The sequence below is a fragment of the Netta rufina genome, assembly GCF_964035555.1.
Source record: "Netta rufina genome assembly, chromosome: 3".
In the NCBI taxonomy this organism is placed as follows: Eukaryota; Metazoa; Chordata; class Aves; order Anseriformes; family Anatidae; genus Netta; species Netta rufina.
The window spans coordinates 73,161,358-73,449,715 of record NC_140125.1 but is presented as its reverse complement, the minus strand read 5'-3'; the positions used below and the strand labels follow the sequence as shown (position 1 = coordinate 73,449,715).

General features: G+C 39.3%; 7 protein-coding genes across 11 annotated transcripts; 5 read left to right on the top strand and 2 right to left on the bottom strand.

Moving 5' to 3' along the window:
* Positions 1–915: 915 nt before the first annotated feature.
* WASF1 (WASP family member 1) lies at positions 916–27,768 on the top strand (the record flags this gene model as incomplete). Its single annotated transcript, XM_084284346.1, has 8 exons — positions 916–1,048; positions 12,572–12,706; positions 20,037–20,190; positions 20,743–20,860; positions 21,675–21,847; positions 23,836–24,015; positions 25,330–25,967; positions 27,611–27,768. 8 exons carry the CDS (start codon positions 916–918, stop codon positions 27,766–27,768), a joined length of 1,689 nt encoding a protein of 562 aa, XP_084140472.1.
* A 21,554-nt stretch (positions 27,769–49,322) lies between these two features.
* On the bottom strand, positions 49,323–50,309 carry GPR6 (G protein-coupled receptor 6; the record flags this gene model as incomplete). Its single annotated transcript, XM_084285286.1, has 1 exon — positions 49,323–50,309. The coding sequence occupies one exon, from the start codon at positions 50,307–50,309 to the stop codon at positions 49,323–49,325; it is 987 nt and encodes a 328-aa protein (XP_084141412.1).
* A 25,911-nt stretch (positions 50,310–76,220) lies between these two features.
* FIG4 (FIG4 phosphoinositide 5-phosphatase) lies at positions 76,221–144,114 on the bottom strand. 2 transcript variants are annotated; one of them, XM_084283571.1, is made up of 23 exons: positions 143,977–144,114; positions 137,871–137,969; positions 136,737–136,860; positions 133,847–134,003; positions 132,484–132,534; positions 130,106–130,254; positions 128,569–128,697; positions 127,575–127,675; positions 126,962–127,124; positions 125,665–125,762; positions 122,672–122,805; positions 120,629–120,745; positions 119,165–119,210; positions 117,373–117,521; positions 115,305–115,471; positions 108,104–108,242; positions 105,365–105,423; positions 104,911–105,058; positions 103,990–104,073; positions 101,425–101,620; positions 98,107–98,189; positions 92,926–93,015; positions 76,221–79,275 (listed from the first exon to the last, which is right to left on the bottom strand). In XM_084283571.1, exons 1-23 carry the CDS (start codon positions 144,040–144,042, stop codon positions 79,098–79,100), a joined length of 2,727 nt encoding a protein of 908 aa, XP_084139697.1. In that variant the 5' UTR covers positions 144,043–144,114; the 3' UTR covers positions 76,221–79,097. The 2 variants fall into 2 exon arrangements, with proteins under 2 accessions (XP_084139697.1, XP_084139698.1); XM_084283572.1 differs by having other exon boundaries at positions 130,106–130,248.
* A 1,160-nt stretch (positions 144,115–145,274) lies between these two features.
* AK9 (adenylate kinase 9) lies at positions 145,275–214,248 on the top strand (the record flags this gene model as incomplete). Its single annotated transcript, XM_084284439.1, has 37 exons — positions 145,275–145,391; positions 147,942–148,005; positions 150,708–150,760; positions 150,845–150,941; positions 154,325–154,437; positions 156,427–156,600; positions 157,291–157,416; positions 157,903–157,977; positions 159,472–159,570; positions 161,670–161,809; positions 161,893–162,073; positions 162,541–162,685; positions 163,697–163,819; positions 165,653–165,786; positions 166,403–166,563; positions 170,561–170,671; positions 171,090–171,151; positions 175,692–175,793; positions 184,934–185,140; positions 186,064–186,191; positions 187,062–187,274; positions 187,852–188,118; positions 193,485–193,603; positions 194,056–194,275; positions 196,252–196,314; positions 197,090–197,299; positions 198,577–198,795; positions 201,595–201,808; positions 202,358–202,559; positions 203,775–203,921; positions 207,439–207,659; positions 208,895–209,091; positions 209,614–209,783; positions 211,245–211,343; positions 211,425–211,527; positions 212,086–212,200; positions 214,046–214,248. The coding sequence occupies 37 exons, from the start codon at positions 145,275–145,277 to the stop codon at positions 214,246–214,248; spliced, it is 5,394 nt and encodes a 1,797-aa protein (XP_084140565.1).
* A 45-nt stretch (positions 214,249–214,293) lies between these two features.
* Positions 214,294–223,714, top strand: ZBTB24 (zinc finger and BTB domain containing 24). 2 transcript variants are annotated; one of them, XM_084284764.1, is made up of 7 exons: positions 214,294–214,335; positions 215,938–216,937; positions 217,360–217,527; positions 217,686–217,769; positions 218,429–218,512; positions 220,827–220,908; positions 221,786–223,714. In XM_084284764.1, the coding sequence occupies exons 2-7, from the start codon at positions 215,965–215,967 to the stop codon at positions 222,594–222,596; spliced, it is 2,202 nt and encodes a 733-aa protein (XP_084140890.1). In that variant the 5' UTR covers positions 214,294–214,335; positions 215,938–215,964; the 3' UTR covers positions 222,597–223,714. The 2 variants fall into 2 exon arrangements, with proteins under 2 accessions (XP_084140890.1, XP_084140891.1); XM_084284765.1 differs by lacking the exons at positions 220,827–220,908; positions 221,786–223,714 and having other exon boundaries at positions 218,350–218,498.
* A 6,129-nt stretch (positions 223,715–229,843) lies between these two features.
* On the top strand, positions 229,844–235,949 carry PPIL6 (peptidylprolyl isomerase like 6; the record flags this gene model as incomplete). The annotated part of the gene is made up of 8 exons (XM_084284438.1): positions 229,844–229,927; positions 230,154–230,249; positions 230,654–230,842; positions 231,314–231,376; positions 231,521–231,668; positions 232,611–232,667; positions 234,510–234,645; positions 235,838–235,949. 8 exons carry the CDS (start codon positions 229,844–229,846, stop codon positions 235,947–235,949), a joined length of 885 nt encoding a protein of 294 aa, XP_084140564.1.
* A 4,631-nt stretch (positions 235,950–240,580) lies between these two features.
* CD164 (CD164 molecule) lies at positions 240,581–251,112 on the top strand. 3 transcript variants are annotated; one of them, XM_084284984.1, is made up of 8 exons: positions 240,581–240,782; positions 242,387–242,464; positions 243,861–243,932; positions 245,687–245,812; positions 247,042–247,119; positions 248,038–248,118; positions 249,054–249,096; positions 250,520–251,112. In XM_084284984.1, the coding sequence occupies exons 1-7, from the start codon at positions 240,683–240,685 to the stop codon at positions 249,074–249,076; spliced, it is 558 nt and encodes a 185-aa protein (XP_084141110.1). In that variant the 5' UTR covers positions 240,581–240,682; the 3' UTR covers positions 249,077–249,096; positions 250,520–251,112. The 3 variants fall into 3 exon arrangements, with proteins under 3 accessions (XP_084141110.1, XP_084141109.1, XP_084141108.1); XM_084284983.1 differs by having other exon boundaries at positions 249,054–251,112; XM_084284982.1 differs by having other exon boundaries at positions 248,038–251,112.
* Positions 251,113–288,358: the final 37,246 nt, after the last annotated feature.

Below are 288,358 nucleotides of genomic sequence, written 5' to 3'. Positions count from 1 at the left end.
TTCTAGGAAATCCATTTTTAATGAAGAAAAATTTTTGTAAATGAACTTAAAAAGCAGCATTAATAAGACAAGATGATACTGTAGATACAACTTCCCCACTGGGAAACTCCTTCCAGTCGGTGCCGTGGGTGCAGAAAATCACAAGTCTGAGATGATTCTTACACTGTCTGCAGAGCTGGTGAAGGCTTTTGATTAATGTAACATATGTGGATTTGAAAAGGTGTGGAGGGGTAGGATTTCTGCGTCATGGGGGATTTTGTACTATAAATTTACCAAAAAGACTTTTGTATTTGTATTTTTTTGTATTTGGAAGAGGCATCCCTAGCTTAGCTAAATTTGTTGCCAGTGGCAGTGCAGGTGGAAGGGAAATCTCTCTTTTCTTACCTTGATTAGGTATGATTTGTAAATGATGCTTAGACAAGAGGATGATTCCTGCTAGTAATATAACATTACTTAATGGATGGATCGTATGTGCCTTTCAGGTGGCATAGGAAACTACTTTGACCACATAATAAAAGGAATTTGTTGATGGACTTTGCTTGGCCTGAATAAGGAAGCAATCCATCAAGAAGAAAATTATTTAATGTTTTTATAGTGAGAAGACTTTTCTGTGTGTGTTTTTTTTGTTTTTTTGGGGGGGTTGGGGAAGCATGAATTGTCTTTGTCACATCACTGGCATCTGACTTGGATAAAGGTTTAAAGATAGAGAATGAAATAGTCTTTCATTGGGCAAAGAAGACGAGATTTATGTATTTACTGAGCAATGAATTCCGTCAGTACTGTGGAGGTATTTTTATCTTGTTAGGATTAGTCAATTTAACTTCGACATAATCTGAATTTAAAATACAATTTAACTTATTACAGTATTTTGTGTCCTTTCTTTACAGGTTTCCTGGTCCACTGATACATTTCAAAATGCCGCTGGTAAAAAGAAACATAGACCCCAGGCATCTGTGCCACACAGCTCTGCCCCGAGGTATCAAGAATGAGCTGGAATGTGTCACCAATATCTCCTTGGCAAACATAATCAGACAGCTGAGTAGCCTAAGTAAGTACTTTGTCCTAATAGCTGTATTTAGAACTGATATATTTTACACTCGCTGTTTCTGTGGTTGAAATAGGAACACCTTTTCACATTCTCGGAAAATTGTGGCTGAGCCTTCAATCTGCTCCTTTTCTGACTAGTGATTAGCATCAATTGCTGTGAAAGTACGCTTAGGCTTCAAACTGAATTTCTCCAGTAGCACATCTCAGAACTGTTCAGCTGTATATTTCTGCTACCTGTGGAACATGTCAGAATAGGATATCTGGTAGCTAATAAAACCAGTAATTGCTAACCTTAGAGCAATTTTTGGGTAAGGAATATGACATAATGGGGAATATATATCACTGGATTGTTTTAATTCTCTTAACTTAAACCCTTCATCCTGTGATGGTCATTAAGATTAAAAGTTGTGTGTTTTTTTTAATAATAAATCCAGAAATGTAGTCGTTGCATAGGTTTTCAAACAGTTAAAGATTTTTCTTCCTTCTCCTGTCAACAGTTTTTCCCTTGGTGCATTTTAAAGGAGTAAATTTCACAAGCTCTAGAATTCCAAAGGAGTTTTTCTGCAAAAGCTGGCTTCTGTTGTTGTTTTTTGTTTGTTTGCGTGTTTGTTTCTCTTTAAGTTACAGCAACTTTAAGAAGTTGTCAGATGCACCAGCATCGTAGTATTTTGAATTTCCAATACTGCAGTTGTTTTTTAACCACTAGGATACTAGTATTTTCCAGACTACCAGCACATTAAATATTAAAATGTGCATGCATATAAATCCAGAATGTGAAAAGCCTTTCAGCTCCTCAGTATCTTAGGGCCATAGGTGATGCAGCCTAATTTGTTAATTAGATTGATTTAGTTATTGGTTTGAGGGTATACTGTACGGTGCTGTGCTTTGGCAGCCTTTCAAAGCTGTTAGTCTCTTCAACCTAGTAGCACCCTAATTGAGGACACTGAATTATGCAATTGAGACAGGAATGCTTACAGCACATAAATATGAACATTATTCATATAGATGCTGCAAAAGCAAGGAAAATAATTTAACTGTTAAATTATTTTCTGTGAACCAAGAACATACAGGTTTAGGATGCAGTAGATGATCACCATCCGAGGTCTTAACCAATTTTCAGTTTTAAAGAACACCAACTTCCAACCCAACAGCATGGTGTCAGTGCTTAATTTTTTGAGATTCAGCAGTATTTGCTGTGTTTTCTTAATTATACATACTTCATGTCTGACGTTGTTTCTACAGCTGTTCAGGAAAAGTGCAGGATGAATAGGATAGAATAGTTTCAGGTGGAAGGGACCTTCACAGATCATCAAGTCCAACTGTCAGACTATTTCGGGGTTGACTAGAAGTTAAAACATATCATTAGGAGAATTACCTAAATGCCTCTTAGACACAGGCAGGCGTGGGGCATCAACCACCTCTCTAAGAAGCCTGTTCAGTGTCTAACTACCCCCTTGGTAAAGAAGTTGTTTCTGATGTCTAGTCTGAACCTCCCCTGGCACAGCTTTGAGCCATTCCCACGTGTCTTGTTACTGGATACCAGGGAGAAAAGATGAGCACCTCCCTCTCCATCTCCCCCCCTCAGGAAGATGTGGAGAGCAATGAGGTCATGCCTCAACCTCCTTTTCTCCAAGCTTAACAAATCCATTGTTCTCAGCTGCTCCTCACAGGATGCAATATCAGAACAGGAATAACTCAATTAAGGGATAAAACTAAGGATGAAAGAATACCTGTTGAGTGGTCCTGCATTTTCTGTATGGCTTGCCTAATGTATTGCACTGATAGAGAGACACTTTCCAGGAAATTTAACAGTAATTATGTAAACTCCGCTTCTGTAAGAGGAGTGTGGTGCTACATGAACTGTGCATACACAGTCATGAGCCCTAATGTAGCTGTTTTCACATGGGAGGAGTTTGTCATGAGCTTGTGACTCAGTAGTGGTCAGGAAGGCACAAAATGTTGGAGATAACAAGGAAGGCAAGAAAGGAGAGAAAAGGTACCAGTTTACTCTGCAGTAGCAAGCACAGAATAGGTCACTCAGAGCTGTTTTTTTTTTTTTTTTTTAATAAGTAAAACACTGATGAGCAGGACCTGTTACTTCAGTCTTTTGTTCTTCTTTCCAAACAGCATCATGGTGTTTGCAGTTTTCTATGGACAGTGCTTATACCAACTGAATTACTGAATAACTGATGTTCCTTTTTGGAGTTTAATACAGTCAACTGATTTAGTTTTTCAACCTGTATGTATTTGTTTTATACTGTATATTTTTAACAAAAATATTTTTATCTGTAATTAAATAGAAGGCGTTTTTACAAATTAGTCCTTATTCCTCAGCAATACTGAGGATTTCTCTATTAAAAACAGATGTCTTCTTATAAAGACATGAGTACCTTTTGAAAGTATTCTGATCTAGAATTGTTTTATTTTATTCTTTCTGTTTGGACCTGTAGCAATATGGATTTGAAAAGATTGGGGAGGTCTTCTGGCACAGGAATATTGTCTCCTGTATGCTTGAACCCAAATAACCAGTCTGCACCTTGTGTTTCACTGTTACCAGTATACAGGGAAGCCTGCTGACGTGCAGATAAATTTTAGTAGTCATCTGTGAGTCATAGCCAGCAGGCATAGCTTTGCAGCAGTCCCTTGGCAACCAGCTTCTCTGCAGTCCTTCCCTTCTTGTTTTCCGTGGATAAATGGGTGTGCTTGAGAATCAGCCTTCAAGTTGTAGACAGAGCTAGATTTCTCTCCGAGAGCTGAAACTCGGTGTTCTGATAGGGCTTAATTTCCTTTAAACTAAAGCTGCTTTTGCTTCTGACAGTAAAGTTATGCAAATTGAAATGAATGTTCTTTAACCTGATTAGCACTCTTTCATTTCTGCCTGTAAGATTTTTCTGTTACCAGCCCTCAAATAGAGGATTAATCTCCTGCCATTATGACTCTCGAGACCAAGCATTCTTTTAACCTTTCTTCTGATAATGATATGGACAAATAGTGCTATGATGAAATTAGAGCTTCCAGTACTTCAAATGGTACTGAAAAACATTATTTAGAAAAGCTTAGTGTAGAGTTTTATCATGTACGCAGTTATATCTTTATTCTTGGAGCTCTTCATAATAATTCGATGGGATTAATCTAGCAGCTGAATCTACTTGGACCTGCTTTGAGCCAGGTGTTGGACCGGATGACCTCTAGTGGTCCCTTACCACCTCAACCATTCTGTGGTCTTGGGTGCTATGTGCAAGCAGAGCATGCCTGCAGAAACAATACCTATAAAATGACAGGAATTCTGTGGGTTTTTAATGTTTTAATATAAAATGAAAAGAGCTTTACATCAGTCTGTCAGCAATAGTTGCTATGTGTCTTCATACAAATTCTTAGTCCTTTCCAAGTTTATTAGATGTGTTGCTTTTAATTGTTTAAACTGGAAAAAAAAACACTGACCTTTAAAAGAAATAGAGATGAAAGGACAGAAATACTTATATCTAGTTTGAGTGATAGGCCTTGCCTTTCTCTCTGGAACATGAAAAAATATAGGTCTGTCTTTATGCTACATACAAAATTGCCAGTAAGTAATTTTTTTCCCCGTCTATTCCCACGTTTCCCTAACTCGATAAAAGGACCTGTTTTCTGACAGCCTTTCTTAGCACTGTGGCAACAGAAACTCTCTGGACAGCAGCAGTAACTGCCTATTTCCTAGCCATTTTTCCCTTTTTTTCTTGCTTTCTGATTGTATCTGCTTTACATAAGTGCTTACCTATTTTTTCAGCAATGTCGCGGATGTATTTTTATTCCAGTATAGCCTGTGTTGGTTTATGTTAGTGTATGTTAGTCAGGCTGTAGCGTCTTCCATCATATATGAAACATGACCGATAGCACTGTGCAGCTGTGCCATTGTTAGAAGATGGATAAATAGTTCTTTTGTCTGGGGGCAACCTCCTCTTTTGTTCACAACTATCAACCAATCTTGTTTTTCCTTTTACTCAGCTGTTCCTTGTAGACAAAATCTATCATATAAGAAACCGAACTGATGGTGCTCGTTCTTGTTCCCAGTCTGACACTCCCATATGAGGAGGAGAAAATTTCTCCTTTTGAGTATTTTTTCTGTACGTATGTTCCTTTTATGAATATTGCAAGCATTCAGACCAGAGCTTTCATTGAATTGTAGCAAGATGTCAATTCCCCCTTTTTTTCTTTTACATTTCTACGTTTTCTTCTACATTTTCTATAAAGAAAAAGGATGCTGAATAACACTGTTTTCTAAGCTGGAGTACATTTAATGTTAGTGAAAATAATTTTCAATTAACATTGAACCTCAGTAACCTTTTCTCTCTTCCTTTCTTTTCTTGGTATTATTTCTGAGTTTTATCTCGTTGTCCTAGGTAGTTATTTCTTTTCCTCACACCTTATTTGTAACCAGTAAAATACTTACTTTTGAACGTATTATTTATTCACCCTTTTTTTCTGCTCCAATTCAAGTTTTGTTCCTTATTTTTTGCTTACCATGCCATCCCCTAGAGGGTTTTAAACATTGCTGGTCTTGTGAGAGACATTTTCTCACTTCAGAAAACCTTCATTTTGCCAAAGCTTTATGTTATTCAATAAATGGGAAATGTTTCTCTAGAAATACTCACCATCAAGGTGTCTAGACTGCAATGAATTTTTAGAACCAAGCCTTTTCAAGACCAGCCTCTCTCACCAGGATATCTGGACACCATCTTCACGTGGTGAGGCCCCCACATGTTGCACGATGAGAAGTAGGTCTCTGCAGACCTGCAGCTAGGACTTCAGTCAGTATTTCAGAACCAGCAGAATCCTTATAGCAGGTTCCTGCTGTGGGAATCCTCCTCCTCGCTGTGCTTGCAAGAATATTCAGTGTTTTCTGTGAATTTTCTTCATTAGTCACCCCTCTTTCTTTGTTTTACTATGATTACCAGGGAATACTAGAGAAAATGTTCTAATGCAGATGGTGTAAGGGAACTCATGAGCTCAAAAACTGAAGGCTTACAGTGCTTTTCAGAGATCTCCATCCTCTCAAAGACTTCTGTGTGATTTCTTGATGGTGTCTCTCCAGTAGTAGCCGCGTCAGCAATATGATGCTGATTCATCTCCATTTCAAATGATAATGAGGGAGTGAGCAAATGGTCAATAATTTCTCATTGAAAACATCTGTGTTAGAAATCAGAGTAGTGTGAAGTCCTACAAGTCATTAATTTATTGCCTAGATAAAGCACTGAAGGAAGAGTAAGACTTCCCTGTGAAGGGATTATTAAGAGTGGTGCCTTCAACACCAAGTTCATCTCCCAGCAATCTCTTTCCCAGATTTTCTGAGTACTGCGTGGATAAGCTCAGCCAGTTTACTTGAATGGTACCCTCGGTGGGAGATGAGAAATGTTACCTCAGACCTCTGTGACTGAAGGTTTTTGAAGGATGCCTTTTTCTGCTTGGATGTCAATGAGAAACATAAGACCTGCTCCAGAGTTGGCCTTTACCTGAGTTTTTGATATCCTGGTCAGGTTGTCTGATAAATGCCTGGTTCATCTTTGCCAGCTAAAGGAACCAGGTTGTCTCTTCAAAATTATGACCATAATGTTACAACCCTCACAGCCAGTCCTTATGGATTGCTCTTACACCTTCATAATGATAGGTTCCTAATTAGCATAGATGAACTATATTTAGTTACGTGATTTTCCAGAGCTTGCTCATCTACAGCCACTAATGGTTTCAAGGATCTACCAAGGATCTTATCTCCGAGCCTGGAAGACAGTTCAGTCTCTTAACTTTAGTCCTTCTCCTAGCCACGGAGCAACCTCAATGAATAGTGGGGTTGAAATAATCCAATGAGAATCAAGCCTAGGGTTTTCAGTGAAACTCTGATACAGCTTGCCTTTTTGCTAAAGCATTTAATTAAATGAAATTAGTGTGGTGAAGATGAGAAGCTCAATCAACTGGCATTGGATATATTAAGTTATATGTCAAAATTAACTGAGGATGAAAAAATATATTAATAGAAAGAATAGCTTTCTTGTTTTGCTGCATAAAGGGACCCTGGTTATATATTCATACTGGCTTATATGGTAATTAATTATCCTGAAAGATTATTTGCTAATATATACAATATATGATATAGCAAGAAACTATTTGGTAGCTAGTAGTGTAATTTTGCATAGTGTAGAATACTGGGAAAAGAATGAAGTAGGACTTGGGATGGGTTTTATTGCTGCCTTTGTTCTGTGCTTTTCTTTTTACAAAACGTACTGAACAAAAATATTATTTCGTATGAGACTGGAATTGAAGTAATAGAAATCAAGGAATGATAGCATAAAAGTGGCTAACAGACCCAACATTTAGCTTATTCTTTTATTTTAAACATTTCTACAGCTGTTTCAAAAGTCAGATTACCAAACCTATATTTTTAAACTGTAATGATATTTTGAGGTTTTTATATTTTAATATATTAACATATTTAGCATTTATTATGGTAAATACATTATACATTGTTAAATATGTCAAAAATTATTAAATGCACATTAAATATTTTATACATTATATGTGCATTTTATAAACATATATCAATACCTTTTAATGATAGGTGGATTAGATTTTGCTTGTGTACATGTTAATTTTCTGTCTTTGTGCTAAGCTCCAGAAGTTTGATTGAGAAGTTAAGGCTAAATTAACTAAGAGTAGTATTTTTGGCAACACTTAACAATTGTCTTGGTTTTGTTTGTCCCACTCGATGCATCTCACATTGGCCTGAGATTTACTGGTCATCTTCTTGAATTTTCAAATTGATGGTGCTTTATGGCTTTGAGCACTTCAAGTGATCAGTTTATTTATTCAGATAAATTCTTAAAATTTAGATCATAGTTCCTAGAGGCTGCTGATACCATAACAGGTCTGAGGGATGCTGTTTCAGCCTTAGGTGCAGTCAAAGGGCTTGCAATTCTTTACTGTCCTTTTGCATTTTTAAAGAAAAAAAGCTTCTTCCATCAGGATTCAGGTCCCACTCCTTGTCTGAGAGCCTGTAACTTCATCTGATGGTAACTGATCTGGTGTTGTAAAATGATTTATTTAAACACCCATTCCTTAAGTTTTGCTAATGGATACAGCATAGAGAATGCAGTAATTGGGGTGAATTTAAGGACTGGAGTTTTGAGAGGGACTGATAAAGGGACTCTTCTGCCACACTTCAGTTAGTTTCAAATAGGGTTCAAAACACTGTGTAGGGATTGTAGTTGATTTCAATTCATCTGATATGTCCTGAGAACGAGTCAAAAATGGTGTTTCTTGTATTGCAGTATCCCTGCCTATTACTGCATTGGATAGTTAGAGATCATTAGTTTGTACACAGAAGTCAGTGCTGGACAAATGTTTAATAAATTTTAGGGAAAAACTAGGTGATAAAAAATAAATGAAGAGGGAAAAACGGTGAAAGATTGAAAATTGTAAAACTGATCCATAGCTTTTTCAGATTTTATAAGCCATTGTGTGCTAAATTGCCATGGTGATGAACAGGAATAGATGATACATGTTTTTGTGTGTCTAGTTTAAAAAAAAAAAGAGGAAGAGGAAGGCGGTAAGCAGTATTATTTTTATTCCATTTTCACCTAATAGCTACTGGCATTTTCAGCTTGTAGGTGTTTTAAATGTCAGGAGAAGAATTGTCCAAAAAAGGCATACATGCATACATTCTGTGGGGCAGGACTATTTGTCACTTCCAGGACATTTTATTTGGCTGTCACAGGAAAGGACGTTGACACCAGAGGGAGCTGCATCCTGGTGTCACTTTCTTACTGAAAGTTATCATGAATAGAGACCTTTGAGACAAGAAGCTGCAAAAAGAATGAGCTGATAAATGCATTCCTGAATTTAAATTAAATACTTGTGTATCCTGATCTGCTAATAAAAGACAGAATGATGGACTGAGAAGGACAACTGGTAATATTTGAGGGAATGTGGCTTGCCTTTTAAAAATGGCAAATTTAGGTATATTTCTGGTCAATTAAGCAAGTTTTGCAAACACAATAAGATTTTCACAGATGTTGAAATAAATGCCAATATAGTCTTCTGCAAATAAATTAATAGGTAAACAAATCACTGATCTTTTTAATCTGGTATTATATTTCCAGCTATGACCAAAATCCTAAGGCATTATTATTCTAATTGTTGTAGTCATCTGTCATTCTCTTCATTGTACTGCATGGAACACAAGTAGAGTTTTTGATCAAACAGTCTCATAATGATGTAAGTGATCTGCACTGCTAATAATACTTCAGTAATACTCACTTTACATAATGACATTAATCTTGATTCTTACCATTCTAACCTATTTACTTATACATTAATAGGAATGTGAGCAACTGTGTTTATTAAATACTGAGCATCCTGCCAATAAGTTTGGGATGGTGTGTTTTTGTTTTTTGTTTTTTGTTTTTTTCTTGTAAGTTTTTGTTGTAAGTTATGTGAGTTTTTGTGACATCTTGTGTGGTTCACTGTTATCACCTGTCATATATTTTTGTAAACTATTCAAAATTGAAGATACATTTGTATGGAATACACACAAAGACGTCAAAATAAACAAATAGTGGATTAAAAGTCTCGTATACATACATTCATGCATAGTATTCATTTGAACGGAAGTTATACATTTCACTAAAAGCAAACATTTTGTTTGGCTTGAAAACTCATTTAGTTCAATATGCTTCAAGCAAAAAACAAAGAAGACTGCCAACAGGCATGTAGGTAGAGACAACATTATGGTTGCATACCACTTCAAACACGACAGGTTGCTTTTAATGTATTTCCCATTTGAGGATTAATGTTCATAAGCACAGGCAAATTATTCTGTGCAATGTGTTTGTGGCTGTATGCAAAATAACAAAAAGATCTTGAGACAGATTATTTGCAATTGGAGCTCATTAATGAGGTAGATGAATTGTAAGCCTGATTAAATGATATAGATAAAACAAACTAGCCTTCAAATACATCTATACGTGAAAGTTTATGCTTGATTTTAATTTGTATGTCTCTGAATATTACATGAGTTGTCTAATTAAATTGAATAATTAGAATATATCTGAATATGTTATCAGAACTAGATTAAATCTGTTTATAGTACATGTATATTAAAAATTTAGTAATCTTGCTCTTGGTGGATCTCATTTTTAAGTAATTTCTCTTGCTTCAGATACAGGTTAAAGAACATAAACTTTTCAGAGTTTCAAGACGTATGTTAGAAAGTCTTGTGTTAGGTGAGTTGCCAGCTAAATAGACTTTATTAACTTTCCATCTCTTTTACTGTGGCCTAGTCCTCAGATACACGGTTCTAAGACCAGCTGTACCTTTCATCTGCTTCTCACTGTGGCTAGTAACAGATGCCTCAAGAAGAGTAAGAGCAAGATAAGCATGTATGATGCTTTCCTCCTACTGATCTCTCAGCCTTCAACTGCTTCCAGTTTGGAAGCCTCATCAACCAGCTGGGTTTCTCTGTGCTTGCTAATGCTCTGTTTCTTTTCCATGCCTTAGAATCACTGGCCAACTTTAATCTCTCTTTTTTTTAGGTCACCTACAATTATCTATGATAGCATAGATCCCAGTACAGAAAGTTATGAAGCCTTCCCTTTCTCAACCGTGAAGACCGGTTATTTACTCCAATCCTCTGTTTTATACCTTTTGAGGAATTATTATCTGTGCCATGTCTCTTACTTTCTATGCCCTGGATGTTAAGCTGTCCTAAAAAGCTTTGACTAGGGGCTTTCCAAACTCTTGGAAATCTAACTAGATCATTGCACTCCATCTGTGTGCTTGTAAACCTGCAGAGGTTTACCTTTACAAAAGCTGCACTGACTCCTCGCAGTTCATCCAGGTGGCTGCTAATTCAGTTCTTCATAATGATTTATACTAATTTGTTCATATATCGGGTTTACCGGCTCTCAAGATATTCCATGAAAAAATTGAAACTTGATATTGTGCTTGCCACCTTCCATTGTGTATTAAGGAGATTTACAAATCATTACTGTTCGTTTTGCCAATTTATTTTCTGTACTTTTTATATAGTCACTTCATTTTCTTTGACAAGTCTCCCACAAAGAAGAGTTCTGGCATGAGGATCTCTCCAGTTCCTTTCCACACCAGTGGAAGGTGTGAAGTTAGCTCGTTTCCAGTGATCTTGTCTTCTCTGAGTGCTCCTCTTATACCTTCATTATCAGTTGGCTTTACGGACTCCTTTGCATCCTTTGCAGGCTTTCTTGTTCCTCATGTGTTTGAAGGAATATTTATTAGTAGTTTGTTAGTTGTTCCTCAGGCTATTTTTTTTGTTGTTTCATTTAATATGCCACAATTTGCAATGTTTTCTATTTTCTACATTTGTACATGTCTTCTAATTTCTCCCTTTATATTCTGTTGTGTTTATTTGTGCTGTTTTTTATTGCCATTACCTCAGTCTTAATAAATGGTTGTGCACTGGCCTTGTACCCATCACATGGTATCCTTAAATAGTTTCCACACTACCTGTAAGGATTTAATTTTTGTCCTTTTGATGTCTTTAAGTGTCCTCATTTTTATGTATACTTCCAGAGTTATTGTGCAATGAAGGCAGAGATTTCATAAATAGCTTTTCCTGCTGTACTTGTTGAGAACTTGTGTGCAAACCAGGTAGTTAGAAATTTGGGAGATTTATACTTCAAAAACCAACACAGATGCACTAACAGCAAATGAATTACATATGTACAGCATGATAGAACATTTTAAAAGCTATCACATGTTGTTTCAATGATGTGGATACAGATTTTGATAGATGGCCTGGTGCATTTTTCAGTGGCTTTGTCAGACTACTCAAGCTGAGTTCAGGGTGCAGTAGAAGCACTCTGTAGAGCATTCCATCTGTAGAAGAAAAATCGTTACTGAGCCTTTTCTCATGATACCTGAATCTCCTGGTCTGTTGGGCTAAATTTGTGATGTCTGTCAAAGTGAACAAGGGAGACTATTTTTCTTCAGTATAAATTAGTCAGTTACTAGAATTTTAACCCTTCAAAGTAGAAGTGATTCTTTTAATGTGTATTTTTGAATAGGCTGGCTCTAATTAACCTAGATGTAGACATCTGCTCTTTCATTTTTGAAAGGTGTTTTGAACTGTAGGAGTGAAAGCTGTATGCCATTTTGAGAAATGTTGAGATAAATTTCACTTGGAAAGATCAGTTAATCTTCATACAGATGCTATAGGTTGTCCTTTAATAAATATCCAAGAGATTGATAGTCTAGTTCTTTGGGTATCGGCATAGTTCAGTCAGTTTTGCCCAACTGTCTGTCTGTTCTGTAAAGTATAAAATGTCATATATGATAAATACATTCTAAATTAAATATTTAACTTCTGTTTATTCTTCTGAAGCATTATTAAATACCTTCGTAAGTACGGATTGTTACTACTGATACTCACGCACCTTAGCTTTACTTATTTAAGGAGAATAATTATCAGAAATCTTTCTAAAAGCAAACTCATCCTGTGGTATTTTCCCCCCTATTTTAGGTAAATATGCTGAAGATATATTCGGTGAACTTTTCAATGAAGCACACAGTTTCTCATTTAGAGTCAACTCCCTACAAGAGCGTGTGGATCGCCTATCTGTCAGTGTTACGCAACTTGATCCAAAGGAAGAAGAACGTAAGTTAATGTCTGCATTGAAGAGTTCTTATTTCATCTCCCTAAAATCACTGATACATGAAATAGAAATAAGAATAGCTTAAATTATATTTATGTGAACACAGAGCAGAGCATTATGAAAGTGAGGTTCATTTCTGTTTCTGCTGCTGGCTGTTTTTATAGCCTTGAGCAGCTTTCTGCGCTCAAAATTTTCATGGTTACTGAACACTACGGTTACCCACAACTTTACATAAAAATTGCTATAGGAGCATGTCACTTCAGTAGTGTTATGTATGAGTGTTAGTAATATTAATAATTTGCAATATTATGGGAATTCTTGGGAATACATCTTTATTCTTTTCCTTAGTGACTTTCTTACTCGTTGCCATGAGATGTAACCATTTGTCCAGATAGAGATTTTGCACTTAACTTGATACTGTCTTATATTTTGCATGAACTTTTACTTGTATAGCTCCATTTATGATGCTATATACTCCCTTGGATTCTTCCTAAATAGCTTTCAGTTATATAAAGATTGGTAGCATTGAGATTACAAGTACTTCTAACAGTCAATAGGATATGGCTAGTGCTTATAAAATATAATTTTTATGGGATTGAAATGATGTATGGACTTTGTGATTACTATAAGAACAATGACCAGGTAATGTGCAAATATCAGGACACTTTTTACCTTCCTTGGATATCTGCTGCTTACAGATGGAACTATAAAAGGTCCTGTAACCCCAGTTTTAGGGTGTTCTAGATATATGGCTAAGACCTGGAAAGTTGAACAATATCCTATCATGAAAAACAACTTCAGACTGCTCGTGGGATCCAATTTTAAAATATAGAAAGCTGTTTCAGTTCTAAATGTCTAGGTATGATGGTGGCATGTCATAGAGGAACAACAAAGCATCAAGCCAGGAGCATGTTCTCAGGCTGTTTTGTTACCTATGTTGAAATTTCACTATTAGCAAAATCAAGCTAAGGAAGTTTAGACTCTGTACTTCGTGTGAGATTTATTTCAGAGCAGGTTTTGAAAGACAGCTGTTCACAGCTTGTGGCAGATTTTCCAGAAAACCATGACTTGCCTAGGGGAATTCTTACATTAATGGGATTTTCCAAGTCTCTTGACAACTGAGCATAAATCATATGCATACACCTCTTTTTCCAATGAAATACCATGTTTACTATGATCGGATAATGACACAAATCTGTTAGTGTACAGTAACAAATTGTCAGCAATTCTAATCTTGTAACAGCTGCAATACTCCAGAGTGTTAATGTCATTTCCACATTTACCCTAGAGAACTTAGTTACTCTTTTAGATCAGAGTGGGATTTATGGTGATATATCTGGTGTGGCAACCATTCACATTCCAGGAAAATAGAGAGACCATGATATGGTTAATATATCTTAAGGATGTTACAGGATAGTGAGATGGAAGTTTGTACTTTACAGCATAAAAGGCCTTTGACAAGTGTGGTTGTAGGTTTCAGAACTACATGTTCATACCTATTAGAGAATTGCCAGAAGTATTTGTAAATAGTCTGTAGTACCAAATGCACTAGATCAATAACTTGTCACAGAATTCCATGTCTATTTGCTAAGCTGCATATGTAAGAAAAGAGACTGATGCATTAAAATTAAAGGAAACAAGGCTACAAAGAGGTCTACTTGATCGAGTCCAGAGTGGCTGATCATGACGTGGATCTGATACCCTGGATTTGTCTCTTATTCCATAAAAGAGATAGAATCATAGATTCTATGATTCTGTGAAAAGAGTAATGACTGCTAGTACTTCAGAGGAACACATGCGTCAGGAGCTGTTAAATGGCTGCTTTTATTAACTAAGAATATCCAGTCCTTGAGCCAGTCCTTGAGCCATCCCCAGCGTTCCTTATTCACAAAAGTCTGTCCAGAATGAGTCACCAGATGAGAGCAAAAGAGATGAGAGGAAACCCGACATTCTATTTCTGTAAAAATCAGGGATAAAGAAACCTTTTCACCTTCAGTATCCTCTTTGGGGCTTGAAATTTAGTAGTTTATCACAAACGATCTTGCTTTAGTCTTGGTCAGAGCTAAAATATCTGGAGATTGGTAATGCGTGAAGGTTTGTGGAAGACATTTAGATTTACCTTTCATACCTTTCCTAACCCAATCTGGAAGGATTAAGCAAATTTCAGTACTTCTATTCAGCTAACAGCATGTGTAAAATGGGCTATGCTTGCAAAATGAGTCTCATTTGATAGCTCTTTGCCAGCAGGCAGTAATAGAAGATGTAATGTGTTCCTTTGGGCCCAATGCTATTACACAAGAGGAAAAAAATTAAGATTCATTTAAAGCTAAGCAGCACGAGCAAAACCAGCACAAGTCAGATTCACTGAGCAAGGTACAGATACTTGACAAAGCGTTTCTGGTAAAGTAGAGAAAAGCTCTAGAATTTTTGAATAGTTTGTGTGTGTTGGGGATTATTACAATATCTGAAAGAATATAAAAGCAGATGAAACCAACGTTAAGATTGTGTACTGAAGAACTTGACTCCTGGCATACAATCCTTCTGTCACAACATATAACATATTAACATGGAGAATAACACTGTTGTCAATTAATTCATAATCAAGTTTACCACCAAAGTCAACTAAAGAAAAAGACTGTTCAATTAAGCTGTGTAGTAGGACCCTTTTCTTGACACTTCTCCATGCAACTGAATGTTGGATTTGAGCACGTGTCCCTCCCAAAGATCCCGGCAGATGGCTGGGCTCCAGCTGCTTTCTTTTGCTTCTCTGCTTTTTCTTCCGGTTTTCTTAGCCCTCGATTCAATTTGGGGGTTATTTAGTAAGTAAATCAGTTCTAAATTTGTGTGTCCAAGGCTCAATAGAGCAGTGTCAAAGCCATGATATTGCATAATTTGGTCTTTGTATATAAAGAGGGATGTGGACAAAATGTCATTTGTTGAATAATGTGGCGGCTTTGTTGAGGCCCACCAGCAGATTTGCTGCTTGATGCAGCTGGGTGATTCAGTTCCCTCACGTGCTGCTCTGGGCTTCCTAGTGCCACGTGCTGCATTTAAAGCAACTTCTCAGTCCTCCTAAAACATTTGTGTCTTCTCTTTGTTTACCTGTAGTAGTTAAGCTACATAAATCCCCTATCCAAAAAGTGCTTGAGCTGCTGTTGTTTTTACAAGTATGATAGAACATTTGTATTGCTTGTCTTGGGGACAAGCCCATGGGAAAGTGGTTTCTATCCTGGAGAAGCAATCTCTCAGCTTAGCAAGTATTCGACCTTCAGTGACTAGTCAGAAGTATTCTGATGGGCAAGAAACCTGGTAGGTGTGAGGTTCTAGGCTTTGGTGAAACATATAATCATTAGTTTATATATATATGAAGTGGAAATCAGCCTTCAGGATTGCACTGTCTTCAGGAACTGAACCACACAAACAAACAAGAAAAACACAAAAACACCTACCCCCATTTATTACTTTTAACTGGGTTCTTAAGACCGTGTTGTCCATTAGATGTTTATATTGTCATTCTTTCTTCCATGCACTTTTCAAATTACTTGGTAAAATTTTGAACAGAGGAAGGGAATTGTAGGCAACTGAATCCATTCATTTGTATATAATTTCTCACAGTTGTTCAATTCTGCAAGGAGATATAGCTGTGACATTCAAAAGGTCATGGTCCTAAAGTTTTCAGGATGAAATTCTGCAAAAAGCGTAGAGAGAGCTCTAAAAGGAACATATATTATTTTGTATGTTGAAGTGAGTTTAAATTAATAAAACATCTGGTGTCTTTAACATTTTTTTTCCTTATGGTGAGATAAAATGTAATATTTAATATATTTGAAATGTACAAGTAGCTACTTTCTGTCAGTATGCTGACGTGATCTATACCTAACTTCTACTACAAATTGGGGATTTTAATGATACTAAGAGGAGAGAAATCTAAAGAGAGGCTTAATAGGAGGTAAAACATTATTAAAAGCCACATCAGTAGTACATGTTCGTATTTCATTGCAGTTCAGCCCAGAAGAAAGCTTTTTATTGTATATTATTCAAGTGCAATTTAAATACTTTTTTTTTTTTTTCCATTTTGCGTTTGTTTATGAATAAAAATGGACTTAGATCTTTTTCAAAACCAGGTGTACAAAATCGTGGTGGTTTAGCTTTCTGAGATAAATAATTCTTAATTACATGGAAAATACTGTGGTTATAGACAGTTAGACTGGCTGGTATAATAGGTCTTTTCATACTGTCCCAAGTACAGATAAAGTAAAGATAAACTGGCATTTATTCAAATTCTTGAATGGGCATTTAACTAAATTGTGAGCACCTCAACTTTTAAGGAAATACAGAACCCATTTTTTGTACCTAGCAGTAAACACAAGTGGCGCAACAGGTGGACTTTTGGAGAAATTTAGCCATACAAAATGTAAGATTTTGGGCCATACAGAGACTTTGGTGCTGATTAGGAGTTAGGCAACTGGAGGCTCAAATTTATCAGCATCAAGTTAAATCCCTGAAGCATTTCCAACTCCTCCTTCAGTGTCCCCCATATCCCCACACCTGAATTCATACATACAACTCGTTTGCTCTCTTGCTGTGCTGATTTGTCGCTCAGCCAAAGCTAAGTGGCCAGATGACCAGCGAGGTTCTCACGTTTTTCCCACCCTGGAGGTGGGAAGCCACACACACGGTGCTGCTGTTTCCTAGCCAGCTGGCAAGCTAAACAAGTGGCTTTGTGAGCCAACTGCGGTTATATACGGTGCCCAGGGTTATATCCTGTGTTTGCAACATGCCGTTTACCCAGTCCCTTTCTGTAGGCTAGCTATATCAGTATTTTGTCGTAATTCTCAGCATTTTGTGTTCTATGCCCTTTCATTTCCCTCATAATATCATAATTTAGTCAGTTGTTTTGAATAATGGCATGCTTTTCATTGAACACCTTTCATTGAATATCAATGCAGGAAATGCTTTTGGCTGTTTGGAATTCAGCAGTGTGTGTTTTCTCTGAAGATCTTTGCTCTTTAGCCTAGTAGAGAGGAAGTAATCTACACTTGCTGGCTGTTGATTGATTATCCTCAGGTGTGATGTTCCCTTGTACATGTTTTTAAAAAGTGGAAATTAAAATAAGAAAATGGAGATTATGAGCAAGCCCAGCTGTATTTGTTCACTAGAGATCAAGTACGGAATGCAAATAAAGAGTTTATAGAATAATGTATGTCTCAGTAATATGGTGTCACATACCCTGTGAATATTTTAATATTAAAACAAAGAACTGGCTTCATATTTAGTACAATAAATTTATTTAATTGCTTGCAGAATGTTGACAGGTTCAAAGTGAAGTATGCTAACTTGCTGTTTTTTTACTGGCATAGTCTCCAATAAATAACAGGCAGTTAAAGACTTGCAAGATTGCCAGGCAACTCTGAACAAGTATGTTTGGTGTGATTTGCAAAACTAGCAACCTGAAAAACAGCTAAAACATAAAAGATTCTAAAAAAATAAAAATAAAAAACGTGTTTTTAGATTACGTAAACCCTAGTTCTTTTATTTCAATTGTGAACTTCTGCCAGAAAAAAAAAACATGTACTTCATGACAGGTACAAAATATGTATGGTTATTTATGAGTGCAAAAATACCCGTAGAAACTGAGAGCCCTAGCTGGTATTTGTACATTATAACAATTCTTTCACACACTTAAAAGGGCTTCTGAGCAGCTAATTAATGGTATTAAAAGGATAAAAGATACTGCAATGATATATAATCTAAGGGTAAAGAGGAGCAAACTTCTCCAGCACACACAACCTTGCCAAGTACAATAAACTTCAAAAGCCAAACTGAAAATTGCATAAATCCTATCTTTAGCCTCACAAAGGACGCTGCCAATACATTTAGGTAAGAAGAGAGAACATTCCATGAATTGCAAGCCCTCTGGAAAAAAAAACCTGCCTTCTGCCCCTTTGTGATTATACAAAAGAAATCCAGCTCTGCCTGTGTGTTTATGCACATACACTTGTACGTGTTCTAGGAAGCAGAGTAAACACAGCTTTCAGCTTAAGCCAATGCAGTCTTAAAAAAAATAGTTGCAAAAGACCCTAGTGATTTTTCTCTAAAGAAGTGAAATGGGAGAGGCATCCTCTCATCTTGAGTAAACAGGCACTACAGTCAACAATATAAAAATATGTGTTTATTTTATACACACACACACGTAGATGTATTTCTTAATAAATTAAATGAAATGAATGCAATGAAAATGGTTTCTTTGTATCATGTTATAAAACTGTCTGTTTTCAGTATCAGTGGTTTGTCATTTTATTTTAATTTTTAAAATATCTGAGCCCGTAAAAAAGGCTGCTGATTTATGTAGTTTATTTAACAGAAGCTACAAAGAAAGTCTTGAGACACATCTGGGCTTCACAGAAGTAGTAAATGACCATCAGGGAGAAATAGTAACATGAGACTGAACAGGTACACTGTTCCAGGAATTGAAGGTATAGGTTTTGTCAAGTAGTCACTTTTCCATTGATCTTTTTCTAAATTTCAGTGATTGCAAGATAGAAAAATATAGGCAGGCTTTAGCAACAGAAAGTCAATATGTTTCAAGTCCCTGTTTAATCTATTGAATTCATCTAGTTTTATTTTTCCTTTGAATCTTACATAATGGCCATTGATTATTCCTCATTTAGTGTACTTAAAAACTCAAGGTGTCTCACCTGAATTAAACAGAGTGGTCTCATCTCAATTAAACAGTCTGATTAAAAAAACAGCATTTGACTACTTTCATGTGTTGGAACAAAGTGTCACCTCCCATTAAAACTCACTGATATCAGTAGAAGTTTAAGTGATTTGCTGGTGTGGCATCTTGGTGGGCCTTTGGACGAGCTGCTGCCTACATGCAAGGAACAGAAATGTTAATGACAGACAAGGGTAAAATCACCTCAAAATAGAGAGGGATGTTTTAGTGCTAAAAGGATTATGAAATGGAGTTGGTAGATGCTATCGGGTATTTCTGACCTAGGGAATTGTATTTTATAGCTATGTTAAGCAATTTGTTGAATTACTTTGGAGAGAGAGAGTTCTGATAATCTGTCCAGGTGAGCAAAAGTTTTCTAGGAAGCTAAATAAAGGGTAATGAACTAGAACATTACAAGCATGTTTTTGACATAATCTGACAGTATCTTGCCATGGCAGTAGTGCTAGATGAATTTATATTTGCTGAACGTGCATTTGTGCTGTACATAATAGTTGTAATGCTTAATATTTATATTCTGTCATTAAGCAATTCCAGATTAAACTAAATAAAGTATCTTTGATGGCATTTTTAAAAATGGCAATATCCCCTTCCAGTGTCATTGCAGGACATTACAATGAGGAAAGCTTTCCGCAGTTCCACAATTCAAGATCAGCAGCTGTTTGACCGCAAAACTCTGCCTATTCCTTTACAAGAAACGTATGACATTTGTGAGCAGCCTCCTCCACTTAACATTCTCACCCCTTACAGGTTAGTGTAAAAAAAAAAAAAAAATCAAAACCAATTTCTAGCTGTTTACTCAGATTTTACCCTCATCTAACAATGGTAATAAAAAGCCTTTTTGATTTGTATATATTAAACCGTGTAAATGATGATGGATGAGAAGTGAAGAAAACAAGTGGTTAAATATGTAGAAGGAAAGGTTTTTAATGGAGGTGAATGTTGTCTGCTGATCCAAAGCCAATTTAAATCAGTAGTTACAACACTAGCACTCAAATTCACTTAAAATTTGTAGAGCAAGATTTAAGTCATTGAACTAGGAGTTCACTTACTTAGAATACTCCTTTTAACTAAAATTTGTGTTAGTTACTTGTCTAAAATTGGGACCTTGGACACAAAGAAAGATGGTAAAGACCGATGGCATAGGAGTTCAGTGTTCATCTTTTTTAATGTTCATCATCAGTAAAATATGTCAGGGCCTGAGATACTAGATATTCCATAATATGCCTTTATTTTGCTTTAATGTTTGCATTCATGTGTGTCAAGTAAACAGCATGTCCTGTTCGGGTGACTGTATTACAGGGATGACGGAAAAGAGGGTTTGAAGTTTTATACCAATCCTTCATACTTCTTTGACCTGTGGAAGGAAAAAATGATACAGGACACTGAGGACAAAAGAAAGGAAAAGAGGAAGCAGAAGGTACATACGTTATTTTTGTATAGCTCCTGGTTGTTGTGTTTTTTCCTGTAAAGGGTTTACTTGCACATATGGTACATTTTTGGTTATGCTATGAATAGCAACTCAAACTTTACAGAGACAGTTACGGTTCTCATCATTCAACTAAAATTACTTGTATCCATTCGCTGCCATCAAGTTTAACAAATATTAAATAATAAAAAAATATGGAAGGGCCTAGAGCTTTTATGCTGTCCTAATGTAACTAACAGCATGTTGGTCAGAACATGGAAGTCTTCTAGCAATGACTCAACAAAGAGAAAAAGGAGAACTACAGCAAGAATAAGGGATTCCACTAGACCACTTTTTAATACTACAGACTTCTGACAGCCTCACAGATGGAGGAAGAAATTAAATCCTTATAAATATGTTTACCCTAAACTAGGAATAAATTGGTGGGAATTGAGTAATTGGTGTATATTTTCTTAAAATCAAATAATCTTGAAAAGGCGATGCTACTTCCTTTTTCACCATTATTCTGTATATTTCAACACAGAGGTGACAAATATAACTGATCTGGAATTTCATTTCAGACAGTATAAGAAGCTATTTGTGCAATTATTTTACAGTGTATTATTGAGCAAATTATATACTAGATTGAAGCTTCTGCCTCTTACAAGGCTTTTTGGTTTATATATCATATTTAGACTGAAATTATATTTTTTCTTGCACTCTATTTGGGATTGTTTTTCATTATTTTGTGGCTGATGTTTAAATGCATCTAATTTAAAAACACTGTCTTAGTTGTCATTTTCTTTTTTGCACAACTCTCCTACAGCAGAAAAATCTAGATCGTCCTCATGAACCAGAAAAAGTGCCGAGGGCACCTCATGACAGACGGAGAGAGTGGCAGAAGTTAGCCCAAGGTCCGGAGCTCGCAGAAGATGATGCTAACCTCTTACATAAGCATATTGAAGTTGCTAATGGCCCAGCTTCACATTTTGAATCAAGGTTACTCTTTATTTTTTCTATCCTATATTAAGTATAGATATTTGTACTGTATAGGAAACATTCTTTTGAGGAATGGTAGATGATGAGATGCTACTGCTGTTCTTGAAATGCACTGAAAATCATTGATTTAGTTCTATCAAAAATCAGTTTTAAAATTCTCGGCTGGTGTATCTTTTAAAGAGTTGTTATTATCGTGTTACTGGAGTCATTCGTCTGTGACTTGAAGGAAGTGTAGTCCTTACATTCCAGTCTTGACCTACAAAATCCCTATTATTCCAGTCTCTTGATCTTTCTTATAGCAGACACTGCCAAGACTATATGGTGGGTGTGCTGCGAACAAATGTCCACTTGGAACTTGGATGCAATTGCTGAGCATATCTTTACTCATGAGCAAATCCAAGATTTGATTGATGTTTCTGGTTACAGTCTATTATGAAATCCAACTTGTTGGATTCTCATTTCACAGCACGTATTTGCAGGTGGCTAAAAGCAGCATTTTACATGGTACACCTCCTGTGTTTCCTCTTACGGTGCTTGTCCAAAAGCAAGTCCTTTCTATCATCTGAGAAAAAAAAAGAAGTCTAACAAGTAATATTAGCAATTTTTTTTTAGTTAAAATTGATTTGTTGTTCTCAAAAAAATATATGTATATTTTAAATCCCATTTCCTTCACCGGCCAAGGAAATACTCTGTTCAACTCCATAAGACTTTCAAACAAACTTAAGCGTAGCAGTAGATGATTGTAACAGCTGTAGGTGACAGTGTTTTGTGTCTGAAAAATGGAAAAACCTGCTTGTAGAAAATTTATCTCTTCGAGTTCATAAAGTAAAAATTGTCTCAGTCCAGGCAGTAGGGTACGACTCAAGTAATGGCAATGAGCATTTTTCTGGGAACAGTTTTGTAGTATCTTATTTTTGTAAACTGCAGTGTCAAGTAGTTGACAGAAACGCTTGCCTGCTGTCATTTTTTTGTGTTGTACACCAGATTCTATATTAGACACACTTGTTGCAGGAGTCCTTTGATGCCCAGGACCATTATCTCAGTAACAATAAGGAAACTATGAATAATGCTTGGGAGCAGTACCTGTGCAGAAGATGTTGTTCAGATACAGAACAGCACAGTGCTTTTGAACACTGAGTAAGAGCTTTGCCCCCTGAGGATTTAATAGGCTTAGATACTACAGTGGTCACGGTATGTGGAAACATAGAGTACCACTATAAATGTTGGACAGTGTTCATAAACATGAGATAGAGAATTTGGACAGATACTAATATTTTTAATTGAGTAGTTGATTAAAATTTCCTAACTGATCAGGTCTTTAAGGAGTGTCAAAAGTTGTCATTAACAAGTAAGTTGAATCATTTTAAGCTTTGTATATAGCTGTATTTACTGCTGCTACCCAATAGTAGACCTTTAGATTATCTTCTTTATATCTGTTGTATAGCTACAAAGTGTTAGGTCTGAAGTTGCATGTTCTCCATATTTATTGGAATATAGAACCTCTGACAAGTTCAACTATTCAGTTGTAAATTTTTACCACTTGATGGATGGTTCATGAATGTTATAAAAGAATGTGGTTGTTCATATGTAGGGATTGAGGAGTTGAAACCATTACCAACTGTAATGCCTGTTGCATAGTGCAGTCTGTTATATATATATTTCTGATTGTATTGGTATGTTTACTTAACTCAAAATAATGTGACTCATGAACAGTTAAGATCACACACTTAGTAATTGTCTGATATATCTGTCAAAAGCCAGATTTCAGATATCAGAATTGTCTGATATATCTGTTCTAGACTTAAAGCTGCTAGAAGCAAAGTCATGGAAGGTGGAATGTGCTATAAAAAGCTATAGGGTATAATAGCAACATTGCTGAAGATCTTTGAACTCAGAACCAAAACCGAAGTATAAAATAGTAGCTGAGGGCAATAATATTTAGATTTAATAAAGCTTATGTTGGACCATTTTTTGCTATTTTCCTACAGATCTCAAGCATATGTGGACCACATGGATGGATCGTATTCTCTTTCTGCATTACCCTATAGCCAGATGTCTGAACTTCTGAACAGAGCTGAGGAGCGCGTCTTGGTCCGGCCACATGAACCACCACCGCCGCCTCCCATGCATGGAGCAGGAGATGTGAAACCTGTGCCTCCTTGTGTTAGGTAAGGAGTGATCAAGCCACGTGCAAATTTACTGGGGAGGTTTAGTTTCCCACCACCCCACTAACAGTGGTTTGTGTTACTTCTGTGCAGCGCAGGCAGCACACATATTCTGTGTCAGTCCATAGTCCTTACATTTCCACAGCTGCAGGGCCATGTAGGAGCTGGGAGAGAGGACTTAAAATCTAAATCTCATAGTGTGTGATTTTGGAGACAGGCCCCACCTAACCAACAATGTGTTGACTATGTCACGTTCTGAGGGAAACTTTTTGGAAAATGTTTTTCTGAGTGATGATGGAATCTTAGGATTTAGCACTGGAATTTTGAAAATTTGGAAACCTAACATTTGTACTACTGAGCTGTCTTTCAGCATATATGAAAGGAAAGAAATTTGGTGAGGTCAGCTGATGAAATTATATATTCATTATTACATTCATTACATTTGCTAAATTACAATGACTTTTTTTTCTCAGTTCCTTTAATTTTCTATTTCTCTATGTTTATTTGGAACTGGATACATACTTAGAATATTTCACTCCCCTGTTTTTTATACTCAAATTTTAGTGTAGGGTCAGATACATACAACTTGAAATACAGGATGGTTAAGTTGTTAGATCAGCGAGATGTTAATCTCCTGAAAAGAATGTCTTTTTACTGTTCAGGAGAATATACACAGAAATGCAAAGCTCTTTAGATTAGTTTTACCACAGCAGCTGAAAGAAATACTCTACTAGTCTTTCAGGGAAGCAGTTGTACTGTTTTCTTTGATTAGCCTATTCACTGCACAATAATGAGTATGTGGCATATAAATATACCTCTCTGTAGATACAGTTGATGACCTTTGATATAAGCCTCGCTCTCCCAGTCATCAAATCTTAAATATGTATTTCAATTTCAACTCTTCCTCACTGCTTCTAGTGCTTTGAGGTTTTTGGTTTGTTTTTGGTTGGTTGGTTTGGTTTAAGGTCTGCGGGTTGAAGCAATTAATCAATTGCTGTTTTTCTTACCTCAGGTAAATAACTTGGATTAATTTAGAGATGGAAGGGAAGCGTAATACTTGGCACGGGAAACATGATAAAGATGCAGTTTTGTATAAACTGAGTTAATAGGTGGATGTGAGCAAAGGTCTGTTGGAAGACTGATGCATACTCTGTATTGAGAGTTAGGTTTCTTTGTATGTGAAGTACAAATACCTTGAATTTTTGATAGTACATAACACTTTAATGGGCAGTGTTCAATATTCTTAAGTTGCAGAAATGAATCTCTTACTGTCCTTTCCAGCTCTAATAACTGTTGTTCTGTTATTTGGCATTTCAGTTCCACACCTGGCTTGGTAGAAAACCGTCCTCAATCACCAGCAACAGGCAGAACCCCCGTGTTTGTGAGCCCCACTCCTCCTCCTCCACCACCACCGCCTCTTCCATCTGCTTTGTCCACTTCGTCATTAAGAGCTGCAATGACCTCCACTCCTCCCCCCCCAGTCCCACCTCCTCCACCCCCTCCTGCCGCTGCTCTGCAGGCTCCGGCCGTGCCACCTCCACCAGCTCCTCTCCAGATAGCTCCTGGAGTCCTACACCCCGCTCCACCACCCATTGCTCCTCCCCTAGCACAGCCCTCTCCCCCTGTCACTAGAGCTGCACAAGTGTGTGAAGCTGTACCAGTTCACCCAGTTCCTCCCCAAGGTGAAGTACAAGGACTTCCTCCACCACCACCACCTCCTCCTTTGCCTCCTCCTGGCATTCGGCCCTCCTCTCCTGTCACGGTTGCTGCCCTCTCTCACCCTCCCCCTGTTCTGCACCCTCCTCCCACAACCATTGTCCCTGGCCCTCATGCCCCCCTGATGCCTCCATCTCCACCAGCCCAAGTGATTCCTGCTCCTGAACCCAAACGCCATCCTTCAACTCTTCCTGTAATCAGTGATGCTAGAAGCGTTCTGCTGGAAGCAATACGAAAAGGTAATTTTTTGGCTAATAAGCAACAAGAAGAATGGTCTCAGAAATGTACTAAATATGCATTAGCATTGAAAGATGAAACATTTCACCTGTAGGAAGTTAGTTTAGAGGAGCACATCTTAACTCGTTCTGTTTTCTGTTCTCTGCAGTGTGTACATTGCCAAGCAGACGGATGCTTTTTTCAGCTTGTAATGGCACTTATCAGATCTTTAGTTTGGATGGCAAAACTGGTTTTCTGTTAAAGATTAAAAAGCTGTACATGTGCTAATAGATGATCTATGAAGATTATCTCTTCATTTCTGTTTACCTGGAAATGTACCTATTTCTGATAGCCGACAGATCGTGTAGAAGACAAAAACATTGTTTTTCCCCAGACTGCTAGATAAAAGCAGAACAGATAATGGACGTTTCAATTTTGATATTATCAGCATATTACAGCGACATCTAAATGACAATCAGAAATTGTCGCTGAAGACTTGAGCTGTTAAGAATCTAATTTTAACACGTCTCAGCACAGTAGTGGAACAGTTGCACAGTCCCCTGCTGGCAAAGCACAAGTGAGTGTCAGAGATGCAGGGCAATGTTTTCCTGATCATTTAGGGAAGGAGCTGGTTGTACAAGCTGTGCGTTTCAGCCTACGGCCAGAAAAATCCCTGCTGCACCGTGAGCGCTGTTGTTTGACTGCGTGGTATCTTTGAATGGTAAATCTTTCTCAAACGTCTCTCATACTGCACTGTTCTGTTTTTCCCATGCATCTACACCACAGTACAGAATTGGTATTGTACTGCAGTATCTGTAGGTAGGCTATAACACTAATTCAGAATAATTTTGAAAGCATCTATATGCACGTGAGTTGGTAACATTTGAATAAAGAAGTATCATTTCCAACCAACAATACTTAAATACAACAGTAGTAGAAAACATCACAAAATAATTAAAAATAATAATAATAATAAAAAAGAGGTGCCTTCTGACGCAGTTGATTCCTGAAAAAGCTTCTGACCAAGTCTTGCACAAGAAACAGAGGCTTAAGTTACCATAGCTTCAAGTCCACCAAAGTACATGTACTGTCAATTGACAACACGGAGTATTAAGTACAGGATTTAGGTCACATTTAGATGGTGTCAATCTATAGTGTTGTGAACATAAATCCCAAAACATATAATATCTGTCATGTCTTTAACTGAGTTATTGGCATTTTCACTTTATCAGTATGTTATTTCTGCTTTGTGTTTCACCCTGAAGTAATATTTTATCTCAAAATAGTCCATTACGTGGTCAAAACTGAGTTACAAGAAATCCTATCGTGTTAGGATACTCACATAGCTGTAACTTTTAATTGAAACCATGAAGAGAGAGCATAAAAATGTTTGGAAAAGCAAATAGTAAAACAGCTTAATCACTTGGAATGGTGCTAAAAAGCATGGGTGTATTTTTAATGGGGAATCAGAAGCAGTAGAAAGACTGATGGTCCTGTCTGCTACAGCAACTTCAACACTCCTCTCAAAAAACATGACAGAGAACTTCTACCTGAGGAGGACAGTGTCCTCATCCTTCATTTTTGCTTGCAAAGCATTTTGTGAGTCAGATGCCTTGTTTAATGATAAAGAAGGATGGTAACTCTTCTGTGTTTTGATGTTCTTCAGGTATTCAGCTGCGCAAAGTTGAAGAGCAACGTGAACAAGAAGCTAAACATGAGCGTATTGAGAATGATGTTGCTACTATACTTTCTCGTCGCATTGCTGTGGAATACAGTGATTCAGAGGATGACTCAGAATTTGATGAAGTGGATTGGTTAGAGTAAAACTAATGCATTGCTGTACACTACAAAATCGAATGCTAATGTCCATTGTGGTGCTTGTTCTTTGAAGGTTTGATGGTCATTTCTAGTGTTTTTTGTATTCTTTTCTTTACATAATTAATCCATGTTTTTCTACTTTTCAGTTTACAAAAAACTCCTAGTGCATCTTTGAAACTAAATGTTTTACAGTGGCTTTTATTACAGATCTTTTTTTTTTTTTTTTTTTTTTGAAGGAACGTGCTTCGTTCCAATAGACCACTAAGTATTAAGCATGGGCAGCTGTTGTTAGAGTAGCAGTTTCAATTTTTTGGCATATCTTAACTGTGCACTTTGTGAATTTTAAGTTAATGAAGGCAACTGAGATTGACATTCCGAGGGCAGCTGTATGTACTAATGAGCCTTATTCCACTTCTAGAATGTTTTAAAAACATTAAACCTAGCTATCAAGATATCACTGCCTCAATTACATCTGTACACTAGAAGTACATATAGTTAGCAGCACTGAACACACTGAAAGGAAAATGGATTTGGGGGGTTTTTATTATTGTTTTATTGTTGTTTTTAAATAATTATGGCCTTATTTGAATGTTTAGAGATCCCCGTTCCCTTCTTCCCTCCCAGGTACATATTGTGTGGTACTATTTTTGCCTGCATAATAAAAGTTTAATTTTTTTTTTTCTTTGTGAAATCTTCTGACTTAAACATGCTGTGTAACTTATGTAACTGTTAAAATAACAGTTTGATTTAATAAATGGTTCATTTTAAATGTTCCTGGTTGTTGCTTTTTCAGTGAAACCTGCTTTTCACTGCTATAACTGAGGGATACTTGGATTTCACAGATTTAATCTGTGGTCTGCAAAATTAGAGTAAGTACTGTATACTTTATCAAAGGGCCTGTGTTAAACAAGAAAATGCATCGTCCGATGATAAAAATATATGCATATCTACAAGAAGATGAAATCTTACTGTGATCCATAAGTTTAAAAAGAAAAGAAAAAAGTGGGAACTTGTGAGCTATATTAAGTGTTTTTTTAAAGCTTTACCATCAATGTATCTTGAGAGAAGGGGAGGTGCAGCAGTCAAAATCATGGTCAGTGAAAGACTGCAAAGAACATGGATAACACTGCAAAGTCATTTTTAAGTGCTACCTAGGAGTGTACTGCATGTTGAATAGTTACAAGGCTTTTGTGTTTCTTTCTGTTCTCTGGAATAACTCCTTCAAATCTGAGCAGAGAGTCAAAAACCTTTTGGTAATGGAGGCATGAGGGGCTGCAAGAGCACTCTGCTTTGCTTACTTCTGGAAAATGGAATTACATAACAGAGGGAAAATAGTGTTGAAAGTCGGAACAAGATTTCTGAAGGTGGGACATGAAATGTGTAGGATGTGGAGCCATTTGCAGAGGCATGTGGTTATTAACCTGCTCTTGGGACTGGGCAAACCTCCAGAAGGCCAGACGAGTAGGAATACATTACAGCAGCCCTCCCAACTTTGCTGTCACCATCTCAGGCTCCACTGCAATTTTCTACACAGCCTCCTATATTGAAGACTTTTTCCACTGCAACAGTAATGCCCTCGTTGTGTTTGCAGGAGAAAAAGCATTCTCACAATTTGTGAGTCTGTGTGTTTATTATGATAGATGCAGTTCTTCTCCATACACTGTTTTCCTTGATAGTTGTCTAGGCAATAATGCCATCTGGTTTATTCTGCCATTCTCAATTAACTTGCAACATGCGTGTCCTTAATAGCTCCCCATAATTCTTAAAGAAAAGATGTCTGAAGCACCACTGCATGATTATTAGATAGTGTTGGTTCTCAATCCTAAATTGCCAAATCTGGCCCAATAAATAAATGTGGGATGCCATTTACACAGCTAAAAGTGATTGATATCTTCAAGCAAAAGTGCTATGTACGTGCCTGCAGGGAGCCAGATCTACATTTTAGGGAGCTCGTTGCCTACATCCCATGTTCAGGTAACTTCTGCCAGTCGTGAAAATACTTCTCAGCTGATGTTTATACCTGTTTCTGTCTGAAGTCTCTGAACTCCTGATTTTCCTGGTGGATGTTACAGACAGCAGCCTGCATTGCCTCTTGAATTGGAGCAGCATCTCCTCAGTGCCTTGGCTGTGACTGTTCAAGGCAGATGCTCTCCTTGCACTGTCACACCTGCCCCGTAGGTATGCTCCGAGTGCACCCAAGAAAAGTGGACTGGGTGTATGTGTAGCATAAAGCACAGAGGGATTGCAGGGGGGAGCCTTACATGACGGCAGCTATCATGTAATGGACTTGAAGGTATAAAAAGAAGTCCTTATTGACAAATGGTTATTATTGACCGGCTTTGCTGTCCTGGTGATTAATGGTATCACTTCCAAACTGGTACCCAGGGCAGACAAAGCACTCATTTAATATGACAGAGTCGCACAAAGTAATGAACCTTGTCGGAGAAAAGTCAAGAGTTAAATTCCGTCAAGATTTCAAAGACGGGATTCTTGGCCTTCTGCCATCTCTACAGCTCTCTGCCATAGCAACTAGTCTCCAGATAGCAATAGCGTGATTCACTAGTAGTGCGAGGTGAGGGTTGAATGTGAGTATTTGCATGTATGGACCTACTCAGACCGGTTTCTTTTCGCAGCCCCCGTGATTTGTAGCCCTCTCACTGGGGTTTCTCTCTGCCCTTCTCGTTTGGTGGAACGCTGCTCAGAGGGCCACGAGGCTGCTTATGCCAGTGATTAGCTGCGTAATAGATTATTGACTGCTTTGTCTTGTGAGCTACTAAATCAAGTCTCCTGTATTGAATTGTTTATGGATTCTGCTGTTTACTTCTGTACATTTACAGCAGTTGGTTAAAATCGAAGACTCAAAAGTCTGCCACGGAAATAATGCCTTGGTAATGTTGTTCAATGTAAGTGAAGAGAAACCTTTGTTAAACCTCACACCTTTCTTGAACTGTAGTCTGTGGTTGTCAAAAATGACCTTCCTCTCCTGCAAAATGGGGAAAAAAAGAACAAAATAAAAGCATTGAAAGAAGAAGTGTCAAATAGTGGGGAACAGAACCGGAACGGAAGGCTAAGGAGTTACGAAAGTGGTTATTTAGGGTTTTTATCAAAAGGTAAAGTAGTAACAATGAAGCAGCCATCATTCCCAGACTGAAAATAAATAGATAAATGGGCAGGAACAAGTACTGAAGAAGCCAAAATGACAAAGAGACGTAATTCTGGTTCTTTCCTAGCATTACAGCATGAACTGCTAGCAGCCTTTAAATATGAGGTATCATTAAGGGATTATGTAATCTCCCATGAAATTGGTGCTAAACAAGCAGGAGGCGTTTTTTAAAAGATCTTTAGTCAATAAAACCATCCCTCTGCCTGTGGCAGAGGAGCACTTTGCTCAGCACTCAGGTGGATGCTGACACACACCAGTGCCTGCCTGAGGAGTAATTTAGGCTGGCTTCTGAAGGTGCTGTGGGGCTGGAGCACCCAAACAGGCTCCTGTGGCCCCGGTTTCATTGCGACTGGTGTTCTCTGCCCCACTGGGACCACCTCAGCTTGGAAGCGGCTGCCAGCCCTGAAGCACATCCCTGCTTGTTCTGCCTGGTGGCCGTGAGCCCTCGGGCTGTTGCGAGGATGCAAATGGGAACGTGGGCTCTGCAGCGGGCTCTCACACCTCAGTCCCACCAGTCTATAACAGGCTGTGCTGTGAGCAGGCTTCAAGCATCTCCTGCCAACCAGGGCTGAGTATTCCCCTCTCTCATTTCTATCCTTGATAGCTAAATAGCTTCGCTTTCGGGAGCCGAGGGCCCCCTACAGACATGTTGTTTCCATTTCCCACCCCCTCACTTATTGCCTGCTCTTTCCAGCTGTCTCCCTTGAGTTAAAACTTCAAAATCAGTAAGGAAGCTTGAAATGTCCCCGCAGTTTCGTGCAGCCACCATGCAGCCCTGGCAGGCTCAGCGAGGACGGGACCATCCCAGGGTGCTGCTATGGGGTGGGGGCACACGGAAAGCCCAAGGGCTTCTTCTGCAAGGTGAGATGGAGCCATGGGCGTGTGGCCTGCCTGAACATTCAGCTGTGCCACCTCTTCCAGTCTGTTCCCACGTCTGCCTTACACCGGTGTCCTCATGTGCTATGTTAGAGTGCTATCTTCTGGGCGGCTTTTACTGTGCTGCACACCCTCATCCGTGCGTTGGCAGGTGACAGAGACACACGGTGTTGTCCTTTTAGCATGTCACTTACACAAGCTCAGCAGCCCCAGTGTTCGTTATCACTGGAACCGAGTTACTTTAACACAGCTTCGTAGCAGTATCACTAAAAGAAAAACTTCCCCAAATCTCCCTTCGAGTGATTTTATACTGTATTTCAGCCACTTTCACTCCTTTGTGAGCCATTTTCTCCATCACAATTTTAAAGTACCAGAACAGGGCTCCTCCGGGCTCCCCACATCGCTCCCTTTGAGCTCACAGCCTCCCCTGGTACTGCATTGCTACACCTTGCTTTTGCACTTCCCAACTAGCCAGAAGCAACGCCCCCCAAGATCCCCGACCTAAACAAAAGCAGTTCAAAGGCTGGGCAAATGCAGCAGGGTTACAATCCTAAAGCCTGAGTATTTTCAGGCCAGGCTTGGCTGCCTCTTTGCTTTTTGCAGCCTTTCACTGAGATGCCACAGCTCCACAGCTTGCAAAATCGCAGGATGTGAGGGTCTCTGGAGGACCCTGCCGGCCCCATTTGCATCACCATCATGCTCTCTGCAGCAAGGAGGCATTTTGGGGCATATAGGGCCCACAGCCCTGCCCCATTTGGTAGGGGTTTGTGTGGCTGCAGCCACAGGTGGCCATCACCCCATCTCTGGGCTGTGCACGGAGCCCCAAGCACCCTGTTACACCCACAGGGGAATTGGGGCTCGGTGGGAGCAGGCAGGGAGAGCTTTGTCCCCTCCAGCACCCTGGAGGTGCTTCGCTCCAGCAGTCCTCTCTTTCTACTCCAGCTTCATTAGCTGGATTTATGCAGTCACTAAACTGCTTGGTACAGTGCTGTATTCACAGCAGGAAATTATTTACCGTCCTGGTGAAAGTGAGCACCGCCTGGCATTGTCAGCGCAGAGCAGGGCATTGTCGGGGAAACCATAACCAGCCCAAGTGAAGGAGGTTTTGATTCACGGTAATGACTGCTCATATGCAGATTACTTACGGCTTTAATTCTTCCATCTCCCACTGTTTGCTTGGTAAACCTGTGGAAAATAAAAAATAAAAAATATATCAAATATATTAAAAAAAAAAAAAGCCGAGGCCAGGGGACTGAGCAGGGCCATGGCCCGTGAGGGGGCAGCATCGCCCTGCCGGCGGCTGCCACTGCCTGCTGTCTGGCAGTTTTCTTTTTCTTTTTCTTTTTCTTTTTCTTTTTCTTTTTCTTTTTCTTTTTCTTTTTCTTTTTCTTTTTCTTTTTCTTTTTCTTTTTCTTTTTCTTTTTCTTTTTCTTTTTCTTTTTCTTTTTCTTTTTCTTTTTCTTTTTCTTTTTCTTTTTCTTTTTTCTTTTTTTCCTTTTCCCTTCCCCTTTCCTTCTTTTCCTTCTCACAAACAAGAGGCACAAAACCACCTGCAGCAGCTGGAGCAGCACCCCCGGGGGCTCACCAGGCAGCACCTTTTCCCCCCATGGGGCCTGTGGGGTCCAGGACCACCCCAAGTTCTGTCCCTCTGTCCCCACAGTCTCCAGCGAGGACAGGCAGCCCCACGGAGAGGGCTCCTGTGTTGCTGATATCACTCACGGTGATGCTCAAGGGGACGGGGCTGGCAGCCTCCCCGTGGGGACATGGTGAGGCTCCCTCCCCGGCCCTGTACCTGACACAGCACAGGCTGGGACAGGATGCAGCCCGGGAATATAGGGCTGGGCTGGTTCCTGTAGCAAAACCTCTGCCCTGCTTTTCTTTATAGGAGGCAGCAGAGTGAGTTGGGGAGGCTTCATTCTCTCTGTAGGCTTCAATCCCTCTGTGGGCTTCAGTTGACCAGCCCAGGGCCCTACCTGCAGAAAATGCTCCTAAAAACCAAATCTTCCTTGCCCTCACTGTATCGGGATGCTACAGAAGGTGTAATTCCTAATCGGTTGCTATCATCTTTCATACAGCTTCACTTACACCCAGCAGGTGACATGGTGGCATCTGTGAATGCTGCACAGGTCTGCACCCATTCATCACATCCTCAGGCCAAAGGTGAAGCCTTGGCAGGACTTACTGTTGCAGGGACACATTTTTGGGTTGCTGGGGTGCTTCTCCATGCCCCCCAGACCCGAAGCACCTTCTAAACCTTCTCCTGGGGCAGGTCCTTACTTCTCTGCCACCTCGTGTCCCACAGCAGAGAGCAGCCAGGAGCCTGGCCCACCACCTGAAAGTCCTGTCCTTTCCAGGGGCTCCAGGAACTGGCTTGCCTCAGCAGAGATGCCAAATGTGGGCCTGGACAGGCAAGTGAAAGAAACAAATATTGCTTATTTTCTCTTGAAAAGAGCATTTTAGCTGTGTGGAAGACCTGCTTGGGCTGAAACAACATGCGCCTTCCGGGAAAATATGCACAACAGGAAAGCCTTGGGTCTTTCACATGCATGTGGGGCAGAGGAGGAGCAGAACCTCACTGAGTTTCTTTTCCTGCCCCAGGAAGGAGAGGGCAGATGGCAAGGACAACACAGAAACCTCCCAATGCCTTACACTTGGAGGCTGAGCCCCAACCCTCATCCAGGAGAAGACCCTGATCCGTGGCACGGGCTCACTGAGGCATTTCTCTTCATGGAGGATTGAATGCCAGCAGAGCAGAGAGCTTCACAGGAAGGAAACAGTGACCACATGAACATGAAGACCCTGATGTGCCACAAAACCATTAGCACATCCCAATGGCTTCAGTGAGTCAGACTGATGGGGGTGCATTAGTGGAGAGTTGGGTGTGCCACCTTCTCCCCCAAGGTTATACAAGGAACAAGACCTGATGGAAGCCCACCACCCCAGGGAGGGCAGGACGGGGTCCAAACCTTTCCTCCTCACCACCAGTGGGAACTGGGCCCACACCTCTCCCACCCCAGCTTGTGTGCAGCCCCATGCCAGGGGCTTGGGGATGCCTCTGTGCAAACATGGACAAGGAAACCCTTCAGTGACTGCACAAATGAGGAGACAAAGAGCCTGCTGGTTCCCATTAAATTAAATACCTGGTCCCTCTTCTGTAAACTTTTTCTGGTAAACAGTGGAAGCTGTACCTTCATCAGCAGCCGGATATTGAGATATCAGTGCCTGCGATTTCCTCAGCTTGTTTAAGCACACATGGTCCTTTTACAGGCTGCAATAAATCAGGCTGATGATGTTGATTAAATTGCTAGTTTTCTTTTGACTAGTTGTCTGTGGATTAGATTTTTATTGTTGCTGATAACTGCATGTTACCATGCCGCATACTTTCCTAACAGGAATAATCATAACAGTATGAAAAGAAAATGCTGTAAGAATATCCCTTCCTCTTCTCTTCAAGGAAAAACTATGAAGAGCCAGCCATAAACCAACATGAACTCATTGCCAAGCACATGACTGTGCTAACCATCTTTATTAACCTGATGTTCACAGAGAGACATGAGAAGTAAATATCACTAAAGGCACTGCATTTTATTTGGAAGGTGGTCACGCACCACGTGCGCTTGTGGGCACAGCAGTCAGGTGCATGCACAGCAAAGGTTTGTGAGCAGACATGAACTACCAAAACTGAAGGATCATTGAATCAGGTCCGTAACCCTTATTCCAGCCCTGGCCACGGATCAGGGCCATGTACAACAGACATGAGCAACCACTCTTTGCTGTGGACACTATACTTCGAGTCTTGAAGCAAAATCAGTGCTGTGAACCTTGCATCCAGCCACACCAGGCAGAAATCTCCTTTTTCTGTAGCAACAACCTGTGTGCAGGCACTCCCTGCAGCATCCTGCCCCAGAAACAAGCATCTCCATGAAGTCCCTCACACCATTTCTACCCTCCTGAACAAGCCTTCCCCCTTTATTTCCCTCATTCAGCTCTTGCATTGCTTTGCACATTTTGTCCATGGGATGGAGCTCATGTGTGCTCGGAAAGGCAGACCCAAGTGACACTTGTCTCAGTGGAACTGCTCTGCCACGCAGCTCTAATGCCACACACAGGCTCCCACTCAACGGTGATTTAGGGCAGAGAATGAGTCTGGTTTCTGCGTGGGGTGATCAGCTCCTGCTGTAAGAGCTTGAACATCTCATCCTCAGCACCTAAACATCTATGAACTGCCGTGAACACAAGGTCATTCAAGGCCTTTGTTGATGACAGTGAAAGCCCATAAGGTTAAATAAATTCACAGTAACACAGCGTGTAAGGCAAGGAAGATCTTGCAGTCCCTTGCGTTGCACAGCCCCATAGGTATCAGCCAGTACCTGTCCCACAACATTTACTCAGAACACATCCTGTCAGAGTCCCTCGGGCTCCAGAAAACTGAATACTTGTTTTTTTTTAAACTAACTCAGTTTGACTAATTTGAACTCAGTAGCACGAGCATCTGAACAGATTGCATCCCCACAGATTTTCTGCGAGGCTCCTTGTCAAAAGTTACTATAATTTAGATAAATGCCTACTGCCTTCATCAAGCCGATAGCTTTGACAAAGACAGCTATCGATTTTGTCAGATGTGATCTGTCCCGTATGAACACACGCAGCTTCTCACTCATCAGCTTGTTACCTGCTGCATTATTACATATCGATTCCCTTATTTGCTCTGTATTTTCCAGCTGTGAAAGTTAGCTGAGTTGTTTGCCAGTTTGGGGGATCAACCTTCATGAAGACTCTTTACCCCAGTTTTCTTGCAGCAAAGCATTACCAAAATTTCCCAGAGGGATGACATTATCTTCTGTTAGGTTCCATAGGTTCCCCAAATAACCCGAGCAGAAAGGGACCCAGATGATCTCTTAAAATCCCTCCCACCCTGATCTTTCTCTCAAAACCACAAGCTCTGTCCTCTGAGTTTACAGACTCTGACTTGTGTGCATATGCACGTGCACGCCTACCTTAATTCTGCTGCCAGACACCATTACATTACAATCACCATTAATTAAAATTAATGGGAGTGTCCTAACGACGGGGACTAGAATTTGACCCCATTTGTTTATCCTCAGCATTTATGATTTAATTTGCAGTCTCTATAGTGCTATGCCGGTTGGAACAGAGCACGTACAGATGATCAGACCGGAGCATCTCAAGGAGATTTCCTGCCACATCCCGCTGCTTTTGCCAGCTTCATCCCCTGCTTGCTGGAGGCCTTTTCCCTGTCCCACAAGCAGTCGCTCACACCGTATTGATGGGAAGTGTTCAGACAAGAAGTGTTCAGTGAGCAGTGTCTTGCAGGCTGCTCCACGTTGGTTCAGAATCCCTTCCCTCCCACCTGTAGTAGATAACTTGAAATACAGATCATCTCCACAGAGATCACTTTACTTGTGACATTTTTCCTATCTGTTCATCACCAGCTTCCGAACCCAGCTTTAGCTGAAGAGGAAAGGTGGTTTATTCCCTTGTCTTTTTGCGTGGTGTCTCCAAGAAGATGAGCCCTTCAGCTTGACCAGCAGTGCTGCAGACGCAGCTGTCCTCAGACGACTTTGGTCATTTCTCTACAAGAACCTGGAGTTCGGCTGGGTACAATCGTTAATAGGAAATGTGACAAAGCACCTCCTGGTGTGATAGATGATTGGTAGCACTGTGTCCTAGCAGTGGGCTTGCATGCAAGGCAGTCCAACAAAAGAAAACTTGATTTAAAAAAAGATGTGTATATATACACACACAAACTCAGTGATCAGTACTTGATTAAGAAGATGCTGATACCCTGTAGGAAATGTTTCTGGGGGAAAACAAACAAACAAACAAACAACAACAAAAAAACAACTCACCATACTTATCCATAGGCAATTCTGCTTGTGTAGACTCCATTCTGGTGTGTAGATGCTGTATGAGCTCCACCACCCAAGGCAGTTACAAAGAAGCCAAACCACACCCTGGCCAAGCCCAAGACCCATGAAACATGACCCAGGACATCCCCCCGCCCAGGCAGCGCACCCCAGAGACCACCTGCCTGTAAAACTGTGGATTTTACAGGCAGTTTTGCAAAGAGCTACTGAATCTTTACCCAGACCAAGTTCTCCTCCCTTGCTTGCTTGTGATGCTGGCTCAACACCTCTGAGAGGTAACGTAGAAGAGTTGGGGGGGTGTCACAATTTCTTTCCTTATTGCAGTTACAAAGGATGCTTGCACAAAGCTGTAGTCATATTTATAGCTGTTCCCTTCATTAGTTGTGTCAGTGAGGGGCTGAGGAACCCACACCGTGGCCTGAGCATGCAACTAGTTAACATCCATGCAAAATGGGGAAAAATCCAAACGGAGAGGTATGGATTGTACTTGGCCTCTGATAGTTTACAGCTGAAGCATGTAACTTCATCATAACATGATTTCAAAGGGAAAAGAAAAAATAAAATCAGCTCAGTGATGGCAGAAGAGACAAAAACAAGCCCCCCCCCCCAAAGCTCTCAGGTTCTGCAGATTCAGTGGTCACGATGTCTGCTCCAGCTCCAAGCACTTTATTTGCAAAAGCACTTTAGCAATTAACACCAGAAGAGTAATAGAAAACACATAAAGGTTTCCACCATATCTCTCTACAAATGGACATTTTTTGAAACTTAGACTTGGCTACTACAGGGTCCCAGCACACAGGAGCTTGCAGAAGGAAGGCTGATATTTATGTGATGAATGAAGTGTGTATGTAGCTCTCGAGAAACACAGCTTGACAGCAAACTGTGCTGAGTAACAGCCCTTCTGCCTCCTTCGGCCGGGGTGAAGCGGGGGAATGGAGCAGGTTAACCACAGCACCGAGCACAGCGCAGCCGATCGATACCCCAGAGTGTTGGAACAGCCGAGAAATTGTAGCGATGGCTTTATATAAGGCTATAAATTTTAAAGTGAGGCCCTCTGAGAGTAATCCCGGGAAGCAGGAGCAGCAACTTTTCTTCTGTGTGGAAGCAAAAACAGAGGTGATGCCAGGACAGAAGAAGTCATAAGTGCCATTGTAGGGTATTTGGGAATGGGGCGAAGGCAAGATGATGCAAAAGCTGACTTAGACCACGTAAAAGATATTTCTATTGCCTGGGGGCAAGACATTTAAGGAGATAAATGTGGATATCTCAGCCTCTGTTTCTGATTAAGAAAGTCAGAACAATGCAGACCGTGACTGGAGCCTCTCTGAGGGTGATTCACCTTGGTGTGCCTTGGGCACCTATGTCTCTTTCAGGAGGGCAGCCCCGAGTGACACAACCTGCTCAGATTCGGGGTGTGCATGACCTGAGTGGTCAGGCATGTGTGTCCGCATGAAAAGGGAGCTATCAGCAGGAGTACTGCTGAAGGGGAAGAGTGCTCACCTCTAGCAAAGTCTGGCCGACTTCTTGGATACGTGGGAAAGCAGCTTGTGGTGTGCTTTTAGATGAATGTAGAAAGAAGCGGGGCTTCATCACCACACATGCATCAACCTGTCCTTCCCCTCCCTGGAGAAAATGAATCACAGGGCACTGCACTGCCTATCACACCCCGAAGGCTGGTCTTGACTTTGTCCTTCAGGAGGCCCAGCGGCACAACATGCACTTTAGGGTTATCCTGGTTACAAAACAATGTGTAAGAGTGAGGATGCCCACGGCATCACCCCCATACCCACAGCTGCTGGAGAGCTGCCTATCCATGTGAGAGGCTCACTGGCTGTGATCCCAGAGGTGGGGCAGGCTGGCTTGAGGCTGGGTGACAGCCCCCCTCTTAGGCTGTCCTGTTGGCCAGCCCTGCCTGCACCTCCCCATTCACCAGGTAGGCTCTACGGCCTGGGGCTTCCCTGGAGCTCACACAACCCTGAAACACACAGATCAGGCAGATGATGGGCTCCATAAGTGGTGTAAAGTCCAACACAGAGAAGTGCCTTGTGAGTCAGTCTACAACACTGACAGGGTAGGACTCTCCATCCACCTGAGATATCGTTTTTTATGCCCAAGGTCCCAAGCCCAAGACCTTAGGGACATAACATGCTGGTTTTCCTTAGTACCAGCAGACAAAAAAAGCCCACAGCTATGATAGACCCAGATATGTTTGCTTCTCCCTCTGCAAGATCACCCCATGCATCCCTCTTATTGATGTTTTTTCCAGGTGCAGCAAAGGCAGAAGTGGAACAGAAGAGTTAGGGGGAGCAGTTCCCTCTGAGGTGACATCCACACACCTCCTCACGAGTGAAACCCCTCCGAGAGAAGCAGTAGCACCATCCAAAAAGAGGGAAAGCTGGAGATGTGTTTGAGCAAAGGCAGTTCACACCAAGGGCAGGAAACCCAACATTTTCCCAGTGTTTTCAGGGAAAGAACAGCAGAAGTAAAGACCAAGGGAGGTGTCAAAGGAAGAAGAGAGAGAAAGAGGAACAGACACACATGGATCTTCCCTAAAAGAAGACATGAAGAAATGCATTCTACCTCTGCTTCCTACGCAAATATCTTGCTCCAAGAGCAAAATGACTTTTCTAATTTATTTATTTTTTTGCTAGCTCCCAAGCAAGTTTTGTTGCTACCTCTTCTTCTCACATCATCTCTTCCCCTGAAGAAGAGAAGAATTACAGAGCACAGGCTCTCATGCAGGTGTCCAGCTCTCACCTGTTAGAGATGCTCCACACAGCAGGACAAAGCCCTTTCTGTGTCTTGAAGCATCCAGTGATATTCTGTACTTATGAGATCTGCTGCTCACTGTAGCTTGGTCCCTCAGAGCTGTGCATGTGGTATGGATGTTTCTTAATAAAATAGCACAAACAGAAAAGCAGCAGCTAGAGACAAAACTGTGAGACTTTCTTTAACATGGAAAACAAAGATGTCACTCAGTCACTAGCAGGGATCAAAGCAAGCACTGCCTCACTCCAAAGCCCTGAGCTGCCCACTCATGGCCTGTGATGGGCACAGAGGAATGATCGGTTGGTTGTGAGGCTGCTGGCAACTGAACTCCAGCCTTCTGGTCAAGGGAAGGGCCATCCCTTCCACCTCAGACCTGGCCCAGCACCACCTGAGGCACCAGGGGATGGCAGGAGAGGTGCCAACGCAGCCATGTAGCTTGGTAGGTGACCTGGGTAAGAGACCAGTTTGGTGGAAGGAGACCTCTGCTGCCTGCATGACAGAGAAGCTGCACTGACATCGCCAAGCATCGAGCACACTCAGCGTGCTTCTGACAAAGCAGCCAGTGGTCAGTTTAGGCCAAGCAGGGCAGGATGGAAGTGCATTATTAGGAAGCTTTTACCGATACAACAGACATCCCACGGGTTAGGCAACGGATCCCAGTTTTAATGACTGCAAAGGCAGAGCCAGAACCTTTCCTAAATTCTAAAAATACCTCACAAAAGAAGAAAATTGGAGATGTTTCTGTTGGCACAATAGCTGCCATGTGCTGCTAGTGTAGGGGTGGCTTTCTGCAGAGGTGGGCAGCGGGGGCACTCACCTAAATAAGGTGGGAGGGAGATGATGCTTCACAGAGCTGCTGGGTCTTTATTTCCTACAAACAATTTCCTACAGTATTTTCCTATTGTCTCCTGGCTGAGGGAGCCTGCAGAACTGATGCTGCTTGACAACACAGCAACTGCAGCAAAGTTGGGTAATTTCTCCAGTCCCATTTTGGATGAAAATAATGCAATTAGCTGTTCTAGTTCACAAATAGGCAGCCTCTGATTACCTTACGGCTTGCTATTCAAGCAGCATGAGTGAGACCTCGTGCTCTAGGTTGCTCTGCTCATACCTGTCTCCCACAAGACTGCCTGTGACTGCAAAGAGAAGCTCAGGTTGTGGGGGGGGGGAAGGAGAAAGGAGTCCGTCTTCAGCCACGTCAAGCTGAGGAGCCACTCAAGGTCTTGGGCTTGTGCTCAGCACTGATCACATTTAGTCCCCAAAATCTCTCCCTGCAAAAAGGCTTTCTGAAGTGTCTATTTTGGCAGCATAATTCAATCAATTCTATTATTTTCCACAGGCCATTTATAGAACAGTAAGTGTACAGAAAGGTGAAAACCTTAAGTTATTTGTCTCCCGCTTTCCTTATTTGCCACTGCATGAGTACATCTAACAGAATATTCCACTATTTGGAGAAATCATAAGCATTTAGGAAAACCTAACTTCCTGGTCATTAAGAATAATTAGCATGATGTCAAAAATCAGAGATTGTTTTGGGGAAGCAGCAAGGTCCCCGTATTTACTGATACACTTGTATTCAATTTCCAACAGAAGAAACTTCTTTTGACAACATCCTGATATTACCTAGATGCACTTCTTTCTATAAAAAGCAACACCAACTAGAAGTGACAAATTATATCTGCCTGCAGGTATACAATCACATCTCACTGTGATGCAAAGGATAACGTGTCACTGAAGGTGATGATTAAAAAAAAAAAAAATCTGTCATTCAAAGAGTGTCATAGATCTAATTATATTTTATAGAAGACTCAACCTTTATTCAAACAATCTTCATTTTGGAGAATGCTTCCAGATCCTCTCCTTCTGCCTCAGTTTTAAATGTAATTATTCACCTGCATGCCATCACCCTGTCAGTGAGAAAATGAGAGTTGGTCCATACAGGATGAGCCATTTCTCAAGAAGGACAGAAAGTTCAAGTTAATTTTTAAAAGCTTTTCCCAAACTTGTCCTGACGGACCTCACCCTTCCAATTCAGCATCAAACTGAAGCAACCAAGCAATGAACAGGCCACTTGGAGAAACTCCTTCCCAGGAATAAATGTTGTTTTAAAAGAGCCGAAAGACAGAGAGTGAGCAGTAGGAAGAGAGTGGGGGTACTCCCCTAGCTCAGATTTTCTTTCCTTCCCCTTGAGCTACCCCATCAGGTCCCAGGACCACCTGGGCTGCTGCCAGCATCCCTCAAGCCCACAGAGGGGCAGCCCAGCTCTAAGTGCTCGGAGGATAAAAGTGCAGAGCAAGAAATTGATACTTGGTACTTGCAGCCAGAAAGCAAGATTTCTGAGGAGCCCACCTTTAGGAATGCAAGTGTGTGCTTTCTTCTTCTAATTCTGCTCCTAAGTCTCTTCTTCACACTTTTAAGCACTGATACTTCTCTTTGAAAAACTGCCCCTCGGGGCTGCCGTCCTACAGATTTTACATTAAAAAAACAAGGAAAAAGAATAATCCTCTTTCCCTTCTGAGTGAAGCTAAACACGTGGATACTTTCAGAATCAGGAACTCAATTTACATAGCACTGTTTCTTTTTCTTGATTGCATAACTGTGACTCTTATTTACATATTTATGAAGAAATAGAAGGATACAGCTTAACTATAAAGAGATCTCTCTATAAAGAGAGAAAGCTCAACTCGGAAAAAAGTTCCCCTAGCACTCATTCAAATTTGCTGTTTCCACTCAACAACTCTTCTCATACCTGTGTGCACTAGCAACGGGCAAAAGCTGTGAAGCAAAGTGCACGCAAATATTGGCAGACGTTTTCCCAGATATTTTCCTGCCGTGACCATCAGCCAGATTATGAAGACCTGCACAGCTGTGAGTGAGGTCAAAAGCAAGCTCATGTTGGATCACACTTCTGCAGGAAGCAAACACCTCCAGGAAATGCTCCAATAACAAAAATACCCATTACGACATGCAGCTTTCTGGAGACGTGGAGCCAAGGACCAGAGCTTGGGTCACGTCAAGCAGCACAGCAGCAATCCATCAGTGTGGATGAGATAAAGCACATGGAAAGACATGGAAAAAAACAACAACTATAGATTGAATGTGTCCAAGACACTGAGGACACCTCCTGCTTTGTGTTCCATTGAGACATTTGAAATTTTGTTCCATTTTTTTAAATTGGTTTTGTTTTTTTCATGAGTTAGAGATGCCATGATTGGATACCAAATGTTCCTGCCTGAGACATAAATATCCATCATAAAAACACAGACTCTCTTGCTTGAAAACAAACAAAAATGTCTGTTCCTAAAGGAGAAGTGAAAGGAGCATGGACTAACCCCGATGGGCTATGCTGGGTGGTGGGGGAAATGGCCCTGTTCTGCCCCACACTTTGTGACAGGGGCACAGAGAGGCAGGAGGGGATAGACGAGGCATATTGTGCTGCTGGTAACATTGCCAGGTCTGGGCTTGAAATATTAACTTGATTGCACTCAAAGACAGAGTGAAAGGTGTGTTATTCCTCCTCAAGGCTCTACGGTAAGTTGGGCAGCTCAAGGGATCTGCCTGCACTTGCAGTTGTCCACTCGAGGTGTCTAGCATTAATGATAACGCAAAAGATGCCTCTGTGAAGGACTACTTTTGGTCTTGTTTCTCTTGTGCAGCACCAACACCCTTCTGGAAGGGAGCACACACAGCTCTTCACCAACAGCTTTTGGTGTGCCCCTCACAGAGGCCACACCACGGCTTCGGCTCCCTCCTCTTTTAATGTTTTTGCGGCAGAGCCTTTGACATGAGCAGGCAGACCTGCCTCGGCTGGACGGGCTGCCACATCAAATGTCACTGCTGGCTTAGTGCTTCCAGCTCCCCAGGCGCTGTGGCAGCAGCTTGATTATTTCGATACCGGGTTGCTACCCTCAGTAAGTGAAACTGCCCCTGGGGGGATGTTTCCCCTGGGAGCATTGGGAAAGAGTGTTGTGTGTTCAGAGGAAAGAGTTTGCACACGGAAAGGGCACTGGAATGCAAGCTGGATTTCCACCCAGGGGAGTTTTGCATGGCATTGCCACGCAGCAATCCAGGGGTTGATTCCTGAGCTTCCAGCTCTCCCTGCCGCAGCAGCTCCCAGGGAGGTGTCTACTAGTGTCACCCTGACTAGGAACCAGCAGTGGGCAGACACTCTGCAACTCAGTGTCTGTCCCCCAGAGCATCAGCCCTGCAACCAAGCGATTTTGGGACTGTGGTGTGCTCCTGGTGTGCTTCGCCTCCCTGCAGAGCTGAGGCGCACCCGCTCAGTCACTGATTTCCCTCCGTTGTGCCGTGAAGCAGCTGGAAGGAGACAACATGGTGTTTTTTCTCCTCTTCTCCTCTTTTCAAATGAATATCACAAAAGATGGCTGAAGAGCTTAGGAGCAGCTGCACTATCATGAATTATTTGTACCTCTTGTAAAAAAAAAAAATAAAAAAAAAAATTATCCTTTTAAAATTATAGCAGCAGAATGGAGATGAGAGCTTCTGTTGCCGTGCTGTGTGTTACTTAGTACCTGTGGTTCATTACATTCATAAGAATATGTACATACTCACTTTTCAGGTTTTAAAGTGTTTTGTCCTTTTGTTTGGTTAGCTAAATAAAGGGTTTTTGTTTGACCCGTGATTTTGAATCCAGCTGGCTTTTTAATATACAGTGATTCACACACAGCAGCCTGCGGAGCCATTCTCGTGGTGGTGTCACACCACTGACTGCAGCAGAAACCCTACAGAAAATCAAGCACTGCTTGCTGCTTTCGGACCAGCTCCTGAGCAGTTCCTGCTCATAGGAGCTGTGCTTTTCTCTCTAATGACTCCTACTGCAGTGATGGAGCTGGACACAGGGAGAGGCACTTCACACGAGTAAAGTTTCCAGAATCTGGCCTTTAGAGGCACTGCATGTCTTGTCTGATTTTCAGGGTTAGTAATAAACTATTCGATTACAATGAAAATCAGAGCTGAGACCTTTCTGCCTCAAAATTGAAAGTTTTTAATGAGATACTGTCATCATCTTCGTTCTTGTGTAATAGATTAAAACACTGCTTCTAGTGAGGGCAGAGTAGTAGCTTTTAGATGAAAGTTGATGTTATCTGCTTTTATATATATATATATATATACATATATAATAAACAAACAAAAACCCACAAAGAAACAATTTTAAGTGATTCAACACTGCAAATTTCATTTTCATTTCCAGTTAAGGCTGCATATAATATATCATCATTAAACATTGGCCTGATCCTTGCACCTAACTAGGCATATGTTTTCTCCCCTGAAAGACAGCTCCACTGATGTAAGAACTTGAAAAATAGTGAGCACATGGGCCCACATGTCCAAGGAAAGATTGGCAATTACTGTTGCAATTGTGCAGCCCTTGTGCAGACCAAATTGCCCATTGACTTGTGGAAATACAAGATCAGACACACAGTATGTGATTGTCCTCAGCAGCGTTACAGGCAGTGACAGCAGAAGGGCCGCAGGTTCCTTGTCAGGTCTGTGTGGGGATTAAGAGGACGTGTTTTGCAGTGGACTGGCAATGGGGATTCCAGGAATTCTCTTTTTTTTTTTTCTTCCAAAAATCATTTCATGACCAAGGTAAAAGTGTCATTGGTCTGACAACATGAGATGTTTGGGATCCAGGTACTGCAAATGTAACACCATTTTGTCAAATAAGCATCTGCTGTTTCATGTTTTCCGTTTCAATAAAAAACTCAGCAAGGAAACTATAGGTGCTATGCTATCCAAACTTTCTGAACTTGCTCTATCAGAAATTGTGAATACAACCAGGGGTTGTAGGTCCTTTTTTTTCTAAAGTGAGTTGTAATGTGAGGAGACAGAGATCATGTAGCCTGCTTTCTGTTATTCTGCTCGGGTATCCCTGCAGATCAGGATGCTCTTTGGAAACAAAAGGCCATATTTTACTGCAACTAGGTTGATGTCAGTTTCACTCTGAGGGATGACCCAAAACCACCAAAATACTCTCTGCCTTTTTGTATTAGTCTTTTTCAGAAATTATGAGTCAGCAAAAGCTTTCTGAAGATGAGGTGTAGAAGAACATTTGTATTGTCCCAACAAAATGAATGATTAACCTTGCTGAACACGAAGTCACTTCCTGGTAGAGGGGAAGAATGGCTTGAAAGTGTTGTGCTTCAGCTTTATTTTGTAGACACAGCAAATCATTGGGAGAAATGCTAAAGTAAAAGCATGGTCATACAGTGAAAACAAGCAAAGAAAACAAAACAAAACAGAGAACAAAGCCAATATATGTTGGACAAAAAATGGCAACATACCTCATATAAGGTTTTGAGTCCTTCTCATTCCTCATTAAGTGGTTTATTACTGAAATAGGATTTGATCCATCTAAATTCTCTATAACTAATTTTCACACAAGTTATAGCTACCTAATGAATTTATGGTGAAAATAAGCTCCTGATAAAATTAATAGAGAGAAGTGGGTATTGGTGATGGTGTCTAGCAGATTCTGTCTCCCTAACTTTGGCATCTAAAAGTAGACACAAGAAATCTTCCCCCAGTGGCATTTTCTTTCTTTCCAAAGGTTTAGGAAACTAAAGTCTAGCAGGTGGTACATTTTCCAGTTTTACCAGAAAATTTTACCAGATTTCACCAGTCTAAGGCACTTGCTGGTCTTACCTCTCGGCAGTTAACGTGGATGATGGAGCATCTTTGGCCAAGTCTGTGCCAATTGCTCAAGCAGGACCAGGATGAAGGCTCAAGTGTTTTCTACCATCACCATCACTTGGTCACCAAGTTACCAGTGCAAGTTGCCAGTGCAAATCTTTGGCTGACACCAAGTGGTATTCTCATGGGGCATTGGGGCACTGCTAGAAGCACAGCAAATATCAGTATCTGCTTCCAGCCCAGAGTTTGGTCACTATTTTCCTGATTTTGCAGAGGGAAAGGAGTTTAGGTATGCTCTTTGACACCTCACCACGGAGCTAGTGGTCATTCTTTGCTCTGTTTTATCTAGTGGTTCAGATGTATGAGATGAAAAATTCTGGGGCTGGGTCTTGCCCTTTTGGATGGCCTAAAGAAGGGGAAAAAATTCTCACTAGCAACTTTAGAATTCTTAATCTGATCAGCAGTTTGACCTGTCATAAGATCTGTTTTATATCACATCTGTAACATCACCACAAGGGTGCCCTGATGAATTACTTGCCTGAACGTATTTATCAATTCCAATGTCACATTTGTGATTATTAGAACTGATAAAAATAATGGAGCTACCTGAGTCTGGAACATAGTTTTCCAATCAGATCGCACTTCAAATGAAATGTCTTTCTATTATCAGTGAAATTATACTGTTTTTTCGTAATACCTATTTTCATGTAAGAACAGTATTACTGATTTACAGCTTCTCTGTGGCCCTGGCTGCTTCATCAGGCAAGTACCTGATGTGGTGCCCCCTCATTAGCTGGGAAACACATCAAAACAAACTCTTTATATAGCACTATGCACATAAGATTAATCTGTTTTAGCCCTTGAATACAAATTTGAATGAGTGACAAACTATACTATAACAATAGTAAAAATGGAATATAAATATAAATATATAAACAGCAAAGCAGCGACATCATTTTTGAAATCATATGTGCATGTTATTGCTCTAAACAAATCTGTTGCCTGTGAATTTGAACCTGAGTGAAGAAGTGTTTCCAAAATCTGAACAGCATTGACCTCTGATGGGCTCTTTGAAGCCACTAGCTATGGGATTATCAGAAAACTGCATACTGCTCTGAGACAGGGAGACAGCAAAGATGCACTTAAATGATTTTTCTGCAGCACACAATCAAAAAAAAAAAAAAAAAAAAAAAAGGAGGGGGTGGAACAATTCATGTTATCCACAGAACTGTGGGTGATAAGAAAAGTCAATTTATTATGGCATTGTACAGGCTTTTAGGAAAGGAGACTGTTGCCTTTATTTCTTTTACCCCCTCCCTGTAATGTTAGGTTATAAGAAGAAAAAAAGAGCACAGATTAGAGTTGGATTTTTCCCCACAGTTTAATAACTTTTTAAAATGGCATTACCATAATGCTCTAACTTACAACTTGGAGAAGAAAGATACTGGAAACCTGGAGAATTATTGTAATTAGCAGCCTATTTGCCTGGGCTTTTTGTTTCTTTGTTCGCTGGAGAATAGAAAGGAGTTTGTTCTCTTCTTTGCTCTCTGTTTGCCAGAGAAAAAGAAGAGAATAAACAAACAAGCAAACAGAAAGGTTCCTTTCTTGGTGCAATATTTCATCTCCATAGTAAATGATGATCTCTTTAGGTGGAATTACCTGGTAAACTTTCAAATGTAAACAAAAGGACTTTACTTAAACGGAAAATTTTCAAGCTCTCTCATTTCTAAAATCATATGAACACACAACATTTTTACATCTTAAATGCTTTTATTTGTGTACAAAATGTTATAATTTATCAACATTGTGCAGCAATGTATTGTTACACACATACATACATACACCCCCTCTCCCCCAACACACACACACATACTAATACGACACAAAACCCAACTTTCTTTCTCTCTGCCCTTCAGAAAGGCAACACTGTTTTGGCAGGTCAGCAGCTAGAAATAAGGTGCTATAATTAAGCAGTATCGGAATGTCTTCACCTTACAAATGTGATGTGAAAATTAATATACAACCACATTTTTTCACAGAACTGAAAATTCCATACCCTGAACACTCTCAAAAATACAAACTTGTATAAAGTGCTAATATTTAAGCATGTTTCCAATGACTTCACGACATAGTTTGAAGTTTTAACAGGCACTGTAATAATTCACTAAGTAGATTGTCACCTGGTGCAGTACTACAAAGAGAAAAGTCACTCAGACATCGCTAGGGGACCGGGAACGAAAGGACACTTTAGACTGAAAGCAGCCACAGAAGAGAACCCACATGGACCTCTGGATTTCTTGGTTTCTGTAGGCGTAAATGATAGGATTGATCATGGAGTTGTAGGTAGCAGGTAGAAGTGTGGCATAAGTGTACACAGAAGGGTAATCGGGATCCCCGACCACACAGTATATGGCAAAAGGTAGCCAGCTTGCTCCAAAAGTCCCGAGAATTATAGCAAGAGTAGACACTCCCTTTTTGGTAGCAACATAGTGCGATGCAGTCAGGAAATGTTGCTGAAGAGCTATCTGATGGGCATGTCTGCAAACTATTTTACAGATTTCAATGTAGAGATGGAGCATGATGATAAAAATGAGAAAGAAAGAGGCAGACAGCAGAGTCACATTGCTCTTGGTCAAGGGTCTGACAACGCTGCAGACAGAGCGGTCGTGGAGGCAGTTCCAGCCCAGGACCGGCAGCAGCCCCAGGCAGAGGGACACCCCCCAGGTGCCCACCAGCATGGTGTGGATGCACAGCACTGTCCTCTCTGAGTAGTAGGTAAGGGCGTTGTAGAGGGAGAGGTAGCGATCGACCGTGATGGCCAGCAAGCTACTCACAGAGGCAGCGAAGGAGGCGACGAGGAAGCCCACCGTGAGGAGGCTGACTGTCTCAGAGCGGATCACGTACTGGAAAACAAAGTTGAGGATGAGGCCGAGCCCGGCCAGCAGGTCAGCAGTGGCCAGGCTCCCGACGAGCACGAACATGGGGGTGCGTAGGGTGGGCGAGTAACAGATGATGGCCACCACGATGGCATTCTCGCAGGCGATGGCGGTGCCGGAGACGCACAGCATCACATCCCAGGGGTTGATAGCAGCGGGCGCGGGGGGCCGCGACGCCAGCTCCAGCGAGGCGTTACCTCCGCGGGCGGGCATCCAGGGGACCGCCGCCAGGCTGTCGTTCAGGGCCGGCTCTGGCTCCATCTCCTCGGGGGCCGCCTGTGCGGGGCAGGGGCAGCGAGCGGCGGCACGGCGGGGCGGGGGGCTCGCATGCCGGGCGGGACCCCCCCCTCAGTGCTGTGGTGCCCGCGGGGATGGACGGCGCTGCCCGGGGTGCTGGAACCGAGCGGCCCGTTGGGGTCAATGGGCGCTGTCCATGGTGCTGAAACCGACCGCCCCGTTGGGTTCAATGGGCGCTGTCCATGGTGCCGAACGGGTGCTGTCCGTGGTGCTGAAACCCCTAGCCCCGTTGTGGTCAATGGGCGCTGTCCATGGTGCTGAAACCGCCGGCCCCGTTGAGTTCAATGGGCGCTGCCCGCGGTGCTGCAGGGCGCTGCCCGAACTTTGCCGCTGTCCCGGCCGCCGCCTCCCCCTGCCCTCCCGCTCGCTGCGGCTTCGGCTTTGGCTTTGCCGGGGGCGGGCCGGGCAGCCTTGGGCTGACGTCAATGCCGGCCCGCCGCCGGGGGCAGGGCCCGAGACACCGGGACCGCCGCCGGGCTCCCGAGGGGGCGGGGGAAGCGGCCGCCGGGGGAGGGAGAGGCGGGGTGGGGAGGAGAGAAAGGGGGGAGCGGGAGGGCTCCGGGGGGATGGAGAGAACGGGTCGGGCACGCTCCGGCAGCACCGGGGCTTCGCCGGGCCGGGAGCGGTCCCCTGGTGGCGAGGTGTGCAGAAAAAAGGAGCAGAGAGGGTGTCGGTGGTGCTCTTGCGCAAAAAAAAGCTCGGAAGCTTTTGTTTTCGGAGTGAAAGTGAGCTGAGCTCGGTCACACCTCAGCTCCCGTTCTGTCCTCTCGTGAAGGTGCGGAGCAGGCTGCTGAAAAACCCCCCATGCAGGAGAGAACAACCCCCCAGGCAGAGGAGGGCTCCTCTCAGCATCCCCTCGCGTTTTGCTTGCAGCTCCTTCTTTTTCACTGTCCCGGTGCACGAGTGGCGAGTGCTGCTGCCTGCCCTCAGCCCTGCACTCCGAAAGGTTCTGCACAGAACCGGACTAAGGAGGTTTGTGCAGAAGGCATGAGCTGGAGAAGCACGGGAATGAATGCTTGTTGATACAGCTTGTTTGAGAGAATAAAATTCCTCCCCTTTTCATTCCCCACTACTTCTTTATCAACATGGTTTTGTGCTCTGAATGCTAGCTGCAGTGTGTTTATAGGAAGAATAGGCTAAGTTTTATGTTTGTACAGCACTTACTATAATGGCTCTGAACCTAGCTGTGAGCTTTGTATACCACTGAATGTAAATGTTTAAAAATAGTACTAGAAATTGCCATGAAAAAGCCTGTCTCACATTTATCCTCTCAGAAGAATGCCTACTTTAGAGTAGACAGTCTGTTTACCAGTGCAAGCACCCACACTGCTTTCTGAGATACCTTCTCTAAAGCATATTAATCGATGAAACTGAGTATAACTGTGTCGTGCCAATCACTACCCAAGCCAGTATCAAACACAGGCAGCAGGTAGTTTACATCTGCAGCAGAATGGCTTTTCTAGTTATTAAGGGAACAAGCCAAAAGGTACCCAAGTCTGGAAGAACATGTTTGTTCTATAACTGCTGATCAAAAGAATGTGGAAATAGAATTACATCTCAGTTATGGGAACAGCATGTAAGCCATTTAGACACAATTTCAAAAAATTCATTAAAGAAAATGTGTTTACTGTCTTCAACAGTCCAAATGAGCAAGACACATAGGCCATGCCACATTAAAGGTGGACACATTTAAAGGGAATTAGAATGTCAGTACTCATTACATCCATCCTGATCCACATCCTGAAAGATAAATACTATTATCCAGACAACCTGTGGACACATTGTATCCCTACAAACAAACCAAGACATTGTGTCCAAGGATTTCTGAAACAGTGAATTTCATATAATTTAGTTTAGAAAGGATTTGTGGGGGTCAGTTTTGTGCCATTTCTAATGGTTTAATTCAGTCAAGCCTAAATATCTCTAAGGAAGTTTGCACAGCCTCTCTGGGCAACCTGTGCCAGAACTTCACCCTCACTATAAAGATTTTTTTTTCCTTTTATCTAATTGGAATTTTCTTCACTGCAACTTGCACACACAGCCTCTTGTCTTCCATAGTGCTCCATATATTCTACTGTGCCCACCCAGGCTTTACAACATCATCTACAAATGCAGCAAACCCTGTAAGGGGGTTTAAGAAGAGTCTACACATCCACATGTCTGTTGCCTTGTATTTTGTTCTGTCTTCAGGACAAGCTGGTTGCTATAGCACTAACACAAGCATCTGCCTATTAGTTATTTATTGAGATGTGATTTATAAATTTGAATTACAAGCTAAAATAATTGGTCAAGCATAATAAGGTATCTCCGAAAGGGAGATTCATAGGTCCAGCTTGACTTTGCTCCTTATTGTCAAGTGTATTCTGAGTTCTGGCTCTTTAGTCCTGTGTATTTCTCTAGATTTCAGGAAGAGGATGTTCTTTCAGCCTGTGTCAGGTTCTTAGGCTCTGTGCTTTGCAAACACTGCTCTGAATCTGCCCAGCCCAATAACTCACATTGCCAAGTATCAGTTAGGAGGATTAGTGACCAACTCTTCGTTTATTAAAATGGTTACATTTCTGTGGCAACTGTCTATATATCCAGAATAATTGCTAAAGATCTTTTATCTTTTTAGTGGAGCTTCTCGCATCAGTCATTCCAACAAAAGGTAAGCCATCTGGAGTGTTCTTAATTTTAACTGATTTTGGTGAGAAAAATATTCAAATATTAGATAAACCTGGCATAAAACATCTGGGTTTTGAGCCAGGTGTGCTTCTTTATTTAAAACTTTGTAAAGTTGCAGCACGCAGTCATTCATGCTAACAGCCTACAGAAAAAGTCCAGAGACAAAACATTTCTTTTCTCCTTGGGCTGTCCCATACACACAGGGAAGGTGAGCATGCATTGGGCATAAATGAAGCCAAGTGGGGTTCTCCACCTGTTTGCTCCAGCAGCCATATTCATTTAACACAGCAACACTGGGAGCAGTGGAGAGAGGAGCCTGGCCAGACCTTCCACACTACCATCAAGATGTTTTCATCTTGGCTTCCTATATCTGAGACTGAATCCACAGATGTCATGGAATAATTTAAAAATAAAAAGCTGTGGTGCAACAGTACATGCCTAAGCAGAATGTATAACATAGCTAAGGAATTATCTTAGTGAATTTCTGAAAATTAAACAGCAATAAAATTAAAAAGTTGCTGAAATAAATAACCTATAAATCTTTGCTTGATTTTTTTCCATCTGTTCTGAAAGCTGAGCAATATTGCAGTGTAATTTTAATATGTGATTACTTAATTTCAGTTAACTATGGATTATTTTGATAGCTGGTATTCTTTAATGATTAATAAGTAGGCTGACTAAATGTTAAGTATTATTAAATGTGCTTTACATAGCATGAGTTGGAACAAAAAAAGCACTTCAAAAATTTATCTTTCCAATAACATGCTGAAAATATTTAAGAGTCATTTTTCTTCTGGCAACATAAAGAAACCTTAAAATAAAAGAGGGAGGAGGGGAAGAAAGAGTGGGGATAACACAGATGGTGAGCTAAGCAGTGCTGACATTTCAGAGCTTTCTATGCAGCTGGTGCAAAAAGATGTTTTAAACACTTAGGAATCCATTTAGGCACCTCTTCAAGTTTATCATTTTCCCGACTTGGTGAACTCAGCCACATCACCTAGTGTCACTGATGACCACTTCCTTACTAGCATTACTCCCAGCTGACTGTTTGGATTTAGACAGATGTCCACCTGCAAACACACTGCATTACAAAAGCTACAGATGAAATAAACCTCAGAGGGATTCAGGTGCCATTTAGAGTCTAAATTGTATCCTACGCAGTCCCATTTCTCCACCACACATCATGTTTCCCATACACTTCTTGACCATGCTTCCTGCTGAGCATGCACTGTGCCTTCAGTCCTTTTTGACCAGGTTTCAGCTGCTCATCTGCTCAGGCTCTTACCCAGATAATGTCCAGAAATGTCAGTCTGCTAGCATGTCTTGAAAACTGTTTTTACTTGCACAGTAGTGTTATATATGAGCACAGAAACACAACTGTCACACTTTTTCTAGCACATGCTTGGGATGAAAAAATCCCATCTTACTACGTTACATTTACAAAATTGCATTTCTCAGATGGATTTTATGGGTGCTTTAGCAAGTACTACTACAGCTTGTTCAGTCTCTGAATTGCTAGCAGAAAGTAAAGGGACAAATGTCATGTCTGCGGGTGAAATAGTGTAATAAATGCTTAATGTCAGGAACGGATTCAGACTGAAACTTTGGTTGAAACCCGAAGAATTTTTGAACTATCACACATTTCTTTTTCATTGAGAAGAAAATATAACTGTGGATATGTGCAGAAAAACAGACAGAAGCATAGCTAACACTGTTAGGAGGTTTCATTTATGGCTCTCAAAGGGCTTTACAACAATTTAAAGCTAAATAAAGAGAGAGGTCAACCTGTGACAGCAGTAGTGTCGTGGAAGCATCATAAATCCCCAATGAAATTTCCAGGAAGAAAAAATATTAATCTCTTAAATTTACTCTTCAACAAGTTAGTCTCCAGTTTAAGACACTGTCACAGAGGGTTAGAAATGGTGGTTTTAAGATCTAGGTAGCACTGAAGGAAAAGAGAAAGGTCAGACTTATGAATTCTCATTAATTCTTCCCAATGGACACTTTCTTGAAGCTCTGAAAGTCCTCAAGCAAACATGACTCTGTCAAATATCACTTGACTTTTTCCTTTATTCTATATGAGCTGTGCACACATTGAAAGCTCACAAATTCACTTTCTGTTTTATCTAGGACAGAGGGTAAACACTGAAGTAGAAAAGGTCTCTCTCACTCGTTCCTACTTCTTCTAGCCTGCCAGCTGAGGTTCTGCCTGCAAACCTCCTTGCATCCTGGGGTATGACACCCCGCCAGCCCCCCCTCTCCCTGCCTCACCAGTTTTGGTAGATGCCAGTTCTTCCTGCAGCTGGTGGCGGCATAGTCCTGGGCTGGGTGCCCTTCTCCTTCTGCCCACTGCCTCTTCAGACATGATGAGGCTTTGAGGCAGCTTTGAGCTCTCAAGCGTAGGCAAGTAGGGCCTCTCCTCTCCCCTGGAAGATGCTTTGGAGTGCTCACCACCTGGAGACATCATTGATTTGGGGGATGAGGGAGCTTGGGCAATCGTACAATCTTTTGGGACCCAATAAATATGAAAGCATTCTACACACCTGAATAACAACTGACACATCTGTAAGTCTCCCTTCATTAGCCAGCAAGGCTAATGTTTTCAGAGGAGCTGGCTTAGCTTCCAAAGGAATGACATTTGGAAGGAACACATGGATGCTTAAGGTGCTGCACACAGATTTGTATATAGACCATTAGGAAAGGCATGGTTGTTGCTTACCTTTATTTAAAAAGATAGCCTCTGGTCCACTCTGTTTATTTCTGCGATTAGTGAAGAAAATACTAAAGCCAAATACACATATTTTGCTACATTTCTTCCACTGCACTTGATGAAACATCTAGCATTGAATAACCTTTGCTGCAGATGATTTCTTTGCATCATTGGAAGAAGCAGGATGGGGAAGGAATTTTTTTCATTGTTTTCATTCTTCTAAACTTTTCCAGAAACTTTCTTCCCAAGCTTTTCGATGGCTTCAAACCAGCCTTTAAATTGTTGAGGGGCTTTTCTACACATCTAAACTAGATGAGTTTAACTAAACAATTTCTGTCTGTAGTTTTCTAAAAAGATGCAATTTTATCTCACTTAAAATATATCTTGTTTTGCATGATCCTATAAACTCTTGTTTAGTTACTTCTTGGAAGGGTGTATATATTTTTTCCCTTAAAATTAATAATAACTTTGAGACCAATTTTCTGGATGCTAGAATGAAATCTAAAAATAAATTTCATTGTGGAAAAAGCAATGTGTCCGTCTTCCTTTATATAGATCTTCAGAGAAATTGCTCTTTCAGAAATTGCTAGAAGACAGACCCATTGTCAGCAGCCTGCAATTTACCCACCTGCAGGCCAGAATCAGCTCTCTAGTTTCTATAAAGGCTTTGGGAAACAAAAATGAAGTGCATGACCCCAAAAAAATAGAAAAATACATATTTCTAAGCCAGAAATCCACCTGCTGAGGATCCCTTGCACAGGTAAAGCTCAGAATAGGACCCAAACTGAAAAAGGACCAAGCTCAGCATCGATTTTGACCTCTGTGGAGCTGGTCAGAGGGACACGCTGAGGGAGGTAGTGATGTCTCAATACAGAAGAGACCTCTGACTGAGCAGGAGCTGCATCAGAACTCTCTCCCCAGAACTGGTAGAACTGTCCTTGCTTTTCAATCTCGAACCTTATTCATCCATTTTTATTTTTAAAGCTAGGAGAAAATGTTTGGCCACCTCCGAATGTTTGACTAGCTCTGTATGTTTGAATCCTCTGTGTACTCACCTATTACCTAAACTATTCCCTCTGGAAATGGAGATGGAGGTCCAGCTCCCCTACATTACAACTGCCAGGCAAATAAACTACTACACACCTTACCAAATATTTAGATCAACAACTGTACAACATTAAACAGTTCTTGTATGTAATATAGAAACAACACTTTTGGATGGGACCAAAATCCACACCTTCCCTCAACTTACGAGGCTGCAGGCATGCTCTCTTCCATGTGTTTGCCCTGGCCCATCTCCACACAGCCTCAATACAAAATCAGCCATACCTAAGCTATTCCTGCCAGATGGGTGTCCAATCTGCCCTTAAAAGTGACTCATTTGCCTCACCTCCATAGGCAACTTGTTCTAGGGATCAGCCAAACTCCCAATCTGCAAGGTTATAGCCAAGAAACACTGGATGGGTTTGACTCACTAAACTGTACAAAACCATAGACATTGTAGAAGACTGTGTACTAAAATGACTCCAAAGAAAACATAGGATCTTGGATTTTAGTGACAGGAAAATCAGTGCAGAGCTGCTGAAGATGGGTCATGGTGGTGGGGCAGAGACAAAGCTCCCTGCTGGCCAGTGGGAAATGTTGTGGGTGCTTGGCCTGGGATTTGGACATCACAGGCACAGGTCCGTACATCCCAGTCCAATGTATCATATGTCAAATTAGACATTACTTAGAGATATTAATGACTCATGTTTAAACCAATATTATATATGATTTTATGTTTCATGCTCTACATACTTTATTTGACTTTTCCAAATATGAATATAGTTTTATATTTCTTTGAAGAAATATAGCTTTTTATGTCTTTATATGCCTGCTTGGCAACCCTTAGCAAAGACATTTCTTCTGAGAGAACAAATTAAAGCAACTTCAAAACAAGTCTGTTATTGCTCAGCAGCCTGGGTCCCTGCCAGCAAGAAACAAGTTGATGATTATTTAGCTGAGGCAGTAAAGGAGAATTGCAAATTCTCAGCAAGTGTTGATTTTTTTTGTGTGTGTGTATTTTTTGTTTGTTTGGTTGGTTGTTGGTTGGTTAGTGATGTCAGCTTTAATATAGAAGTAAGTCAAATGTACAGGTGACAAGGTTGAAGTTCCTGACATGGGGTAGAGGCTGGGAGCCTTGATGGCTACATTTCCCAAGGCAGCAGGATCAGCTGGGAAAAATCCATAGTCAGAGCAATGCTCCGGAGTGAGCCCAGAGTGAGCATGCACTCGGTTGGCTCGGCAAACACAGTGACAGAGCCCTACTGTGGCAACATCTATATGCCTTCACTGAAAAAAAAAAAAAAAAAAAAAAAAACAACAAAAAAACACAACAACCTTCTACAGATATAGATCACAAATTTTCCAGGAAGAAGGATGACTGCTTAATCCCTGTATCCCTGCAGAGGGGCCTATTTCCTGAGATGACCACAAGAATGATTTTTTACCATACACTATTAGGGCTCAGTTTTTACTGTTATTTCCAAAAATCTCTATATTATGGCAAAATGAGTTTGAAACACAGTCCTGTAATATAGAGAGCTTTAAAATAAAATTATGGGTTGAGTCACTAGCTAGAAGTTCACCAGAGAGAGAGAGAAAGAAAATGTAGAGAGTTGAATGAAACAACGTGTTCTGGAGAGGCAGGGAAGGGGCAAAATGCAAGGTGAGCATTGATACTTTACTATTCTCTTCATATATGTGCTAATTGGTAGCATCTACTTTTTATCTAAGGAAGTGTGAATATGTGCCATAAAAAGTACAAATCAGTTGCTTCCTGATATTGCCACAAAGCCAGCAGTGTGGTAGGGAGCTGCTCTTCTGGCATCTCTTCTTGGGAACCCCTGAGCATGGGGCAGCCTCCCCAAGAGACTGCTCCCCTCGTGGAGATCACCAGTGCAACCAGGAGAAAATATAGCAAACCTCACCTGCAACCAGTGGTAAAAATGGGCTTTGAGTGTCTAAAAATAACAAGAAGTCCTTTTTATAATCCAGAAATTGCTATATTCAGCAAGAGGTAATTTGATGGTAAATTACATTCTGACAAAGAAGAGTTAATCACTGACCTAAAAATTAGCTGTTGCCTAGGTACCCCTGGTCAGGCTCTGTTGACATTTATGTTGTGCAAACAGAATGCAATACCAACCAGTTGTATGTATATTTAGGGCTTTAAAATGGCCAGTTTTCCAAAAGGTAAAGCAATGACTGGGAACACAAATTTACTGGTGGAGATGTTGACGCCACTTGGATATCATTCAGATGTGTTCTGTGGGTGACCTTGAGGATTCAGCTCTAAAAATATTGTAAAAAGCTCAAAAAAAAAACCCTCCACAATGTATTTCACTGGGGAGAAACCACCCTGGTTAAAGGAAGATGCAAAGGCAGCTCTCTTGGTGAGTGTGACATGCCGAAAACTACCTGATGTGGGTAGCATGGTTTCTCAGAAGATAGATCACATCACAGAAACCTTTTTTTTTTTTCCCCTTTTGGTGAGATTAGATGGATAAACACCCCTATGCAGAAAAACTCGCTTGGATTTCATACACTTGGATTTCTCCGAAGCTTTTGACCTCATACTGCTGATGTTAAATATTTGTGGGATGTGGTGTTAACCGGGCACACAGTGGAGGGGTGAAAATGGGACTCGCTGTCAGATGGCAGCAAGGGGGTGAAGGGAGAGGCACGACTCTTGCTGTCACTAATTTTAACACTGTTATTGTTATTATTTTTCGAATCATCTAATATTAACGAGAAATAAAATTATGAGAAAAAAAAATACAAACACAACTGGTAAAGTTCAGAGGTAGCACAAAGATTAGTGATGTTGTAATGAGCAAGAAGACAAAGTACCACTCTAGGAGGAGAGGGATCATCTGGTTGAAAGGTTGCAAGCTAATAAAATGCACTTCAATTACAATTAAAGACTAAGTGAGCCATTTGGGAGCAACTCACAGAAGCTCAGCCTAGAGGGGGAAGCGTCTATGGAAACTGCAACTCAGAGGAATGGGGAGTCACCACAGATAGCCAAGCTTATGTCTAAGTTACAGAGCACAGATTGTTTTGTTAAAATGGGAATTAGCAGTCATTTTAAAGATGCATGGTAAGCCAGGCTCTGAAGAGCATGGAGGAATGGGTAGGACTAACTTGGACAATTGCATTGGGGTGGAGGGTCTTTCCAGCTCTTGAGTTCCCTGGAGATCCTCAAAAACCACTTGGACATGGTCCCGGGCAAGCAGCCCTGGATGTTCTTGCTGGAGCAGGGGGTTGGGGCAGATGGCCTCCAGAAGTCCCTGCCCACCTCAGCCTTTCTGTGATTCTGAATTACTTCACACCTTTCCCACCAGGCTCTGCGATGCCTTCAGCAATGCCACAGGATGCTCAGACAGCTGCATTCCTGCATGAGGGCAATGGTCTTCAGACCTCATGCTTCAATTACTAAGTTGCTTGCCAGCAAACAGGTGTTTGTTTGTTTTCCTCCAGAATCCTTAAAGAATTGCTTTTTTCCTACTGCACAGCTGGTTTAATTTTCTTTTTGTTTTGTCATTACTATAATTATTATTGAGGAGCCAGCTGTGTCCTCTGAGACGACCCAGTGGTCACCTATGGTCCCCTGTGGTGGACTAGCTGATTGCAAGGGCGATGTGGTTCGTGTGCAGGGATCACCTCCCTACGTCAATCCCCTGCCGTTACCAGGGGGTAGCTGACACCAGGGATTAATTGCATTTTATGGGTCTGTGAACGGATGACTGCTTGCTTGCCAATTGCCTGCAAGTAAAAAAATGCACAAGTTCCTCCAGCTCAGTCCCCTGCATGCCCTCATCATTTTTGAATGCTATGACACATCCCAGCCAGATCACACCCTGCCTGCAGCTCCCCCCAGGCATAAGGCAGACAGAAACATGGCAGAGCTGCTCCTTTGTGCACAGTAGTGCTTCATTTACGTTACTTCTGCATTTACTCATGAAGCATGCTCCCTAGAGGTTTGCAATGCAAGGATCTTGTGAGTGTAAAGAGGTCAGCAAACCCAAAGTGGAGCAAAATGTGACTTTGAAAAGCAAGTGATAAATAATACGTTTTGCAATGGGTTCAATAGGTCAATTACACTTCTCTTTTCTTTTTTTTTAAGCTGTTGACCTGATTTTATTCTATGAATATATGTTTATAAATAGCTAATTGCTTAAACACAGCTCAGGCTTCCAAGGGGACACTCAACAAGTTCATCAGTTTCCACTCGCTTCCCTAAAAACACTTTCCTAAAAACTCATCTGAGCACGGTGACTAGCATCATATCAATGTGCTGGGGCGTGAACAGGTGGAGCAGGGAGAGCACCTCCAACCAAAGCTGTCCCCACAAATACCATGGAGCCAGTGGGTGGTGGTGTCCCAGCTCCACCTGTGGCTGCCTGCCTACCGGTATGGTGGTACAGGGGGCTGCCTCCTTCTCATGGGCTGCACCATGCTCAGATTTGGGCTGGAAATTAAAATAAAGAGGGGAAAAAATGTAAAAAGGTGTCTGTCCTCATGACCATACTTGTTGGACCACATTACCTCCAAAAGGGCTCCCATCAGAGAGGTAGTTGGTTGGATGGCCACCACCCAGCCTGGGGATGCGGATGTGGGAGCAACCAGAGCCCAGAAGAAACCCCATGACAGCTGTCCCCAGGCTGAAGCAACAGCATTTCTTTGGGATCCTTGGCAAGCTTCTGCTCCTCAGAGAGTTTGGGGGGCTTGTTTTTCTCCCCCACCCTGATGAACCCTTGTTACAGAGATGTGTCCAAAGGGCACGGGCTTTGCGTCACGCTCCTGATGCCCTCCTCGCCTGCCCTGGAAACCAGCCTGAGCTGCAAGCTTGCGTGCCAGGCAGGGGCTTCACATCTCAAATGTGAACACTGCTTAGTCTGCAAGCTGCTCCAGGCCAGTTTTTCCACAATCTGTTTTGAAAAAGAAAATGTGTGCATGATAATCTGCTCCTGTGGAAGCGTTACAGTCTACCTCTGTTGCATACACTCGGTGTGGAAATGTGTGTTACCATAACAACAAGAGGAATTAATTTAACCATATTATTAGGCCCTGTTTATATGCACACACAATCATAAAGGAAAAAGAACATGTCCTGCTCTTCAAGAAGACCCCTATGAGGTCTTAATGCATGAGTTTCATCATGATCACCAGACCCTGGTTTTCACCTTAGAGGTGCAAAAGCAAAAGCCAATAAACCAGAACAAATTCAGCACCAGAGCACCAGAGCAGCACATTCCTATGCTTTGGAGGCACTGTGGTGGGAAGCAGGAAGACACCAGTGGGAAGCTGGAGGAGAACCCAACCCATGGTGTGCTGCACACATATGAGGGATTCACAACATGTTCCTCCTGCTGTGTCTTGTTCTTGAAGGATGCTGAGCTCTGGACTCCTTAGTGTTTTGTCTACCTCATTCCACTGCTGGTGTCTTTTGGACTATCTTTGTCTCATCAACAACTCATCAACCGCACGTTGGAGATTTCCATAAGACCTGAACCACTTCTTGTTTATTTCCATTCTGCTATTCCCCATCTGAGCTAGCCAAAAAAGCTTCAAGTAGAGCCCAGCCTCTTTCTGCATGTTAAAACTGATACTATACCTTAAATATCTCATAAGGATCCATTCAGCATCATCAAGGAGAGCACCACTTACTCTCAGGAATCACCCTCTGGTCAAATTGTTTAGTGACTTTGGTATCTAAACTAAATTGTTTGGGAAACCTTGTTGTGAATTCCTAGCAGGAGTCAAAAGACGTGATAAACAGCTCCTTTATCATTGAAGTAGCCATCCAAAAATGGCACTCACCTGCCTTTTGACATTTAAAATGCTAACATGGATTATTATTATTGGTTTATTATCTCAGGGAATGAAAATGTTTATTTTAAAATGTCCAAAAAGTCACAAGAGTTCACCTCTTGTTAAAGAGATTTCGTAGACCATCAAGAGCAGACATCTTTCTAAATTATTTTGCACTCTTGTGGTGAAAAATCATTTTTAGTTTATATGCCTGAAAACACCCAGTGCAGTTCTTAACCATGTGCAGGGGGTGCTTGTTTCATGGGCATGGTCTGCACTCGAGCTTTCAGGCACTGCTGGGCACACACGAGTGACCTCAGGCCTGCACCAAAATCAATCACAAGAATTTTCTTTTGTGTGGCACTGATAGACTCGGTGTTTTCTTCAGTAGCTATCACAGTTACTCTGTGAGCTGATTTGATGTTAATAAGTTTGGGGTTTGATTTTCAGGACACGATCTCACAATCTCACAGGTTTTTCTTGGGTGGGAAAAAGAGAGGACTGATGCTCACCAACCCCAGGGGAAGAGACAGGCTGGGAACAGAGACGTGGGGATGCAGCTGTCCCATGGATACTTCACCAGGCTTTCTGCAAGGCATGGTGCCTGAGCAGGGCAGCAAGGCTGCCCTGGAAAGGGAGCTGCAAATCCTGACTCAGAAGCACATGAGAAAGCCCAGCCTGTCCCAGCCGCTGCTTGTGAGAACCAGGAGACAAGATGCTGAGGCAGAAAAGAAGGGGCCATCTCCACCAAAGCAGCTGATACAAATCTGGCTTTATTTTGGTCACTTCCCCAACATACTGTTATCTCTTTCGTCCTGTCTAAATTGAGATTTAATAGTTGGAATGCATCCACGCTCCAAAAATATCCAGATACAGAGAGAAAAACACTGGATGAGTCACCAGAAATCCAAGCTGAAGAGTTTGAGAATGCATTTTAATTATGCATAGCAATAATTTAATGCTACCTGCAATGCCTTTAATTACACGGCCATTTATTTTTAGCACCAAAATGCAACAAAATAGGTGTTCATTTACTTTTGAGTACTTGACTCTGTCAGTAAGTACAGCATTGAAAAGGGAGACCAAGGTGCAACCATAATGACACAGGTTATGGCATTATCTTTCACAAATGCAGTTGGGCCTCACAAGGTCACAGATGGGCCACCTGAAAAAACAAAATGATTACTCTGAAGAGATTGTTGTGCTGAAAAAGGACAGAAAGATTTGAGTACCTCGGTGCTCTGAAATGCACTCTGGTCCCCACTTTGATAAGATTGATAAGAGACACAATATAGAGAATAGGCAAAAACGGCTGAGTATTAAAAAGCTGTTTGCAGGTCACTTTAAAAAAAACAGCCCTGGTCATGCCTATTTCCAAAAATCTACTTTCGAACCCAATGGCTTAGCAAATAATCATCTCATATCAAATATCCCCTTCAAAACCTTGATGCTGGAACACGTAGTGCTGATATGGCTCAATATAAACACTTAAATAAAGGTTATTATTTCCATGTCTGTGGAAAAAAAAAAAAAAAAAAAAAAAAGCAACAATGGGGCAGCTGTGTTTGAAAGATGCTGAACAAACTTATTAAATGCTGATTCCATTCATTTGCTCCCTGCTCTTAGATTTCCCCCAGGGGAAACTTTGCCCCATCCTGTTGCAGGAACCCCACTCTCTGCTCGTAGCATGAGTACGAGCCTGAAGCACCCAGATCTGAAACACATTTACGTAACTCAGAGAAACCAGGCTATTGTGGTCCAGCCTCTCCCTTCAGCGCAGGAAATGATGAACTGCTTGATCCCACTAGGAAAGAAAAAAAAAAAAAAAAGTCCTGGTATTGTGTATTCACTGCAGTCAGAAGCAGCTGCAGAGTTTTTTTCATGTTCCTGTCATTTCAAGCTATTGGTATAAACTGCACATTGTATGAAACGCCACTGAGGTCTGCACGTGGCAGTGCTCTTGTCTCTCTAGCTGGGAAATCATCCCCACAAACACGTGCGTGGTGTACAGGGAGTCCAGCACGGGCCAAACACAGCTGCTGGGTGGCCTGGGCATCTGTTGTGACGGCCAGATAGTAAGATTGCCTTCTTCCATCTCAACAAGATTCAAGGCAGAACATAGAGAAAAGGAGGCACCCACTCACCTGGCAGCCAGCCCTGCTGTCTGTGGGGTTCAGATGGGTCGTGGACTTCTCAACAACCACCTCAGGTTACCCTCTGTCAGTTTGTACCATAACTCTTTCTTTACCTGCCCTATCAGCAACCTGTGAAGCTATACAGTGTTTTTAGTCATGGCCACAGTCTGTTAAATGTCTGCTGAACAGCCACTGCCTCCATTGAAAACAATGTAATTGCTGGGATGTAAAGATGGCCTGGGGAGCATAGAGGTGACAGCAGTCACCCTCCAATTAAAATAAATAGATAAATAAATAAATTGCTTTTACTGAAAAACGTAGCTGAGCTCCTTCACTCTCTACACTTGGTGGCAGCAGGAAGAGGGAGAGGGCTCAGCCCAGCGAGCTGCCAGGTGCTCTGGCCATCCATCAGCAAAGCACTTAGGCACGTGTTTGCTCACAAGTATTTCAGCATTGTCATTGACAGAAAGCTGGAGCAGACAGCATGACACAGCCCCCAGGATCCTAATCAAGGCTAAACAACGTGTGTGAGATCTTGAAATGCTGTTATTTCTTCCCAGCAATGATACAAGGATTGCCCAAATAAACAAAGTTGTCTTGTTGAATGAATGAGTTTTTTCTGGGACACAGAAAAACAGTGACTTACCCAGTTTGGTTTATAATTATACTGAAGGGTGGACCGTGCCTTCTCTATCGCAGACAGCAATATACTTTGAAGACCTGGCATGAAAACAACAGCTCTAAATTTCTTGTTGTCCTGACATGAAAAATTATAGCAACCAAAACCATTGTCCTGGAAATCATCAGGAAACATCCTGGTGGTCACTGCTGCCTCTGTTGCCACTGAGAATCAAAGTTGAAAATACAACTACATGCTTGGAAGCGTTTCATAAGTGTGCACAATTTCTGGTGTATATTTCAGAGCAAAATGCTAATGCATAGGGACTGTGATGGGTTGAATGCTCTGGTAATTATTATGCCTCTGTGCACCATATATGACAGATGATGAATAAGGTGTCACAGGATAAAGACTCTAAATTAAGCACATTTTCATAAAATCATAGAATGGTTTGAGCTGGAAGGGACCTTAAAGACCATTCAGTTCCATCCCCCCTGCCATGGGCAAGGACACCTCCCACCAGCCCAGGCCGCCCAAAGCCCCATCCAGCCTGGCCTTGAGCACCTCCAGGGATGGGGCATCCACAGCTTCTCTGGGCAGCCTGTGCCAGGGCCTCACCACCCTCTGAGGGAAGAATTTCTTCCAAATATCTAATCTAAATCTACCCTCTTTTCATTTTAAACCATTCCCCCTTGTCCTATCCCTACACTCCCTGACAAAGAGTCCCTCCCCAGCTTTTCTGTAGGACCCCTTTAGGCACTGGTAGGCCACTATAAGGTCTCCCCAGAGTCTCCTCTTCTCTAGGCTGAACAACCCCAACTCCCTCAGCCTGTCCTCATAGCAGAGGTGCTCCAGCTCCTTGATCATCCTTGGGGCCCTCCTCTGGACTCATTCTAATGCTTCCATGTCCTTCCTGTGCTGGGGGCCCCAGAGCTGAACACAGCACTCCAGGTGGGGTCTCACAAGAGCATAGCAGAGGGAGACAATCACCTCCCTCACCCTGCTGGCCATGCTGTTTTGATGTAGTCCAGGGTACTGTTGGCTTTTTTGGGCTGCAAGAGCACATTGATGGCTCATGTAGAGCTTCTCATCAGCCAACATCCCCAGGTCCTTCTCATCAGGGCTGTTCTCAATTTTCAGCTCAAAATAAGTGAAAGGTAAGCCAAACCATTCAAAATGCAAAACGAATGCAAGCCTGTGCTTTCCTATTGAGTAACATTAAAAAGAAAATGTCATTTCTGTCATTAACTCTTGATGATTCATACTTAACCTGGGCTATTTCATACTGGGTTTTACTGACATTTTCCACAATGGCCTTTGTCTGGTTCTGGCTAGGTCAACGGTGTATTCCTTGAAACTAATTGTTAAACTATCGACCAGACACTATTTTCACTGTGATTTCCAAGTCACTAGAAGTCAATTTATCTAAGCAGACTGGCCTTCAGCAATAATGGGACTAACTCCATTTCAGAGAAATATACTCCTTCTTTTTCGGAAGTTAATGATTTTCTTCTCAGATCAATGTATGGTTTATTGAGCTCACTGGTTTGAGAGAAAGTGAAGTTCTTTATTGCCTAAGCAGAAAGTTATTTCATGCCTGATAAGGCTGAGCCTCGACTCTTTCAACTCAAAAAACTGTCCCTCCAGTGTTCCTGTTAAGGGTCAGGTGGGATAAAATAAGAAAAAAATAAGATAGGGAGAACAATTACACCTCAGTCCCAGCAGAACATGAAGTAAATGAAGTGTTCTTCAGACCTGGTGCCTTGTGCCAGAGGATATCAGAAAAACATCTATTTTCTGCTCTCCTTGTGGATGGTTGGTGCAGAAGGCCACAAGTTGCAGCACAGTGGGTTGTTGTGTGGTCTGAAGCAGTGGAGATGAAGGCCATGACTCCACTCACTCAGTTCTAGTCACCTAAACACCAGGCCAAAATTGCGTGGTCAACTGGGAGAGAATACGAGCAGAAGCACAGAGCAAAGGTTGAGGTGTCTGCAAGAGAAGCAACAGATGGGACTTGGCCCATGTCTAACTCTGTGCACACCACGTACCTCCTGGCCCGTGCAGGACCCTACACAGTAACCCAGGGCACGCAGAACTCATCAGCCTCCTTGTACGTACGTGCATTAATCCCCTCCCACAGGCAAAGTCTTTGTACAGTGGCCATCGAGCTGGGGTTTCCGTATGGCTGGGAGCAGAGTAAAATGCTCTTTATTTCACAGTAAAGTGCTCCTCATTTTGACCAGCATTGTTGCAGGCTTGATGCTGTGTAACAACCATTAGCATGAAAGGCAGCTTTCAGGTAGCTGCTCTGTAAGTGTGCAGAGATCAGAATCCGTATTTGATACCAGAAGACTTTATTTATTTTTCTAGGTCACTCACAGACTTTGTAACAACATGTAAGCACTTACATAGGTTTCTTCTTTTCCATATGCCAAACTACTATTTACAAATGTGGAAACTGATGCCAAGGGATTTTATCCATCCCTGCAAATGAACCGGCATCAGCACTGGGAACCAGAGCAAAGACTATCATGTCCTAGCCCAGAGCCATCACTGGACCACACCGTGTCTGGCAGGAATCCCTCCTACACATCACTGACATTGAAGCCTCCATGTTGCCCACTGGTACTAAAACGAAACAGTAGCAGAGCATCTAAGAGTTACTAGTATGCTCATCAGATCAATGTGTAAACAACAGTGCAGGATTCATTTCATTCCCTGAGAAATGCAGTCAGCTACGGACACAGCACTGAGGCTTTTGCTTCCTTCTGTTTCCTACACTGGTTTTCTTCATGTTCTATATCAACACCTCAAAACGACTGCTTTGTTGTCTAGCCACTGTGCTCTGTCCACAGGTGGCCATCACAAAGTCATTGTTTTCAGATGTTGAGGTAGGAACCAGGTGGAAAACAGAAGTGCACAGACAGCAATTACCAGAGAGCCTGGGATCTGGCCAGGAAGGAGATCATTTCTTTTACAGAGATCTTAGGGAAATTGATTTTGTTGGTTGTGCTTTCTAGAGCACTAAGTAAATGGAAGACAGGATTCACGATGTATCCTTTCAGTTATTCTTACCTAAAATATATTGAAAAATCAATGCTTTCACAGCAGGCAAGAGACGTCTACAGTTCTGGAGATTTCCAGGGTGTTGCTGGAATGATGCCCCTGGTTAAACAATAACCTTGCTGCTGCTGCTCAAAGCAGTGCTGCTGGACAACATGAGGAAAGTACCACACACATACAGTATTACATAATTCTACCGACATTTTAGAAGTCTTTTATGCTAACATTTTAGGGTTTGATGTTCTTACTGAACTCAAAGCAATATTCCCACAATGTTCAATGTGAGAAAGAGCTGGACCTAGATACCCATGTCCTTAAAAATGAATTTTTATCTATGAACCAAAGATGAAATTACTCTCATACTTTCCCTCTACTGTCCTTTTTCTGAAGCTGAAGCTCCACGGTAGTCTTTGTAGCTGGAGCAACAGGCAGCCCCCTTCATATTAGTGTCATTTCACATGAAGGATACTCTGTTGGGACTGAACTGCGAGCAATGGCTTTTAAGCACATTAAAGTGAGTAGCAAATCTCCAGAAAACCCTTGCGGTTACTGGAAGAATATCTGAGATGCAGTCTGTGGAGCGTGGCATGCCTACAGGAATAAGCTACTGTAAAAGAGGGGAGGAAGAAAGGAAGGAGGGAGAGAGAATGTGAGTGTGAGAAGGCTTTCCAGCCACGTGGGCAAAAAGCACGCAGTCAGCAAAGAGGAGGGCTGCAACCTTCAGCTGGGATTCAAAGAACAAGTGCTACAGAGAGCCCATCAAGAGTTTGTGCTATGGCACTGTGAAGTAAGCTAAGGATAAGGATATAAAACCCTGGGACCAACTCTCAGCATGGATGAAAACTGAAAACTTCCCACTTATGGTCCCTTCCAAATATGTTTTGAGTTACAACAGGTCAATGTGCAAAATGATGCTGAGATGAGTGGAAAAGTGTCTAAAGCCACAGCACTCAGAGGAAGAGTCTTGGAAAATCTGTTTCTGCCAGCAAAAAGGAAGGAACTGAGAAATAGAGAAATGTGTGTTCATTATGTCCAAATATTAAAGCCTTGTGATTTCTTTATATAGGTGCTTGAGATTGTTCCATAGTTACAAGGTAAAAAACATAGTGAGCTAATGAAGAGGCCACTTACATTGAGGATATATATATATAGAGAGAGAGAGAAGATTTACAGACAGATATAATTAGCTCAAGTTAAATGGTTCCTTTGAAAAAAAAGCATACTGTACCAAACTCTTTGTAGTGTTGATGGTGTTTTGATGATGTTTTTGTTTTGTACTGGAAAAGCATCCTTCAATGGAAGATAAAAACATTCAACATCAGGGGATTCTGTAGAATCACAGAATGGGTTGGGTTGGAAGGGACATTAAAGATCCCTGAGTTCCTACCCCCTGCGATGGGCAGGGACACCTCCCACTGGATCAGGTTGCCCAAAGCCCCATCCATCCTAGCTTTGAACACTTCCAGGGATGGGGCATCACTTCCAGAGATGGGGAAGAAAGCTGTACTCTTTAAAATCACCTCCCATCTCTTGCTTTTATCAACCCACAACCCAACACAAGCTGCTGTCACACTGAAAGTACCCATCTCCACTGGCTGTGCTCATGCAGACGCAGCAATGCTTAGTCTGAAGTATGATCATGCAGTTAAGAAGAATGGATTTCGTGACCATTTTTCAGTTTCTGCAACACCAGGCACGTGGGCCCACCTCCTGGTGCCTGGGGGCTGACCATGTGTTGATGATTTCAGGTGGCAGTACGAGAAAATAGAGACATTTGCAGGAGACAGGTCTTTGATAAAATTACAGCAAGAGAACAGCTGTTTTACATTTATGTCTTCCAGGGCTTTTTATGAATAGCCTGTTCCCTTACAAGGATGTAATGAAGTGTCCCTAAAATGATACTTCAGGACTGCACCTGGAGCACTCAGGCCAAACTGCAATTTGAGTCAGTCACAACCTTCGAGAATGTGGAAAGGGTCTTAACTGCCTTTATTACCTGCAGCCTCTATTTCTGCCAGACAACGTTAATGGCAAAATCACTGAGCATCTGCTGAGGAAAAGGAAAAATTAAACAGAAGGAAAATATACAGGGAAATACACTGAGATGTTTAGTTCCAAGTCAGCTCAAATCTGCAGCCCAGAAATGACAATGAATAAGCAAACTAATGCCTACAGGAAGAATCAGGCAGAAATGCATCCTTGACTAAACTTCCCAGCTTCACATCTGCAACTACTGAGCTGAGAAGGTGAAGGGCAATCCTGTGAACCCTCAGAGCAGGTATGCTGGCCTGGACCCATGATACCAGAGACATGGAGACAGATATACAAAATCAGCAATGATGAAAAGATGGCTATGAATTGGAAGTTGTAAAAAAATAAAATAAAATGTAAAAAGCCCATCTAAGAAAAAACTGATCCAATAAGATATTTGTGCTATCCACAGTATGCTCTACACCCAGCATTTAATAAATGGGAGCATGGAGCAGGCATGCACTGATGATTAAAACAGATGAAGAGATTCAGTGATCTGTCAGGCACACACAGCATTAAACACCTGAAAGCAGGATATGCTAGGTAGATGAGGGGTCACACAGTGTTTACATGGCAGAGAAGTGAAGGTTCTCCAGTTGTGACCAATTATTTCTGAAGAAATATGAAGGTAGCCTTGTCTTCAGGCCATGGACGCTTTCCTGTGCTGGTGGCCGAGTGTTGTTCCCACATGAGCAAGTGCTCAGCAGGCTGCAGAGAAAGCTAACACACTATTCAAACCCAGTCTTTGAAAGTAAAACATCTCATGAGTGGGAAGTGGATGGGTCTCTGGGTTCTCTAAGGGTATAAATGTTACTGGAAAAGCCATTTCATAACATAATGTTCATCCGAAACCCAAGCCAAGGCAGCAGAAGGAGAACCTGCTGTCAGCAGGCAGAGGGGAAGCTGAGCCAAGCTCTATGAGTCCCAGGGGGGTCAGGGAGAGCTGGTCCCTGGACAAGGCTGTTGGAAAGTGTAGAGAAGCAACCCCCACCCATCAGCAAAGAAGACACATTTTTGGTTCAAGACTGGTCACTGAGAAGCTCTGCTGACCCTGAGCAGCCCGATTTTTTGTGCTGGCTGGTAACAGATCACAAGTGCCATGTACTCCTGGCGATGTGGGGTTGCCCTGACGTGTCCTGTGCCCTTATTTTGGAGAGGTGCTGTTCCAGAGGTGTGACTGCCCGTGTCTGGAGTGGCTGAGCCTCAGTGACAGCCTGGTGCCACCCTGCTTGCATACAACAGCCTGCTCTGAGGCCGTCGCACAGGGCCAGCTGGAGACGCTTGTTAATGAGAACCGCGCGACGCCCAGCGTGACAAATGTGACCTTTGGAAATTCAAATCAGGCTCGGCACATGTATCTCCCGAATGACTGCTGTGACTCCTGTCAGAGTTCACGGGGTGCCGGGCATGTCTCGGCTGCAGGGCCGTACATGTGCTGCGGCCCAGCAAGGCCTCGGCCCCACGTGGGCCCGCGCGTGGTGGGCCCTCAGCTGGGGCTCCGCAGGGCTTTGTACCACCAGCCTGCCCGCTTGGCTGACAACGTGAAAGCAGGCGGTGTACTTGTGTACTAGCTTGTGTACGGCTAGTCACTCAGTGCCTTTCTGCAGCTCCTAGCAACTGAGTCATGGCCTTCCTCGCTGCTCTTCCTTGCGCATCGTCTTGGTTGTTCCACACACCTCGCTGAGGTCCAGCCCGGACAGCTCTGGCTCTTCCCTTGTCTGCCCTTTTTCCTTTTCCCCTTGCCTCACCGGGACGCACACTAGCTCTTGCTCACCCCTGGTGTGAAGCCCACTGTAAAGGACTGCCAGCTCCTCCTTAAAATCCTGCTTCTGATATGAAAGGTTTCACTGAGCTGTCCCTCTCTTGCTGAGCAGGAGCTCATGATCCCATAAAACAACTTTCTGTGCTGGGGAGAAGGAAAACAAGAATTCCCAAATGAGCCTTCAGCTTCACAGACACAACTTGTGAACATCCCAAGTCTGCTATCCAATAATTTGAACAGGCAAAAACCTGGGAAGAGAGCGGCACAGAGCATTTATTGCTGCTATGGGAGAAGCTATTACAGGATTTCTGGGCTGTGGAAAATGTATGCACACAATGAGATGGGTTTAAATGAGAGTAGAAATGTTACTATTTTCCTTGGTTTCTTCTTATTCTTTTCCTTTCTCCTCATGTGCTCTACATTGTATTTCCAGGGAAGTATGGAGGAAAATAATAAAAAATAAATAAATAAAAATTAAACAAATGACTCATTGACGTCAACTCTGAATACATTAGTAATAAAAGAAGCAAAGCTAAGTATTAGTAATACAGATTAGACCAAAAAAAAAAAAGTGCATATACTGCTCTCGTAGCATCTTTATCATGCTATTAGAACAATTCTGAGTAATGTTTTTACCATGGTAAATTATTACCTTGGGCCACCTGAATCAGAATTCCCAGGAAAAGTGGACAGGGCCTGTCTGGAACATCGGATGCTGTCAGATGCCACAGACTGGTGACATAAAGAAGCAGGTTTTCTCCCAGACCTTCCCGTCCAGCCTCCTGAGGTGGTGCTGTGTATGTGTAGCCCAGCCAGCTGCTGTATACCTACCGATGGGACCTACCTTCAAACAGAACATGGTCACACTGCTATCCGTAGGCATCAGCGGTGGTTTCAGTGCAATTCAGGAACTTTGCTCTCTCAGTTTACCATTATTGAGGCAGAAAATCCTGAAATTATCTATGCAAATGGTGACTCATATAGAGTAATTTTGAATGTTTTAGTAACAGGCAAACAAAAACCCCAGAGTGAAATCAGGATGGCAGGTTTAGCCAAAAGCATACATTTACTTTCACATTGGCAGCTTCCACTAACTGCAGGGAAACTAAAGCACTGGCCACCCTGCAGGTCTCTGCCAGTATCGGTGAGCAGCAGTGCAGCTACTCACAAGCCTGCAGAGTCTGAGCTGGGCAGGTTGCAGATAGCAGCCACCGCCACGTCCTGCCCTCGGCTTGATCTCCCCACGTGGTTGGGAGAGGATAATGGAAGCTGCATTTTATTGTAGCTTAGAGACATCCACACGCTCACCTTTTAAACCCATTCAGTCAAGACATCCAGGGTACGGTAACACGTGCTTTAAGGAATGGGGTAATGGGCTGATTTTAAGCGTGCCAAGTCGCTTTTAAATTTGAGTTTTGCTCACACAAGTGGACACGTACCAACCATCCTCCTGAGGTCAGAGAAAGGGACTCTGAATGTATTCCAGGGTTAAGAGTACTGATACAATTAGGCAATAGCAAAATCAACATTTGTTTATTTCCATCATTGGGAAAGAACAGAACCCTCCCCTGCGGAACCAGAGCAGCCAGAAGGGACATTGGATGTAGTGTGTGAATGTGTCCCTGCATGACAGACCCAGCAAGGGGAATTCCCCGCTTGTGCTGGGGACTGAGAGGAGACACAGCCCTGAAGGAGTGGGAACCATACTGCAGCTCAAGCCTGCAATATAGTTAATGTTGGTTTTAGCACAGGTAACAGCCACAGAAGGTGGCAATGTGAGCCCCAGCCCTGTGCTGATCCCAAGAAGAAGCTCTGGGAGGGAATAGAGGCATCCAAACTGAAAGGATAAAACATGCCAAGGGACCTAAGCCAGACCTGTCACTGCACAGTCCCTCACTGGACATGGCAGTGAGCTTCGTAATGTGCCGACAGCAGCTCACTGAAACTGGCTGGATCCACTTGCTTGGGAGTACGAGCCAAGAAACACCTCAACCCCCCTTGGATATCGCTGTGCAGTGGGGTGCAGCACGCTGCTACGGCAGGGCCAGAGGCAACCGAAGGGCACTACTCGAAACGCTCTCACTTCCTCAGTCAGAGCAGCTCTCGTCTTCCTCTGGAGGAAAAGATTAAAGTGATGCCTGCAATTTGTTCAAGCACTAACATCCTGTACCCAAGCAGAGCACTTCTCCCGAACGTGTTACCGAGACACGGAGAACCCAAGAGAGACAACACGCGCGTCTGGCACCGCCACGGGAGGTAGGAAAACAAGCAGGGCAGATGATGGCATAGCCGGCCTTTATAAAGGAGAGATATGGATTGCTGCAGAAGGATTCAAGGTTTTTCAATGTAAGGTTTTTTTTTGTTTTGTTTTGTGTGTGTTTTTTTTTTTTTTTTTTTTTTCCAGTAAAAGGATTTAGGGAGTTTTCATTCAAGTGAAAGCTCCAAAAAGGTGGGTAGAGAGGGGGAACTGCAACTTGTGGCATGGTTCTGGGTAAGTAAAAGGATTTTGAGCTACAGGTGGTGGAAAAGGTGAAGGGAAATTAAAAATAATAATACTAACTAAAAATCAGAAGAAACACAGTGAAAATAAGATAGCAATAGGCAACCCTTATGAAAAAGGAGTACCTGAATTGGCAGGGAATAGAAAAGGAAAGCGCTCTCTTGTGGCCTAGGGTTTTTGAGGGGATTTGGAGGTTGCAGTATGCACACTATCTCCTATGTTCAGTGTGCTACAACAGGAAGACCACAAATGCACACTCTGCTGCTACTGTAGTGCCTAAAAACCATGCTGGGCTTTAGCCCCAGCAGCACAGCTGCTCCTAGAATGGGAAAACACCTAAGGGCCGCCCAAGGTAGCTCATTACATGCCATTTGTCTGTCCTGCCCTTATTACCCCACCTCTTTATTCTGTATAGATGAATACAAAGTAGGGGAATTTAAGTGTTACAGCCAAGCCTTGGTCAGATATGGCAAGAAGCATGTATCACTCCTCTAGAAATACAGTAATTCATGAAATGCTTGTTTTTCAAGCCTTTTCTCAGTGCTCTTTTACTTGACTCTAGTAGACCGATTAGGGTTTTCTTTGTACCACAAATTTAAGCTCCATTAGGTAACTGCTGAACATCAATATTTGCAAGGGTTGCAATTTTAATGTATGATTTTTTTTTCATGAATACTTCATAACATATTGCACTAGTTTCATATTACTTTTAAATCACCACCAGAAGTGACAAGCTCAATTAGGTTTTTTAAGTATATAAAAGACAGAGGGAGGCATGTGGGAGCCAAGCACATTTTCTCTGTTCCACATCAGTCTCCAGGTGATCACTCAGATTCAAAACATGCCAGCAAATGGAACTTCATACATAATGCAACACTCGTGCAGCTATTGAAGTCACACTGCTTTATCTTCAATGAGCTGTACTTGGGGGTGTGGTTATTCACCGAGAACTGACAGGGTGAAATGCACATGGAGAATGAAATACCTCGAGAGAAGCTGCTGTTTCACCTTATCTGACAGGTCACATACTTTGGGGTTTATTCTAGTGATGACTGGCCTGTCTGCGAAGGCCAATGTAACCTTCCTAGGATCCTGTGCAAAAATCTCCAAAACTCAACACCAAAATGAGGAGCTACCTTAAACATTATCTCAGAAGTAAGTACAGCTCTTTTACCATTTCCCCTCTTGTAACTGCAACAGTGTGCACATTACAAGCATTGTATTTCATGTCAGAGTCTTTCTGGAAAGGAATTTGAGTGAGAGAACAAAGACAGTGAGTGGGTTTTGCAAGTGGGAACAAAACTCTCAAGGACGTGAAAGTACCAACAAAAGTGCTGGGAGTAATTACTCCTAAGGGCACAAGCATCAGTCTGAGCAGTCACAGAACACAGCTCAAGCTTTTGGACTGGCATCAAGGAAACACTGGCTCAGAAATGACAGTCCTAAACCCATGGCTGTGCCTCCTCAATTGACAAGGAAAGAAACTGAAGTCATTGTCTCCATGTATACATTTTGGTATTTTATTTAAATGTAGTCTTCAAACACATCAGAACAAATTAAATTTTGGAGGAAAAAACACACGTTTCTCCGAGAGAGATTTCTCGTCCATATGGATTTATAACATTAAGATGTTAAAGATCATTAGCACTTAGGGTCAAAAAAGCACCATGTTAGTATTCACTTACAACACAGCCCATTCTTTGTGTTATAAACAAAGATATATATTACTTTGCACACAGTTTCCTCAGCTTCTGAAAGGTAAACAGATTCAGAACTTCTCACATAGCTGACAACTGGAACTTACTCTCACAAGAACAGAATATAGCAAGTACATGCACACCAGCATCTCTGGAATCCTTTGTGCAACTTAACTTGTGTGGGCAATGAATATATTATCCTTTTCAATTAATGCTTTACATACACAAGGCTGCAGATTTATTCAGACAGTTGAAAATTTGTAATTCAATCAGTGTTAAGCTAGGAGTCCTTGTTTGTGTGTTGTTTTATTTTTTTTAAACAAGCCTAGTAAATAGTTGACATCAGCACCCTGAAGTGTTCTTAGCAGTTTCAGTACTCTCGTGGTAGGACACACAACCAAGCACCTGAAAATTAATGCCCAATTATCTCATGAAGTAACGAACATGGCTCAAACCACAGTGAAAACTAGTGTTTTTGTTTGCTTCTTTTTAAAACCTTTTCTAATTGGAAGGAGAAACAAGAGGCAGCTATATATGCTGCAAGATTCAAGGGGATGCTGCTATAGGACTGTCATGGCACAAATTTAGAAAGACACTGAAAATCATGGCAGCAGATAATGGGCTGAGATACCATTCATCTCTCAAAACTGTAAAACCAAAACCCTTTAGTCCTTTTTTGCTAAACAGTGTTTGAATTGCTAAAGCCTGAACATATTTTCTCTTAGAGCTGTAAAATTATTTCAATTCCTGTATTTTGCAGCAACTTTGGCTGTTGAAAAAAGATGCATCTTTCACCTATCTGTGGTTAAGTGGCACACTTTCAAGGACAGCTTTTATGAAATTCCAGTATCTACGAGCAACAGAAGTACAAGGAATGTGGTCATCTACAAAACATCTTTGGAAATAGTTTAAGTGCAGTAAGAAAAGCATGCATGTGTTTTGTTAGGATAAGGACTCCAGCTCTACGTTTTTCCAAAGGAAACATTTATTCTTTCCAAGTATTTTTTCATAATGGACAGGAGAGTTTGGTACTTTTTTGTTGTTGTTTTTGTCTTAGTTTTTGTTTTGTTTTGTTTTTCCAGAGGAAAGAGGTTGCCAGTTGCATTGAAGTATTACCTGAAGTGTGTTTTCATTCTCGCACCTGCAAAAATACCGTAATTTCTTTCAAAACAATATGAATCAATTAACAAAAGAGAATGGACACCAACATTTTTGGTAGCTTGAGGTATCACATTCTCTAACTGTCCACACACGAATCATTTCCTGAAACACACAGACCCCACAAGATACTCGAATCTCTTTGTTCACTGCATCTCTTTTTTTGTTGAATTACTGATAAAAATGCTACCGACTGCATGAGATATGCAAACATATGCAGAATATGTTTGCAGCATGCAGCCAAAAATCTGGAGTAGCTGCCTGCAAGCGACTTACTGTGAACACAAACGTGTTCGCTACATCTAGCATGCAGTTGGCTGACATTCCCCAAATAAGTCATTCAGAGTTGGTCCAAAAAATTCTGAAATATGGCCTGTACAAACACGTGGAATAACATCATCTATCACGGATGCTGTTGTTGCTGCCAGTGTTCCTCAAGGCAGAGGGCTAGAAAGCAGTGTTGGAAATTTTAGCTTGTAATTGCAAGTCATAGGTTTTTGTGTGTGTGTGGTTCATTTCTTATTTGAGAAAATGTTTTGATCACAAGACCAACTTAAATAATCTACGTCAAATACCTGATACCTCTCCACTTCTTACATAGCACTGGACATGATGCTCGGTCTTCCCTACACCCAACTACTGCTTTCCCTTGCATGACCGTCCCAGCTGATCCAGTCTCTCTACACCACTTAGTGACATAGAGTTGTTAGGAGGCTGTAAGCTTATATCTGGAAGCATCTTAACTGAGCAGAAATATGAGGCTGGAAAGAATATGCTGCAAAAAGGGTAATGCCTGTCATAGAGTAAAATGGTCTTGCAACCTCCAAGACTCTAAAGCCAAGAGCGTTCCCTCATTTACAATGTAGTCAGTGAGTGGTTCACCTCAGAGGCCTACTAGAAACCCACAATAATTATTCATGAGCCATTTCCACCCTGCATGTAGCACAGATTTGTAGCTACTAGAACCAATGAAGTTAATTTGACACAGATTAGAGTTATAATGTTAGTCTAGGTGTAAATTTTGATTTTAACATAAGCAAAAGAAAAAAAAAGCATAGTTTAAGAAAGCAGCAAAGTGCAAGAAGTCATTTGGGCAGTCAATTTGCTAAAAATCTCAAGAAATATCAGAAAACATTTGATTGTAAAAAAGATTGTTGCCATAGAACAAAGAGGAAGAAAAATATTCTACTCTGATTCTTATGTACAAATCATTTCATCTCTGCTAGCAAACATAAGAATGTAAGTAATATAAAAACTTAAAAGACAATATTTTCTTTGCCATAAATCACTACATACCTTTCCGTTATTACAGGTGCTCAAATTATTCACTTAATCTCTTAAAATAACACTTTTCTCTTCCAGCTGAAGAGCAGATATTAAATCACTTTTTCTCTTGTAAAGCATGATAACCATAAATGTGCAATAGCAAACCATAATAGATAGAACTGTTAGATAAATAAATTTATTATTGCAAAATAACAAAACTAGATTTCCTTTCCAAAATTATTTTTTGTGACCTATCAGTACTGTAGACTTCACATGAGAATCCAGCTTGTATTTAGAGGTATCTGTTTCGAATGTACTCTCTGTACATGAAGAAGTCCTCTTTTCCCAGTGGCTGCATGTTTCCTTTTCCAGCCTGAATGTGCGCATGAAAAATCTCTATTGATTTCCTATCGGCTCTTGGAGGCTGGACTTCGTAAATATTATCTTGAGAAAAGGAGGAGATTGGTATTCTGGAAAAAACAAACAAACAAACACAAAAGATATTCAGAAGTTTAAGTAAAACAACTGCATGGTTAAAGAGGAGTATTTATTTTCCTTGAAATATATATTATATGAGAATCAACGAAAAGGTAACTCTGCACTTGATAATCTATTTACCTAGATTGTGAACACTACTGCAGACCTTGTAAGACCCGCTTTCCAAGTAGGGTAATTAGGTAAGATGTCACTAATCACATTAAGGATACTTTCTGTACTTTCCTCACTCTGTCCTCATTTTTTCATCCTTCCTCAGATCTGCTATGCTCAATAAGCACCCGAGCTGACCTGTGCCATACATTATAGCAGGTAACAGGAAAATGTTATTGAACTACCCACTTAGCAGCAATTATAACAACCAAGTGATTATACTCTAAACCACCAAGCAGAAAGAAGTTAACAGATAAGAAATTTCTATCTAACTATAAAGAAACAGAAAACATAGTACCAGTAACAGCACACTCTATGCACTGGGACAAAGGATGATTTATGAAAATCATAAATCATGATTTATGAAAATATATTTTGAATAGTTTCATAAAATACTTGCTGTCTTTGAATCCTAATATTTAAACCTACTAATCTTACGAGAGATACATGTAGTCTGAAAGTTTACACGAACCTGAGTATGTCAGACCTTTTCTAAGCACTACTGTGAATCAGACTCACTTATAAGGTAGAAGCTGGTCTTTCAACTGCAACCCTTGAAAACTGCAAAGCCAGCAGGTCAAAGGAAATGATTGTTTCCTCTCTGCTCCAGGCTCGAAAGACCACATGTAGAACACCATGCCCACTTCAGGGCCCTCCAGTACAAGACATACAATGAAATACTTGGACAAGTTCAGCAAAAAAACCAACAAGATGGTTAGAGAGCTGGAGCACATGACATGTGAGGAGAGGCTGCAAGCACCGAGTTTGTTCAGTCCGGAGAAGCTAAGGCCAGCCTCATTCTTGTCTCCAACTACCTAATGGGATGGTATAGATAGCGGGGAATCAGACTCTTCTTGGAGCATTATAAAAAGACAGATTTCAGAAAGGGCATGTAAAATGCAAGGATATTCAAAACTCAAGTGTACGTGGCCCTAAGCAGCCTAATTTGGTCCTGATCCAAACCCTTGCTCAGAGGAGATGACCTCCAGGGTCCTTTCCAATTTATAATATTCCATGGATCTAAGCCAAATTCCTCAGCAGTAATAATGTGTTCTCCACAATCAACTGCAAGGTAGTAACAAAACTATTTATACTCAATACATAATAAATGAATAAACTCTAGAAGTACCTGTGTAGCAAATCATTTTCATTTTAAAGCACTCAGCTATTGTGAAAGCAGTATTCATAAATATACTATGTGCATTTCCCAGCAATATTTTACTAATTTATTTATAAAACACTCCCAGAGTTGAACAGCGTTGATGTTTACCTGTTTGATAGCAGATCAGTTTGGATTCTGCAACAGAACATCAATGTCTAATACACTGACATCTGAAGGCAATCTACGCATTAACTTTTCTTTCTGTCAATACTGTTTGATTTAGTGGAAATCTGATTTTGAAATGAACTCCAAGAAAAAAATATCTGACAGAACTCAGAGTTATCTAGAACATTGCAATACACCTGTAAATCCTAAGCAGGAGAAATAAATCATTTCTTGGTTATGAAAAAAATGACATACATGTTTTGAAGAGTTCTCTGAATCATCGGTTTAATATATTTTTAGTCTGTATTTCAGCTGGAAAAGCTAATTTAACTCTTTAGATATCTATAAAAATACATTTGCTTTATAAATACTCTCTGTAAATGAAGCTGCCAAAGTATTCACTACAAGAGGTACTGAACAATCCCTTCTCCAGTATATTCTCCCATACTTCAGCAAACAGGATTGAGAAACTACCTGAGGCAAAATTTGAAACTGGGCTACTGCTTCCTGAGAAGTGATTTCCAAGGGTGATTTTTCTGATGTCTCTCTGAGACTTACAGAATCCTTTGGGAATAAGCTCTACTACTTGGTTGTGTCTGATGCTATGCTCCTTTCATTTGTGATTATGTGCCTTGGTTGCTCATAGCTCTTAGACTGAGAGAAATGGTGAACAGTCATTTGCCTCCTCCACATCACTATTATACAACTAAATGTATTTCATTTCTCCTCACACACTAGTTATTTTCTGATCAACCTCAAAATCTTGTCATTTATGGAGCTTTCCAAGGCCTACTACATCTTCTTTGATAATGCATTGAGCAAAACTGCATTTAATTCCTGAGATTTTTTTCAACTGGCTTTTTCATTTGTCACCTACTACTTTAGTTACCAAAGACAAAATTTCTAAAAGCTTCACGTTACTTAATAGTGTATTGGAATAATAGCCAGTGGCTGAAAAACAGTCAGAATGCTATTGTTATATATTGTATTAGCATATGTATACATTTTTGGACTATGAAATTACAGCTGCAACTTCCTATCAAAGCCAATTATTTCCGAAGGCGAACATTAACCAGCCCAAATGCAAGGAAGATCCACATATATTAGCATCATTGCCATACTGCACAGAAACCACAGTCATAACTCACTATCTGGGTGCTCTTCAAGAAACAAGAAGTTACTTCTGTGTGAGTAACCTCCTCTTTTAGAGAGAAAAAACAGTCAATGGTGCTTTTGAAGAACTGGGGCACTCAAATGATGGCACAGCTCTTCTATAAATGAAACACAGCAACGTTCTTCTAGTTGTGCTATGACCAGGAAATAATGTTTGCAAGGTCAACTTGGAAAAAGCCCCACTTATTCCCAGTCCACTGGAAGAGAAGTTTGAAGACAAACTTCCAGTACAACAGCCAGCGGGTATCAGCCATTCAAAACTACCCAGCATTTATACTGTAATAGCAACCATTTGATTTCCAGAGAGGTAAAATAACGAGGCTGCCTCTGAATTTAAACTTAGTTAAAACTGATAATGCCAGAGTAAATAAAACAATCAAACAAAGAAACAAACAAACAGAATGCAGAACTGACTTCTCTTTCAAATCTCCATCACATAGATTTTACGTTTGTGTTTAAGAGATGAAAAATTAAATTTCTGGCAAGAGATTAGGCCATGTCAACGTATTTTTCTGTTTGCAAAAGCAGAACACACTTTACTACTTACAGTTTGTCAGATAGCAAAAGTTAAAGGTTACCTATTTATTACATCTTGAATTGTTATGATAACATGGTCTAACATTACTAGTATTTTTTATAACTTAAATAGAAATACCACCACTTATTTGAAATATAGTTTGAAGGAATGAAGTTACAGGAAAAAAACTCAAAACCTTTGATTTTAAACAAGATGGGACTACAACAGAAGTTTCCTTTCAAGCCCTTCTGACCACCTCCTCGAACTAATCAAGTAGTTTGTATTATACTCCCTTCCTATGAAATACAATAAATTGAGTAGCAATATGAACTAGTTTTATAAAAAAGTGAAATACAACTGCATAGATTTAACATAATAATGCAAAAATATATACATGTATATATATTGTCTGGGAACTGAAGACAAACATTGGACTTGCAAAAGGTTTACACACATAAGCCATGATACTTCCTGATTTTACTGAGTTCTTAGCACGTATAGTGCCAATTTAAAACACGTACATTTGTGCTTTCTCTCTTGGGACTATGCTGAATGGCACAGAATATTGATTGTTTAGTTGTTACAACTACAGCATCCAAACAGAATATGACATTTAACTGAAAATCCAGCCTTTCCCGACTATTATTCAATGAAAGGTGCCTTAGAGGATACTGCACTCTTCATCTACACATCTTAAAACCTGTAGTATTTATGTAATGCAATTCTAAGCGCACTGCACAGCTTTCATCGGAGAGGTCAGCCCCTCATCTTACTGTCACTTCTGGACCACTACTCCTCAGAGCTACAGACGTTACATCAAAAACTGTCCTACTACAGTCCTACTGCATAAGGAAGAACAGACAGAAGACGCAATGCTGCCCTTAATGGTTTTCTCCTCTTTCTCTTCTTTTCACTGTATGCTTCTCCCAGGATCTCTGCAAGGGAAAGGGGAAGTCATTCAAACACACGTCCCTCAGATCTAAACACCAGGGAAGAAGAGTGAAGTGTGGAAAATGACACCTCTAATTCTTCTTTGTTACTCTTACTTATTGTACACAGAGTTTGTTGTAAGGAAAATCGGTCAGTGCATTTCCAGTCTGGACTGCTCTTCCCAAAAATAATCGATGCATCAGCTCCAGCCCCAAATTTCCACTGAAGCAAATCATGGAAACGTGCTTATTCCAGACTACAACCAGCTAATTTTCAGCAACGTAACAAGAAACTGCTCTGACTTATATTGGACTTTAATAGTTATGTGGGATGGTTGCAATTTAGTGTCTTAGTGACACCACTGTTGGCTGCAAAAGTAGCTGTACTAAAAATGAACCAGGACAGCTCTCTCTTTTTAGGCACTCAACTGCACTACATGTACAATGCACATTTCTGTTGGATCTTTAAAACAGGAGAACATATGAGCTGGCCAGTGCCAGCTCACAGCTAATTGAACTTGGCTCTGGGCTCACATCATCTATACCATAACCATACTTCACCAGTTGGTCTAGTATTACTATAGTAAAGCTTGTATTAAAAATTCCTGCTCTGCTCCATGTTCTCTGTATAAAATGTATTTTATCTGAGTGGAGGAAAGGGGAGGAAGTTTTATCCTAGGTATCTTAGCAACATTGCAGTGCATTCAAAAAGGTGAATGCAGTGTTTTAAAATCAAAATGTAATTGTCCATTCTTTACAACTTAATTACCAAATGCTGATCAATTCAATCATAAATTTGGTAGGAACTTTAAAATGCAGAGTTGTGTGGACAATTCCAGTAGATGCTGCAATGCCTGATAAGCTAGATTTTACTGTACTGTAATCGGAATAAAAGTTTAGTGTAAACAGGGTAAAAAGGATTGTGCACAAAAGGCAGCACACTGTTACTGCCATAATAAGTATTAAAATTATTCCTTTAATCACTAACTTCTGAGGCATTAGATATTAAAAAGTGATTACAATGTAAATTCTGAGAAGTAATGCCTCTTATAGGAGGAATTACAACAAGTATTTCTTCATGAGCCAATCGCAAGTTCCCAAGCAGATAAAATTCTGACCCAATTTTGAATACTGCAATTTAGTTTTGTTCAGCTATGATTATCACAGCTGAGAAAACACTCTAAAATCTATTTCTACTCTTAGAATAGGAGAGAGAGAATAAGCATTCACTTTTAAGAGGCAAAGATGAAAAAAAAAATTACTAGTTGCTGGTACTGTGGCTGGTAATTTCTGAGAAAATATAGCCACTGCATATTGCTCAGGTCTGTGTTATGCAGCTCTTGGTGTTGAATGTTAGTATTTTTTGCAAGTTTCTCCAAGCTCTGATTTTTGGAGCAACTTGTTTCTATGCAATGTTATGTTTCAATGCTGATAGACATCGTATTAGTTTCCCTAACGGATAAGGAATCTGTGGAGGAACAGATCTACTCTTGGTCTTAGGGCAAAAGATGTTACTCTGAAAGATATAATGCTTGAAACATAAACCTAACTTAAACATAAACATTACTGCAAGTAACTTCAAGATAAGACTCCGGTCCTTCCACAGTTGTACTTGTTTTAGAACCTGTATAAAAACCCCTTGTCTATGCAAAGTAAAATGTTTTCATGTTAAATGACATGAAAAATATTACAAATCGTACATTTTCAAATCTTACAATACTGTAATGTTCTGTCAAACTACAAATTGAAGGGCAGAATTCTCTGCAGGTGTTTTACAGATGTTCTAGGAAGCCTGGTCAAAGTACTCATCCCTACAAGCAATACAGGAAAAAAAAAAAAAAAAAGACAAAAAAAGACAAAACCTATCACCAACAATGTCAGTTATAAAGTCACTGGTCATCCATAGAGTTTGTCTGCATATCTAAGATCAGTTTGCTAGGTTGCATCACAGAAACATTTGTCTGTTCTAGAATTAAACATGCGTAGCTAAAGAATTTGCAAAAAAAAATGAAGTTTTACTGCACAGAATGAATTCTTGTTCTTCCTTATTTTTAATTGTTCTGTGATTCCTGTTGAGGCTTCTTAATCTCAGAATTCTGTGGTACTACACTGGAATGTAAACTAATAATAAAATGTGTATTTTGATGCTTTTCTTGAACAACACAAAGCTCTTATTTCAAAAGAGTTGAAACTTGTGTAGATTTCACCCTCTGCTATTACACTCTCACCAAATCAGCATTTTGTTTTATTTTTCATTAATAAACTGCATGAACAACATTGTGGGAATTCAACTTTTCTTTCTATTTTTTCCCCAGAGTGGCTGTTTCTTCTAAGCCTCACTAACATATTCTTCCAGTTGATTAGAACACACTAATGTGGGTGTTTTTCAGTATTAGTACCAAACACTAGTCCATCTATATTTATATCTAAGTGCTTGTAAAGTAGACTGCTTTTCAAAGCACCCACAGCTTCTGCAGATATTTACCTAGTTTAAAGCATTCAAGCTGAACCTCTAGCAATGGCATTTAACACCAGAACACTGTGATAACTTAACAATATCATTATCTAGCACCGAAAGGTGATACCTCCTCAAATGTAGCTGGCCTGCTTAGTCTGCTAGAAACTGAGCATTATTAAGCAAAACCAAAACATAACAAAACCCACTACACTAATTTGATTTTTTTTCTCTTTATTGAATTGTTTCTAAAGACACGACATTTCTGAAGCACTTGTGAGTCAAAGTAACTTCCTTAGACTTCGTGAAACTTGGACAACAAAGTGTATTTTGAGCATTTAGTTTCTTAAATCTCTATTTTCAACATGCTAAAAATGTTTTGAGAGAACTTCAGTTTCATGCATGCCAGGTTTGATTAATAACCCCACAAGAAACAATGGGCACAAACTGAAACACAGGAAGTTCCATCTAAATATGAGGGGGCACTGCTTTACTGTGAGGGTGACAGAGCACTAGCACAGATTGCCCAGAGAGGTTGTGGGGTCTCCTTCTCTGGAGATATTCAAAACCTGCCTGGATGCCATCCTGCGCAATGTGCTCTAGGTGATCCTTCTTGGCAGGGGCGTTGGACTAGAGGATCTTCAGAAGTCCATTCCAACATCAGCCATGCTGTGATATTAAACTGGAAATTTTAATGGAGTGCTTGTATTATCCAGTCATTTAATTAAAGGCATTTATCTAACATTACTCATGTAAAAATCTAATCTGATGAATAGGTTTAATAACAGTAGAGGCGCAAAGAACAGCATGTTATTTAGGACTAGGCTATCATATATCCCTGAGAGATCTGTATTTCTATGTCCTCCCAATGAAAATTACACAGACAGGAATGCAAACTCCATGTCCTGAATGACAGCACCCTTGAAATGCGAAGAGTTAGAGCAGTTACTTTCATCCCACTTGTGACCAGGCTTCATGGTGTTATCATCCCACTAAGAGTAGTATTGTCTCTACAGTAAAAGATATGGTTATAGCAAACATACAGTTATAGCTTCAGTTTCAGCAAAGATGTTTCACACTTTGAAGAAGTGGTGCACGGACTGCTTAGCTCACAAGTACAGCAGTCACCAGAAAGCCACTAGATTAGTTCTCCTGAAGTCCTAAAGAGTATCTGAAGAAGGAGATAAAGCATACTCTATTGCCTTGTTTGAATCCTAAGTAAATAGATCTGACCTACAAAACTCTGGCAAATCTAGTTGCTTGTTTGTTTGTTTCCCATAAATGATATTCCCTTAAATTGCTTGCTGAGCTTTTGAAAGAGTCTTCAACATTTTTTTCCTTCCTTTGGCACCATTCCCTACATACAACAAAATTTCAATCAGTCTTCAGGAGGGGAGTGGACTGAAAAATAGGAAACCTCCTCTGTCCATTAGCACATACTACTGCAAGTTGTTTCTTGCAGAACTGACCAGTAGCAAAACCTGGACAGCATCAAGGTCCCTAAGGAATCACCTGAAACTAACAGCATGCACAGTTTTAAAGGTTAGAGAAAAAAAAAGACTCTCTTTTCAGTTATACATCCAAATGAGGATTTTACAATCCAAGTTAGAAGCAGCTTCTCTAAAGTGCAGACAAGGAATTTGAGAGAAGGTTACAACACTTGATACAGAAGGGTGATCTCTGAGGCAAGATCATTTTTTTAAAGTAGGGATGATTTATGCATACCACACTAATTCAAAATTTAAAGATTCAATCAATACAGAGGAACCAGGAGATAGGACAGGACAAAACAAGGCAGCTACCCAAAGAACTCACTCATGCACACTCCAAAAACAAACAAACAAACAAACAAAAAAAAACACAAAAAAATGGGAGAGGAGAGAGGAGGTGGCCACTGAAAGGGACCTAGACGAGCTTGAGAAGTGAGCCCATGTGAACTCAATGAGGTTCAGCAAATCCAAGAACAAGGTGCTGCACCTGGGTCAGAGCAATCCCAGACAGGAGATTAAGGGGGCTTAAAAAAGGGCTTAAAGGGGGCTTATAAAAAAGATGGTGAGCAACTTTTTTGCACGGGCAGATAGCAATAGGATTAGGAAAAACTGTTCTAAACTAAAAGAGGGGAGGATTTCGATTAGATGTTAGGAGGAAATTTCTTATTCAGAGGGGTGGTGGGGCACTGGCACAGGTTGCCCAGAGAAGCTGTGGATGCCCCATCCCTGGAAGTGTTCCAGTTCAGGTTGGATGGGCCCTGGGCAACCTGGTCTGGTGAGGGGCATCCCTGCCCATGGCAGGGGATTGCAACTAGATGATCTTTAAGGTCCCTTCCAACCCAAGCCATTCTGTAATTCTGTATGACAACTAGAACCAAAATCTGAATGATTTTGGAGCACCACACCAGAGACTCACTATTAGATGTTGTCTCAGCAGCTCATTCTGCACATTCAAAATAAAAGGAGGAAATAATCTAGTTAATAAACGAAACACTGTGAGAGAAAGGGCATGATCCCTGGTTCATGATAGTACATCTTGTACTACAGGAGTGAAAAGACTGTAGCTCTTACTGAAGTTATAGGAAATGCTCATTATTTTATATGATCAGTGCTTATAATGGAACCATCTAGTGTAATTATTTCCAATATAAAAGAGAACAATATATTACTCCTCAATGAATGCTATACTCAAATGCATAGGGGAAAATACTATCTTTTGACTTATGCAGTAAGTCTACTAATAATTAGGCAAATGATAAGGAAGTTATTGAAGATGACATTACCTTAATGTAATCAGGATATGAGCTTATAATTTCTAAAAAGTTACTTGTTGACTAATTAATTATGAATGTGCTTTACTTTGGCCTTTGTTCCCACAGTTGTGTCAAGAAACCATTTAGATATTTAGCAAAGGTTTCATGTAAAAAATATACTAACCATTCTTCAGATCCCTTATTCATTTACTTCTGCCTTTCAACATAAAGACTGCCCCCCCAAGAACTCCTCAAGAACTCCTGAGATTTAAAAACATAGCAAGATGACACACTCAATAACAACTGTTTGTTCTGTGCAGTTATATGGAAGTGATGCCACGTCTACTTAGCAAATTTAACATGATTTTTTTTTCTAATCCTCCCAGAAACAGACATTATATGAACAAATTCATATGGAACTACTGAAAGAACAAGACAATTGCTCTAAGCAGAGGTAACCAGCTCTCAAAAGTAACAGCTTTCAAAAGTAGCTAGGGCTGTAAAACACTCCATTAGAATTACAAAATGTTCTGCTGTATTTTTACTTTAATATTTTGAAGTGGTACTATCAGATTAAAAATACTCCAGTAAAACATTCAGTAAGTTAACAGAAATTGAAAATTACGCATTGAACTTCAAGAGAATTTTGAAAGCACGGACTACAAGATACATCTTTGAAGAAGGTCCATTTTCTAAAGATTTAAGGAGAACACAGCTCTGAACCTTACTGCAGGTATCACTGAATTATTCTCCTACTTGAGCTTCACCAGTGCCCTGCATAACAAAATAGGATAGTAGATGTATATGGATTAATTAAAGTTGGTGTAAGCATTGTTGCTGTATTGCATAGGCCACAATGTACAGAGGCACTGAAAACACTTTGTACCCTGATGTATGCAACCAGCTAGCTGCTCTTCATTAAAGCATATCTACACTCTTCTCCAGAAGTGCTACAGTGAATCAAAACACTCAATTCCTTGTTCAAGAGGAAATCAAATTTCTAGCACTCCTAGATTATTTTTATCACACTGCAGGGAGTACTAGGAAACTAGGTACAGGTGCATGGTGTCAGCCAACAGCAATTATACCACAGTACTCAACAAAGTCTTTCTTCAGATACACCATAATACATTGTACTAAAAGAATCACGTTTGTCCTTGTTCAAGGGTCCATTTTTTGCTTCTAATCTATACTTGCAGTTTCTAAATTTAGGCCAGAAGCTTCTTTCTTCATTATTTCTACAGTGCATATTCACGTTCATAAATGTGCTAATAAAATGTGCTCGACGAAATCAATTTGCCCCTTAACAGTATATATAATATCTAATCTACTGGTTCAGAACACATACCTTAGGTAATAGTAAATTAAGAAATATTTATATTGGCTTTATGTAGTTGATACATACAAGTGGCCACAGGATTTAAGGCTGTGAGATTTTACAATCTAAAAAGGAGATAAATACAAGATTTTCTTGAAAAATGTGGGAATGACATTGATGCAAAAGTTAATCATGCATAAGACATTTATATAACTGTATTCTATCTCACTGCTGATAAGAAACCAAAGTTTTAGACTGAGTACTTCATTTTACTATAAAATGACTGGAGTTTAATTGTATTTTTATCTGCAATGAACTACTGGAGAATGAACTTTTTTTTTCCATTTTAAAATGTACCTAACACCATTTTTTTCGATATCTTGAAGAACTACTGGAGACATAAGGGAACATACAGCCCAACAAAATGCAAGATGTGCCTCAGCTGCTGGTACTGAAAACTCTCTCTCAGCCTAATCTTGAGCTTAATATGTTTATACTATTTTATGTCTAAAAGGTTACTATTCTCCAAGGAAGTTTCTGGTTCAGAGCACCAATTCAAATATTAGCACACAGGAAGAAAGCTTCAGTGTTCCAGAATTGAACAACATGCTTTAAAAGAATGGCTACATCTATGACTTTTCTTGAAAGAACATTCTGTTGCCATCTAAACAGTACGTCAAAGTTTTTAAGAAGTTGCAAAACAAAAGATTAAGGTTTTTCTTTTTTCCTTTTTTTTTTTTTTTAAGCTGTACAAACATAGACTTTCAGGAAAACAAACAAACAAACAAAGCCAACTACCAGCTATAAAATACCCTGTTTCCTCTCAGATCTGCACAGAAGAACAAATTAGGTCGAGTTGGCAGAGAAAGATGAGCCGTATGATTTTAGTAGGAGGAGTGACAGGAGGCACAGATTTGCGTGCTCTATGACTTTGACACTTTCACAATACAGATATGCAAGGAAATTACACTTGAGAAAAGAATAAAAAGAATGTCTGACTCCACCCATCTGTCATCACAATTATATGCATGGATTCTTTTTATTATGTTCATTTTACAGCAGTGGAGCATGGGGAACCATTTTACAGCAGTGGAGCATGGGGAACAATTTACTCTAAGTTAAGGGGGGCAAGAAAGGAATCATAGAATGGCTCGGGTTGGAAGGGACCTTAAAAACCATCCAGTTCCAACCTCGTGCCATGAGCAGGGATGCCACCCACTAGGTCAGGGTGCTCAGGGCCTCGTCCAACTTGGTCTTGAAGACCGCCAGGGACGGGGCATCCCAACCTGAATGATCGTCTCCTACAACTGTCAAAAACACATTGGGAGATTTTGCAGTTACACAAACAGAATCACCTTTGTTCAAAGCAAAAATATTCCTATTGTTATGAAATGATTTCTTAATAACTGTTTCCTTTCAAAACACTCTGAGTTGTTCCTTCATGTTTAAAAACAATTTTACAGTTTGCCAACCTAGCTTACTATTTTAATACCCATCAGATATAATTCATTATAAAACTACAGACATATTCACCTACAAAGTGTAAGCTTATTAATGATGAACAAGGCACAGTGGTGCCATCAATTTAAGTATATATAATATCAAGTGACTAAGAACTGATATTAGGTAGTATTTATCTTACACACAATAATAGATCTGTTCCATGGTATCCTGCTCCCTCATTAGACACCCACAGTCTTTATTCCTGCTCAGGCAAGAGCCACGTTCAGGCTTTCCCCACTTCATCAGCACACAGGGAATGGACTACAGGGAGTGCAGGAATCAAAGCTGAGGTGTCTGTACATCAGTGGATTGCTGTAGAGGTCTGTAGTCCTACGGAGTTGCAGTGCTGTCAGGCAAGAGATCAGGTACCCAGAAACACAAGCAAGTAAAAGCCTGCCCTGGTGAAACTTTAAGCAGCCTACAGTACAGGGAGATTTCAACTGGGAAGTTAGGAGCTGATCATCTAAATGTCACGACCTGCATCAATAATAGTATGATTCCTGAAAAACATCATGATCCAATGTTTTTAGTATTAAGAAAAGATTCAGATGATCTGTCCTGGCACTAGAGGACATTCTTCTACAGTGATAATCAATTCATAATCATAAACAGTTACATTTCCTATCTCAGTATAAATTAAATAGATACACCTATTATAGCTTTATTTTTCAGCTTAAGTGAAAATTTAAAAAAAAATACAGAGAAGTTACTCCAAATATCCCTACAGAGTGATACTCCTACCATCCTACCTCAATTGCCTGGCTCTGTTGAATACGGTCCTTGTGTGAATCTTTTGGGATTAAAGTATTCAAGCAGTCTTTTTTTGACAGGAAGAATTTTGACCTCGATTTTCCCTTTCCTGAGGAAAATGTCGTCGATTTTAATTGTTCAAATAACATTTATGCAGACTCAACATGCTCTTTTGTTGAAATGCACTGCATACTGATTTAAGCTAGCAGATCCTCTGATTTCAGTGACAACAGATAGGTGTCAAGTGCACAAAACAAAGCAGGAATCCATTCCCCCTTTACCTGACTCTCCCTAGCACTGGACCGTCCATCAGAAAAATAAAAATAGAAAAATATCCCATTTGACCTCCCAAGACTCCTTAAATGCACATTAAAATAAACGCAGGGCATTTGTAGCTTTCTTAGAACAAATAAACCGAAGGTTACGGCATATTAAACTCTGAATTGCAATTTTGAAAGTTTTTTATGAAGCGAATGTATGTCAACCAACCTCTTTCAAGCTACCTTTTTCAAAAGCAATTGTATACCCAAACACATACTCAATAACTTCAGCATTTTATGTAGTGATAAATCATGAATGCTAAGAATTTAGAATGCAAAAATCTTGACACAACAAAACCTAAAAAATAAACAAGTTAAAAAACAACAATAAAAATGCACTTTTTAAGTTCCAAGGGAGAAGTATGAACCTGGTTCTTCATGCTTTGCAATGAATCCTCAACAGAAGTATGGCTCTATAACATCATATTTACCTGACAATTTTTTAGGTCTAATAACAAAAGTAACTACAAATAGGCTAAAAGAAAAAGAATACTTACAAATTTATAACTCTATCCAAGTGGAGTTTTGAACAAAATTGCTGGCTGCTCTTGTCTGGTTTATGTTGACTCTGTCCCAGCTGAACAAATCTGGGAAAAACAGTAGAGTACATTGGAGAAAATGAATGAACTATCTCCCAAAAACCTCAACAGATGAAAGAAAGTAACACAAACAATAAGTCTTTAAGTAAAAATATGCAAGTCACTGACGCAAACATGCCCCTGTGGTAAATACGAGAGAGTTAAAACCTCACAACAGGTGCATGTGAATACTCAGCAGCTTCTTTTAGCTTGAAAAAAGTTTGCCTGTTAAATTAATAATCACATAGGAATTCAAGGAGCAGAAACAGGCCTCTGCTCCTACAAAACAGCCCGCAACAGTCACCTCCTATGTCTTCTTCAAAGCAATCAGTCAGTTGGGTAACCTACGGTAAAAGTCAACACAAGAGACAAAGTCCCTCAAGAAGTTTCAGATTTAAGTCAGCCCTCAGACAAACTCAACCTAGTCCATTCAGGTGAAATGGTGGCAGTCCAGTTCACAAGCACAACCTTTTGGGAGAATTTCTCCATCTCCATGTGTTTGCTGGAAGACACCGAAGACGTAAAATACTTTAGCTTTTTTTTTTTTTTGTCTTTTTTTTTTTTTTTTCCCTCTTGGTAATCAATTGGAAGGAAATAGAGAAAAAAAAAAGTTAATTCCTAGTCTAATAAGACAAGTCAAAGGGTTTCAAATATATGGGTGTGTACTTAACTCAATTTGTTCACTCTCTAAAACTGTGCTACTGAAGATAGAAGTAAATGTTAGTTGCAATCTTAATTCAGTTTTCTAAGGCAGAGTTTGTTTTTAAATAGTAAAATCCCATTTAACTTAAAAATAAGCTTATTGCTCTATTTCAGAAATATTTACTTCATTTTCATAGGGGGCAGTGCAAAAAGTGCAAAAGTAAGTCTTCACAGTGCAAAAGCAATTACAAGGAATAGTACCCAGAAGACAATGGAATAATACATTCCTGAACAACTGATGGTGTTGTTTTTCTTTCTGTTCCATTCAGATTCTATACTTTAGAAATGAAAACACCAGAAAACTGCAACATGAGATTTCTAGATAGGAGAATTACCAGAGGAAATAAAGATCTTCTTAAATATCTTCTAGTGCAGGAGCCTGCTACTGAACCAAAGTGAAAAAAATGTTTGTTTGAAAACAAATACAGGCAAACTAAAGGTGTATTTTCATTAATTGCTTCAAATTATCCAATATTCTGAAACATACAAGGCCCAAATTAATACAAGTAAGTTACCAGACTTCAATAAGATACAATGCACAGCTGATCTGCAGTATAAACCTTCAATTTGTTTCTATTTTGATGAGAATTAACACAAATTATATCATGAAAATGCACTGAACAGATTCAAATTATTCTTCATTTGCATATATACTTTGTATGTATCAGTTAACATAAAGTAACTTATCCTGAGGTACTTTATATCTGTGAGTCCTCAGAGAGTAATAACCTGATGATGCTAACAAAGACAAAAATATGCAACATGTCCAACAATGTCAAGTAGAGCCAGGATCTTCTATCTCCATTTCCATTATTATAATAATAGAAGAAGATTTGAAGCAAGAACTATAATCATACTGTGAAATAAATTGCAGCTATTCTCAAATGATGTACATTATAATAAAGGATGCACGTAAAATCTATACTTTCCGCATAAATCAGCGCATCAGGCCATAAATAGCCCTATGTCATGTTAGATAAAAGAGGTAAGAGTCTGTAACTGTTGTATTTTTAAAATCTGCATTCCTTGAGGGAAATTAAATGAATGCAAGCTTTTTTTTGGTCTTGAACAGGATATGAATGGGGAACTTCAACCCCAAAATGAAGTTTACAGTATTTTCTAACAATATGAATGTTTTTCCAGCCTGAAAAATTGTAAAATGTTCATCTGCATAAAGTAGCTTGCAGTAGACAACAAACAGCACCGGCAGCATTGGGTTTATGTGCAAGGTTTTGGTAGCAGGGGGCTGCAGGGGTGGCCTCTGTGAGCAGAGCCCAGCAGCTGCCCCAGGTCAAATCAGAGCCAGCTCCAGACGGCTCCAAAAGGGACCTGCTGCTGGCCAGAGCTGAGCCAGGGACAGATGCTGGTTGGGCCTCTGGAAGGGATGTCTGAATAAAGAGGAAAAAAACCTGCTGTACAACAGCAGCTGGGAGAGCAAGGAGTGAGAAGCAGCCCTGCAAATGCCCAGGGCAGTGCAGCAGAAGGGCAGGAGGTGCTCCAGGCAAGCAGCAGCAGTTCCCCTGCGGCCTGTGGAGAGGCCCCTGGTGGAGCAGGCTGTCCCCCTGCAGCCCATGGGTCCCACATGGAGCAGATCTCCACGCTGCAGCCCGTGGAGGAGTCCCCGGGGGAGCAGCAGGGGCAGAAAGTGACCGTGAAGGAGCGGTGGAGATGCAGCTGACCACAGCCCCCATTCCCCATTCCCCTGCACTACTCGGGGGAAAAGAGGTAGACAGGAGTGAATGGGAGGGAAGGTGTTTTTAGTTTGCTCCAGTGTGTTCTTAGCAATATGCAATAAATTACACAAATCTCCCTATGCTGAGTGTTTTACCTATGAGGGTAACTGTGGAGTGATCTCCCTGTCCTTATCTCAGTCCAAGAGTCTTTTTCATCATGTTTTCTCCTCTTGCTCTTCTGAGGAGGGAGCGTGAAACAGTGGTGTGGTGATGCACTGCCAGCCGTCAGTGTGAAAACACCACACTGGGCCATTTCCAAAATAACTGCAACTAACTTATATAGCAAAGGATACTTGGCAAATTGGCACCCATCTTCTAGTGATTAAGGAACTGAAGTTAGAGATATCAAGTTAAAAACTTCATCAGAGGTAATGAGAAACATTCTCCTCAGCCTGTTTCAAGTGAGCCATCTTCAAATTACACCGTATATAAAATATAGCTAGAAATGGGAATTCCAAAGCACAGAAGAGTGCAAGAGAAGTACATATAGCTACCCCTAAACAAAAGTTAACAGAAAAATAGTTTTTAAATAAAAAGAAAATTACTGTTTTTTCCTTAAAATGTTTAAGAGGATAATTAACAGCCAGGATTAATGAACTAAGACATAACATATCATCAAACCAAAAAAGATCAAAGTGAATTAGAACATCCATCACAAATTAAAGATGATTCAAACACTAGATAGTCACTGCTATTACACATTAGAAAACAAATGCACACAAGCTCATTTCAATTTGCATGCTTCACAAGTGTTCACTTCAGTATACACATGATGTTTTTCTGAGATGACGTGTACTTTTCTTGAACCCTTTTCAAACCCCGTTAATTCTACAGTCAAGCAGGTGTTTGAAACACGGGTTTGTTAAGCTAATATAATTGATTTGCACTCCTGGTGTCTTGCATAAGCAATTGCTCTCTTGGCAACAGCATTCCAAGCCTTTAGGAAGTTGGAGGGTCTTCAATTTGCCTTCAGATTTCTCCAACTGACCTCTGGTACTGAATTCCCATTATTCTGGCTAGTTTTCAAAGAGAAAGACTGCCACTCAGGAAATTATGTCCTTAACCAGGGAGTTGTATAAGTAACTTTTCAGTTCAATTCTAGTTTCAGTTCATCTGCAACTGAAACTATTCTAGTGAAACTATTCTGTGATACTGAGGAATGAATGTGAGAATAGCTTAAATACACATTTTTTAAACAATGGCATCACACAACTAGTGCCCTATATGGGGTTATGATGATTCAGAAACAAGTGTTCCTGATACAATAGGAGTCTTTCCCTTTTGTTGGAGCAGCATATTATTAATTTGCTCATTGCTCTGTGGGAGCTGGCAGTTCATGACTCCTGCAGGAGTGGTAACAACTGTCTTACACAGGACGAAAGTCCAAGTTACCCTTGAAATAAAAGCAGAAGTTTTTGTAGCTGCTACAATTTAGTCAGAGCTGGGAGGTGACACCTTGATGTTTGCACACCAGCTCTTACCTCCAGCCGCTCACAGTAAGCCAGCAGCTCCTGAGAAGCAACTGCACATGCTGTGCAGCATCCTGCCTCCCATTGTAACAGTTTACAACAAAGTGCAGGAACTGAGTGGGAACTTGCTGGACCACCTGAGGAGCTGTATTCTGTCTTGCAATATGCTGTACCTTACTCTCATTTCCTGCACGTATGGTTCGGGTTCGTGAGACCAATTATTACAAACAAGTGGCAGCATGATGCAGTTCAAAACGAAGTATGTAAGAGCACATTATTACACACACTACATTTCATGCTGTGCATATGTATTTATAAACACAAGCACATGTAATCCCACACACCACATATATTTGTGTGCTGTTATTTCATGCAACTTTGGTAATGCCAACAGCCAAAGTCTCTTCTGTCCTCTACTGAAATTTACAGTAGAAATACCTGTCACCTGAATATCCATGCCCCTAGAAGTGTGCTGCTACCTGCTTCCTCCTACTATTTTGTCAACTTTACTATCCAGAGCCTATACCAGATTTAGTAATGGCCTCAAAGTCTCCCTATAAAATACACTATTTTGTACTTCAAGCTTAATAGTCAAGATGTTTCAATAAAAAAATTTTGCTATTAGTCAGGAAAACATTTTTCTTTAAGCATCAAAAGTCACACAACTATTTACATTCAGGTAAAATGTAACAGTTAACACATACCTCTATGAATAAGGTACGTTTTTTAAACAAAAAAACCCTTCCATTCATTTGTATGCATGTTTATAGAAAAGACTATTTCAATTATGATCAATCTGCATTAGTGTAATACAGTATTTGGAAAAAAAAAAAAAAGAAAAAAAAAACAGGAAAAAATCACAGACTACATAGTTTAGAACCATGAAACCACTCCTAATATGGAATTTGCTTATTAATTCCTAGGAATGTATTAAGTGATGGTCATTTCTATCAAAGTATATTTCATTTGATTTAAGTTCCAAATTTTGCATGTGGAGATACATGCATTACTTCCACAGAATTTAGAGTTGACACAGACCATCTGAAAATGGTTTGATTTTAAAAAGTAGAACAGTGTTTGGATACATCCAAATATGCCTAAAATTTATAATTTAAATAAGCTTCAAAGAAGCCCTTTTGACAAGCTTTATTTAACTAACTTATCTCTTAATGATCACAGCTGGAAACTTATCTCACCTTGTGTATATTGTGAGATCATCTTCTGAAGGAACATCTGAAAGATTAACTCCATACACATCTTTGGTGGACTGAACTACATTCTGGAACATAATAAGAACAAAGATTCAGACCAAGGATACTGTAACAACATCCAAACACAAAATTGCTTTCAAAGAGTTATTTCTAAATCTGAAAATAGTTTTATAAGTTCTGGCAAAACCAAACAAGTTTTTCATATACATAGTAACATTAGGAAGTTTTCTTTAAATAAAAATCATTTAGTAAAAAAATTCTTCAAGACATTTGTTCATCAAGAAAGTACATACATCAGATAACAATCAGGAAAATAATTTATATTTATAGGGCATATAAAGTTGTACGTATTAAATTCTGTTCTGTGTTGAGATTTAACAAAGAAAAAAACATGTTAGTTCGGAACTTGCTTTCACATTTCATTCTGTCAATTCTGAAATAATTACAACCTTCAGTAAAATACAAAACTATTTTTATTTTATAAGTTACACAATCACGTCAGTCAGCTATAATAAGGAGCCAATGCACATACAGTACTTAGTATGTCAGTGTTAAACTAAGGGGTTACTGATAAGGCACATGCAATTGCAAGAGTGTCAACTATAAAAATAGGTAGCTTTCTTTTAGTTCAAAAAGATCTGAAGTGAAAGGAGCTCTTCAGAAAGGTATGTCCTGATCAGAAGAATAAAAGATTTTTATTATTAACTTCTGGGAAATATGAATAGGAAGGAACTAGCTGGTTCCACATCCCCCCACCCCCGGCTATACAATTCTCTGCTTTACAATTGCTGATGTAAAAAAGTACCAAAATTCAAATCCCTGACCAAACATCCAATTGTTCTGCAATAACTATATATACTCAAAAACGCACCTAAAAATATAAGCTTACAGATATAAACTCCTTCACACACAGCAGTGCCACATGCTGCTGCTTTTCTCCCAAATTTCTCATATTTTTGAACACTATTAAATAAAATCCATTTTCCACAAATGAGAAAACAGTAAAGTGCAGACTGACACTGGCTAGAGTGTTAGCATATTGTCAATTTAACTAACAGAGACACATAACAGAGTATTTGTAAGCTTATGCTTTTAAGTGTAGTCTTCATTAAAGTTTCTTCTTCTAATTTAAGCTTAACTGAAAAGTATATCTGGAATATTTTTATGATTTACCAGTTCTAGAAAATAGACACTTATTTAATCAATTAGATAGGCTATCATTTTTCACTGTTGTTTTGCTTCTTGTTAGGTTATTATGTTCAGCCATCAAGCTTTGAAACCCTGCATTTATAGGTCTTCTTTTAAAACTTTTTAACTACAAGTGTTGAAACAACAAATAATTGCCACTGCCAGAAGAGTAATTTCAAAACTTCTCTTAAAAAGCCTGTATTTGATGTTCTGCTTAGCCTAGTAATGGAAAAACAACTCTTCCCAAGCTAAATGAAGATTAGCTGGTGAATATATTAAAATCTAATGGGTAACAGTCTTTAAGATTACTAATTTATGTTTGACTTCTGAACAAAAAGCTTCCATAAACATTATGCCTTAAAAGATAATGCATCTAATACAGGCTTCATACTTTTGAAGAGAATAAACAAATTTACAATAGCAGGCACAGACATTAATGATAAGCCAAATTAATTGCTAACACAGCCTAGTGGAATAGGTAATCCTGATGAAAATTAGCAATGCAATTTATGACTAAAATTTGATGCATGAAAAGGTGCAATAAAATGGAAAATATTTCTTCATGTGCATTAACAAAAATCAGAATATTTCACCCAATTGTAAGCTATTAATATTCAATACTAACTTAAATAATATTTTGTGTTTACATGCACTGTTCATTTAAACATCTTTAATATCTAAAAAAATGTATCTTAGGTCTCCGTGTTGAAGTGTACTTAATACAGAGATGGAAAATTTGTAGTGAAATATATTGTGTAAGTGTTCAATGGTAAGAATCATAAAGAAAATAGGATTGGATTTCTGATAAAAAAAACAAAAACTCTAAAAATAACCTGAATTGCTGGAAAAGTATTTAACAGTTAATCCAAATTCTCCAAAATTAATATCACACAACTTCATAGTTATTTTATTACAGAAAACTTTGCTGAATTTTGGAAGAAAGTGTTATACAGAAGGGTGAAAATCTACCATAGGGTAAAGACTGATTGGAATGAAAATTTGAATTGTAGCAGAAAAACAAGCAGGTTTATTCTCTGTTGCCTGTCAGGTACTACATCTTATACTGACGAAGGTCACGAATACTGAAGTTTCTACAAAAGCAATAACATACACAAGTAGAACATGATAACCATTTAAATTAGCTGTGATTTGGAAGAAATACACGTGTTTTTAAGACATTTTCAGTGGTACCCAAAATAGGTATTTATTAGAAAGAATTTGGAGAAATGTTACTTGAATTTGTAAAATTGGTATTTGCATAACACTTCATACAAATTAGTGTAAATTAGCACCAAAGGGATTCCAACAGAATTTATGCTAGCACAAAAAAAAAGGCATTAAAGGATTAATAGCCCATAGCAGAGAATACACGTTCTTTTTATATGACTCTGCATGCACAATTGCACCTATTATCCTGCCACTGTCTTCAACCTTGGAGTTAATGGTCAGCATTAACTCCAATTAACCAATGTGACAAAATGATAACAGTCATTTTTAGAATTAGTTTTGTTCTATTGTTTTTGACAATTCAGAGAACTTCATTAGGAAACGATTTAAAACTCCACAGATAAATCAGGGTGAAATTTAGTCAGATTGAACATTAATTTACAGTAATATCCACATGAGCAAGTACCATCATTCAAAAGGAGGTGATTTCTAAATGAAAGAGGTGGTCTTAGCTCTCAGGACCTCAGATCTGTACCAAAATGTGAGCTAAAGCATAGTAAGGGATGATGATCAAAAGTGCACTACTGCTTTGAACTACCACACTAACATAGATATATTTTAGACACGGTATTATGGACTACACCTGACCTGAGTCCCTTTCAAATGCCATAGGTTTTAAACATTATTTTCCATTCTTTATGTATGTTATTTTCCACTTGAAGCTGTGGGAAATGTGCAGTGTAATTGAAGACTCTTATATGAAACTGAAAATAGCAAAGTTTTATAGCCAGCGTGGCTAATACTGGAAACGTTTTTCTCTTAATTTCTCTGTGTTTTACTTCTGATTGTTCTGTAATATTTACTGTTTACAAAAACTTTTTTTTTTTAATGGAAATGTGAACTTGAAGTTCATGGTTAGCTTTTTTGCCCACCACAATGATTTCTTACCTCTGTGATTTTTGTGTTATCTCCTGTATCAGTCACCTTTACTGGAGTAGAGCGCTGAGAAACAGCTCCTTCATCTTCTTTGTCTGTCCCGGAATCATCTTCAGAACTACTCGACACTGCCTCCTCGCTTGGGGGTGGCGGAGCACTAGCAGCAGTTTTGCGCTGCAGCACAGTTTCTTCTCGATTACTTTTGTTCCTATGAAAGGCAGTGTGTATTTATGAAATCAGAAAGCTATTAATAGCAAGTACTTCAAACTCCTAATTTTGATTACTACCTTACAGGAGGAAAAGAGAAGTTCTATCCGCTGGAGCAACTTGCTGCTCACGTTTTGAATCCCATGATTGATTTGATTTTCACCAATCTCTTGTTATTCCAGAACATCTAAAGAGATCTCACTGGATTAAGCCAGCTTTTCCTCAGCAATTCTCTGGCTCTCTTTTTAGATGTTTCCCCCATATTGTCATATTAATATATATATACACACACACACAAGAATTCATTGAGACATAAGATGTTTGATTTTATTCTGGGAAAAAGTTTCACTTGCTGATGAATATTAACCAGTTCACTAACTTTTTTATTCTCAGGTCCCAAATCTTCCAGGAGAAGGCCAACATCTAACTGTCCTAGGGGACCACAACACTAACAGATGAAAACAGATTATCAAATCCTCCAGAAATGTCATAATAAATCAGAAGATGCTGAAAAAATGCAAAGCAAAGAGACCACATCTAGCGGCCATATAAAACAAAAAATAGAACTTCACTTATTCTGGAGAAAGTCATTATGAAGAAGTTATCTAGACATGAGTACGTAATTATTTTCCTTTTTCTACAGAGCTGGCCATGAGCCAAGTACCAGCATCTACCAAAACAATCTGACTATCTGACAATGAAGAGGTTGAAAAAATTAGTGAGAAAAGAGAAGTAAAACTTGGTTGTGGCAAAGCTAACGATTCAGGATTATAACACTCAGCTACAAACTCTTCTACTGAGAATGACAGATTGCTGTGTCAGGCAGAAATTTCATAGCATTTCCCTAAATAGAAAAGTTGGGGAATATGAAATTGTAGTAATAGAAAGAGCGGGGATATAGAACTACATCCAAAACGTACAACCTTGAAAGTGCTGAGGAACTCATCTCACTTTCAGGATTCTGTTCTCAAAACATCTTGCTGCCTGCTTGGACTATGCTGGAGAAGTTTATACTCTCAAAAGGGCATTGCAGGACAAATTGCTAGACTTTTTTTCTGGAAGCTACTTGAAAGACCTGTAGACTAGAAAGTTGCTAAGAAATAACAGGAATAACTCACTGTTGCATGCATTGTTGCATTTAGAAATAAAATCTCTTTCCCATCTAAAGGGCTAAATATCTCTAAAGTAAGGCAGAAGGCTGAAGCAACATTTTACGCCAGGACATTAGCCAATGCATGGAAAGCCTTATGAGAAATACCCAGGGATCATGGCTCTGATCCAGCTATCTATCTTGTAACAATCCCTCAAAGTCAGAGTGGAGAGCCTGAAGCAAAGCACTTGAGAAAGATATAAAATGGTTAAGTATTTCATAGTATAGCTGGACAGAAGTTAGTCCAAAATATGACACTATACCAAAGGAAAAGAATAAAGTTTTTTTTCAAAAGCACACAAACAGGCACAGTTCTTAGAAGAGGTAAATTGTATAGCTATCAAACAGTCTTTCTGCTTATTCCCAGGGAACATTACCTGTATGAAATCGGGTTCTGCTAGTGATAAGCATAGACTGCTCAACATTTATGGACAGCGAGTCTCTCACGGTCAAGGCATAACAGATGTTATTTATGAGACAGTCAAATTTTATAGCTTGTAACAGAACGCAAAGTTTTCAGAAGAACTTACAACACTGTGACGGCACAGGTTTAGTCACTACTGATAAAGTGTTTCCTTAATATGAGGTATCTAAGAGAGAATGAAGTGGTTCCAGAAGAGTCCCACAGCCCTTATGTGATTTGGCAGATCAAACGCAATGATGGAATAAATGAAGTAACGATGCGAGACCAGAATGCAAAAGCAGCTACATGAAACATTCATTTGTCCCAGTAACTATTGTATAACTGTTTTATATAATTTTATATAAGTATTTTCCTGTAACATTTTTACTTTTTTGATCAAAAACTATGCTGAAATAGTCAGTTACTGCTGTTTCAGGATATGTTCTATTTATACAAAATTTACGTGTAAGGCAACAATGATATATGGTCCATCTACAATAGTGAATACAAAGTTGGCACCAGTACCAAGAGATGATCAAATTTTAACAAGTTCTGTATCTTCATTCTAGAAAAAATTACCTTATGAGTTTCACTTAAATAGAAAAGATTAAACAATCTGAATTAAATATTCCCAGCATCAAATATAAATCATGAATTAGATATGATTTTCAAAGCATACACTTCTACAGTATACCATCAATGATTTTTTATTTCTCACATCACAGAGAATATACTACACAAACACACAGTGTTTATATATTTGCATTGCAATTTCACTATTATTGAACCAGAACAAAATTTTCTATTTCTAACTTACCCCAGCACTGATTTTCCAGTTTCATCGGGTTTACGAACAGTAAATGGGCTTGGATCAATCCCCATATTCTTAGGCATAAAATCCCTGGCAAAAGAGAAAAGAAAACTTCACCATAAGCAAAATTGAACACACACACACACACAAAATAAATCTGGAAGAACTACTTCTAACATTTACCTTTGCATTAAATATATATATATATATATGCATGAAAAGAACTTTGTCATTACAAGTTAAGGTCATGTGCATATAAAACCCCTACTACATATTTAAAAAGTTTTCCATAGCATCATTTGGTCTCATGAAACAGCTACAAACATTACCACTTGCCAAGGAGGCTAGAGCAATGGCATACTCCTGTACTGATGAAGCCCTGTGACTCACATACATTGTTTTCAAAATGCTGCCAACACTGAAATTGGGTCAAAAAGCTACATGAAGCATAATCTGCCTGGAAATCATTAGCTAAAGCGTGATTTAGATTATGCTTAGAATATCCATCTGGTTGCTGCCAACAAAAAAATTACCAAGCCAGCTCTGAGAACCTGGTGCACTAAAAAAAGTAATAAAGTAAAATGCAAGCAGAACAATTAAAAAACAATTGCTTTGAAGGTAGCCTCCATGATCTAATGAGTCCACAGAGAAAACCCATTTCTCAGCCTACAAATGCCCTTATATTACATACTCCATAGTGGAAAATAATTGTAAATTTAAGTGCTATCTTAACAGAATTTTTCAGCACTAATTTTCCATTTTAGTGTTATGGTTTAGTTTCTAAGAATTGGCTAAATTTGAAGATTCAGAAAAAATCTAGCCTGTTACCTAGCTTTAAGTAAATTAATCAAATGCATAATTCATTCACTTTGAATGAATTCAAATTTTCAGTTCAAGATTTATACTCCCAAAACATCCCAAATATACCGTGTAGAATTGGTCATTGCCAAACAGAAGGTCTCATCAAAGCTGCTCAACTCATATGGCCGAAAAAACTCATTATGGATATCAATTTCCTCTTCGTACTTGTGGAATTTCTTCACTGTCAACTTACGTCTGTTTTCAGCACATGTCACTGGGGAAAAGAAAAAAAAAAATATTCTTTTACTAACAGTTACTGACTTGACTCTACAAAAATCTAGGTAAACAGTAGCCCATTCACGTATCCACCCTACCAGGCATTTTTCTAGAGTCTTATTCCCTCTAAGACAAGAAAATATGAAGGAAATATGAAGCACATCTTTCATAAATACACGTTATCAACCACCATAATTTGATTTCCCTTCATGATGACAATTCCTCATAAGATATCCTCCACAGTATCCCAGAGAAATAAGACACTGTATGTCTACAGTAGGGAAAGATCAAATACAGTTCATACCTTCATCAAAAGGAAGAGGTAAATGCTTCAGCACATCAGTGGTCCACCAGTAAGTATAGCTGTACAGGAAATACAGTCAGAATTGATACAGAAGATCTCATCTTGCATCCAATCTAAGGATTTGCACTTAACAGTTACCTAACCATACAGTCTCATTGGTAAACATTTCCTTATAATCAAGTGGAAGGAAGTAAAGAATTATCCTTGGATAGATGCTCTCAACAGGCCCCTACTCTACAACTTTGCTCAGAGGACATGAAATTTAAACACATGAAGCCTGACCACCTGAAACACAGGTATGGGGAGCAGAGTGGTTTTGTTCCACTGAACAAAGTACATCTGCCCTACCTATGGGACTGAAAATTAAGTTTCTATGACATATAGAAGGTATATGGAGAAATCAATTAAGAATATGCAAAGCCATGCAATAAGCATACTTTACATGTATATTTTTTGTTCTTATTTAAAAAAAAAATAATAAAGTAAATATTCCCACCCCACCACCATTTGTTATTTAGATCACAAGATTTAGGAAAACAGTATGAGGAAATGAAGGTAAATGAAAATAAATAAATAAAACCAGAAGATTTTCAAAGCAACTGACTTGTACATGTAGAAATAAATTTTAATATGACACTTCTCTCAAGTCTAAGAATTATATGTTAGCATAACTAATAGCAAAAAAAAAAACACACACATGGCCTGCTGGAAGCTTATTCAATATTTCTGAAAAGAACAAAAACAACAACAACAAAAAACAAAGGAAACAGCATTCCTAAAATAAAGCATGTTTTATCTTTTATATTTACATATTTTGATTTTCTCTTCTCAAACATACTTCAAAACTTTCTCTAAATTACTCTGACAATTTCTATTATTTCATTACTTTGAAGGAAAATATATTTACATATCTTCATTGATTTTATTTCAAATACATGTGTATTCATGATGCTAAGGGCTGTATTATCAGGGTATTATATAGCGGTTATCTCCTACTGATGTCAATGTAGCTATCTGGAGCACAAGCAATGGGTGTATTCCCATACCGAGGGAGAGGTTTGTCAGTGGGACTTCACAAATGGTGTAAAACAGGTAGGGCAATGTATTTCAGTTCCAACAACTGTGAATGTCCTAAGCAGAAAAGACTGAGTTACATCTGACAGTCCCATCTCTTCATCTCTTGATAAAGTATTATATCAGGCCATGCTAGCAAGCCAGTTTTTTCAGTGCCTTCAGAATCTGTGCAGACATATCCAAGTCTTGTTGCTTGCACAAATGACAAATAAAAATTTTAAGTAAAAATTTTTACTTAAAAATTTACTTAATTTAAGTAAAAAAGACAAAAGAAAATCTTCTTTTCCATCTTCACTGTCCTTTCATGTGAGTCACAAATTATACAAAAGTAATAATGAAAGTCATTATGAAATCTTTCTTTTTTTTTTTTTTTTTTTTTTTTTCTGATGCAGAGACAAATACAATATAGGAAAAGCAGAAATAGTCATAAGAGGTTTCAATGACAGGAAACATCTTCATTCTCTTTCTATATCCTTGTTTTCATTGTTTCCTTTGCTCCTCTACCCAAGGAATCTAACAGAGAGGCAGGAAGAAGTTATCTGAAGACCTTGCAAAATACTTCAGTAGAAACAAGCAAAAATTACTCACAAGAGGTTTTTTTTTGCTATCTGCTTATTACATGGAGATGTCACTTTGTTCAGCTGAATTCATTTTGACATACAATAATGTCTGGAACCAGTAAGCAACAAAATGAATCTCACATGTTTCACGTCTGAACTAGCACTCAGTTACATGGCTGATAGGAGCTAGCCTCAACAGAAGCCTCGGGAAACAGGAGAAAAAGACTAAAATTTAAGAACTGTCCTATCATGATGGGTTAATGGAACAAGCAGCCAACAGGGACCATATGCACAGTTTAAACGCTTGGACTCATCCCCAGACAAAAATCTAAATGCAGATATTTGCATCCACCATCAGTGATACGACCATCAGCTTTGCAACTTGTAGAATGAACAGAAATGCAAAACAACAAAATCCATAAAATATACGTAGCAAAAAGCCTAGTACTGTCCTTATTATTAAAACGAAAACATATTTTTAGACATAGCATTTACAATCTTTAATGAAATCATTCCACATTCCAAAGCAATCAGTCTAAAAATGACTCTACAGTTTTTAAACTTCAACTCTATTATTTCTGTATATTACTGTGCAATTAAAACAAATCTTCAAAATAGGCTGAAAGGAAGGTAAAAAATGATGGGCTTCCTGGTAAGCACAGCAGCAGACTAAGTGCACTAGACAAAAATATACACGAAGTTTATGCGCATAAAAATACCCAATACAACACCAACTTAATACATTCAACCATCAAAACCACACCTGTATACAGCTTATCTAGGGCATTGCTAACTGTATTTCAGCAAGACAGTGAAGCACTTCACACTGCAGGACTATTTCATACAAAATGAAGCTTCTTTTTTTCAGTACAGCAGGAAAATAACTTCTTAAAGCAAACCCTTCAAAACACCAACGTCCAACACTTCTGGTAATCTCTTGAAGGTTTTTTTTTGTTTAAGTGTTTGTAAAAGTGTAAAAAAAAAAAACAGTAGTTAATTAAGAAAATGAGTTTTCAACAGGTTGACCACATTATTTGGTTAGCAGCATGCATTTTTAAAATTTATTAGAGCAACACTAAACAAAAAGGACAGAACATCAAAATACCTTCGCCTGGTCTGGGATAGGCCAAGGGTGTTCTTGTGATGCAAATAAAAATCAGTAGGTAGTTCCCAGAGATGAGGCTTCCCTTCTGTAGGCTTGAATACTCCCAGAAACAGATTGATGGAGTCTTGCCTGTCTGCATCTGTGAGATAAGAGATACGCTTACTGGCACTGCAGAGCTCAAGTTCCTTCAGGCAGCTGCTTATTTGTTAGATTTTCTCCTCACAGACCCCGCACGCATGTCCTAAGACTCCCACAGGGACCTCTGGGCTTCAAACAACACAACAAAACTTCATTTAGACTTGACTTTCTGCCACGCTGCAGTGCACATGGGGCTGGTTTCAGTGCTGCCTCTTTCCTTGGCTTCTCTACCAATGTCGAGGCAGAAGCTCTGCCTGCAGCCTTGGCAGACGTAAGATCTCATCCTGCAGCTTGGTCTCCCACCTCTGCATGTATGTGCATGCACAAAACACGTGCATGCATTTAGACTTGGTCTACAGAGCAGATACCAAATACACTGAAGTCAGATACCAAACATTCAATAACAGAAGAGTAATTCCTTGAAATTAAACAATGACCAATACAATGCACACATTTCCCTCAGCAGACAAAAATTAAGAATTTGTTGTTGTTTTTTGTTTGTTTGTTTTTTACTACAGAACAGTCAGTAAAATGATTAAACTTTATAAACACCTTTTAAAAATGTGGACTTTTTTCCTGTAGGCTGAAATCATCAAAAGATGAATTTCCATCACCATGTCCTAAGCTTCATTACATTAATAAGGCAAATACAAAATCCAGCAGTTACAGGCCACTGTAGATGAAGCATGACAAAAAATGTTGTTCATCTACGTCTTTGAAATCTCCCTCACTACTCGGCTGCAGATAGGATGAGTTAAAACAGATCTGAGGAAAAACAGGAGTCAGGTGAGGGCTTGGGGATGGTGAACAGTGAGGGCGACAACTTTGCAAGCAGATGTAGAGAAGCAGAGGATGCTTACATGGAAAAGATCTTCAGGTAGGGGGAATATGTGGAAATTGAGCTCTACTTAAGCCCTGAGGAATTAGCATGTGGAAAGCTCTCGTCTCCACTTCTGTTGGCACTTCAGTAATCATCAGACACAGAATAGTTCAGACTAGAGAGGCACTCTGACAGCATTACTTCTTCAGCTCTCTCCGTGTTTCGGAAAGAGTATTATGAGATGAGTGTCCCTTTAGCAACACACTGCATCAAAAAGACAAACTGTGAATTCTCAGTCTACCAAAAAGCAGGTAAAATAACCAACAGAATCCACAAACCAATGGTGTGATACCAAAATCTCAGCCCACATCTCTTCCCCCATGCAACGTGCAGTGTTTTTACAGGGAATTCAGACACACGAACAGCTGACAAATGAAACGCTATATAGAAATCTGGTGGCAAGATTATAGGATAGTATGAAACTTTACAGCAAAGTGCACGTGTTGGAGTCAATATTTGGATATGGAATCTTCTGTATTAAGCAGCCACATGGTGAAGCAGGGCAGGGCACCAGGAAAAGTGAAAGAAAGGGGAAATGTTGATGTTTTTCCACATCCCCTCCATACTTAGAGAGCCCTTCACCCGGAATCTGGCTTTTTCTTCCTTTTCTCTCCACTACTCCTTCCAGATACTTTTATTGTCCCTTCAGAGCACTGTGCAAAAATATACTTATTTTACCTTCTTTTTTGCTGCTCGCCTTATTTATTTTCTTAAGAGGATCAGCTTACTAATTCTTACACAGTAATACTCAAAAGCATACATAGATCCTTAGGGCTTTCAGAACATATTACTTCTGCAAAATAGTGTCACAGTTTAACAAAGTGTATTGGGTTTACATGGCAAGAGATGCTGCAGGGGTGAGAGGAGACCAGGGGCAGCCCCATGTCAGATCAGAGCCAGCTTCAGATGGCTCCAAAAGGGACCTGCTGCTGGCCAGAGCCAAGCAATGCTGGGTGGGCCTGTGGGAGAGCAGATCGAAGAAAGGAAAAAAACCCTGCTGTGTGACAGCAGCTGGGAGAGTGAGGAGTGAGAACCAGCTCTGCAGACCCCCAGGGTCAGTGCAGCAGGAAGGCAGGAGGTGCTCCAGGCAGGCAGCAGCAGTTCCCCTGAGTCCTGTGGAGAGGTCCCTGGCGGAGCAGGCCGTCCCCCTGCAGCCCACAGGTCCCACATGGAGCAGATCTCCACGCTGAAGCCCGTGGAGGAGCCCTCAGCAGAGCAGGGGAAAAGAGTGACCATGAAGGAGTGTCGGAGATTAAGTATTAGGGACTGACCACAGTCCCCATTCCCCACACTGCCTACGGGAGAGCATAGAAGAAAATGGATTATGGGTGGAAGGTGTTTTTAGTTTGCTTTTACTTCTCATTGCTCTCTATTGTTACAAATTGGCAATAAATTAATTTAATCTTCCCTACACTGAGTCTGTTTTGCCTGTGACAGTAATTGGTGAACAATCTCCTTGTCCTTATCTCAACCCATGAGCTTTTTCATAGTATTTTTCTCCCCTGGTTCTGTTGAGGAGACGGAGTGAGAGAACTGTGTGGTGCTTGGCTACCTACCAGTGTTAAGTCAGCACAGGAAGACACGAGCAGAGAATGAGGAAGACCAGGACCTATGCAAGAAGGCTATGCAAAACTCAGTAAAAACATCTTTTTTAAAGAAAAACTTGTTAAAGACACTGAGTAATAAACAGAAAGGAAAAGTCACAAGCAATAACATACATTCTTTCTTCCTGATAAATTATTTATTTAGTGGTTTAAAGAAAGTGCTTAACAAGATCCAAGAAAACAGAGAAGTTTCCACCTTGAGCATAGTAACTCAGGAACCCCCGAGACAAAATTAATTAATTGGTTAATAGGTTAAAACTGGTGCGATATGTAAACAGTGAAGGCAGAGATGTGCCTTTGTTCATTTACCATTGTTTCACCTCCCACGAACAGAAGGTATTCTGAAATTGTTAACTAAATCAGAGTGAAACAACAAAATTCAATTAACAAACTATGTCACTACTTATATGACAGATGCTAAAATTAAATGAAACAAAATGAAATTTGTTCCGTGAAAAACAGCTTGAATCTAAACCCACACCAACTGAATTAACCACCTGTATAAAAAGGTCTATGGCAGCAGTTCATTAAAGCTTTTCCACTTTTCTTCTGTAGCAAAAAAAAATGACTCTGCTGTTAAATTTTACTCTGCAAAAGGACACAAACTCTCTTCTACATTTTGTGTTTCAGCTGTAGTGTTGTAACTGCAAAGTAGAAATACGAGACATTTGTCAGAAAATGTCTTTCTAATTTACTTTTCAATGCCTAACTTGAATGTAGGTAACATATATGTGTGAGACTTGGGAAGCAGATAGTTAACTCAAAAGGAGACAATCCTTCCCCTCTTTACAGTCTTACTTCAAGGGTTGAACAATTTTATGATATATTTTGAACAAAAATAATGAAAGCTTTTGTCTTTGACACACTAGGCAGAGAATACAGGATATTGAGCTTTTCAGATCAATTTTCTTATCTAGGTGGAAAATCTCTTTTCAAAAATAAATAAGAATGTGTCAATGCACAGCGGAGCGCAGACAAAAGAGCAAACAGGTTTTCTTACTTCGTTGTTAGCACTAAATGTTATAATTATGTACAAGCAAGTAGAAAGACTGCACCGATTTTTCAAAAGATACTGCAATGTACGTGTAGACTAGCACATTTTAAGACCATTTGAGAAAACAGGAACTGAAGGGGGATGTTTAATTCAATTAGCCAAAAATAATCTACTGCTCTCAATCTGAGTTTGCAACAGCGCTACATGACAAATTACTAAATCATGAGAGATTCAACACAATTGGGACTGTAACATCCCATGACTAAAAGGGTATAGTAATTAAGTTTATTTTCATACAACACTAAAAGGTGGTTTACTATGTCCAGTCCTGTCTGTGGATAAACAGATTATTCCAGATTCCAGAAGCTTATTATGCATGTTGCAACTCCAGCACTGAAGTCTGTAATGTCACCTTACTTTCTAAAGGCATAAAAGCTAAAAGAGTATTATTTGGAACACAATTTCCTAATTTTTCAATTGCAAACAAAAGAAAAATGTTAGAATTCAGATAATCAGAATGCCTGCCAGAGATGGTTTTGAAGGAATATGCTATCCTTAGCTAGGTGACTTTCTTATCCTGGTACAACTTACCTGTTTACAGCCAGGGTACTTTCAACAGATGAATTCCCAAACTACACTATACCCTCTACTTTTTTTCAAATGTTAAATTTAAAAACATGCATGCTAAGAACGTGCATGGGAAAAAAGGCCAGAATTTTTGCCTAAACCTGTAAGATTTTTTCTAGTTACCTTAAAATTCATTGTCCGATATTCTTAGAAGAAAAACTTGGTTTTCTTCTATGCTTCAGCTACTAAACTGATCGTTAGAATGTATTTTAATTCTGCACTCTTCTATTATATAGGTGACATATTACAAATTTATAGATACAAAAAATCTACAGGAAAGCTAAGCTGCACAAGAACTAGGGTCAAGCTGCACTCAAAGGTATCTTTCTTAGAAGTCTAAGTCTTATCTTTCTTAGAAGTCTGTCTGATCTACCGCATCAGTATCTCTGGGCAAAACACCTTACCATTACATGTCTTACTTTTTCTCATCTGTACAACTTAATTACTGGTAATTATCTTACAAGCTTTGAGGTCAACAGAGGAAACCATCTTCTTAGAAAGTGAAAATTAATTTTATAATCACATTTTTTTACAATAAGCAAAGCAAGAGTGGCTAAGTGGCATATTTAGGAGGCACTGTTAGCAGGCCATTTGTAATCTTGTTCTGAATCTGATACCTTGTATGACTTCAAGCAAGTCACTTTCTGTGATTTCTAAAACTTTCTGTGCCTGTTTACTACTGGTAAATAATAAGCATTAAAATAAGTTTCTCACATCGGAAGCATAGGGAAGTGATCTCTCTTCGTTTGTCTCAGTAACAGATTGGAGATACCACATGAAGAGCAACAGGCAGTGCTGGACAGTGAACCTTCACATATCTCTGAAATTAATCTTTTAAAATTTCATATTAAACATGCAGTAATTAAAACAGAATGTTGCATTTCAACAACACCATCTTCAAACGCAAGAAATGCATAAAGCATATTTGGTTCAAATGAGATCAAATACCAAAAACATACGGAAATTGGTGAAAGTGTGCAGAAACTTTATGAAAGTCTCTGTTGTGCTATTGACTTCAGCAAAGACTAACATCTGTTTGTGTACTCAGCTGCAAGTTTACTGCTGTGCCAAGATAGAATGCAGAATGAAAAAATTAATTCTCCTTTTTTGTAACACCTTTTTCAGAACAAATTCTTTGATTATGAAAACAGCAGTTTTGACTATACTTGCAAGTAGACCAAGTCCTCAAATGATGATCTGGACCTCTGCTAAAGCTTGTTTCCAAAAGCTTCCATCTAAATAGTTCAGTGTCTGCCATAAGTATGAACAGCTTCAGAGTTCACAGAATCACACAGAATATTCAGGGTTGTTAAGGGACCTCTGGAGGCCACCTGCTCCAACCCCCTGCTCAGTCAGGGACACCCAGAGCTGCTTGTCCAGGGCCACGCTCAGGAAGCTTTTGAAGATTTCCAAGGGGGAGACTCCACAACCTCCTTGGGCAACCCGTGCCTGTGCTCCATCACCTGCACAGTGAAGAAGTGCTTCCTGATGTTTAGATGAAACCTCCTCTGTTCCAGTTTGTGCCTACTGCCTCTTGTCCTGTCACTGGGCACCACTGAAAAGAACCTGTCTCTTGTCTCTTTACACCCTCCCTTCAGGTATTTATGCACATAGGTAAGATCCCCTTGAGCCTTCTCTTCTTCTTCTCCATCTTGTACTTACCAGAACAGGTGATACTGCAGACATGCTTCCCTTTGTTTATAAGAATTGATGAAACCATACCTTTACCATGGCAAATAATAAGCGACTCTAACACTGAAATGAACAAGCTCTCCATTTCTCACTAGTCTGAGCAAATATGATATGCAGATTACACGAATTACATTTAGAAACAATACTTGAAATGCTGTGTGCTCTCATTTTGTCACATACACAAAATTGTCACTAACAAAAGCAGTAACTTCAGCCAAAGGAACCAGAGAGTACCCGAGTATTTTCAGCTAGAGTCCATCTCACTGTTTTAAAGTTAACATAGTTACTAAAAATCAACTAGAAAAAATTACAACACTGTTCCTTAGCAGTGAAGCTTTCGTGACCAAGAGTAATAGGACTGACACAATATTAAGAACACAGCAGCACTCAGTGTTTGCTGTCTTGACACACAGTCCTAGACTGTCCTTGATTGTTCTTTTAGATCTTTCTCATAACTTCTAAAAACACTAGGCATTTTTAAAAACTTTTTGCGTAAGATATGACTCAGTGTTTTTCAAAGGTGTTTTTTTTTTTTTAATTTCCCTCTTCCATAGCCAAGTAGAACTGTATGAATAAGTGACACATGCCAGTAAAGGAGTAAGCTAATGTTTTACAAGTGATTTATCTTAAATAATAGTTTATCTACTTGGTGGGGCTTGTTTTTTTAATTCAATTTTATTTGCCCTTTCTACCACAGATTTAATAATTAGTAGTTTCTATTCATGCGTAACAATCATGTGCATCAGAGCTTGCTTTCCCCAGGAATCCCACAAGCTATATCCCCCGTGATAGTCCCCAGGAGTATCACATGCTGTACAAAATACCAAATTCCATTCTGAGAACTATTCCACTTGCAGCCTTCTACTTGTGCATAGAATTTATATTAGCCACTGTCCTATTATTTTTTGAAGCCATTCTCTCCATCACTTTAACAGCTCTGTAATAGCTACCTGCTCCTCTGTTGAGCTGCAAATGTCACTGCACTGGCAGCTTCAGTGCTACCTGTGTACATTCACTAAACAGTTCTTATATCAGTTCATTAACTTAACCAAATAAGGTTACATGATACAGCACACTTTCGAATAAGATATGCTATAAAGATTCCATCAAATCATAATATCCATTTGATATCCACCAGTTTTTACCAAATTATTTGGAAATCATAGTACAGAGGATCTCTGCCATAAGGTCATAGTACTGATTATTGAAGCATTACATGATGTTTTCTAAATAATGGCTTAAAAGAAAGGACTTAATTAGATTTACCTGAGAAAGCATTACTATAATATCTTGAGAGTGTTTGCATAATGTCTTTGGAATGCTGAGTCCATGGAGCTATCTTTCTATAGGTTTTTACTCTGTGGACAAGCTGAGAACCTCCATATTGCAGAGAAAGTGTGTCTCCATGATCTTCATACAATTCTTCAAATAATCTGAAGGAAAAGCAAAATGTGGCATCTATTAAACTGGTGAAAAGAGCTTTTAGAAGAAAAAAGGAATAAAGTTTAAGATTCAAAATAACACTTGGAAGTAAAAGAACACAAGAACTTTAGAGATCTTCACACATCCAATTGCTTTTCTATGTAACAAGCAATACCTTTTCTTCTCCTCAGTACTTCTTCCAATTTACAACAACAAGTATTTCATTAAAACATGCTATTAACCTGTTAACTCTGAAACTTCCAGCTGTGTCTGTATTCTTCATTCAGACATAATAACTACTAAAAAGGATGAGATTAAGATTTTCACTAATTTGTAATATATCAGAATACATTCACACTACAGAATAAATGGTACCCAGTCGAAAAGACAACAGACTGAATAAACACTTCTCAGAAATAGAGACTATGGCCCTGCCTTAGCGAGACATTGACAAAGAGGACATCTGGCTAGAATACACTGAAAGTGTAGTCAAAAGAAGAAAACTAACATACTTACCACCCCCAACCCTGTGGACATTTATTTTATTTCACATCAGTATAGCACCTAAGCAACAAATCACTTTCTGTAAAAATAAAACACTTGTCCAGCAAATCTTCTGCCCAAGGTCAAGTACGAAAAGATGTGCTTAATCAAACCAAGCACATTTGCCTCCATATAGTTGTTCACTGCTCATGATGCCACCCATGAGAATCTCCAGTTTGTTTCTCTGATTTTGGAGACATGTCCATCTCCTCTTGATCCCCACTAGTTAGAAACCAACAGCCCCAATTACCAAGTCCCCAGGGCCTGCATAGCAGCTGCAGCAGTTGCTTGTTCTCAGAGGTAAAGACGCAGCACCCAGCAGCTGGTACATGGTGTATGAGAGGTATTGCTAGCACACTGAGAAAGCCAGCTGGCCATCAGGCAGAGGCCAAAAGCCACTGCTTGCCCAGTGAGCCAGCATGCTGCAAGTGAGATTGTTTCTGTACAACTTACCTGCTCCTGGCACCAGGCAAGCGCCAGAAGCTAACAGAGGAGAAAGGACAGGAGCTGAAGGTACATCTCAAGTAAAGGGGAGGAGGATTGAGAGAAACATGTGACCCAGTGCTTTTTCGTTTCTAGAAATATGAGTTACACGTCCATGTTCTAAAACTAACAAACCGGTAGACAAAGACAGCAATGAAGCTGTAAGTTTCATGGCCATTACTACAGCTGTAAGGAATAAAGATGCATCGCCTCACAGATTCTTTAGATGAATTTTCAAAGTGCATTCACAAGTTAAGTAGCTTAGTTTCCTCCCACCTCCAGAGCATTTAATTTAAATGCTGACTTTTCTTGTTTGTTTGAGGATGCTTGAATAAGTGCCATTAATATTTGACTGGAGAGAACAACTTTGCTGAAAACTCCTTTCTTCAGTAAATCAGGAAGCACAACATTTTTCAAATGAAAAGTAGGAAATAGCAAGGTAAGATACAAATCAGATACAAAGATACTTCTATCCAAGTATCAGTTTGGCATTCTGTAGAAAAGCATGTATCAATTTCAGTTTTCATTTTTGGTTTAGATTTTGCATGAAGCAAATGAATGACTACTAGAGACTTTGTTGTTGTTGTTATGGTTATTTAAGAGGGAAACTCTTTACTCTAAGTTTAGGTACATAAAGAGAATGAAGCCAAGCAGTTAAGTTTTAAGAAACATGATTAACACACTTTTTCAGAGTAGCAAACTTTCAACCTACCTGGATTTTCTCAAGAAGATTTCAAACATGAATGACTTTTGACTTAGATGAATAAATATGAAATCATTGCAATAGAAAAAGAAATGCACTTTTCTTGTACACAGACAATACTTTTCCAAAGTCCCTTCACAAAAGAATAAAATAAAATTGACACACTGAACTAGTATTTCTTACCTAACAGCATCTGTATCAAATTGTAAATTAGGTTTATCAATGAGTCCCAGTGAGTAGAGCTGGTATGCCAAAGCACATTTTCCCACCATAAATTGCGCTGTGTTAGTACGGTCTAAGCAGTCCACACAATTGGTTCGGAGAACTCCAGTCTGGTAAAGCAATCCAGATAAGACAATTTTTTTAATTTTTTTTTTTTAATTAAAAAGCTACTGCAGTCATGATTACTATTTTTCCTGCTATCCTAAGACTTATGACATCTGACATACTAAATTTTATGTCAGTTCAAGCCTTGAACTAAAGCCTTGTTCAAAGACTTTTTTTTTTTTTTTTAATTAATCTTTAGCAATCTAAATTACTGTTATAAGGCCAACTTCCAAAATATTCTTGCTTCTCTCACCACACAAACTGAATCTTTCAACTCATAAACAGTCCTAAAAATTTACCTTACGAAGACTGTGTTGCGTCAGTGAAGGTCTAATTTTCAAATATGCTTTAACTATTGCACAAAAGCATGCCTGCTTGCTGTGGTTCTACTGTGATGGTGCTTATATTTTAGCTTCCCGTATCTTAAGCAACATGTATGAACGTTTTGGTCACAGTCATACACACTTTTATGCTCCTTGCACCTCCACTCTACAATTCCGTAATGCACACAAAAGAAGTTATTATAGAATAAGAATAGCTGCTAGAAAATGTTTAATATAGTAGCATGGGGGATTCTTCTACTCAAATATATATATGTATATATATACACACACACACACACACACACATATATCTATATATATATGGCTACATCTGCGATAGTCACCTAAATGTTTATTGTCTTAATAAAGAAACACATTTTGAGTGTGACACGAGCTGTGTATCCCAAGACGAGACAAATCATGATTTAAATGCTTATGCAGTACTCCTGTGGTGACAACCTCAAATGATTAAGTTTAGAGAAAGAAAAAAATATCGTACCCCTAATACAGGTAAAACTGTAAGACTAGCATTAAAAAAAAAACATGACATTGACATGCTTCTTTATTTTAGAACAGACCAAATTCTACCTGCTTTGCTGTTTATCTGCCCTTAAGGACTATATCCTAGTGTGCTCAGTTAGTAAAGAAATGGTCACATGCTTTCCAGCTTAGGTGAACTACAAAGTAATGAATGACAAGTCAAAAGGCATTGATGTTTCTCCAGAACACATCCTGTGTTCAGAGTAAATAACCATAACATTCAAATATGAATCTGTTACTAAATAATTTATCACCCTGCACTTTTTTGACCTCAAAGCAGTTTTTCTAGTTGTATTTTCGTTTAGTAGCAGTAATTGTAACAATGTACAGAACATTCCAGCAGTAGCAAAAATGCATTTAATACTCATTTTCACGTGTGTGAATGTCAACAGACTTAAGTATGTGTATTTCTCACCCCTCCCATCTAATATTATATTATACAGATTGTTAAAAAGCTGATATTTTAACTTTTGCTACCTGGGTAGTACTACAGACTATGTAGTAATGACAACTATTCTAAAATCTGAACATTTCTCAGACTATATTCAGCAAAAATATAATTCCAGCAATTTTGTGGTACTACCCAAGAACTTAAAGCCCTATTTCCCAGTTAGGTTTCTCAGATGGACTCCAATAATGCTGTTGACTCTACTACAAATATTACTTTAAAAGAGCAACCTGTGAATCACTAATCAAGTATTTACATGATGTGGCTTGCTGGTGCTTTTTGAGTGCTGATTTACATCACTACAACTTTGAGTTAATGAAGTATATTATCTTAGTACCTGCAGGCGACCAGTGGAAACAACACAACCTCCAAGTTCATTCCACCTGAAAGAGAAACAAAATAGAATAGAATGACTTACAGATCCTTTTAAAAATATATCAGACCATACCATGTATAGATCAGCTCAGTGAAAAAGGGTGTCAACTAAAAACCTGCTGCAAAGCAAAACTGGAATCACTGAACAGAAGAAAGCAGAGAAAGCTCTGTGCATTAGTAAGGTGTTGTATTTACACCAAAAAAAAAAACAACAGTCTAGCCTTGAAGTAGAAATGTTGCTAAGCCATACGAAATATTTCTTTTGCTCCCTTCAAGAAAGAGTCTGAACAAGCCTTGCTCAATGGGTCCCAAGTGTAAAAACAGAAAGAAGTAGGCACAGTGCCAGTGACTGAAAGGTAGAGGCAAAACGTTCTCTGTAGCACAAGCTGGTTGATTTAAATTTTGCCTTCATATTGATTCTAGACATACATACTATTCATTGTCCAGTTCTTGCTACTCTGTACAGGCACTAGCTGTACCCCAGAGGCAGGGAACACGAATCTGAAATTAATGACATTTTGAGGTAGAAGAACAGTTATACTTAATGCAAGTAAACCCTGAACAACAGACTGTTTTCAAGCTAGGAGGGTTAACTAGCTTATGCACTACTTTTGAGTCTCATCTGACTCTCCCTACAAACAACAGCATTACAAGGATGCATTGATCTCATTCATACTAGTTTATAGTTGCCACTTTTACTGTACTGCATAGCAAAAAAGCTCTAAGAGTCTCTGAGTTTTACTTCATTGTTTCTGAACAGGTTAGGCTAAAAATGCAAAGATACTCTTAATGTAAAATAAAAATGCTCAGTAGGGTAGTGATGAAATTAACTTGGAAGTTACTTTATTTCTGAATTTTCAAAGACCCTAGAGGATTCAGATGATTAAATCATTATATTTCCATAGCACTCTACACAAATATGTTTTCTATATTAAAAAAAAAAAAAGTTTTTAGTTTTGTATTAATATAATAAAAATCAGTTGGAAAACACGGGACTAAGTAACATTTCATTGATAGGTACTTTGTTCATTCATTTATTTAAAAGAAGCCCCTTACTAAATTCCAAATGTTGTTCTCATTGTTAAAGTTTACCCTCCAATTTAGCATTCTGTTGGTTGAGGAAAAAAAAAAAGCTTTATATAAACACACATGGCACAGAATACAAGTTAGAAATAATGATAGAAATAAATTGATATAAGAATTCATTATAAGTGGAAAAACAACAGCATAATTATACTGACTATAAAATTTTCAGTGTATTATATTTCTTAGCATATGCCTTTGACTACAATCCTTTTTGGTTAAAACTTAATAATGAAATATGTATTTTCATGTTAACTGAAGCCTTAAAACAGACAGTAGAAATTCCAGACAACTCTCCAAACAGTAGATATTATTCATTCTACAGCTGTATAAGAATACATACTTTTCATCTGGCCGCAAAATACTGCAGTAGGAATCAGGTCGATTCACAAAAAATCCAGTTTTCTTTACTACACTTTCTGCAATCACATTCAATCTATCGAGCACATTACAAAGTTTGCTGAGAAGAGAAAAAAAAAACACAGTAAAGATACATTAATATTCAATAATTTTCACTGCTTGGAAGTCTTTTATTAACAAAAATGATTTAATTGAAGACTCCCATCAGATTTATTTATCTAACAGTAATTACGTCTACACTTTTCCTTACAGTTTGCAGACCTAGAAAACAAACATTGAGCAATTTTGTTTAGTTATTAATAACCATGTTACATAAAATTGAATTGGAATCAAAAATCTAAAACTCTTTGCCTTTAATATGGCACACTTTTCCCTGCTGAAGTTTTTGTGATTACCACAAAATAAGAATGTGACAGAAAAGGATACATGATCATGTTAAATTGCATGCCCTGGTTTTATTTGCAAGCTGCTGTGTTAACATTTGTTTCAGTGTGTTCTTCACATTTTCCTATACCAGTTTGTTCAGATCAGGGCATCCATCCATTAGTTGAGACTTTATTACTCAAGTGGAGTACATTTTAGCACAGTTCTTACATTTTAGTAAGAACTTTGAAAACAAGTACGTGTAAACAGAAGTTAAAAATTACTTGTTTTTTCACGTCTGCTTATCTTAAGATGGAAATATTATTTTGAAATGTGTCCACCAATATTACTTCCCAGAAAACTTACTTCAAAAGTACATGTTGAAACAGTCTCAGCATTCCTGAAATGGTCAGTTCTTTAAGCAAAGACACATTATCGTTCGTTCTTTAGTATCTCTTGGTTGGATAAAAAATTGATCTTGTTCAATGCCCTCAGATATTTTTTTGTATCTGTACTAGTGTGGTTATAAATATACACTTCTCTTACAGCTGGAAGGGGCATCTTTTGATCACTTGGTATCATTCCCCATATGAAGCATTGCTCCATACAGAGCCCAAGAACTTACATCTAGCATATCTTGTGAAAGAAAATCTACTCTTCTTTTGAGATTTGTTATTTCACCATAACAGAAAAAGACCTAACCTAACTGGGCACAATGACATTTTAGAATAAAAACCGAGCGTGAAACCAAGTCAAACTTTAAATTAATAGTCATTCACATCTATGTGACCTACCATAACTCCCAGCTTGTAATCTCAAATAATAAGGATTGCTTTTCAAAGCATTTTTTTTCCATTAAAAATATTTAATTACATCCCTATCCTTTGAATTAAGCTAGTTTTTTCATTATTTTGCTCAGATTGATACAGTAACAGAGACCCAAAAGCAGATACAACCATTCTTGTTATTCGTCTGGAATTTTTGGTATCATAAGAAACAGTAGATATAGGCAGGCCACACAACTTCAAAACTGAATTGTGTGTTACTGAAGAAAAGCAATTTGCGTTTATAGATTTAAAACGTTTCCTACTTGTAAACGTTTCACCATTTATGAAAACATTAATCCTTTTCACATGACACTAGTACAACAATCTACTGTCAAAAATCATAAAAGTTACTGAATATATTTGCCAATGATAAATAATCTAATAATCTAAATGCTTTATAACATTGAAATTAATACAATATCCTTATTATCCTCATTTCCTTTTGTAAGCAGAAATGGAAGAGACATTGATATGATTCACCCCTCCTCCTTTTTTTTTTTTCCTTAAAAAAGAATGTTCTAACTCAATAAATTCCAGACTGGTATGAAATACCTGACAAAATGCAGTGTTTTGACTCATTCAAAATAAAAAGAGAATGCTGTTGGCTTTTCTCTAGAACTTTCCTTTGCAGAGAACTTCAAAGTTTTCAGGGCTTGCTCCAATTTGGTATGATGCTATATATTTGAACATTAAAAATCCTCCAGGAAGGTCAGGTTTTATTCTGTCCATAGATCTTAATAAGACTCTCCCATCATTCCTAAGCTAAATTTAACTGAAATCATATAGTCACTTGAATTGTGGCTAAGAACACTAATACAATGAATGACCTTTTCTACCTTTTTGTGTATTTGGCCATATCCCAAGGAATATATATAATTGCATGCTCTGGGGGTAAAAACTGGTTGAGATATGTTACAGCAGCAACAAGTTCTTCGCTAAGAATCCTTTCATGCTTTCTTTTTTCACGTTCCTTTGGTGAAAAGAAAAGGACGTTAACGTTAGTACTCTCATTAACAAACATATGTAATCTGCACACTTACATATGTAGGTCTGTGTATACATTATAGACTGATACACTCTAACACAGACTCTTTAACCTAGACTTAAGGGTTACCTGCTTGGTATGAATGAGGTAGAAACAAGACATAAACAAAAATAGTAAATTATGTTCACACAATACATACAAAAAATCAGAAAATGAGCATTTGAATTTGAAGAACAATATCAGAGTAATATCAACTTATATTAGTAATATTTTCTTAAGTGAAATAACTGATAAAATCTGTGAAAAATCACAGTGATACTATGTATCAGCAACAAATAGGGTATAACTGTACTAAAATCAGAACTAGCAGTAGGTGTGCAGTGTCAGGCATATTTGATACCTGTGTTCAAATAGTTATCCCATTTATTTCCTAGGTATATTTTTTGGGAGAAATAAAAGGTCTATGGGAGAAACAAAAACCTAAACAATGCCTTCTAAATTAAACAGTAAGTATCACGAGTTCTTCTTCAAGAATAGCTTAGACAAGGAAAAACAAATAAAAAATCTAGCAAACATTTTGTCTGTTAAGCCAATAAACAGACAGTTAACGAGCAGCATTAATTAAACAGTCATATAGTAGCAGTGCATGCTTATTTTAAAAACAGACTCACACCCCTCTTATGCATTAGTACATTCTCAATCGATGCACAGCACTATCTCACCCATCTTAGAGAAAACTTTGTCACTTTTTTGAATGCCACAGAAAAAAAAGCTAAGCATGAGTAGTTTTACTTCAATTCAGTGGTGTACTTGAATGTTTTAGTCATTAACAGAAATTAAAATTGGAAGCTGTACACCACACCACAGCTGGCACATCTACATAACTAGTCTAATTGCATTACAAAGAGAAGAGAGAGTAATCTAAGTATTTGACAAAAGTTAGAATTACACCGCCGTTCTCTGAACATACCATGTTTTTGGCACTCTTATAAAATAGGTTTTCTCTCAATTTAGTCTAAACTAAAACCTATATTGAACTTATGTTATAAAGACTGATTTAAATACATAATAGTAGCCATAAGTAAACAAACCCAAAGAAAGTCTAATACATTTGTTACTGATGAACAAACTTCTAGGCTAGATAGATAAAGTGTGAAGTACATTTACATTTGATCAGCTTTTAAGAAATCAAATAATAAAAGTACTGGAGACAAAAATCATTAGCATTTGTGTAAAAGCAAAAGCAACATGCAAACAAAGGTGATTTGTTTGTTTCTTTTTGAGGGAAAGAAAGAGATGCATTTTCAGCTGTAGTATCAAAAGGCCTGTGAATAAAGACATACTATCATTCACATGTCAAGGTTATGTGAGTCTAGACTCACACTGTAACAATGGCCCTTGAAATCTATGGCTGCAAGAGAGAAAATTTTCTTGTCAACAAATGCTATCCTAAGTTGATTCCACAGACTCTTGGACAGTCTTAAAAGTATTGCTATGTAGGAAAGCTTCTAGAAATAAAAAATAGGTCATCTAGTTGCCATTTATTACAATTCTGGGTTTTAAAAGTCTTCCTTTTGTATTTTCCCTACCTTTTTTCATACTAGGAATGGATCCTACAAGCAGATAAAAGGTCCTTTTTTCTACTGAATACAGTTCTACATGATAAATGAAATGATAAATAGTTTGTTTTTTTAAAGCCTAAAAAGTAGTAAGATATTCAAGCAAAACAAATCAATTTAAAACAGAATGTGGAAGCAGTTCATTAAAGAGAAAAAACTGCAGTAAGATATATAAAATAACCTTTACTGTCCAGCTATCAGAAGAAAATACCAAATAAAATAACAGAAATTCTGGAAAAAAAATCAAACTACACAGTTTGCATCTGCTCTACTAAAGCTGCCAAAATGTAAAAAGAATTTACGGTTTCTGCCTTGTAGCAAATAAAACTAATTTTAAAAACAGGTTACACTGTTATTCTCTTCTGACATCATACTCAGATGTTTGAGATTTATTTTCACTTATTTTATTAGAAATTCTGTTTGAGACTGGGTAAACTCCCAGGGTCTGGAGTCCACTCCTCCTCCCTAATTTATGCTGCCTGGTATACCTCCCACCTTCCAACAGCAAGCTCAAACCTGCCCAGCTGAGATACCATGAGAGAAAATGGCTGAATCAGAACAGGAAAACAAAAAAACCAACCACAACCACAAAATATAATACTCAGAATTACAGTGCCACTCAGATTCCAGGCTTTGGCTACCACAGCCTTCCACACAGCAGTTAACAGAATTACTGCAGCAATCAAGGAGCTTCCCTGTAAGCCCACCCCTGCTGCCCCTGACACTGCCCATTAACCAGCATGAGATGCTTCAGCTTTGTCTCCTGCCCATATACCCATGACTCTACCAGACCAAACAAAGTGAAATATCATTTATTATTATATTTCAAAAAAACTCAGTCATTTGTGTCGAGAAACCTACAAACTTCATTTTGCATGGAACCTTACTATCATAGAAAGTTAATAGTAAATCAAATTTACTAGTCATAAATTTATTTGGACTTACTCCTATCTAAGGGGTAGTAGCAAGAACCTGAAAGCATCAGTGAAACATAATTATAAGAAGTTTACAAAAATGGGAAATACTTTTTTTTTTTTGAAGAGCTACAGTGGAAGCTGTTATAAAATTATGTACACTCTTGTGTAGGATTAGATTTATGAAGAAAATATGCCACTTACAAGCTAACATTAGTTCAGAGTACAAACAAAAGTACACAGAGACTCCACAGAACAGCATATTGTATTTAAAATAGCAAAACATACAGAACATATTCAAAATATTGTACCTTCACAAGATTCAAAATAATAATGGGAGAGCCGAATCTTTGAAGCATTTGGTCAAAGTGAAGAGCAGCAACATGTGCAAAAGGATCTGCTTGGTCAACTGCAACAGATACATATATCCAGGATGACATTAAGAGTCACTTAAATCATTTTCCCTTAAACGTACTTGTCCTGGTTTCAGTCAGAACAGAATTAATTTTCTTCCTAGTAGCTGGTGGAATGCTGTGTTTTGGCTTAGGATGAGAAGAGTGCTGATAACACCCCGATGTTTTAATTGTTGCAGAGCAGTGCTTATACCAAGCCAAGGACACCTCAGCCTTTTGCTCTGTCCTGCCAACAGGCAGGCTGGGGGTGCAGTAAGAGCTGGGAGGGGACAGACCCAGGACAGGTGACCCAAACTAGCCAAAGGGGTATTCCATACCATCTGACATCATGCTAAACAATATATAGGGGTGGCTAGCTGGGAGGGGGGGCCGGACTGCTCGGGGTTAGGCTGGGCATCGGTCAGCGGGTGGTGAGCAATTGCATTGTGCATCACTTGTTTGTACATATTATTATTATTTTCCTATTATCACCATTGTATTATTATTATTATTATTGTTATTATTATTTTGTTATTATTATTTTCCTGTCTTATTAAACTGTCTTTATCTCAACTTACGGGCTTCACTTTCCATTTCTCTCCCCCGTCCCAGAGAGGGAGGGGGGAGGGTGAGCGAACGGCTGCGTGGTATTTAGCTGCCAGCCGGGTTAAACCACGACAGTACTCTTCACAAAATAATTACTAATCACATTCTTTTCTTTCCATGCAAAAGCTGTTAAAAAATCCTCATTTTTCATAAATGGAAGTGACTTTTAAACCAAAACTTTTGTGAGATACTTAGAGAGAGCAATTATTCTGGCCCCATTAAATTTAACCCAGATGTTTTCTAACAGGTTCAAAATTTTATCTACAACCCTTTAAGATAAAATACGTAACTGTATACAAACCAATAAGCACAAAGAAAGCTGACATTTTTAAATGTAAGTTTTTTTGTATTCCATATCTGACTATGAAGTCTAAGATGGGGATTTTTTTCTATTCAATTTCATCAAATGCAGATGTTTATATGGTTGAATGTTTATAAGCCACTATGTTTACTATAAAGAACTCTGTTTACCTTAAATGATAGCCTCCCATAAAACAAATGCTTAGACAGTTTATTCACTTTACAAGTTCAGTTTTCATTTAGTCTCTCAGGTGTTCCATTAGGACACAGTGCTAGCCATAACCTATTACAAAGAAAAATTTGTACATACGCGTTATGGGTGGTTTAGGCATCATAGTCGAAATATCTTGAGACCAGTACAGTGGGACAGATCCTCGAACCTGAACATAGGAAGAATAACTCCCCGCAGAAAATGACATAACCGATGCATCATAAAGGATTTGTTCAGTTTCCACTTCATTAGCAACATCCCCCTACAACGAACAGAAATACACACATGAAATAGACATGACACTTCAGAGCTGCATGCATTACAGAGAACTGATCATTACAGATGGAGCACACTTAAGCTGTAAGACACCAAAGCATAGTAGTGACAACACAAATGAAGGCTGAATATCCATTTATCCCTAAATGTATTTGATCTATTTTTTTTTCTATTTGACAAATAACATTATTGATGCAAATAACATAAATGCTATAAAGAACTTCCAATTAAAAATTACTATTTTAAGAAAGCTTTATTACCTGCCTTTAAAATGTAGTGATAGTTTTAGTAACATTATCTAATAATATAATTTACAACCAAAGCCACAGCAACCCTCTAAACGTATCAGTTCACTAGTCATCCAGGTTCATGTTTTCTACATTGTTAGGGGACAAGGGGGAACTACCACACAACACTGCGATCACACTTATTTTACCTCACAGTTTGCTCCTCGTTTCAGAAAACGTGTTCCAGCAAATTTGCTTGATCTTCTGGCTATCAGAGTGACATATATGGGGCGACCATAAATTAACAGTTCTTCAAAGAGAAGTTAAGGTTTACATGTTGTACACGATTTTTGTTTGCTTAATTCATGTGAGCAAAAATAAATTCTAGGAAAAAAAAGTTGGGGTACAAAACATCTGTTCTACTAAAATCTCCTTATAATGATGAATATCACTTCCAAATTTCTTTTGCAGTGGGGAGAAAACACTGCCCTTTTCAACAATCATTTTGGAAGCATTTTGAAAAGGGAATTTACATCACAATACATCAATACCTCCTCACAACATATGGAAGAGAAGTATGTCTATTTTAACTAGCATTATACTGTTGATGATTAAAATCCAACATCCCCGTAATATACTAAATTCTTATCGACTAAGATATTGAGATGGCATTTCTTTGGAATGAGACATGCATGCATTTTTTTTTTTTCCTCCTAGTACTATTATGTAAATAGAGACATTTAAAATAATTGCTGCAGAAGTCATGGAGGTCTATCATCATCTTCCAAAAGAAACAGCGTAAAGTCAAGATTTTCTTCAAATCTCACTTACTAAAAAACTATTTTAAAGGGGATTAGTTAGAGGGCATTTCTATGTCAGCCATTCAGTTCTGTTTAGCTTTTCTGCCTTTCCTCAAATATCTTTGAAAGATACAGCTGAGCCTTAAAATCTTCTCAAGCTCTTTATTACTGAAGTCCATGCTTACTTAGTGCCTCTGTGAGAATACAGCCTACTTGCATCACAACCATATAAAAAGAACATAACCATATTTAGCCACAAAGCCTAGAGAAGTAATGAAAATAAAAGGCAATCGATAATTATAAAATTAAAAGGTGACCTTACAAAGAAATAGTTCAATGCATTTCACACATTCAAAGTTTTTAAATCAATAAACTGCCATTAGTTACAAGGGTAAAAGGATACTTGATTGCCCACAAAATCCATGAATGATGTACAGCAGCCAGTCACGATGAACAGTATTTTTTACTGCCTCCAGCAGCTTCCCATTCCACACGTACTTTTCGTAAGGTTTACTGCAAATTCCAAATACACCTAGGAAGTCATTACAATGAAACAGCATTAACGATTAAGAAACAAACTCAATTACATTAGACTCTTTTTTAAACACGGGGTCATTGGACCTTTATTTTTATTTACCCTCAGCTGCAACCCAGCATAACATCTACTCTGATCTACCAGTACAAGGTAGATGTACATCTACCTTGAAGTTTGCCAAACACAGATAACATGAAGCACTTGCTGAAGTTCAGCATTTATTGAGATGTACAATTTTTCTATGGTTGCCAGTCACTGTAGTATTTGAGTGTCTTCAACACACTGTGCAGAAGTTTCTGATACTTCCAATACTAGAGAGAGATCTCTGCATGGTAACGGAGGATTTGATAATAAAAGAAAGAAATCAAGTTGTGAATTCCAGTTCAGGCAAAAATACTCTCAGAGGAGGACTATATAAGCTTTTCAATTCTGGATCAGCTCTGGAAGACTGTGAATAGCATTTAGCCGCTTGAAAAAAAAAAAAAAAAAAGTATTTTATCTCCCCTTCTTACATAATTTAGTCTGTTTTTCTTAATTTGCGCTGACACTAAGAAACACAGCTATTGTTGGGCTGCATATTAAAATTCAATTTCCAATATATCTGGAACCTGAGTCTTTACTCACTTCAGAAATTAGAATATTACAGGTTTAAACAAGTAAAAAAAAAGTGGTGACACAATACCTAAAAATATACAATTTAGTACCAGTGCGTTCAGATTATTAGTGCAAGTCACGGGATAATAAAACCTAGAAACATCAGCTTCAACAGAATGAAATCAAATATTAAGAATTTAGGGTAGGGTTGATTTTTTGGAATGGGGTGGGAGAGCGGAGTTGGAAGGGCAAAGCGTAAGGGAGAGAGAACAATTTTCAAGTCTGATTGGTCATCTTTACAAGCTTTTGTCTAATGTGTGTATGTCAGCTCCAAAGCGAAGGCTGTAGTTTTCAACCAAAATCAACAAATATTCTTGGGCTTCCTGACAGTGCTTGATACAGCAAGTTGATACTAACTTCATACAATTTCTCTGCAGTAAGTATTTCCCAAAATGAAACAAAAAAGGGTTAGTATTTAACCAGTTATTGCTTCCTATTCTGTTTGTAAATCAATCCTATTGAGAATACTACAAATCAGTTCAATAATCAATTGCTGAAAAATGTCAGCATGCTCCATTGTCTGCCTGAACTGCAATGTAAATTACCAAAACAATGATTGATCATGTCTACAAATTGCATTGTTCAAATTCAAATGTCTAATTGGTACTTTATGTAATCTTTTATTAATTCACTGCTTTATTGACTACTGATTAATATTGAAGAAACAACTGTTTCTCAAAACTTAAATGGAATATATTCTAAATGTACTCATGACCAACAAAATTTGTTTTTTTTAGCTACATTTGCTTACCACTTCCACCCTGTGCTGAAAGTCCTTCATCTTCAAATATATCAAAACTCTCTTGTCGGGTCTGACTTGTTTCGGTTTTCAATATCTCAAGTGGCATTCTCAGAACAGTAAGATTATACTGAAGGGAGTGAGACAGATCATAGCTGTAACTGATAGACAGTTAACATTTATTAATAATTGTAATTGCATAAGACTTCTCTGAAAGCCCTTACTCTCTATCTATACTTTTATTTAACATATTCTGTTATACATTAAAAAATGACATTTAAACAACATACAAAAATTTTGATTCTATACTGGCAAATGGTACAGATGGTTTCCAAAAGAAGCTTTACAAACACAGAAACTGTTTATGCTACAATAGATGAAACTGTATTTATATTCTTATTATAACTGAAAATTGAACACAGCTTTTGAACAAAACCTATCTGAAAACATACTTCCCTTTGTTCTAAGGAGCAATCCAGATGATCAAAGCTAGCTATTCCACTAGAAATACCCATACAGAGACAACCTACATTTTCAGAAATTTAAGTATCACTTTCTACCTACTACCTGAACTCAAAGCAGGAAGAAATTTGACCCACAAAAACTTTCTGACCTGAAATTTGTGATTGCAGCATAAATACATCCTAAGAGTGGGGACTGCTGAATAAGCAAAAGTTGTCTTTTTTATTTTTTTTAATTTAGTTCCATAACAGTAACAAATGCAGCATCTCATGCCTTTTATACTGACAGCACTATGCTTACTGCTAACTTTTACAAGCCATTAGGATTTATTTCCCCATGGAGAAACCAAATTTATGCAACACTTAAATCAGAAGTACAAAGAGACTTCCACTTTAGCCTAAGGCAGCATCGGTGATTATTGGCCCTCCAGTAAATTCTAAATATTCATTAACAATCTAAAACAAATTAGGCGTATAGATTTATGGTTGATGATAACGACATCTAACCCACGTATCCACTATATTTCCATGAACAATTAAAATTAAACTGGTAAATGTGTTTATCAGAGAGTTTTACAAGAAACCTTTCCTTTCCCCTCTAGGCACAACCACCGCAACAGCATATGTTCATCATCTCCAAGCAGATTAAAAATGGGGGTTATATTACACTAGGGCTGAGAGATAAGAAAAAAGCAGTTTCAGCACTGTGAAAACAGTCTTCCTGTGCAAAGCCATGAAACAGACATGAAGCCTGGGTAGGTTTCTTCTTCACTGATACAGCTGTGACATAAAGCCTCTATTTTCCAAGAGGAAGTATGTTCTAGACTGTTAGGTACTTTGGTACTTTTAAGAGGTTTTGTTTCGTTTTGTTTTAGGACAAAGTCTCGTAACTAACACTGCTAGGTTTAGCACAACCTTTCCCTCATTTTTCTACTGTACTAAAAATCTCACGTGTGATAGCAGCTGGGACTAGACACAGGGACTTGTCACTTTATGAAAGAGTAGGCAAGTGAATCAGTAATGCCAAGAAGGCCCTATGAAAAATACACTCTGCACAGGGTACTATTTCTGTTCTTTTGTTTCAGAATCAAGGCAAAGCTCCATTTCTGTGAAATGAGATCAAGAAAGAAAAACTGACAGGACAAGCAAATCCCCTGAAATACGCCACTTTTTTAAAGAAAGAACGACTGTGTTATCTGGCAAGGGTAAACAGTTGTATTATTTATTTAAGGCAAGTAGTATTACATTCTCCCCATTCAACTTAACTAGAGAAAACCAATCAAGAAGAGCTGCAGGAAAAAAATTGCAGTTTTCATAATGAGCCTGTAACAGCACACAAAAATACTGGCAACTGTTTACAGTTTGCATCTAGGAGACACTTATTGTGAACACCTTGCAGAATGAAACAAAGGTAAACGACCTGAGAACTGGGCAAAGAGAAATCCCATTATTTTCTGAGCAGCAGAACTGTTTATCAATTTCAGTTCAATGTCCTTCTATCTACAACTGCAAGAAAGCAGTGATCCCAAAACTCTCATTATATTTTACAATTTCCTCAGCTCTACAATTTCCCCTCCAAGTTCATAGATCTCCACAAGGTCTTCATGTGCAGACTGACAAGGCAGCATAGCAAACACAACAGATTAGTGCTGGGTTCATACTGCAGTTTTTCTGTCAGTGAAACACAAATTTCAGTATCTAACCTGTCATTAATATTTCTATAAGTTTTTCAGCTTCACAGAGGCTATATTCTCAATGAATTTGTTGAAGCAGGTTCAAAAGTCAGAGGAAACAGACAAACTGTGTGATCATATCCATCTAACTTCCCTAAGATAACAACTTAAAGATCTTGATTATCAGAATCCAAAAGCAGAATCTTACAGGAAGCGTAATTACACTACTTTATAGGACTTAGTAATCAATACTTACCTAAAATAGAAATTGCTAGAAAGGTCCACATTTTGAAAGATTCTCAGATACCTAAAAAAAACAATGGAAGTTAAAGAGACAGTTATTACCAGCCATACAGACCAAAGTCAACCAGGACCTCAGCAAGTAAACTACATATAAACATTGATTCTTGTTATAAGTTCTTTAGCTATCTTACTGCAATTGTTTTGACAGTCAGGTAATTCCACTAGAATGTCAACAATTGGATTAAATAAATATTTTTTTTTATACAGTGTCTACTCATGTAGATCCCCTTTCTTTAGGCAGCTGTAGAGACAGTTGTAATTCTGTTTTCCACAAATGTGGGTCAAAATTTCTAGGATTTACATAAACAAACTCCCAACAGTACTATATAAAAATTAAAGATTTTCACAGTTATTCTCAAATGAACAGAGAAAGAAATATCTAGATCAACCTGTTATACACTTACAAATTCTCAGAAGAAACTCTAACACTGCCTATGAAAGATAAAATAGCTAACACCATGGGTATTGAAATAATAGCTTAGATAATATGGTTTGCTGCACTTTAAGAGGAGAGACTGAGGTATACTGTCAATCATATCTTAACGTGGAAACTTTTTTTAATAGTTGCCATCAGCTTCATTTATTACCTGCCATCAGTTTATCATAATCCATCACAACTTTTAGGCTATTCACAGTTGGTAGAGACTGAGAAGTAGTTTATTGATACCATTCACCTGGTGTTACATAGAAGTAAAGTTACACCATCCTGATAAATTTAACATCAGGACCTATTTGTACATTTCATACAAGGTTCCCTGATGATCAAATGCCCCATTTTTTTAATTCAGAAAGAAGTCACAGAAAGAAAAATGAAGCTAAACTTACCCATGGGTGAGTTTATCACCCTTTACAACACCAACATCCACAAGGTTCTGACAGCACAGAAAGATTACATTAAATCATGTACTCAGAATGTCTTGAAAGATCTCTTCAGGTGAGATTAACATGATCCAAGTGATAAAGAAAAAGGACAGTAACCCCAAACAATATAAACTAGTATTAGCATTACATTGGTTTTGTAGAGTACAATGCTTATATTGGATGTTTTGTGCTGTGCAATGGCTAAGATGCAGCTTTGACATGTGGCATGGAGAGGCTGACAAACTGCTCTGAGACTAACAGCAGTAGGTACCCTCCAGGGTAGAGGCCACAGAACTTGTGTCCCATTCTCCATTCTTCTGGACTGATTTATCAACTAGGATAAAATGGTTTGAATGACATAACAAAAGGGAATCCGTGACCAAAATCTCTAGTTCCAGTTCCTCATTGCTTGGAAAACATTCAAAAGGCACACACCATTTGCCACCATAACTTACCTGGCTTCATCAGGATGAGTGACTCTTACAGAGTCATTTGGAATGTATATCATGTTTGTATCTTCTATTTTATAGATGGCATGACCTCCGATATCTGCCATTTTTCTTCTTTTAGTTATTAACACAATATAGTAACCTTCTAAAAACCTGACAAAACCTGTTAAAAAAAAAAAAAAAGTATTAAAATACCATTAGTTGGATGTTTGGATTGATTTGATCATAGTTAGAAAAACAGTATCAGAACCATTCAGGACTTCATAAAAATATTCTTATTTTTATATGTATGATTATATGTGTAAATAAAAATAATGCTATTGATAGACTCCTAATGTTCACCTCAATGTGTTATAAAACAATGTACAAATAGTTGGGGTTTTTTGCTTGTTTGTTGTTTTTCTTCTCCCCTCCCTCCCCCGTTCACTGTTTATATTTTCATTATTAGGTAGCAGAGTTAAGACACAGACTATTCCAAATAAGTTGCTGTCTGCTTATGAGACTTGTATTTACTTTTTATATGTCTCTCACTGCTCAGAGTGAAGCATAGCCTAATTACTTCAAACACCAAAAGTCTAAATTTTCTAGAGCACCCAGGAAACCAAATTTTCTTTTCAGGTTTATGTATTCTTTGCTGGGAACAGGCACAAAACAGCACAAGGGTACAATATCACCTTTATGCTCTCTCTCCTTAACAGTAGGGAAATGTCTCCCAGAATCTACCAAAAATTAGCCATTCAGAGAATCAAATTTCTTGCCATTTATTCTCTCAGGAAATATGCTTGACCCTGCTGAAGTCCAGAACAGGCAGTGTCTGGCTTTATTGTGTATTAAAAAAAAGCTTCTGAACTCTCTACTCATTCCTTACCACTACAGGGTATAGCCATACTTCTTTACTGAGTTTCTTTGCATGTCTCTGTTATGTATCATCAGGAAAATGTGTAATAAACCATACAATGCAAAAAAAAAAAAAAAAGTATAAATTCAAATTAAAAAGAGAAAAACATAAACACCCCTGAACCAAAATTTGTTTTCAATACAGTGTAAGTAGTAACACAGCAACACAAAGTTTAATTAACTAATAAATTGTATGAATGAGCTCTTGGAAAATAGCTGCTTCGCGATGTTGCTACTAGGAACAAGACTGAAACTCAGTAACTGCTGCACTGTCAACAAATATATTAATTTGGAAAAAGTAAATCATAATCATTTTAAAGTGCATTTATAACTTCTTTTAGTTTTGCATTATAACTTAAAGAAGGATGAGTAAGCACACTCATTTTCCTCCCTGTCACTGCTGGAGGCTGCAAGGTGATCGAATGAATGGCAATTCTTTTCTTCTCCCTTATTATCCGCCATGGAAAAATGTTCTCACCTCCACAAGGAAAGGAGACCCTGCTGACACTATGAAGCAAAACCTTCCATTTGAAAGAGCTGGGCTATTGACTTTCAGTTGCTAAATAGCAGTTGAAGTTCTTCCTGCATCCTCCAGGTAGTGAAATCTCTTAAGCGAACATTGTTTGTCCTTTGAATCTCACCAAATGTTATCCTCAAGTCTGACTGGGAATCCAGCCTTTCCATTTTGCTTGGTCCTCCCCACTTAGTAGTGTTTTCTATTTTTAAACACTATACCATCTCCCCCATTCTGGGGCACCCACATGTACCATCTCTGGTTAACAAAGTAACCAGAAAGCAGAGCAAAACTGTCATTTCAGATTCTACATAAAATAGCACTGTCCTCCTGACCAGGAGGCAGAAATAAATTGTTAAATTCCCTCAGATTAGATAGGACCCAGACATAAAAGGCCTGGAGCACGTACCTTAACAGCGCAAGATAAATACCTGAGGATTACCAAAAGAGTATATTGCGTCTTAAAAAATGTCTAGAAACAGTACACCATATCTAATAATCCATACATAGAACTTCAACTCTCCTGTAATTGTTATGAAGCATACATATAGATATGCATACAATTTGGATGCAAAATTTTAATTGAACATGACTACTTGCCAACTGAGTAGATTATCATATGTTTATGTAGGGAACACTGGTAGTTTGTGCAAAGAAAACCAATGCTGTAAGACTATAAGAAAAATCTTTATCTTCAGCTGTTATTAATACCCCTACATTAATAGGAAACAAACTTCATCTGAGGAATTTCTGAAAAGAAGTGGATCCATTGACAGCTTCCAAATTGTCTTTTGGTTTGGGGGTTTTCTTTAGCAGAAAAAAAAATATAGACGGAAGGTTGCAGAATCTGCAACTTTAGAAAACTATTTTATTTTTATTTGGTTGTTACACAAAATGTAGGAGCATCTTTTAAAGTACTTGCAGTCTCTACCTTCCTTGCCATTTTGGATTTAGATGTTCAGGTGTCAATCAGGCACAAAGTATTCTTTGGGGCTGTCAGAGCTCACATTAACATCTACTTTGGAGACATCACCCATCCAAATATTAAACTCAGTATTTGACAATAGGGAGGCAAGTAGTGACTTTCATATGAAGTTAGTTAGAAAATTGCTTCAAGAATTTAATAGCTTCTAAGATAACGGACAGCCGATCAGCATTTAAAAATTCAGTTGACATACTTGACAGTCATACCTGTTCAAACATGAAAAAGAAATATTTGAAGATTTCAGTGCAAAATTTAACCAAAAAAGAATAATTAGTCATCTTCCTGAATAGTATGTGATGAAGAAATACAAGCTAATAAAGGACACCAACTTTGACTTTTGTTTTACTTTAAAAAGCATTCTGTGAGCTCTGAAATTTAGGAGACCGTTTTCCATGTGAAAATCTTCAGTTTAAAAAAAAACAACCTCAAGGGGAGACAGTACAGTGTGACACAGTAAGACTCACCTCCTTAAGGGGATAAAAACCAAATGAAACACTTACCTACTACTCCAAAAGCAGAGACAGCTCGGGATAACCCAGAAGAGCCCTTCTGCCCAATCTTCGTTCTGTTTCCCAAGTCTAAGCGGCCAAGAAGTTCCCTCACCTCTTGTTGCGTATACACATGCTTTAAAATAAAAAGTCCCTCAAGTTACTGCTTTGGTAGTTAGATGTTACTCCATGTCAGAGAACAGTAGAATTTACTTAATATAGAATAAAACAATTTTTTGCCCTGCATCCTCAGTCTCCTGTTTCACTCTTACCAGGAGGTACAAAAAGTTTTTATGCGCAAAAAACAATGTCCACTGCAACAGTAATAATCACAGTCACACGTGAATTCAAACATCTCTTGACTGTTACACATTAAGGCTTTAAATTATAACCTTCTTGAAAATATTTGTTTTGCTTCAGATATGATATATTAGAAACAATGAAAACCTGGCTAAGTAGTAATTAAAAGTATTTTGCATTCAGAACAGCATAACCAAACATAAGAAAACTGTTAGGAGCATATACACAGCCAACTTAAGACCTTGGGAAATTTTCATTAAAGTGAATGTACTATTTGGAGATCTCAAGACTACTCCCCATAATATAGTCATTATCATGCTAATAATGTATGTATTTCACATACGAGGCCAAGAGAGCTGTGACTGATTTGCCTGCAGAAGAATAAGCTCAGAGATCTTATCAATGTGTCTCAAAATACCTAAAGAAGAGAGTAAGGATGACTGAGACAGACTCTTCTCAGTGGTGTCCAGTGAAAGGACAAGAGGCAACAGACAGAAACTGGAATACAGAGAAATTCCTTTTGAACATAAGAAAAAGCTATTTTTACGTGAGGATGGTCAAACACTGGAACAGATTATCCAGAGATGTTACGGAGTCTCCATCCATATTCAAAGAGTGACTGGGAACGGCCTTGAGCAACCTGATCTAGTGGATACAGCTCTAGGACTTGGACTAGATGACCTCCAGAGGTCCCTTCCAACTTCAACTGTTCCATTACTCTGTTATTCTGTACCACACCTTTGTTGAAACAGATTAAAATGCACTATTAAAATTCAGCCAGTGGATAACACATGGTATTTTTGGAGCAACTGGAAAAAAAAATATCTAAAAAAGAGATGCACTCACCTTATCATCAATTATAACCAAATCCTTTGGTTCAGTGCGGTCTATTTTCAAAACACGGTACTTGGTTTCTGCAGGATTACTTCCAACAAGAAAAAACCTCTAGATAAAAAAAAGTCAGAACATAACACATAAGACACAACATAAAGCAATCAAAGCCCATTATAACATTACACATCAGCAATGCTGTTTATATAGCTTCTAGATTTGATCCATTTCGATGAACATAAAATAAGCTGTATTCCATACACACTGTTAATAAATTGCTCTAGATATAAGTACTTTAGGCAAGTACATTTGTATATAATCAAACTTCACAACTTAAAAAACCTCATTCACTCCACTGTACAAGAAAGGGAAAAAAATAAAAAATGAAGAAAGGTGAAAACTTGTTTAGAGAAGAAAAAATGCATCTTACAGCAGGCACTGTCCAACTACCCTTGCCACAGCTGTTAACTGTCTTCCTGTTTGCTATACAGAATTCAGCAGTTTATACATATGAGTTTGTGAATTCTTCAGCCACTTGGCCTTTCCCACCAGGCTGCAAACACTTGCAGCTCAATGGCAACCTAACCAGTGTCTCATGGTGGCATTGTGTAACAAAGACCCACAGGAACAGGCCAGTTTGAACGAGTCGGTGTCCTTCTCCACTGACACTGGAACTCAAACACTCTTACAAAGTGAAAGATATAAGAGCTTTGACAGACAATCTGATGAGAAAATGCTAAAAAAAAAAAAAAAAAAAAAAAGTGAAAAGGAAAGATAATTCAACAGCAGTCAGACAGACAAAGGAAAACAGCAAAAGTAAGAAAAAAAAAAAAAAAGAGAAAAAAGGGGCACAAATAATGGAAGTTCTACATTTCATAACCATTCTTCTAATCAACACTTTCAAATGAAGAAGCTTTCAATAAAATTTTTGTCTCTGATTGTGAATAGGAACACGTATGTACTAACAGCTGTGTGGCGGTGTTTGCAAGAATAAGGATGCAGTTTATGATTAGGACCAAACTACACCTTAATTAAAGAAAAAGCTTACTTTGAAATCACATGAAATTCTCCAGACAAATCATCTCCAGTTATGCAGCTTTTCATTCCTCTTTGTAAAAATATATATTAAAAACGATTACATTTCTCATTTAAAATAAGAAAGGCTGCAAATGTATAGTGTGTCCATTTCTCATTTAAGGGAAATGGACTAGAAGTAATTTTTTACATTTAGAGGAATTGACAATAAGTGCAGATTGCAAGACTGACATGCTGTAGGCAGCTCTCATTTCACTAATTCATTTAATCAGTATGGTGCTACCACGCAGCAAGATAACTCATTAATACTGCTCAGCCTCGGAGGAAAGCATGGCAAATTCATGTGAATCTATGCAGCCAGCTCTTAACTTTAACAGTCACATGGATTCGAGGTGTGGGAGAGGAAATCAATAACAACATTCACACAACACTCAATTTCATAATTCATACCCATTATTTATTAAGAAACATCTTTGAAGTCAAAATGTTCAAGGTGACAGAAGAACTTAAAGCCCCTTTCAGTTTCCTTGAAAGCACAACAACACTTAAATAGTAAACTCTTGAGGAAAAAAACACACAACTTAACTTTAAGAAGAGTAAGAGAGAACATCATCATCACCTCCCTCCACCTTGTACATGACCATTACAGTGCTTACTGTACTTCACCAACCATGGCAGTACACCATGCAGACAGTACCTTGAGATCTCGACTGAAGCTTATTTTATTGCACAATTATCACTAAGCAATCACAAGACAGGAACAACCGTTCGTCACCTCCACCTGGGACTGAGCTTTAAGCAAAGAAATCTAATTGAAAGGCTTTACACCCTCTTTTATCGATCTCTTGATTCAGCCAAACCAGTAAAAATAGCTTCTTCTAAAAGGAGTTGGAGTATAAGCAAAACAAAAAACTTCTGCAAATTTTTGTTTGTCCTCATAATTTTGTGGTAGTCTTAATACATAGTGAACTTGATTGTAAATCAGAAATGCTTCATGGCTTAAATGAGGCATTATATACGCTTTAAAAGTATATAGGTTCAGCCTCTTTACTATAGCAGAGAAAGGGAGAAGAGTCATTGCACCTAGACATAAGGCATAGCAAAAATTGTACTATACTCCTTCTTTCTATAGATCCCCAAGCTCTTATGGGAGTATCTTTCATCTCAGACAAACTGGCGGAATGACATGAAGAAAGGTAGAGAGAAGGAGCAAAAAGATGTTTCTGGAAACAGCAAAAACTCAGCTAGCATGTTGTGTACTTCCCCCAGTCTGTTGAAGTTCCTCAAACACTTTCAAGATGGGAAATTTTAAACCATACCTTGCCAAACACCACTCTCAGGGCACGTAAAAATGGCTACTTACTCCCCATCCTAAATTCACAACATTTGGTAATTCTTTTCTGTCCCAGTGCAACCAAAGTGTTTCTGTCCCAGTCAGGACTTTGTTCTTGCTGCTTCTGCTGAGGATCTCAAGATACTCTCTTCTAATTTTCAGCTAAATTTATTAACCATCCATCTATACATATTCCTTTAGCCAAACACTTCTCCTCTCTTTAGCATCGTATTCTACTGGAATGCTTTTAGTAACATAAGTAACTGGATCCCTTTTCAGCACTCGCTACAACAGACTGAAGAAACATTCCTGACCCTTTGTTCCTCCTAAGAGAGGTATCTCTACCACCTGTTACCTCTTTGGACCTTCACTGTACCTTTACCATGATGAATTCTTATTTTTTGCGGACACTTTCTGTTCATCCACACTCAATACACCAAACAAGGTCTCATTATACAGATACATTGGTATTTCTCATTAATGACCATACCACAATAGAACAAATCTGCCTTTTTCACAGTTGCACTTCAGCAGCTCAACCTTCCATCTTTTTTTCAGATAAAACACCCAGATCTTCCTCCTCTATACCTTCTGAATTGATAAACTCTCACCAAACTTCTGTTGGTGTGTAATCTGTCCCTAGGTGCATTGTTTCCTAGTATACCATTCTATTTCAAATTATTTCTTTTGAGGGTTATCACCATTTCATGCTATTTGTACTCTGATTATCCTAATTATTGGCAATATTTCAGAGCTCAGCCCCATTTGGAGTCACGATCATTACTGTAAATGCTAAAATATATTGGTCCTAAATCCATTACTTAAAAAATAAAATCCCCCCATGAGATGATTCCTTATTCACTTTACAATTAACTTCTCTGCTAACCTCCCTTCCATGTGTGAAGCCAAAAGCCTTCTTCATAGCACTGCACCTCAGCAGAGCATTTGGTTTAAATATGTAAGACCATCGAATTTTTAGATGAAGATAAGCAAAACAATCAGACTAATCTGGCTGCATCTTTCAGAGTCTAGGCTGCATTTTATGTCACTTATCTCAATTTTCAATTACTTTCCTCCAGAAAATTATGCACAGGACTTCAGAATGGATTAAGCATTTCATTTGATGTTCCAGTCACAGCGTCACCCTGAACTTGAACAGCTTGTTGAAAATATTTACAGCAATACCACAGTTTTGCATGCCTGTCTTCAAGTTTCCAGCATGGAGGTATTACCCTCCAACCAGAGCATGCTGAATACATCCAATTTTATTTCTAGCCCAACATTGATTGTTCCCCTTTTCATAAACTCATTTTATCTTTCTCCCCTCACTCACTATGGTCATTCTTACTTAAAAATAAGATAAATGCTCATTTCATTGTAGGGCCATAACAACCTAGCTAGTTTGTTTCCTCTTTCTCTATGCAGGTCTATTTCTCATTCTGTTCTTATTCACATGCCTGAAGAAACTTCTGCAGCTGCTCTGTCATCCTTTGCAGTGATCAGCCGAGCATGACTTTTGGCAGTGCTCTCTTTAGAGATCAAGATGTCAGGGAGTAAACTCACAGTTTTTTGGCCAGTAACTCCTTGGTTTCCACTTAAAACTTTCTGTGAAATGTCAGGCCCATCACACGCCTCTCCACCTTCACAGACTGTGGATTAGATTTCTACAAATTTTAGCTCTTCAGACTAAAGGAATCTAAAAAACACATTCAGGTCTATAAAGTCTTCAATATAATTGCCTGAGTACTTAGTTTTGAAAAGAAAAAATAGTAATAGAAAATACCTATTTTTCTTCATCCATCCATCATCCATCATCCATCATCATTCATTTAAGTGCATTGATTTGTGGTCATTTATCCACAAATCCCTTATCATCCCAACCAGAAAAGTGGATTCACAGCAAAACTAAATCCATATGAGTACCTCTCTCCTTTTGACATAGTGAACACGTGATGACCCCTGAGAGAAAACAGGACAAAGGAAATAAACTATCTGCCACTTAAAAAAAAAAAAAAGCTCAGCAGGTCTTTGAAGGCATATCTTTCCTATGCAGTGCTGTGCTACCACACTGGAGCTTTAGTGTTTTTCTTCCAGCTGAATAGCATATACCCTTCAAAACTCATTGTGTTCTCATTACTGTTATTCCACCAAGCACTGCTGTACTTACAAATGGTCTCAGATCCCCCACACACCATTAAGAATAAATTTCTCCTTTTTTTTGCCCATATACCTGGCACTACACCAAGACATTTGAGACAGAAACAACATTTTCCTGAGTTTCACAAAACTTCTGCCCTTGCCCCAGCTCCATCCTCGGCTCCGCTATGTCATCGCCATTCCTGGATGGTTCTTTCTCTCTTGTTAATGAAGTCACTCCAGAGAGACAAAATTTCACAGCAACTTCTAGCTAGAAAATTATGCTAGCTAATTAGATGGTTCAGTAGATGGTTCATTACTTTTAACAATTTTCAAATACTATCTATAACCACCTATATAAATAACTATCTATATAAACCAGTGCACTTCATAATTCTGTAAAAGTTGTGTAGCTTTTTCTGTCAAATCATTTTTTACGTTACAGTTTCTCCTGTCTGACTACAGACTAACCTCAGAATGAGCTAACCAGGTTCTATGACCTCGTTTTGTTAATACAAAAACTTTCAAATTATTTTGAGGAGAAATTAAATGCATAAAAAACCCACAGAGTTTTCCTGAGGGAAAAAGGCAGAAAAATCCACAAGTAATTATGCAAGTCACATTGCTTAATAAACTTGTGGAAGTCATTTGGGTACTATGGAGACAAAGACTGTAGAAAAACCTGATTAGAATAAAATAATATTAATTAAGCCTCATAAAACCCTGAAAATGGATAAGTGATATGCTTTTACAGGGATGGCACAAGTTGCTTTGCTCAATGTCAGACCACCTCCGGGGAATGAAAATTTCCAGTGAATCAGCCTACTGCTTTCAGGTGGGTGTCACTTGGGGGATACACACAAGATCAATCTTCTGAAGAAGAAAAGAAAATATCTTTTGTTTCTTCTTCTTCAGATTCCTGAAGTATCTTGGCTGCCCTCTGGTGTGCATTTCAACAGTAAACATATGCGTAAAATGAAAGATTATTGGAATTGATCTGAATGAAACTGTTTCAGTTCTATGACTTCTAAACAAGCAAGCCCTCAACTTCCCAGGATAAGCAAGAGATATAATTTGCATCTCCATGGTACTTATTGATCCAAGCTGTTCAAAAAGTCTTAGCAACTCCCCTAAATATAAATGTTAATAGAAAACACAGAATTTTGCTCTCTGTTGCTTCAATTGACGCTGTGAACTCAGTTCTCCTCACCTCTAGGAGTCTTTCCTGTTTGACTCCAATAGTGCTAGCGCATTCTTATCTCGAGGAGAAAAAAAATAAAGAGAAAAGGGAAAAAAAACACTTTCTGAATTGTTTTTATCATCCATTTTGTCTCTTTATCTTTTGATACAAAGGCCTTTTACAGGAATGGGCAGCAGGATTGGTGTAAACTCCACTGTGCTCACAACCTAAGGCATCCTTTCCTCGCCTTCTCACGGTTTCCATCGTGAATTTTGGGGATACAGTTTCGTGTTACCTCCGATCCGAGAGGAAACAGCAGCGTGGGGCGCAGTGACAGGAAAGGAGGAGGCTGCGTGGGGCCAGGGTTACCTCAGGGTTACCTCAGAGGGCCCCACACCACACCGGCCGCCTCCCCGCCGGGCCCACCCGCTACTTACGGCCCTGGTCTCGTACAGCACCAGCTTCTGCACGCAGCTGATCAGCGGCGCGGCGGCGGCCGGCATGGCTCACGCGTGGGGCGACAGGCGACAGGGGCCCGCCTGTCGCGACACGGCCCCACAGGCCGCACTGGGCGCTCCCCGGCGGCGGGACGCACTGCGCATGCGCGCGGCGGCGTGAGGCGGGGGGGCGGCGTGGGGCGGTGCCGCGCGTGGGCTCCCCCGCGGGGGGTTGGAGGGGGCGTGGCCACGCGCAGGGGGCGTGGTCAGATGGGGAATGGGGCGGGGCTTTGGAGTTGCCATGGTGACGGGGTACACAGGGCGGCGGCGCGCGCGGCGGCCGTTGCCGCCTGTAACGGCCCGGGGGCGAGCTGAGGTGCGGGGCCGGGCGCTGAGGGGGCAGGGGTGGGTGGGTGGGTGGGGGGGCTGTGTTTTGTTTTTTAACCTTAAAATGTCGACCCTAACGATCTTTCTCTCTTTCTCTCAACGTGTCTCAGCTGATAACCTTTCCTGGCCTTTCGTTCTGAAGGAGGTTTTTTTGGTTTTTAACTCAAAAGTGAATTTTCTGGGGGAGGTTGAGACTTAAGAAGCCCTCTTAAAAAAAAAAAAAGCGAGTTCTCGCTTTGCCTTCTTCAAATCACTTTTCGTCGCGCTCCTCACGTTTTTGGACTCAATTTGTTTGAAAGGTGCACCCAATTTCTGCTCTAGTTTACTTTACTTAGAAATTTCTGTTTCCCGTTGTGGCATAGCGCTGGATGTCCCAGGATTTACCAGAGGATTGCGGGACAGATCATGAGCCGTGATTTAATTCTGCAAAGCTTTATGCCTCTACCTGGCTGTGGACACAGTGAGTAGTTCGCTGGCAGTGGTGGGGCTCCTCTCTGCCTGAAGCTCACAAGAGGTCCTGGCAAGGCCCATTTCAGGGACCAGAGAGAAGTTCCAGCCATGTGGTAATTGGGTAAGGAAGGAAAAGGCAACAAAACAAATAAAGGCTGTTTTAAGAAATACTACGAACAATTGGAGAGTCAGAAAGAAGAGGATAAGTTGTTATCAACATCAGCATAATTACATCAGGGGTGGCTCCAATAATCCCTTATTTTTCCGAAGCACATCCTCTCTTAAGGCTGGATGCATTGTGTATGTTCACTAAATTATTTTCCTTCTTACTACATCTGCTGTTACAAAGCAGTTTGCCTTGTATCATGTTATTATTCTGTTCCCTCAAGAATGTGTCATTTTTTACATATGTAAAATATATTTTATAACAAGCTGTCTTTTCTTTCAATCTTAGATACATTATGGCTTCACAAGGAGAAAAACAAGCTCTGCCCTTTACAGACATCTTCGATGAAGATGAAGCTGAAAAATCCTTTCTGTTGTCCAAGCCCACTTGCTTAATTGTCCTGGGAAAGCCCGTAAGATGTCTGATAGAAGTTAATTCTTTTCCTTCAAATACACTGCTAGTAATGTTATTTTTCCTTTCAAAAGCATTGGTTTAGTAACACTGAAGAAAAGCAGGCATTTACTTTATATTTTATCTTTTCCACTTTGCAAATCCTGTAGAGTGAGGTAAATATATTGATCATATTGACCGAGGCCACTTTGGGTTCTGAATGACAGGTTAAATGCACTTGAAAGCATTATTAGTATAAATAAAGTCACATATTGGCAAATATGCAAAATACTAAAAGTTTTCGTATTGGCAACCAGATTGTTTATATGTTATTTTAATATTCTAATTTTTAGTAAACTTGACAAAGACATAAATAGGCATAAAAGAACTTTCAGGTTAATGTACTGACTTAGAGGCATGCAATGAGATATTAAATATTTAAATGACTTTGACATAATTAGATGTTATATGATTGGGAATAATTGAAATCCTTCTAGGTATCCTGATAAGAAGAATTGCGCTATATTAGAATTATAGTTGAAGCTTTCCCTTTTTCTCAAATAATTTGTGGCCTCCTTGACTTAGGAAAGACTTATACTTTGTAATTATAGACTTCTCAGATTTCTTCTTCCCAAGTATGGGAGATGCTTACATTAGCCCCTTAGTGTGCTGAAGGGGGTTCTTTTTACATGCCTTAAGTCTGAACTAAACCTGGTATGCACCAAAACATACAACTGATACACTGGAAGCTGCTTTCCTCTTAAGCACTGCAGTTGTCCATGACAGTGCCTTCAGAGCATGGGAAGCCGTCTGAACACAAGGTCTTCTAGCAGCTTGCCCTCTGCATGTATGTGTAATTTCAGTAGGTACCACAACACAGTCTGAAATGACCGTACATAAATCTGCTTTGTGCTATCCAGGCAGAGTTAAGTGATGTGCACCTAGAGCTGGCAACCAACCCGAACTTCAGTGCTTATTGACCCACCAAATCACACTCCACATCCCCCTGTCTGGGCCACACCACATACTAATGCACACCTATCCTGTGTGGTGCGGTATGCCAGGATGTATCGTTACATGACAGTGACAGATTATGTCATGGGGAATGTCCATACAGCCAAGATGCAGCTACAACATTTGGTTTCTTCAAAAACTTATTTCAGCAAGCCTGAGGCTCTAGTGTTTGCTCTGCGTCCTTTCTTACTTCCTGGCACCAGTTGCTGGGTAAAGGTTAACTGCAAATCTTTACACCTGACTAAAATGGGAAAGAACCCAGGGTATTGTTCTGCAAGTGGCTGAGATACAAGCTTCACAGAGACAGAACATAAGCTGATAGCTGACAAGTGAGCCTTTGGTCAGCGTGAGACATGAAAGCATGCAGTCAGCTCAGTAGACAGCTACAGTGGTCTGGCTTCTCAAGTTTTAAACAAAGCTCAAACTTCTAACTTTATATGGAAAAAGTAACTTTGCATTTTTATAAACAAAAACAGCATGAAGTGCCCAGTGAAAGGCAATGCAAAAAACATTTAGATATTATCTTCTGAAATCATTACATTCAGTAAATGATTGATATTAATGCTTGACAGGTTTACGAATTTTAACAAAGGATTGAAAATGAACTGTCCTGGCCAAGAGGACAGTATTAAATATTCAATTTTTATGATAATACCTTGTATTTATACAGCTAATGCATCAATCTGTCTTTTTTAAGATATTTCTTTTCAGCTAAAAAAATAGTGCCATTAAAGCAAAAACAAATGCGTATATTCTTGTCACATCTATAAGATGCAAGCTATGACTAGGCTGGAGTGTTTGATACAGAGTTAACTGGGAGTGCGATTTATTTGTGTCTGTTTTTTGTTTGTTTGTTTTGTTCTTACTATTTTCAATAACAAAATTTATCTAGGGCAAACAGACAAACAGACTGGCAAAAAAAAAAAAAAAAAAAAAAAGGTCTTTTTGAATACCCTCGTCAAAAGGGCCTAATCCTAAGGGTGGAAGATGGTGAATTTGCAATATCCCATTCAGGTAGCCATACTCTTAGAGGACTCATTATTCTTGGTGATGTTGGTTCCTTGGGATTAATTTAAGTGATAAGATTAACATTTTGTCAGTATCTAAAACAGGTCTATGGAGTAACAAGGGCAATAGTTATGTTTTCATTGTTTAGCCAAAAAGCACTATCCCTATGTATCTTATTCAGAAATATGACCATACAGGTTTTAATCATAATTTTCTCTGAGACTGAAGATAATTTTAATCCTGGAGAGTTTCTCAAAGGAATTTATGGACAAATCATACCTGAGTTTTAAAAAGAATTTCTCAGAAACAAAGCCAATACCATTGCTTTGGAGATAGTCAACTGCAAAGGACAGTGACACTATATTAGCAATGCTGGGAAGTGTAAAATAAGGGGTGGTATTAAAATAAATGTTTGTGTTTGTCCAGTGCAGAGTTCACAATGGCTGCTTTTAACTGTTTTTATCATGTAAAATATATATGATTTATTGTGTAATATGAATTTTTTTCATTCTGACTATTTTTCTTTTAAATGTGTATTTTTCATTTTAAGGGTTCTGGAAAGAAAACATTAGCTAGAAAACTAGCACAAATATGGAAATGTATTTATATAGAAGGTAAACATACACTATATTTGGAACATTGCATTGGCTTCATAATACCTTTTGTTTTAGAATATCCTTTTTTCCTGGTAATTCAAAATGATATGTTGCTGATTGCGTCAAAGACTACTGATGAAGACCAAGTAATCATTTTGCCAGATACACAATTGCTCAAAAATAGACTTTTAGGTATAAAGAGGTTTAAAAACTGCCCTCCCGCCCCTTTTTTTTTTTTTTTTTCTCGAAAGCCTATATATAATCAAATTACATTCTCAGTCATGTGAGGTACTTCATGTGACCCTTCTTGTTTATGTGGAGGCAACTGATTGAAATCCAGGGATCACAGACATTTTCTGATACAGACCATGAGAAAATAGGAGAATTTTTCCTCTCTGTATTTATGCAGTGTCTAATACAAGGGGGGATGTACTCCAGGAAACAGAAGCACAGCTTTTGAATTAGTGTAAGAAATCAGTGAAAGAATGGCAGCTGGCACTTTCAAGTTTCTAAAACCAATACGTCCAATGTCTTATTTCACAAAGTTTAGCTAAGTTTACCATAGTAGATGCTTTGTAGTAAGCATCATACACCAGACTAGAAGATACTATTTCATCTTCTAAGCCATTCAGCTCCATTTCCTACAGTCCGTCTCATCAAAGATTTTTAAGTCTGTAGAGTGAAATCCGATGTTTACATTATATTCCCCCTAAATATATTGCTAGAGGGCTTTATTCATTTTGAGGTACCTCAGCAAGAAAGTGGGTTTCCATAAAAAATAATTATCTGGCAGTTTTCTTTTATACCAATCTTGTCAGTCGTAACTAATACATATACATATAACTAATATATATATATATATATATATATATTCAGCTCTTTTAATGTTTTTTGTATGTGTGATATTGTAAGTCACAAATTGTAATTCATTTATTACAATTAAACCTTATAAAAAAAAAAAAAAGATATTTTTTTCCACCAGATTTGTCCTACCTGTTTGAAGGATAATACCTTACTTTAAGTAGAAGAAAAAGAAGGCATATAGTAACCTGAATTATGTAGAAATTTCTTGAATGACTCTTTGAGGATACCAAATTATAAATCTAATTTTATGGTATATATTTGTACAGGCATTGTGAATTAACTCTTTATCTATCAATTTTCATTACATTTTTTCTTTTAAATGTGCCCCAGTATTTTTTATTGTTCTAATAAAAGCCCTCTGGTGGACAGTGTAGCACTTCATATTCCTGTGAATATATAGGTTTACTTATCAAATGAAGTATCTTTATTTTATTTTAAAGGCTTGGAATTATAATATTATAAAAGTCAGTTTTATCAAGTACCTTTTTTTTAACTTAAATAATTATAGTATTTTTAAATAATGGGATTGTCTAACAAAAAAATTAATACCTGGTCCAAAACATAGGTCAGACCAAAATCAGAATTACCTAATTGGAATTTCACATTGTCCTGCTTGCATCTGTTGCATCTTGTCCTCTCAGCACTTCTGTGAAGAGAGTGCTTTTGATTTTGTGCCTTCTCATTAAGTAGTCTTAGACAGCAATAAGAGCTGCCCTCAGCCTGTCTTCTCCAGGCTGAATAAGACCAGTTCTTCTGGCCTCTCCTTCTAATCATCTTGATGCCTGCCACTGGCCTTGTTCCAGTGTGTCAGTATCTGGCCTGCACTGTGTTATTTATCTAGAAAACAATCCAAGTTTAAGAATTATTAAATATGAAAAGTGTTCACAGTCTTTTAATGTGACAAAATACTGTCTATTCGTTTATTCAGTGGATAGGTCATAAATAAACCAGGCAGGGGTACATGTACAATACCATTTTTCAGTGGTCTGTGTTGTTTGTCAGTGCATTCCCTGGGCCAGTTTTGACTCCCTGCCAAGTAGTAGTCTCCCAAGCAGCCATTCACTGTGTGGGGAATATTTGTGACAGTCATCATCACTACTAATAGTAGTTTGGACACAGCCACTGTGTTTTGGGGAGAAAGATTTTAGCTGTATAGGCATGAGCCACTAGCTTCAGGAACATTCCCTGGCCTGGTTTATTCGGTAATATATATGTAACCTTAACGGTCATTCTTGAAAATTTTTGTGAGCATCTGCTAATTTCAATAAGTGTGAAAGACTTCCAGGATCATTCTGCCATGATGTCACTGTCCAGAGAGACAGCAGGAAGGAAGACCTTTGAATTTGAGGGGTGTCAAACTGGGTAATTAATTAAATGATTTATTTAGACCATATAAGGAGTAGGCTTTTAAGGGCATTATTAAAACAGATGATTTTCTCTGTTTGAACAGTTCTTTTTCTAATACTTGCTTTTAAAATTTGGAAGTGTTTGAGTTCAAATATTCTTCTCTGGATTACATAACAGTAATATTAATATGATATAAATCATTAGTTAAACTTGCAAGGCTGCTATCTTTACTACATAGACCTGAATTGTAGGGAAGTTAATTTACCCATCCATTGCTAGAAAGCACCAAGTTCTGGATGGACAAAATATTATAAAGGCCCTAAATATAATGGCTGTCATTCAAAAAATAGTCTGGCTTGCTGCTATGCAGTGTTTCATCACAGAATTATCTTGGAGCACACATACCTACCTTTGTGTATTTGTCTATGTATGTTTGTCTGCATGTACATGCATGTATATGTTTATTTATGAATTGTTTTAATTTTATTCTGTCTGATGTGCTTCTTCAGCTTTGGAAGTAATTGAAATGAATATTCGTGAAGAAACAGAATATGGGCTTAAGGTAAAAGTATGATGTGCTAGTAAGTTTTGTCACATTCCTGACAAATATATATTAAATAAGGCTATGTTTTGCATTTTGTCTTAGTGTCAAGAATTGCTTTTCAAAGGTCAAAGTATTTCTGAAGAACTGGTTACAGAAATGATTCTGAAAAAGATTGAGTCACCAGAAGCTGCTCATTTTGGTAAGTATGTTTAAATTTCCAAGAATAAAGTAACTATAATTTTGTCACATTTTACATCCGTTACTGCTTAAATATAGTTTATTTTATATCAGACTGTAGCAACTTTTCTTGTGCTCCTAAGGTTGCAGAGCATCTCTAAACTGAGAGTGTAGGTAGGGATTAATTTACCAACGTGGGAGATAAGAAAGCATCGTGCCAATCCTATATTGTGGTAATTTTGAGAAAATTAATTTGCCCCAAATTTTAAGTGTTGCAATGACTCTCATTTAGCAGAGGATGTAAATGTTATGGGATTTAAAATACAGATTTTTTGACTTGAATACTTATGTAACAACAACAAAAAAAAAAAAACTACCAAAATATTAAAAAAAAATAAGGTATAGAAAAAGAAAATCATTATTTAAAATGTGAAGTAGTATGGGCTTGCTTGCCTTTCCATTTTGTCACAGCAAGTTAGATAGGAATAGTAATGCTAATGATAATAACGTTACTCTGTCTGGTCAGGACTTTAGTAAAGGCCTACAGAGACATCTGTGTCATCTAAGTTCCCCTCTCTGAGTCAGTCTGATGATGAATGTCATAGATGTATCACAGAGGACCACAGAGATTCTAGAGACTGTAAACAAAAAAGTTGATAAAAGTTTTGTTGTTGTAGTAAAGCCATTTTTTGTATTACAAATCCCCCAAATGCACAAGGGATAGAATAACCTATGGCCTTGCTGTTTTTTCTACTAACTAGAACTCAACTCCAAACCCAGTTTTTTGTTAAGTATTTTCTATTCATTAAATATTTTCTCTCTCTAATATTTTTTTGTTTAGCAACCGTTATTTTAATATAATCCTTGGAGATTTTAAGTAGGCTTTCAGCAGGAACTAATCTGTTAATTGGCTGTTATTTATTCATTAAACATTCATTAAAGATAAACAGTTATATGAGAGGCTGAGGTTTTACTTTTAAGTTTAGTTGTTAACATTGCAAAATTGAAGTTTCTAAACAGTACACACAGTAAGGGATTATTTCAATTATATTCTTCTGACTTAGAAAATAAACACCTTCTATGTGGGGGACTGATGCGTCAGAGGTATTTAAAAGTGCTAAAACAAAAGATGGTATTTTAAAAGTTTAAGTCACTAAGTGGAGTTTAATTCTTTGAGTTCTTAAGGAGGTCAGATATGAAGCCGCTAAGCTATTTCTCAGAATAAGCAGTCTCTCTTTTTAAATTAACATAGCCACTGAAGGACTGGAGAATAACAAGCACACTTGTATTTTAGGTAAGAATTTACAGAATAGTAACCTCCCTGTAGCTGGTGTGCTTGCTAATTTTTTTCAATAGAACAATAAAAGAATAAGAAGTTCGTACCATGTTAGCGTAAATAGTATTTGCAAAGAAAGTTCTGTGTCATTGTTACCAGAGAAAACTGCTCAATTATTATTATTTAAACCATATCAAGACCAAGGCTGTTTATTGATTTATTAATGACAAGTAATTAACTGGCAATCAGTGAACTGATGATCAGGGAATAGGTTCAGTATCAGGCACGCAATAAACCACAGCACTAGGCACTTGCCAAATCTTAATAAACACCTACAAATTTCTGAACTCCTAAAACTAATTCCAAGGAGTACACTCAAACTTGCATGGTTATGCATTAAAACCCTCTCTCAAACATGGGTGGGGGTTATAAGCACACATTCCCTCTTCTGAGAGCACACATTCACCTATTTAGACACACTTTCTGTTGGAAATGTTCATGTTGCAGCCTTGTGTGTGCTATTTCCTCCAAACTGCTGATCCATACACCAGTGAGAAAATGCCCCAGAAATTCCCATGCACACACTCAGGGTGTGGGTCACATAGCCTGCGCTGTCAGTCCAGCAGCCGAAATGCAGGTTACTCACAGCACCCAGCATGGAGGCTGCTCTGTCAGGCCTAGAAGAAGAGAATGTGGCACATCAAACCGGTTTGGCTGCTGTTACCTTATTATCACTCTAAAGAAGCATTACAATTTGTGGTAAGAGACCTTAATGTTTCTTTTCGAGATGACTCCTTTTCTCAAAAGTCTCTTGATACTACCCTGGTTAATGTTTGATCTGGTTGATGGTTGTCATATAGGTAAACTTCGTCATTGTTAGTTTCCTGACAGCGTTATCAGCCTTAGGGCAAAGACCCTCTCAGAGAGCAAACAGTTTCGAGTAATCTGTGCAGATGTTATACTCACATTCTTCTCACATCAGCTGTTGTTAACCAGCTATTTATAAGCGGAGGCTGTGCAGGCTCCCCATATCTCACTGCCTGCTAGAATCCTCTAGAGGTGTCAACTTAGATTTTCATTTCCCAGAGGAATGATTATGCTCTATATTTTCTCTTGCTAATGCTCTTCCATAAATTTTACATCTGTGGATCGAAACTCCCCAGAGAGCTCAGTTCTAGTACCCATTACAGAGGCTGCTGCTATGTTTTTGTGTTGCAGAGACTTGAATTTAAATGTTATCACATACAAGTCTAAGCATTTGGAGCATTTCATGAAGGGAATATTCTTATCATTAAGCTAAAAAAATCAGCTCAATTCTTGTTTAGTTTTTCATTCTGGCCTCATGAATATTGATTTCCTTGCTATACAGCAGTTCTTCCTTCATTGTATGTAGTTTTTGGTAGTTACAGTACTCGAAGCTATGGGTTCCAATCTCTCTGGGGATGAGCACACTAATACTAGGAAAAAGGTATTACACTACTGTCATGTATAGTTGGTGCCTTTGCTGAAAAGGACTCGTATTGCAAATCCTTAGTGAATGGATGCTTGCCAAGTCATGTGCCTTGTTATGCATACTGTGTGCATACTGCCTCCTGAGAAAATTTAACATCTAGGAGCACTGTGTATCCAGCAGAGGAGTTCAGCTTCCTTTATTGTCAATAATGGCCTTTAAAGCCTGTAGAAAAAGCTTAGACTCCTATTTAAAATGCTTTAAATACTTTGTGTCATAGAGTGGCTGTTTTGTGCAATACCTTTCACAATGACTTTTAGTGGGGAAAAAAAAGTTACTAAAAACTAATTTCCTTTTAGTCAGCTGTAATGGCTGAGTTAGGCATATGAAGCAGGTGGTCTGAGTATGATCCTTTAATGTCTACATATTTCTAACATTTCTTAAGGGAGTTAACAGACTTTAAGAGTCCTATATTAAGTCGAAAATAATACACTCTTATGTCTGTATTTCATCTAGAGAGGACATGGGTGCACGATTTTTCTAACAGTGTTATGTCATGTACATGGTTTTAAATTGTGCCACTAAATAGATGTGTTATTTAAAGGAGATCAGTATAACTGGTATATTTGTCATAATGTTCTAAAAGATATACATGTATTTAATAAAATGTGTTTGGCAGGTTACGTTCTCAGTGGATTACCTTCTCTCTCAGAGGAATATATGACTGTTTCACAGCAAATAGAGAAAATAAAAAATCTAAAATTAAAACCAGATTTCTTGATTAACATTAAGGTAATGTTTTATTCAATAACTTGTTAGTCATTTGCCTAATTATTAGTAAACTTACATACTGCATAAGTCAAAAGATAGTATTTTCTCTTATGCATTTGAGTATAGTATTTATTGAGGAGTAATATATTGTTCTCTTTTATATTGGAAATAATTACACTAACTGGTTGCACTATAAGCACTGATCATATAAAATAATGAGCATTTCCTATAACTTCAGTAAGAGCTACAGTCTTTTCACTCCTGTACAGATGACATTGGTCAGTCTTCCATTGTCAACTGATACAGTCACTCCATCATAGAAGGCCACCAGATTGATCCAGGCATTGATCTATGTGGTTTGTCAGGTGCTAAACTTTCATGCTTGGACTGAGTCTATCACTTTGACAGATTTAAGTCAATGTCTTAATGACAAGGCTCCTTACATTCCATACTTTCCAGACTTAATCTGTTTGGACATGCATTATTAAAATGCATGAATGCCTATTTCAAACATTTTTTTTCCTCATTTTTTTTCTCTTGGAAAAATCTTAAAACATTAAATAAACAAATATTTGTGCTGCTTTCTAGGCTGTTTTTATTTTTTCAGCTACAGAAAGTCAACCTTTTTTTTTTTTTTTAATATCAGGCAGTGAGAAATCCCAGCTCTTGAGAATGGATGTTGTATAGTTTCATATGGAGCAGTACATATGGAAGAGTGATATTAGCTACACTAGAAAGAAAACAGAATTCTTTACTTCATGTAATTACATCATTTTCTTGGAAAAAACTGAGACAGAATGCTCATTAAAAATCCTTGCCCCAAATTCAAATAAATAATTTTGCCTTTGATTTTGCTGGGTTTTAGCAGTTTTCATGGATATGTCAGAATTGTAACTATTTTCATTATAAAAGAAAGAAATGGGGGACATACTAGATATCTCTGGGAATAATGAAATACTGTTATTACAGATCAATTTAGAGAAATTTTGCTCTCAAAGAAAAAAGACCTTTGAAAAAAAGAGCTATATCTGACCAAATTTCTTCTTCCCTATTTCAAAATGTGCTATGTCATATAGTAGTCAATGTCAGCTGTATGACTCACTGTTACAGCAGAAATGTAGAAATATCCTGAAGTATTGTTATATTTCAAGGAATACCTTAGGTAATGAGCATAGATAGTATGCCTCTTACTAGCAATGTGATCTCAAAAGCTCTATTTTCTTCTGCAGAAATCAATCTTCCCTTTCTGGCATTCTTCGAATTTATTAACTACAATATTTTCTTGTTATTTCAGGTTTTTCATATGTATGTTTGAAAGTTTTAGCCATTCAGAAGGGAAGACTATTTCTTCTTTGCTGCACACGATTCCCAATTCTATAGTAGAATTTTAAGACATCCATGTTAAGACCACATCCAGATTTACCTGTGTTTATTGTTAAACTAACGTTGTCTGCAGGTGGTTTTATAGAAAGACCTGTACTTGTTCTCTCAGAGCTCTAAACTGCTGAAAACCTTTAACCTCTGGACAATAGCACTATGCTTTTGGGTACTAGTGAAGATCTGGGAGGTCAGAGGCACCTATTAATATTGTTTTATCTTGCTCAAGTCCAAACCCCTTCAGCATTAATTGCAAGAGCAATCACAAGCCTCTTTGTAAAAGACTTTTATCCATAAATTACACATGAAAAAAAAACGGATATGGCAAAATGTGCTCAAGCTGTGGCTGCACTCCTGATATGAAATGTAAAATACTAAAGGGGAGTAACTATGCAAGTGATTAAGTCTTTTTAATAACTTATTTTTGCACCAAGTAACTTTGCTGCTTTTTTTTTTTTAAAAAATATATTTACTTAGAAAGTTATGGGGGAAGAAGTTTATGAATCCAAATATTTGCCAAACAGTCCCGTCCCATCGCCCGCCCTCCCACTCCCCAGTATTCTGCAGTTTAAGGAAAAATAATATTGTTATAGCAGTCCACTAAACACATTTCTTTTAATTATTCCTTGCTAGTGTTCAGACTATGACTTATGCCAGAGAATATCGGGACAAAGGCAACACCCTGATTCGGGGCAGGTATATCAGAGGAACCAATGGGATCCTAAAGTTATTGAAAAGCAAAAGAAAAATAGTGAACAGCATGGAGAGGAGGATGAAGAAGAAACTGAAGAGCAGGAAGAAGAAGAGGTAAATACTGCTAATTCCTAAACAGTACAAAGTATTAGAATGTACTCTAGACAAAGCAGAACAAGTTCTAAAATATCCCATACTACATTATGAATTAATTTTTCTGAGCTGTAATCTTAATTCCATTTCTGTTCTGCTTTAAGAGATGTGGGAAAATATTTAAATGGTAGATTGAAATTACAGTAAATGGTGATTATTGTATAGCTCTGCATTAATCCTCTAACTTGGAAGTCACTGAAATCTTTTTTGCTGTAAGTTAAAAGGGTGTACCAGAAGAATGGTGACTTTATATTTCCTTGAATCTTGGTTTGAGCGAATACAAGTTCTTAATTTTTGTTTATTGTAACATGTTTTACATGTTGGATATATGCAAGATAGAGTCCAACACGATATTTGGTGTTAGACTACTACAAATAGATTTTGTGTTATTTCATGAAGTTACTAGTTTTGACTTCCAGTTGGGTTGCTCTGGTTTATAATTCTGGCCAGACACAGTGCAAGTTCCAGTCACATTACTCTCAATTTCCAGGAACTGCATTTCATCAGAAGTAGGATCTTTGTCAACAATCACTGGGCACTCATTGCAATATTTCTGAAAACTACTTTATTTACTTCTGAGTGTAGACAAAATTTAGTTTAGTACATTATTTTATTTCTGTATCCTGAAATATTTAACTTTTTATTCCTCAGATTGCAGAAGATTCACTTAAAACGTCAGAAATTTTGCATCAATTAGTGCAAAGGCCTGAAGATTTTCTTGAAAATGCAGAAGAAAGAGTTGGCATGTATAAGGATATAATGCTTCGTTCTTTAGAAGTAAGAAAAAGCAAAAAAATGTGATAATGCTTAAAAAAAAAAAGTTGTTTAAAATATCTTACACTATTTTCAGGGTGTCGTGGCTCTGGCTGAGATAGTTATTTTTCTTTATATTGGCTGGTATGTTCCTGTGTTTTTGTATTTAGGAGAAGAAATAATGTGCTTAGCTGCCTGCTGGGTTAAACCACAACAGAGGGGTTTTTCTTGAGTTTGAGGCCTATTTCATGGAGGTGGGCACAAGGCATGCTAAAACATATCTCCAAGTTCTGTAATTAATACTGAAATCAATAATACAAAATTGTCATCTGTGTGTGTTGTTTCTATTCTAGAATGTAGAGGGTTTTTAAGTCATCAGCATAATGAATTTTGTTTTTTCTGAAGTCCACAATAGTCCAACCTTTAATATTTACAGGAACAGAATGAGCTTCAATGTCATTACATGGTTAGGTACATTCAGTTGATGAGCATGTCTTTGTTCTTAAACAGGACTTGATGGCTGAACAGGATTCTCAATATCTCATTGAACTGGATGGAAATCAGCAGCCAGACGAACTCTTTGCAGTAAGTAAGCTATACACCAACTTAATTAACTTCCACAACAATGGAATTTATCAGTTCTTTGGATTGCTTTCTTTCTTAAGGTGTTAACAAAATTTTAAGTTCCGTATAAAGCTCACTTAATTATTAATGAAAACATCACCTTTGAAATGCTTGCTTTTGTTGTTCTGAAACTACTATATAATTCACTGCACCCAGGCTTACATGTGTGGTACAGGAAAACGTTTCCAGGTAGGTTACAAACTCATTTGCATTGGATCCATGCAGTTTTACTGCTTTATATCTTGTATTAGTGTCAAGTATAATTATTATCATATGAAAATAAAACATTTTTGAAATGATATATTTACAGAATTGGGTTAATGTGCTTGTGTCTAAAATGACAGAATTCTTATTATCTTTGTTACTGTTTTACAGTGTAATAGAAGACACTTAATTTTTTTTCCATTTGACAGATCTTCTGAGTCTTTGTATCTAGATTTCTGGCTTATAACACAGCAACTCATTCTCTCTATTAAAATTTAAAATGATAAATTTTGAAGATAAATAATCTTATCCAATGCCTCAACAATAAGAGTTACTTCCAATCAGAACCTAAAGTATGGGGTTGAAAATGAAATGAGAGATTGTCTTTGAGAATGCAGGATGTGAGCTGTTCCTGCACTTTCCCTTCTGTTGTTTGAAACAAATTAAATTGAGTATAATTCTGTAAGTGTTTAAATTTAAGCTTGACTTTACTATCAATTGTAGTTCTATGGGTCGTAAATAATAGATAAATAAATAAATAAATAAATTTTGAGAAGTGGGAATATAAAATTTCATCATCTATGATCTCTTTGTGAACATCACAACAAGAAATTTATACTAAATGCAATAAAGTTGTATAGTGATTTCCAACTATTTAACCTATGAATAAGGCAAAGAGAATTATGGAACTAGTCCAAGCATGACAAAATTAGCTTATTCATTTCAAGAACTCTTGCATTCAAGCAAGATCACATTCAGGAAATACTTAATTAAATTCATTATCATCTGATTCTCATTGGCAGGCAATAATAAGTATCTTTTAAAATAAATTACCCAAAGTTGTATTGCTTTCAAGTGTGCATAATATTCTGATCTCCTGAAGAGATTTTCCTCCTATTCCAGTCTTCTTGGCACAGAATGGAGGTCGTCTGAATACTTGTACTGCTTTGTAGGAAATAGTCCTTCCAGTGTATTCCTTTAGAAGGCCTTGGATTCACAGCATACTGAGGAGATACAAAGGCTGTGATTCAGCATTTTACATTGCCTGTATATACCAAATTGGTTGTTAGAGCTCCACTGAATAACTAGCATGGCTTCAAGTTAGAAATTGGACCTCGTTTTATATACATTTGTATTATTTATATAATGTGGCCATTATATAGACCATAAGTTACAATTTAAGTACTACTTTGGGTGTCCTTTCAGATCACAAAAGCAATTTTGATTGGTATTAAGATGTTTTCTTTTCAGTCAGTTGTAGTTCGACTTCAATCTATGGGTGTTCTAAATGGAGCTCCTATAACAAGACTTCAAAGTCAGCAAGAAGAAGTGCTGGAAGGACTGGAAAATGTAAGTGTGTTCTAAAATGTTATTGACTGTAATAATTATACAAATATTTATTTTCTACTATGAGCTTATACTATAACATCTTTGGATGGGGTTTTGAGCAACCTCATCTAGTGAGTGGTGTCCGTGTCCATAGCAGCAGGGTTGGAATTAGGTGGTCTGTAAGGTCCCTTCTAACACAAACCATTCTATGATTCTGTGATTCTACAATCTTTGTTTCACTGCAACCAGTTTCTTCTATGACACAATGAAGGCATTTTTTGAACCTCAACTTTCAAAAACTGTGAATTCAAGATAACTCTGGGACTGAAATCCACCTAAAATTGTATGAAAAAAAAAAAAGAAATCTGTGATTGAAAAAAAGTTAGGTGATTTTGAACAAAATATTTGTTTCAGCAATGGATGAAGAATGAATTCCTTTGAAGAAATTTTAGCCAAAGGATTTAACCAAAGAATTTTTAGCCAAATTTTAGCCTCAGCAGCTGATTCTTAGTTCAATCTTTGCTTTTTTCCTGAAAGAAAAGCATAGCATGCTGATACAAATTTAGCAACATAGCTGAATTTAGCAATATTGCTGAATTCACATACATTGTGTTTCCTTTAGTTATTTAGAAACATGACAAGTTACTGTTGAATTTTGCTGAATCATGACAATTAAAATTTGTGGCCATTCCAAATGAAACTGAAAACCAAAAATCTTTGCATTCACTTGGCAGTGTCATCTTTCACCAAAAAAGATCTGTCATCTTTCACCATTTTTCAACAAAACTTTGAATACATGAATACTGTGAATATATGTGTACTGTAACTGGGGAAACCCATCTATACAATTTCAGAGCAAAAAAAAATCCATTTGTTTGTTTTCTCAGTCCCTGACAAAATTCACAAGTGAAGGACTTTCTGCGTCAGAGGAGGTCTATACCTATTATTTATTTAGTCTATATGTTTGTGTTATTCTGTGTGTAAGCTTTTAGCATGTGCAGTGTTTGGATCAAGGAATTCTGCAGCTTAACTGGACGTTATATACAGAATTTCTTCCCTTTGTGTTATACCTGCCACCTTTTAGTCCTCTAGCTGCTAACATGGAAAAGTCAGTGAATAGTTTTGTGTTTTTTACATGCCTCCTAATAACTCATGATTTCAGACTTCCATAGAGTTTTTATGTAGCTGTCTCTTTCCTGAACTGAAGAGTTTCTATCTACTTAATCTCATTTCTTGTTGCATGGAAACCATTTTGTGTCATTGATCCATCACATCACATTTTTCTGAAACTTATTCTACAGCATACTTTCTGAGATTAGTGTAGCAGAATGCACACAGCAGTAAAAAAAGAGGGCAGTATTTATACAATTTAAAAACTTATCTAAACGTTTTACTCTCTCTTTGCTAACTATTTCTGATATTCAGTTCATTTTTATGACTGCTGTTGGACATTGCCCAAATATTTTAAACTCCAAGATCTGCTCCAGAGTAGTAAGAGTCAATGACATTTCATCATTTTATATGTAAAATTGCTATTTTAATGCCCAGCTTTCTAGATCCTGAAGCTTGTTCTGCAGTTCTTCATAGTTAGCACTTGTCTGTACTATTTTGGGTAATTTAGAGTCACCTTAAACCTTAGAATTCATCCAGTATTCATGTTCTGTAAAGGTCTATTAAACTTATTCCTGTCATATGACATTTCTGCATGCCTGAAAGAAATATTTTGGCCTTGCTATTCCCCCTCCCAGATCTTGGTCCTTTCTTCATCCCTTTTAGAAGAAATCTCGTTCACTTTCAGTCTTCTTCATTAACTGGATAACTTGTACCTATTTATTTTACATATTTTAACTTCTGAAAATAATTAGTGAAGCCTACAGGAACTATTTCAAGTGCTCTTTTTATTAAATAAAATTGAAAACCTAAATAGTTTCTCCTTAAATTGTACTACAATACTGAAATATATATGTATTTTTAAATATTTTCAAATTCATGATTTGATTTTCTTTTTAGGTTTGCTTGTTTTCCAACAAAATATTTCAGAAGGCTAATTTATATAGAACAAGGTATATGTAGCTTCAGACAAGAATTACGTGTGCCATTATTGTTGTTTTAATAAACAGGATGAACTTTTCCGTGCTCTGTCATCATTCAAACAAATAGCACCCAGATACCGATGGCGTAGAAGCAGATGGGGACAAGCATGTCCTGTGGCTTTAAAGGAGGGTGATATTGTAATGGGAGACCCAGAACTGGCTGTCAGGTTAGTGGATTTTGGCACTTCTTATTTGTATTTCTGTTTTATAAGACAACTGTCTAAATTGTTAGCTTATCTTCTGTTTTAAGTTTTCTAGGTAAAATGTATATACTGTCATCCCCAGAGGCACTGAAAAAATTCATGTTGAATCCACGGCCTTACCTGTTACCACCAATGCCAATTCCTCCTTGTAAAGTACTAGTATTTGGCCCTCCGTTTTCTGGAAGAACAACTATTTGTAAGCTAATTGCAAACAAATATAAAGGAAAGGTAGGTTAATAAATACCTTATATAATACGAGTGTTAGCTGAGGCTTGGAAGTCAGTTAAAAACATTCTTATTTCTGTTGTATCATTAACATATATATTGCAAATATTAACAAACATACTGCAAGCATACATACTATGCAAAAATAGTAGTTAAGTGAAATTCATTTACAAAAGTAGCTAACTTCCAAAAACCGCTCTTTTACTTCTCCTCTATGTGAGACAAATATTTGCGTCAGTTATTTGTCTTAGCATAAAAATATTTTGACTATCTGTTGCACCTAAGCTAATTAGATGTAATCACAAATTAGAAAGTATTTTAGACACACACACAAAGAACTCACTGAATTATATGTATTTTTTTCTGAAATTTGCAGAACTTTTCCAAATTTATTTCACTGTGTAGCTGTTAGATCTGGTGCTATATGTCTATTCTTCATTAATTATGATTTTTTCATGTACTTTCATTAGGTTCTTGATATGACGGAACTCATTCAGCTCCACATAGAAGAATCAAGAGAACAAAACATTGAGCAAGTGCGAAGGGATACAGTAGAAAAGGCTATAAAAGCAGTGAAAGATAGGTTGGAATCAGAAAAACAGTTGAAAGAGCCAGGTGATTAAGATGTTCTGTGGTCTTTGAAGTTATCGTTGCTTTAGGTTATCTAAAGGAAACAATTGTTGTCACTGAGAAATGCTCTAAGTTACTCACAAAATATTACAGAAGTTGTTGTGTCTACTGTGTATGTTATATAAATCAAAAGAACATTAAGTGAATGGAATCTAAGTAGAGCTCAATATTTTGGTATTATATATAAATATTCAGAAGTTGAGAATCATATTACAAGAAAGTTTTCTGAACTCCTTTTGAAAGAAGAAGTTGATTCCAATTCATACTGGTTAGAATCTTTCCCTTTGAGTTTCTTTCTGAAAAGTTAAATCTTTTCAAAACTGATTTTTTTTTTTCAAGAAAGCAGCTAGTCTGCTACACTTGTGTAAATTCACGAACTACAGATGCTCCACCTTAGGGCAGCCTTCCAAATATGCTGTCTCAGATTGCACATTCACAAGATTCTGCATATCTGGCCATATCTAGACTTCTTCAGCTGCCTAAGTTTCTGCAGCTTGATGAAGTCTGGAAATATTTTGAATTAAAATAACATGTTCTTTTAACATCTTTAAACAAAAAGTGCTAGTCTTTTAATGCACTCGGATGACATCTAGCTCAAACAGAACCACACTGTTCTGTTTTGGGGATCAGGTGTGGGGGTAAGAAACCTGTTGAAATGAAGAAGTGTTCAGAATGTATGTATTTTTTACTCTTTTCTGTGTTTTGTCATAATTATGATCTTTCTCTTAAAGAGAAAAACAAGCATATAGACAAATGATACTACTAGAGAGCTGTTTGTGTCTCTGACGGGTACAAGTCTTGTCCATTGCCAGGGCTTGAAAAGTGCTTACAGTTCCTAGAAGGTTGTTTGGGGGCTTTCACAGACTGGGAGGCTGGAGTTCATGAAGGGAAAGCTGGCATGTTTTAGTCAAATGGATTTAGTGGTGAAGTATTTGTATAAAATGATTTTCTACTTATCTGTTTTTTCATGACTTTATTATGATTTCATAACTATAGGAGACTTGAAGGAACTTAGTAGTATCGAGGAAGTAGATGATTCTGAAGAAACCACTGAAATGGGAGAAGAAATAAACTTGGAAGAAGAGGGTAGTGAGGTAAAATCTGACATCATCCAAGAAGGTAAAAAGCAAATCTTAGCTACTCTAAGCATGGTACTCCATGCCTTCACTGTGTCTTGGACATTAAAAAGTGAAAGATAATCTTTTTTTCTTATTTACACTTGTAGGACTATCTTAATTTTTTTTCTGTTGCTGATACTATGATTTTAAGAAACAAAATGAAATGGTTAATTTTGTAATTGAAAATATATCTAGGTTAGTTAACTCATTAATACCATTTTACGATACAGGGAAAAAAATCCCACTGATTTTTGTAGGAGCTAAATTTGGTGTTTCAATTACACTTTGTGTTTTTATAGCATAAGCTCATTTCAGAAAATTTTCATAGATAAGGGAACAAGTGTACATTCACACACACACACACAAAAATAACTGAAGAAAGAAAGGATCTAAATTCAATAATGAGATTTTTTTGCCACTTGAATATGAGAAACTTAAAAGCATGCTGTGTTTTAATTAGTTGAAATAAACAAATAAGCAAAATGAAAATAGTTTCATGATTTTTTTCATTTTTCATGATAATTAAAATAAACAAATGAAAACAGTTTGTAAGCCTGACGTGGTTTACAAATACTAGGATTTATTCTCATACAGAACAGACTGACATTTTGTCGTAAGTGATGAAAATGGATTATTAGGTGTATACAGTTAATAATGGACATTATTAAATATATTTATAAGGATCTAAAATGGAAATGAAATAAACATGGAAAGTGAAGTAGTTTTTACAAGTTCCTTTGCCTTTTTGAAAGGAAAACAATTGTTCCTTCAGTCATGATCTTCCTTTCAAGGTGTTCTTTAATAGCAAAAGGTATTAAAGAGATCGCTGAAGAAATAGCATTTTCTGAATGTGGGGAAATAGAATATAGTGTCTGTAGCTACAATAAGTGTAAAGTCTATTTATAGTTTTTTCCGTTTGGTTGTGGGTTTTGTTTGCTTTTTTGTTTTCAGAATAGAAACACTTAGAAAGCTATTATCTCTTTCCCATGGAGCTTGTAATTTGTGGGGAAAAAAAAAAAAAGAAGAAAAAAAACACAGCAACTAGTAATGTGTATATTTGTGCATGTAAAAATATCAATACAATCACTGAAAAATATTGGCATAATTAAAGAAAGCAAATACGACATTTTTGCTGATTATACTCCTCACATAATAGTACTGCAGTTACTAAGAACAGTTCTTTACCAAACTATGCTATAATTTAATCAAATTAGTATGTAAATTGTGAAGTAACTCTGAATGTTTTCTTAAAAAATTCGTAAGTAATTACAGTTCATTGTATCAGTAATTATTAACATAATATGAATCTAATGTGAGTATTTTGTATATATTAGGGAATGCAGGCTTCTTGATTATTGATGATACACTGTCTTGAATTACACATTGTATTAATTTTTAAATTAATCTGATCAACCTTTGGATTTAAGAATCAAAGAGAAATCGAATCAAAGAGAAATCAATCAAAGGAAATTCTCAGATGCCGCAGCTGCCTGATATTTCTAGTATACTAAATGTTGTTCCATTCATATTGAAAGAATACTTCATTTAGCAGTAGAATACACTGTAGAGTTAAAAGTTTTTGGATTTCTTTTTTGAATAAGAGAACAGCAAATCAAGATCCTAAAACTTAAATTTTAAGATATTCCTCGGAAATGCATTCAGAGGGAGTGCTATTTGATTCTTTTTCAATATCATTGTGTAATATTGTTTAAAATGACTGCTACACTGTACTTATACAGTGGCTTAATTTAGTTGGCAAGCAGTTGCTCCTGATTAGAGGAAACACGTATTTTAGGAATTTGTGATGTCCTTAAAATAAAATCTATATTGTTAGAAATGTCAGAGATAACTGCTGACCACCCAGAAGTTCAAGCGATGGTAGAAGAAGCTGTAAAAAGTGCATCAGAATCTGAAGTTATATTGTCACCTGAAATATATGCTGAAACACTGGAGAGAGCTATTGCAGAGGTAAACCTACAAGTATTGCATAGCAAAGCGCTTTCTTTCTAAGAGCAGCCTCTAACAGTTCATACATTATTGATACGTATATTCTTAATTTTACAATTTGAAAGATCAGTCTAGTTCATATCACACAGCCTGAAAGTTTACATATGATTGATGATAGACTGAGCAAGATCATGAAAGACAAATCTATTGAAGGTTGATACGAACTGTTACAGACAAGGAGAAATATCTTGAAGAAGTACATTGTTACACTCTTAGTCACTGTTAAAGAATTGTATTTGGAAGTTTATCCAAGAATCATGAACTGCTTTAAATTTATGCACTGTTTTGTAAATCTTGAACCTGGAATATAAATTGTTTATAGGCAGCCCTAAAAATTACTGACATATTCATCTCTCTTTGTTCAAAATGTTTTTATTGCATTCAGATATGTAAAGTTATAAATGTCTTAATTTTTATTAACATGAAATGATATTAGGGAAAGAGTGATAACATTTAGAAAATCATTTTGTATCGTACAGTCTTTTTAAACATATCACAAGCTGTGTTAGTCTTATTATGTTAATGAACATAAATGTTAATGTTAATTAACCTTACGTTAATGAACATTTCATAACAGCTCACGAAGCAGAACAAAGACAGGTATCCTGGTGCTGCAGAAAAAGGAGGATGGGTAGTGGATAATTACCCTTTGTCAGAAGATCACTGGTCAGCTTTATCAGAAAAAGGACTTTTACCTGACACTGTTGTCTGTCTGCAGGATACAGAAAAAGATGGTTAGTAAATACACACTAGTGGAACTTAAACTTTTCTATTTTCTGTGTTGAAAATAGATATCTGTAGATAAAGCACACCTGCAAGAAAACCCAGCAGTTATGTTCTATTTACAAATTTTGGGAGTCTGTAGAAAGTGAACAGAGAAGGAAGTATTTAGTGGATCAACAAGGGTACTCTAAATTTCTTATAGTTTAGATTAAGGGAATTAAGAAAACTGAAAAGAGGAATGCTTTACAAAGCAGTAAATGCCTTCTATTTACAAACCTATTTACATTCTCCTCCTACTTACAATCAGTAATACTAGTAAATAACACTGGACTCCTGCAGACTTTGTCTTGCAGACTCTGTATTCCATGTCTGGCTGACCACTAGCTTCTAATGTGGCTCTTAGTCAAATTTCCCTGCCTGTGCATTGGTTTCCCTGCTTGCAAAATCAGATTATAACTTATGAACTTTCTCTGCTTAAGAGAAAAGTGGGGAGTACCTATATGCAGATGTACCTTGTTCCCCATCCTGAGGACAAAGAAATTTAAGGAACTATTTGGCTAGGTTGATACAATAGCTTAATATCAGTGAATGCAGAGGGAAGGGATTTTTACTTCAGGCTTTCAAACAAGAAGGAAGGTTGGTACCAGGTATGGAAAAATGAAACAGATTCATACATTGTTAACAGTTTTGCTTGCCAAATCATGTCTTAATCGATTGATTGATTCATACCACACAGCAGGTTTCATTGTCCTGTGACAATCATATATAATCATTATTTGCTCAACCCAGTTTCTTATCAAAATGTTTTTCAGTAGTAGAAACTGCCCCTCAATAAAGGAACGTCTATTAACACTTAGTTCAAAAAAACCTCAGTAACTGATATTAAAATCAGTCAAAATCCCTCGTCCTTGAATATAAAAACAAACATTGCTTACATAGTTTATGTAGAGCAGCTTTCCTATTTAAAAAAAAAGGCTTTTCAGAAGCATGTCATCTTGATCAGATCATCCTTACAGCTCAGCTAAGTACCCAAACTACTTGGTTATATGACTTTGTGAAATTTTTTAACTTTTAAACATCTTAACAAAAAGTAAAATGTGGCTGGAGCTTGTATACATACTTAAAGCGGGATGAAGATTTCTATGAGAAATTTCTAGATCCACTGCTTGTCAAAAAATCATATTTGTTGTTCCTGTCACTTAAGAAGAGCTCATCTTGGGTAGTCCCAGAAAGAACTTAAGGATACATTGCATTTCCATGCCTGATCTTTGCCTCCCAGAAATTTCAAGAATATTAAAATGGTCACGAACCTAGTTTCTGGAATGCTGTGCATTGTCATTTCTTCCCACCACAAAAAACACCTTAATGCATGTAGTTGGTATGTAGCAATGTGATGTTAATATGGTGTCTTGTTTACAATAATAAACACAACAATACTGTGATATATTAACATAGTGTACATTAGTTAATACTAAATAATAGACAGCAGGAGTCAAGTTCTAGCCTTTTCTGCAGGGAAAGGACTGAGGTAGGGGTAGATGCTTTCAGAACTATGCTAAATTCTGACAAGTGAAGAACAAGTTAAGAAATTAGTGAATTAACTGAATAAAGAAAAGGTTGTCTAGTCTATAATCTTTATTATAGATCAGCCACTTTAGGAATAGATAATTCTTCATGGGAACCATGTTGAAACTCACCAATAATAATTTCCCCCTTTTTTTCGTTGTGGAAGGGAAGAACTTGAAGTCCATAACAGAGGTTTTCAAATGAAGACCGCTCTAGGGTCTGCAATGCACACCTTTCTGCCACTACCACTAGTTTTCAAAACTTATCTCTGGATCGCTTGTTCTGATCTGGACAATCTGTTTTATCCTCTTGGTAGCCATCTCTTCCATGCAATTACCTTCTGTTTTTATAGTCCGATAGTTGGAAGATTCTTTAAAGCCTAAACCTAAGTCTTCCCACCTAGAAGTGAGACAGATCTTCATGAAATTTAGATTTTATGCTCACAACACCAGTGTAACCTCTATTTGAACTAACGCTGTCATAATCTTTATATTACATAGGAATAAAGACTTCTTTTTTAATTGCACTCCATTTGGTCCTAAGTTTAAGTAGAGTTCAAGCTTAGAAGGAAATCACCATTCCCATTTTTAATGTTTTTGAGATGATAATAAGACTGTACACTAATTTTATCCCTGCTACTGTATCAGATTTTCATATGAATGAATGTCTATATTTTTTTTTTTCCCTGAGTTTCACTCAGGTGGGAGAAAATGAACTAGCTTACTTTAAATGATAAAATATATATTTTTACTGTCTCAGCTTGAAACCAGTCCTGTGCAAATTGAATGCAAGACATAGTATTTGTACTGCAAGGGAAATATAATGCTGGCATTGAGATTTTCATAACAGACTTTAAATTGCAGTTAAACAGGACACTTCAAGAACATTGTTCTTTTAACCAGAATCAGATCAGCTACCTACAAACCTGCTCCGTTAGCAAATTCATTTCTGGTTAATACTAGTGGTTGATATTCTCAGGTCAGCCACTTGGAAATCAGCTAATTTATTATCTGTTATTATAAATGCTTATAAGTCATTTGCTCAATTTGATCAAGTGATACTGAAATCGTTTATGAAATGTAATAATATTGATCCTTTAAGTGAGAAACAACACGTGATGGTATATAAGGAAGAAAGAATGGTTGAAATTGTAGTATCATAGATAGTATACTAATTGTGTTTCCTCTAGATGTTCTCCATAGGTTGATTCAGTAATTAAAGCTGCTTCACTATTGTTCAATGTAATTTGGATTCTGAATAATTAATTAAATTAATGCTGTTTGGCATTGCTGTTTTTCATAACACTGTGAGAAGACACAAAGTCGGGGAAGTACATATCTGGGCCACCAGACAAAGCCACTGAAAACTCACAACCTTTTTGCAAAAGAATATCCAGACAGAATTATCTAAATATCAGTTCACAAACCACATAAAAAAAAATCCCGTTACTCACCCTCCATTTTTCAGAATTATATATATTAATTAAGAGAATCTATTTCAAATATGTACCATTCACACAAAATTATCATCTATTTCAAATTGACACAGGCTCGATGTTCTTAAAAGTTAAATAACGTGTGCTTGAGTTTACTTAAAAATAAATTTTATGTGAGTTGACAATAGTGACCACATGAGATTTGGGAGGAATAAGTATCGATAAGGTGAGGTGAAGGAGGCAAGTCCATAATGTCTGCTAGAAGGCTTGTTTGCAAGTGTAACTTTTTGTTTATGGCTGTTTCCTTGAACTTAGCAATTTTATTTTTTTTTTATGTTATTCCTTTTTTTCCCCCTTTGGACAATTTATTTATTACTGAACTCTTTATTTGATTCCCATATTTCTGTCTCTAAATAATAACGTGGTACTAGAGTTTACATAGCATTTTGAGTCACTACTTTGTAAGCTATTCCTTGAAGTAGCCTGAACTAGCATGGTTCAACTGTTGGAAATAGATTTCAGCCACACGGCCATGTATCATAAATCTATTTGCCAAAGTAAATAAATCAGTTGAAATTCCTAGTAGGAACAGTGTATTTCTTCCTTTCTGTCAACCAGCTGTAGCAGTACAGATATGCACAGGCTTTAAATTTTTATTTGAATGTTTTTCATTTGTTCTTTCATAGTTTTCTTTGTGCGCATCCAAACAAAATAAATGCCAGAGAAATGCATGATACATAGAAATATAAGATAAATCATTTCAGTGTTCTCTCTCCTTATAGCCTTCATCATAGCCTTCCAATATCCCAGTGTCAGTTTATTAGGTACTTGAAGTTGAAAACAAAGCTCTAAAACATTATAATAACATTTCAGTGGTATATATGCCTTTTCTGGGCTTTAAAAAGAAATAGGAAAATTGTTTATTATTTGTTAAATAATTTTCCTAACTCAGCTTTAGTTTTATACAGCTGCACAAAACTAATTACTGTTGTATAATTGTACTGCAGGCAGCTGTATACTACGCAGAACATACTTAGCAAATAAAGATGAAATTAATTCAAAGATATTGAGAAGACTAGAAGATGAAGCATTAGAAAAGAAAGAAGCAGCAGAAGCAGCAAGGTAAATTATACTAAATATTTAAACATATAAAGTGCTCACAAGAAAATTCTATCCTTACTTTGAGTTAAACGTTATCAGTGCATTTATCAATCAACAGAAATTTAATAAAAAAGCACATTAAGCTTTGACCTGATGGATATAAAATAACCCAGTATGTGTTAACTTCAAGGGTTATCTTATTTAGATTGATACGTGTGGTGGCAGAAGATTATCTTGCTAAACGCATTTTCATTAGCCTTCTACCAGCCCAGCATTTTGAGACAATGATACAAGTATGATACAATGATACATGTATGAACCAAATTATATTTCAATTCTGAACAGTATTTTTCCACATATTTACTTCCATTTAATAATTTGCAATTTGCTATGTTCATATTTATATAAGTCTTTAAGATGAATTATCTTTTACTCACAGAAGAGAAATGCAAGAGACACTAGAAGAAGAACAGCAGTCTCAGGAAGCTGCTGAGGAGAAAGGTGAAAGTATGTATCATTCAACCTTTATTTTATCCATGTATGTGTTTCAAATGATTTAGGAATTTGGTGTTTATGCAGATTTTACAGTTTTGAATTTCTTTTTACATTCGACATTTAGAAAAATGACTTCAAATTACTGTATTTGCTTCCTTCACTGATTCAGGCCTGTATTTCTATGTGGCATTCTTAATGGATGTTGCAGAATAAAGATGTTTATTAAATCAGCCAGCACAGTTATGGTTTTCAATAAATCTGAAGGGCAGAACTCTTTATTTCCTCTCTAGTAACTTTTCTAAGTGGGTTGGTAACTGTATTGAAACTTCATACTCATGAAAAAATCTGTATCCCCCTCATAAATTAGAAATTTTTGTTAGAATTTAGCCAATGGCTAATCAGAAAATTGCAAGACTGTCTGAAGATGTGTTTTCCTCCAAGAAGCTCAGCCTGAAACAATTAAAGGGGAATGGAAATCACTTCAGGAGTGGCACTGTTAACATGTGTTAAGGATTGCTGAATACAGTAGCAACGTATATGACAAATTGATGAATCCTATATGCCATTAGAGGCAAGGCTGCTGCAGCTCTGTGTCCCCAGGTCCAGCCAGTAACAAGTCTGAGCATTTATTCCCAATTTTCCTTTCATCCTCTTCTCCCTCTATTATCTACACTTGTTCCTCTACAGTCCACTTTGATCCCTTCTTCTCCTTGCCTTTGGTCCTTTTCTGAAATGCCTCCCATAATATTGAGTCTCTCGCAGTCCCAAACTGCTTTTCCTGGCATCTCTTAATGAGTCTCATGCCCTCATAGGCAGGGAGAGCCACCCTGGTTGACTCCTCTTCCAATGGCCCCAAGAGGAACCAAGTCAGGGTTATCTTTGTTCTGATTAAATAATCGGGATTCAAAAAAAAAAAAAAAAAAAGAAATGAGAATATAATTGTCCTGGTTTTGAGGGCAGGCTAACTGTCACAAACCAGTTGGAATTTTGCACCTCAGACAATTCTATCAGTTGGGTCAAGATTTAAAATTAATTCTGGTTAGTTTCAACATTTTTGAATCTCAGTGGTCAAAAAAATTGTAAGGTTGAACCTTCCTTTTTACCTTCTTCAATCACTGCCTACTTTCTTAGAAGACTGTTGCTGTCTGATTTAAATCTTCTGTCAGGATGAAGTACCATGCACAAGTATCTCTTTCTACATTAAGAACCAGGTTGGGGACTTCAGGGGATTTGCTTCTGCTACAGGGTATGTAGGTAGCTCAATGGCAGCCTAAATTATACCCTACAGCTTGGATCAGAAATTAAAAATTGACATACATGCTGATATTCTTTTTTTTTTTTTTTTTTTTTTTTCTTTTTTTCCCTCACAGCTATAGGGGTTAGACTTCCATTTCTATCTTACTTTCAGGTATAATATACTAGTTTCTGTCAAAAGATATTGTGGCCAAGCTTATGTTCTTTTTTGTCAATATGCCTTATACACTCTTTCATTATCCAGTGTGGTATTTATTTTATCTATCTATAAAAAGGAGTAAGACATAAAGGTAGTATAGGATACACTGAATTTGGTAACTTGTTTTTAATTTTTTATTAGGTAACGTTTTACCTTTCCTTGACAAATATTCTAGCTTTGTTCTTTCAATTAAATTTTCAATTTTCAAATAAAACAGATAGCTCTTCTCCAAAGTGAGTGGGTTCTAAAATATTAAATATAAAGTGTTCTACAGACATACTATATTCTTTCTCTCAAACTACAAAGTTCATCTTAATTTTGAATATATAATTCATTTTTATCTGAGTACATCAAAACAACGATTATTAATGACAGAAGAAATAATGTCACACACACACTTGTGCTATTAACACGTGATAAGTCCTTGTTCAGGGAAATCGTGTTTTCCTACGCCTACATTTGGTTTCAATAATCAAACACTGACTCACCAAAAACACTTCAGTCATGCTGCTCTTAGCTTGACATCTGTTTTATTTCACATGTAGTGCCATCAGCACACTGACTGCAGCTTTTTTGCCATGTGACGTCTTTACAAAAATATAAATTGATTATATGTTCACAGTGCTTTTTTTATAGCAGTTATGATAGTAAAATGGGAACTCAAAAACCAAAACAAACAAACAAAAAAAAACACAGAAAAACACTGCAGAGCCCCAGTCATGCTCTTTTGATGTGTCATATAAATAAGTTGCATTTCAGTAACTGCAATCTTTGTTACCTCAGTGTTGAATTAAATGGGAATTGCTTCAGGACTGAACATATTCAAATTTATAATATTATCTGTGTTTAAAAGGAAAAAAATATTCTAGTAATGAGCAATGTACTTTCATGTCTCCTAATGAAATTTAAAGTACATAGGGAAATTTTTTGGCTGAATTTATCAAAAATATTTAATTAGGTTAGGAAGCTAAGTCCAATGCTGAAAATGTCTGGTGAAGGTATGCCAAAAAAATTTACATAGGACCTCTTGTAGTGTCTAGCTGCAAATTATAGCCCCATATCTTTTTCAGGTTTCTTATTCCAGCTTAAATTATTTTTAAGAGTTTTTTTTTTTAATTGTCTTTAAGTATTTTTTAGCAGTTTTGCATGAGTATGGATTTATTTATACCATATGACAGCTATATAACTTCATGAGAATATAGAAGAGTTATACAGCTTCAGGTAGATCTGGGTGATCATTCCAATACTCTTGAGATAAAATCTGGCATTGTCTTGGATGGAATTGATCTTGTCCACTGGAGCAAGCAGCTGTCATGGTTTAAGACTATCTTCTGTCCTTTATTTGTCAGCCCTGCTTTTCTGCCAGAGATTATCCCTTCCTTAGAGCAAATTGGACAGGAACAAATGCATGTGTATGCCTCAGTTGCTGTATCTCAGTGGGGTGTGTAACTACAATCCCATCTTCTTGTTTGTTTGTTTTTTCTACCTCTACGTGGAAGCTTTTCAGTGAAAACAGAAATTGAAGAAAGAAAGTTTATTAATCTGCAGACAGGGGAATAGCAAATTACTCGTACCACAACCTTCAAAGCAAGCTGTAGTGATATTATCTTCTCAGGAATGGTTTGTTCAGTCTTTGAGCATTATTGCATGGTCTTCAAAGCCACTTTCTGGTCTCCTTCATAAGCCAGACACAATAATTACTTTCTAATGCCCATAATCACAGCTTTTTAGGCAGAAGAATTCCAGACTTTCAAACAGAAAGGTTTTGAACAGCTTATCAGTTAAATAACAAATATCTTCAATTTTGAAAGTTTTTGGCCTTTTATTCAAAGAAGAAAAAAAGGCTAAGGGATATTGGTTTAGTACAACTATGCATCTCTTCTCAGCAAAAAGAATGAAAGCCTACGATTTGAGAAAAGCTCGTCAGCTTCTGCACATCTATAAGAAAAATCTTCTCTGTTTGCTTTGTTTAAAGTCTGTATGTCTTTCTTGTTCCCATACAGCACCAATCTTGTAAATGAAATCTCTGAAGTACTCAGGCACACTGTGAAAATCAGGCATGCTCAGCTTCTCTGCCACAGCTATTTCCAATACCTTAAGGACTGTCTGTGATTTTGTTATGTATGCATGTGAGGGTTTGCACAATGGCAGCCTTCACAAATTATATTCCATTTTGCACATATTTTTCTGCATGTCATTCTCCTCTTTGTGCATATTACGAACTCTTGATTTCTTTAATACAGAGCATCAAAACTCATTTTGTTGGACTGCATTCCTGTGAATATCAAAAGGAAATAAAGAATTAGACTAAGTGAAGAATTTTCTTGCTTTGACACATGCTAAAGGCTGTGGGGTTTTGTCTGTTAACTATATAAGAAGATGCTTGTTTATGAGAAATTTAAATCTTCCTGATACTGCATAAATCAGAAATTCAATTTGCCAAAAAAGAGATATATGTAAAAATAAATGCCATAACTTCAGATTTTAAAATACATCCTTGTATAATATGATTTCAGTTTTGGGTAGTCATAATATGTTTAGATATGTTAATGGTGTTTTACTACTAAGGGCATAAGCAGAACAAGGCTTGTAGAAAAATGTGACCAACTCATTATTGACCAACTCATACAGTCAGAAAAATTATACCAGCCTTCAGGTACATAAGCACTTCTTCAAGTCAGAAGCATTGCCATCCAACAGGAGCTGATCTGTAGAACACTGAGTGTGTTCTTTTGCAAGGTCATGTTTTTGAGCATAGTTTGAGCACAGATCACGTAGCTTATAATGAATTTAAAATATTCTTACGTGAAACCACTGAACTAAGTACTATTCTTCTCCACTTCACAGTATTGTAGCATCTGATAGATAGTCTGCCTTTCTGCACAGATCAAATAGCTGATTGTAGGCTGTTTTGTTCAGTATGCAATACCTAAGCATCAAAGGAACAAACACCTTTTTTGCTGGTGATTAAATGTAAGTTTTGCAGCGTGATCCAAAAATATCTTTATTTCTCTAGTGCCTCAATCAACCATCAATGGGTATGCTAAAGTCACTAACGAACATAAATTAATAAAGTTACTTCTGTGCCTACAGAATTTGAGGACAATGATGAGCAGCTTCCACCTGAAACTGAACAAGTGTCTCAGGAACAGTCCGGTGATTCTGCTGGTCATAATGAAGAATCTAATCATACAGGTTGGCCTTGTAGCATATATAATCTCTCTTTCTTACTTGTTTGTATCCTTTTCTGCAAGTTTTTACTAAATGAGCTGTAAATAAGAAAATTTACAATAAGAAAAAAGAAATTTATAATGGAATAGTCAAGTTCAAGTTATTTTAACATTTATAAATGCAATTAAAGGCATGTAGTGAATTCCTGTTAAAAATAATTCCAGTCAGCATGGGTTTATGAAAGGCAGGTCCTGCTTGACGAACCTGATCTCCTTCTATGACAAAGTGACGCGCTGGGTGGATGAGGGAAAGGCTGTGGATGTGGTCTACCTTGACTTCAGCAAGGCTTTTGACACCGTCTCCCACAGCATTCTCCTCAAGAAACTGGCTGCTCTTGGCTTGGACTGGCGCACGCTTCGTTGGGTTAGAAACTGGCTGGATAGCCGGGCCCAAAGAGTCGTGGTGAATGGAGCCAAGTCCAGTTGGAGGCCAGTCACTAGTGGCCCCCCCCAGGGCTCGGTGCTGGGGCCGGTCCTCTTTAATATCTTCATCGATGATCTGGACGAGGGCATCGAGTGCACCCTCAGTAAGTTTGCAGATGACACCAAGTTAGGTGCATGTGTCAATCTGCTCGAGGGTAGGAAAGCTCTGCAGGAGGATCTGGATAGGCTGCACCGATGGGCTGAGGTCAACTGCATGAAGTTCAACAAGGCCAAGTGCCGGGTCCTGCACCTGGGGCGCAATAACCCCAAGCAGAGCTACAGGCTGGGAGATGAGTGGTTGTAGAGCTGCCAGGCAGAGAAGGACCTGGGAGTGATGGTGGATAGTCGGCTGAATATGAGCCAGCAGTGTGCTCAGGTGGCCAAGAAGGCCAACAGCATCCTGGCTTGTATCAGAAACAGTGTGACCAGCAGGGCTAGGGAGGTGATCGTCCCCCTGTACTCGGCTCTGGTGAGGCCACACCTCGAGTACTGTGTTCAGTTTTGGGCCCCTCGCTACAAGAAGGATATTGAGGTGCTTGAGCGGGTGCAGAGAAGGGCGACGAAGCTGGTGAGGGGTCTGGAGAACAAGTCCTACGAGGAGCGGCTGAGGGAGCTGGGCTTGTTCAGCCTGGAGAAGAGGAGGCTCAGGGGTGACCTTATTGCTCTTTATAGGTACCTCAAGGGAGGCTGTAGCGAGGTGGGGGTTGGCCTGTTCTCCCACGTGCCTGGTGACAGGATGAGGGGGAATGGGCTTAAGTTGAGCCAGGGGAGTTTTAGGTTAGATGTTAGGAAGAACTTCTTTACCGAAAGGGTTGTTGGACACTGGAACAGGCTGCCCAGGGAAGTGGTGGAGTCACCTTTAAAAGGCATTTAGATGTAGAGCTTAGGGATATGGTTTAGTGGGGATTGTTAGCGTTAGGTAGAGGTTGGACTCGATGATCTTGAGGTCTCTTCCAACCTAGAAATTCTGTGATTCTGTGATAATGTTCCAGGTACTATGCATTTTGAAAAACAACAAAACCCCACTATTTCCACTGCTGTGTCCAGTCTAAATACCAAATTAATAAATGTGTACAGGGATCTATAGAAACAACAAGTGAAGTGAGGCTTTCTGAAATTCCAGGTTAACTTGACCTGTCTTCAGAAACCAATTAGTGCTCTTTACAGGATGAAGTGGTAAGTGAGGGAAATCAGAAGGAACAAAAAAAAAAAAGTCAGAATGTCACTATCATGAATTGTGACCAAAGGAAAAAGAAAAAAAAAAAAAAAAAGGAGAGAGAGAGAGAGAAGGGAGCATGAGGGAATTTAAAATATATATATCAGGAAACAAACTCAGGTATTCACAAATAGCTGCATGTGATCTTAACAAATCCCAGTTCTACAGACCACTTTCAAATTAATATAAATATCCACATTAATCTGAAATTACTAATCCATTCTCTGCAGCAAGGAATCTTGGAAAAAAATAGAAATGGATGAATTTGAACTTTGGATGTAAATAATGGGAATATGTCCCGTATTCTTGCTAATCATCCATTGTCCTGTTTCATGTTTTCCCATGGAGTTGTATTTTCTTCTTTTTGGTAGAAGGCACAATTCTACAGTATGTGGCATGCCATAGAGCCATTACCTAATGAAAATAAATAAGAAATAATATCATAGCTTTCTCTCAAAAAAATATTTTGAAGGCAACTCGTCTTTAATGAGGATGGTCCTTTATAGTATTTAAAATTAACATTTTAGATTTTAACTATTAGAAGATTTAGAATATATTGAAGTCCAAGAGACAAATAAATCCAACATAAAACATTTAATGTTTTAGCAAGATGTTAAATATTCATTTTTCTGCTTTTTGCGCAACCTCAATTCTTATGCAGTGGAAAGAATCAACTTAATCTGTAGACTAAACAGTTTTTTTACCAAACACCATAATTCAGTACATACAATATAAGGTTGCCTACTAAGTGCATTTCACAGTAATTAGCTAAAAATTATTTGGCAGCATATATTTATAAGTCATAAAAAGTCTTTATTAAACAAACTACAGGATCTGTTTCAAAAAGACAAATGAAAACATGTTCATAATGAAATATGTATCAGTTTCAAGGAATGAAAGTGTCGCTGTTATCCCACATTTTGCCTGTCTGTTTATTTTGATGGTTAAACCCTTAACGAAGAAGCCATGTTAGCTTCTGTTCTCCCTGTCTCAGCTTTGGTAGGGTTTGAGGGGAGGGAAGGACTTTTTCATCTTTTTCGTTGTTGAATATGGACTGAGGGCAGAACAAGTCATATCTAATACCAGCAGAACACTGTAAAAATACATTAAAGCCTCTCCTTCCCCAGTAACTCACTTGGAGAATGTGGGGGCAGAAAGCCTTAGAGGATTGTTTGTCTCTATGGTAACTACGCTCAGTAAAAGCAAAAATGACGCAGAGCAAAAGAATATGAGAGACTGTGGTATAGACATGCCACGTGAAAGCTCCAGATTTAGGGGTGTGGGGGATTGTCTCCTATCACCTCAGTTATAAAGAAAAGAAACCGATTAAGAACAGCATGGTTAGATTGACTGACACCTACTCTGCAGGAAATGTGTTTGGATTTTTAGATCCAGTTATTTTTAAGTCATTACTGTCTTTTCAAGATATTTTTCTTGATTATGTTTCTTTCTTCAAAAATCTTTTCGCACAGTGAATCACCTCTGTAAGCACAATGTTGTAACTCATATATAATAGCAAAGGTGCAGTTGCCTTACTAAACTATTCTCCAGTATTCTGGGTCCCCAAGACCGAGTTTGAGAAAAGCCGAATGTCAGGGAGGCAATGTTTTTTATCATAACGATGTTGAAATACCAGAGCCAATACAAAATAATATTTGGGTTGCAAGGTTTTGGGGTTGTCCCTTTTCCCTAGGAATGTAATTTTTTTTTTTTTCTCTTTTGTTACTTCTCCCCTCTTTTAAACATTTCTTCAATTTGCCGCATAATCTATTAAAAACTCCCTAAGTATGCAACAATTGCTGTTGAATAAGATTCCTTAAGCAAGAAAACTCTCTGGTAGAGGTAATATGACTGAATTATGTATCTAGAGTAGAGAATCAGACCTGGAACATCAAAGTTGCTTATCATCATTTGATAAATGTAGCCTATCAGAAAAGGTACAGCATGAATTGTGAGTGTTCCTGAGATTAAGGTTCATGTGGGAAGACCTCTATTGAGTGGATTTGTTACCGTATTCAATATGCTGTCTCAGATGATGCCACAGATTCATTTAAATCCATTATTCTGCCTGTGTATTTTCAAAATTTCATGACCTACTCAGAATTGAGAAGTTTTTAAAGGGCAGGACTCTGAAAGATGCTCTGTCAAATGCTAGATCTAGACAATACACATTACCATCTTCCATACATTACTGCTTTGAATAGGTCTGCGGTTCACAAGGCAGCACATGTGATTTCTACAGTGTGAATGTGCCAGGGATAATGTGCAAAAAGCAGTTAGTGTAACTTAGTTATTACTGTATCCTTTGCTTATTTTCTTGATATCTGTGTTCCTAATGGAATCATCATTACATAATGCATTACTGCTGCCCAGATTTATACGGGTTTTACTTGGCTAGATGTCTGTCTCATTTGGAATACATCACTGTAGACTGAAACATAATTAACTGTGGCATTTATACAACATATTTTAATGTACATAAAAGGGAAGGTAGTTTCATGTTCCTATTTAGAATCACAGGAGACAGCAGTGCCATTGCTGAGGATAACTGATGCAATGAGATGAATGTTTAGCTTAGTAAAAATAAAATGTTTATAAACATTTTCAAGAAAATAATTAATTTCTAATTCAAGATTAAATTACGTGAATTCTGCATGCTGTTTCTGCTTAATTATATGCCCATTTCTGCTTTTGGACTAAAAATCACTCTAATGCAGGGAAGGTTAGCCACTGAGGTGTCAGTCTAACAATTATGTGCTGTTCAAAGCTGTAAAAAGAGGAGAGGAAATGCATTAATTATTCTTTGCTATAAAGGATCACAAAAATACTCGTCAAAATGCTTCTTTGTTAACCTATTGTTATTGAAAAGTGGCTCAAATAAAATAAAGTTTTGCCGTTCACCTTAGGGACAGCGTGTCAGGAGCTGAGAGCAGTGTACAAAACGGCCACCAGGGCAGAGGACCAGGGGCACCAGAGCAACCCTAGCCACAGGTCACCAGGTGCCTCCTCAGGGACAGGCTGATGCTGGGCCAGGACATGGGCCCACGAGTGGGCCTGGCTTGATAGAGGCTGGGGCCAGGCAGGGCAGAGCTGTGGGGAGCTGGAGCCTGGCTTTGCTGCAGCTTCAGTGGGGCAAGAGCTGATGGTCTCAGGGTGATGTGGGACCCTGGGCCTGGGCAGGGTTGGGGTACTCCAGGGGGTGGGGAACAGGAGATGGTCAGTGCTGGCAGGGCCCTCAGGTCCTGCATGCAAATTGCCATAGATGGCCAGATATATTTAATATCTGTTTATCATATATATAATAGAGGTATATGGGGATATTGAGTGAATAATAGCTTCAGCCCTGTAAATGAAAGAAGAAGAAAATTCTTAAAACATGGAAGTATCTAGGAATTTACTCTAATTCTAAAGGACTACACCTTAAGACCTAGACTTGTAAGGAGATGTAGGCATTGCAGTTCCCAGAACTTTAAAATGCCTGCCTTCATATATGGAATTTAGGGTTAGAGAAATAGGCACGAGTAGCAAACTAGGAAGGGGCTGACCTTACTAAGCTATGAAGGAATGTCAGAAAGAGGAACGTATCTGAAAGCTTGCATCTTTTTAAATTTGGCTGATGACAAAAGAATGAGAGTCACTACCTGTATTTCTTCAGCAATTAACTCACTGGAGGCAGAGCACAGACTTGATTACTTCTAGAAGACAGCACTGATACTTCCTTTGATACAATAGCTTCATAGGTAGCTTAGCCAGGCAAGTCAGAAAAAATTAGTTAGATATGTTCCCTGGCTGCCAGGTGTTCATAGCCCCTTATCCCAGCTGCTATTAACACGCCTGGATGTTGCTTTAGTAGGTAGCATGTTAGAGAAAAGTTAGGCAGCATCTCCACACTTGCTGTTATGTTCAGTCCTATTTCCTGCCGTATACTTCTGATATCTCATCAGCAAAATCCACCTACATCGTACTTGGTAATAAAATTTTTTGAGCAGGCTCTATTTTGGAAAATATAATGTGGCATTTGTGTATTTCTTCAGCAATTCACAATAGAAAAATAAGCATTCAGTTTGGGGAGGAAATAAATTAATTTTCTTAAAGAAGAAAACAATAACGGGGCAGTCTCACTCTTCATGAACCAGAAACACATTTTTTTGAGTTTTCAGGTTAGGGCAAACAAAAAACGTAAGTTACATTGCTGTAATTTCACATAGTGACTATTGGCCTGCTTTATGTCAGGGGGTAACTATAAAAATTCATCAACCAAGCAAAAAACAAAAACCACTTTTTCACTGTATTCCCTGCATTTTTAAGAAAATGGTCAAAGCTTTTAACATACAGAGCATTAAATAAGTCTTTCTGGTTTAGTAATACCTTTTTTTTTTTTTTTTTTTTTTGGCTAACCCTAATGTTGCTTGTGTCAAAGTCTGTTCCTGCTCTCAAAACAGGACAGAAACACAAGGAGGAGGGGAAAATTATGGCAAAGTAGAAAACCACTCTGTCCCCTGTTCAAGCTCTTCCATGCAGCTTCATTTCTGGCAAGAGACAAACACAGCATACAGCAAGGTTATAGTAATATCAGGCCATTACAGTCATTGCTCTCAACTTTTTTTCTGTCTGTGAGCTAAAGAGAGTGATGTCAGCCTTGTTAAACAGAATACAAAAGAAAAATGACAGGAGAAGGAAGAAAATCAGGGCTGAAAATGCTAGGAGGGCAAGGAAGGTGAACAGTAGCAACAACACACTACAGCTGCTGGAGGCTGAGGTATAGTACAGACAGGGAAGTGATGATGCTAGGCACCTCTGTACCTTCTAGCTGAGACAGAATTTCATACCAGGACTTGCAGGACCTAACAAGGTCTACATGGATATGAAATGCAGCCCTACAAACTGACGAGTTTCTCCTTCTCTGTCGCTGTGTTCTCCTACTGTCAATAAGTTTTTAATTACTTCTGGCTTTTTCGGCAAATGGATGGTGTTGGAAGCAGCTCTCTCTTTATTATTTTGCTCGCTGTGACAGATTTGGTATAGCACCATACATGAAGTTTTTGTCATGTTTGTCATGCATAGTACCTTGAATTTCTTATTTAAATCAATGCATTTTTTTCAATTTCTAACTTTTGTTTACTTTCCATGAGAAAGCGTTACGAGACAGGCTTGGACAATCTTAAAACAATTGCAATTCTGGACAACTTATTTAAGAGATTGTCTTTCCTTTCCTTTACTCATTAAACTGTGTTATTGTATGTAGACATGGCTTCATTAAAATTATTTTTTTTTTTAGTTCCTCAGTTTAAGTTTCCACAGAGGGAAGCCTTGATATATACTTTTTGTTTAATTCTATTTATTTATTCGTTTTGTATTATTATTATTATAGTACTCCTTGTCCCAGAGTATATTGTCTGGTCACATGGTATCTACATTCACCGTCTTTTTCCTTGTATACCTATGGATAACTTCTGGCCTCCAGAGAAAGGGGTTACACTTTTGCATCTCATTATTGGCAGTTCTTAAAATTACTCTATGTACATACATCTGTAATGTTTCATAGCACCAGTATTTGGGTTCAGTAGGTCATTGGTTTAAGTATAAGTCATTTCTTAAAATGCTTCTGTCTGCAGAATTAAGAGTATTCTTAAGATCCTTATAAGTGCTGAGCTGAGAAGGTGCAGAGGGAACAACAGCACACTAAGTCATACTCCAAGAACACAGTAAAACTAGGCTGCTGCTACTTGCGGGGTTTTGACAGTAGCGTAAGAGAAGCTGTTTCTGAGAATCCTGTAAATAGCACAATGACTTTCAAATATGATGCAACTACTTTATTTGTGTGGGAACCTTCAGCCCTCAATACATGCATATTCTCCCCATATTCAGTAGCATAAATGGGGGAGTTAACTGTTTCTTCTGGGACAGTGTGTGAGCACACTAATTTTATCACACTGATCCATTTTGTTGGGGAAAAAAAAAATAAAATTTATCAACAGATAACTAAATGAGAGTTAGTAGAATATAGAAGCAACTTATAAAATTGAAGAAGTGCAAAGAGATGTTCCAAGCATTATTTTGTTTTCTGTTTTTACAGTTATTGTCAATAATATAAAGAGGAGAAAAAGACTTTTTCTTTGAAATTGGAAGAAGTTCCATTATGATATTCATGATATTGTGTATTTTGAGTTCATATGTAGTGCATAATTTATGACATTATCTGTTAAACTTTATTTTTTCTTTACACATGCATGACCAAATTGTCTCTGAATATGTAACAGATCAACTCTGAGTTAATATCTGTACGTTAATAGCAATACACAGTTGAAAAGATGGATCCTTAACTTCTAATTCCCTCTTAATTCTGTCACAGATTTGGTTGTGACATTGAAAGTATTCCAGTTCTCTAAACAAAGAGATCTAAATATCAAGCTATTTAACACCCAGTTTCTGTTTCATGTTACGGCAAAAGGGTGTTAGGTGTATCTGCAGAGATTAAACCTTAGGTATTCAGGAAGCAAGACATTTCCAGTACAGATCATTTTTAAAAGGTGGATCATAATGTCAGTGTACCTGTCTTGCCTCGTTTTTTAGTTATGGTTAGAAAGGTCATTTGTAATTTGTTTAATAACTCTTATATTGCATATTTAGGATTGATCAATTTAGGATTTCAGTCTTTGATAGCACCCTCATATCCTTGATATTTACACTGAAGTGAACTTCTCTGTTTAGTCTCTTTTTTTTTTTTTTTTCCCTTCTCTGAATCTTCTGTTTTCTCAGCAATGTTGGCATGTTGATCTTTATATATCTATGTACCTCTGTTTAAGTAAATGAAAGTTTGATTTATTAACATGCATATATTGAGATCTTGTGCAGGAGAGGAAAAACACCTAGTAATGTGCATTATACTTATATTCACATAAACAGAACATACGCCACTTGAAGAAGAACAGATACCTAGCATGCAACCTGAGCAATCCACTACGTCTTTAGTAACTGAACCTGAACCAGGTTAGAACATTAATTTATTTGCAGTGTGTGCTAGTTTTCTTATTCTTTATTTCTTCCTATATTGACAAGTTCTATGTGAGGTATGACCATAGGGATTGTCTGTCAAAAACTGTTCATCATTAAATCGTTATTTTAAATTATTATATATACTGTATTTTGCTATGCATAAAAAGCCATTATATATATGTGTGCTAATTTAAATAACCACATGCAAATTTAATTAAGTAATCGAAACTGCATTCCTGGAGATGCATCAGTATATAGTACCTCAACATAATGAAGCTGGCATTTTCAAATTATCTTCTTTAACCAGTAATATAATCATTTATAATTAGAAGAGAAAAATTAAAGCATTAGGGAGAAATTATACCACCATATCTGAGGAAAATAAAAATTATCTTAAAACATGATGATACTTACTTAAATGCAAAATATTTTAGAGGAACATTGCCTTCTATATATGATTTGATTTTCAGAAATTGTGCTACCTGCATTTGAAGAGGATGATTTTCTAGATATACCAGAAATGGAAATAATTAAAACGAAGATTAACCTTTTCATGAATGACTGGCAAACAGTGGAGTCAGAAATTAAGCAATCATCTCAAGTTCAGGTTGTTGTTTTAGAGATTGCTGAGCAAACTCCAGAAAGTCTGCTTAATCAGATTGTTCTGGTTATGGAGGGTAAGTAATATTGTTTATGTGATTTACATTTACCTTACCAAGAGGGATTTTGGAGAGCTTGTATGATGAATGGGGGAGAAGTTAAACTCGGTTCTATCTTACGCACATGTAAGTAAGCTGAAAAGCACGCTAACAGCTTTCCAGACTTGGAAGAGTGGGGAATATATATATATTTGAAATACATATACAGGTATACAAATATATACAAAATAGTTCCCTAAACACTCTGATGTTGTATTTCCCTAGTCACTTTCTCTATGTTTTTGTGCCAGGATACCTGTATGAGAAATGAACAGATAATAAAGGTTCACTAATGTACAATATTCATTTATGTCAATGAGACTTTCAGTGTGTGAAATAATCTACACACCTGCATCAACTGTGTTTCAAGGCTGAATTTTTGCAGTGTTAATATTTTTATGGCAAATACACTTTCTTCACTTAAAAGCTAAAATCTCTAACAATTTTGAGTACTGGATAAATAATATTAGTAATACATTTTTCCTATAGTTACTCCAGTGCAAGTTAAACAAAGTATCTATTATGCTAGCTTTATAATCGAATAAAATTTGACTCATGATTTTTGCCAATAAACAATATGAAAGAAACTGTTGCACATAGTAATGTCACTATCTGCATGTGTTTGTATAATACTTTCATACTAGGAGATCCCATTGACAACACTACTTTACTTCAATTAAAAAAAAAAAAAGTAGCAATTTAATTTTTGGAAGAATCAATACCTTAATATATATTTATTTCATCTGTTTGAGAAGAACATTTTATTCTATGAGTAGGAGAAACGGAATATACACTTGGCATGATTTGCTTCCATATATGTGCTTACTTTTATGGACAAAGAGAATTTATTTTAACATAGCCAAATGAAAAATATTGAAACAGAAGTGAATTAACCTTTTCAGAACCTTTTAAATATCATGGTTGGGAGTTATCTGCTGAAGACTTAGATGAGGAAGCAGAAGATCTGGTTGCTGAAGTGGAAGCTGAAGAAGAAAATGAAGTTGCAGAAGAAGAAAATGAAGATGAAGAAGTAAGCATGCTGTTTTTGTCCATTTATCATCTGATTTTAGTTTATTTTCAGTTTGAGCAGTATCCCATAGAAATCAGTTTTTGCACCTGGTTTTGTGTGATCCAGTTTCAGCTGTCTTAAAGAATAAATGTAAGCACATGCTTCCAGAACAGTTTCATTGTATTCCCATGTTCTGGCTGATAGTAGTTTTATTCCAGCAGGAAGCATAAATACCCCATGCTAATAGAATCAGTGTAGCTAGTTGTTTTTGTTTGTTTGTTTGTTTGTTTTTAATGGTATAGAGGGGTTTTATAAAAAGAAGGAAATTAGAACTTTAATTTCTGTCAATCAGCAATGATTTTGTGATCTATCATGCAAGTATCAAAAGATGCAATTTAAAAGTCCTAATGTACAATCCTCTGTATCATCTCAGCTATTTATAATATTTCAATTAAATTAGAGGTTTGGCTTCAGCTTTCTTTAATTTTCATCCTATATTCAGATATGTCATTTCCCAAATTTAACAGTACAAAGTATCTATATACTGTACTGGAACAGTATTAAATAGATTTTTTTTGGAATGTCATTTTATTGGATAAATAGATTTCGTACTACCAGCTCTCACTGATTTTCCAAAGAGGTATACTTGCTTTTTAACATTTAGAAGCAACAGAAAGTGAGTTGCAGGAACACTGCAGGAAAAGATATTATCATAGATACTTCTTTACATATTTTCATAGACTTACACTCAGCTTATAAAGTGTTTTGAGAACACCATTCTCATTCAATGGTCAGATGACACATTTGATATAACTTGTTCTAATCTACTTGATCTGCTTAATCTGAGTGAACTACTTAAACAAATTTTGAAAAAATTTGTAATCTTTTCAGGATGAAGAAAAAGCTAAGGAAAAGAAAAGGCACATGGGAGATACAAAACACTTTTGTCCAGTCAGCCTGAAAGAGAATTATGTCCTTTATCCAGGACTCTCTGAACTTGCAGCTAAATATCAAGAAAAGATTTATTATTTTTCAAATCCTGAATACAGAGAGAAATTTTTGAAGAACCCTGAGGAGTATGTGGCTCACAACGAACCAATACAAGTAAGAATCTTTAACAATATTTGAAGCATATAATAACAAATTATAATCACTATTTTCCATTTCCATTTATAATTGTTTATCATTACTGATTTTTTTCTAATTAATTATTTGTATATCATGCAAGTCCCTAAAACAAATAAAACATGTTGCTTCCTTCGTAAGTTTATGGTGTACATTTGAATTAACACATTGTATTGATGATGCAGGTAAAGCAGAAAAGAGAAGATTTTAAGGGCATACAATAATCACCTGATGTAAATAGCAAATTACAAATATTATTTTTCTAAGTCTTCTTTTTTTTTTTTTATTGGAAGAAGGGTAAAACAAGTGCATATTTACCAGAATTATCTAATGGGTTTTCATTTTTACTTAGTGTCATTATCTGCTGTATATTTGTTTATATTTCTAGAGAGTGGGTTATCTGTTTGGAATGGTAGCAGAAGACCTGGAAAAATTAAAATGCAATATCTGTCTGTTTTTTAGGCAATTTTTATGATATTTCAGAACTGAAAAACAGTAGGAGGTGCACTGTGGAGTCCAAATTATTTTAAAAGATTCCATTTTTTTTTTTCTATAGGCTCCTCCCTTAAGGGTGTGCTTACTGGGGACTCATGGAGCAGGTAAAACCACTTGTGCACGATGGCTAGCAGACAAATTTGGTATTTTCCATATTCAGTTTGAAGAATATCTACAGGAACTGCTCTTACCCAAAATTAAAGAGAAAATTGGGCCTGATTTTGATGAAGAACCTGAAGAAGATGACGATAAAATGCTAATTCTATCACAGGGACAGGAAGATTTCTCTCAGACCATGACTGAAACTGAAAATGAAGAAAACAAACAGGTAACAATCTGAACTTTTTTGTGTCTGTACGCTACATAATCATTTTCAGACCAAACTAGCAATTACCTATAAAATTTTTGCTAGGTAAAAAGTGCTCATGTTACATTATTTACTTGATAAAATTAGGGAATAACAGTTCTTTCCAATAAAATAATACACATATTGACTGTGTTTTCTTATGAATGCCACAAAGATTTTCCCAAACATTTATAAGAATTATGTATGGTTGTTTTGTTGTTGTTGTTGTTGTTTTGGTTTGTCTTTTCTTTTTTTTTCCAAGATACTAGAGTTACTAAATGGGACAAAGGAAGACAAATAGAGAAAAAAAAAAAAAAAAAAAAAAAACACAAAGTCAGAATAATAATGGGAAAGTATGGTTTTCTTCAAGTGCTTATAATCAGTAGGTTCAGGCTGGTACACATAAACCAGTTGCAAAGAGTTTTAAAATGTTCCCCAGCAGTGCTCTGTGCACTGTCTTGGGACAAAAAGAATAGAATGCTTAACCATCCGTTCAGTCTGACCATCCCATGTTAAAAGTCAGAAATATTTCGATGTTCATACCAGAGTAAGGTACGGTTTTGGTTTTCTTTGTATGATTGTTTTTAATATGTTTTATTATCTGGATTGTAGTGTTGTCTTTTGTTCTCTTATTGTCAGAGGAGTTTCTAAACAGAAAAAAAACCTCTTAGGTAGATAAAATATGGCTTGTGGTTTAAAAAAATGTTTCACATAGCTGGATACTTATGATACTTGTAAAATAATTCATGAACAATAGTTTTTGGGAAATTAGGTGTTTTCCTTAAGTTTGAATAGTTACTGTAAATTTTTATACATACATATTCTAAAACCTCTCTCATCCCCAAGCAATAAACATTTCTGTTTAGCAATAATCATTTACATAATTATTTACCAGGAGACAACAATTTCTTTTATTAGGCAGTAATGTACTGGGGGAAAAAATGCAAGGCTTTGATGTCGATGATTTTTTCTTTAGACAGCAATGGATATGATAAAAGCCTTTATTGTGTAAAGAAATCACTACACATAGGTACTCAACATAAAGATCTTTCAAAAATGCATAGTACAAGAAACTCTACCTTCTAGACAATACAAATAAGGTTTTATCCAACTCTCAAAGCTTCAGGAAGAAATAAGTTTCTGCATCACATTCTAAGAGCCATTTTTTTGTTCTCCTGATAGCTGTCATGTTTCTTCATGTTACTAGTCATCAAAGACTTTCAAAGACATCCTAGTACTGCATCTAAGGAAACACGCAGGAGGGGAAGCAGGCTGTGGAGGAGGCATACACACCATCATCCATGCATGGGATTGGGAAGTTAAGTAATTATTGGGAGTTGAAACTAGCAAAGGGTAGAAAGAAGGATATTTACAGGAACAGCAGCAGCAAAAGGAAGACAAAGAAAATAGGAGTCTGCATCTGAATGGGGCAGGTGGCCTTTTTAAGATACTGAAAAGGCTGAGGTGCTCAATGCCTTCCTTACTTTGGTCTTTACAAGTACAGTCTAGTCTGTAGCCTTCTAGGTCTCAGTGCAAATAGGAAAGCATGCGTAGATAGTGGTACTACATACAGCAGAGTAGGACCAAATGAGTGCTTGTTTATGGAATCTGAACATACACAATTCAGTGGGACTGAATGGAATACATTCTCAGGTGCTTGAGGAAGCTGCCAAAGGTTCATTCGAGGCCACTTTCTCTTGCCTTGAAAAGTGGGGTAGGGAGGGGTCCCTGATAACTGGAAGATAGCGTTCCTGATGAAATAATACAAGAGCAGGTAATATTGGAAACAAATGCCTCAACACAGATGGAGTACTGATCAAATCATGGATGACAGAACAAAATTTCAGGTTTTCATCAGTTAAATCTAAGAGGAGGTTATTTTGGCAAGCCTGTTTACAACTTGATCATCACAGCCAAAAATAAGGCAAGTGTTCTTGGCACTGATGTTTATGGCTGGCTCTCAGTCAGCATTATTAATTTTTTTTATTATTTTTTTGGCACCGAGACAGTGTTTTACATTGATGCCCTTCTGCTAGTATTTTTTTCCTCATCAGCTTTTTATCTCCTGGTAAACAACATTCTTCTACATTAGTATTTTTTTCTTAGACTTGCTGTAAAGTGCTTTATCTGCGGGCATGACCAAAACACAGCTGATATAATTGCAGTTCACTTTAGAAACCTGTTTCTAGCTCCATTTGTAGGCCAACACTGTAGGGCATAGTTTCCAAGATTATGGACTGCTTAAGCATTTCTCTGGGTGTGATTACCACCAAATTGTATGATTATCCTGTTTTCCAAAGACCCACTACTTCTCCTAACTCAAATCCTTGAAGTATATCTCTTGAAGCTTCAGGTAAAAATCAATTATAATATTCAAAGCAAAAATACTACAAGGCAAACAAAACACAGCATTTAGTCTGGGGAATTTAGCAAGCAAATATCATGGTGGTTTTAGTGTGTCAGCCAAGCCCTTGCAGCTTTAACCAGTCTGGAGAGCCAATGACCTATTTTTCACCTGGCAACTTTCTCCTTAGAACTACCAAAACACTGGGTGCTCTTTTCTGCACCTAGAATACACATCTCAATAATTTCATCAAATACAGACGCATTTTCAACACTGCATCTACAGTGATGTCAGTGATACATTTTTACATGTGTTTTGCTGTTTCTCCCACTTCACACAGTTTTTTCAAGATATCTTTGTGGCTACCGCTCTGTCTTCTTAGGTATCTCATATGCCATATTACCATCTTTTAATATATACCCTTTGTCAGACAGTAGAGGAAATATTACTCACACACACACTTCATTAGACCTGTGGCTTCCAGCATTTTCTCAGGTTCTTTTGGCTACGTTATCAGAATCAATGTCAGACATAAGAATTCTTATTCAGACCTTGTGGCAAGTGGCTCCCTACTATCATTTTGAGGGTTCCTGAACCACCTTGGATCCTTTTGTTAGTGAGGGTTATTGCTTTATTTTCTGGCAGGTCATGCTAACAAATTCTTGAGCAATTTAGGTTGATGTGACTACCTACAATGAGGAAAGTATAGCAGAACTTTATAATGAATTCCCAAGAGAATTTCAGGGTACAACTTAAATTAATTTGCTGAAAGAGACAGAGGAATACCAGGAATACCTAGCTGCATGTTAAGTTTTATCTCTAGGTGACTTTGGATGCAAGTTAAGTGAATGTTTCATGGCCACTGGCATTAAAAGACAAACTCATTTAGCAGCATGTGTCTAGTCTTCTTAAACAAACATAGATGACTTTTTAGAAGTGAGATTTTTATAGAAGTATGGCGGAAAAGGTATTGCATCCGTTAAAGGATACCAGATAGATTTCTCAGTTATGAACTTGGCCATTCTGTTCTCAGGTGAAAAAAAATCTCAACTAACTAGAAAATAATATTTTCTTCTGTGAAATATTTCCATGAAAAGTTAATACTGCAGCTGAGTAACAAAGATATCTTTCTGACTTCTAACGTCTATACTTCCAGTATATCTTTAAAAGTATATATTTTGACACTGTGACTGATATAAACTAATCCAGGATCATCAACTTATATCCTCTTGTCATTCCTTTTTAGTGCAGTGTGTCAGGAAGCCATTCTATGAGAAATGCATCCTCAACCATATCAATCTCATATGCTGAAAAAATATTTTTGCACAAAATCTTAAAAGCTAGATTTGGTATTTGAATGCTCAGCACGTGACTAGTCATTAATAACCCTACTGCTTTATAGAACAATGTTATCTTTGTGATATATGGTCACACTCAGTAATCCTACGTACATTTCTTTGACATCTTTGTTTTGATTACATCAAAAGTTAAAAATTGCTCTTAAAAAGTAAATAAATAAATAAATTTGATGTAAAGCAGTGTAGTCTTCCAGCATGAGAACATGTAAAACTAAGTGGAAAGCTTCCTGTAGGCAATTAGAAAGAAAGAAAAAAAATTAAAAAATAATAAAAAAATCAGTTTCTATTCCTCTGAGTTGAGCCTATGTATAATTAAATATTTAACAATTGTGCTTGGTTTAGGTTTCATACAGCAGTAATTTTGAGCTTGTCATGCACTAGTTTAAAATACTTCCACTTTTGCCTGTTGAATAATGTATATGTTTCTGAGAGGTTTATCTAAGATATTTCTATAAGTGAAGAACTTAATTCTATCAGGACACTTGGATTTCTAACAGAACCTCCATCTGTTCTCGTCATCTTGCTGATTTTACCACTTTTCAATGAAAACTGTATGTTTTTACCACCCCCAAAGTATATTTTATCAGTAAGATGATTTCATTAATTTTCATGAATTCTATTTCATGTGAACAGTAACATCGTGGGTGTTCAACTCAAGTGCATGGTAATTGTGATATCCAACCTCCTTGTCAAACAATGACAACATTACATCTTAGTTAACATTTTAGTTTCTGCCCAGAGCATGCATTAGAAGCAAATCTCCCATTTGTTCCCACCTTTTCAGTTCATATAGAACAGTTTCAGAGTACATGAACTGAATTCATCTTGAAGCTAAACACAACAATACACTTCAGAAACATGCCTAATGCATTTCATCTGCTTCTGCTAATGGATGTTCAATCCACAAGGCCAGATCAGAGCTAGGCTTAGGTACTACACGTAACAGCTGCACTTTGGGACTAGCTTTTAGAGCAAGCACCTCTCTGCATTATCTGCAGGCAGCCTTCAGGCTGTTTATGAGGCAGCCATTTGGACAATAATGGAAATTAAAGGTGAGAAGACATCAAAATGTATTGTATTCATGGCCACCTTAGGCACTGCCCTTGGAGAGTCATGTAAATGTAGCCCATGGGACCTGTGCTTTGTAAAGCTGAATTATTATGCAATGTTGCGCTACAATTTTTGTTGTCTTTGTTGTTATTTTAATAGTTACCACATACAATTAATGAAACTATGATGTATTTTCTAAGTTTCTGAGGCCCACTTTTACATCTAGTGCTTCTAAATGATGAACTGATTAATGCCAGTTAGGGGCAGATGCCAAACTCAGTTATGGGAAAGCTAACCCCTAGTATAGCCAGCACCAAGCTTGTGCCCTTCAGGTTGATAGGAAATTGCCCAAACTCTAGGGAAATATCCAACCTCAAGCATGTAGAAAATAACCCACAAGTATTCCAGGCATTAATTTTATGTATAATGTAGTACAATGAAATGTAGCAAAGGAGTTTACTTTGTTTCTGTTGGATTAAGTCAAAAGAAGACTGTAACCAGTGCCTTATTTAGACAAAAAGAACAGCAACTGTCTCAGATCTTTTCTCTTTCTGTTTCGTTTGTTTTCATTTGTTGTGGATTTTCTTTATATAAAGGAAGTGGAGTTAACTGATGAGGAAGAAGCAATCAAAGCAAATCTAATGGATTCAGAGGCATTGCCTCCAGAAGTACTTGATAACATTGTCCCTGACTGGTGGAAGAAAGAGCCATTCCGGTAACTGTAATTAGATTCTCTGTTTCTTTAATTAATCTTAGGAAGTATATCATCCACCGTGTCCACAAACACAAAAGTGCTGTGACAGATGTTACCAAAATAATGCTTGGGGCATGTTCTCTTTGAGAGCAGTGGCTAAGAATTACAGTTTTAGGGTCACACAAATAATACTGAGGACACCATTTATTTATTTATTTATTTTAAAGTTATTTTAAAGTAACTTTTTATCTCTGTACTTTAAAACCCCATGAGAAATAAATGCAATAGTACAACAATTAAAATATGTAGTGATTTATCACTTTTACATTGTGAAGTTAATACATGAAAGTAATTTTTAAATTTTATCATTATAAGAGAGTTTTTGTTTGTTTGTTTTTTAAATTCACTGCAGTTTCTCTGTGATGCACTTCAAACTACATTATGTAACGATAAATATCTATTTTTTCAATTAGGTCCACAGGCTTTATACTAGATGGTTTCCCTCGTACTTTAGATGAAGCCCAGTATTTGTCAGAACGAGGACTCTGTCCTGATGTTGCAGTTTATATTAATGTAGAAGAAAATGACATTATCGACCGTCTTTTTCCTCCACGTCTGGAAAAATGGAAAGAAAGACATAACAAAAAAATGGAAAATAAAAAGAAACTGAAAGAACTGAAAGCAAAAATAAGGGTAGGTTTTTAGTTCTGTCAACCTTTTTGCAATTTCAGGGGCACAGGTCTGAAGACAGATTCTAAAACTCCCAAAATAGTGAAGAGCACACAGAACAGATATAGGAGCCAGGAGACACAGCTCCCCACATTCACAGCATTCCCAGATTCATCATAGGAACCAAAAAGAATTCATTTCTCCTTTTCTCATCTGCCCCTTCCACATTAGCACAGCCTGCTGCAATTAACTCATGCAGGAGTGTAGATATCTGATAGATCAAGCAAAGTAACTGTGCTGCTGGACACCTGGCAGTGTGACAGCACTATTACTGAATAGGTTACAAGTGACTTGAAATAGAAGTTTCAACTTCTATGCAGACATGTACAATCCGTGCAAGATATTCAAGGTTCCTAACTTTCTATAAAAGGAAGTTATATTACTTCACATGTACTTTCAAAAAAGGTCCAAGTTACTACAGAGCTGCTAACACACAGTATGTTAGTACAATGGAGCTTGGGACAAGACCCATGTGGTACCAGTAAGTTACATTAGCTGCTTGTTCCAGAGGTTGGCTCTGAGAATGCATATAATCTTGCAGAACTCAAGTATTTTTTGAATTTATCTTCCCTGACACAAGCTGGAAATCTATCTGGAAAAGGTGCATTCTAGTGAACAGCCTGTATCACTGTATTAAGCTCACCTTGTAAGCACTTACTCTGAGAACTCTAGTGACAAATATGTGTGCTACTGATTTTAGGGTCCAAACTTCTACGGTGTAGGCATCAATACATCTATTAACAAAAAAAGAACAGTAACAGTCTGTTACTTAAAACACATACACAAAGCAACTATGCAAATTGATCGAGGCATAAAAGACCCCCACTTAGAAACAAAGAAAGGTGAGAATCAGGATTTCTGGAGTAACAATATTTTGATCTTTTTGCAGATGTGTATAGCATTACAGTTTTTATTTGCATGTTGACTATTTTTCCATAGCATACAGTCAGTGAGCAAGATGGACACTTGTGAGACTGGGGTATGGGTGGGCGCGCTACTCTCTCTTCTTTCATTACTAAAGTTGCATGGAGAATCAGAAAAGCTGATACACCTGTTGAATGCTGCATTAGTTTCCTTCTGCACTGAAAGAAGCTGGCAACAGGGGACTGAGGAATGAGTACATCTGCATTGCGGTGCTGCTCAGCAACACCTGAGTTTAAATAGCCATGCGAGTAAAGAAAATTAGACTGTGCAGTTTCTTGCTGCTCTGCATCCAATGCCCTGGTATCTAGACTACTTTGTTTAAAGTTAATGTGGATTTCTAACACTGCAGTATTGCCTGCAGTGGTGACGTGCTCAGTTTATCTGATCTCAGTTCAGGTGGAAGTATCAGAGTGTGCAAAAACAGCAGGTACAGGTTGAATCCCCATTAACCCCAGTGGTCTTAAGGAGAATGCTTCTGTGTATTACTTCTGAGACAGAATTTAATGACTGTGTATATGACAGGTATCTACTGAGTGTATATATAAAGGAATGTATTTTAAATGCTTATAACTTGGTCAAAAATGTGCAGTTTTAAACACACTTAGCAAATAGCACACATATAATACTCATTCACCCCTTTGCCAAATGGCAGTAACTACCTACAAATTTAGAAACTGTAGCTTTTCTGACTCTGACTCTTTTACTGACAAAAAAGATAATATTCAATATCAAATAATATTTTCAGTGTGAACAGAATCACAGTCTTTTCTTCCCCTAATCTCATTCTCAAAAGTTGCCAATTTAGTTTTACAAAAATTTAAGTACATGTTCACCTAGAAGCATATCTGGTTTTCAATAGTTGAGGCTACACAGACAGGATTTTTTAGCATTAGAAGCAACTCAAACAGAGTTTTAAGGTGGAAAGAATAACATTAATTCTAGTTCATTATACCAATTCTAAGAGGAGATTTATGAGAAAATATCATTGTCTTCTTACATCTTTTTTTCATTAACAGGATGAGAAGATTGCTAAAAGAAGGGCAGAACTTTTAGCAGAACAAAAAGAAAGGAAACAGAAGGTAAAAAAGTTACAAAAACTATTTTAAATAGAAGTGTTTGCATTCATAACTTAGAAATTTCACATTTTTCAGGGCAATATATAATAGTACAAATGTGATAGACTGTCTGAAATCTCTGCTTTCTGAAGTAATTTGGCAAGATGTTTAAATTGTTTTAGAAACTATTGATTCATCAACACTAAAAACAATTCTCAATACATGCCCCAATTCAGCAAAATACTTAAGAATATCTTTAACTTACCTACTTTGTAAGCATAAGAGTGATTGCAATTAGGTATGTGTTTTAAGTATCCTGTCAAATCCACAGTTAATGCAGAATAGGATTCTACCAGGACTTCTGCCCAAGCTCAATTACAAAGCATATTTATAAATGCATTGATGAACAGTTAGACTGCTGACAAAACTTGATCAACTACACCATCAGCTAACAAGCGGGTTCTTAACAAAGTCCTGCCAAACTACAATACCCAGGTATCTGGAACAGATACTTCTGAAAAATATTGTTCTTATCAAAACTGCAGCATAGTGATTAAGATTTTTAAGCATTCTCAAATACGATACTTCACTGTATGCACTATGCAATACCTCTGTATTTTCTTCTGAAATATGATTTTAGAATTTACTAGATTTTTCCTTGCAACAGAGGACGCCTCCAAAATGAGGTTTGGTTGAATTAATGATTTTTCTAATTCAAAAAAAAATTAAAAAAGATAGTAAATATTCGCTCAAAACATATGCATAGAAGACATGAAGACAGAATATTTTACATTTATAGGTTTTAGCAAGCAGGGAACATGACGAAACCAGTGAGGAGGAAGATGAGAGTGAAAATGAAGACATTGAAGCTATACTTGAAGAGGAGTTTTTAGAAGAAGAAGAAGAAGAAGAGGCTGAAGAAGAACAGGAGATTGATGCTGTTGAGCGCATGCAAAATGAGATTGCAGAGAGGTTTGATTCGGAAAGAGACAATTTACAGGGTGTACAGGTACCTATTCCACTGCTTATTTTATTAAATTACATGATCTATAAATTATATGATAATAAATGTACGATGCAAGAAGTCTTCAGTGTTATTTTAGTCGTCAGATTTTAAAGTTACAGTGCTTGTGCAATAGTACTGCTGATGTCATGATCTAAATATGTGAGCAAGATAAAAACTGTACAAAGACACTACATGCTTACAAAAGTATATAATTTATAAGACAAACAGAATAGTCGATTCAGGCAACCAAACTGGAGAATCATGAAGATATGAATAACGTTTCATATATACTTTTAAATGCAAAATTCTTATTAGCATTTTAATTATGTTAGCATGTGAATTATGTTAATTGGGATTGCACACTAGTTCACAGAATCACAGAATTTCTAGGTTGGAAGAGACCTCAAGGTCATCGAGTCCAACCTCCAACCTAACGCTAACAGCCCTCCACTAAACCATATCCCTAAGCTCTACATCTAAACGTCTTTTGAAGACTTCCAGGGATGGTGACTCCACCACTTCCCTGGGCAGCCTGTTCCAATGTCTAACAACCCTTTCAGTGAAGAAGTTCTTCCTAACATCTAACCTAAAACTCCCCTGGCTCAACTTAAGCCCATTCGCCCTCGTCCTGTCACCAGACAGTTAGAATCCCTTGTTACATTTTCCCCATTTTTCAAAAATTTCAAATAATTTTTATGCCTTTATTACTAATGCTATATAATTTGCTATTTCTGATACATTATTCAAGACTTTTGCTTATTGTTATCTGATTCTTTAATTGATGGTCCTCTTTGACATTGTAGAATCTTCATCTTTTATGGAAGAATAAACAATGACTTTAAAACGTTATAGCACTTGTAAAACTATTAATAATATCTTTATATTTTTGTTGAATAAGCTGGGGAATAAGAAGTCACCAGAGAGCAGCAATATTTTTAGACAGTAGCTAAAGAAAGCATTCTAAATTGTTTGGAGTAAGGAAGAATGATATTTGAATATTTTTATAAAATATATTTCTCAAGCTTTATTGTACTGTGTTCCTCAGTGTTAACTGTCAGATTTTCCAATTCTTTTTGAATACTGTGATACTTAATGTAGCCTGGGTAACTTGAACTTCAGTGGGGAGGAAGACCAGTCTCAAATAAAATTTTGCTGCTTTACAGGGACTGAGAACTTGCTCAAAAATCCTTGAAAGTTCACAGAAAATCTTGCTGATGGTTATTAATGAAAATCTGAACATGTTTATTATTTTAATATTTTATTATTTTTCAATTAACCAGGAGGAACTTGAAAATTTGCTAATACCACTAATTGAGATCAACGGAGGACGAAAGCCTCACATCGTACGCTACCAAATATATTGCAAGCTGAATTCTCTAGTGGAAAACCGTGGAAGCATTTTTGAGAAATGTTACCCGATAAGTTTGCCACTTGCACATAAGATGTTGATTTTCTTATATAAGTTTCCAAGTTCTTTTGGTCAGTGGGATCCAATCAAGGTAATTTTCTTGAATAATACAAAAATATTTTTAGAAAGTAATACTTTCAAAGAATATATTTCACATACAAATATTATGAGACAGTATCATGTAATACCAGTAATACTTAATGAAAACTACATTACTGAATCAAAACTACATCACTACAACACATACACAAAATACAGCAAGCATTTGTAATGAAAGGTGTTAGTTTTTTCAGTGTTGCAGCTAAACTAACACTGAGAGGCATTTATTAAAATTTGTTACACTAGCACTACTGACGCAGTTTAAAGGTGGCACTGAGAAAGAAAGAAATGCCTAATTGGTAATGAGCCATGAAATGTAGAACAACAAAGATATTAGAGCCTTCTAGAAGCAGTGAAAACAAGCTGGAAAAATTTGGGAGTTGAATTTGCAAGAAGTCGCGTAGGTGGCCATCAACACTTGCAATAGCAAAAAAGTAAACCAACACATGTTAAATATATGTCACTCATCAGCAATAATTCTTTGTTGTCATTATGCATGAATTTTGAAGAACAGTAAATCTGATTTCCTATTTTACCAGCAGTCTGGAAAGTTGAGGTCAGTCTGTACTCATATTTATCTCTGTGGGCTTATAGATTTTTATAGGTAACAAGCAAAATGTTAGTGGGTAATACATGTATTTTTTTAATGCTAGGAATAAAAGCAAGTTGGATTGTGAGTAAATCAGAAATAAAAAGGAGGGCTGATAAATAATAAAACTACAACAGCAAACAAGAAATAGAAAGCAGAAAGTTTCTGAAGGAAACATACATTTGGCCTTCATTTCACTATGCTAATTAATTTTTTCTTTTTGCACAGAAATCATGCTGGTCTTTGTTTTCACCTCTTCCAGATCATGTTTTTCCTTTTTTAATCTTGGTAACCAGAACTGTACGTAGATCAGATCTGATTAGGACTTTAGAGAATCAAAATACTTAAAGTGTGTTAGGATCAGAGCTGCCTTTTCCATGGCTGCATCAAATTGGCATCTAATAATCTAAATGACTGACTAATAGAAGTAGATATGTCTTCTCAGAATTCTGTCATTTCCAGTTACTGAATCCCAGCTTAATATATGAAATTCTTATTAGTCCCTACATGCTAGGACTTGAGCTTTGTCCTATTAAAGTCACTACAGTTTTGCTATTCCATTTCTTCAAATCCTTCATTTATGCTGAAGTGTTTTGTGTGTTTTGTGTATTGTTTTTTTTACCAACTAAGAAAAAAAAAATCAGTTGGAAGAAAGTCCTAGAAAGCCATTAGATGAAATCAGAGGAGTGTGCTGACAGTAGGAAATGTACATGCTCACAATAATGAAAGGAAAATAAGATCATTTTAAGGGTATTTTAGGATATTATAGAAATAATGAAATTGATTACAGACTGGAGGGTTTTCGAAGAAGGGCAAATAGAGCATATGACAATTACTTTTAAACTAAATTGATAGGGGGAAGTAGTTATGTAACTGATTAGATACCCAGAGAAGAAAAATGATGAGCTGAGAGAGGAGTGTGAGCAAATATACAGTAGATCAGACTTCTGGCATCTTATAAATTGAGGGCAAATGCTCGGAAATGACTTCTTGTGAGAACAAGAACCTAAGAATTAGTCCAGGGTCTGGCAAGGTAATGCCATGCAGCAAACAGTCCCTTATCTTACTGTATCAAGCAGATTGTCTTCAACAAATACTAATAGATTTGTGAGGTATGATTTTCCTCCACAGAAGGTGAGTTGGCTTCTCTGCATTATTTCTTGTACCTACCGATTTTTTTTTTCCAATTTGCTCAATACAGGGACAGATGTACTGGACTGTGGTTGCCAGGAGGCATCCTAGAGGCCTTTTAAAATAATTATCAATTTTTCCACATTACTTTTTTGTTGAAGGAACCAACGTAAGCAATAGGTTATGCATCAGTCAGTAACAATTTCACTTTCCCCATAGAACTGTAACATGAATACCATCTGGTCTTTGCAGTTTTCCCTACAAACGTTTCCAGTTTGTTCTAAAACAATTTTTGACACTTTAAGGCAGTTCCTCAAGAAAGGCTCTAACAGGGACATGACTAAATTCTTCCTTAGTGAACAGTGCTGCAAGAAATTCATTTAGTGTTCCTGCAATGACCATTTCTACCATCGCTTCGTCTTACTACTCAATTAGCCATCAGCACTACAGGCTTTCTAGTAGGTAACCTGATGTATTTCAAAAGGTTCCATCAGCAGTGTATTTATTTTACCAAAAGCTTTTTTGGCTTGCTTCACTGTGGTTTTACATTTCACCACAATTTAATATTGATGTTCATTTCTGTTTTCTTCTTTTGAAAGTGACTTCTGCTGAGTACAACATTCTAAGTGTATCCTCTACTGTCAGGCAGATAAGTGTTGTTTGTGTTTTGTTTTTAATTTACAGAGGAATATTTTTTATCCTTAATAGAAATGGCGTAAATTCTTTGAAAATTAAAAAAAAAAAAAAAAAAAGACAAAAAAATTGTTACACATTATACCTCTGATTACACTCTGCTGATGGACAGAAAGTGTTACGGTACCACCTACTGGAAACAGTGAATATTCTTTCTCTCTTCAGTGTTTATTTCATCTTTTTGTACAATTACATACAAAAATACCACAGACTCATACAAAATATTATGTCTGCCTGTATGTATTTCAGAATACTTTGATATTTTATCTCCACCAAGTGGTATTTCTCAACCTGCCTGTAAAACCACTTTTGTAGGATAAAGGGAGAGGGGGCTATGCCAAACCTAATCAGTTGCTTCCCATTTTGTGTATTCTACAGCTCAGTGAAGGAGAGGTAATCAAGCCAGCACAAAGCTCTGAAAACACACTCTTTCCTGTAATCCATCGACAATATATTTATTTCTTTTCAAGTAAAGAAAATAAAGAAACATTTATGAAAAATCCCATCAAATATATTTGTCAGCCAAAACCTAAACCACCTGTGCCAGTTAAGATTGCAATTGTGGGACCTCCAAAATCTGGGAAGACTACAGGTAGGAGACACTATTACCTATAAAGCAAAAAATTATCTAATGAGTGATGTTGTGTCTATCATTACTGCTATTAAAAAAGCTATAAATCTCTAATATTGTTGGTCTTCCTGCTCTTTTTATTGGGCATAGAAACCTTTAGTTACACTCTGTAGTGTATCATTTTATAGTCAGGTACTTAGGGATTATCCATCTTAATTTTATTGCAGCTTCTTACAAAGTTAGTGAACTGGAACTGCTAGATTGTTCTGTAAAAGGGGCAATAACAGAAGTGTATTTTCGAAGATATTTTTGAATAAAATTGACTATGGCTGCTGAGGTTTGAGCTAAATTGAGCTAAAGTGTGCCCTGGACACACCTTGCACGTACACAAAGGTCTGGGTCCTTTAGAGAGCTAATTGGGGTTAGGTGCCTGCTTACCAAGATTATGTATTGCAAATGACCCAGGGAACGAGTACATAGCTTGTAAGACTAAGGACATACTTTAACAGACTGCTAGGCTGTGATGTTGCTTATGTAAAAGTTGGTTGTTGAAATCAAAATGTTTTACAGTTGCCAGGAAATTTGCAAGTGTATATGGGCTGATGCGGCTGAGTATAGGAGATGCCATACGGCTAGTGCTAAACAATCAGCCCGAGAGTGCATTGGGACTTCAGTTAAAGTGGCACCTTCACAAAGGACTGACCGTACCTGATGAACTGGCCATCCAGGCCCTGGATGTGGCTCTGATGGGTTGTGTATGTATGAGCACTGGGTAAGAGTCTTTTTTGGGCTTTTTCTTTAGGGATTTTTTCAAGACATGACAGTTCCTCCAGAGGCAGTGATTCCCACATTATCACTGTAAAACCATTTCACTAAAACACATCAGATGCATTAAGAAAATAACCTGTCCAAAATGCAATTCTTCACATTACTCAGGAAAACCAGCCCAAAACATAATTTTCTGCAATTTTCAAGTCAGCTTATTCCATCAAATCAAAGTCATATGTTTTATGTTACCTTTTTCTTCAGCCAACAAGCCAATGCTTTCTATTATACATTGAAAACTGCCATTTTCTCTCTCTTATTACCAACTGCAGTAAAAACTTGGACACCTGATTCTCTCTGGTCAAGCAGACTGGTAGTTCAGTGTTCCTTTTTTTTTTTTTTTTTTTTTTTTCTGGTTTTGTTAAGAGTTAATTTACTAAGGAGGAACATAAACCAGTAATTCTTTCCAGCTAATTTCTTACGTGATCCAGATTTCCTATTTCTTTTCCCACCACTGAAACACTGTCCAATATGGGCAGACGTAAAAAGCTTTTCACTTCATGATCATGATTTCATGAAATTCATCTCTCTCAAAAGAAGAATTGTTACAGGAAAAGGCCATTTGGGATTAATCTCTGAAAATTATTTCAGCTTGAGATCAGAATTTTTTCAGCTTTTCTATCATGCTAAATACTGGAATACTGTTTCAGTAGGTTATGCCTCAGTGTTTATATATGCCCAGCATATAAAAAGCATTTCTAACATGAAGAAGCATTTCTTCTTCAATAGGATTAAAAAAAAAAAAAAAAAAAAGAGAGAGAGAGAGAAACTCAAATATTGTAAATCAATTTATTTTTCATCTTGAAAACTAATTCTCCCAATTCATATGGAGTTTTCACATAGTTAAAATTATGTTTCTGAAAGACTAATGTGTCAGAGTTTAAAACTCCATCATCTGTACGTCCACTTACATTTCTATACCTTTTCCCCCTCGTGTATTTCCTTTACTTGTTACTATTTCTAATTTTAGCTACTTGATTTTTTAAATTTTAATTTGATTGTAAGTTCTTCAGAAAGAAGACTGTGTCTGTCAAGCCAGGATTGATGGCATAGGAGTAGACTTTTGTCTCTGTTGAGAATGTACTGGGAATACAGGTAGTCTTAGTGGTTAATTAGGAACTTGTTTCCTAGAAAAACTGTCTTTGTTTCTGTTTGTATGCAGAGTTGTTATTGATGGGTACCCTGTAACAAGAAAACAAGTAAGGCTCCTGGAATCAGCTAGGATAATTCCAGTGAAAATCTTTGAATTAGAAATGGATGCAAAGGAAGTGTTCAGAAGAGCTCTGTCGGACAAAGAAAGCACAAATAGGTAGTGATAATCCCTGATATTTTTATACACATAATATTGTCATCTCTTTCTATGTATCTTTCTACGTATGTGCCTCAGTGCTGTATTATGAGAGGCTGCACTGCTGCATAATCCAGCTGCCTCCAAACTCCATATATGAACAGACATGGGCATAAGGCCCTTGACAATCTTTGATTTCCATAGAACAAAAATGAAGATATAAATTGTCAAAGAAATCTGTGGCACTCTCTGGACAGATCCCCAGAGCGCGTGGCTGAGGATATTGATATGCAATGGCATGCACCTACTGCTTAATTTAATAGATTTTAATGAAATTGTGTATCAAAAAATTTACTAGTTCACTCTGCTGCTGAAGTTTATTATTCATCAATTCAATATTATCATTATAAGAGAAATTGATAATTTCTTTAAGTCTTAATTGTAGTTCTTTTTAAAAAGGATAGAAATAATGTATACTTTAATAGCATACAGTTCATAGAATCATAGAATCATAGAATATCCTGAGTTGGAAGGGACCCTTAAGGATCATCAAGTCCAACTCTTGACACCACACAGGTCTACCCAAAAGTTCAGACCATGTGCCTAAGTTCACAGTCCAATCTCTTCTTAAATTCAGACAGGCTCGGTGCAGTGACCACTTCCCTGGGGAGCCTGTTCCAGTGTGCAACCACCCTCTCTGTGAAGAACCCCCTCCTGACGTCCAGCCTAAATTTCCCCTGCCTCAGCTTAACCCCGTTCCCGCGGGTCCTGTCACTAGTGTTAATGGAGAAAAGGTCTCCTGCCTCTCGACATCCCCTTACGAGGAAGTTGTAGACTGTGATGAGGTCTCCCCTCAGCCTCCTCTTCTCCAGGCTGAACAGGCCCAGTGACCTCAGCCGTTCCTCGTACGTCTTCCCCTCCAGGCCTTTCACCATCTTCGTAGCCCTCCTCTGGACACTTTCCAACAGTTTCATGTCCTTTTTATACTGTGGTGCCCAGAACTGCACACAGTACTCGAGGTGAGGCCGCACCAGCGCAGAGTAGAGCGGGACAATCACCTCCCTTGACCTACTAGCGATGCCGTGCTTGATGCACCCCAGGACACGATTGGCCCTCCTGGCTGCCAGGGCACACTGCTGGCTCATATTCAACTTGCTGTCTACCACGACCCCCAGATCCCTCTCTTCTAGGCTGCTCTCCAGCGTCTCATCGCCCAGTCTGTACATGCAGCCAGGGTTTCCCCGTCCCAGGTGCAGGACCCGGCACTTGCTCTTATTGAACTTCATGCGGTTGGTGATCGCCCAGCTCTCCAACCTGTCCAGATCCCTCTGTAAGGCCTTTACGCTCTCATTCGAGTCCACAACTCCTCTAAGTTTGGTGTCATCAGCAAACTTGCTCAAAATACCCTCTATTCCTACATCCAGATCGTTTATAAAAATATTGAAAAGTACCGGCCCTAAAATGGAGCCTTGAGGGACCCCACTGGTGACCGCCTGCCAGCCTGACACAGCCCCATTTACCATAACCCTTTGGGCCCTGCCCGTTAGCCAATTGCTCACCCATCGTATGATGTTTTTATTTAGCTGTATGGTGGACATTTTGTCCAGTAGGATCCTATGGGAAACCGTGTCAAAAGCCTTGCTGAAGTCCAAAAAAATCACATCAGCTGGTTTCCCTTGGTCCACCATATGGGTGATCTTATCATAAAAGGAAATCAGGTTAGTTAGGCAGGACCTACCCTTCACAAACCCATGCTGGCTGGGACCAATGACTGCTTTGTCCCCCAGGTGTGCCTCAATAAGACCGAGAACCAACTTCTCCATGATTTTACCAGGCACTGACGTGAGACTGACAGGCCTGTAATTGCTAGGGTCTTCTTTCTGACCCTTCTTGAAAATTGGCACAACATTTGCCAGCTTCCAGTCTACCGGGACCTCTCCAAATTCCCAGGATCGTTGAAAAATAATTGAAAGAGGTTCCGCGATGACATCTGCCAGCTCTTTCAGCACCCGGGGATGAATCCCATCCGGACCCATGGACTTGTAGGGATCCAGGTGGAGTAGCAAATCCCGCACACGTTCAGGGTCAGTTGGGAGTTTGTCATCCCCACCGTCCCGGCCCTCCAGCTCAGGGCACCCTGGGTCCCGAAGCTCATCATCGGCATTGAAGACAGAGGCAAAGAAGGCGTTAAGCGTCTCTGCTTTGCCTATGTCATCGTCTGTGAGGAGACCTTCCCTATCAAGGAGCGGCCCTATGTATTCTTTAGTTCTCCTTTTTCCATTTACATATCTAAAAAAACCCTTTTTATTTTCTCTCACAGACACAGCCAGCTTCAACTCTAGCTGTGCTTTGGCCACTCGAACTTTCTCCCTACAAACACGAACAGCATCCCTGTAGTCTTTCCATGACTAGTTCATGAGTTACTCATCTAAATCTTACAATTAATCTCTCTCTCTTGTTTTTATGAGTTAAATATTCTGTTTAAAGACCTATTGGATGTTTTTGAGGAAGACCACTAAGTAGTTTATAAACCAACAGAGAGTTAAAAAGAACAGAACATTCACCTTGAAATTAAATTGTATAAGAACCTGGTTCTCATCAGGGGAAGAATTTCTAAGAAGTTCCAGCTATCTTAGAGCATTATTGCATGTCTCTTTCATTTTCTCTCTTTCATTTTATCAAGTAATCAGTACAACACTTAATTGTTTACTGAAAGCCTAAAGACAATTTGCATAGCAAAAAATTAAATTAATGCTTCTCTTTGAAAACATTTACTTCAAACTCTAAATACCTTCTTGACTCTAAATACCAAACTAATTACATTTACAGGTTTAAATACAAATAAATGTACAACATCAGATATAGAGAAACGAATACTGTTAAAACAGAAGTTTCTCTTTTTTTTTTTTGGACTCATTTACATTTAGAACCAGAACAGTAAAAGCTTCTATGTTCTAGTGAAAATCTCTCTTCTGGTCTTGCATATTGTTTTAGAAGTCAAATGGATTATTTTCATTTATGTATATATAAATTTTACAGATAGTTTTCAAAATATATCCAAGGATTATGACTACTTCTCAGTTTCAAACAACAGTGTAATTCAGAATTAAGCCTGTTTTTCAATGAACTACTTACCTCCATTCTAATACTCTCATAACATTTTGTCTAGGGTGGCATTTTATGGTATATAGATTGTGTGTGTGTTGGCTAGTATGTGCTGACACGATCCAAAACCTTTACAAAATATTGAATTCTATTTGGGAAATAAACAACAATTTTTTTGTTCTTTGTTTCTGAATATAACTACCTGGTCAGAAGCATATAATGCATTCTATGATTCTATGATACTACTTTCCATATGGAACTGGTATCATTCCTAATAACAAATCTGTGTTTCTCTAGTATATTCTATTGATTCAGAAAAGCAGGATTTTTAAAAAGGATTTAAAATGAACTCTAGAATTTACATCAAACATTCAATAAAATGATCTAATCTTCAGACTCATATTAAGTCAGTGCTATTTTTTGTTGTCTTCAGACCTTCCTACCCTGTACACGACAGCTCACAGATTCTAGCAATTAAAAATTCCTGCTATAAACAGCACATTGATGCAATCAGGACCTACTATAAGAAGGAGCACCAGAACTGGTGCATGGTTGATGCCACTCAGAGCAAGTGGTGGATATGGAACAAAGTACTGCAGGAAGTTCAAGTGGTTGTTAAAGAAATACAGATATACCTGGAAAGAATAAAAGAAGGTAAAAGAAAAAAAAAAGTTGTTCAGAATAATATTAATTTCTTTTACAAGCTGTAATGTAATGAGTGCATTTATATTCAACTTCAACTTGCTTTGAATAAACCTAATTCCTGATTCTTTGATCTCATCTGGAGAGAGCTTGAAGAGATCTCTTGAAGACAGAAAAGGCAAAACCAACTATGTCTTTGCCAATAGTCTGCAGCCATCTTCCCAAAGAACAGGGTAGCAGAATACAGCTGAAAGAAGTCAGAGGTCTTGAAGTCCAGGGCAGATCTCTCAACTTTGAGTGATAACAGAAAATCACAAAGGGTACCCCAAAATACACAAGGGAAACTATGACTTATATGTAGCAAGATTCACAGAAATGTCAGTGGAAGAATTAGGAATGAAGGGGAAAATGTTAATTATAAATTCAAAAATAAGGTTAAATGTCCATTTGAGTTAATTTCTGAATTGAGGAGTGAAAAGCATGAAATGGGAAAGCTCCCACTTGAATTTGTGTGTGTCAGCATAGGTCAGGATTAAATATGCCCTTCAAATATGTCTGTACAGTTTAACAGGAATTTCTCTAAAGCACAAACATGTCTCATCTTCCTTATCTCATACCTTCCTTTTGGTTTTAACTTTTACAGCTCTGTGGTTGCACTCTCCTTACAAATTTCAGTCTGAAGTCTCATCAAGTTTGAAAAGCTGAGTTCTTAATTAACCTGAGTTTTATATGGCATTTTATTCAAGACTTTGAATATATTTCATCCAGATAGACTGTAGCAAGATACAGATACATTTGCAAGATACAGATGAATAAATGGGAAGTTTTCCTCACACCTTGCACTTTTTTTCACCAATGTTAAGAAATATAATAGCTGAAGTATGCCTTAGCAACACAAGGGATTAAAAATAAATAAATAAAACTGTCCCAGGGAAAACACACTAGTAAGCTAAACATGCAGAGTATCCCACATGACTAATGATTATTGGATTTCTTGAGTAAAGAAAAGGAAAGTGTCCTTTTGAGTAAAGAAAAGGAAGTGCTAGGAAAGTGTCATTAAAATTCATTTATAAAATGAGTTGCAACTTCATTTTAATATCAATCTATAAAAATTGATATTTTGATTCTCATTATTTGATATCATTTTCATGTAATAATCTGGAACATCTTCTAAGCTGTAACATTTCTACATAGAAATGCTTTACATTTCTGTCCTTCATTAGCAAAACATTAATTTTTATTAACAGGCAAAGCAGCCAGCATTGCTGATTTATGTATCACCCCTGAAGAGCTGCAGGGTCGGCTGGGGGAGTTTGGGCAGTACTGTCCCATCAGCCTTGCAGAGAAAGGTGAACTGGTTGACTGCTCTAGCACAGCATCACTGCAGTTTGCTGCAGAGTTTCGAGGACACTATTACAAAATGGCTTCACAGGAAGAACTGGAGGTAAGTGTCAATATGCTTGTGGGGAAGGGACTACAGGGGAAGGAAATGTTGCCTGGATTCTTTGATTCTGTGCAGAAACAAGCAATAGGTAATTTGAATTAGGCTACTATTACTAGTATTCTTGCTTTTGGTCTGTATACTTTGCTATCAGATGTCCAGTCAGACGAAATGCAGCTGAGAGCCAGTTCAAACCAGTGCTCTTCTTACAAATTGTCATAGATGAAAAATTCATTTTAAAGTAACCATTTCCTCCACTCTCCATCTGTTTTGGAGGGGGCTGAGGGTAAGAAGCCCCAGTGATAGCAATGGATAGTGATGGATGGTGGGTGGATAGTGATGATTTCAACTGAGAGTGGGTTGGAAAAGAAATGACTTACCCAACTGTAGCAGCAGTGCCAGCACACTAAGAGGTGTTGTAGAAGAAACATGTATCTAAATTTCATGAGCCAGTCCTCTGGAGTTTGACTAACAGTCTTTCAGTCCTTCTTTCATTATACAAACATTTAAATTCTCCCTTTACAGAAATTCTTGAGCAGACCTGAAATATATGTGCCACCATTGGCACCTCACCCTCTTCCACCCCCAGACATGCTACCAAAAAGACTAACAGCTGCAGAAGTGAAGGCCTTATTCCCCAAAAGTGCTGAAATGCAGGGATACTGTCCAGTCACTTACCTGGATGGAAAACAGAGGTACATCATTCCTGTTTTTATAACTTGAATTACAGACAAAGTATCCTATATTAACACATTAATGATGAAATGCTTTCAAAGTACTTTTTAATAACATTTGGGGTTTGGAAAGAAAAACTGATCACAACCCTCTACATTGTGCCTGTGGCCTTGCAAATCTATGCAAAATAACCTTCTGAAACTCATATGACTACAGGTTTCAGACTGAATCTGGACAACCTTGCATAGAAAGTAAAATGAGTACAAAATGTCTAAATTTGGGGACCCTGGATGATTTCCCTTGAATCTGAGTTTGTGTTCCATTCATGCCATAACTCCACCTCAAAATAAAATGCAGAAATGCAGCATTGTCCCTCTCTTCCATCTGCTTACAGCTTCAACATGAAGGAAACACAAGTGTGCAGTCTGGAAAGGAGCAGCAGTACACTATAGTGTGAAAACTGGAGACCAGCCTTTTCCAGACTTCTGCTCCTCTCCTCCACTAGTTTTCTTGCAGTAGTGGGCACTAAAAACATTGTTGCTTCAGCTGTTAAAAGATTTTGCATTAGTCTTTATTCTGAGGGTGAAAAATTCCCTGTCAACAGCATGGTCTAGAGTATTTCTAGTAACCAGACGAGGTATATCTGAAGCATCCCAAAAATCAGCAGTTTCTCTACATCTGTAAGTGAGAAAAGCAAGAGGGTTGGGTTTCTCTCCAAAATCCTTTAATGGTTATGAGGCAGGCTTATGTAGTGGAGACTTAGGTTGGCAAGGTGGTCACTTACTGAAGATCGAGAAGGACAGATACATAGGTCATCAGTTCTCTGAACCCAGGATTACTTCTTATGTATCTTGGGTAATGCCAATTTACTTAAATTGACAGTTAAATGGAAATGTATTAAATGCATGGGATCCATTTCGCCAAAGCTGACTGAAGGTGACAGCAAGCTTAGCTTTCTGAACGAGTATTAAGCCAACCACAAGGATCTGTGTTGGCTTACTGTCTTTTGTGATAAGTCTGCTTGCATGTAGTTTGAGTTTTCCCTACCACAACCCTTCAAAAGTTCAAACAAATCCTACAAAACCTATGTAGATGGAATACTGAACTATTACAATCTTTTAAGAGATCCATAAATCTCCACCTTAAAGCCCCAACAATTTCCTCAGTGTGCAGGAATTCCTCACTGAGGTACAATCTTAGGAGTCAATTGTGCTGTCCCATGTTAATCTTCTAAACAACCACGGTTGCATTTTAACTAGAGGAGCTCTAGAGTGGCTCTATAAAAGTCCCTTTATAAGCAGGTTTTGAGGCAGGGGCTCACTCAGATTTTGACCCTTGTAGCTGCCAGTAATGTGATGGAAGCATGGACAATCTGATTGCTGCTTTTTAAAATTCCTACAAATCGCTAAATTGCCAGAAGGCTCCCAGTATCTGATGAGTATGCACTGCACAAGCATAATACTTTCTTTCTGTCTCTTCAGATATGAAGCTTTGGTGCCTGGCAACATTGAGTACGCTGTAATGTACCAAGATAAAGTATATGTTTTTGAGACTGAGGAAAAACTTCTGAAGTTTATGAGGTGAATATGCTAGCTGTATTTTCAACCTTAATCATGTCACATCTTACACAACTTTTAAGTGTTTACTTTTTATCTGGTTAGGTTACCAGAGAAGTACTGGAATTTGAAGCTTCCACGTAAGCTCCCTCCAAAAAAGGAGCCAATACTACTCACTGCACTTCCCATGGCTGGATACCTTGAACAGGCCAGTTGCTGCTTCTTTTTTTAAAATGTGATTGTGCAATGTATAGGATACACCACCCAGTTGTTTGTGGTTTTAAATGCAATTTAAGTCTTATGGGTGTTAAGAGGATTACATTAGATTGAAAAATGTGTACTCACCATTGAGGATTTTTTTTAATATTTAAAATAATAGATATCAGTAACTTAAATGGTAAAAATACAAGCAAGATACCAGACAGGAATAAGAAACTGCAAGATTATGCAATGGGTTTCATGACTCTTTTATTTATCATACCTTGTAACATTACATTTTGCTTTTATTTGTAAAACCACGATAGATACAAGCCTATCTGGAATCATTTAAGGATAGTTGGTTACATTTTCAGATATGGTTATGAAATAAAGACTAGATTTTACAGTCACCTCCCTCCCAATTTTATATTTTTGTTTGTTTTTTACAATTCACTAGCTTAGATGTCATCCTCGTTTGTTAGATTTGCATGACAACAGGATCAGGATTTGTATACATTTTTGTTCTAGATCTATGTAATGGTCTTCTAAAATGGTTTTATTTCTTTAGGGAGTAGCAACTTCTCTAATAAAAGCTCTGAATGAAGTTGGATGCTTAAAGCCGAAGCTTCCATTCCTAAGTGTAAAAAGAACTGCTCTGCTGTTTGTGGCCTGCCATTTAAAAGGTAACGTACAAAATAATATGCTATGAAAACAGTAAATTAAATAACTGCAGTAAATCATCTGATACACTGATAATCACTTTATTTTGTTTTCTTATGTCCAATCTGGAAACATACCATTATATATTGATTGAAGTACACATTGCCAAGTTTCTTGGAGATATGTATGGACCAGGGATGAAAATAAGGTTAACAGCTTAGGTAGACAGACAGGCTCACAAATCACAAGATTTTAATGACATTTTATCACCAACAACTTGATGGCCTTGATAACATCTCTAACAGGTATCACAGAATTTTGAGACAGAAGGTTAGATTTTATAATTTAGGTGGCACCATATTTTAAAGCAGTCATAAACAACCTTAATTGTCTTTAAAAATTATGGAAATCACTGTAATAAAAGACTGCTGAAACACACTCTGAGAAATGGTTTTGGTGCCTGAATGTTTGTCTTTTTTTTAACTGTCTCAAGTATGCAAGTAAAACTTAGTAAAAAACCTCACCTTGCAAATAACTTCAGTACAACTTTCTGATCATGCATATCTCTGACAAGACATCACCTAAATACGTTTAAAAAAAAAAAAAAAAAAGTATTGAAAACCAGCTTAAGTGCACATAAAACAACTGTCACTTTCAAGAAAAGCATTTCTTTTACAAGGGCTTAGTGATACACTAAATTATACAGTACCAGAGAATAGATGTCTGTGCAGATTCAAGTAGATTTTTATGTTTTTAACAAAGAGAAGTGAAATGTTATTTATCTGTCTGCTTGTTTGTAAAGTTATCTGACAAGATTTCAGTATTAATATAGAGTATCAGTATGCTGATTATTTTTAATTCAATTTTTTTAATTTATTTTTTTTTTTTAATTTAATCTACAATCTGACCATCTTGCTTTTCCACAACAAAGATAATTCAAAATTTAAACTAGGTGTTCATACTCTACCCACAAAATTATGATAAAGTAATATCTCATAGAGCTAGCAGTGGTAAGGACTACGTCTGCACTGAGGAAACTTGTTCAAACTTCATCTCCTGCGCTCATATGGGCTATTTTTTAGAACTTTTTTTTTTTCTGCACTCCAAGACAACAGTTGCAGCTAATAATCTTTAACAGTCTGCAATCAGGCTACAATGGTGCCAGCTTTCAGGATTTCTGCAGCCTGATTTGCAGCTCTGCTGTGGCTTTGAGCTGGTTTCAAGTATATATTGCTAGAGATTTCTGAAGCAACACCAACACTTCAACACACCAGTTTTGCCTTTTACAAACCAACCCGTTTGGTGGGTGATCTTTACCTTGCCTTTTGTTATCTGGAAGTTTTGCTTATCCTGTCAGATAAGGGCAACCTTTATTATCTATCTGCTGTTCTTCACATCTAGTGTTATTCTATCCAGCTTGCAGTGCCCTTTGCAATTTTCTTGGGCTAACACACATTTTTGCTGAAGTAGTTTCCTTAAACCAGCAAAGCTGGTTTTGCACCGTAGATTTTTTCATCCACAAAGACTATTTTTATTCTATTGTGACTGTTTTTATTCTATTGTTAGCACAGCTTTGTTAATGTAACCATGTCCATTCTAGGAATGCTTTGCTCGTGTGTTGTATCATTAAATCATTATTAGTGCTGGATGATGACCTGTAAGGGTTATGTAAGTGCACAGAACTCTCCTCATGCACAGTTTGACCGCAGGAATCCAGGACAACAGGTTGTCTTCTTCTAAACTCCTTCTGACTTTAAGACGTAGCGTTCTAGCGCACTGGAAAACCACCTTTGCAAATGTTTATTGTTGTCTCTGGAGAACAGCAGCTGGCTGCTGTTGGTCACACAGGCGGCGCTTTGTTCCCGCAGCGCACAACCCTCGCGGCTCGGCGCAGGGCCGCCGGGCGTACCGGCAGAAGCTGGCGGAGCTGCGGGAGCACTGCGAGCTCGTCCCCTACCTGGGCCGGGCGATGCCGAGCGACTACACCGAGCCCCACCGCCGGCCCCCGGGCTTCGACCTCAAGCTGCGGACCTTCTTCTCCCTCAAGGACGCCCGCCCCGCCTTCCCCTAGCCCGGAGCCGGCGGGGGAGGAGGGAGGGAGGAAGGAGGAGGAGGAGGAGGAGCGGCCGCCATCTCGCGTCACGGCGGCGGCGGAGCGGTGAGTGCCCGGCCCGGGCCCCCTGCACCCCGGCCCCGCTCCGCCGCCCGACCCCGGGGGGTGCGGGGTGGGCGTCGCTGGGGCTGTGCCCCCCGAGGGGTGAGGATGTGGCTTGGGGCGGGCAGAAGCCGCAGGGCCGGCGCAGCCCGCTGTGGGAGGCGGGTGTGTGGTGTAGGGACGGCCGCAGGCCGCGGTGGTGCGTCGGGAGTGCCTGTAGTACGGAGCAGATCGGGAGGCACGTTTTAGGGGGCCCCAGGAACATCAGGCCCGCATGCCCCTGAAGTTGGGGCTCCCAGGTCAGCGTGGCTCTGCTGCGCTTGGTCAAGCAGCTGCTCCTCTCCTTGGTAACCGAGGACACACAAGAACAGCACAGAACAGCACCAGGCTGGACATAAGGAAAAAATATTTTACTATGAGGGTGATCAAATGCTGGAACCGGCTTCCTGGAGAGGTGGTCGATGTCCTGAGCCTGTCAGTGTTCAGCTGGCATTTGGACAGCACCCTCAGTAATACACTCTAACTTTTGTGTACCTTGATGTGGTCAGGCACTTGAACTCGATTGCCTTTGCAGGTCCCTTCATATCGAACTGTTCTAGTTTGGCTCTAGCATGGGCTGTTTGGTGGCAGAATGGGCCTAAAGAATCACTTGTTGGCCACCTCAGTAGCACTCTGATATCACCTGTATGTAACGCATGTTGTTTCTTACAGCATTCCTTCAGGTAATCATAATTGTTGCCTTCACTGATTGCTACACTTTAACATGTATTTGTATTTAATATGTCGGTTTTATAAGTTAGGATGGCAGGTAGCTAACCTGTCTCACATTTGGCTCAGCTGGTCCATGTGAAATGACCATTTTTGGCACATCTTCCGTGCTATTTTCATTTGATAGATTCTTCGGAATTGCTGGATTATTATTTTTTGTCTATATTTATAATTGAAAACGTGTAGCAAGCCAAACTGATGCTTAATACTTAGAATACTCAGCCCTATTTTAGACACAGTTCTTAGAAAAATCTGCTGGCTTTATGCCTTTATTGCGGACATAGCCTGAAGCCTCACAGGTATGTGTGCTGAAGGAGAAATTTTCAGAAGGACATGGAGTCTGGCCAGGCTGAAGCAAATCAAGTTTTATCATTGTTTACAGGATCTGATAGCCTGAATAGTCTGAACTGGGGCATCTGTAGTGATGAAGCTGCAGTTGTCATTTTTTTTTGGTTGGTTTGTTTGTTTCTGTTTAGGAGCAGCAAACAAAGAGAGCTTTTTGTTCAATTGTTTGAGTTGTGAAAGAGGAGTTTTCAGAAGGGGCAGCCATGTTTTTAGATGCTGTACAGTTCACAGTACATTAGAGCTAAACAAAATAACTGGCAGTAATTCTGATCTCAGAAAAAACTGTCTGTAGCCATTTCTTAGGATTTTAAAATGCTTTCTGAAGAAAAAAAAAAAAACTGTCAGCATTAGAATTGACTTTATAAAAAACAATTCAGAGGTTTCAGAAGTGCTTTAGAAATTGTTGCTCTGTTGACTAGTAAACAAAACAATACTTTATGTCTTTATATGCTGACTTCCAAGATGTGTTTTAAAATTCCTCTATTCTTGTAGGTGGCTCCTTTCATATTTGCAATAAAAATGGCAGAGACGGCTCCTGACCCTTCTGAGAAACTGGTTGTCATCCACTCGAAAACTCACAAAGATACCATTCTAGCTAACTTTGAAGAACAAAGGAAAAAAGATTTTCTGTGTGACATTACTCTAATAGTGGAGAATGTGCAATTCAGAGCCCATAAAGCTCTGCTCGCTGCCAGCAGTGAGTACTTTTCAATGATGTTTGTAGATGAGGGCGAAATAGGGCAGTCAATTTACATGCTGGAGGGAATGGTTGCCGACACCTTTGGAGCACTGCTAGAATTTATCTACACGGGTTACCTCCACGCCAGTGAAAAAAACACAGAACAAATTCTAGCTACTGCACAGCTCCTGAAAGTGAACGACTTGGTGTGTGCCTACACCGACTACCAGGCCAGCCGCAGCCCAAGTAGCGCGCTGCCGGCGCCGTCTAACAGCGGCACCTCCATAGCCCTTATTGCAAGTGACAAGAAAACCGAGGAGCCGCCAAAGCGAAAACGAGGGCGACCGAGGAAAGTCAAGACGGTCCAGGAAGAAAAATCAGCAGCAAATTCTCCTGAAGATGTGCAGCTGAGAGAGAACAACTCCATGCAGAATAAGCAAAATTCTATGAAAAAAGACGTGGCAGAGGAAGAAACTGTTGTCAGTGAACAGGATCCAGCAAGGAAAGATGCAGAAGAAGCGGAACCTGCTTGTGGCTCAGAAGCTGCTGTTGATCTGTCAGCTGAGAAGGATGAGAATTATGATCCCAAATCTGAGGGGATGCAGAGCACTCAGAGCCGTTACAGCAAACGTAGAATAAGGAGGTCAATCAAACTAAAAGATTATAAGTTGCTTGGTGAAGAGGATGAAAAAGGACTGGCAAAGAGAACTGATGGAAAAAGAAAACGTACAGGTTCTGAAGCTCGCTGTAAAGACTGTGGCAAAGTATTTAAATATAATCACTTTCTAGCTATTCATCAGAGAAGTCATACAGGTAGGCCTTAAGAGACTGCTTCTTTGAGTGTAGGATTTAGTGACTTGCTGCTAAATGCAAGCCTCTTGTTTAAATATGGGCTGTTGTCCATAGCAAGAGCTGCCCAAAACAGTACACTCATCCTAATTATTATGGTGCGATTCCGAGGCTGTTTGCTGTTTTCTTATCAGGAGATCTCTTAGCCTTTATGTCTTACCTTGATTGCAGTTTAGTTAATCATTTCTCTGTTAAAACACTGAATTATGTGGCAAGACTTAAATATTTTTTCTGCTGCATGAGGCCTGCCTCTTTCTTTTAATTCTCCTTATCACTATCTAAAAGTCATTTGGTAGATACTAGATTGCAGTGATCCCACTGTCGGCTTGGAATATCTAGTGAGAAATACCACCTCTGTACTTCCTAATGTCATCGTCTGCTTTCAGGGGAGCGCCCTTTTAAGTGCAGCGAATGTGGCAAAGGCTTTTCCCAGAAGCACTCCCTTCAGGTCCACGAGCGGATGCACACTGGAGAGCGGCCGTACACGTGCACTGTCTGCAGCAAGGCTCTCACAACAAAGCATTCTCTTCTGGAGCACATGAGCCTACATACAGGTAAATATTACAAGGCAAAGGTAACCTCCCTCCCCCCAGAAATGCGCCTGTATGGGCAAAATAAGTGTTTCTGCTCTTTCTCGTATGTGCTGACTTTTTTTTTCCTGTTCGTATACTTTAGATGCAGCTTGCATTTTAATAAGTGATTTTCTTTACAGGGCAAAAGGCTTTCACATGCGATCAGTGTGGGAAGTACTTCAGCCAAAAGAGACAGCTGAAGAGCCATTACCGAGTGCACACAGGTATCACAAGTTGGGGTTGAAGAGCTGGCTGACAATCCATGCTCATTTGTCCTCACAAAGATTGACTGAGGCTGAGTATTCTTTTGCAACAATGTATTTAGGCTCAAAAGACTGAATAGTGTGCAATAAGTGGAATGTTTAAAAAGATAGTTAATTGAAGAGGACCCTTCTGATGTTTGAAAATTAACTGTGCTGTATTAGCCATAAAATTTCATTCGTTTTAGCTCTGCTGTCCATGTTACATAAAAGCTAGGAGTTTTATAAACACTTGTGCGCTGCGTGTTGCCTTGTAGTTTTGCATTACTTTGGATTAGTAATGGCAGACAAGCTTTAAGAAGTGTTTTACAGTTTTGTTTTAGAAAGATGAAGGTAAAATTACATACGCAGGAAGTGGTGGAAAAATTCAGATTTTGCAAAAGTTCAAGAGAAAGTAAGCTTGAGGGGGAGCAGGTGTCAGGCCTGAGAATAAACAGAGTCAGAGGGGTGTGTCATCCTGCTAGTTTTCATGACGAGGTAGGGAGAAGGCAGTGAATCACCTTGTGTTTTATCTCTATATTATATCAAAGTGGTTATTTTACAGGAAAGTGCTTTAACAAAGATCACTGAAGAGATACAGGGGATCACTTATGCACTGACACTTTTTTTGTTGTTGCGACAAGGCCGTTCATTGCCGGAATGTAACCAGTGTCATCGCAAATTCATGGACGCAGCTCAGTTAAAGAAACATCTAAGAACACACACAGGTAATATCCTCTGCTGGTTTTTAAATTTTGTTTGTTTGTTTGTTCTTTTTTCTTGAAATAACACAGACAAAACAATACATTGCGCAAAGGACACTCGTTTCTTTGGGATGGGGTTTGTCTGTGCTTATACATAATGGTGCCTGTGTTTCTGATTAGGAGATACGCTATTGAGATTGCATAATGAGCACAAAACAGGACATACTACAACAGTGCAGAAGCAGCACCTACTACAAGAAAAGCTTTTTTTCTTTCTCTTTTTTCCCCTAAGGAAGCCATCTGCAGAAGGTGCTGGTTAGCTCTTCTGTGGTAAAATCTTACACCGGGAATTAAGTTCATCTGGAGAGCCACATCCAGCATTTATTGGGCTTGAAATGAGCTATGTAGGAACAGAAAATGTACGTCCTAAAAGTGTCAGTGGGAGATGGATGCTTATGGAAAATGTTGCTGACCGTAAAAATAATTATTTCAGTTTATCTTTTTATTATGCTGTAGTAAACCAGGTGCTGGCAGGAGATTGGCTGGAAGGGATGGTGCAATGCAAGTGACATCAGAAGGTGTTTTAAAAGAGATTTAGGGGGTGAGGTGATACTTGAATGGCCAGACAACAGGAATAAAAAAAAGTTGATCTCTCATGATGACAAAGCATAAGCTTCTTAAAATACTTTTCTTTGAAGAAGTTCATAAGATGACATGCAAATATTGCCTTTTAAAATAGCTCTAAACAGTGGCAATTGTTCCTTCCCAGGATTGAATTATATATGATTATATCACGTGTGGTTATAGTAGTGTGCACAAGATCAAATTGTGAATTTTAACTCATGTCCTTCTCAGTGAAAATAAGAGCTTTAAATTCCTTAGGACATGATGAAGTCAGAATTTACTCTTTTGGGAGTTTTTGGTGTATCAGGGATAGTGTTAACTTGTGATACTTTTAAATGTTGCCGTATTTATTGAGGACAATGTAGCGTGTGTTTACACACAGCATTTTTGTATCTGAAGCTGATACAGCTCTGTAAATGTAGCAGGAGATGAGCGTGATGGTGGGAAATGAGGAGAGGGGGCACAGTAGCCATGTAAGTTGCAAAAATAGGTTAACTGAGTTCTAGTAGAAACTGATCTGCAGTAGGTAGTGCTTCTGGAAAAGACAGGCCGGACACCAGTATTGTCAGTGCAACGGATCTGTCCCATCTCAAAAACAAGAATTAAAATCACGAGGAGTTTGGGGGAAAGAGTGTTAACATTGATTTGACTGTTAGGCTTTGGCAGCAGTTCTGTAGCACTGGATGTCATAAGAACACAGTCCCCTTAAGTTGCTCCTGTTTTTCCAGTGGGGGCTGGGACCAGGTGACCTCAGATGTCCCTTCCAACAAACATTTCTTCTCAAACTTCACCCCAGCCCTCTGAAGCAGAATGAAAGCTGAAAAGCTTTGCAGGTGTACACTAAATGTGAAGCTTCCTTGGAAAGCAGCTGCAGCCCTGTGCTGAGTTTCAATATGCTTGGGTGGTGTGAATTACCACTGTGGTGATCCAGATTCTCCTACCTAGTGTCTTAAAGTCGTTGAATGCAGAGAAAATCTGTGGTGTGAGTCAGGCATTCGTTTTGCTGGGTGGTATCTGTTTCTTGTGAACCTTTCTGCTATTCAGTTCATTCATTCTGCTTCTACTCAATTAGACGCAAGAATTAAAATTACAGTAAAAAGCAAACAACAACAAAAAAATATTCAACCCACCATAAGTTATTTTTTTTTTTTCTCTGATTGGTGTTAGAATCATAGAATAGTTTGGGTTGGAAGGGATCATCTGGTTCCAACCCCCATGCCATGAGCAGAGACATGGGCTGTGTTCCCAAGGTATTGCGGGCATAGGATGGAGTCTTAGAGGTCAGCAGGCTTGTTAAGGTGATGGATTCACTTCTCAGGTTTGGAAATAGGGGCTTACTCGTCTGCTTGGTGTGCTGCACGTGAGCCTGGCATTCATGCCTGCTAGTTCAGGGTCAGCCTTTTTCAAACTTGCCTGTTCCATGTGGATTGAGCTCAAGACACCTCCATCTGTCTTAGGCATGATTTTTGTTGCTCTAAGGGCTTGGATCACCTAGTTCTGTCTTCAAAGAGGAGACATATCAGAGATATCAAAATTTTACACCCTCATTTAAAGCATGAGCTTGTTCCGTTCCAGTTAACCATCCTGACCCATGGCAGAAGCACAACCATTTGCCTTTTCGTGCTTAAGAACAATGTGCAGTAAAGTGTCACATTTTTAAATAAATTCATGGGAAGCGCGACCTGAAAAACGATGTCAAATTTCTTTTTGATAGGTGAGAAGCCCTTCACTTGTGAAATTTGTGGCAAATCATTCACAGCTAAAAGTTCTCTTCAGACTCACATTAGAATTCACAGGTAAAGTATGTCTGATTTTCATCACATTCTTTAAAACTGTAATTTCTCATCTGCTGCCTGTATCCAGTGCCTGTTTGATTACAGATGGTCAAGGTTTGTTTGCGTTTGGGATGGACGATTGAGGGCTGACAGTTTTGTTTAATTTATTTAAAGAAATAATTAGTAGTGGAACGTATTGCACAGTTAAATATTATGTGCCAAGATGCTGAAGATTCTTCTTCTGTACATTGTGTCTGTTTAATGACGACGTACTTCGGTATTATTTATGAAAAATATTTCCTGTGAATTTTTGTTTGACAGCAAAACAGCAGCCATGGTGTAACAAGGTTATTGGAGCATTTTCCTGTTTTCCTATAGTCTATCATGTCTTTTTAATAGCATTCCTTAGCTTTTATCGATGTGAATATTGCATAAAGGCACGTCAGATTTGAAATCACTTGAGGACTGTTTTGTGCCTTAAAAGAAAATATCTCCAGTATCATTTCTTGACCTTTTGAGACAGGCAGCAAGGCAGGATTTAGAGACTCGTTTATTTAGAGAGCCCACACTATTAATAAACATCCTGAGAACAGTCGGTGCTTACGATCCTGTAAGTTGTTGCATTCTTAATCAAGATCTAGCAGCACAGAGCTTGTACCTCTGGTATCATGACAGGAGGGAAATTGTGTTGTCTCTGTAGCTCTTGAGCAGATATAGACTAATGTAGGTGTTGTACAGCGTGTGAAGTTGTAAAACAGAACATTTTTTAATGTTGAATATTCTTAAGTGTTTATGATGCAGCAAAAGAAAATTGTTTTGATTTTTTATTCTATATTGTTGTCGAAAGCAGCGCTTTTAAAGTGAATATTTTCATGAGATCAAATCTGTTCTTTTACAGAGGAGAAAAGCCATATTCTTGTGGGATATGTGGAAAATCCTTCTCTGATTCCAGTGCTAAGAGGAGACACTGTATCTTACACACCGGCAAAAAGCCTTTTTCTTGCCCGGAATGCAGTTTGCAGTTTGCTCGACTGGACAACCTGAAGTCTCATTTGAAAATTCATAGCAAGGAAAAGCAGTTTCAAGAAGCCAGCGCTGCTCCCAGCAGCACCACGAATTCGGAAGTCAGAAACATTCTTCAGCTGCAGCAGTATCAACTTGCCACCTCTGGAGGGCAGGAAATTCAACTGCTGGTTACAGACGCGGTGCATAACATAAACTTCATGCCTGGTCACAATCAAGGCATTAGCATTGTCACTGCGGAAAATGCCCCAAATATGACAACGGGGCAGGCTGCTAACCTCACGCTGCTTGCTCAGCCGCCACAGCAGTTGCAAAACTTGTTGCTTTCAGCTCAGCAGGAGCAAGCGGAGCAAATCCAAAGCATCAATATGATGGCAAATCAAATAGAGGCTGCCCAGCCTGAACAAATGCATGTCATCACTCTTTCCAAGGAAGCACTAGAACATCTCCACGCTCATCAAGGGCAAAATGAACACATCCACTTAGCAGGATCTTCCCATCCAGCTCAGCACATGCAGCTGACTCAGGAATCAAGTCAACAGTCGCACTCCAGCCAAGATACAGTTCCTTCCCATCAAATTAGTGGAGAACAGAATCAAAACGTACAGGTTTCTGAATCCCATCAGCAGCCTCTGTCAGTAAATGAGTCAGCTCATGAGCATCCTATTCAAGGGCAACCTTTCTGAAAATGCTTATTTGTCATCAGAGGGCTAGGCTACAGCGTGCGTCTCAGCCAAGCAGTGATTACACGCATCGCACTTTCTTTTCTGCAGCATAATCTATCTGAAGATGCATTTCTTGGTGATTTTCCACGGGTGACTTTCAGTTTTCTTAATATTATTTATTTTAGACATTTTAATTATCGCCAGTTGGTATTTCTCTAGTCCATACCTCACAAGCGATTCGTGCTTTTTTTGTGTGTGCCTCTTACACATCCATGCCTACTGAGCAGGTACTTGCCCTGCAATTTGCATTTCCGCGTGACTTTCCAGGGAAGTGTGCCTTGCTGGTGGAAGAACAGTGTTGATCTCTCTGCTGACCTGAAAGTACAGCTTCTCTGATGGATTTCACATTACCTGAACTACTGTCAAGCTTCAGATAACCGGTACTTTTTGCAAAGATCATGCCATATGTCTTACGTCTAATGAGCTTTCTCTCTGCGGGTTAAAGAATCACTTCCTGTGTGACCATTCCCTTAAGTGCATTTTGATTTATTGAATACCAAATTGGTTTGGGTTGGGTTGAAATTATTGCAGCCTTTGCCTGGCTCCAGATTGCCCCTACCATTACTGTATGCTTTAAGAGTTTTGCTCCTCAGAAATGCTTCAGCCATTGCACTTGGACAGTGGCAGTGGGATGCGGTGGTTACACTGGACAACCGAAAAGCCCGAGTTGTGTTCATTCCGCCACTCGCCCGCCGTGTGACAGTGAGCAAGGCAGTTGACCTCCGTGCCTTAGTTTCCTAATGTAGTAAGCGTGGATAACGTTCACACGCTCTGCCAAGCACTTTGAAGAGCTCTTGATGTTGGAGGCACTGTCTGTTAAGTGCAAAATTCTCTTCCTGACAGGCCTCGGTCTAAGCTTAGGAGCCAGTTTATATTTAAAGTGTTATTTTTTCTACTTTTGAGAGCAGAATGTAATGTTACTTTTAATATATGTTAAAGCCAGAAATGGTTTTTGTGGGAACTTGAACAATGAATCTCTCCAGAGCGTAACGAGCTATATAAAGGGGGCATATTGCGTTAAAGCTGTACAGATATTTTTGTTGTCTAGATTAGATGTGTACAGATTGTTTTCAGTGACTGACTGCTAACAAAAAGATTTGTCAACCTAATAAAATGGTGTGCCAGAGTATACGCTTTGCATCTTCAAGTTCAGCTACTGGTAACGTCTCATGTAGTGTACAGGTGTGTTAAAATCCAGATAAAATGGTACTAAAAGCAACGTACTCAAACATCACATCTGTTTTAAAAAGTCCTTCTTGTGATTTACATTGGTATTCTGTGTTTTAACAGATTAAAAGTGTAAAAAAAAAAAAAAAAAATAAGGCATCGGCAGGTGAATTTGGAAACAAAACAAAATCTTTGATGCTTGGCTTATGTGACTGACCAGAGGGAGTCACTGGCATAAAAGAGCAGTTCGTGAATGGTACAACAGTTAAAGGTGGAAGGGACTTCCAGAGGCCAGCCGGTCCATCATCTTGCTCAGTTTGACTGTTTCCAAGGATGGAGATCCACAGCCCCTTTGGGCGACCAGTTCTTGTGTTTGACCGTACCTGTAGTGACAAAATGTTTCCTGTATTTCATGGCAATTCCCCAAATTCCAGTCTGTGTCTGCCACCTCTCATCCCGCCGCTACACCTCTGAGGAGTGTCTGGCTCTGCCTTTGCGCCCTCCCATGAGGCAGTTGAAGACAGCTCCTCCCAGAGCCTTCTCCTCAGGGCTGAGCAAACCCAGTTTCATCACCTCCAGCTCTTTAATCACCTTGGCAGTCTTCTGCTGTGCTCAGCCCAGTGTGTCAGTGTCTTCTGAGGAGCCCAAATTCTGGTTGATTGATGTTCCTTATCTAAGTATTAGGCAGGCTCCTGACTGTGTGCTGCTGGACTTTGGGTAAGCATCTCAATTTTTTCCATGGACTAGGTCAGGTTTTATACAGACTGATCATAAGGAGGGTAGGCAGTGGGAGTGGATCAATACAAAGAACCAAATCCCACAGCAGAACACTAGTCAGGCTTTTCACCTTCTGATTTTTTCCCTCTCAGAACAATACAATTTATACTTCCTGCCACTGAGGAGGAGCAGCATGTTCTGCAGCTGTACTTCAAAAGCTTGAAGTCTTGGTGCTGTGAGAACATATAAAAAAATGCAGTGAAGCTGCTTGTAAGAGCTACAGAAATCTTTCTGAATTGTAAGCATTTAAGATAAATATTCCAGTGGTTTCATACCAACAACTTCTATCTATAATGAAGGTAAACTACAACACTGAAATGTGCAACTCTGCCATTTACTGACATAACTCCTGGAATGTTTAGAAGCTGATTACAAGCTAAATTCCAAGCCATCAGTAAAATAATTGTTATACACTTTCTACTGTTGGTTTTTTTATTATTATTATTATTTTATTTGTGCTTTAAATTGTTCACTGTGAAGTTCCCCTTGTAAACCACATTTGAGCTGCAGTCACACAGGCATGGCTGGATGCTCTCTTTCCCTATAATTAAAAAGGAAGTTTTGCTTTTGGAATTTTCTTACACTCTTCTTCTACCAAATTACCCAACAAGCAGTGAAGAAACTTGCTTCTGTGAATAGCACAGCAGTGACTAATCTTGCACCCTGCATTGCTTAAGCTGTCAGCACACGTTTTAGCTTGCAGTTGGAAAATTAAAAGCTCGCGTGGTTTCTCGCACCACAAATGTTGCATTTTGACACCATTTACTTCCTTTGTAGTGAATACATTTATATTAAAGATGAAAATCAATCTCTATTCCGTGTATGCATTTCTAAGGCTGCAACTGAAGCCTAAAATTGCTTTGAGTTTTAAAGGAAACCCCTGCAGCTTTGCTTGTCAGCCCAGCTGTCACCAAGAACTATTTAGCAAAAAAATGCATGCCCCTGAAACTGTGCTTCGAAGCAGCTCTCTAAATATCTTTCCTCCCTAGCCAATAAACACCTCAACTTCTCACCTCCTCACGCAAGATAATCTTAGCAAATTCACCTCATTGCTTACTGTGTTAAAATGAGATTAGGATTTTGGATGTAAATGTAGGAAAATAAGTAGACTATTGAAAGACCCATTTTTGTGAGCGATTAACACATTTGTATCTTTATGCCACTCCGTTTGTAAGCTGCTCAGAGTGTGTGACCCCTAAATTAATTTCACTATTCTTCCAAATGCAAGTTAATGAAATACCAGCTTTTTTTCCTGAAGATTTTGGCTGATTGTCCAAGTGAAAGTTTAAACAAACTCTTATGGGGTAGAGCAAACACGTTGTGCTGAAGTATGTACTTGGCTATTGTGTGCGTGCTTACGCTGCTTGCCACTGATATCCATGGTTTAGCTGTAAATAACATTCGACCTCAGCAATCTGAAGCTTACAGCGCATGCAGGTCTGCGTCTAGAAGCCAGGACGCTGTCGCTGTGGATCAGATGTATTTTTTACACTTTTTTTATGCTCCCTGCTATGCTCAGGGGCGCCACCAGGGGTTTTACAGTGACTGCCTCTTGGTGTCTCAGGGCAGGAGGCGGTGACCACCTCCTCGTGAACTCCTGCAACCTGAATGTTTGTTCACACAGTTCAGGATGCTGAGCCTGGCATTGACAACCTTGCCAGTTGTTCAAGGAAGAGATTGTTTTGTGTCCGTGAGTGAAATGATTGTTTCACTCTCTGAACTAGTGAGGTATCGTGATCAGGCCACAGATGGTATTTGCTATGAACCTATTGTGCTGCTGTTGTCTTGTTGTGTGTTGGTTTTTTGTTTCTCTAAATCTTTCCCTGCTTCAATGAAGGGTAATATGGGATTAGTGCCTAATCCCTTACCGATGCCCAGGTGAGTGCTTTCTGTCTCCCTGTGGCAGGCAGACCTAGTGGGAAGTGCCCAGAGGCAGGGGAAGCAGATGCTGAGAGGAGCAGCCAGGAGGAGACCAGCTTGCAGACCAGGCGTGCCACAGAGTCTGGGCTGTCATCGTGGTGCCTCCTGCGTGTGCGCATCTGCCTGTGGCCAGCAGTCCTGCTCTGGAGGCTTTTCCCAATTCCGCTTTTTCCCAGTTCCTCTTAAAGAGTGGAGAGGGAACTGGTGATACCGTGCTTCCCAGAGCTATGGTTTCAGAACCTCTTGTATCTGTTCTTCATAGGATTAAAGATGCTGCTTCTCACAGACCTGCAGTTCTCTGAGCTACCGGAGACCCTGTATGCTTCATCCCTTTTCAGATCTTCCATAAAGATGGTGAACAACAAATGGTTTTGGACAATAGATGGACCACCGTTCATCTCTGGCCCAAGCAGTTCTTCCCCATGGAAAAACACCTGCAGGCATATTCTAGGTGATCCAGCATCTCACTGTAGTACGCTTACTGCTCTTTTCTGGCTAATGTTTTAACCCTACCTAATGGAAAGTATCTTCGGAATAGATGGAATAGCAACTCCCTGGTGTGTCCTGCAGGATTTTCTATCAGCCACGGTTGTAGCCTGGTGTCTGTGCATCCCCAAAGGGGACCAGCTCCCAGAAGTGTTCAGGGGTCTTTCCCGCAGAAGTCAGTTGGAGAATTTCAGGTTGTGGACAGCCCATTAGCGAGTATATCATCATCTTCACAATCACATTTCCTCCTTGGGTGTGCTTTAAATTTTTTAATGAAGTGATGTCAGCTCCTGCCTTCCACCTGGAAGACGCAGCTTCCTTAGAGGTCTGCCTTGTTTCCTCAGCCGAATGTGTCCATCATCCCCTCGCAGTAGGAAGACTTTTGAAGCCTCCCACGCTGTTTGCTTTGACCGCTGGGTGACCAACAGCTGCATTTCCCCTCCACAGCCCTGTCTGTTGTGGTTCAGCAGCTGCAGCAGACGAGCTGGGCAGCGCTTCCTCTCTAGGTATTTGCTATAAAGTTCTTTGGTGTTTGCATCTTCAACAAGCGCACCGTTATGCTTCCTGCTGGGCGGTGCTGTAGCCACTGGGCTGCCCCAATGTATATTAATCCAGCCTGCCTTTCTGTTCTCTTTCTCAGCCTCTCTCGAGTGCTATCTTGGACCAAAAGGAACTGAAATGGCAGCAGAGGCAGCAGGTGGAGAGGTTTGGCGAGGGCGAACCCTCCAAGAATCACGCAGAAGGAAAACTCGGGGCTCATGTGTCAGGGCACGTGTACACGTTTCAAAGCACTTCATGTTTCCAGGAACATCAGCTGCACGCCTTTTGAAAGGGCTCCGGGATCATCTTTTAAACGTACTGTACAACTGCTTGCGCTTGCCATGCTTTCCTTCACTGTAATCCTCTCTCAGAAATGATGGCAGTGCTGTGTGAGCACTCTTCCAGCAAACTCTTAGCACCCACAAACCATTTACACCCGTCTGAGTGCTGTGACTAAGCCTGCACAACAGTTTCAGATTGTCATAAATGGGTAACAGAAAAGCTGAAAAGAAAAACAAGCACCCAGCTTAGCATTTTGATAATTAAGGATTTTGGTAATTGGCAATCTGCTCAGTAGATTTTTGTGTACCTGAAGTACAAAGGGACATGAAAGGAAGGGGAGAAACAAAATAAGAAATGGATAGAGACAGCAAGTAATCTGTGGCTCTTGGCTTGTTCTCTCTTAAAAAAGCCCAATGTAAATTTTCAGAAAACAGCCCTGCTCAGCTAACGATATTGTGCTGCTGTGGTTAACTGCTGTATCTTTTTTTGGTTTTCCTTGCTGCATTTTTTTCTTTGACCATTGGTTTTCATTGGCTATTAGCTGACTATTAGCAGCATGTCTGTAGCTAATTCCTTCTTGCCCACAGTGGCAGTAAGAATTTGCACATCTAGAAATCATCAGTAAAAAAAGAATAAGCTATATGTTTGTATGTATATATATATATATTTTTTATTATTTTTTTTTTTTTTTTAAGAAAAATGAGTCTCTATAAGGTTGCTATATAATTTTCTGGCCAGAGCAGAAGCCATACGGTCATGCTACTAAAATTAGGCTCTGCTTGTCACAAGCTGCAGAGGCTATGGCAGCCTGGAGAGGAGGAAAAGGGTTTTCCTCACCTTCCTTTGGCCACAGTGTTGAAAAAGTAGGTGGAGTTTAATGTGCTGTCTGGTTGTGGTTAGATAGAGTTACACCTAGGCTTGTTCTTTGCTACCCCATTTAATTTGCGTATACACAAATTAAAACTGCTTCATCTCAGATGGGATTTTAATATGTCAAAAATGCCTTTTTTTTTTTTTTTTTTTTTTCTAGTGGAGACATGATTTATTTCCCACAGCCTTATCTCTGTGCTAAACTACATCATGCGGTAAAAGTAGAGAGCACAGCAAAAATGACTTGTGATGAAGCGTCACGTCAGTGCCTTGCAAAATGCGTTTGTCACGCCTAAATGAAAACTAAAAAAAAAAAAAAAAAAAGTGAAAAGAAAAGAAAAGAAAAAGGTGGGCAATAACTCTCTCTGTAAGAATAGGTCTCAGTTTGCAAACAGGCTTAACTTCTGGGAAGCTCCCAGCGCGGTTCAGAACTACTGAGCTGCGAGGCTCCAGGCTTTTGTGGTTCTGCCCCTGGGGTTATGAACAAGTGTAGCACTTCATGAAGCCACTTGGATAAACAGTTCCAAAAAACGTAAATACAAACGTGCGTTGTTACTAAGAAAAGAAATGAATGTAATTCCTTGTTGTGTTTAATATAGGTTTGTTCTGTCATGGTTTTCTTCTGCGTGAAAATTACAGCTGTCTCATCAGTAGTCAGATTTTGATGTGCTGAGGATGTGTTTCCTCTGGGGACATGCAGACTGTTCTGTTGTTCTGCGGTGCCATGAATCTCTGACCTTACACACCACCAAGTTTTGTCCTGTCTCATAAAAGTGTCTGCTAAAATCCACGTTGCTCAGAGACTGTAAGCGAAGTGACCCGACTCAGGTGAGCTGGCAGCGACCCTCGCTGAACCCGCAGCCATCCCACAAAGCCGCTTTTACACAGGATGCTTCAGCAGAAAAAAGGGAGCAAACCTGCTGGGGCGGCAGAAAGCTTTGCTGCGATAGCTGCGACCCCTCCAGAACTGCTTTGTCACCGTGCCGGGCTGCATTCACCACGGGGAACAACGTCCCACCGTGTCACCGCAGGGCGCGTCACGCAAAGAGCTGGGGGGAGCTGTATGGTTACGTGCGATGCATGCATGTTACGAACATGTTGTACCCGCAGCAGGAGGTGCGTGGCCGGGTTGCCGTGGCACCGGGCTGTGTTGACGAAGGGGCGCCATGGCCCGCAGGCAGCTGGTGGTGGTGGCGGTGACGGGGCTGCTCCAGGACCCGGCTTTCCACGTGGCCAAGTGCGCAGCTGAGGTGAGTTCAGGGAGGGGAAGAAATAAGCCCCACAACATCCGCGGGCAGGTGCCGGGTGCCTGCTTCTGCAGGTGCCAAAGGCAGGAGGGGAGTGGTGCGGTTACTGGGTTAACACGTGGCGGAGGCTGCAGGGAAGTACAAGCAGCTTCTTGCAGGATAGGACAGGGTGGAGGGGTATTAAACTGCTCGTAAGCATTTCTTTTTTCCCCATATCTGGAAAATCTAGGCACTGAAGCTGAAGTTTCCAAGCAAGTTTGCGGATCCCGTAATATGTCCTTTATTAGAATTTGCATGGCATGAATATTTACAGGAGAAAAAGAAGGTAACTCTCATTACTAACAGACACCTGCGCCTCTATAATTGAGAGTAGGTCTTGGCTCGTGGGCCCCTTGTTTGACAACTTCAGGCTGGTAAGATAAGCAGGGCCCTCAAGGCTTGGCTGTGTCTGTCAGTGCTGCTCAGAAGGTGCTGGGTGGCCCTGGGGAAATCCCTGGGGGATGAGGGCAGAGGAGCAGGCAGGCAGCAGCCCCTGAGCTGTGTGCAACATCAGCGCACCTCACCAAAACCCAGGGTGCAGACCCGTTGGGTTGGCCAGATTTGTGGTTTTAAAACCAGAGAAAGCATAAAAAGAGCACAGGCCACCTGAGCAGTGGTGCAGTGTTACCCGTCGCTTCTTCACTCAAGGTGGAAATGATTCCTTGAGGCTTTAACCCCTCTGCAACACAGGAACTGCGGGGTGAGGTGTGGGCCTACGCCTCCCGCGTGATGTGCTTCGTTGACGGGCGGCTGCTGGGGGACGAGAAGGAGCTGCTCAGGTGGGCCCTCCACCGGTGGGACTACCGTGATTTTAGGCCCGAGGTGCTTTATCAGGCCATCTCTGAGGATTTCTACACCAAGCACCTGAAGAACAGCCAGGCAAGTAGCGCGGGTTTACAGGAAGAGCGCGAGGTGTGCGGCCAGCTGTACGCGTTATCAGATAAAACACAGAGGATGCCGCACAGATTCCATGCAGATTTGAGAACGGAGGGCACAGAGCAAGAAACGTGCCTCGTGGTGGGGTGGTGGGACGGGCATTGCTGCTGATTCGTTTGTCCTGCTCTTACCGTACAGGCTGCCACAGGCGTGTGGACAAGGGCAAGGCGAAGAAGTGGGCCCTGCCCAGGATTTGCTTTAGCACACTGCTAGGGTTATTTCTGCCCAGAACAGAGTGAAACGTCCTCTACTTTTTTGTTTGCTTACACAAAGCAATAGAAGTACTGTTCTGTACCAGCAAGCCCGCTGAGATGGCTCTCACTGGGCTGCTGGGTGCTGAGATGTGTTAGAAAGTGAGAGCTGCACTGAAAGCTGGCCTTCATCTCACTGGATTTGTTTTTTGTGTCCAAACAGCATGTGTTTGTGTACCTGGACATAGCCATTGATGAGCAGCCTGTTGGGACGCTTCTGTTTGAGGTATGTTGCTGTGAAGAACAGCAAAAGCAAAGAGCAAAGATAGCAAATGTGGTGGTTTCATTTGCCAAAGGAGGGGGGACCAAAATCCGACCAGTTGGCATCAGCTATGAATTTCCCGTTTCTCCTCTCACACTCACTTTGCAGCTCTTTTCTGATGTGTGCCCCAAAACCTGTGAGAATTTCCGTGCTCTGTGTGTTGGAGGAGTGACGTCTCCTTACAGCAGTCAAGAGCTGACTTACAAAAATTCCTGTTTTCATCGGCTGCTAAAGAACGGGTGGATCCAAGGAGGAGGTGTGTTTCCAAACAGCCCGAATAAATCTGGGTCACGGCAGAGGTAGGATGGGATGATCTGAATGGGTTCCAGTCCAAGAAGACATAACCAAACACAACAGAAAAGCCAGTCTCTGCAGGACAAGCTCTTAATCAATGCATATGAAAAACTGAAAACATTTTATTTTTTTGTCCATCTTACTTTCTAAATAGATAAAAAAAGCGTAGATAATTTGTTCTTTTAATTATCCAAGACTTTTTCCAAATATCTTCGGAAACTAATTGAAACCTTAAAACACTAAGAATGTCCACAGGAAAACATGTTACTTGTTTTATGGGGAGATTAACTTCCAGAGGCATTTAGCCAAGGCTCAGAGGGCCAGATAGTGAGCTGTGTCAGGAGAGGTTGCCTTCATTACTCCCCGTTGGTCTTTCATCTGTCTTTACCTACCTGTACCTTTCCTGTGTTTGCCTTGCCTACTCTAAACACAAGTGCACAAATCCATTTTAAGTTTATACTTTGAAGATGAACTTTGTACATTCCACAAACATCTAAGCAGGTATCTACGCAGTCCACAAAACCAACCTAAAATTACTGTCTCACCTGTCGGAAATCTGTCCCAATGGGAATTTCTCTTTCACTATACTTCTTTCTCAAGCACGTTAGCAGCCTTAACCTGCCATAGCATCACAGCTGCCTTTTCCTCCTTCCTTGTTCTAACCCTGTTCTCTCTGACAGATGCCCTTCTCCCAACCTGTCCCATCCTCGGCTGATGCAGTGACTCATGAAACGTTTCCAAAAGTCTGTTAAAATGTTGGTACGAAAAGAGAAAGGTCTGTGCAGTTGTTTCCCCAGTGGACGGGGAACCCATGTCTCCGAGCTCTGCTGGAGCTGCTCAGACAACCCCAAATCCTGCCTGTGCTACACCCGGCCTCTGACTGCTCCTTCTGTCTGCCCTACAGACATAGTCACTGGGAAAGGAGACGGAGGAGAGTCAATCTATGGTCCCACCTTTGAAGGTATGTTTCCTTAATTACCTTACTGTGCAAATGGCAAATTTAAGCAAAAATCACGTTGTTTCATTTCCCCGGAGGAAATAATTTGATTTTTTTTTTCAGTGAGACACTTCAGTTTTAGGCACTGACTTGCAGTCTTGGCCCACTCCTCTGATGCTGGGTGCTCAGCTCCATCTGTCCCTTTTCCCTGACAAAGTTAGGGCTGAGAGGCCTGCCCTCCTCAAACCATGAATACTCACCCTTGTGGAAGGACTTTAGAAGTGGGTTAGCTGCAGATCTCCAGGCTGCTGATACCACTCGTTCAAATGTGTTTAAAGTAATGGAAGTGAGTTGGCTTTATCTCCAGATTTCCTGGACCTCAGGCAGCTTTTAAGGCTTGGGCACACCACAGGCAGCGCTGCTGTCGGTTCTGTGACTGCGGTGGGATGCAGAGTTACTTCTGAATCCGACGATGTGCAGAAGGTCCATAAAGCTGTGAAAGTCGAGAAATGACAGGCATGAGTGAGTTTAACAATAAATGTCCCCCCATGCTGATAGAAAGTAATGAGATGTAAAGAAAAAACACATTATGACATGCACTATTTAAGAAAAAACACCCATATAATTGACATAGGCGCTTGGGATACTCCGTTTGGATTAAATGCTGCCCATAAAGATGTTTTAGGGCAGTTGAAGCACTTCTGAAAATGATTTATGTTCTCTTATGTAAAAGCTTGCTTTCTGCCAATGTCACAACCAATGTTATATTCGAGCAGGCTGGGCAGCAGCCAACAGTGAGATCAGAAGTGCCAAGAGTAGCTGAAAACTTTATTTCCAAAGGCAATGAAGAGCCCACTTTCACCTCGAGGCCACGGACTGAGCCAAGGCAGGCTGGAAGCGGGAAGCCTGGTGGGTTTGACCACCACTGCCCAGAGCCCTGCTCTTTCTCCTTAACATTTCAAAGTTGCCCATAGCTTTTCATCCTCCAGCAAGGTGTTCACTCGGGTACGCCCGTCTATTTTAAGGCTTAGGTTGCTTTCCAAGTGCTTCCCGCCACCCTGTTTACACAGAGGACAGAGGACAAATATCTTCGATATCTGCAAACAGTGACAGATGCCTCTGTCAGATGGCGAAACTCTGTTCTGTGAAACTGGGCACTTGGCACACCTCCATTCACTGCAACGCTTGCTGAAATTAAAGGGACGCGGCTATGTTTTACCGTAATGAGCTCAGAGCCCTGAGGTAATTACAGAGAATCATTTGGATCGAAGCAGCACGGAGCGCAGAGCATCCCGCTCCAAAATTAGACTGCTGAAGTCATTCTGCGAACCACGAGTCAGCACTCGGGGAGTAACTCTTCAGTTAACATTTCATTACCATTTTTGTGAATCAGCTTCTCAGAAGGGCACTCAAACAGGGTAAAAACGATCCCCCCCAAATCAATTTTACAATCTAAACATTTCTACAGTTTCAAGCTTGTTGAGGTTTTGATGGAGCCCTGGATCACTCGGTGTGACCAGGCAGGAGATGAGCAGTGGAGAAGGTCAGGATTGGTGCTCCCCTGCCCCACCTCCTCGCCGGGCTCCTGCCCATGGAAGAAGCATCCAGCCCTTGCTGCCATCCCACAAATCGAAGTACAGCTTCTGCTCACCCTGTCACCTCTCCATCCCCAGCTGTCCGTTGGAAGGCTATTGATTCACACCAGACTTTATTCACACGAAACTTGAGGGACCTTTGGGGAAAAAGGAAAAGGGAAAGTGTGAGCGGGGAAGAAAGACATGGGAGGTCGTGGGAGCTGGAAATGAAGCGCAGCAGAGGAAGGAAGCAGCACAAGTGCTGCCTCTCATCCCTGAACTCTTTTCCCAGATGAAAACTTCGCCATCCGTCACAAGGGAAGAGGAGTCCTCGGGATGGCCAACAAGGGCCGCCACAGCAACAGCTCCCAGTTCTACATCACCCTCCAGCCAGCTCCCTACCTGGACAAAAAGTGCGTGGCCTTTGGGTATGTATGCACGAGTCTGCATCTGCTGCAGCGTGCAGGAGGTTGCCCTAGCTCTGCGGGACACTGCTGCCCTGGAGGGAGGTCCATTGAGTCCCTAAAGCTGCAACATGGATGTCTCTGGCCAGGGGGAGGATGGATACGTCAGATTTGAGGTAACCCCCTCGTTCCATGTCTCTGCCCTGGCTACAAATCGGAGCCTGCATAGCTCAGTGTCAGCTGAAGGTGTGACCTGACGGGCACGGAGGCATTGAGCAAAGCCTCCAGCCTCTGCTCTGCCCGCAGGAGCTGAGAGAAATTGTTTGAGCAAATGCTTGTCTCAGTAGGTTAACGCACAGGGCTGGCCCTGGTGGGATTTTTACGATTTCCAAAATGTAATAAGGAAGATAATTACTCCGAGCAGCTTGCTAGGCATCGGAGCGTAAAATATGCACGTATTGCCACACAGAGAGAAATTTACAGTACAGCTTCCATGTAGTTGCATGATGGATAGCGTTTTGGGAGGATGTGAAAAACATGAGTGCCAAACCTGCAGAGAACAAACCAAGCGGGATGGCTGGCTGGACAGATTTCTAACCCATGGTGTTTACCTCGAGTTCCTGCCTCGCCACTGGCTCTGTGTAATCTGGAAGGTGCAGAATCCTCGAGCATAACTGACCCCTGTTACAAGGCTAATCTCTACAGGACAAGCTCTTAATTAACGTATATGTACACTGGAAAACATTTTCTCTTCTGGCCATCTCACTTTGAAAACAGAGGAAAAGTTTGGATGATTTGTTCTGTTGCTTATCTAAGACTTTTGAAAAGATCTTGAAAACAGCAAAGGTTGCAGAACACAGGGTGCAGGTTGGCACTGCGAAGGGAGGAAATGAAAGGTATTTCTCTGGGACACTCTTCCCATAACTGTCACTGCCAACATTTAGCACATTTTTTTCACTTCTTTCTCCTCAAAAGTATTTTGCACCTGGGTACAAGGCCTATTTCTTGAAATAAATGCAACTGTGCAAACTCATAGTATTTTCTTATCTCCTACAACGCCAATTGGCAACCATTCAATCAAGAGCCAATGGCATTTGCTACCCCATGGCAAAAAAAGAGCAGAGCCTGCTTGGTTCTGTTACGGCCCCGCAGCAGCTGCAGAGGGGATGCTGCTCGGGCAGTGACAGCAGCTCAGAGCTCTTTTTCCCTACCACAGGCAGGTGATTGAGGGCACGGAGGTTCTCCAGCGACTGGAAGCCGTACCGACGTACAAAGAAAGGCCTACAGTGGACTGCAAAATTTTGGACTGTGGGACCTTCCAGCCATGATCAACAGTTGGTTTCCCTGCGCGCAGTAAGATAGAGCACTGTTTCCTGCTCAGGCTTTCAGTTACGATAAGAATAAAAGCACTTCTTTGTACATGAGAATGTTCTGGGATTGTTATTTTGACTTTAAAAAGTGTTCATAGGCTGTTAAAAGCACTTTTACACACATATAGGGAAAGACTTGTGGACATGTTCCAGTGCCAGCCCCTGGTTCATGAATAATGGTGTTAAAATATGATGATACAGTGGGTAAAGTGCAGGTGGACAGATGTGTATGCACCCAGATGGATAAAGCTGACCCATCTTGGCCAAATTCTGCCTCTACTGCAACCTCCATACAGCACAGAGCGCTGCTTGCGGCACCAATGCCCTGCACAGCTCTGACACCAAGTGCAGCCCGGATGTGGTAACTCACATCCCTTAGAGGAAAGGAGAAAAAAATGTCTGCAGGACTGAGGCCTCTCTGAGAGCCATATGTTTGATCCTTCACCAATCACTCTTAACCAAAATCCCTTGACATAACCCTTGAAATCAGGTTGAGCTGCATCAGGCTAAAACCAGAAATGTTAAAATAAGCTTAAGTTTTATGTAATTGTTTTTGACAGATTTTGTTAAAACCAAAAATGTTTTTTCCCACTAAAACAGGGAAAAATCTTGTTTATAAGGTTAACGCACAGCAGGAGATGTTAAGGTTACCTATGGATGCAAATGTCTAATACACAACTGCTGGTGTTGGGGACTGCACACATGGAAGACGTCTCTGGCAAATGGAGCAGAGCCTGGGTGCTGATGACTCCAGCAGAGGATGGCAGAGAAGCACTAAAAGAAGAAAATGAAAACGCAGCCTGGAAAGAGAGGCCACGAGGAAGTGCACGGGAAATGCAAAGGAAGGAGCAGTCATAAGGGCTGGGGTGCAGACGCAATCTGTGAGACACACGGACACTCTCAGCTTACCGTCCTCTTACCTTTCTTTCCAGTAGCACGAAGAGGCTGTACCGAGGGAGTGACCTTTGCTCCTGGGCTGAGCTTGCTGCGTGAGCCACTCAAATCTGCAAAACAAGGCCAACGTAAGATGGGAAAGGTGGAATTAGCAAAGCATTAGGAGGGGCCCAGTTTTGTCTGAGCTTAAGCCTGTGGATTTCAGGAATAGCAATGTGCCAAAGTTTCTTTGCTAACTGGGGATGAATTTAGCAAATCGCTTACCCAGTGTTCAACTTAATGCATTAAGAGGGTGTAGACTTAGAGTGATCCCACATGCTCTGAGGGGGTATAACGAACATCTTAATTTTAGCAAAGAAATTCAGATTTTTCTTTATCTATGGTACAAACAAAAATATTCTTTAGCCTAAAATACACGTATACGTCTTCAGCTAGCTAAGGAGCTGTCAACACATTTTCTCCTTTTATTTTCTAAAGAGTTCTGAAATCTATACACGGACCAAGTCTTCTGTAGGAACATTTCAGATCAATTAAACTGCCTAGAGAATAATTATTTTCACTTCATAGTTCTGTGCCAAAGGCAAAAAATATGCTGTTGTGTTTTCTTCATAAAACAATATATGTCCTGACAGATTACTTTTCGTAAGCAGTAGAGAAAATGCTATAAAAAGATATGGCTTCAAAGCTCAGTGTTGGGATGCAGGTTAGTGGCTCATATTTCTTGCAAGGACTTTAAATTGTGTTTAAATATTTGAAGATGAAAGTCAGAAAAGTAGTTTTAATTCTGCAGGTTATAGAAGAAAATTCTAAAAGGACAATTCTTTGATTTGTAAGGAAATTACAGCGTGTGCTTTGAGTCCTAACAGCCTGAGCTGAGAGCAGCAGGCAGGGCACGGGAGCTCGCGCCCCACAGACGGGCAATGTTCAGGATCCTGCAGGGCAGACAAGCACCTGATTGCGTCAGGCATCAGAAAGCTGATCCCGTGCCAAAGGTCAGAGCCCTGACAGAAAGCATGATGGCTGGATGCACGACATACAGGATACGTTTTGAATTTCAGGCACAAGGATCCTGCAGGCAAGCCACAATTACTGTATTCACATTGGTCGGGAAGGACACTCTGCCAGAAAAATTGTGGCAAAATCTTTCATCCAGTATTGAGGAGGGCACCTAAAAGAATGTGTCCTTTGGCTCTGGTTCCCCAGTTCCTGCAAGTAGGATACGCCTAAGGAGCTCTGGGTGATGAACAGTGAAACAGTAAAGAAAGGCTCTTGTTCATCTTGTTAACCTCAATCAAAGCACGTGCCATGGGGCTGTATCCAGCCCTGATCGGGTGCACCTTCACGGCAGGTTTTGCAATCCTACCCGCCTCTCTGCACGAGGATTAGCTCAGGTTAGCAGGCTCTGAGCACGGGAGTCAAAGTACCAGCAATATTTCTGAAAGGTTACAAAGGTTAGAAAATCATTTTGCAGATTCCAACAATGCACCAATTTGTAATGGTATGAAGTACCCCAAAACCACTTTGGATGCTGTATTTTCCCTGTCAAAACCACGCAGGTGTGATAACACTTTTGAAACAAACAGAAATGTTTGCAAACTGAAACAAACACATGTTCCCTTCAGTTTATCTGCTACATTTTGTTTTATTCATTGCCACCATCCCAGACTGCGGTCGGCTCCCCTGGCACCTCTTCAAAGTCCTGTCATTATTGTCTTGCCCAGCACCAGCAGATGCAGAGGGTGATCCACTGAGATTCCTGGGCATTCACTACATTTAAAATGTGCTTCCCTAAAATGGACATCTGCAGACCCTTAGGCTTGATCCATTTCTGCCAAGTGCTTTGCATACGTTTCCAGTAACACAGTGCTTGCGTCCTGACATTCAAAGCAGAGGTAAATGCCTTACTGACCACTAAGTATATAACGGCGTAACGAGAAATGAATACAGTGATGAGTCTGGTATTTTAAATCCAACAACAACAACCCTGACTGCCGTGATCCTGCTGACCATATTCCTCAACAAAGTCCCGAGATGCTGACTTTAAGAAAAAACAGGCAAACCACATTTATCATTCACTTGGATTGCCACCAGCCCCCAGGATTACAGGACAGACATATTTTCACTCACTTGTGGAGACAAGCTGTAGCTGTAATTCTTGCCCTGCTGGTAGTCTTGGGTTTGTTTGGTTTCATTCACTTCATTTTCTCTCTGGTTTTCCAAATATGTACATGCTATTTTTTATCAGTCATCTTTTAACAATCACACTTAGCATATATCCTGTTTGCTTGCAGTTTAAAAAGATTGCTGTCCTTCTGCCACTCATAACACCAAACACCCTATTATTCACTGCTGAAAACACATTGAATACCGTAACCCCCCAAGAGCTGCAAAAAGGGAAAAACGCGAGTTCAAATAACGCCTGATGCCTAGGGAAATTACGAGGGACTGACCCAGTGAATCAAGGCCGGCAGGATGCCAGCAGGTCCTTGGTCCTTGTCCCAGCAGGACAGGCACCCCTGCGGCACGGCCAGCAGGGATGTGCAGGAGCCATGAGGAACTCCCGGCTTCAGCTGCCGTTTCGGCAGTGCTGCAATATCTATTTATGCTGCTCCACAGCTTATTTTACGTGCTGCTGAGTCAAAGTGATAACAGAAACATGGTATTTAAATAATGGATGTGGAAATTATTTCTTCTCATTAAGGGGCCAGCAACTCTAATCATACCGAGGGAATAACCGAGCTGTGTCACACCGGCATGTGCAGACCGAAAGGTCGCTGAGGTGGCGCGACTTCTCTGCCTTTGTTACCTTCCTGAAAGGAGTTGGAATGCCGTAAAATTCACAGCCAACAAGACGTGTCAGGTCATCCCGCCATCTAGGAGGTGCCCCTTTATACCACGAAACTCATTTTGCCTGCTGTTTCTTTTGCTTTTCTGTTTCCTCTGTGAGGCTTCTTCACAGAAGGGCAAAGCGTGAGACATCCTACACACCCCGACAGATGACAGCACAGAACTTTCTTCACCCAAATTATGTTATCAAGCAGTCACAGAATCACAGAATATCCCCGCTTGGAGGGGACCCACGAGGATCATCGAGTCCAAGCCCTGGCTCCACACAGGATCACCCCAAACCCAAATCCTGTAGTCATTGCCCAGTAACCTGCCTGAAAGCTCCCGATGCTGTATGGGTCTCGTGGCAATACAGCACCTTCTGGCAAGACACTAAAATGGAGGATTAAGCCAGAAGTTTATTTGGCTGCCTCCTCCCCTGTAGTGCGCAAGCCCGGCTCATGCTTAAGAGGAACGGGAGAATTTTCCCGATTTTATCTTTTCGTCTTTCACTCTGCCGGCACTTTTCCTGGATCAGCACCACAGCCGGGCTCCCCTGCGTGAGGAGCACCACATCTCTTCGCCTCGGCTTCCCACCATCTGCCTGCGTCGGCGTCGCGCAAGCCATTTTTTCAGACATTTTTTTATTCGCAGAGGGCAAACGCCGCCTGAGGGGGGAAGAACAACACGGGGAGAGGGGGAGAAATCTCCTCAGCAGCGAGAGCAGAAGCCCTGTGGCAGGCTGAGGGGGCCACGGCGGCGGTTGGGGCAGCCGTTACCCGCCCAACGGCCGCCCCCTGACGGCGGGCGGGGCGTGACGCGGCCGGGGCGAGGCGGGGCCCGGCGGCGGCGCTCAGAGGGTGCGCGGCGGCGGCGGGAGCGGAGCGCGGCGGGGCTGAGGGCAAGAGAAGAAGGAAGGGAAAGGAGAAGGAGAAGGGAAAGGAGAAGGGAAGAAGGGAAGCGCCGCCGCCATGGGCCGGGGAGCCGCGCTCCCGCTGGCCGCCCTCTTGCTGGCCGCCCTCTGCCTGGCCGCGGGCGGCGCGCGGAGCCGTTGGGCGCGTGAGGCCGCTGGTGAGTGCCTCACGCCCTCCCCCCTGCTTCTTTCTCCCCCCCTTCCCTTCCCTTTCCTTCCCTTCCTTTCCCTTCCCTTCCCCTCCCCGTTGCTGACGGGGCAGCCCCTCCCCTCCCCTCTTCCCCTCCTCCCCTCCCCTTCCCCGCCCGGTGCCGGTCGCTGTGGGGCGCTCGGCCGCCCGCGGGGCCCCTCAGGGCTGCCCCGGCCCCCCGGGGGTGGCCCCGTGTCGTGAAGGCTTCCTAGCGGGTGCTGAAAGGCACAGGGTGCTTCCCCGGGGGGGGTTTGGGGAGGTTTGAAGGGAGACTGGAGGTCCTGAGGCGCCGGGTATGAGCCTGTGGGCTGTGCCAGGTCTCGGTCAGAACCAGCGAGGGGGTCCCAAAGGTGGACGTTGTTTGTTTGGCAGACGCGAAGCTGTGCCTGATAGCTGGAAAAAAGCGGTTTTTATCTGGGAGCTCGTAGCGAGGAATGGCCGTATACCCAATGGAGTGGTTTAAGTGTCACCATTTGCCACTTAATTGTGTTAAGACTGTCATATCCCTCACTGAAACGAACAGGCAAAGATCTTGTTACGTCTCATTGCTTCTAAGAAGCATAAAGAAATAGCACCGGTATTCCTAGCCCGATCCTGCCGTACCCAACAGAAGGTCCAGCAGCATTCAGGCATGATTCAAATCCCCAGAATACTGAAGGCAGAGAGTCGATCCCTTTCTGGTTATCATCTGCTTGTTTCGATTGCCAAAAATCCACAAACAGCCAAGCTCCCTTCGCTGGTGAGCAGAGAGAGGCGAGAGGTCATCCATCGGTGCCTGGAGGAGGTGGAAATGTGCGTGGAACGTGTTGGAGGCTGTGGTGCAAAGAGCCGTGTGTTGTCTGAATGCGATGAGCGTGTGACTAAGTCTTATTCAAAACTAATGCAGTGAAATTGTAGATTGGGAGAATTTGTTTGATCCAGACACTGGACGTGTTGACATTGTGGTTTCGAGAGGACAATGTGTGGCTCAGATTGACGTTAAAAAAAGCAGCCCGACTGGTTGGGTTGCTGGCTTCTGCTGTGATCAAAATGGGGATAGATTTACTGTTTCTGCTTTCCTTTATGTGCACTTGTATGTGAAGTCCTCGAAGCTGGTGTCTTTATTTCCCCTAAATCAGCTGCTTTCTACTGCAGGATTCTTTCTTATTTATTTATTTTTTTCATAGTTGGCTGTATTAACAGATCCATAATCAAAAGGAACCAAGCTTTTGCCATGGGAAGTTTCAATTAGCTACTTTGGTAGCTTCAATTAGAGCAGTATATTTTCCTGTTGTCTGTCCAGGTTGACTATAATGAGAGATTATTTGAGGCATATTCTCAGTGTGTATGTGAGGTCTGGTTTTGGAGTATCAGTAGTGTTGGGAGGGAAATGTCTTTGTCTCGTCAGATACGTTCACAAATTGCAGCTTTTAGGAGCAGTTAGTTCAGTGAGAATGGTTGTGCCTTAACCCAGGGCGTTAATACGTGAGAAATATCAATGGAAATATCATCCTAAGGACTGTTTCCATGGGTGAAGTTGCTCTCTTACAGTGCTACTTTTGACCTAACCAGTTATCTGTTTCTTCTTTTCAGACACCTGTGGAAACTTTTCTACCTGTGTTTCATGTAACAACACAACTGACTGCCAGTGGGTGAAGTGTGCAGAGACAAGTAAGTAAGACTACATGAAGCAAATCCTTTAATCCAACTAGATGTATTTTTTCTGTATTGATGTTCACTACAGGAAATACGTTGTTCTGTTTGATAACCTAATGGAGGAAGAATTCATAATTTGTATCTGTTATTCAGTAAATTTGAAGTTCTTCTGTGAGACAATTGAAAATGTTCAGAATAAGCCCAGATTTGTAAGGCTTCTGATCTGAATCTGCTGCTGCTATCTGAATCTGCTAACGTTTTCCAGAACGTCAGCAGAACAAACTGGTCACTTGAGCTTATTGTTAAGGGGTCAGGTCACAAGCGGGCTGTGACATGCAGGTGCATCCCAGTGCGGCCCCTTTTGATGCTGTGCCATAGACCTGGTCACAGACACTGCGCCTGAACTGAAATGCAGTCAGGGAAAGGAATCCATAAATAAGATCAGTTAAGAGCAGTGTTCCTAAAAGTAAGAGTTGCAACCCACTGAAGGGGACGTAGTAGAGTCAAAAAGAATACAGGGCACTTGCTGGCCTCGGTCAGAACTTTGTTTTCCACATTGTTGGGGAGGTGGATGTAAATACTTCTAGGTGACCTCTTGTAGAGGAGATAAAGCTGCTGTTGACAAAGGCATATGAAGGCTACAGAAGTAGTCCTCAGGAGGATCGTGTACACTTTGTGAGGTGGATATAGGTAGAATAAGAAAACAGAACGGCTTGGCTGTAATAATGTTCTTGTGGATAGAGTATGTATGAATGCAGAGGATGGTTCAGAACTGATGAAAAGAATTTATAAGTTACTTGTCCGGTACAAACGTCCTGCAGGAAGGTGCACTGCATGTACTGTCTGACCAGCAGGCAGATCTCTCAGGTGTTTGAAGTAACTTCTTTGAGGGCAGAGAATAAATCTGAGTCGAGGAAAGTGCAGACAATGAACAAGAAACAGATGCCTTAAACAGTTACAAGGTCATGGGTCTATTGAAAAGGTGGAACTAAGTTGTGCTTGCGTGGAGAATTTAAGACAGTAAGAATTCTATACTGTTTCCACAGAGAAGCAAAATATTTAACTTGAAAAGTGTAACAAATAGTAGAAACACTGCCGAATCTTTATAGGCTATAAGGAAGTGTCAGGCTCTACTGTTACTGCAAAATGCTCTTTAATCAAGTATGTATAGTGCTTAAATGTTGAGCAGTAGAGTAACTAGTGGAAGAATGTACGAAAACTTCTGTAACTTTTAATATAAGACTGAGGTCCTGCATATTGAAGTGGTTTTAATGTTATCCTACCTAGAAGATACTTAGTTTATCCTGGGAACAGTTTATTAGCATTTAAGAATATCTACAGTAGCAGAGCTTTTTTCTTTTTTTTAATATAAAAAAAAGTATTTAGAACTTGTTCTTTCCTTTTCTGACAGACTATACCTGTGTAAATAGAGCAGAAGTAAACAGCTCAAAGTATAATGAATGTGCGATTGAAGATTGTTCACGTAAGTACTTAGATATTTTGCTTCTAGGTTGTTTAAAGTGAAGCAGTCTCATCTGCAACTCCTTAACGTGGTGACCTTTGTTAATGACTTCTACAATTTACATATGCTCGCACGAGTATGTAAATAAGCCCTTTGCTTCCAGCTTAAACCGATGATGTGACATAAAAATACACAATTCTATTACATGTTCAGTAACTGCTACTGATGTTGTTTCAAGAAGCTTGATGTATATTAATAGATGTCTCCTCAGCTAGTGCCCTGTTTTCTTGTATTAAAATGGGTGAAATTCCCTATTAGATGGAGCCTATCCTGTTTAGGAGCTTAGCACTATCCTCAAGAGAGTAAGTTTCATATTAAACAAAAATTTTCACATCGTAAATTCTCAGCTTTGTCTGAGAAGTAGTAAATGGGAAGGGGAAACTTAGAAACATACCTGTAGGCTATCTTGTGGTGGCAGTGGCCAGTCAGAAGTAATTCTGCCAGGCTTGAACTTCGGTATTGTTTCTAAAATGGTACCGCTACTCTGCATTACCCACGGTAGCTGGAAGGTGGCTTATCCCAAATAGCTTGACTGTGATGGTTACAGCAGGCCTCGTGTTGTGTGTGGGTTAGCCAGCAGTGGACAGCAGGGCTGTAAATGGGTACAGTGGCAGTAGTCCTGTGCCTCACCTCATGTCCTGTGAGGCTGAGGGGCAGGAGTACCTGGGTCACTTGGCTGTAAGGCAGCCAAACTCAGTCAGCTCTGATACAGGTGGCTGGGGAAGGGAGGCTCTCCTCACCAGCCTCCTCCCCGCTGCCCAGCTATGGCTGGTTCCTCCTGTTGTACAAGCAAGGGCTCGGTTTTAATAGGCACCATGAAAGAGTTAAATTAGTGATGTCAATCACTAACGTGGATGGATGGGAGCTCCTAATGAGCCAGTGGCTTGGCTCAGCACTACCTCTGCGGCGGGTTGACATGGAAGTATATTAAGGTGGTGCTAAACTGGCTTGAGGCCAGGCGTAGATTCTGATGTCTCTCTAAAATCAGGCTGCTCTGGTTTCCCACCATGCCAAACTGCTTCAAGATGCCAAAAAATATTAAATGACTCTGAGCTCTAAAGGCTTCTGGACATAATGGTATTCCCTCAGGAAGCTCAGGTCTGAGTGTTCATAGTGTGATCAAGTCCTGTCCGTGTGGGATTAGCTCAGTTAATACAGTAAATTGTAGAAGGCTTCGCAGGTTTTTCTGCTAGTTTTTTTTTTTCACGCCTATACTAGCCACAGCCTTCAGAACAGAGACTCTCAAACTGTTGAGGATGTCCTAGTTCCCATCCCCCCAGCTTCAGCTGTCTAACCACTCTGCTTTCTGGTTGACCTTGGTAGGTCAGGTTTGCTTTTCTGAGCAGTGAGGTCAGGAAGCAGTACTGATTACCTACTTTAGTGTTGTGTAAAACCTGCGCAGTTTGTGGTTGTCCAGGAGGGCTGTTCTACTTTCTGTTTGCTTTGAGGAGCCTGAGTTGCCGTAGTCAACAGGGATCTTGCATTCTGATTTGCACCCAGGCTGAGCACTGGGTTGATTGCACTGCCTGTGACAAAGTCTACATGTATTCATTTATGCAACTTGTGCTTAGTTCACAAGATTGTTAGTTCAACTGGCTAGAAATTACAAACCAGAACTACAGAAGAATTCAGAGTCCCTAAAACTCTGCCTGCTACTGTTCTTCTGTTAAATACTGTTGCTGATGATTTTAATGTAACTTTTCATTCTTTCATAGCTCTTACAACTGCTCCTCCCGCTACTACATCGTCATCCAATACCACAACACCACCTTCCAATTCTACTACAGAGTCTTCCAATGCTACCACAACAACTTCTGCTATCACAGCTCATCCTACTATAGGTAATATGAAGGAGCATGACCCAGTGAAGTGATGAGTGGACGCACAGGATCACTTAGTAAACTGCTGCTTGAACTGGAAACTGTAGTGGCAATTAGAATGCAGTATGCCTTGCTAGGATTGCCTCTGTTCAACATAGAATGGCAGTAAACTAGGGCTTAGTGAAGGAAAACAAGGACAAGGGCTTTTTCTGCAGCTCACTGTAGTAGCATGACTGCTTAACATCTGAGGCGTGGAATACAGGAATGGTCCCAAGGCTTGGAAGAAGTGGATTGTATAAACTATGACAGAGAATTTTTTCCTTCCGATATAATTAAGAATTGGCTCAGTGGTAGTTGTTTGAATTACATTAGTCATTTCCACAAATCATGGGTTCTTACGAGCCTGACTTTTTGTTGCCCAGTCCAAAAGCTTCTGTTCTTTCACATGCTGCTGTCTTAACAGTCAGGTTCTTAAGATCTTGTCTTTAAAAGCATCTGATCCTTAAAGCAGCTGGGGGGTAACAAGAGCTGTACTTGATTAGACTCATAACAGCTTAATGTACAGAGGGGTGATGATTACCTATCAGTAAATGAACAAATGTTGGCATTTGTCCTAGGTACAGAGCGGAATACTCATTAATTTTTAGTAATACTAATCGTGGGATGGGGAAGGTCAGACAGCCAGATTTCCGTATTAAGTGAAGAGCTTTTAGGAGACAGTTTAGCTACAGGTGAAGTGTTCTCATATTCCAATTATGATGTTGGCAGTTAGTGGTTTTGGGAAACATTTTTTGGTGTTTATCTCCTGTCTAGAGATACTGTATTTAAGTAATTAAATGCACTAAATACTGAGTCTAAAGGCCACTCAGTGAAAGTCCTTGACCTTGATGCAGATTCAGTTGTCTTGAGGCAGCTGTCCTGATTCTTATTCAAATAACATTTACGTTAGTATTTGAAAGAAGGGTTTTCTGCCTAAGTGAAAAACTATTCTGATTTGCGGAGAGCCTTGAAATATTTGGATAACAATGGTATGGTCAGGCTGTAAGTTTAAAAAAAATAAAAAAATTTCCTTGTTGCAGAAACTTGGCTTAATGCCATGCAGCTGAACGTGAAAATTGCATGGGGTATAGTCTGAGATCAAAACCTATTCTTGCTGAAACAAAGCGAATCACTTATTTAAGAACTTAAATACTTGCAAACTTTGCTCTTGAAGCTTATGATATGTGCTGAATTTTTCTTCTCTCAAACAGCTAACACCACCAATGCAACTACACATGCTCCTATGCCTTCAACCACCGTTACTCCAGTCACAACAACCCGTACTCCAGGTAATGGCTATTATTAATATAGCTGAAGCATAAAACACTTAGAAATTGGTGTTAGTGTTGCCTTGAAAGGTACTTTTAATGTTGTACCAAATTTAATTTTGCTGAGGTTATATATATGTATGTATGTAGCAAGATAATAGCCCAACCAGCAAGGCTCATTGGTGAAATGTTAAGTGTCAGAAATGTGTTGGTCAAACTAAATCAATTGGCCACTTCTAATAGCATGTCTGAAAGTCATTTGTAAACTCAGCTGCAGGACTTACTTCTGGAAGATGTTTTATTTTTCACTTGTAGCATGGGATACCTTTTTTTAAAGTGTATGTATAGTGGGGTGCATCCAGTGGTGGGAATAAGTAAGTTGTAGTATTTTATTTCGGTATTAGTCCTGAACATGCTGTTTCATTAAAAGCTCTAGCGAGGTGAAGCTCTTTAAAACTAGCCATCAGCAGATGGCTGTTACTTCTAGATTCATGGGTTTTGACTTCAGTTGAGTTCTTAAAGTAAAATTTCCGGAGTAAAGTATAGTAGATGAGAGATAATGCAAATTTAGGCAAAAAAAGAGCAAGCAGGAAAAAATGGAAAATAGGTTTTGACTGACCATATCTATATTACACTATGGAAAGGAGGAAAACTTTTGGCTTTTTGAAGTACAAATAATGTCCAGCTGGGACTTGCTCAGCATTGAGGTCCAAGGCAGCTTGGCTATAAATATCCCTATCTTTTTTACAAACATTGCTTAATTAAAATTTCAGTATCACTTACCTAAATGCAGCTGCTGGCATACCTTTACTCTTACATTTTGTTTTTGTTGGTGTTCAAATGTTTTGTCTGAGTAATCTTAACAGGAGCACACCAACGCTACAATCTGTAAAGCTGTAAGCATTGTACACTCACAAACTGCTCTGTGTCCTTTGACAGGTACTGTGACTCCTGCACCTTCTTCACGCAAGTCTACATTCGATGCTGCCAGTTTCATCGGTGGAATCGTCCTTGTTCTGGGTCTGCAGGCTGTTATTTTCTTTCTGTACAAATTCTGCAGGTCAAAAGACCGAAACTACCACACACTTTAGGACCTGTCACTTTATAATGGACTAGTAGCCCAACACCTGTAGTTCACTGAACCAAAATATTTTCTGTTGCTCATGGAAGACAGCAGTTCATAATATCCTTTAAATTTCTAAGAGAAGACTTCAAAAGAATATTTTTGCACCATTATACTTGGCAAGAGGTAATATGAATCTCTCCAACAGGATTACTTGCAATATGCTGCATGGGTTCTAATGGCTGTCTTTTCTTTAATGGCTGCTGATGTGGGACTTCTTTTGTTTTTGATATGCCAAATGTAGATGTTCAAAGTCTCTTTCTCAGTGGCAACACTGTCTCAAGTAGACAATCTCATGACTTCCTATGAAGGCTGATTTAATCAACGTTTGATACAGTGTCCCTTCAGTTTTATTAAGATGTGAATTATTGGTGACTGACTTCAGGGAGTGAAATACCATTTATTCTAGCTTGTGGCTTGCACAGCGTGTTGCAAGAAAGGTGAACAAAATTGTAGAAGTAGATAGTCTCATAGTGGAATCAAAGAACCCTTTTTTCTTTTTTCTTTTCTTTTTTTTTTTTTTTTTTAAACAGTAAAAAAATAAAAGGTTGCCTGACAAAATAATGCATTCCAAACAGAAATCCCATGCCCTTCCCAGATAATGTTGAAGGTGGAGAGGGGATGTATGGATAATGCTCGTAAAGGGGAAATGAAGATTAGTGCCTTAAAAGACTAAAAATTAGCAGGCTGTAAAAGTGTCTCACCTATCAAAGATAAATAAAATTTAGTAGGTACTAGCTTTATATAGGAGAAAGGAGTATGTGTGACTTAAGCATTCCAGTTTCAAAATCTTCTGCATTGAATAACTGTCCCTTACTGACCTTGTTTGCAGGTGAAGAGAGTTCGGTACAGTAATGTTCAGCTACAAACTAGCTGTAAGTCGTTTACCTTTTTGTTCTGGCATGCAAAGACCATAAAACTGAAGTGATAGAGAAAGTACAGTTCACTCCCTGTGTGAAAAGGCAACGATTTCCATTTATACTTGAAATACTGGTGTTTGGGGAAATCCTGACTTTCCTTATTCAAATGCAACTTGATTTCAGTTTTTTTTTGTGTTTAAACCTTCCTGTGTCTGCTTGCTGCAGGAGCGATTAAGGGTAGTCAGAGGATCTGCTGATTTGATCCAAGTCAGGATTGCTGTAGTCCTGGTAGTGTCAGGGCTGTATCTTCCATGAGCCTCATTCCTGGTATCGGGTTTGTTTGACCCTGCAGGAAACTGGTTAAGAAAACTTACTCAGCCAAATGCTTTTCTTTCCTTTTTTTCTTTTTTCCCTCCTTGGCTGGATCACCCCTGTGATCCGAGTGTAAGCAAAGGTACGTCATTTCCAAAGTAGACCTACTTGAAGACCCACAAAGATAACCCCACAGGAAAAACTGAAGTAAAAATAAAATGAAACAGTGGGTGTAGCACATGAGAGTAGCTCTTCATGATACTGCTTGGTCATCTGTCTTACTAGCTCTGATCTGACTTAAATTTGGCAGAAATGCAACAAAAGGATAGCATTAATGCAGGTAATAGTCATGGCAGTGTAGCTTAGACACGAAGCAAATCAAGTGCACTTCATTTGCAGATCACTTAAGTGCACGGTGTTGCTTTCTTATGTTCTAGTTTGAATGGCATTGTTTCTGTTGTGCTGCATAGAAAACTCAAATTACTACAAAATACAAAGGTTATTCACCAGTACAGTATCCTTGAGTTCATGAGCTTGTGGTTTTTCTAAGCAAACCTAAGACAATCAGCTCAGGTTTATTAAAACAAGTGAGCAGCCAGCTTCCAGCAACAGTGTGTGTGGGTTAGATGGTATATCCTTGGCCTTATTGTGAAATCACTTAATCTCTCCTTTCCCTATCTCAGAACTATTTTATTACCTTTATTTGTTTAAGAAGATATCCATGAGCTTGTATTCTGTGCTTTGAAGTGAGCAAAATACTCTCCTAAAGTGTGACAGAGTTCTCCTCAGCTCAGCAAAGCAAACTGTATTCGTAGTGTGTTATATATATATATTTTTGCCTCCAAGGGCTATCTTTTCGGAAACTTGCAGAAAAACGCTACAGAACACTTCATAGCATGGAAGATGTTGCCACCAAAAAAAGTTGTTGCTTTGTAATATGTTGCTAAAATGCTTATTCATGAGCTATGCTGATTCTGATTTAGGTTGTAAAATACGCTGATAAAGCAAATGAAAATAATTTTCAAGTGCCTTAAAATTGCTTAATCTTTTGCCTCTGATTTTGTTTAAAAGGGTAGAAAGGATACCTTGCCTTAGTTACTAAATTTTTTTTTCTTGGTGCCAGCAGTGGCTACTTTCCAAGACTTTAGGAAACCCAGGATCTCTGACACGTACAGATACCAGTCTGAAAAACTCGAGCTTGTACTGCGTCAGCTCAGCTGTGTTCTGGAAGGCCTGCGTTGCGCATTGCTTGCTCGTTAGCCTTGCTGCCGAGGTATAATCCACAGCTTCCAGAGTTGGGGCTGGGGTCATTTCCTGTTCCCCCCTGTGGGGAGGGGGCCTGGGTTGTATGTCTCCACCCTGTGCTTGGCTGCCTCACTGTAGAAGCAAACTACTCCTTGGCGAAGTTGCAGTATTGGCTACTCTGTGCTGTGTACTAGCAAATAACCCGAAGTAACAACTTGCAGTTCTTCTCGGCCTTGTGTTTTGAAGTGGAAGGTAGCTCATAGATCTGTAGTTTTATTTGCCCCTAAATCAATTTTAGGCACTGAACTGTAGTGACTCTTCAAGTTATCTGGCTTTTTCTCAAAGCCAGTTGTGCAAATACCAAGCTGTTATCTTATGAATGTTCTTTGCAAGTGTTGCTGTAAAAGTTTATTTTGTCTTCAGTGGAAGAAAACTAAAACAGTTGTAATCACAAAACCAAATTGATAAATAAAAGCTGTTGAATGGAATTTTACTTGTAAACTTTCTTTCATGTGAGCAGTCCCAGAGGGGACAGTCTGCCAAGTTTCTGGAGATAAGAACTGTTTTCAACAGCAGTCAAACACTGGGGAAAGCGCGAAAACAAAATCTTTGAAGAGTTGATCTAGCTCTCCGAAGTTGTTAACTTTGCACTTGGTTTGTACAAAAGTACAGATTCAGATTTAGAATTGTCTCAGAAAAGTAATTTTCAATTAGGTGATGAAATTTGCTGTGTTAGATTAACTCTGTTGTGCTTTGGCTGTCGGGTCAGAACAAGGTATTTGTCACATGTTCCACCTGTGACAACCTGTAAGTCTAATGCTGAATGTGCCTTTTTCCAGCAGCAAAGTTCCTAATACTGGCTGGCTGCCTGTAAGGTGGAAGAGGGGCTGCAGTCTGTGGCTCTGGGCAAGCTGTTATTGTTCATGTTAAAGCATTTCTTCATGTTAAGATCCCTGCCTACGTGAAAAAGGGATTGCTCTGGATCTGATTGCCTTTTCTGTGTAATCAGGAGAGCAAGGATATTTGCTAGGGAGTGATTGTCAGAGTATGCTTGAAAAAGCCAACATAGGGTGTGCAGTTCTGTAGTCACAGGCTGACTGAAACCATCACCAGCTCTCAGTGAACTGACCTCAGTAGTTCCACGTTGTGACCTCGATGGTTTTGTGAGTAGTCAAGTGCGAATGTGTCACTAGGGTAGTGGTGGCATAACTCGGTCAAATACGAGAAATCTGCAAAACTTGAGTACTGTTTCTGGAAAGGCTGTATGGAAATGGAGGAAACCTAGAGCTTCCTGAGGTGTTAAAATTGTGCCTTCCAGAAAATCATCCATTACATCATGCAGTCAAGCACTGAATTAAATTTGTCACAGCGCAGCACTGAAAGCCTTTGCAGGATTGCTTTTTCTTATAGTACTAGCCTTGTGGTACTGCTGCTCTTGGAGGGTAACCTTCTGTCGGTGCAGCACTCATTCAAAATTCATCTTTGAATTTTGCTGTATCGAGCTCCCAGAGGAGTATTACATCAAGATGCTGCGATTATCCTGAGCCATCCCTTCCCTTTCTACCACTGCAGTGGTGTGTAAGTGCTTCTTGTAGGGGATGTTGTTCTACGTCCAAATTGGCTTCTGGTTCCTGGAATGTGTGATGATCACATCTGATAACTCCTTCAGCAACAGCTGGCCTTATGTAATTACCAGACCCCTTTTTATTCATTTAAGGCACACCTTAAAAAGAACTCATGTTATTTGATGACTGATTCCACAGCATTCTGTTTATATTGTGACTTGTTTTAGTGTAGTACAGTAGCAGCCAACTTGAATGAAATAATAATGCCTAAGCCTTGGTTATTTATCAATGAGGTGAGTATTGTTATTCACGTCCACAAGCATCCAGCGACCTGGGTGATGCTGATAGGTTAGTATTCTAACTCATCATCAAAAGCTGCAGTACAATCTGACACATCTCTGAAAAACAGCTTTGATTCCTTTATTGGTTCAGTTATAAAACAATGGGTTTACATGCGGGAGAGGTGCGGATAAGGGAGCATGAATTTATGCATTTTGCTCTAGCAGTGCAGCACGATGCAAGGAGCTGCTCTCCTTCCCCTTTCTAGGGGGAAGGAGAAGAAGGTGCTAGGGAAGGTAAAGGTTCTGACGTTTTGATGATTCATTTTCAAACACGAGAGGTTCACTGCACAGGCAGCAAACTCCGGGGGTAAAAGCAGCCAGGCAGGATGTGGTGGTGTTCGCTGGTTGCAATAGGGAAGCAGTTTAACTAAAACCACTTTTGCTCTGAGAACTTAGCTGTGCTTTGCACGGCTGTGTTCCAAGGTTACCGCAATAAAAGGAAGCCTGTTAGTTTCGACTGGTATCCTTGCCTTGCTGTGCTGCACTGGCCGTCAGGGGAGGACGTGCAGTGCTGCTGTTGCTCAGAAGGAGGACCTGCATCACCCAGTTAGAGGATGAACTGGCTCTAGCTGCCAGCACTGCATCCAAAGGTGTTGGAGTGTACGTGCACAGCACTGGAGGATTGCTGCCTCCCTTTGATTTGTGTGTAAATGGGGCTTCTCTCACTTCGAGGTTGCCAACCCGGGTAATTTCTGAAATGCCTCAAACTGATTAAAAAACACATTTAGGCTTACTTCTGGACAGGCCTCTGTTCCTGTAGCTGCAGGAAGACAGTAGGAAGAGGCTTTTCATTTAGGTGTGGTAACGGCCTCTCTGCCGCGCTCTCCTTCCATCTGCTAGGAACCTGGAAGCACAAGTAACAAATGGAAGAGTCACCAACCATCTCAGGGTACTCCAGGGGTGCGTGGAGCAAAAGAGTTGCTTATTTTGCAGCTCTCTCAGGCTGCTGTTACCAGCGCCAGTGTTCTTACTGTCTTTGGTCTTTGAGTGTTTCTTCTTTTTACGGTGCTGCTTCTTGGGTCAGGATTTGGAGGGCGCTGCTTCTGATCCACAAGCGGAGTGGATGCTGGAGGCCTGTTCCTCTGGACCTGGGCTGCGGAACCTGGAGTGTTATTGACAACACAGCCAAAGGGGAACTTGAGTTGAATAAATGCCACAGCTGTTGTTTCTGATCTCTAGCAGAATGTTAACAACAGCAACAGAAAGGGAGTGAGCTGTGAGCGCTCAGGGCAGTGCTAACAATAGCTGCTTGCCTGGCCTGCACGAAGTGGTTCACAGATGATCTTAACACAAAGCAGAGCAAAAATCAGTTGCAGTATTTTTACATAACAGCTCACTCTCAGCTCTGCTCATTCATAGTAACGAAGGTATCAGCATTTATTTTTCAAGCAGGAAATAGATCAATGAAGCAAAAAAAAAAAAATTGTGCCCAATTACATGCACCTGTTTTCCCCACAACCCTGATTTTTTTGGTCCTGTTGAAAACCAAGATCAAAAGAGGTGGGAGTGGAGGGGTTAATAATGTGCTCCTGGTGAGTTCCAGTCTTTGTCCTTTTAGGATTCCCAAAAGCAGAGATGCAGCCGCTTAACGCCACCCTTCAGCCTGCTGAACCAAATGCCGTGGTTGGCACCACCCCTAACACGATCTAACCCCGGTTTGTACCTGTGCACGGCGTGGCATTGCTGTACTGCACCAAAACCACCCGTTAGCCTTGCCAGTAACTGTAGGCGAGAAGTGAGGACGTTTTGCTGCATAGCTGCAACCCTGCACTTTCTGGGAAGGCGTTCCTCTTCCTCAGCTATGATGCAAAACGTTCTGGACTGTATAGGTTGGCTGTGTCTGGCGTTAGTCCAGGATGTGTGTCCAAGCCACTTGGCCTCCTGTGAAACACCAGGAGAGCAGACGCCTCTCCCAGAGCTACCCCCAGGCAGACTGCAGGCAGTGCCTGCAGCCCGAAGCATGGGGCTTGAGAGGAGAGACTATATGAGCACCACAGGAACCCAGGGAGAAGGGCAGTGGCTGTTTTACACTGCCCAGACAGGCCATGGCTCAGCGCAGCTGGGAGGGAAGAAAAGGAAGATGTGAAGATGGAGGAGGAGCACAGGAAGAGCTAGAGGATGTGGCTCAGGTTGCTCAGATCAGGGGGGCTGGAACTAGATCCATGGGAAAACAGATCTGCTGTATTCCTGCTACCTTTTTGAAGGGGAAAAAAAATACCTCACAACATTCATCTACTATTACAGACGTAGGAGAAAAATTAGGAAAAAAAGGTAGCTGAATATATTGGAGAGGTTCAGACTAAGTGTTTACGACTATAGCTTGATGGTAGTCCTCTGTTTACAACAGAGACCTCCAAGTTCCTCAGACAATTTCTGTAGCTCTGCATCATGTTTAACACCAGTAATTTAGTGCAAGGGAAAAAAAAAAAAAGTCTCCATTCTGTCTCACCTGCTTTCCTTCTTCTCAGTATCATCAGACTTAGAAATTTTGCACAAACTTCCCCTGAACGTCATTGTTTTAAAGCCACAGAAACCACACAGATGTGTGCATTAATTAAAGATACCTCCCTGTGCTTTATTTCTCCATGATCGGTTCATGTCTTGTCTTCAGCAGCGTGCTAACGAGCATTTCTCAGTTTCCTCTGGCAGGAATAACTAGTGTCTTCCTGCAGAGCAAACTGTAACTAAATCTGTGGTACTTTACATTCCTTGTGGCATAGAGCTGCACCTTGAAATATCATTGTTTATTTTTTCCTATCTATCTATTTAATTTACTAGGGATTTAGGTATCACCCATCGTCTGCATGAGTTTCTCAGACTGAAGCCCCAGTAGGATTTTGATACCACAGAGAAAGCAGCAATTTCAGGCAGATAGGAGTAGAAATCCTTATTTGAGTGTTCTAAACTATGTGAATTATGTAAGCATCGTATAAAAAAATAAAAACACTAGCAAATAGCAGAGAAGGAAGATTTTTCTTAAAGTTTAAGTTCCAGGTTAAGTTGTCTAAAGGCTAGGAAGTTCTCACCGCTGTTTTGAGCTCCTCTAAAGACACCTACAATCATAGGCACGCAGCTCATCAAATAACCAATGTACCAATTTGTTTCACTGGTCCACATGATTCGTAAGCAACCTTTATGAAGACCAGAGCCACTAATGAAGCCTGATTTCCTACCACTTGGGATCCTCGGTTTCCTAATTGCCTCCTCCCCTGAATGCAGACCCCTCGTATTTCCCCTGATGTCCCTACAAAGCAAAAGATGACCTAAGCAGTGGTTTAAAGCTATTCGCTTGGGGCTCAATGTTTCTTGTACTGCTTGAGCAGCTGCAGTGAGGGAAGGAATCACTTCCTGAGACTGATTTAGGTCTTTCCCTTCCACCTAGGCACTTAAGTTATGGAGGAGGTCTTCTCCTCTTTCATACTTGGCTGAAGTTGCCTCTTGGTTCAAAGGTTAAGGAGGGATTCGGGGAGGTGGACACATAGCTCATAAGACTTATTTCCCCAAGGAAACAGGTTGCAACACAATCTGTCTTTACCTGCAGTCACATTCCTCTGGGAAGCTTCCAGGCCATAAACTTGACACAGTAGTTCATCAGCAGGCTGGAAGGTCTCCAGTTTGAAACTGCGCTCTTGGGTTAACTGGCTTCCCATCTAAAAGGTATAAAAGGATTAATGGCAGCAACAAAAATTCATAATCCAGCAATTCCAGCTTAAAGCAGGGGCCTAGATTTAGAGGAAAAAATGTTGATGCCCTGTGCGTGCTTGTGAATGAGAGACCATCACTTCTTGCTGGTTGTAATAATCCGTAATTACAGCTTTGCTAAGCATATCCATGATCCCTCTGGATGCAAAATACAACAGAAAATAGGGCAAACTGACGTCCTCGTTATTGCTTAATTGGAATCTGCATTTCAGGCTTTGCGGGAGGAAAATAAAACCAGCACAGAGGACCTCTCACTGTTCTCTGTGTGTAACCCTACCTCTGGTTTCAGGGCTGAGGTACGTGAAAAAAACAGGCAGCTTTTCCCTCATCTCTCCCACAGAGTTTGCCAGCCAAGTTTAAATGCAGAGCTTGCTGGTGCTAATGATCACAGGTGCTACCTGTGGCTGGGACTGCTGTGTGGCAAAAGCCTCCCCACTGCAGTTGCCATTGCCCTCTGCTCTCCTCGAAGGCTGATCCAGCTGTTGCCACCTCTGCTCTCTTGAAGGGCTATTTTGCAATCACAGCAAGTAGAGCCCCAGCTCACAGCCCCATCAAAGACAGAAAACACTGCAATCAGTGGCCTCATGTCTGCACCCACTGCTTCGGCTGTGTAGCAGTCTCTAACTGCCCTACGATTTTGCTGAGAGAACATGCCAGCAGCCTGGAAATTGTTCCCAGCAGAATGACATTTGTCGTCCTGACTCTCTCTGGAAAACAAACAGTCAATGCTTTCACCTTGGTGCTTCAGAAGACTGAAGACAGGATATACTTGCTTGGCTTACAGGAGAGGCATTCAGATACATTTACAAGCTGCTTTCTAGATCAAGAACACAAGGGCTAGGAGACTTTAGTGGTAGCAAAGCTGTCAGTTAGTGGATGGATTCATCTAGTTAAAATCTAATCAAGCAATTTCCAAACAGCATTTTGTTCTACAGGCTACACGACAAAAGAAACACTGCACATTTCAGAGCCAAGAGCTCACTCTACCAGCTGCACTATCCACAGAGATTTACTTGGCCAAACCATTTTTAAATCGAAGTAGTTAAATCTCTACAGTCCTTTTCACAGGGGGATGCTCTTAAAGTGACCTGGTTACTCAGTTACACTAAATCCACGACTAGCAATGCAGTAACCAATTTAAAGTCAATACATCAGTTAGGTACAATGGCCTCGGTTTAGTTAAAATTAACGCCATTTCTGTGTGCAGACAGAGTTAAAGCTGCCCCCTCCCCAGTATGTTCACTTGGCAGTTCAGAATTTGGGAAACACCGGTGTAATGTATGCAAAACAAAGAGGTAAGGGCAGAGGGTTTACGTCACACGTGCAGTAGATAAAGCAAAAGGACAGCAGTTTATCAGCTCTGCAGCACTGGCACAGAGGGAGGAAAGCCCTGCCTGGGAAATATCACAGGGAAGTACCAGGCACTGCAGATTCTTGTTCCCGCTGCACAGCACCTTGCATGAACTCCCAGGTAGTTTATTTCTAAAATAAGGGGAACAATACTCACTCTATAGGACAAAGATACCAAAACGAGCTCAACAGCTACCAGAAACACAAGATGCCACCCAAAGGAGGAGTGTGACCCCAAGCACCCAGCACAGTGCCACTTGCTGTGAGACCCTCGAGGGCTGCTGTGAAGCACCATGAAACTCAGACACTTGAGGGGATTTGCTCAGATGTAGCTAGACAGTGTTAAAACTGTCCAGAAATGCTACTCCAGAAATGTTATCATTTCTGTTTTTTGAATGCATACTTAGAGTTTACCTCGTGCATTTCTTTTTTGACCCTTTTTTGTTGAAGCTGGCCTATTTTAGAAGGCTTTTCAGCTCCCTTCGTCAGGCATTCCAGTCTCTGCTCTTTTCCTTCTATTTCTTCAAGCATCTTCTCCACATTTTCAGCTTTCATCGCACTGAGAATTTCTCTCTTCCTAGCTTCTTGTGTCATCTGATGTCCCATTTCCAACAGCATTTGTTTCTACAACAGAAGATCACGAAAGTTTCAGACTTGGATTACTTCCCCCAATTCTCATACCCACCTTTTAGATTTCCTTTTAAACCCTGGTGACCAGTCCTGAGATATTATCCCCAGCTGAGCAGAATGAGGAGAGACCCCGTCCAACATGGCTTGGTGTTGAAGAGAATGAAATGTTGGTACACAAATCTGAATTATCTTCAGATCTTATGAAAGGAACAGTCAGACCTAAACTCAAAATAAAATCTGGGTTGCAGGAGGGGGGAGCACATGGGAAGGGTAAGGGGGAGTGGGAACAGAGTTCTGTATTTACAGCATTGCTTGTGAGAGAGAGAAGCCTCGAAACACCATTTGTGTGTATAACTTGTTCCATTGCAAATAAACAAGAAGGCAGTTGGTTCCAATTTCCTTGTTCTGCTGTAATTTGCTCTCTGCAACCAGCCTCTGGTCTGCATGTGGGACTTGTCTTTAAAAGCAAAGCATAAACAAGGCAAGAGAGGGGAAAAATGAGCACAGCGTTTTCAAACATTGCTGTTTATACACTGTGTGTCGAGAAAGCCAGTAAGTGTGGCTGCATTTTAGAATCTGTATCCCAACTGAATGCAATGGTATTACAAACGACGCAGATTGGGTCAAGCTGTCCTGCACAGCCAAGGGTTGTGAAATGGAGTCTGCAATTTGTAAACACCTTCATCGCTATCTATACAAAGGAAAGAATTAGAAGCAAGAGAAAGAACCAGAAGCCGATGTCAGAAACCGAAGGAAAAAACAAAACCAATAACAAAAACAGCCACAAGAAAGAAGGTAGATGTGGTGGGTCTTTTGGCAGTAAATTGGCAGCTTGTCTGTTCAGAAAAAACAATTTATCATCCAAAGGCAACACCGTACCAGCAAAAAAATCAGAGTCACAGCTCAAAGCACTCAGGCCCCAAATATTTTATTTGGGAAGCTCTCTAAGCCATACTAAGACTGGAGGTTCATAGACCAACAAGCTCAGAATGGAACAATTAAGCATCAGATTTGACTTTTTAATATCACATGCCACAATATTTACCTCAATTACTCTCATACTGGAATGAGCAAGCTGGTTTAGCTAAGCCATCTTTCCCAGAAAGGCATCTGGTCTTGACTTAAGGATACTCAGATGTTGTCACTTCCATGGTTAATCCCATTTTGAAAATATTGTTTCTTATTTCCAATTTTCAGTTTGTTTGTCCTCAAATTTTAGGTACTGCCTCTTGTTACACCTTTCTCTAAGGACCCTTTAGCATCTGCTGGTCTCTCCCTACAAAATACCTGTAGATTATAAACAAGTCACTTTCCTTTTAGATAGGCACAACAGACTGGGTCCTTCTCTAGACTGTTTTCTGCAGCCTTCAAATCATTTTTTGTAATCCATTTCCACCTCCTCTCTGTATTTTCCCATCTTTTTATAGCACACTCTGGAACCAGAGGCAGTATTACAGCATGTTGTACACAAACCATTTTTAATGTGTATGTGTTATTTAGCTGTTTATAAACTAAAAGACTGCAGCATCCATCCTTTCTTTCCACTGCATTCATTTGCCTGTTACAATCCCTGCCTTTTGTAGGGATGCTGTTACCCTGTTCTGTAGAAGCCTTGCTTTCTTCTCATTCTGTATCTACTCATAAACCGCAATATTTCTTGGAGACATAGTTAAGTTACCAAGTTCTCTGTACAACTCTGTACACCTGCTCTGCCCACATCATTATTCATTAAATGTAGCTCATCAAATTCACTAACATTCCTACTCAAATATGTCATCAGTAAACTTTTTAATCTATAATTTTGCATTTATTTCCAAGCCACTGACCAAAATGTTGAATACTGAAAATTCTGCTACCAGTCCCTGTAGAAATCCATCAGAAACCAGCTTCATTTAATAAAAATAACACATTTTTAAGATGTCAAAAAATCTAGTTCTTAATCCCTGTAGCATTTTTAGAGATACTGCATAATGCTAAAATTTTAAATACAGAAGGTGTATGCTGCTAACCCACGTTACAAGGTCTTTCCAAATATGTATTACATCTCAAGCATTATGCTTATCTATCTAACTTGTAATCTTATCAGCAGAATGAAATGAGGTTGGCTTGACAAGGCTTATTTTCCATAGTCATGTCACCTGGCATTAATTATGTTGCAAGTGAAGGGTGCACTTTTCAGTTTGTCTTTGAGGAACAAGCCATTTCAGCACATGTAGCCATGTGTAGAAGGGAGCTCGTTATGGCAGTGACATATCCATGAAGCTATTCAGATGGCAAAAAATGTGAAATGATTTTGTCGTGGGTTTAACGACAACATGTCTAAATGTTTCCTTGAAATTTAATGATTGGGTAGGAGATTAATAACCTCAAGGTCTGTAACTTTTTTTTTTTAATTATTATTTTTGCCTGTGGAATAAAATATCAAATGCATTTTTTCTTCTGCAAAAACATAGATCAAGCAATGTTGATCACATATATGAATATAGTAACTGCAGCTGTCATTTTGGCATGTGACTTAAACTTTATACAAGATGCTACAGATTTTCCCTAGTTCTCTCTACCTGCAGTTGTGAAAAAGCTCAAATGAACACACTATTTCAGTGCTATAAAATACATATCTAGCTTCAGTAATTGTATCATGCAGTTGGTTTTGAATCCATTCCTCTCACAAAATAACAGTAGGCAAAATCCTCATTAAAGCAAGTGAGATGGAGAGGAGAATTCAGCTTGCTATGCTGATGAATGTGGAGCTCTAACTCAGATACCTGTTTATGTAGCAGTTTCTTTAGCTTGTCATTGTCTGCTTGAGATTTTACAAGAGCTTTCCTTATGGACGTGAGCTGACCCTCCAATGAAGTCACCTCTTGTTCTGCCATCATCTTAGCATTCAGACACTCTTTTTTGTTTTGAACAGCTTCCTGTAAACAAAGTAAATAACAGGAACAGTTATGAGAGCAGGGATTTTCTCTCTTCCATATAACAACAGGTTTCTTGAAAGATAATCTCTAAGAGATTTTTAGTAGAGCAGGATTGAATTGTTCATATTTTCTTCTAACTGAGGCTGGATTATTTTAAGGCGAAATGTGGAACAAAATGGACAAGAGAGGTTCATTAAAGATTAAAATCTGCATATTTTTTTCTTGCTTTGACCAGAGTTACAGGCATAAACACTCCAGCTGGAGATGACAGTATTTTTTAACTAAAATAATAACAATCTTTCATGAGGGTACTACTGCACCTCTTTAATTACATCCGCATCAACAATTCAAGCTCTTTTGTGTAAACAAGCACAGAGCAAAACTTCATCTTGTTTGTGCATTAGAAAGAGCTGTCCATCTACTAATCTGTTTATTCCTTTGTTATCTGTAAAGGAAAAATGTGTGTGATGTAGCTTGTTTTCCTTCTGGGTAGGGTCTTTTTGTTTGTTTTAAACACAAATGTAAATGTATATATATATACATGATATTATGTCAGGCACAGATTTAACAGCTCTTTCTCCTTCCCCATTATAAGCAAGCTCCAGGATCCTCTGCACTTGAGCGGAGGATGGTGAAATACCAGTTCTTAGATATGCAGGGTCATGGCAGAGTCAGACACAAGAAAGTTCTGTCTCAGCAAGATGAGCTAGTTCAGCATTTAAAAAAGCCAAATTTTCCCATTTATTTTTCTTTCAGACCTTTCTTTTTTTTAAATACTGTGAAGATAATTCTTATTTCTTATTTAAATCCACAAGTTTTCAATAATTCAATCCATCTTTGGCTGATCTACATCTAATATAAATTAATAAATTAATAAAATACCAATTTAGCATCTCTGTGATACAGTTGAACTGAATACATACATATTCAGTTTTATTTGGCTTCAAAATTAACAAGTACAGAAAAAAGATTTTGCTTTCACTCTTTTTAAGTTAACAAATATGATCCACTCAGCCTTCCCTTTGCTTGACATGTGCAGCTAATTAACCTATATAACAATCAATAACCTGTTTGTTCCATTCTAATCAGCCTCATTTAAAGCAGTGAGGCACTTTTCTTTCCATCCATCTTCACTTTAGTTTAATTTAGTCATTTTTGTGCTTCATCTTGTATTTCTGTAATTAAATTTATAAACCTCATGCTGTGTTCTGCTTTGTTTAAGCAGATACCAATTTCAAAACAAAACAAAACAAAACACAACGTCAGCCTTCTCTTAAGCAAACTGTCTACTTCATTTTCACTTCATATCTGCCTGTCTTCTTTTTCATATGGTTTGGTCAGTTGTGAAATAGTTTATTTTGATAAAATATTATAGTTATTCGTCTAAGTCAACAGCAGAATTAGGAGTACTGTAGTCTGCTCATACATCCTAGGCTCTTGCTTCAAGCAAGCATCAGTGATTTGTTTCATGCCCTTCACAGCTGAAGATCACCTGTATACCTATAACTTAGAGGGGAAAAAGTTTTATATCTAAAACCCGCAGTTACCTTGAAAGCCTATAAACTCACTGAATAATAATGAGTCTGACCAATCTGACCATTAGTTTAGCAGACACTTAAAACAGATGAAATGGTAAGGAAATATAACCTTCTCAGCATCTCTCAGTTTTGCGGAGAGCCGTGCCTTCTGAGTGGTTTGCTTCCAACAGTTCAGAGCCTTCAGCTTGCACACCAGCTTGCTTAGCCTGATATTTTCATCCTGCAAGAGCTGCAGCTGTTCCTGCTACAGAAGACATCCGTAAAAGTAGACACCCACGAAAATTACCTTCCCCAAGACATGTATGTGGTTTTGAAATAAATACAATTGAGAAAGCAGACAACTATTTGCATTTCATTCTAATTTTCAAATGTTCAAACTTTGAACCAGCACAGCCTTTGGCAATAAACTTTATTACTGTGTCTCCAGGGAAACAGGAAATGTGAACATTGTCCAGGGACTGGGGAAAAAAATGGAAGAAATCTAATCCAAAATAGCAAGCAGGTAAGCCCCTCAGAAATGAAGCATGGTTAATGGTGATAAACACTGTAATTATGCCAGATGGAGATTCTGGTTCATACACTATTAGTAGCCTGGTTCACCCTAATTACAATGTCCTTATTAAGAACAAAATTAGAAGATTCATAAGAAGTATAGTCATCGGGTTTTCTTTTTCTTTGTTCAGAATAGCAAATTCTTCCTGGAAGATGTTCTTAAGGCAGAGGAAAGCAGTTTCTTTACACAAAAATCATAGAAAAAAGGGTTTCAGAGGACCTCTGGAGGTCTTGGCCCCAGGTCAAACCTCCTGCTCAAAGCAGGACTGTTGACAACACTAAGCCATGTCTTCTATGGTCTTGTCTAACCAAGTCCTGAACAACTCCAGAGGTGGAGCTCCCACAGTTTCCCCGACTTGTCCTGTTGCTCCACCGCCTTCCTCATAAAGAAGACTTCCCGATGTCTGGCACAAGCCTCCCTCACCACAACTGGTGCCTGCAGCCCATCTGGTGCTACCAAGATGAGTTCAGCTCTGGTTTAGTTTGCTGTAGTTGAAGGCTGCTCTTAGATCACCTCTTGAACTCCTTTCTGCCTGCCTAAACCAGATCAGCTCCCTCAAATTCTTGTAGGCAATGTACTCCACAGCAGGCCAGTGGCCATTTTGGCAGCCACCCGCTAGACTCTGCATTTTCTCAAGCTCTCTTATACCACCAGGCCCCTCTACAGGGCTCTGTGCCAGGTACCACCTCATCAGTGCTGAGTAGAATAACAATATTCATCTGTCTTATGGCCATTCTTAACAGGTCCTTTTTAGCTGCCAGTCAGCCAGGTGGCTCCCAGCTTGTACCACTGCATGGGGCTGTGCATCTCCTTTGTAGTTCTCCTTAAAGACCTTCACAAGGCTTTTGTAAATCCAGTCCTCCATTTTTCAAGGTGTCCCTGCACTGAAGCTCTACTATCAGGCACAGCACTGTCAGCTGGTCGAGGGAAGGGATTGTCCCACTCTTCTCTGCACTGGTGTGACCTCACCTTGAGTACTGGGTATAGTTTTGGGTGTCACAGTATAAGAAGCAAATAAAGCTATTAGAGACTGTCTAAGGGAGGACTGCAAAGATGGTGAAGGGTTTGGAGGGGAAGATGTGTGAGGAGCAGCTGAGGTCCCTTGGTTTGCTCAGCCCCAAGCAGAGCAGGCTGAGGGGAGGCCTCATGGCGGCCTGCAGCTCCCTCACGAGGGAAGCGGAGGGGCAGGCGCTGAGCTCTGCTCTCTGGGGACAGCGACAGGACCCGAGGGGACGGCATGGAGCTGGGACAGGGGAGGGTCAGGATGGGGGTTAGGGAAAGGGTCTGCACCCAGAGGGTGGTCAGGCACTGGGACAGGCTCCCCAGGGCAGTGGCCATGGCACCGAGACTGCCAGAGTTCAAGAAGCATTTGGACAACGCTCTCAGACACATGGTCTGGTTTTTGGGAGGTCCTGTGTGGAGCCAGGAGTTGGACTTGATGATCCTTGTGGGTCCCTTCCAACTCAGGATATTCTATGATCTAGTGTCAACTCACCTTCTTATCCCGTGTGGCCCATATTAGTTTTATCTGAACTTTGGCCTTCCTAATTTCATCACTATAGGTCTGAACTCTGTGATTCTACCTTTGTGGCCTGTCCATGTTTCCTCTACTTGCAATATCTCTTTCTGCATTTTAGTCGTTTAAGAAAATCCTTGCTAAGTCAAGTAAGGCCAAGTTTCTAATAAACTCCCTGGTCTTCCTGTACAACAGAGCAGTTGGTTTTGAAATCTTAAGTTTTCTTAAAAAATCAACTGTCTTTCCTAAGCACCTTTTCACCTCTTGGAAGTTTCCACAGAGGGTCTGCCTAGCAATTCCCTAAAGAAGTCTGCTCTCCAGAAGTCTCAAGTCGCAGTGCTGCAGCATAATTTTGCAACCTTCCTCCTGATCCTGAAATCTTTTCAGTCACTGCAGCCTCAGATGACATCTGTGATGATACCACCAGATTTTCCCTGTTTGTGAGCAGCAGAAATAGGGATTTACCCTGGCTGGCTCTCTAGCATTTGCATTTAGGATATTATTACTAATGCTGTCTAGGAACTGCCTGTGCTTTCAAAATGCTTTGTTCTGCTTCCAGTAGATTTCCAGAGGGATAAAACCTCCATGAAAACCAAGGCCTCAAGTTAAGACTACTTCTCTTAGCACCCAGTAGACAGCCTATCCAATTTATCCTCTTGATCAGGTAGTCTGCAGCAGGTTCCCACCACAGTCATTAATCATCACCAATGTTCCTCCCTCCCCTGACCTCGACTCATAGGCTTTCAGGAGTACATCTCCACACTCACACAACAGCTCTGTCCAGAGAATGAACTCCGTACAGATTCCAATTCTTGCTCCTCTTCCCTGCTGGCCCTTCTTAAAACACCCTGTAACCACCCAGGACCATGCTCCACCTGCGTGCACCAAGTTTCCATGACCCTGCCCACACCATAGCCATTGGACTGCATGTGAGCTCTCTGCTGTCCTTATTCACTGCCTCTGCACACTGTCCTTTCCCAGTGGGAATGTGGACATTTCCCTGCAGCCTTCTCAGGCATGGAACTCTTTCATTTCCACTAGTTCCTCATTTACTTCTGGGCATTCCTATCCCCCAGGTTCACTGGGAGGGTTGAAAGCCCTTCTCTCTACAGTGGTATTACATTTATATCCTGTTTCACAAACTTCTCTGCTTGAAAGATCTGGAGGCATATTTGCTTCAGACAGAAGTATTTAGCCATTACCCATTCGATCTCATTTGTATTCACTGACTGACTACCATAGTTTCAGTACAAATTGAACTTTACCAAGGAGAGATGTGTTTGACTATAAAAGGGATTGATTTGGAAATTGTAGCCTCAAAATTACTTCCCAGGCTTTAGTTTATAACTCCCAGAACATCAATTTGGGGGGCACTTTTTCAAAACAAAGTTGAATATATTCTTATTCTAAGTAACCCCAAATGGAAAAAAAAAAGGATTCGGTCCCCACTTTTTTATGTGAACAGCTTGCACAATAAGATAAAACACCTATCAACACATTTATCTGGGTCACTGCAACTTCATTTTCCGTTTCCTCCCTGCAAAATTGGGAAAATGACAACAGATGACAGCACAGTCTGACGTGATTGAATATGAGTTCACTTTTACACTTATTCAGATGGAAGTTTAACCTCTGATGTTCACCTACATAGGAACTCTGTTTTATCTGTCGTGACTGAAACTAACACCATACTTTCTAAGTTTAAAAACAAACTCAATTCAAATACATGCAGATATTCAGGATCTAAGGACTGCGTCTGGCTGAAAATTTCTGTACTTGGAGTAGAAAGAAACAATCAAAGATGATTGATTCACGACAGCCTGCCAAATGAGTAGCCATTAAGAGTCTAGTAATGGGCCACCTCTATGCTCTTCACCCAGCGGATGTCCAAGACAGAATGCAGTAACTTAAACCATCTTCAGAAAACTTAACCTTATGTTATTATCCTTGTGTTCATTTACTGACACGCATACGTTTCCTTACTTTAGACAAGAATTCTTTCAAGTCACCATTATTTTCGGAGGAGCCAAACTTTTTCTTCAGATCAATCATATTGTCAACTCCTTCCCTTCTCACTTCACTGACGATTTCAAGCACTCGTTGCTCAATGCTAAGTCGATAGACATCCAACTTCCCCTGCAGTTACAAACAGAACCCACTGGAGATTAAATGTGCACATATGGGAAAGCAACATTCAAAAGATTTCAGAAGTCACAACCAGATGGTCTTTCTTGATAATTATTTCCCTACAATCAATGTATCGGGACGACAGAGCAATATTCTTATTACATCTGGACATTGCAAGGAGCGTAATTTCAATTATATCATTTATAGACAAATTATTGGCAGTCCTGAGAGGTATGGATTTAATGGAAGCAGTGGCACCATGGTGATAAAATAGGCTTTCTGGTGAAAAATGCTCTCACCCTCAGGACTGCAAAAGGAATTTCAGTATTCCTCAAGTCACTCTTGTCCTGATCACAGACATTGACAGGCTTATGGACTGTGAATAAAAACCCTGGGGATCTGCTACAGGCAGTTGTTCTATAGCAATAGTTGCTAATAGTTGCCCTATTGCGACACATGGTCACAATCAGGTCAATTTTTATAGGCTAGACTGCGGTATCCTTATTTTTGTAAGTAATGACATATGATAGTGCAACACAGAAATCAGCAGACTACTTGAAAAACAAAGGCATTGTTAGAGTAAGCAATGCTATTACACACTGGACATAAAGTTTTCAAGAAAAATAATGTAGAATATTACAAATTGAAGTATTATATCCAAAAAGTTCCTCCACAGTAACCAAAAAGAGCTTCTATCACTCTAATGTGGTACCTGTTCCACTGAGACTATGCCTCCTGTCTTGGAACAGGTACACAATTTTTCTACCAGACATTTTTACAGGATGCTTCTAAAATATATAGGAGGAGATAAATGATTCACCCACTCATCCACCTGGCACACTACACTAATTTATTCCTTTGAGTGCTACACATACTGGCAAATTATCAGCAGCACAAAAAAGACCAATTAGGTACCCCATCTTATTTTGTACCTACTTTTAGATGGACACAAGTCACAAATAGGTTCTGCACTAATGATTCATATTCATCCCGTACTTCTTTCCTTATCTTCTCTTTGAGACTGAGATTTTCTTCCTCTAAGTCAGCGACCTGGGCTCTGAGAGCGGTTATTTCCATAATCATTCCATGACTCAGCCCCGCAATCTATCACAGCAGAGAAAGTGAATGAGCAAAGCTGAAGATGAGCAAATACCATAGCCTAGGAGTAAATGATTCAGAGTTCTGAATATGTAGCATGATACAGAATTAAGTATTAGAGTGACAATATCTTCCTATCTGAGCGGCTAGATGAAAATAACCCATTGAAATAACCCATAATCCATTAGGTACATCTCTGTTGGTTTTAGAAACATTTTTTTCTTCTTGGAAACAGTAGGAAGAATTGTGGCAGTTCAAGAGCAATCTTTGAAGGGGGGGGAAGATTCATATATAACCTTAAAAAGTGTTTGTGGTAATCACAAAAGAAAGATGTAGTGGGTATGAGGACTGACAGACAAAAAAAAAAAGAGTGCAGGAGGGAGGAACAGGATTAGAGATTAGAGAGTAGGATTTGTGAGCCTGATTTTGGGAGATCTTGTGCACAGGTCTACTCTGCAGGTGAGCCTGGCCTCCTGTAGCATAACCTACCTTGCCTCCAGAGAGAAAGCCAGAATTGTGACCAGGCTTTGTTCAGTAAGCTGTGAGGTAATACATTTATCGGAGCAAACGTGCTGTCTGCTGATAAGCTTGTACATACAGACCATTTAATACACGATAAAAACAATTATGTGCTCCATTTGTTGATATTTGACAATTAACATACTCTCAGAAAGGGCATGCAGGTTAGCACAAATAGGAAGGTGCATGGTAGAATTTAAAGAGATTTAAATGACATCATTTACATTTCACATAGGTGGATCCCTTCTAGGTGTAAAAGTTTGGTCATTCTTATACCTCTGAACAGCATTTACAACCAGATGAGCACACTGGAGGAAAGCTAAAAAACATTCTTAGCATATTACATTATGAAGATAAGAAATAGGCATTGTAGGTATAGCCAACAGCACACTCTGCTTTTAAGTTGCCTGGCACCTCTGCGTGCCAGGTCTAAGTAATAAATGCTAATAACTTCAGTTTCTCAGTGAAATGTTCTTTCCTTATTTTTTTTTTTTTTGTCTTACAGAAAACATTATCTAGAGATTTCTGAAAATGAATGTTTGGGAAAATACACATATTCTAGCCCTACTGAAAAACTCTGTTGATCTTTATTCAGAGCAGAATGAGTTTTCATCTGCTTTGGATGCCTTTTTTGTAAAATCAGCAAAAAGTCAGTCAAGTCTGGAGTACATTGGGGGGAAAAAAAATGGTCCACGTATATTACGTAGAGATTTCTTAGGTTTAAAACTGTCTGCCATTCCATTATGACTGATCATGCCTAGACCTTTGTCATGGTTTCTGTCACCTCTCCTCAGCAACTGCACTTACTCTCTTCAGACTTTTAACAGCCTCTGTTAATTGCTGTAGGCCACTGAGAAGACAAGTGGAACTGGGAACAAGTCCCTTCTGAGGTTAAAGCGGAGCCCAGAGACAGCATGCAGCTATCCAGGCTGGCCAGTCACAAGGATTAAGCTGTCTTGTACTTGAAAGAAGAGGCAGATGAGACAGGGATTTGGTGGTGATGGGCTGGCAAAGGGGAGGGGAGGAGAGACTCCCATGCACACAGACTCCTGGAAAGTCCTACCAACTCTTCCCGTTATCTTTCCACCCAGCTCAAACCTCACACGTTTCTCATTTTCTCTCTCACCCAGCTTTCCCAAACATGCAGACAGTGGAATCAGAGAATTAGAGAGGCTGCTGACAAGACACTGTACAAAAAAAAAGATATGGGGGCAAAAACTGGAAAGAGTCAAGAAACAGATAAGAAACTTTGAGAATAAAAACTGAAATCTTGTAGTCAGCAACGAGGACAGATGAGAAGAGGAACATGCAGGTATTCCAGTGCTGGTGTGCAAACATCCCTGAAACCCAAGCAGTCTTCTCTGCACCGTAGATTTCTGTGGAAGCTGACATGTCTCTAGCAGTGGCGTTTATCATGATGGAGCCAAGCCTCCAACTCTGCTAATAGATTATAGGGATATCACATGATACCACAAGATGGCATTTCTAATTTATTGGCTGGATTTACTTCTTCAGAGAATTCCACCCACACATACCCGCTATCCTAAAAAAAAACACAGATGAAGTTGCAAAGTCAAGTCAACTTGAGGGGAATTGTTTATGCAACCATCATGCAGCCTACCTGGCACCTACACTGCAGCATAGCCTACGTGCCTGACCCACTTCTATTTCTGTCTTGCTCAATGCATATGACTGAAGTGCTCTGGAAAATGCCTCGTGTAGGAAGAGAGGCCCATCAGTGAAAGCTTAAGTTCAAAGGTTACCAGTATATCATCCATTTTGAACATGAACCAGAGAACAGCAGGCTACTACTACCTTTGCCTCCAGGTTATCTTTATTTCATACTTTCTTCTGGTATTGAGCACAGGAACAGCAGCCCCAGGACCTCCTTACCTTTCTTGTCAAAGACTATCACCATGTGTTTGTACACTCTGTCCCAAATGGGACCGCTGAGCCCTACCAGTCGATAGGCCATCACCACCAACCTGCATCAGAGCCATATCGCCTTGGTTGCCACCTTCTTCCACCGCACACAGCTCCTGAAGGAAAGCACAAAGGTACATGGTGACTGTGCTCGTGTAGCCCAACTCCACCTCAGCAAATTCCCAGCCTGACAGCTCGGCTTTCATTTTCACTTAGCAAGTACCTCCCACCCAGAGAAACCTCTTTGCCCTGTTCTTGAAGAGTAGAATCAATGCTCTGAGCATACTTGTTCTTTTTGGTAAAGTAGATGATGCAGCTGCTGGAGAATATTTTCATAAAACATGGAGTAGGTCTCAAAGTTGCTGCGTTCTCTGGCCATGATGTCACAGCCCAGTACAGTAAGACACTGTTGTAAATGGCTTTTTTTTAAAGTAACCTAGGAAAAACAAAAAAGAAATCTTACAGCTTGCCTGAGTCACAAGCTGCTATATACAGCATATTGTCAAAATGAAATATGGTCACCTTGTTGTAAATTAAATGTTTCTGTGATATCAAAGTGATGCAAAAATAAAATTATTCAATGTAAATGTTTTTACCCAATCTACAGTTTCACTGATCTAATGGTAAACAAATTTGTCAGGTTTTTAACTGGTTCTAGCTGGAACTGTATAACGTATTTCTTTCTATTTGAAGCTAAAAGACAATTTTCAGTAGATAAATGTTTTCAGCAGCTCAGAAACTGCCTGAGCTGTTGGGCCCCAACATCCTTTTTTTTTTTTTTTTTTTTTTTTGAGAAAAAAGCACTGTGATTTTTAACCTGAAATGGTCATTTTGTCGTAAATATTTTCTTTAGATTTCACTGAAAAGAAAGAAAAACAAACCTGCTTCCTAACATAATTCTGGACCCCTGATTTAGCACTGACTCAGGAAGAAGAATTTCCCCTGCTTAAACTGTGCATAAAGCCCTGCAATCCTGCACTGCAGTTGGACATAAACCTGCAGCCCTAACTCATCCTCACGTTATTACAGTCCTGAGATCTGACATAAAGCTGTCACAAGGCAGCAGGGCAATACACAAGCTTGCTGCCAATACTGTTATTACAAAACAACATAATCTGAATATGAGCTCAAAAGCTTAAGAAATGTGTTTCTCTTTTAGGTCAGCGATTGACAAGAGCTTTAATAAACAAAGCTGTAAACATGGCTTAATTGTCGCTTCGATAGAAATGCAGAATATGTACCTCTGTATCTAATTCTTGGTAGTTTTCCATCAGCCTTTGAACAAATGTTTCAACTATCTGTGGTCGTACAACTGAGAAATTTTCTTGCATTACCCTATGTTTCCAGAGCTCTGCAGGAATAGAGGGAGAAAAAGTAAAGAAAAGAAAAGAAAACAAAACAGACCACACATCAGTGGGTATCGCTGTCACAAAATATTGATCCCTCAGTAATCCCTGGGATTTGACACTGGGCGTGCTGTACAGCTTAAGGTTTCTCAGCTTTCCTAAAATGTTTACAACAAAAAGTAAACGTCATTGCAAACAGATTGCAAAAGCTGTGTTGAGCCGCAATATCACATTTGTTCTGGTATCAAAGCCAAAATGCAATTTCATTATGGAGCAGTTCCGTCAATAATGACCTGGCCCACAATTGTGTATAGGAGTTTTCTGTAAATACTGAGAAAGGAACATGGCTTTTGTGTGAAATTGAACATTTCTGTACAGTAATTATGGCTGCCTGCAACCTCAGTCAGAGGCAGTTGGGCATATTTTTCATCCCTTTTATTTCCACTTTTTCTTTTTGTATTATATGTGCCTGTGAATACACATGCTGTCACTGTACAAAGTAAATATGTAACATGCTAAAAAGTCTGGCATTTAGATTGCATTGCTATGCCTAAGATATTAACACTCCATTACAGAGGAGGAGAGAAGTATTTTCTTATCAGTCTGTTTCAAGCTGCCTGCAGATTCCAGAATAATTAGAGTTCAGTGCTGTCTGCAACATTGTCTTTGCAATGATTATGGTTAAATGCTCATCTTATAATAAGGAAGTCAAATATTAGATTTAGGGAATCTGAATTTGTTGCCATTTTCGATCAATGAAACCATCCCTTGGTTGTCTGGTCCCGGGCCTCCAAATGGGGATGTGGGGAGCTGAGACCAAACCTGCCCTCTTGTCCACACACAGGGCAGCTTTGCTTCTGCATGCATCAGGGCTGCTTTTCAGCTCTGAGTCTGCGGCCTCCAACGTGTCCCAGCAATGGTACTTTAACTCTCCTTACCAGTGGGGAGGCTGCTCTCTTGTCTGGCTCTTTCAGATGTCACTAGAGTCATCTCTAGTTTAATCTTCTTCTGTACATCATGGATCATGTGGATTTCCAGGCTTTCCAGGAGCTTTTGAAGCTGGAATGAGGTTTAACACTTAGCTTATACTAGATGTGTATATTGTTTATAAAACCACCTGCTAAATATCGAAAACTACCAGACTGAACCAAAGCGATTTTACTTTCCTTTTTTTTTTTTTTTTTTTTTTCTAAAATACAGTAGTTTCAGGTACAGTATCGTGGTTAATATAATTTTGGGGTGACTGCATCCCTCTCCCTGTGCCGCACATGCTTTTGACAGAGGCGGGCTCTCCTGTTGCTGTGGGCTGTCCCAGGACCCACACCATGCTCCACAAAGCAGAGGTGCCACTGCAGACCGGCCCCAGTCATCCACACCTGCTAAATGCCCCCTTCAACAGCCTCCACAGGTGCCCACCAGACTGTGACGCACCCATTAATGATCCTCCCCTTACCTGATACACTTTCATTTCAATTTCTGATGCTCCTTTTGGGGGAAGTATATGCTGAGTGCTTGTAACAGGCCCTCCAAAGTCCTCCTCTGTGCCCATTTCTCTGGCTATGGCTTTCATGGCTGGGTGCAAGATGTCTGCGCTAGAACCACCAAGACATGCGTATTTCATTAATTCCTTCTACAAATGACTGTTTGCATTTACTGACTTTGGACCTTAGCTTCATTTTCCTTCCCTTGCCCCTGTTCCTAACCTGTGCAGAATATGCCTAAGGCACTGAATATGCCCACTGGGTTATTCCCACTCAACCTCCAAACAGGGCAGGAGTCTCTTTTGCATGGATCCTGCCTCATTGCATAGTTCAGTAATTTCTCCAGGTTTATACAAACACAGAGAAAACTGAGAGGAAGAAACAAAGCATCAGCCAGATAAAGCAGGGAGATCTGGTCACCAACAAGCAGATGTCCATCACTGTCAGTGAAGCGGATGAAACTCCTTCCACCTCCTCTGCCTGCTCTCCTTCATTCCTGGTCACAGGTTTGTGAAGTGCTCCTGAGTGCTAAGTGCCAAGGCAGATGTGCCCTTTGCTCTGAGAGGCAGAGGAGCCATTAGCAAGGCATATATACCTTGTTACATTTTATTGCCTGAATCATGCTGCCTTTTAAACCTTTGGTGGCCTGACACAAAGGTTACCACAGTGCTCAGGGAGAAGGAAGAAGGAAACTGTAGTCTATGCAAGGGGGACAGGTGAGGGTGTGGAGGAGGGAAACACGGTGGGATTTTTGGGCACAGCATGTCCCAGGAGCTTCAAAACAGTCCCATCCTTACCACATGGAGATCCAAGCTTGCAAACACAGAACTTTCTGTGGTGGATTCCAACCTGTCAGTCCAAAACACCTTGGTGTCATAAGCAGAGGCCCACTAAGCCTTGCTTCCTCCATGCTCCCTTGCATGACAGCTGTGTCTTCCAGCACCTTCATGCACAGATTTCACCCTTACTCCACCCATCTTGCTCTTTCACTTTCCTTTTTTTGTGGTTTCTGGGGACAAGGCTTTTTAAAAGGCAGTGTTCCATTTTCTACTTCCAGAAGGGCCTCTCTCATGGAAATCTTCCAGTTTTCTATTCTTGACTGCTCCAAGTTGAGCCAAGTGAGGGGGTTAGGAAGAATTCTACTATTATTCATCTAACAGGCTTCCAAAATTACCATTTATTAAAATACTGTACTTAACATTATTTATGAGGCTTGAAATACAGAGGCAGGTCACACAACTGAGAAGAATGCACTTGGAAAACATCATCAGCAAACAATCCAAATAGACATAGAAAAAGGAAAAAAAAAAAAACAACCATATGGAAATACAGGAAAGAAAGGCAGCTTTCAAGCCTCTAGAGGAAAACAAAAGCACTAGGTTAATAATGAGAAAAAATAAGGATAGATTAAAAAAAAAAAAAGTTAGTGAAGGAGGGTGACAGGAGGAAAATGGATAAAGAAGGCAGAGGCTTCCTTCCTTTGTCATCTTTTCAGTCACTTTGGAATACTTGCATCCAACAATAACTTACCCATATTGCTCACAAAATTCTTTGTAGAGAGAAACTGTATTTATATCCTCAGTCCTCAGCTTCAGCCGGCCCCATTCTGCCTTTAACATTTCCAGTTGCTTCCACAGTATCAGGAAAGATCTCAGTAAGTTACATGATAGGACTGGATCCTGATGCCTCAGCAAAAGTTTGCACATTTTTTTGCTGCTTTGCAACCAGTTAGTACTTGTGTCAATCATTTCTGCCAAGTTCTGTGAAAAGTCATAGAGAAATATTTTGCTTCTGAAAGTTTTGTGGCAAGTTTTTCACATGTTCTGCTTTGCTTAATAGCATTTCATGCAATATACAGTGGAATGAAATGTGTGACAGCCTCTTGCACAATCAAAACTTGCATCTGGCCTGTATACCGGTGTCCTTCAGAGCACAGTGTAGGAAAAAACAGGGCTACTTTTTGATTGCAATGAGTAATTCCATACAGCACAGATGGGGATAAAACTACACAGAAGTTAAATCCTTTGTTATATTGCAGCGAGTATCTTCAACAGCAACTCTGCTTTTTTCTCTAAGGAAAAGTATTGTTATAGAAATCAAACTCTTAGCTCAAATCTTAAAGGAAATAGACCTTAAAATAACTACATTTGTCCTCTTCACCCATTAAAATAGGTGAACCCCTTACAAATTGATCAGCATATCTGTTATCCATCACAAGCAGTTTGGAAATCTCCTTTTCTCCTTGAACAAAACCTTTGTGTAGCTTCTGGCAGGTGCCCCCAGCAGGCATCCCTCCCATATATGTCCATAACACAAATAGTCTACAACTTTTTTTTTTTTTTTTTTTTTAAACAGTGGCCAAGCTGCTCCTTTCTCTTTGGCACTGAATAGCTCTTGCCAAAGAAAGAGCTGGGCCTCATGTGGGCTGTGGGGAGAAGTCAGGACAATCTCCACTTTCTCCAGAATTCTAGCAATACCAGCAAGCCCTCAAGGTGCATCAGTCACCAGGGCTTCTCTCAAGAGCACTTAGGATTTGTAGGAGACAACATTGTTCCCTTGGCCTCTTACCAGATGGCCAGGAGCAGGTAAGGTTATTACACTTCTCAGGTCTGGGTCTCTTATGTTCACACAGATTTGGTTGCAAAACCTAAAGGGAGTCCTACACCGAAGCTGTATGATGCCAAACTGAGTTGTCAGAAATACCTGCTTGCTCTTAGCTAATGAGGCTTGACAATCATTGTGATCTTCCTCAGCAGAGCTGTAGCAGTTCTGCAAGACATCCTCCATTAGAAACTGCATTGCAGTCAGCTCCCCGTGAGCAACTTTTCGGTCTGCATCACTCAGGTTGCAAAGGCACAGCTGGAGAGGAAGGGAGAGTTTGTGAAGGTCTGCTGCTCAGAGCTTAGCAATAGCAAATCTCAGCTACTGTGAGCACAGGGTTTTTTTGTGTGTGTTATAAACCCAAACAGAGTTCCAGCTTTTAGCACCATGGTCCTAAAACCCATATGCCCATGCATAAAAATAATCCGATTCTCTAGTCCTAGCACACTAGAAAAATGACAATTATAGGTTCATTATCAACAGAAGTGCTCTGTGGTGCTTGGAGAAAGATCAAACATAAAGTAAACAGTAGAACAGGCTTTTGGACAGGAAAAAGGAGAGATGTTTTTGGTTCACTCCTGTTCTTTAAAAAAGAAAGACAGGAAACAATATAGCATTGGTTTATTTTCCTCTTGCATTGTAGATTCATCTTGTCTCTGTGTCTTTTGAACATAAGCACAAGGCTGCTGTCTTACAGTACCTGCATGTTGTAATTTACATTAATTGAGTTGTTGATAGTGACTGGAAACAATCCGCCATCCATTAGGAATGTCCTCCAAGGAAAATGCATGAGTGTCTAAAAGAAAAGAGACAACTGCTCATAAATAAGAAGAGCATTCAATTAGTTATGAGACTCCCATCTAATTTGATCAAGAAAAGGCAACTCAGAGGCCAAGATGCTTGATATGTTGATACACTCTGCTGTGACTTTGAAAGTAGGCCATGTATTAGAAGAGAGAAGCATCTATTATCTCTCTTTGGGAAGGAAGCAATAAGATTCATTCCAGAATGTATTTCCTACCAAGATGCTGTGGTACTTCTGCCTCCACAGAATAGCTCCTAGGTTCCTACTCAGTGAGTGCCCATCATTTATTGCTGGTCATATCTCAGAGGCATCAGAACAAGGTTCCCCAAGGAGTGTACATCTTATTCATCAAAGACATTGCAGTTTTGCATGCAAGTACAAATCCTGTTTCTCCATTACACTATAGAGGTCTTATGTGTCATTGTCACCAAAATCAAGGCAGAAATGGAAGAAAATTCTATTCCTATAACTCCTTGTTCAAGAAAGGCATTTTTAAAAATAAAACAATATTATCAAATATTGGAAAATTGGAAGGATGGGATTAAAATGAGGAAACATGAACTTTGAATGATCACCTAAAACTGCCTATTACCTCAGAACACGCTTAATATGATCAGCAAGACTCACCTTTACTTCCCTTACCATTACACCAGCTTTTTTTGCCAGTGTCATTCAAGGTGCCTCTTTAGCACACAGACAGCTGATGTAGCATTGTGTACCTCTGTGTGATGATACAGCTAATAAACCAGTAGACCTAAACACTTTATGTATGATCATAACAGACATGCCGGGCAAGCAAATCTGCTGCTAGGTGATGAAAGAGCTCATAAGGATTATTACCCAAAGCAGAAAGTTATTAGAAACAGCAGCAACGGAGTAGAGATAGGCAAAATATTCCAACATATAGCGCAGAGAATAACTACATTTTGGTGACACTATTGTGATTACATTCCACCCTAAATTTTTATTATTTACTTTTGTAGACAGCATTTTCATCCCAGAAGATGAACCAAGTTAATAAGCTGTGATCATGGGATTATTTTTTTTTAAATTAGCTATCATGTTCTTAGCTATCATGTTCTTTGCACCATGGTAGGGAAAAGTAAGCACCCCAGCAAGAACTGCAGAGGACTTTGTTCTCCAAGGAGCTCAATGCAAACAGATGAAGACTGTCTCTGCAGGTATGCTTTACTCACCCTGCAACTTTGAGGATCCAGAAACTGTGGGAGCCGTAGCTGTGAAGCAAATGCACTCTGAATTGCAGAGTTACTAAGTGGAGGCAGTGCATGAGACATCCTGTCTGTAACATTCTGGTAGGCTGAAACATTCCCTGAGGACAAGAATGTTTCCCTGTGAAAGAACCAAATTTTTTGCATTAAAAATAATTAGATTGCTTCAAAATTCTCCAAATGTTCTACAACAAAAGCTACTTCTTACTACATCCTATGCATCATGTAAATACATTATTCAACCAAGTTTAGTCATGATGTTGCCATTTCACCTCAGCCTCCTTGTCATACTCAGTTCACCTGTATTTCGTTCACATGCTTTCAAAACAAAGAGCCCATGACAAAGTGGATCTCACAATATAAGAAGCAATCTAGGCTTCAACTCTTTATGTGGCTGCATATGCTCCTTTGAATGGCAACTCTAAGAAAAGGATCTTGTTCTTTCATTTTTGACACACACACACACAAGCACTCTTAAAAATGCCATGCAGTTCTTATCAGTTGCAGAACTAACAAAGGAATTACGGGAACAAATAACAGCTTCTGGGATCAAACTTCGCAAAGAAGTTCATAAAGGAATAAATTAGTGCCACACTGTACACCCTGTGTAGGTGTGTTGTGGTGGGAATGGTGTTGTAAAAATGGAAACTAATTGCCCATGCAATAAGAATAATAAAGATGAAGCATACGATACACTGCATTTCTTTATACTTCCTGTTAACACACAATTCCTTGTTTGAGATAAAGGTCCTACCTCATGAGTCCTACTTACTCCATGCAGCAACCTGTTCTGTGTCTTTGATCATCTGTGTGGTTTCATGGGAACCTTCCTGAGTTCTCTGCCCTTCCTGTTATGGAGTGCCAGAACTGCATAGCCTCATCAACGCTGATTTATTCAGTGGTATAGTGGTGTTCTTAATTTTGTTCTCCATACATTTCCTAAAGGGAATTGATTTGCTTTTTTTCATTTTTTTTGATCGCTACTGCACTGAAATGTTGACAGAACTATCTGTCACAACTCTGAGATTTCATTACTGCATGGTAACGATTAAGTCAGAGGCTGTCATTTTACACATTGAGATTAGTTTTTTCCCCCCAGTTGCATCTTTTTATGCTTAATGACACACTGACCCGCATCTATTTTATTTCTGCAGTCAGTCTTATCAGGTCCTTCACTAGTCAACCCTTGCCCTTCTTGTCCTGGATATCTCAGTGTCATGTACACACCGTATCACTTCAGCCTCAGTCCCTTTTTGAAGTCATCTCTGAATGTCTGAATAGCACAGGAGGAAGTTTAAACTCCTGTGAGACACCACTAGTAACCTCCCTTATCCACTGCAACTGTTACCCATTTACAGCCTTTTCCTTCCTAAATTTCAACTAAATTATTTACAAATGTGACTGTCTCCTCTCGTGTCCAGTAGCTGATTACACTCCTTAAGAGTCTCCATTGAGACTAGCAAAGCTTTCAGGGAATCCAGACAAGCTGGATCAACCTCTTATTCATGTTTGTTAACACTTTCAGAGAACCCCAATGCCTGTAAAGTGTGAATGCACTTTCCAGGAGTCCTGTCTTCTTCCAAATACATCACATTTACCCATTCATCTGCTTTATTACAGTTTCTGTTAATTTGAACCTAAACCTAATTAACATTGGGTTTATGAGCCTGTGATTACCCAAAACACTCTCACAATCCTTTTTAGAAACTGGCAACACACCAATCACCTTCAGTCTTCAGGTATCAAAGCAGTTCTGTGCAAGAAACTACACACTACAGTTAGTACTTTGCCTTTTCTTCCCCCCCTTTTTTTTTAAAATCCTCAAGTTCTTTCATAATTCTTGAACATTATCTGCTCTTGGTAACTTGCTGCTCTTTGTTTCAGTTCATTTGTCCCTTAACTTCTTGTGGCAACTCTTGTACTTGCAGCAGATCCTCCTGATGCATCCTCCATAAAAAAAGGGTTTTGTGTGGGAACCTCTGCTATATGGAATGCAGAAACAAATTGTTTTTAAAAAGACGTGTGCTTTTGCCCTACCTTCACTGAACCCTACTGACTGGCAGTATACATCTGAATGCATTTGACTGCTTCTGATATATTTGACATAAGAATTATTGTTTATCTTGATGCCTTCAGCAAAATTGTTCCTAAAAATCATTCCTGGGATGTCTTGAATCAGCCCATTGCAGTTTATACTCCCTTCTATTTTCTTCTTTGGAATGAAACTTCAGCTTTTTAAAGGATGCCGTCTTGCTTTAACGATCTGTTTCATCTTGCTGTTTAGCAATACCAGCATCCTCTTACCCTTTCTTAAGTCTTTGTTCACATGTGGTATACATTTCTTGAGTGCCTCCAGTATGTCTCCAAAGAGTCTCCATGCCATCTGCAAAGATTTAACTCCCTTAGCTAACCCTTTTAGTTTTCTTTTCCTTTTTTTTTTTTTTTTCCCTGCATTTAAGTATTCTCATTTTTATGTAGTTTTCCAGCTATGGTGATATTTATTTGGCTTTAACTTTTCCTTTAAGGATGCTTCGCAGTCATACTGTGCTTGCATAATCTGAACTACATCCTGCATGCTACTCAGGACCAAGTCCAGGAGTTTTTTTCTGTTCTGTTGGACTCCCTAACCCGGTTGCTCCATTAGATGGTCTTTGATTACACCTACAAATCCAGCCTTATGTCATGCCACCAATGCATTTTACTGAGGGGAGGAGAGCTGAAATTTCCTTTACTTTTGCACATCCTGCCCTTGTTTCAGTTCTGCCAAGGATTTCTCCTGAGTACATTCAAACTATTCTGTGATCACTACTGACAGACAACATATGGTAAGAGAAAGAGGAGAAAAGGGAGACAGTTACTTTTTAGGAAGTCCTGAAAAGTATATCTTATTTCAGTTTCTGCAATGGGGGAATTAACATTTTACAGGAGGGTAAACCTAGATCTCAGTATCCTGGAAGTCCTCTACATGCTATTAAGCATTCTCTGACACAGGAAAATATAAAATGTAGATCCTGTAATAGAACAAAAAGATGAATTCTTAACTCTGCCTCGCAGATCCTCCTCCCTCCTCATCCTCCCTGATTTGGTAAACTATGAATCACAACACAAAGGGGCTATAATGTTCAGATAATAGAACAGCTGTACTCAGACACGTGTGTTAAGATTCTTCAATGAAGCATGTAAGAACTCTTATCAATTTTGGTGAAAAGAAAATCAACACGAGGTATACTTCTACACTTACAAGACACATTTCATGATCTTGGAGCAGATACCATGGAAAACATTTAAATTAATCTTTCCTACATCTTCTTTCTTGTGAACATAAAAAATCTCTTTAATAAAAAAGGTGCCCCTCCTATCCCTGAGAGGCTGTAATTCCTACCGTAGTCGATGTCGGATTGCTGCATCGAACTGTAGAAACATCACTTCTCTGTAAGCAGCTAGCAGCTGGGCTACTTCACTGGGATCTAGTGGATTCTGAAGGCTGTCAATCATTTTCTGTATCTCTTGAAGTTCACTCCCTAGAGTCCCAAGAACAGTCAGTTTACCAGATAAGGTGTCAGGAAAGGCACATAAAAATATCTCAGTTCTGTAAACGCTTGTTCCCTCCACGTTTTTTCTACCTCGTGACTTCCTGTAGTTCTCCTCTTTACCCTGGCAAGCAGAAAAAGAATGCACTTCCATCCTCCTCAACACTACAAAAACATTCTTTAAGGAAAGAGATTATGCTGAGTGCAGAATTACAAGGAGGTAGTAAGGGAGGACAAGGCACAGGAATGAAAAGTTACAAGCAGCTTTAATAGTTCTGTTATTATCCTTACCAATTAAAAAGTCAATTGTTACAGAATGCCAACAAGGCCAGTGCTATATTCCATTTTACTGGTTATCGTATCAAGATGAAATTTGTCAAATGGGAGCAGAATCACATCCTAAGATGGCATTTTACATACTCCAAAGACCCAGACTACTTATGACCAGATAGATGATGACAGGGACAGGTTCTCCAACTATTTTCAATACAATACTATTAGGGTTCAATTCTGTAAGCTAGCAAAGGTTTTTCTGCTAAGGCTCTGAAGTTTTTGATTCTCTTTAAGCCCAACAAAAAACCTTCCCAAAGCAACGGACCTCTCTAAGTATATATATATATATTTATGTTTTTTTACAGGAGCACCTGATCTTACTTGGTGCTTGCACAAAATGTGTGCATGGAGTTGGACTGCCTCCCAAGGTACATCCGCTGCAAAAGCGATTTAACTTTGAAGCACCTATTACAGAAACCCAATGATCCTTCTGTCAGGCTACACAGGCTGTCATTGTTTAAGACAGTTATATATTCTGATTTAGGGGAGAGGGAAAATATTCCTGAACAACGGCAACAAGAAAGATCTCTTGGTCAGGAGCAACACAGTTAAATTGTCTGTACAAAATGCTCTATGGAGACAGCAGAGTACCGAGGACTCCTCCATTGTACACAATTTATGTTTTAGCAGTGTGGTAGCTAGGCACGCATTACATGTGTCTGAAATTCAAGCAGCACCTTGCATAAAATATTCCTCCTACATTTGGTTATGTGGTTTCTCACTGAGCACTGAGCTCAGCCCTTTTGATTGTTTCAAAGCTCATTAAACATGCTAATTTACGTCAGTTTTCTCTGCCATTTAGAAATGAAGTTACTAACACACACCTAATGGTACAATGAGCACACACCACAGAACAGGGAGTGCTTTTTGTTGGAGAAAATAAGCCTACTTCAAAATCAAACATTCACAAGCACAATTTTAAAATAAAAGCTATAACAAGTATTTATGATTCACTGAGTCCTTTCTTCCTTTCCAAAAAGAAAATTCAAGAAGATGTATTCAGAACTGGTAATAAAAATCTTGCTCACATAAAAAGAAAAAATACATAAGGCATCACATGACAAATTCGGACACATTGAAAGACAAAGCTAGCAATTCTTCTCAATTCTTGAACAGTTTTATATTTTTACCCAATGGATGTAATCAATTTTTCATTTTTTAAGAGATGCCAGGGTAGGAGGGAAGCAGTTGATGTTTTTACTCCTGAGTTGTGCCTGAGTGGTGCCAAATCTATAAACATGGGCATTTCTAGGTGGCATGAAAACAGTCCAGCCCTGCAGCACACACACACACATGCACAGAGAAGGGATTAAATATAACACGCCATGTTTTGAAACTCTGGCTCACTACACAGCAGAAATAATGCAGTGGCTGAAAAAAAAACATACGCCAAGAACACTTCAGTGCTTGGGACAAGGTTGTCTTCTGTAACTTTAGTTGCCTATTTATCAGTCGTGAAGTTTAATTGGGCTTCTGCAACGTTAAGTAGAGGAATACAGGCAGCTCCAGAGAGGGTTTCATCCCACTCACTATAAACACATTTTAGCTTGGGATGAGCAACTCCCACAAAGGTGTCCAGCAAGGACAACAGTGCCCAGTAAGGGTGTCAGTGACAGCAGAGGTACTCAGCTAGTGGTTAGACACCAGCAGTTACGTACCTAACCACAAAAGTAAAGCTACGTAAATCCCACTCCTGAACTACAGGTTAGCATGAACAACGGGTCAAAGCTATTAGGAGAGCCGGTACTGTTTCTACACTAATACATGTTCACGCAGGACAACACATGCCACATCTGTTTTAGCCTTTGGATAGAGAACCAAGTGACAGATTTACTAAAGGAAGCAAAGCCTGCTTTTTTTAATCTGCTGGTAAAGACAAAATCCCCACAGGCTGACCAGATGGCTTAACAGAAACTTGCGAGAGGCGGAAGAGCAATTTTTGGACCATGTTTTCTGTTTCCTGCTGGAGCAGAAGTCCTGAACCCGGTAGGTGAGCTGCCTTTCTCTGAGATTGCTTCAGACCTGTGTACAACCTTGAAAAATGACAGTCCTACACCAGGAAAATGGAGCAGAAAAGGCAAAAAAAGATAGAATGGAATTTTGTTTTGATTTCAGTCTTCAGTTAACATCGATTTCATCTTCAAACTTGCTTTGTCCCTTTCTCACCCTCAGCATTTCACACTCATTTTCAGGACTTGGAGAAATCTATCTTGAACATGCAGTATCTGTAACTTACCAATCCTTTCAGTTCCTCCCCATTCTGGGGTCAAAGGCTCTGGGTTTAAGGCAGAGAAAGGGCTTGGTGAATTTCCTAATTGAGCAAAAGCCAGGAGATATGAAACCACGTCATGAAATGCACCGACAATTTCTAGGCTTAGGTGAAGAGCTCTGAGAGCAGCCTGCAGGCAGGACAAATGCACAAAGAAAACCACTCAGATGATCGGCCTTCAGAAAATACACCAGAGTAGGAGATATTTTTTTTTAACAAATATGACTGTGTCCATAATGGTGGACACACCAAAAGAAGACCACTGGATCTTCACTGAAGAATTAATCTTAACATCCCATCTACTTTCCCACTGAGGAAGGAATGGGAGCACTAACAGATGCTGCTACTCATTAACAGGACGCACGCTGGTCCTGTGGCCACAACTGCTCCAGCACAAAGTCAGACCTTCCTGTGAGGGGCCCCAGGGCAGGGAGGGTTGTGATGGCAGCCCTAGTTCCTGCTGGAAGCCCTGCTTGGCCTCCCAACCCCAAAGACCAACGCTGAGTGCCAGATTTCATTCAGGCTGAAGATAGCACTCACAGCCGTCACCATACCATCTGGTGTTGCAGCTTCTGGTTTAGAAACTGCTACCCCGGTGCCTCCCAGCCATCATTTTCACTGTTTATCTCAGTCTAAACAGATGGATGCTGTTTTCCTTTGCTAGAGGCAGATAAACTAGTGTGAGGAATATAAGGAAGAGAGAAAACTGAGTGTCCAAACTAGGGATATGAAGATGGTGAAGGGTCTAAAGGAGAAGACGTGTGAGGAGCAGTTGAGGCCCCTTGGTTTGTTCAGCCCCGAGCAGAGCAGGCTGAGGGGAGGCCTCATGGCGGCCTGCAGCTCCCTCACGAGGGGAGTGGAGGGGCAGGCGCTGAGCTCTGCTCTCTGGGGACAGTGACAGGACCCGAGGGGACGGCATGGAGCTGGGACAGGGGAGGGTCAGGCTGGGGGTTAGGGAAAGGGTCTGCATCCAGAGGGTGGTCAGGCACTGGGACAGGCTCCCCAGGGCAGTTTGGACAACACTCTCAGACACATGTTCTGTTTTTTGGGAGGTCCTGTGTGGAGCCAGGAGTTGGACTTGATGATCCTTGTGGGTCCCTTCCAACTCAGGATATTTTATGATTCTATGATTCTTCATCAGCTGTCTTCATCAGTGGCACACCTTAGCTGTACCCAGATTAAAAACACTGATGTACATTTCCTTATCTCCAATAACAAGCAAAATTATTATGTGTGTGTAAAGATGTCTACAGCCTAGAACAAAACCTCTTTTAGCATTAGCAAATACTGACCTTCTCTGGAAGCACCTTGAACATAATCAGCACTTCAGCAGGGTGAGGGATGAACCACAGGTTAAGGAAGGTGAGTCCATCTGGAGACAGCAAATGGTGTGGTCGAGGATGGAAGGATCTGAGTGATTGCAAGAAGTGAGAGATGTTTAACATTCTGAGACTTGTTTCTGCCTGTCACTTCCCTGAAAGATTATTTTTTTTCTTTTTGATAAAGCTGTTACTTGGATATTGGAATTGCCTCCAATATTTGGAGCAAGTGTGCTTTAGACCTAACATTATTTAGCATTGATGTGTAAAATACAAGGCAAAAATTTGACCTCAAAAACCTGCTGAGTTTGACAGAAATTTTCTTTTTATTTGATTTTCAACCAAGCCCTAAGACAGTTTGGTTGACAAGTTTTACAGCAGCACCTTTGAGTTGAGCTCAGCCACAGAATAGAATAGAATAGAATAGAATAGAATAGAATAGAATAGAATAGAATAGAATAGAATAGAATAGAATAGAATAGAATAGAATAGAATAGAATAGAATAGAATAGAATAGAATAGTTCAGTTGAAACAGTTCAGAGATGATCTAGTCCAACTGCCTGCCATCGCAGAAGCACTTTGGGACAGAGGTATACACCTGCATCCATTGCTGTATAAATGCCCTGAGACATCATCTACTGAATACTGGCATGCAGGTGCTACAGAGCTGCTGAGTTTTCTATCCCAAGTGGTAGCTGAGTGGGAGGTGAGAGAATCTAGCATCTCCTCAATATGTCTAATGACATTGTTGGCCCTAGCAATATCAAAACAGTACTGGTTACTGAAAACTAACAGGCAAAAGACCAGACACGGAGAGATGCTCCTCGACATGCTCTGGAAAGGCTATCATCCAAGATGATCCACTCCTCACAAATTCCAGGAGACTCAAAGGCATTCAGCACCAGTGAGAAGCAGGCACGAGTTTTGAAGAAATGTCCCTTTGCTCCTTAATGCAAGAAGCAAATAAGAAGGGTGGAACTGTTTTGCATCATCTGCCAATTTTGTCCACCTCGAAGATAACAGGTCCATCAATGCCGTGCCCCCTTCCACCATGTCAGAGAGAAGTTAGTCCCCAGATAGTGACCAATGCATCTGCTTATATAAAGCTGGGACATGAGCTTCTCTGATTAGGACATTCAGAGTCTCTTCCCCAGGAGTATGTTTTTCTGTACAGAATGGGAGGCAGGCAAGGCAAAGCAGCAGGCAGGCATTAAAAATCTAAATAACTATTTTAAAATATGATGTGCAATTACTAGTAGGCAGCCAACCTTTCTCTCTCTCTCTTCTTTTTTTCCCCCAGAAGATATTAAAATGCATTTATGACATGAATAATTCATTTTCCTGTTTTTATATACAATATGTCATTTCTCATCTTCACATACATGAAGTACAATATGCAGCTAGTACATTCTGAGATGAGATATAAATTCAATCAGGAGATTAAGCTCATCTCCTTCTGACTTAAGTTTTTCAGGGTTTTTAGGGTTTTTAACTTTTTTTCTTTTCCTTTGTCTGGACAGAGCAAGGCTGAATGCAAAAAATAGACCTTTGGTTTGGGTGGGATGGAGTAACGAAAGGTTAAATGCTCTGTGTTGTAAGCACGGAAGTTATATTTGGGCAGGGTTTGTTTAACCAGCTGTCCCTTCCTAACTTTTGCAGAAGAATGATAAGCACAAATTGTGCCTAAGGAAACTGCACAAGTGACGCTTTTCGGGGTGAGATTAGCATTTGTGCTGTAACTCTCCGTTTCCTCTGCTTGACATCACAGCCCATAAATGACACCGGCACAGAGAGAGCAAACACAGCGCCCAGAGCATCTTCCAGAGGCTGAAGCATGTGCTCTGCCCAGATGCTCTGTGTCTTTACAGGCTTGAGGGAACACGGGCAGCACTCCGACAGCACTGCCCCGTGGTTGCAAAGCAGTCCAGCAGAGTGTCACCCTGGCACCTACCTTCTCCAGAAACAAAACAGGGACACTGCATTGCATCCATGTGAGCCCAGGTGCTACTTATCCCAGAAAAACATGAATGATTTGCGGTGCCATCTCCCAAAAAGCAGCTAAAAGATGGTTTAATCCTGGACAAAGCAGATTTTCTACATTATGGGAAAAAAAAATAAACTAAACAACAAAAACAAAAAGTGTGCTATATTTGGTCACACAGATACTAGGGCATTTTAAAAGTGTATAGCTAAGAGCTATGACCCAGATTTTAATGCCAAATCTGGGAACAAAGAAACAGGTGGGGGGAAGGGAAGGACAGGATGGTCCTGTCCTACACAAAAACCACAGCCCTACATTTCCCTCTTTCTTCTTTCTTATATTTACTTTCAAGACAGCAGTTGCTGAGGGAATCTTTAATTACCTTCTACACGATAAGACTTGTCTCCTACCTGAGTATTCCTGCTTTTTTCTCAGGAGTACTGCTCATGCTTAGGTACGCTAACGAGGGTGGGCACAGGGCAGGTGTCCACAGCCCCCCCTTTTGTCCCACTGCAGCAGGGCTCTGCAACAGGAGATGGCAAAATTGGGAGGGAGAGGGGCTTCACACTACACACCTGGCCAAATGCAGGTATATACGATATGAGCACTTTCCCTGAGGCCCTCCTAAGTTGTAGAGAGCAAGAGGCACTTCTAGGACACAATTCATATCATCCTAAAGCAGGGATCTGAAACAGGTCAGATGAACCATCCCTTTAAAGCACTGATTGATAATCAGGGGACCCTCATCAGATACAGGCATCTCCAATTAGGTGGGCTATTCTGGAACATTTTCATTGATGTTAATGAACTTCAGGCTTTCAGAAATACATATATATGTGCAAAAAGCTTTTCATTACAACTATTCCCATTCTCATTCCTTCTGCTCTTCCCCCAGAACCTCTCTCTCCCTTTGCTCTTTATTCCATGTTATTTTTTTCCTTTTTTTTTTTTTTTTTTCTCCTCTCTTCACTCCACACCAATCTTTCTCCACCACCACACCTAGCCACCTTCCCTCTCTACCGCATCCATGTTTCTTTCACCCATC

Coding starts and splice junctions, on each gene's coding strand:
- FIG4 (XM_084283571.1), bottom strand. CDS start 144,042: ATGCCGGCCGCCGCCGCGCCGCTGATCAGCTGCGTGCAGAAGCTGGTG. Junction 136,861..137,870: donor TGGTTATAATTGATGATAAG/GTGAGTGCATCT, acceptor TTTATTTTAAAG/CATGTGTATACGCAACAAGA. Junction 128,698..130,105: donor TTCAGCACAGGGTGGAAGTG/GTAAGCAAATGT, acceptor ATGACTTCCTAG/GTGTATTTGGAATTTGCAGT.
- ZBTB24 (XM_084284764.1), top strand. CDS start 215,965: ATGGCAGAGACGGCTCCTGACCCTTCTGAGAAACTGGTTGTCATCCAC. Junction 218,513..220,826: donor ACATCTAAGAACACACACAG/GTAATATCCTCT, acceptor TCTTTTTGATAG/GTGAGAAGCCCTTCACTTGT. Junction 220,909..221,785: donor ACTCACATTAGAATTCACAG/GTAAAGTATGTC, acceptor GTTCTTTTACAG/AGGAGAAAAGCCATATTCTT.
- CD164 (XM_084284982.1), top strand. CDS start 240,683: ATGGGCCGGGGAGCCGCGCTCCCGCTGGCCGCCCTCTTGCTGGCCGCC. Junction 240,783..242,386: donor TTGGGCGCGTGAGGCCGCTG/GTGAGTGCCTCA, acceptor TCTTCTTTTCAG/ACACCTGTGGAAACTTTTCT. Junction 245,813..247,041: donor CACAGCTCATCCTACTATAG/GTAATATGAAGG, acceptor TCTCTCAAACAG/CTAACACCACCAATGCAACT.